Raw genomic sequence first — 288,358 nt, 5'->3', positions numbered from 1 at the left:
TTTGTGGCCTACTTGTAGCTATTCTATGAGCCTGCTGTGAGAGTCAGAGCAGGGTCATACAATTGTTGCAACTAGCAACTGAACTCTGGAGGGGCCCCAGTCAGGAAGCACTACAGGGAACGGTTACTAATGATGAGTTTGAACTCTTGCACCTGCTGAGTGCTTTCAGTTTAGCAAAACTCGTTTTTCTGCAATTTCGCAGGATTCACGGGGTGCGAACTTGCGCGAGATCGGATTCGGAAGCCGTGAATTCGTGCGAATATGAGATTTGTTTTTTTGCGGCGTGTCAGTTCGCAAGGTTTTGTGCGTTTTAGCGAGCCGCTTTTAGCGCAAGGCGCGAAGTTACCCTCGCGGTCGTTCAAGGGCGCGGCCATCTTGTTTGCATGACGTATTTCCGTTTCCGCGCGCGAAGTGTAATCTCGCAAAGTGTGCGGCTCGCTAGTACAATTTCGCGGGTGTTCGCGAGGAAAATTTTGCGCGAACATACCCGCGCGGTCGTGAACGGGCGCGGCCATCTAGTTTCTCATTCATTGCTATGGTTCTGGGCATGCTTTTGGTATCCTCTCTGTATCTCTGCCATCCTTTGCTTGTTTGAAGTTTTTTTGATCTATTTTACTTATTATCTATCTCTCTATTTTTCTTGCTCTATATTTTTGTGTTTTCTGCTACTTTTGGTTAATTTTAAACTACTTTTTTCAACTCTTTACTTTTCTTCTCTTCTCTTCCCTATTCTATTTTCTTTATTATTTAGCTTCCTTTCTGCCCAGACCATGGGGAAGGGAGCCGGGAAGCAGCCCGAGAATGGGAAGGGTCCCGCACCCCGTGCCCGGCTCCCGTGCGGGCGTTTGAGGGGGGAGACAGTCGCACCCCGGGAGATCTTCAGCCCGGAGGAGGTGGGCGCACTAATTTTTTATGTTCAGCGCCGCCTCCCCAGGACCATCATGGCAGGCGGCAAGATCGGTAGCGGGTACGGGATCCGGGAGCGCCGGAAGCGGTGGAAGAAGGTGTGCCGGGCCATGTACCACCATACTCGGGTCCGGCGCACCTACAACCAGGCCACCCACCGCTGGACGGATGTCCTGGACCGTGAACGCGATCTGCTCGACCTGCTTGGCCTTGAGATCCCCGGGCTTGGTGAGTAGTAGTAGCTATTTCTTTACTACTCTGTTTTCTCCTGCTCTGTGTGTTATTATATTGCAAATTTTTGTTTTTTACCAAGAGCAATAATGCTGCTCATTACATTGTAGGTAAATTATATTTCAAAATCTTCTGTGCATTTCAGGTGCACTGCTCTCCTTCTCAGTAGTGCTGCTACTATGCTTATTTGTTTTCGATTTTGTGTTCATTTCATTGGCCTGTGAAATTATGTATGAGTGTAGTTTAAAGAACTGCGTAATGCTAGACACTAAGGTTCAGATTTTTAATTACCGGTGCATCCCTGCAAAGTAGCAGGGATGCGCCAGTAATTGTGCGCCACGCCACCATCACCCATGGTGCGCCGTATTTACAATGCGGCGCACCATGGGCCCAAAACGTCACCAAAGCGTTACGCATCTTTGCCGCAAAGGCGGCCCATTGCTGGAGTTGCGTCGCAACAATGGCGCAGCTCCATCAATGCTCTGGGGTGCCCTATCTCCCCAATGCTGCGTCAAGCCGTATGTCTGCTTCAAGCAGGCGCAGGGTTTGAGTCACGCATCATTGTCGTTAAAGTGAGTGATTGAAATCTTGTAGATTTCCCTCAGCCACTTTTAGGATGCGTTCCTGCGCAGGAACGCCCTCCCTTGCGCCAGAACGCCCCCTGATGGCGCAGGGCTTTACAACGTGATGCATCTCCCATATGCGTCACATTGTTAATATACACCGCACCATTGCGCCTCTTTTGTTCTGCCGCTGCGTCACAAAAGTCACGCAACAGTGAAGCAAAAGAGCCGCAAGGGGCTTCTAACTCAGCCCCTACAGACTCAAGTCCAGTCCTTCCTTTGTACACATGGCGATAAGAAGAAATAGTGGTGGTGGATTGATAGTTTTAGTATTTTAATGACTAGTTAATGTAGAAGGAAACTTTAGTGTTGTCGCTGATCTGCAATCACGATGGACTTTGTCTGTCACTTCGCGTGCTGCGGACTGCTGCCTGCCAATCCTAGGCAAACCTTTTTAGTACTTTGTTTAGTGAGTTACATAAGAAGTTTCCAATTCGACGGTTCGCAAATCAAGCAATACTAATAACGTAGTAGACCACATGAGATCGGTCAATAATATATCCCGTGGAATAGTTGTCTATTTGCTATTTCGCCAAAATATTTTGTTATTGTTCTATTGAAATGTTTGATTTGGTTGACAAATATCATCCATGTTTTCTGGTCTTTCTTTCTTTCATGTTGTACATCAGCTCCCCCCAGGGGCAAGAGGACACAGGAGGAGGAGGAGGGTGCTGTTCAGGATGCAGGCCAGGATCGGGCAGGCGAGGGCTCCTTTGCTGGCCCCAGTAAGTTTTAATTTTAATATAGAGTACTTATTTTTTCCTAGCGTTGCTCATTCGATTTTTTCTAAATCGTCTTTGATCTTCTTGTAGACTGGATCTAAATTCTTATCCTGCCTCGACTATGACTCCCTGTGGTATTACTAGATATTTCTTATTAGTCTGTCTGTGTAGCTAACTAAGATTGCACATTTGGCAATTCCATTGGACTCCCATTCTAGTCAGCAATAGCTCTATGCACTAAGTGCAGTCCTCTGGGATTGTCCATAATGTCTTTTCAAGTCTTCTAAATGTTTATGCTTTGACAATTGCCAACAATAAAAAGGTGAATGACCACCAAGAAAGAATAAGATACAACTTTACTTTTGGTTTGGATAGTAGGACAATCCATTCTACTACTGTTGCAGGGACAAATCTGCACAAACAGAACTATGGACACTAAATAATGCATTGCTTAGCTTATCAATTATAATAGGTGCTGTTAGACTTTCCACATACCTCAGTGATAACAGACTTTATAGTTGAACCCCCAATCTCCTTACTGACTAGATAGTGTGGCAGAGTCATTTAGCTCCCAAAGTCACCGATGATTGATCCCCAATGATGTCAGAGGCACGGACTCATGCTTGCAAAAATTCCAAAACCTTTAGCTCATCCACTCTAGTCTGGAGGACCAAAAACCATAGAGTCTATTTAAGTTTCAAAGCTTTATTAAAAGTAAACACATTTATTAAAATCAAGTTTGTCATAAAAGTAAACGTTTAACTGAAAATGGAAAAGTGCTTAGTGCTGACGATTAATTGGACACATTTCTTGTGGTCGAGCCGAGCTCTCACCTGGTTTGAACTTGATCCTGCTCGTGTTCTTAGAAGTCAAGCTTCTGTCTGTTAGGAGAAAAAGTGGTGCGTGTTAAAAATAAAAAGCAAGCATTCATCAGTTGTGCCAAAAAGTGCAGCAAGGCAACAGCCTTCCCTGGAAAAAGGGACATTTTTACTTTAGAGTAGACAGTCACAAATTATTACATTGTATTCTGTTTTTTTCACATTTCTTTCTTCCTCCTAGACCAAATATTATATAGTAGTGAGTGGTGTATTCTAACATTATTAAATGTACTTTGTAGGTGGAACATCTGGAGGCGGGGCCAGCGCGGAGGTGGTGGTATTGGACGAGGGAAACAACTCTGGGGAGGAGGCGGTGCAAGTGCCGGACGACACCAGTGTGCCTGTGAGGGTTCACACGGTAGTGCCGGGCAGAGGTAAGCTATATATTCCTTACTTATTGAGATTGAAGACTGCAGAGTGTGCTTTCTGCACAGGTGTATTATAAATCAACCAGGTAGTAGCCTCCTCTAAATGTACTTCGACTTAGCTGTGAAGTTTTTGGCGAGAAGAATCCCAATCAGATCTGAGATGAACTTGATGGATGGGATGAATGAAAAGCGAAAGAAGGGTGTAAGTAAGTGTGGAAGGACGAGAAATGTAATGATGACTGGCAAAGAAGAATGATATGTGTTTGCTTGGTCCCCGAGGTGGCTGGGAAGGAAAGAATATGGTATGGTGCATGGCTGGGTGAATGATGAAGCAAGGATGGGTGGAGGGAGAACAGCCTGGGTGGGTGAAACAGAAACTGTATGTGTGCATATACTTTGAATGGATGGATGCCTGGATCATGGTACTATCTGACTCTTAGATAGCATATGTATATCTAGAGAGAGTAGACGGTCACTGGATGAACTAAGTGTTACTTTGAAGAGCAGGTAACACCGCACCCGCACGTCCATTCCAGTGTAGGAAAGGCAAGGAAAAGAAGTTGTAATTTTGTCCAAATACTACCATGAATAGTAGCAGTAGTTTGTATTGCAACTGCAAGCACAGCATATATCCGGTTATTACGGTGGACACTCCCTACCTCTCTTAATAAGTTTAGTTTAGTAGTAGTACGTCATTCATGTGTGGGTGTATCACTGTTCACTCAATAATAAGCAAAGTGTCGTAATTTGACGATGGCTGGGTTAGCGCTTAGCTTTGCTACACGTTATTAGCCTTAACTTGGCCTTATTCGAAAACGCCATTTTGTATGTTACGGCGGCCATCTTAGGGAATGAACGGCCTCGTGGTCAGCATGCCCTTTAGTCCTTTGTCCGTGCCACTGACCACTCGAGTTTGCCCAGCAACAGGCTATTTTTAGTAACGGTCAAGCCTGTACATGCGCAGTTCCGACTGACCAGTCACCCCTTAGGAATGTTCCGCCAAACTGACCAGTGGTGTTGCAACCCCTCCCATGAGTTGGCTGTGTTCCAAAAGTGACCATATAGGTACCTAAATCTTGTAACCATGTACCGCCTACCTTTTTATTGCTGTAAATCTGTATAAAAGAAGGACTCGCACCAACGTTCGGTGTGATACTTCTTGCATTGCCGAAGGGTGCTGTAGGAATGTACCACCACCCCATGGGGTCTTAATAAACTTGTCTTTTGTACTTTTCAGTTTCCGTGCCAACAGTTCTTATGGTGTAAGTGGGTATTTCTGCGGAGCATGTAGGCCTTGGGAACCCAATACCACAAATTGGCGACCACGAAGGGACTCATCGGCGACTCGGATGCCCGAAGGAGAGGTTGTGACAAAGGATTGGAAACTCGCCATGGACGCGTACGCTGCCATTGAGTGACCCGAGTCTTGGCACCCACGGTGTTTTCTTCCTTTCCTTTTGATCTGACCTTCCAGGTGGCGCCGGTCTCCGACTGAGATCCTGATCGTCTGTGTTGCTGTACAGTGCCCGTTTGGCTGATTCGATCAAAGACCTTGGCAGTTGGAATCTGGATATTTGAGATTTGGGTAAGATTTGTGATTGGTAAGGTAGTCTGCGGACGCTTACTGAAGTTCTATGATTGTGACTATGATTTGAGTTAGCTAACATTTTGACTTTGTGAATTTTGAATCATATGTGTAGTGCACTTCACATAGGCAGGCATGTAGAGATGTTTCTCTAACTTTGTTCGTACTTTGAGCGGCACACTTGTGTGAAGTACTGTAAGTGCCATTTTTTTGGTATCACGCTTTCGGGATACTTTTTGAACATGCCTGTTTTAAGCACACTCCGAGGGATGTGCTGTCTTGGAAATGGTACCACATATAGGCTAAATGAATCTCAGCCGGCTCCCCCAGAGGGAACACCTAATCGTGAGATGTATGTGAAATTCGGCCTTCCCCCTATACTGTACAGTAAATTATGGCATAAATACACTAAAACCGATCCCGAGTTGCAATGGCCACTACATGGGTCGTTTGATTTGCGAAAGGTTCAGTTTGTTGAGCAATGTTTGTTTCAGCGTAGGTCTAGACAGGACATGTTTGATTGTGTGCGAATGTGGGAGAAAGCAGTGCGTGAACGTATGAAGCGTGAAGTTGCCTTGGCGGACAAAACGCAGCGCAAGGCTGCTCGAGATAAAGCTTTACAGCTTGAGGAGAAGGAGGCGTAGGAGAAGAAAAAGAGGGAGGCACGGGAACGTAATTTGCAAGCGACCGGTCAATTTCCTATTCGTCGTCCGCTTTATCCTGTCCTTAATAATGAAGTTGATGATTTTTCGTTATTAGATCGATCTCCGCTCCATATGTTCAGCCTACGGCCCCGTCCGAGGATTCCGGCGATGAAGGTCGGGATAAGTCGAGTACCAGGTTAACTGCTGAGAGAGCCGCGGACTTGCGTAGTTTTGCTAGGAAACTGAACTTGAATCACATTACTGTGTCAGAAGTTACAGCTGAAAAGGATAAGTGGTCGGAACGAGAATTGATGTGTTTTTTAACAACTTTTGCAGATGAAGTTATTACTCGATTCCGTAAAAATTCAGTGGGCTTAGAACCAAAGGATATGTCAGTCCATCATGAGAATATGCGTAAAGGTTTATTTGTTCTCGCAGATGCAGATGGGTTTTTCACACGATTGCTCCAGCTACGGGATGAGGCGTCCAGATTGCGGGAAGCACGAAAAACAGAAAAAGAGTCCGTGCCGGGGTCGACGGAGCAGTCCAAAGAGTGTTCTATCTTTGGTTCAGATAAGAATTCTAAAGTGCATGTTATGCCTATGCGTGAAGCTGCACCTTTGTACGTTCCCCCTAAAGGGGACGGTACAGATGAAGATAAAATGTCGGCAAATTCAAAGGGGTATTTTATATATAATTGGGTGTATACGCCTTGGAATAGAGCAGATGTTATGGCATTGAAAAACGCTTTACCTGATCTCCGTAAGAATCCGGCCGCATTCTATGAAGGGGTGGAGGGGGCCATTTCCTCTTGTGTTATGACTCTTGTTGATATAGATCTTTTCTTTGGATTAATTCTTCTGCCCGATATGTGGAGGTCGATTCGTAAGACTAATGATCAAACGATGTTTGGGGCAACGTGGAAGGAGATAAGCCAGGCTGATCTAGACAGGGAACCTGCATGTAAACCATGTGATTTAATTCTAGACCTCCCAGTGGCTATTTTGAACAAACTTAAAACGCTTGTTCCTCCTAAAAAGATCGATTGGACTATGTTAGCCTCGTGCAAACAGAAGCCAGACGAATCGGTATCTGATTTCTTTACACGTTTCGAAGAAGCGTTTTACGACTATAGTGTTCAATCATTAACAGATGATACGGGTAGGCATCTGTTTGTTGATAAGTATGTGGCTAATCTCCTACCGGAGATTGTGAAACGGTTAAAAACAAGTGAAAGTTCCTGGACCACGGCGACCCCTGCGTCTTTGTTAACAATGGCTCAGTATTACGAGCGACAGGAATTAGAGGCTAAAGAAAGTGTTGATAAGAAAACGAAGGAATTGAAAACGAAGGTGATGCTGGCACAGGTTCGCGGTGCGCAATCTAGTGGGAATGATAGAGGCAGGCGAGGAGGGGGTAATGCGTCGTACGGTCGTACCGACATTGCTGAGGACCAATGTGCATATTGTAAAGAGTTTGGGCATTGGGCTGAAGATTGCCCGGTGCTTCGTGAGCAACGTAGCCAGCGTGGTCGAGGAAGTGGGAGGTCAAGGAATAGTTATTCAGGAGCGAGAGGTGGCAGAAGTGATCGTGGTAGGTTTGAAGCGAGGGGTCGTGGTCAGGATGAACTAAATACTTTTGATAGACGGAACCAATATCAGATATTGGAGGGTGAGAATGTTGAACATCAGGATTACGTGCATGCATAGGATTGCGTAGGATGGGGTACGGAATCAGTTGAAGTGCCAGTAGATCAAAGAGGTCCGCATGTATCAGCGGGCATTTTGGGTTCTACTGATCAGTTTTTAGTTGACACAGGAGCTACTCGTAGTGCTCTGTCTAAAAATTTGGTTCCAAGGTCTCCCCTGTCTGGCGAAACGATAACATGTATAGGGTTTGATGGCACACCCTCTCCTAGCCCATTATCACAACCTCTTGCACTTTGTATTGACAAATTTTTCAGTTTTTGTCCATTTTTGTTGTCACCTCACACTCCAGATAACATTATGCTCATTGATTTGCTTAAATACTTTCGAGCAACGATACGCTGTGCTCCTGAAGGAGTGCGGGTTATTTTGAATGACAATTACCCAGATTCAGACAGATTTTGTACAATGAAGGAAATTGAAGCATTAGCCTCTCTCCCACACACGTTATGGGCGACATCGGATACGGATGTGGGACAGATGCTTATTCCACCTATTCGAATTACTGTTAAGGAGGGAGTACTTTTGCCACGTGTACCACAGTACAAGATCTCTAGGGAAGGTGAAATTGCTCTAACGCACATTGTTCAGGATTTGATTATTGCAGGAGTAGTGGAGGAAGTTCCTTACAATGTCTGTAATAGCCCTATTCTTCCGATTCTCAAGAAAGACACCGATGACAAAGTCTATCGATTTATTATTGATTTGAGAGAAATTAACAAAATTGTCATTCCACAATACCCGGTGGTGTCTGATATCACGACTTTGCTTACTTTGGTCCCCCCAACTGCGACGACTTTTTCTGTCATTGACCTTAAGAACGCGTTCTCTTCCATTCCCATTCATCCCGACAGCAGATACCTATTTGGTTTCACGTTAAATAATAAACCGTATAGATTTTGTTGTGTTCCCCAAGGTTACACAGAGAGTCCCAGCATCTATAGCCAGGCTTTAAAAAGACAGCTTGATTCTTTTGAATTGCAATCTGGAGTAGCACTTATACAGTATGTTGATGATCTGTTGTTGGCTGCAGACACCTATGCCGAATGTGAGGAGAGTACACTTGCTTTGCTTTCCTTTTTGGCTCAGAACAATCATAAAGTATCAAAGAAAAAGCTACAATACTGTAGACCCAAGGTGACCTACCTCGGTCATCTTTTGTCTAAGGAGGGGCGTGCATTGACATCAGATCGAATTCAAGCGATTTTAGATACGCCAGTCCCCCGCACTCAGAGAGATGTACGCGCCTTCATAGGACTAACGTCCTTTTGTAGACAATGGATCATGGGGTTTTCGCACAATATCAAACCTTTGTTAGCATTATTGTCCAAAACTACACCAATGCCCCTTGATTGGACAGATGAATGTCAGAATGCTTTTGAACAATTGAGACAGGCCCTTTGCTCCGCACCCGTGTTGGGTACACCAGACTACACAAAGATCTTCACGTTGTACGTGCACGAGAAAGATGGGTGCGCGTTATCAGTATTAGTGCAGGCACACGGGGATAAGAAGAGGCCATGTGCGTACTTCTCAGCCATTCTCGATCCTGTGGCGCGAGGGTTACCGGGGTGTTTTCGAGCAGTCGCAGCGACAGCAGTAGCTATACGGCAAAGTGAGGGAATAGTTTTATCACATAAATTGTTGGTGTTAGTTCCCCATGCAGTAGATGCCTTGTTAAATCAAACGAAGACACAGTACCTCACGAGCGCGCGTTTAACAGGATATGAGCGCACACTCCTGGCGCCACATATCACACTGAAAAGATGCGCTACCCTGAACCCTGCCACTTTATTGCCATATCCGGTTGAAGAGGGTCAGGAGGAAAAACACCATGATTGTGTTTTCCTGACCGAGGAACAAACAAAGGGTCGTGTCGACTTACAGGATATGCCACTTCCAGATGTGGATGGGGAACTGTGGGTTGATGAATCGTGTTTGAGGCTGCCAGATGGCACAACTTCTGCAGCATATGCGATCACGACACTTAAGACGGTGGTAGAAACAGCACGAATACCCCAGAAATCAGCCCAAGCAGCGGAGCTGATAGCTTTGACAAGAGCCTGCGAACTGAGTGCTGGCTTATGTGTGAACATCTACACAGATAGCCGGTATGCCTTCGGAGTAGCGCATGACTTCGGCCTACTCTGGAGAGAGAGTGGGTTTTTGACTTCTCATGGAGTACACATTATGCACGGAGAATTAGTGCGTGATCTCCTAAACGCGTTACTTTGTCCAAAGAAAGTAGCGATAATCAAATGCAGTGCACACAAAAAGGTCACTGACAAAGTGGGACAAGGTAATGCTTTTGCAGACAGTATAGCAAGACAAACAGCTATGTCACGAAATAACTCCCCCATGTATGTAGTGAAGTCGCAGGCAGAGCGATGGCATGATGCTAGAGCAGAGATACTAGACATTCAAAAATCAGCGACTGAAGCAGAACTTGCATCCTGGGCAGCAGAGGGAGTACTGGATGATGAGGGTTGTTGGAGGAGTAAAGATATGGAACGATGGAAATTGCCTGCAGCTTACTTGCAAGCGATGGTCCAGATGATACATGGGTTGGCACATGTAGGAGCTCTTGCAATCACTCGACTGTTAACACAAGTTTGGGAGCATCCTGAGATTGCTAATACTGCTAAGAGAGTAGTGCAGACTTGTTTGATATGTTTACAGCACAATCCTGCAAAAGGGACGCATACTCCGAAAGGAGGGTTCGTTCCACCTTCTGCACCATTCGAGGTACTACAAATGGACTACATCCAGCTTGAGCGTTGCAATAACCTTAAGTATGTCTTAGTGGTGGTGTGTGCCTTTAGCAAATGGGTTGAGGCCTTCCCCACGAAAGATAATACGGCGTTGACAACAGCTAAGGTTCTGCTCAAAGAGTATTTCCCTCGATTTGGAGTTTGCAAATTTTTGTGGAGCGATAATGGTCCTCATTTTGTTGGGAAAATTGTGGAATATGTGCTGAAGGGATTGGGGATTCAGCAAAAGTTCCATGCTGTGTTCCATCCTCAGTCAGCAGGTCTTGTCGAGCGGTACAATGCCACGTTGAAACTAAAACTGGCTAAGATTGTGGCGTCCACGTCTTTGAAATGGCCGGATGCTTTGCCGCTAGCATTACTCTCTATTAGATCAGTGCCCCACTCTCGAACGGGCCTCACACCTTATGAAGTGGTGTTTGGAAGGCCTATGAATATATGGGGAGTTCCTAAGCCGCGATTGTTACATGATGAACGATTATTTGGCACGATTAACAAATGATTTACTTTCTATTCACCAACAGGTTCGAGAAGCGCTCCCTGACAAGTCCATTGGAGAGGCTCACAATCGTCGTCCTGGCGACTTCGTGATGGTCAAGTCGTTTGAGAGAGCGAACAGCTTGGAACCGAGGTGGCGTGGCCCTGAGCAAGTCTTGCTTGCGACTCGAACGGCTGTACGAGTGACCAACAGGAAGCGGTGGGTGCATTCAACTCACTGCCGTCGCGTCTCTCCGGACCTGGTGAATCCTACTGTGCTGTCCGACTACAGAGATATTTTGGACGAGGAAAAGAGCCCAGCTGTGGCGTCGGCCGAATCGGAGGGAGCCTTCCCGGACCACACCGTTTCTGGACAACACCGTTATAATCTGCGGCCAAGATAGAAAGAAGATTTTTTTTGGGTGCGAGACTGGTTGGTTACCGCTCTGAGGTTTGTGAAACGGAAGCCGGGAATCTCAAGGGGGGGGTCAGTTCTGCCAAGAGTAGCGACACCTGTCTCGACCCCGGAGAAGAAAACAACGGCTACCTCGGAGCTCAGCACTCCCATTTTTATTTTTTTTAGTTGTATATCTGTGACATTGTGAACTCTTTTGAACTATGGCGTCTTCCGCAGCACAAGACAAAAGAATTCTTGGAGCTATACTGTTCGTATTGACAATTGTGGTAATAGCAGTGATAGCCTGGGTAGTAGAACTTGTGGTGCCTGTAGGAGAACATTTGCTGCCGACTACCCCGGCTCCACCTGAACATTTTCATTTCACCTTACCCTATCATGAAGAACGGCACCGGCAGACTTATTTGAACAATAGCTTCATTCAAATCTTGCATCATACTCACAATATGACGAACACTTCTAACTGTTGGGTGTGTGGGATGTTGCCTGGGCATCAGAAGAAAGGGGGCACACCACTCATCCCACTCCTGTTTTCTCATAATGGTTCTTGTAATGCGTGGTATACTCTTCTATTCACTTTGCGCTGGCCAACAAAAGGGGGGGTGCTTTTCCGTTTAAACAAGATATGCTATCATGATCGGGATGGCTATCCACAAGCTGAGGGTACTCGATTCGAATGGGAAGAGTACCGCCCCGACAATGTGTCTGCACCCCGAATCTACAGTAATCAACGGAACATAAATATGTCCAGCTCTCATGTCATTAATGTAATAGAGACTAAGGCTGATCTTTGCATACAAAATAAAGGTACAATCCCGTTTGGAAAAAGTGAATGTAACACCACACTTACATTTGACAGTCCGAATGGCATATCCTTTGTGGCATCTCGAAATACATACTTCATTTGTGGCAATAAAGGTTATCATCGTCTCCCGTTAGGATGGTTAGGTACATGTTATATCTCTTTTGTATTGCCCCCTGTATTCATTGCCCCACCTATGTACCATAATGACTATGTACTGTACCATGACTTTGTGTTAAATAGAGTTAAACGTGCTGTAGTCCTGGAAGACATTGACCAGACCGATACTGCACTACAACAATATGTAGACTTCAATTTGGGTTTGTTCTCCTTTGTGGGGGCTGCTCTCAACAGTCGGAAAATACGACGACTGACCCGTGTTGTTGAGGCTGTAGCTAATGATACTGCTTTTGCATTGGGAAATATAACAGAAGAGCTTCAAATATCTAGAATTGTTACGCTCCAGAACCGGATGGTTCTAGATGTTGTTCTAGCTGATCGAGGGGGGGCATGTAGAATTATCGGAAGTAGCTGTTGTGTTTACGTTCCTGACAACTCACCATCTGTATATGATGCAATCTTAAAACTGCATAAAATTGCTGCTGAAATACATCCGGACAATGGTACATGGACCTTTTCGGGGTGGTTCTGGTCTATGCTTAGTACATGGGGCTGGAAGCTACTGACAATCTTATGTATCATACTTGGGATCTTATTCTTCTTGTGTTTATGTATACAATGTGGTCCTGCATTATGTTCCATGTGTTTATCAGCTTGTATTCCATCTAGACGAGTTCTTGCCCAAAATGAACTGATGCTTCATAAAGAAGTGGCGCAAATTATGTCAATTGATATAGAAGATGAGTACCCCGACTACGTCCACTATGAGGTAGCTTCAGCTAAACACTAAAAGGGTCGTCTGTCGTAATTTGACGATGGCTGGGTTAGCGCTTAGCTTTGCTACACGTTATTACCCTTAACTTGGCCTTATTCGAAAACGCCATTTTGTATGTTACGGCGGCCATCTTAGGGAATGAGCGGCCTCGTGGTCAGCATGCCCTTTAGTCCTTTGTCCGTGCCACTGACCACTCGAGTTTGCCCAGCAACAGGCTATTTTTAGTAACGATCAAGCCTGTACATGCGCAGTTCCGACTGACCAGTCACCCCTTAGGAATGTTCCGCCAAACTGACCAGTGGTGTTGTAACCCCTCCCATGAGTTGGCTGTGTTCCAAAAATGACCATACATGTACCTAAATCCTGTAACCATGTACCGCCTACCTTTTTATTGCTGTAAATCTGTATAAAAGAAGGACTCGCACCAACGTTCGGTGTGATACTTCTTGCAATGCCGAAGGGTGCTGTAGGAATGTACCACCACCCCATGGGGTTTTAATAAACTTGTCTTTTGTACTTTTCAGTTTCCGTGCCAACAGTTCTTATGGTGTAAGTGGGTATTTCTGCGGAGCATGTAGGCCTTGGGAACCCAATACCACAAATGCACCTAAAGTCATCCCATATGTCATCAAATACATCCCATGTGAAGTGATAGATAATCAGATTATTTAGCTTCTTCATTTTCCTTTTCTAGTACTCATTTGCACTGTAGGGTGAAAGCTAAATTAATTAAGCAGTAGCCCTTTTAACAGAGTATTCTCAGTGCCACCCGTAATAGAAAAGTAAGAGCTTCACCACCTGCATGTACTGGACCGCTACAGTAACGCAAGTCTGTCTCACTCATCATGGTGTGCGTCTGTTTTTCTCGGGTGCAAGTTCACTGCGCTGGCATTATGCCGGCTTGCATAAGATAACGTACCAATTTTCCTAAACAAGAGAGAAGAAGAAGAATAAGACTGGTGTACTGTCATAGTCGACTGTAATGGAAGTCCATAGTGCTCGTAGAATTTGTTCCGTAAACTCCCACTAATGTTAGAGCAGGGATGAAGAAGTGGGAGGTTAGATAGATACTGTCCTCAATAGTTATGTACTGTGCTTTCAATTTGCTACTTGTACTGTGACACAACTTTCTGCTCAATCATTTTGTGTTAATCTTAAGGAGCATTGGTTACAGACTATGTCTTTCTTTCTTCATATAGTTGCTCCTTCCAAATCAAAGAGACCATCAAGGAAGGAGCTGGCTCGAATGGCCCGGCAACGGAGGCTGGATGCCACTGTCGCCGAATATAGGCGGCTGGTGGCCCTGGAGGAGGAGGACACGCAGTCTACCGGTACAACAACAACATCCACTGGGACAGCTGTATCCTTCTCCGTGCCCCCACGGGCTGCCAGCCAGCGCAGTGCTCCACCGGTACGGAGCCGGGCTTCCAAAGCCAACCGCCACCGCCGAGCAGCAAAGACAGCAGCTGCCCCCCACAGGCATTTCAAGGCACGCCAGCACCGCCTATCCCTCAGAATGTCCTACCTGGAGCAGGAGGTCCTAACCTATAAGAACTTGGTGGAGGGCCTCCGCTTCGACCATGCCACCCTCCGCAAAGAGCATGATGCCCTGGCCGCTAAAGTCAACAACAGCACCCTGCCGTAGTGTCCCTTGTCCCTTTTTTAGAGACTTTTGGGGGGTGGGAATTGGTAGTTGGTTTTTTTTGGGACTTTTGAAGGACAATCGTTGGGGTTAGGGAGGGTCTTGCGGGAGATTATTTTGTTAGGGCTATAAAAATATACTTTTTGAAACTTTATCTGACCATACCTGTTTTTTACTGCTTTTGAGTCTGGTGGGTGGGGGTTTAACAGTAAGTTTGTTTTCCTGAATAGTCCTAGGACTTTAGTAGTACTACCGTCAATCTCTCGTCTCTCCTAATACTCCATTATACTACCTCCAACCAAACGCTTATCTTACCTGTAATTTGTGTTTGAAAGTAGGGCTAGGCCCAGGGCTGGCTCCACGGGAAATGGCGAATAAGGTTGGCAATCCAGGGCGGATGAAATTTCCTCCTCATTGCGGTAGTACTAATGGTGTGGCACAGTGGCAGTTGCATGCCTATGGAAAAAAAGAAAATGAAACCTGGTTTGTCCTTACTGTAGCATTACAACGGTACGATAGAGAATATAGCAGGTGACAGTACACTAGAACAGTGCCACAATGTAGCCTAACAAATGGTAAAGTATTGAAATTATAACTTGTACTTGTCTTGGATTTTTCTCTTTACATTGGCTACTACTACAAGAAATAGTACTGAAGCTGAGTAAGTCTAGAATATATCCTCGGATTCCTTCACCAGCCTGTTGCTATGACCTTATCCTCCCCAGCAAGTGTGTGGAATTATTGATGTCATTTAGTCACACATCAAGCAAAACCACACAGCCCGGGGGAAGAGGGTTAGGGTTTGGTAAATGGATGGGAATGGGGGTTTCTTTTTGGGTAGGTTTTGTTGAGAGAAAAAAAAAAGCACAGCATGGACAAACAATAATTGAACATAAAGAAATTTTTGGGTACAAAGCTAACCATAAATCTTTTACGTGACATAAAGGAAGTGCATGCACTACTGAATGCATTGTTACTGAAAAGTAAGTAGTACTTTCGACAACCGTGAATGACAGAATGCGACAGTACAGGGCTACATTAAATTAGGTTTAAAAAATAGCCGAAGTAAAACCTATTAAATGGTTGTAGGGATCAATTTAGAAGCAGAGAGAGATCCAAGAAATGCAGTCACACTCATAGAAGAAAACAATGGATACTGTATCTGTATGTTGTTGTAGTTGTCCTGTTGAATTTGGTAAGTAAGTTGCATGCAGCAAACAATTCCTCTTATTAGAGGCACTCCTCCATTCCAGCTGACGCTTCGTCCATCAATGTTGGTGACCAGAAGACACCCTGCCCACTGCCTGCCTGGCGGATGCTGAATTGCGGCTCGCTAATTGCACAGACTGAAACCCGGCCTCTAATTATTGAACGAAAAACAGGAAGTGATATAATATTACAACACCACTGATAAATAAATATAAGGTATGTACGCTGTGTAGTGCAAAAAGTCTCACTTTGATTTTCCTAATAGACAGTACAATATTTTTGAAAGTGCGTACTCTGTCTGAGTCACCTTTTGAATGATAAATAAGTATGGGCAAATTAATTTAGCGGATCTTTCCCCTCAAGCTAGGTGTACTGTAAACTGTGTTTTAGAACAAAATTAGACCTTCCCAGCAGTGCTCCCACCCAGACCCTTACTAAAGCTGGTCGCAAAAATGTAGAAGCCCCCCAATCAGATCTCAAAAAACGAGGCCTAGCAGAAAACTGGTGACAAAACGTACTTTGAAAGTAAAAGTAGGCCCAAATACCCCCTTACCCACCATGGATTGTATTCAAACCACTTGCAAGCAAGCAAAAGTATCCATAGCCAGCATCGCTCCAAGACTCGAAAACCCCCCCAACCAAACACATGCAATAGAAATACTGCTAACCCTAACGAGCCCTAAGTTAAGAATAGTGGCAAAGGCTTTCTTTAACTATGCCAAATCCCCCCTTTCCCACCATGGATTTTCTTCAAATGACTTGCAACCAAAATTACACATTCTCACGAGTGCTCTAAGACCCCAGAACTCAGTTGCAAAAATCTAGAACACCCCGAAACACATGCAATCCTGCTGCTAGGGCTAACCCTAATGAACCCTAAGTTACAAAAAGTGCCAAAAGGCTTTTCCTTATGGATTTTGTCCCAACCACTTCTATCCGGTATTAGACCTTCCCAGGAATGCCCCAAGACCCGCCAACCCACCCGCCAAAAAGCACAACACCCCCAAACCGCCAAAAAGGAAAATCTCATACTTACAATATTTCTCGGCCTTCGATCCAAACGCGCTGTGCAGCTAGGCCATAACTCCCGTTTTCCACCACGGATTTCCTGAAAAGCAAATGCAATCAAGATTAGACTGTCCCAGCAGTGCTCCCAGACCCCAAAACTCACCCACAAACACCCGAAACCCCCCCAAAGAGCACCTCAAAGGCAAGCAAGTCAGCAAAAACACACAAAAAATTCCGCCTCCGATTTGGTCCAAACCACTTTTATCCGGTATTAGAGCTTCCCAGCAATGGCCCCAGAGCCGTCAACCCAGGAGAAAACTAGTAGAAGACCCCCAAACAGCCAAAAAGCAAAAGTACAAAAATGGGGACTTAGTCATTTTCTTGCCAAGTTCCCAAATCACTCCGCGCGTGCTCTGCAGCTAGGCCCTAACTCCCCTCTGCAACCATGGATTTGCTTCAAACCTCTTGCAAACTAAAGTATCCATAGCCAGCAGTGCTCCCAGACCCCGAAACCCACCCACAAACACCAGGAAGCCCCCCAAACAGGCCCCCGAAAATGCTACATTGAGCAAAATGTCAGAAATAGCAAAAAAAAAATCAGCATGGATTTTGTCCCAACCACTTCTATCCGGTATTAGACCTTCCCAGGAATGGCCCCAGAGCCGTCAACCCAGGAGAAAACTAGTAGAAGACCCCCAAACAACCAAAAAGCAAAAGTAAAAAAATGGGACAGTCATTTTCTTGCCAATTTCCCAAATCACTCCGCGCGCGCTCTGCAGCTAGGCCCTAACTCCCCTCTGCCACCATGGATTTGCTTCAAACCTCTTGCAAACTAAAGTATCCATAGCCAGCAGTGCTCCCAGATCCCGAAACCCACCCACAAACACCAGGAAGCCCCCCAAACAGGCCCCCAAAAATGCTACATTGAGCAAAATGTCAGAAATAGGAAAAAAAAATTCTGCATGGATTTTGTCCCAACCACTTCTATCCGGTATTAGACCTTCCCAGGAATGCCCCAAGACCCGCCAACCCACCCGCCAAAAAGCACAACACCCCCAAACCGCCAAAAAGGAAAATCTCATACTTACAATATTTCTCGGCCTTCGATCCAAACGCGCTGTGCAGCTAGGCCATAACTCCCGTTTTCCACCACGGATTTCCTGAAAAGCAAATGCAATCAAGATTAGACTGTCCCAGCAGTGCTCCCAGACCCCAAAACTCACCCACAAACACCTGGAACCCCCCCAAAGAGCACCTCAAAAGCAAGCAAGTCAGCAAAAACACACAAAAAATTCCGCCTCCGATTTGGTCCAAACCACTTGTATCTGGTATTAGAGCTTCCCAGCAAGGGCCCCAGAGCCGTCAACTCACCCGCAAAGAAGTAGAACACCCCCACAAGTGCTGAGTCTTTCTTCATTGGGCGTAATCCAGACCTCTGCTTTGAGGTAAATAGGAGTCTGGAGGAGGAGGATAGAGGAGCATGTTCTTGTGAACTTGTGAACCTGAGGAATGCAGACTGCGGCACCTTCAAATCAATAAGCAAACAAGTGAAGACAGTTCTGCTGATGGGCTTGTTTTTGTGATTAGGTGATTAAAGTTTGAATTTAATTAACTGTGCAAAACAAAGAAAGACAGACACACAGGAATAAAAGTGAATAAGGACGAAAAAGAAAGTTATTGATTCATTGTCTCATTTTCAGGGCTCAGTGTCACCAAACAGAGAACAAATTCCCTCATCTACGTTGCTGTCCTCCTCGTCTTCATGCAGCGGGCTTTCTCGTACTTTGTAATCTGGTGGTATGAGGTGCTGATTCATCTTGATCATTGTTAACCTCTCCACATTTTTGGGCGAGAGGCGGCTCAGTTTGGGAGTTACAATGCCACCAGCAGCACTGAAAACACGTTCAGAAGACACGCTTGCGAGTGGGCAAGACAAGTAGTTTATAGCCAGGTTGGAGAGCTGTGGCCACAATTCTTTTTTCCCATGCCAATACGCCAATGGGTCAGCATTAACATAGGCCTCTGTTGAGTCATTCAGATAGTCCTGCACCATCGGCTCAAGGTTCTCCAAGGTTCCTCCACTTTGCTTACTTTTTGCTGTGATCTTTTGAGAACCAAACCCAAGCCGAGTTAGCCAATCCTCTTCTGCATCCAATGTTACTGTTGTGTCTGGTGCAGATGATCCGGTTGCCGGTGTCTTTAACGGCTGAGAGGTCACTTGTGCCACAGCCACAGCCACAGGTGCAGAAGTGGATTCTTTTGACTGGGGATGGCCTGCTGATGCTGATGTACTGCCTTTTCCTTCAATTTGCTGCCGTTCTCTTTCAAACCTCTTGGCTGAGATGGCTAGCCAACGTTTGTACTTTGGAACATCTTGATCGCCAAAAGGAAAGAATGCTTGGCCTGCCAGCGCCTTTTTGTAGCGTGGATCCAGAATAGTAGCACAAATGTAATGCTGTTCTGAGTGGATCATTTTAAGACGTTCATCCCCAAGTAGGCGCTCTAATAATTTCTACGCCCAAACAAAAGCGTCTTGCTTTTTTTCATCTTTTTGAAACATAGAAGACACCTCCTTCAGTTGGTGCTGCAGCATGCACAACAATGGGATAGCTTTTCCCAAATTACAGTCCTCCTTGCTGACTGCACGCGTGAAGACCTCAAAAGGACGAAGCATGTCTGTCAGGCTTTTAACTAGGTCCCATTGCGCCGCATCCATCCTCAGGTCCTTCTGAGCTGTACCCTGTTTTAAGAAATAGTGATCGAGTACCGTATACTGTACATACAGACGCTCAAGCATGTAGAAGGTTGAGTTCCAACGTGTTACCACCTCCTGGATGAGTGCTTTCACTGGCATTCGACGTTCATGTAGCAGGCTCCTCAGATGCTTCCGGGCCTTAAAAGAATGGCTGAAATGGTTGCACATTTTTCGGCAGGTGTCCAATACCTCGTACGCTGGACTGTCTTTATCACTCAAGAATTTTTTAACAACCAAGTTTATACAGTGCGCCAAACACGGCACTCTGAAATAGTGACCCAGCTCCATGGCCATAACTACATTGGCGCCATTATCCGTGGAAACATAACCAATCTGGCGTTGTTTTGGGGACAGCCAGTCAAGGACCTTTGTGTTAAACTCATCCAAAATGTTTTGTGCTGTGTGACGTTTCTCCAAGCCAAACATGGCTAGTGTTGCATGTTTCCGAGCAGCTTTAAAAACTTGGTCCGGGTCAACTCCTGCGTTTAGCTTTGCTTTAACCCCTGAAAAAGAGACCCAGTGTGCAGTGATGCACATGTAATCAGCGCCTGCGCCACTGGTCCACATGTCTGTTGTCAGATGTATAGTGTGAACAGCACTCTTCTGCAAAGCTGCCCCAATCACCTCCAGCACATCTTCATGTAGTGCTGGAACCGCAACTCTGGCAAAATAGAACCGGCTAGTAACCTTCCATTGGGCAGAGCGCTGCCACTAATTCTAGAAAACCAACCCCTTCTACAAAAGAAAAAGGGAGAAGGTCCAGAGCTAGCATTTTACCCAGCTTAGTGTTATACAGACGCGTCAGTGGGTGGTTGCGATCATATTGCGCTTCTGTAAACAACATCTTTTTAATGTTGCCCTGGACCAAGCATTTACGGGATGATGATGATGATTTCTTCGACCCAGTTACGCTCGCTGATGAACTTTTTCGCATTGGTATCTCACTCTCTCCCACACTCTTAGTGTGGCTCACATGGGGTGTGCTGCTGACAGGGGTAAAGGGTGTAAGTGAAGTGTTTGACACGTCTTCTTCCTCCTCGTCATCATCAGATGAAACATCAACGTTTTCATTACGTGCAATTCGGGCTTCCTTGATCGCCTGTAGGTGCGCAAACCATTTTAGCGTGCTTTCTTTCAAGATGACCTCTCTGGCCTCCGGTACCATAGTTGGAACCAAACTTACCACGACTAACTGCAAACTTACAAATGCTACAAATGGCGAGGTTTTCCTTTTTTGGGCAAACACTAAAGAAGTCCCAAACTGCGGACTTGAAATGTCTTTGGGGCCGGAGGAGGCGGCGATACTGGTGGTGGTGGTCCTGCTGCTAATGCCAGATGAAGTGGAGGATGTGGATTACCGAACTTCAGTACGTTTTGCACTTTCACCACCACTAATTGAGGTCGAGGTGGATGGAGGTCCCTTCTGGCGAGTAAGAAATATGGAAGCGGTAGGTGTTGGTGTACTAGTTAACTCCAATGATTGTGGTGTTTCTTCCATTGCCTCCTCGTCGACAACATCATCACGCTCAGCAGCTTCTCGGGCTAGGGTCAAAATGTCTGTTTGCTACTTGCCCGCTGGGGCTGCAGTGACCTTTATGATGACTGCGTCGTCGTCGTGACAGACTTCATCATCAGCAGTATCCGCCCCTTCTTGTTGAGCCTCATCACACTCCATAACTATGAGTTTTTCGACGACCTTCCTTTTACGCTTAACTACCTTTGTCAGATCATGGTGTGCCTCACTCTCAGACGGCCGTTGTGGTTCCCAATTTTCATCCATATCATCAGAAGGAGGTGGGCTTGAAGAAGATGTAGACACCACCCTTGATCTTTTCCTTGCTAGGGATGTGGAAGACAATGAATGATCATCAGGAGGAGTGGCTTCCTCAAATGATACCTCGGCTTGATTGTCGATTTCCTGATGTGCCCCTACTTTGGGAGGAACAACTATTGTGGGCACTTGTGACCCTCCATGCACCTCTGCTTGCGCATCTCCTTGCGCTGCCTCTCCTTCCACATGTACTTGGGCTTGTACTTGCACATGTGGTTGTTGTTGCGGCTGTGGTTGTTCAACACTCGTCAGATGAGTTACAACAACCTGTGTTGATTGAGGGACATTGCTGCTACTTTCTTGCGATGAGCCAACATCACTGGTCGATGGTGATTGAACAACTAGACTGGCTGCCTCTAAAGCACTCAAGGGCTTGGACTTAAGTTGGCTTGGTGGTGGTGGCACTGAGCCCAATGGAGCGGGGGTGCTGCTCCCAGCTTGGTCCCCAGCATATCCCGCTGCTGCTGCAGGCGTACTTACGTACGTACTCCCAAAAAATGTGGCGGGCGGCACACAAGTCTCCTTGGTAACTTGCTTCTTCTGCTCCTTACTGGCAACTTTCTTACTAGAGGAGCTACGGGGAACTTTTTTTGGGGCCATCTTCTTCAGAGCAGGTCAGAACAGCAGGCCTCAGTTGCACGAGTTGCAGAGTTGTCTGTGGCCAGACGTGACGTCGCGTGACGTTATGCTGCACACACACACCGGTGCAGGACTTCTTCCTGGCACTGGTGGTTCTCTTGAGTCTTGTGCACCGAAAAGCAATGGAAGACAGAGGAACATCAGTTCAGTTATACACCCCAAAAAATCGAAAATCACAGAAAAATCAGCACAATCCCAAGCCCTCCATGATGTTTAAATTCAAGACACCCCACAGAAAGAGTAGGCCCATGCAACACTCACTACCCCTGGTGAAAAGGCCACACCAACAGCCCAAAAAAACGAAAATCACAGAAAAATCAGCACAATCCCAAGCCATCCAGGCCCTCCATGATGTTTTAATTCAAGACACCCCACAGAAAGACTCAGTCCACCCACCACTGAGTACCCCTGGGCATAAAGGTTGAAAGCTAGGCAAAATGGTTGCAGACCTAAGAACACTGCCTGCATTCAAAATGGCCCCCTCCCTTCCAGCACATGGCCAGGACCTGTAGCAGCACTCAAAATGGCCCCCACCCACATGGCCTGTCCCCATGAACACCCAAAATAATCGAAAAACACAGAAAAATCAGCACAATCCCATTCCATCCATGCCCTCCATGATGTTTAAATTCAAGACACCCCACAGAAAGACTAGGCCCATGCAACACTCACTACCCCTGGTGAAAAGGCCACACCAACAGCCCAAAAAAACGAAAATCACAGAAAAATCAGCACAATCCCAAGCCATCCAGGCCCTCCATGATGTTTTAATTCAAGACACCCCACAGAAAGACTCAGTCCACCCACCACTGAGTACCCCTGGGCATAAAGGTTGAAAGCTAGGCAAAATGGTTGCAGACCTAAGAACACTGCCTGAATTCAAAATGGCCCCCTCCCTCCCAGCACATGGCCAGGGCCTGTAGCAGCACTCAAAATGGCCCCCACCCACATGGCCTGTCCCCATGAACACCCAAAAAAATCGAAAAACACAGAAAAATCAGCACAATCCCATTCCATCCATGCCCTCCATGATGTTTAAATTCAAGACACCCCACAGAAAGACTAGGCCCATGCAACACTCACTACCCCTGGTGAAAAGGCCACAACAATAGCCCAAAAAAACGAAAATCACAGAAAAATCAGCACAATCCCAAGCCATCCAGGCCCTCCATGATGTTTTAATTCAAGACACCCCACAGAAAGACTCAGTCCACCCACCACTGAGTACCCCTGGGCATAAAGGTTGAAAGCTAGGCAAAATGGTTGCAGACCTAAGAACACTGCCTGCATTCAAAATGGCCCCCTCCCTTCCAGCACATGGCCAGGACCTGTAGCAGCACTCAAAATGGCCCCCACCCACATGGCCTGTCCCCATGAACACCCCAAAAAATCGAAAAACACAGAAAAATCAGCACAATCCCATTCCATCCATGCCCTCCATGATGTTTAAATTCAAGACACCCCACAGAAAGACTAGGCCCATGCAACACTCACTACCCCTGGTGAAAAGGCCACAACAACAGCCCAAAAAAACAAAAATCACTGAAAAATCAGCACAATCCCAAGCCATCCAGCCCCTCCATGATGTTTAAATTCAAGACACCCCACAGAAAGACTCAGTCCACCCACCACTGAGTACCCCTGGGCATAAAGGTTGAAAGCTAGGCAAAATGGTTGCAGACCTAAGAACACTGCCTGCATTCAAAATGGCCCCCTCCCTCCCAGCACAGGGCCTGTAGCAGCACTCTAAATGGCCCCCACCCACATGGCCTGTCCCCATAAACACCCCAAAAAATCGAAAAACACAGAAAAATCAGCACAATCCCATTCCATCCATGCCCTCCATGATGTTTAAATTCAAGACACCCCATAGAAAGACTAGGTCCATGCAACACTCACTACCCCTGGTGAAAAGGCCACAACAACAGCCCAAAAAAACGAAAATCACTGAAAAATTAGCACAATCCCAAGCCATCCAGCCCCTCCATGATGTTTAAATTCAAGACAACCCACAGAAAGACTCAGTCCACCCACCACTGAGTACCCCTGGCCAAAAGGCCCCAAAACAGCCCAAAAATCGAAAATTCCAAAATTTTAGTTGCAGCAACTGTAATGCCCCAAACAAACTTACTTGTGAAATTTCTAAACCAAAAGTGATCCAAAGAAAGTCAAAAAGGCCTCAAATCCAAATATCCAGCAGCATCCACAAATCCTTCCAGCTCCAGATCCAAATGAAAAGTGACCAGGAGATGGACAAAGCACTGGGAGGAGCCTGATGGACAGGAACAGGAAGTTGGAGACTGTGGGGCACTTCCTTCCTTCCACCCCCCCCCCTCCCCAAAATGGACTCCTCGCAAAAAAAGTGCAGGCAAATGTCAACCTGAGGAGTTATTCAGATAAAAATCATCATTTCCAGAAGGTTTATGCTGCTTGCTGGTGGATTTCTTGTGCAGAATTGCAAATTTTGTATTTTTGCAAGTGCGAGATTGTTGCTGCTCGCCGCATCTACAAGGTCGCAATTGCGAAGTCCCGCGATACGTGATCACGGCGTACTCGCGTTGACAAACTCTCACTGTGCAAGGTGGCAAGCCGCGATGACGTAATCGCGCTCGCCAAACTCCCGCGGGATCCCGCAGCAAGATCTAAAATGGCGCAGCACTCGCAAAATATCGAGAAAAACAACTCGGCAAACGCTGAATGACGGTAAGTGAACGCCGCACGCCGCAAAATTGTATCACCAAGAAAAAAAAATCAGCTGCGCGCGAATTTCCGGATTTTGCGGGAAATTCGCGAATCTCGCGGATTGCGAATTTACCAAAAATCCGCAAAATCCGCGAGCGGAACGAATTTTACGCCCATGCTTAATGTATCCCAGCAGGACATGACCCGTCGACGCCACCGCCAACTACTGGCCCGCCTATCGGCCTACACTAGGTCAAATCATGTAGTTGGCAATGCTACATCTCAGCTGGCACGAAGGTCACTTGCCATGCAGGCCCATATGGTGCAGTGTTGCCAGGATGTGGCCAGGTCACTCGACCTACTCACCGCAGCAGTGCTCGGCAGACTGGCCACTGCCCAGGAAGAAGCTGAGGGGGCTGACAACGCAAGTGAGGCTGTGTGGACCAACAGCAGCGTCTCCTTGCCACCGTTGCCTGCACGTCGCCGCAGCAGCAGGGCAACATCAGGAAGTAGGGCCAACACCGTCCCTCAGGATGCGGAGAGACGACTTGGGGCGTCTCGTCGTCACCGTCCGTGAGGACTCTAACACTCAGAGGGAGGCCATGCAGTCAACCCCTGCAAACCCCCTACCCCAGCATGGGGAGGTATGGAGCAATACTCTCTCCATCAGACAATGTAATACTTAAAGGCCAATTTATTGTGATTTAACAATAAAGATGAATGGTCAAACTTGATACACACTCATGTCATTATTACATTTGTTATGCATGGGTGCAGTGTTGTGATAGTGGAATGTGTGCACTAGAAACATTTCGTAGTGATGTGGTTGCGGCGCCTGTGTCCTTCAGCAGGATCTTCTCCGCGTGCATGACGTACATGTGGAGGTGGCCGGTTGTCACCTTCAGACTCACTGCCAGATATCTCCACTGGTATCCTGCGCTTGGTAGCAATGTTGTGGAGTATTGCACACACGGCCACGATGCGGCAGCAGACCTCAGGTGTGTATTTGATGGCCCCACCAGTCTTGTGCAGTATGCGGAAACGGCTCTTTAATAGGCCAAATGTCCTCTCTATGCAATTTCTTGTCCGTATGTGTGCAGCATTGTAACGCCGTTGCTGCGGTGTGGCTGGGTTGAGGTATGGGGTGAGGAGGTACTCACGTAGACCGTAGGCGCTGTCACCTGCGGGTAATGAGCACAGGGTGAGTGCCTATTCTGCGCAGATACATGATGAAAGTATAGTATATGGGGACATGTGTACTTACCCAGTAGGTGTCCTTCGCCAAAGTCTCCCCTTGCCAGTCGTGTGTGAATGCCGCTGTGTCGGAAGATGAAGGGGTCATGTGTGCTGCCCGGATATTGTGCCACTATGTCCGTGATGATATTCTTGGCGTTGCACACCATCTGGATATTGAGGGAGTGGTAGGATTTGCGGTTGCGGTACATGTATTCCGTTTGTGCTGGTGGGCAGATGTGGATATGGGTACAGTCAATGCATCCAATTACATGCGGAAAATGTGCAATGTTGTAGAATTTCAGCTTGGTGTCATTTAAGTCCTGCTGGGTGGTTGGGAATGAAATGTAGTGGTGTAGCCTGGTCAGCATTGCATCCAGAAAACTACTGAGGCAGCGGGACATGGTGGGCTGGGATATGTCCCCAGCGACAGCAACTATCCCCTGGAAGCTTCCGGAGCCAGTAGGTGCAGGCTGCACAATACCTGTACATGGGTGGGGACGGCATTGGTTCTCCTTGTTGGATGCTGCAGCAGGGGGTCTAGGTCCTGGATCAGCTTAATGATCATTGGGCCACTTAGCCGGTACTTGGCATAGATTTGCTCCCTGGTTTGGCCCAGAAGGGTGACCCGCTGCCGGAATATCCGCTCTTGGATCCTAAGCCTGATCAGTGCTGCTCGCTGCAGCCTACGCCGCCTGACCATCATGTAGAGTCCTGGCATTGTGAGAGTCCACAGTCTCCAGCTGCATGTCCTTAAGTGTGTTTGGTCAGGCCAGCACCTGTATGCAGTTAACTATAAATTATTATTATTTTTTTTTTTTTTGCTGGTTACCACCTGGTTTGAGTTCTCCTTAAATTGCGCGTCGCAAATAGCGATTTTCGTGTTTTTCGCAATCTGTGAATTTTCTTGAATTTCAATAACGAATATTTAGCGACTTCGCAAATGAATTTGCTGACTCCTTGGTTTCTCGCTATTTCCGATTCGCAAATTGGCAGGTTTCAGGATTCTGCGATTTTATTTGCGAATTCGCAGTTTTTATTTAGCGATTACGCACTTTTGCGATTTTCACTTTCATGAATAGCTTTTACTCAATTTGCGATCGCAATAGCGAATTCGCAGCAATTGCGAGCGTAAATTAGCTTCATGAATCTGGCTGTTTGTTTTTTAGGGGTATTTTAATCAAACAAAAATGGCAATGAAGGGGAGAAAAAATTGGAAGAAGCAGGACAAAAATAGCGCAAACACTAGGATACAGGAAAAAAAATTAGGATCTATGTTACTTTTCAGCTTCAATGATGGAATCAATGGACTGCTCGCCAGGTGTTAGTGTTGTGATGCAGTCCAGGCAATATGCGCCTACATACCTCAATTCAGGTACTATTTGGGAACAATGCCTCTCTACTTCACTGTCATGAATGCTCCACCCGGGCCTCTAGGCGCAGCATGGGCGGAGCTGCGCACACACAAAAGGAAGTCTCGGGATGGAAGGAGAGCTACGCGTAGACAAGGCAGTAATGTGCTCGCGCTTCGCTACTAAAGATTCAGTTACAGAGCGTAGTTAAAATACTTATCTGATTGGATTTCCACAATTGTAATGGACATCTGCATTCCTCATTGTTTTGTTGCTGTTGTCTTCGCTGAAGTATGGCAGTCAGTACATTAGATTCCTGAAGATTTAAGGATATTAAGAAATACATTAGCCTGCATTTTGGTTGCATTTTTATATTTGTGTTGCTTACTCAAAACCTCTCTATGGGTGATGAATTTTTGGGCTAAACTTTCTTTTTTCCATGTTCCTATTTATGGTAAGCCTATGGCATCAGTATCTCTACATTGCTCACCAGAGATGAGGTACACGGTGTGATATTTTCTGTTTCCTGTTTCCATGCAGAATTACTCATTGATTCCTCAAACACTTATTTTGGATGCTAGTGAGAGAGGGGAAGACATCAGGTATAGAATACTGACATATTTGTTAGACATTGTTTTTACAAACTTGTATCTCTCTATCTGAAATAGAGTCTTACTCTAATGCCTTGTTTACAGGGTCACATACCTGTCCAGTGAAGAAACTTGGCGATCCGGGTCATCCCAAAGAATCTTCTTCTTCTTGTTCCTTCCCTTGTTTCCCCTCTTCCACCTGTACACAGGTTCGCTTGTACTTTTTTAGGTGGACTAGGGGATAGCGGGAAGTGGAGATCTACTCTTCAGTCTGATGCCTCTCGTTCCTGTGGAAACTTCAGGTTAGTCTTGATACTCACTGGGAGCTCTCTCTCCTGAAACAGATGGGGAAGCCGAGGATGTAGAGGGTCCTTCTCCTCTCTCTCCTTCCTTGCCCTCTTCAAGCTGTTGAAGTGGTACGTTTTTAAGAGGTACAACATGGAAGTTGTACCACATGAATTTTTTTTATTTGTACCTCTAGAGAGGATCTTCCCACACAAGCTGCATTTGACCAATTTCACAACTGTCTTGGATTCTCCTGAGGGAACTGTGAAAAATTCCCAAGCGATGCTTTGCTTTTTTCGAGCAGGCTCTTCATCAGCACTCTCTTCTTGTTCCACCTCAGGCTCATCTGCCTGCACTGGACCCTCCTGCTGCTGATCTCCTCCTGAAACAAAAATATCAATGAAAAACACCAAACACAGTGCAATAAGAAAAGCCCGGGCCAGCTCTTCAGAATAATTCAAAATGATTGGAAGATATAAGAACACAGAAATGGGTGGGGAATTCCTATAAAAATAAATTAAAATGGTCTTGTCCAATCAAATCTCTTTCTTACACAGACACATGATCTTCGCAAATACCGAGGTTATCACGACTACCAGCATCATCGTAAAAATGGGAAATAGAATTTAAAAATTGTTTTCTTTAAAAATGATAGAGAAGTTTAAAAGATATATTAATAAACAGCTTTCCTCAAACATTGTGTAAAATATGTCTATATATGTGTTTTACACTTTTTGAAAAACACTTGATCTTTGTAAATTTTCCCCAAAACCAGAACCTACCTATCGCGGTAATTTGCGATGATTAAAAAAAATTGAAAAAAACCCAGTTAATAAGGCATTGAAACAAACGACGAGGAGAGAGATTGAGAAATACAAAAATGGATGGTCTACTATGTAGGTGTAGTATATAATATGCAGTAGACATTTGTACACAATGACATAATAGTAAGTAATTTCACAGTACAAAGTGTTGATTTTAGAAAAATTACACCTCAACAAGAAACATATAGAAATATAAGCATAGCACAGCCCCAGGTAAAGCTCTACTTGAGAAAAATGGAAATGATTCTATCTTCTTAGGCTGGGTGAATAGAAACCAAAAACATTCACTTTAAAAATCCATATTGAACAATTATCTGACATCAATAACAAAAGTTAATACATTGAAAATACATTGGAGTAAAATCTGAACTTCAGTGAGTGTGACAACTAAATAAATTCTTTAATGACATCTCCTAAGACCAGAGAGCATGGTTCTTTACTTTACACTAATGGCCTTATTACGATGGATGTCGTATGAGCATCTTTATTCTCATTTCTGATCTCGATTTTTCCTCTTTCAGCTTGTTTTTGACCTTTATTTTCCCTCTTTCTAGTCGTTTCAGACTTCTATTCTGCCTCTTTCTGCTCATTTCTTCCCTTTATTATGCCTCTTTCCGATCATTTTTCACTTTTATCTTGACTCTTTCTGCTCATTGCTGACCTTTATTTTGCCTGTTTCTGCTCATTTCTGATCTCGATTTTTCCTCTTTCTGCTTGCTGCTGGCCTTTGTAGTCCCTCTTTCTGCTCGTTGCTGGCTTTATTTTGTCTCTTTCTCCTCCTCTATATCTATATTTCTATATGTATAGATTTCAGCCCCGGGGACCCAATACCCCAGGGTCTGGCCATGTCTTCTGGGTGCCCTGGGGGCACCCTGTGTGCAATGGGCCCACGGGGAGCCTCAAGGCCCCCGCGGGCCCAGCCGGCTTCCCGCATCTTATGGGAGCTGGCATTGCTGCCACAAGATGGAAGCTGCGTTAAATAGCAGTGCTTACTTGCTGGAGCAATGTTTTCATCTGTTTCCCTGCATGAATATTTGTGTTATAAATAATCATTTATAGAACGGAAGGTGTTCAAAGTTGTGGTTCACTGGTATTGCATGAGTCACTCAATTGGGGCCACCAGGGAGCTTCTTACAGTGCTAGGCTTCTTGGACGCCACTCTCCATGCGGTGGAGGGCACACTTTGGACTGACCTGGCTGCCAAACAAACACTGGAAGACGCAAAAGATAGGTACAACGCATCATTGGGACGGCGTTGATGCCATGACTACAAGAACTACATGACCAGGGCACACACACGTAGCTAGAGTGGGTGAGGGGGGGGGGGGCGGTCCGCCCCAGGCGGCAGTATTTTTGGGGCGACGGCCGCGTGGCACTGGTGGCCCGGCCGTTGCGGCTGCATTTATAATTTATGTGGGACACTCTCACTGACACTACTATCAATTACAGTAGTGTCAGTGTCCACGAATAAATTATAAACGCCCCCGCGGCCCCGTTTGAAGTGCGCGGGACATTCAATCCCGGAGCAGTGAGCACCAAAGAAGACGTCATCACTAAACAGACCGGTTTCTTTTGCAGCTCATCGTTGTCGTCACTGTTTTCATCAAGGCGCGCGCGCTTCCTGATTACGTGCAGGGTAGTTGGCCTCCTAGGCTGCAAGGCAGGACATTCAGGAGGTAGGTGGCAGGTTTGATTTTCCAGCTGGCAGACTTGTGTTGCACAACACTGTGAGGTAGGAGGCAGGTTGTAGTTTTAAGGGTCGGCTCGTGTATATGTATATTGGCCCACACACACTCTCATTCACCTGCCCAGACTTTCGCATCATGTTTGCCCAGCGGGGCACACTCAACTGCCCCTGTTTGTTTATTTATTTATTTATTATTTTATTTATGCGTTTTTATATAGCGTGGACTTTACCCAAAGGTGTCAGCGCTTCACAATAGGATCAGTAATGATACATGAGGAGAAAATTACAAGTGAACAATTTACAAAGGCAAACGTTAAGTTACATGCGGTAAAAGTGACAATTGTGAGCAAACAAAATACATGAGGTAGCAAACAGTGCATTACATGAGGAAAAAGTGACAAGTGTGCAGGTTACAAGAGAAAACAAAGTGCAAGTAGAGGTATAATACTGCAATATATGCTAGACACTCAGGCACAAGAACAAACGTTACGTAGGCAATGGTGGCACTTGTGCAAGTATCTAACGCAAACAAATGTAAGAGGTAGCAAACAGTGTGATAGAAGAGAAAAGTGGCGTGTGCATGTTACAAAAGAGTACCAAACACAGGTAAAAGGGTAATACTGCAATAAATGGCAAACACTCCAACCATAAGAACACACTGGGAAGGCACCTCCATAGTCATGGAGAATAGAATTTTCAGTAACAGGAGGTCTTCCTTCAGATAATAGAGAGGGCGTGAATTAATTTTTGAGGTGTCTTTGGATGATTCATTGACTCACTTTGTTGGAGGCTCGCGGAACACGCCGGGCGGTCATTCTGGGGTCTTGTTCCTGAAATTCGTGCCTTCGTGCATCTAAGAAAAGGTGTTGAGAAAAAATGTAGTGCTTTTGGACCATCATTAATTCTCATTCTGTCCCACCTGGTTATGTTGCACCCTGAGCGTTTGAAATAGCACTTGCATATTACGAAAACTCATAAGCCTCCTGGAAAAATAGAGTTGTATTCCGTGCTTAAGCAGGGGTCATCTTTATACAACACCAAATGGTGAATAATTATGCATGGGGCATTGTTTCATTTTTTTTTTTCTTTTTCGTTTTGTTGTCAACGAAAGGGTGCATGTACTTCCAAAGTATATTCATCATTTATATTTTGAATTGAGATTGTGAGGGTTCTGCTTTATCAGGTTTAAGGTAATAATTTATTGTTTATTTAGGCAGCAATCACTGCGTTTTGGACTGTTTACAGTTTTTATTATCGCTTTCCCTTTGCATTGTGCATGGTAATATAATGTATTTCCATGTGGTATAGAACTTTAAAATAAATACACTTATTTTATTAGTTTTAATATTTATGTTTTTATTGTTTTACTGATATCCGCACCAAGAAAATGATTTGATGTGGATGCAAATTAGAAGGGGCCTTCTGCCCGGGGTCCCTAAATACCTAGAGCCGGCTTTCCTCAAATACATCGCAGACAGCCGGAAGTGAAACATGTACTGCACAATTTGTAGCATTACCATCTTGCTTAATTGACAGAGAAAAAACGAACTAGACAGCAGTAGTGCAGGCTTTTCACCCAAATACAGTTGCAGAAGCACAAATGTACAAAGAAAAGCCCACTTTTGGGATCTCAACTGCAGAGAAGATGTATAAAATGTAGGTCTGACGTAACCTTCCAGGTGAGTGATAGTTATTGTTGGCGTTCCTGGCGCTATTGTGTTGAGCCAACCTCTAGAGTATGAAAGGGCTGGAGGCAGCTGTCCTAGTCGTGCCCCTATGCTCAAATGGGTCTGAGCCCAAGATTTTGTCCTACCGGCACTGAAAGCCCAATCAATAAAACCCAGGTCCTCGCTTGCCCTTTGTTAGCCCAGTCACTGCAGTAAATGTCGGCCAGCACTTACGGTAACAGTGCATTGTCCTTTGGGGCCAGTGCATTTTCCATCATTGCTTCTAAACCAGCTCTACCCATGCTCTACCCATGCCCATACTTCCTCCAGCACCGGGGTCATCCCTTGGTCTGCATTCGAGGCGAGGTCTTGGAATCTTGCCCACTGAAAACGAGAAGTGACATCCGCAACTGAGGTGTCTATTCCCGGGATGTGTCATGCCCTAAGTGCTATGTTCGCCCTCAGAAATTGAGGCCCCCAGCTGCATCCAAAAACAGTTTGAGCAGACTCCCTGGTACCCATGGCTCGCACGCACATTAGTATGCCATTGAAATCTGACAGGAAAGATTCCCACTGTTCTAGATCTGCTTTTACCCCTTGCGTTAAGCGGACCCTGTGGTGTTTTTGCATCATGCCCCTGGTCAGCCATGCCACCCTTTTTGGAAATGCCCGCACCCCTGGGATCACACTTGTGGCGAAGTTCAGTTTTCCCAGCAACTGCTGCATCTCGCCTAGTGTGGCCTTCTTTTGCAGCCTCAGCCTACCCATGATCTCTTTGAGCTCCGCTACCTTCTTGGTAGGTAATCTGCATGTCCCTGCAATCGTGTCTAGTTCTATCCCTATGAAGGACAGTTTTGTGGTTGGGTCCTCTGTCTTGTCTTGTGCTAGCGGTATCCCTAGTTTCTGCGCCAATACTGTGAAACTCTGCAGGAAGAGGGTGCAGTCACCCGTGCTTGCCTTGCCGACAAACAGGAAATCGTCTAGGTAATGGACCGACCCCTTCGCGGGGCCCATCTCCCTACTTCCCACTCTAGGAAACTGCTAAATGCCTCGAAATATGCACAAGATATTGAGCACCCCATTGGCAAGCATTTGTCATAGTAATATTTTCCATCTAGCTGGAAACCTAGCAAATGGTAGCTATCTGGGTGGACAAGCAGGAGTCAGAAAGTCGAATCGATGTCACTTTTGGATAGTAGGGCTCCCCTTCCTTCCTGCCATATCAGGTCTACTGCATCGTCTTCTGATGCATAGGCTACTGAGCAATCGTCCTGTTCCAGCCAGTTGTTGACTGACTGCTCTTGTGGGTGGGACTGATGGTGTATCAGCCTGAATTTCCATTCCTCCTTCTTGGGTATCACTCCTAGCGGGGAGACCTTTAAGTTCTCCAGCGGGGGGAGTTGAAAGGGCCGGCCACCCGCCCCAATTGGACTTCCTTGCCTACCTTGTCCTGTGCTATGCTTGTGTTGTCCCTCACCGATTTCAGGTTCTGGCTCTCCCGCTCCCTTTTGGGACCATTGTAGGGTATTCTGAAACCTTGTGTGAAACCCTCTGCCAATTTTTTTCTGTCTGTTGCCTTGGGATACTGACCTAATAAATGCACCAGCCTGCTGGTTCTAATTGGGGTTGGTAGCAGCTGCCCTCTGTCCTTGGCCCCTGGGTCTCCGACCGCGGGGGCCTGCTTGCTACTTCTTTGTACTGGTTCTTTCTTTGCCCGCTCCTGCTCCCTGGCCTTGCTTGCAGTTGATTGTGGGGTGGTTTCCCCCGCAAGACCCGCACGCATGTTTGAACCTTCATCCTGCCCCCCATTTACAATCGTCTTTGTTAAATTTCCAGCAAGGTTTCCCGATTTGGTGGTTTCCTGGTTCTTACCCATGAACCCTTGGCCTTCATATTTGCCCTTACTACTATAGGAGCGTAAATTGCTATCCCTGGATCTGACACCTTCTCTGGCAGCCACCATGTGTGTTGAGAAACCCTCCATGTCTTGCCAGTCCCATTCAATCACTGGCCAAGTTTGCATCTTCTCCCTGAAACCCTCGTCGTATTACAACCATGCCTCCTGATACAATTACTGTGCCTCGTGCACCTTCTGCTCGTACAGAATGAGTGCCGCTGCGCTCTGGGGGAATTTTTCCACACAAATGCAAGCCAGGGTCCTGAATGCTTTCAACCAATTCTCAATTGATCTCTCTACCCTGGGCTTGCACCTCTCCCTCCTATCATTGTCTTTCCAGTACTGTACTGTCAGGTCCAAGCCAGCCTGGCGTACCTCTAGCAGGTAGGGAGAAGATGTTTATAAACTTCCTACATATCCTTTCTTTTACGGCTAGCGGGATGAGATTGGCCAAACCCGGGAGCTTTCTGATTGTGGGAAGGTTGCTCGGGAAAGGGCGCAGGTATGCGCAGGCTGGCTTCCCTTTCGGGTCTGCACCCTCCCCTGTCGCCCCAACTTTGCCTGCCTTACTGGCCACCCTTGTGTGGCCTTCTCCGGTGAATCCACCTCACCCTGTTGTGCCAATTGGGGGTTCTGTTTCCTTTTGCGTGCTGCCCTTTTCATGCCTCCCCATGTGTCTGGCTCTCACCTTGGCTCCTTGCTGCCTCCTTGGCAGCTTGAGGCCCATGGTGGGCCTGCCCCAAAGGATGATCCCACCCCCGGCCGCGGCCATCATGGCATCCAAGCCAGTGGGCCCCAAACCTCCCCTTGAACTCTTGCCAGTCCACCCGCTGCCCTAGCTACCAAGGGGGCTGATTGGGCCAGGGCCCGTGCATTGCCAAATTACTCCCGCCCTGTTGTGGGCCTAGGTTTACTATTTGCCCTGGACCCCTTTTTGCTAGGCTATCGCGCTGTGCCTGCCCTTGAGCCCCTCGCTGCATCTCTTGTGGTGCTTACCCTTGTCTGCGCTGGTCCGATGGCTGCGCGAGTCCTGAGGCCGCCGTGCTGGCTGCAGCCCCCTCATCCTCGCTGCTCTCCTCAGTGTCGGAGCTAGACACCAGCTTGGGGGATGCTGCCCTCCTGCTCTTGGCTCATGTACCCATGTGCCCGCCTTTTGCCGCCTTCATGGCCGCCGGGACCTTGGCCCTTTTTTCGGGGTACTTTGCGGGGGCCGCCGTTCTGGCTGCATGCCCCTTGGTGCTGAGTTTCTTGGAGGGTGGTGCAGGCAGGGATGCCTGTTGCAGCTTTTTCCATCTCCCATGGGCTCCATCTTTGATCTGTTGGTCAACCCATGATTTCCCTTTTAGAGCCACCAATGCCCTGTCTCTGTCCAGCATAGCTTGCAGATCCGCATCCAACTCTGGGCCGCTGCGCCCCCCCCTCCAACTTTGCCTCTTCTGCCCCTTCTGGGTCTGCATCGCCTTCCTTGTCCCTGAAGCAAGCGGGAAGCTGTGTCCCTCCAGACTGCCCCACACTTGCTGGCCACCACACAGCGACCAGGCCGGCTATAGTCTGCTTCTTATATGGGGGATCGGGGGCTGTGTATGACAGTCCTGCTCTGCCCACCTGCTTGTTCCTGGTGCTTGTACCACCAACTGTGCAGGCTGAGCATGCTTCCCAAAGTAGTGGATCTAGTCCCCGCAACTTATTGCCCGCGTCCAGCAATGGCAATCACTTTCAATGACCCCCAGTGCCAATAAACTCTAAAGTCCCTGTATCCTGCTGTGTTTTTGAGGGTTCCTACTATAGGGGATTCACACCTTGCGATTCAGAACCCACCTCAACAGTGGCAAAAACTTCCCAATAATCCCCAGTGCAGACAGACTTCTTATGCCCTGTGTCCTGCGGTGGTTTGAGGGCTGCTGCCCCTTTAACATGCCTGGAGGAGCTCGTGCTGCAGCACCGGTCCTGCCCCTTTAAGGCCGCGTGGTGCAAGCATTGCCCTGTGCTACCCGCCTGCTGTTTCCTAAGTTGTGTGCCGTTCATGGGCCTGTCCCATACCGCGGTCCTGCCTGAAGCTGCCCACGGCAAAGAGGAAACAACGGGGAGTGAGGCGGGCTGGCGGGCCGGGACCCCCAAACAGAGTCCTGCCCTAGGGAAAACAAAGCTGGGTCACAGATGGCTCGGCGAGCAGGGCGGGTCCCCAGAGGCAGATTCAGGAGGCCAGAGGGCAGGAAAACCGCTCCTGAACACAGGGAGCCGAGGCAGAACAACGTCTCTGGAGGACAGCCGTAATTTAGCTAGTGCCGCGGGTAACTTCCTCTCTGCTGCTCCTGGTTGCACCCAAAGTCACTTCTGCTGCTCCTGAATGATGCCTTGGCTTGCACCCGGGGTCCAGGTGAAGAAATCCGTATCGTATCGACGGTGAGGTCCCAAGGCGTAGTCCTTCGCTGCTGTTGCTCCGGTCCTGCTCAATCCGATTCCTTATCTACCTGCCGTCAGAGGGGATCGAATGCTTGAGGGGGCTGCTTGCCCCCTTCTGCAACCCCTCCGTGGCTTGCGGCCTGCTCCCCTCATTGGAGAGGTCGAGCTCTATTCAGGGCGACCAATCGCAGTCACCCCTTTTTCCTGGGCTTGCGCCCTGCGGGGGGGGGGAGGGAAGAGGCTTCCCGCCTCAGGGCGGCATTTGGCCCAGGCCCTTATTCGTTCTGGCTTTGCCTTCCCCGGCCTGGGCTCTACTTCACAGGACCGGTTCAAGGATTTGCGAGGCCCTGGGCGGGCTAAAAGGGAACATGCGAGGCCCCCTCTAATTTACATAAGTGGCCCCTTGCAAGGAGACCATTCACAGACACTGTGGGGGCCCCATTGTCCAGCATTTTGGCGCCCCCGCAGTTTTAACTTTTACTCCACAAGCATTTCTCACACCTTCATAGGTGTGAGAATTTATTGTGGTCTAAAAGTTAAAACTGTGGGGGCGCCAAAATGCTGGACAATGGGCCCCCCTCAGTGTCTGTGAATGGTCTCCTTGCAATTGAGGCAGCGTCTCCGTCTCCCTCCCCTATGCCTCCTGACACCATCCATGAGAGGCCCAGGGAGGGGGCCCCCTCCAATGGACCTTAATTGCAGGCGACACCTTTCTTTGTGATAGATCGCCAGAGAAACAAAAGGACACATCACCAGTGTGTGGCCCCATGCTGGTGGGCTGAGTGCGAGGCCCTGTGCAGCCACCCACGCTGCCCATGCCTAGCGCCGGCCCTGCTACTTCACACATATTATACTCAGGCTTGCATGTTACAAAACAAATCTATTCACCGGGGCTGCAATGCTTTCCACAAGATGGTGGGGACTTTTTTAAATAGGTAAAATAGGTCTTTCACTAAACAGCACAGATAACGCTAATATTTTGAAACGGGGCGTATTAACGCTTATATTTTGAAGCGGGGTGCTGCACAATTTTCAAGCTTGAAGCACTGCATGTCGAACAAAAACCAGAGCCATAAGAATACAGTGTGTGCAAAGTAACAAATTGGTGTGGGAAGGAAGAGGCAACTGCTTGGTGAGTAAAAATTGGAATACAGGATCGATTTCTTCGTAAATGGGTTGTGTTTCAGATCATTTTGTGAGGGATATATGACCTTCATTAGTGTCTTAAACTGAACATCAGATTCCAATGCATGCATGTAGCGAGTGATGCAAACGTTTCACAGTGCAGGGGGTACATAGACAGCAATAACTTGCCAACTGGATGGAAGCGCAGGTTCGGTGCGAGGACAAAAGTATACCAGCAGGAATAGGCTGTGCGGAACTGATGCAATGAAGTCAGGAAATACAGTCAAGTCTGGCATGATGTAGAAAGAGTGCTGGGGTGCATGCATCAAATCTTTCTTCAACATTATAGCTGTAAAACAGCTTTACGGGGTATGTATGGCAACATAAGTTCTTTGAGTTTCTGTAGCTTTCTGCCTTTTCCCTGGCTGCAAATATTATGCGTGACATGATCAGAACATATTTTGTATTAAGACGTGTGCAGAACAGGAATCGCGCAATAACTCACTGTCCACAACTTCTTAGTAAGCAAGAAAGGCCACTTTATTAAGACAGGTGTGAAACAAACATCTTAACAACATATTTCATTTATTTATTTATTTATTTATTTATTAAACCAAAATTCTTTCAGCTTACTGAGCATCCTTACTAAAGAGGAAACCTCCACCAAGTTAACCCTAACAAACCAAAAGCAACTAACTCTTGTAACTACCCCCTCCTTTCTTTTACCTGCCCTTTGAGGATGGGCCAACCCACTCCAGGCTGCTCACCCCCCACTAAAAACCCGCCAACCAGGAAAACCTTTAGAGTTTTCCTGCCCCACCTGAAAAAACTAATTTAACCGGACTCTTAGAGCACCACAACTGAACATCCAAAACTTTAGCAATCAAATCACGTAATTCTAATAAATAAAAGGACTGACCCAACTGGGAAAGGTGAACCCCATCTTCACGAAACAAATGCTGTTCCAAAACTTGTAAAAGAGGAAGAGCCAAACTGTAAATACTAATTTCCTTACAAAACAGTATCATATATCGGTTCAGTTTCCTCCTCGCTCTGTCCATAGCTGTGTGATTGCGTGCTCCATTCCATAATAGACGTGGCACAAATTCCGTCCAGATCACCATGGTGCTCGCCCAGGCGTCCTTGATGACTTCCTGATCCATCTTCATCAATTTTATCAAAGTCAGACCAGATAAGGATACCAGATCGTTTTCACCCAGGTGAATTACTAGCAAGTCTGGCGGACCCCCTCCTCCCTCACAAAGTACAGACAAAAAAGGAAACAATCCCCCCCAACGCATTCCCCCTTTACCATGCCAAAAGACCTCATGTGTTAAACTGCTGGGACCAAGAGACCTCCCACAAATTTGGCGTTCTGCAGAGACTGCAGCCCATTTCACGAAGGAATGTCTAACAATCCATACCCTTCTTTTATCTCTGACCATCCTGTGCAAAGGACCTAGGAGAAAAAACACATATTAACAAAAGACGAAGTTGGACTACTTTCTAACATATGTCTTGGAGCATCTCGACCTCCATCTTCCAATTCTGCGTATCTGAGACCAGTCCCACCCCAACCTGGCAGCCTCAGTCGCCGCTCCAATCCTAAAAGAATGATTCTGCCCCAAATTCAACAGTACCTTCCTTAAAACGGCCGAAAACTGAGCAACAGAAATTGGGCTGCCATCCGCATGGCCAGAGATAACGCCTGGCCTAAAAGCAGAGGAATCCATGAAAACCTACCATTCCCGAACCGGGCAACAAGAAACCAAACCACTCCTCCCCAAGAAAACCCATTTACCCCTACCCAACTGATCGGTTTTAGAGACTCGTAGCCAAAGTTGCAATCTATACTCTTCCACAAAAACCGCATTACTAGACATGTCTGACCTATTCCGCAAACCCAAGAGTTCTGAAGCCCGAAATGCCCCAAAAAATAACCATACAAAACACAACCTAAATTTGACACACTCAAAAGCATCGTAACAGCAAGAAGGTTACTGAGACAACATTTGCTGAAGTAAATCGAAAGTGACAGGCTGCCGCAGCCGTTTAGAACCAGCCTGTAGCCTACCCAAACCTTTCAAAAACTTTTTAACCAAAACACCCCCCACAGGATCCCTCCCCCACCTCAGCTGCCCATAAAAAGAGATCCTGGCCAGAGTACCAGAGATAGTGGTGTGTGAAAGGCCTTTGTCAACCAAGTGTAAAACAAAATTCAACAAAAACTGCTCCTCAGACAACCCCCCTTTTGGAAAAAGGAACTCATCACCAAATTTCAAAAATTCCTGGCATGGTTGGAAGTAACTCCGCCGAGTAGAAACAGCCACTGAATTCTCGACCAACTGGGCGACCCTCAATCCCCCCAGGCCCATACGTACTGTGGGATCTGTGTCTGCTCAAGATCTGCCCCAGGAGCCAGTCTGCGGAATTCCTTCCACTGAAATCGAGATAAATTGCTATACAATTAGTGGTCCCAGGAATATGTCTTGCTTTGAAAACAATATTCAGCTGTAGACACCTCAACATGAAAGCACGGAACAGCTTCAGCACACGCAAATCCCTTGCTTTTTGTCTGTTAATCAATTCCACTACTGCCAAATTATCAACATGGAAAAACACAGTCCTGTTCCTGAATTCCTCACCCCAGATGTACAGAGCCACCAGCAAAGGAAACAACTCCAAAAAGGCAATACTGCGACCCTGACGCTGCCAGTGAACAGGCCAGCTTGCAGCACACCAGCGCCCCTCCCAGAATATGCCAAATCCCAGGGCACCAGACGCATCCATGTAGATTTGTACCTGCCAAACCATGTCCTCATCCGCAAAAGACAAAGGCACGCCATTAAAATCTTTTCAGAAAAGTCAACCATATGAACAGATCCGCCCTGACAGCTGCTGTAATACGCACATGATTATGCGGAAGATACGCCCCAGACAAGGACATACCCAACCTTCTACAAAATGTCCTACCTGCTCGAACCACTCTACATGCAATATTCAAGTATCCCAATGTTGGACCCGGCCCTTTTGACAGGTTCACCCCGAGACTTTTTGATTTTCCCTAGCCTGTTTCTGTGACCTGGTGTTGGCCTCTGCGCACTTTTTCACTGTGGTACAGTTTAAAGTGCGTGGGCTCTCTGTGTATGTGTGGTGAGTGACCTGCCTTCCCATAGGAATGAATGGGGAATATGTATGCCCATGGTAGTTCCTGTTGTGTGGGGAGTGCACGGTCGAGTTTGGTATGTGCGAACTCGTGAGATTGAATGCTGCGCAATGATATATGCGGCATGATTGTGTCTAGTGTAGAAGTGCCACTTCTAGAAGTTGGCATATTTGTGTAATTTGTGCCTGGCGTGTGATTGGCTGGAGACTGGCTCCAGGAGTGAGCCTGGGCCTGCTTGTGGATTGACTGTCTGGTTTGAGGGTCCTGAATGGGGCTGGGTTTTCCCCACACAATGCTGGCTCCACCCCCTGGGGTGCGTCTGATGTCCCCAGCCTGGCCAGTGAAAGGAATTCCCTATAACCAGTTCTAGCTGGTTCTCACACTGCCTGCACCCTGCTAGACTCTGTATAAAAAGGGGCTGTGTCCCCTTACAAAATGTTCTTGTTCTTAACTTGAATCCTGCCAGGGGCGTGCTGCTGCTTGGGCCCAGGGGAAGGCTTGCCTCCCTGGGCCCTGCCCAGCCCCTGGATACCTGATGGACCTGAAAGCCTTGTCCTGCTGATGGCCTGGACTCCTGAAAGGGCTTTTGCTGACCTTTTTATGGACTTTTTGTTATAGCACTGGGAGCGCTTTATTTTTGCCCCCAAGCGCTTAGTAACGCTTTTATTTTTATTCTCGAGGGTACCCACCCCTCATTTTGCCACTGTGAATTCACCGCTGGCCCCGGGGACTCCCGAGACGCTGTGACCGCCTCCCTGCTCGGGGCCGCGCTGCCGTTGGCTGCCCTCCGAGGCAGGAAGCCAGGCAAGTTCAGGGAAGACGTGGGCAGGGCCTGAATGAAGCAACTTCCGCTTCCCCCTGCCCGGGGGAATCTTGTGGGTCGTTGCCGGTCTCCCATGCGAAGGAGGGAGACCGGAGATGTGCCCGAGTGAAGCGGAGGCCGGCGTGAGCTTTCTCGGGGCTCCCATGTGGAAGGGAGAGCCCCGCGGTGATTGCGGTGATGTGGCAGCTGTAGAGGCAGGCGGGGCTCGCCCCGCGCTGCCCAAAGGAGAGTCCCGCAGCACGGAGAGCAGCAGAGCAGCGGATTCCCCCGAGGAAGCAGCCCGGTGAGTACCCCGGGCTGGGGGGGAGCTCTGAGCCGATTGCGAGTGCCCACGAGGAGGGCCAAGTTATGTTGAGAGCCCCATGTGTTTCAGAGCGCCAGTGCGCTCCACCGATGGGGCATTCTTCTTGAGAGCCCAGATGGGCTCAGGGGGCAGTTTGGTTATTTCGAGCCAAGAGGCTCAAGGCGCCCCATGTGTGGAGGAGCCCACGAGAGGCCCCAGGCGGCACCTTTGTGTGTAGAGCCGCGAAGGCTCCCCAGGGGCAGTTTTCTTTCACTTTTGAGCGGCCCAGTTGGCAGAGGGCCGCTCCAGCGACCCCGGGGGCAGTATTGCGATAGGGCCCTGAGAGGCTCGAGGAGGCATTTGTGTATTTTTAGTCCCCCAGAGAGGGACTCTAACTAGGGGGCTAATTTGATTCAGAGGCCCCCACTTATTTGGAGAGCCAGAGGGCTCACATGTGCTGTAGGCATTTACAGAAGCCCGGTGTGGCTGTATAATTTGCCTGAGTGTTCCAGAGCCTGTGTAGCTCCAGCGTTTGGCGTAGAGTTGTTCTTGGGACGCAGTTTCTGTTCCTGAGGGCCCATGTCGCAGTTATGTTGTTCTCCAGCTGCCCAGCAATTAGTGGGCAGCTGCACCGTTTAGGCGCCAAGGGAGAGAGAGTCGCTGTGTGGGACAGAGATGGCACAGAAGTGCCAGGCCTTCTACAGCTGCGCAGCACTTAGTGCCAGCTGCAACGTTTAGGCCTTGTGACTGTTCCCAGCTGCCCAGCAATTAGTGGGCAGCTGCAACGTTTAGGTTTGCGCCGGTGGCGCACCCCTAACTGGCGCTGCATTTGGCAGCGCGCCCTGACATTCTGGACATAGGGCTTTTTGAGTCCCCTTGTTGGATGGCCAGTTGGCCAGGGGGCTGGTATGTGATTTCTGAGCAATGTGATTTCTATGTTTTTTATAGTAATTGCTAAGGTGATGTTTGCGCAATGTGGTTACCTGCTATGTTTATGATGGTAATTGCCTAATGTGAGTTTTGCGCAATGTGATGTGGTGCTAGAAAATGTAATGCATGTAATATGATTACGCAACTTAATCTTACACCTCTGAATGTTTTTAGGCATCATATGTTTTTGCGCTATTGAGTTGTGGTCTGGCACCTCTGAATGTTTTTGTGCATCATGTGTCTTCCTTCACTGTACCTCTGAATGTTTTTATGCATCATGTGTCTTCCTTGTTCTTACACCGCTGAATGTATGTTTTATGCATCATGTGTTTTCCTTCCCTACACCTCTGAATGTTGTGATGCATCATGTGTAATGTGTTCTGGCTTATACCCCTAATTGTATTGTGATACTTAGGTGGTTGTTCTTTCCAGTACATGTGGTCCTAGTGAGGTCCTGGTTCCCTGCGTGACATTCTCCTAAGGTGGTTAGGGTTGCGTAGGTGGTACTTACCTGTTACCAGTAGTTACTGGTTGTGTGCTATATTTGCTAATTTGTGCTACAGTGATTTTATATCCTATATTCTATTTTCTACTAAGTGCTGACTCTGACAGGCACCCACGTGGCCCTGTCCTGTGTAAATAATACCTTGTGAATATTGCCCGTGACAGTTGGCACAATGTACATGTGTGATTACTATCTGATGTGTTTTGACAATACAGAAGTTATTTTTATATAACCTTGTGTGGCGTTCCTTTTGTGGTGTGCCTAGGATGCTGTTGCTGTTGTGTGCGTGCGCAAATGCTTTACACATTGCCTCCGGGATAAGCCTGTCTGCTCGTGCCAAGCTACCAAGGGAGTGAGCAGGGGTTATCTTGGCGTGTGACTCCCTTGCCCTGACTAGAATGGTGGTTTCTGCCTAGCTTTGGCGTCAGCCTTAGCCAACCAGAAATAGCCAGTTCTAACACCCAACAACTTCTGCACCTTTCTGAGTTCCAACTTACGCTCTTCCACAACAAGCAACAAAAAGGCAGAAATTTCAAGAACCTTTGTACTTGGGCAGCCTCGCCATCATAGCCAGAGTATCAATTTCGATCCCCAAAAAGGTTAGTGTGATACATGGACCTTCTGTTTTGTCAGGAGCCAGAGGCACACCCAGCTCCTCAGTCATTGCCTTAAAAGTCTGCAAAGCCAACTGACCCTGACCGGAATGACGCTCACGGATGAAAAGGAAATCGTCCAAATAGTGGCAGACCAGCCTATGGCCACTGATTAATGTGAAACGCCACTGCAAAAAGGTACTGAAAGTTTCAAATAAAGCATAGGACACTGAACATCCCATCGGAAAGACATTGTTCACATAAAACTTCCCTTGAAAATGCATTCCCAGCAGGCCAAAATCAGAAGGGTGAATAGGCAAAAGACGGAAAGCCGATTGGATATCACTTTTCGCCAACTGTGCCCCCTGTCCCGCCGATCTCACCAGCCCCAATGCATCATCCACCGAAGCGTAAGACACACTAGAATGTTCTGGGGAAATAAAATCATTGATGGAGGAACCTTCAGGCCAGGACAAGTGATGTATAAGTCGAAATTCACCAGCTGCCTTTTTAGGCACCAAGCCCAGAGGTGAAACAATCAAATCAGGCAACGGACAGTGTACGAAAGGACCAGCAATCCTACCCGCAGCAAGTTCAGCCTCCAATTTTTTTTGTACAACCAGGGGACTCTCTTTTGCGGACTTCAAGTTGTCCGACCAACGACCTTGCTGGGGCCCCCAAAACCCAATCTTGAAACCCACTTGGAAGCCCCAAAACAAACGTTTTGCCGCATCAGAGTCCGTATTATCCTGTAACCACTGAGCCAAGACCGCCACCTTAATAGGAGTAGGAGCCCTTTGGGAAAGACTGAGAAGACTGGCCTCTGTCCCCTTGACCCCTCCCTTGATCTCCAAAACGCTGTCCCGGGAAGCATTGTGTGAGGGGGTGCCTGCCCCCACTTTGTGAACACTCATGTTTATACTTACAGTACTGTCGGGTGCAAAAACCTTTGTTATAGTGCCAGCATGCCCCGGATGTTGCTGTCTGCCCACTGCCCATGACCCCCGCCCCAAACTGGGCGGGACGAAATAGAAAGGGGCGATACGTCACTGGTAACCCACTAGCCGTGTGAGCAGTCGCAGACGGCTGGGCAGAAGCCATCCACTGCAACCACAGCTCAGCATCCACTTCCCCCCCAAGAGCGCTGAGGGAACAAACTCATCCTAGCATTGAATTCCTCATCATACGAAAGCCAGGCATAGCCTCCAAAATAACTGTGCGCCTTCCTAATGACATCTGCATACTTGAACATCGCCACCGCCTTGTCCTGATGCTGCTCGTAATAAACACTAGCATAGATCAGGAAAGCAGATGTCCAATTCTCAATTGACTTCGGAACCCTAGGCCGCCGAGCCAACTTCCACTCCTCCTCCTTGGACCCCTCCATGGCCTGAATATCGCGATTAAGTAATTTAAAAACATCAACAAATTCATTACGCCAAATCCTAGATTTCGTCTTTTCTGACAAGTGAGACCCCAAGGGCATACCAATTCCAGTATAAGGCATTTTCTTATGTATGTTCTTATCCTCTTCCACCTGTTCCTTGGATTTAGCAGCGTCCCCTGCTTGCCCATTCTTACCAGCAGCAACGCCCCCACCAGATTTGCCACTCTCAGCAGCCTGCCGCCCAGACAGCGTTTTATCAGCAACTTGCTCCCCAATCACCTCCTCCCCAATACCATTACAACAGGTACGCTTCACAGGAACACCCTCCCCCTGTTGCCAAACAGACCACCATCCTGCCTTACCTTTTGGCAACTGTGACATTCTCTGTTGAAACAAAGCAGGGTCCCCTTGATGAGTAGACTCGAACTTTTGCGTGGTCCGCACTTGACTCCTGCAAAAGACTAAGAGAACCAGATTGCCCTAAAACACCCCTCTCATTTGTGACTGTAACATTTGCAACGTCCTCTTCTCGTAATTCACCCTCCTCCAGGTCATCATCGTAGACATCCAACAGCAGATCATCTGCATGTCCAACAGAAACCCCCTGCCACTAGGCAACTCGCCATCACCAATTCCACCATCATAAAATTGCCATTGAATATCCTCACTGTGCACTGCGCCTCGCATCCCAGAAGAGAAATCCGCTCCAGATCCCCCTCCTGCGCCCCCTACCCCAGACTGAACCGCCTCATGTTCAGCCCGCAACTTTGCCCCACCAGCCGAGGACTGGCTCACTGTAGCTGCGACCTTGCCTTTGGAGCCGCTCAAGCCAGACTGCACCCTACTGCTAGAACCACAAGCCCCCGCTGCGCCAGTGTAAGCAACCGCAGAATCCGCACCTGACCCATGCCAAACCCATTGATCACCCCCTTGCGCGCAGTTCGTCCCCTGACCAGCAAGCTCCCGACCCACGCCATGAGGGCTGATGAAACGCGCCTGAGGAGGTAACAGGTGAACCTCAATGGGAGCCCCGACGCCCCCCAAGCGTGGCGACACCGGGGTATGGCTCAGAGCGGGAACGGGGGAGGGGGGGCACAGGGAAGGAATCAGGGAGAGACAAAGAACCAATGGGCGAAGTCACTGCAGAAGGCATAGTGTCAGGCCAAGCCACCCTGCCTCCCAAATGAAGAGACGCACATCGCGGTGGCAAGACACCACCATGCCCCAGAACCAAGCCATCTGTGGAAAGATGTTGGCCAATGGCCCCAGACTGGGCTTGCTGAGTAGAAGGGAACAGCACATAAATCCTGCCATTAAATTGAACAGACTGTGCCAAAACCTGCCCAGCCCCACCACACACCAGGGAAGCAGGGGCACTGGGAGGTGCTAAAGCATCCGAGCGAGGGCTGTTCCCAGGTACCAGGCTCCTCCCCCGCGCTCCTGAGGCCTACCTGGAAGCCACACGGCCAAACTCCTTGCCCCACAGTCGGGCAGCCCGCCCAAAGGACCGCCCCCGCCTCCCACCTGACGCTCCCCTCCGGCCCGCTGCCCCAGGACGGCCAGGACATACCTGCACAGGAGCGCCCACTAGCACAGGGGTGACACCATCCGGCAGGGCACTCGGCGATCCTCCATCCAGCGGCGCCAGGGGCATGGCGGCAGCGCCGTCCTCCTCGTCCCACTGCGGCGCCAAACAGGCCAACACCGCCTTGGCCACGCCTCCAGCCACCTTCCAGAAAGGACGCGCACGCCCAACCCACGCCGCACCGGGAACTCCAGGAGTGAGAATGTCCTCCCGACCCGCTTCACGGAGGACCTGAATGGCCCTCCGTACCTCCGCCGACTCCTCCATGAACGCGACAAGCTGGTGAGTGTTGCAGCAACAAACCTAGACTGAGCGCAAAACAAACTCCGCCACAAAACAAACTCTGCCTCCCGCCGGTACCGCCCTTTCCCACTCTACGCTGGCCCTACTTATCAACTCTGTCCCTCGCGCTAAATCAATTAAGCAACTGAGTGGCCAGCCCTCGCGCGAACATGATGTAACGACCGGATTCTCGAACCAGGTGGGATCAGCTCCTGAGAGCCCCTCCAACCCAGTCGGAACGTAATCACCTCCCTCCTTAGGATGTATTTACAATAGGTATATATATATATATGTATGTACATCTCGTACCTAAGGATGGGGAAAATAGCAATACACATGCATAGGTTTTCTACAATATCCCATTCATACCAGCTAGTCTCACGGCCACTTAGGCCCAGACTAATCTACCCTGGGGCAGTTCTGATTATGTACCATTACACACTGATCACCATCAGTGCTCACTCGACACGCAATCCGGCGTGCCATACACACTGAGCTGCAGCCCCAGTGCTCTCTTTTTATCCGGTCCACAATCCGGCGGGCCTAAACACTGGTTTTCCTCCCAGTGCTCGCTTACTTACAACCCAATCCGCAATCCGGCGGATCTAAGCACCAGTCTCCCACCTGGTGTTCTCATTAACGCCGCTTACCAACGACGATCACTCTCCTATGAATACCTTTGGAAGGAATCTCTCATTGGCTACTTGGGATGATACTACAATAACAGGAATTAGCACAGCTTGCCAAATTAAATCATGTACCTTCTGCTCTCAGCATCAAATGGTCCCTCTCTCCCTCATTATTCAGTCACCTCTTACCTGACCGGGATTTACATCCGTTCATGAAAACGATGTCTGACTAGAAGACCAGGTTACCCTGATTGAACAAGAATACAAGGCACATGTCGGTTCACTAAGAACTGGGGTATTTTATTACAATAATTATAAACACAGCACTATACTATAACATATATCCTGCAAAGAAAAGTAAAAGGTTAGAATGTGCACATTATAGGACAGAGATCACCTTGTGAGCATGAAGTCGGGGTTCAACAGTCATCTAGGTTCCCTTCTCGTCTGTGCCTTGGCTCGTCTCGGAATCACACCTCAGCAGTCACGAGTACACGTCTGCACCGCTATGCTCTGTCGTCTCTACTTTCCTCCAAGTCACTGGAACCTTCCTCTTTATTAGCTGCTGTCTCTCTCTGTCTCCACTCGCTCTGCGCTACTTCTCCTTCTCCTTCAATCTTTCTCAGAGAGTATCAGCTTCATGATCTTTCTCGGACTTCAAGATGGCGACCGTCTGCCTGGAAATAATTAATGGTATTGATGCTAACGGCTAGCTGCCGCCTACAGACAGACTGACTCACAGCCTAACACTTTCGCTAATATGGAAGCTTGTCCTTTCATGGAAAGTTACGGCCAGTAACCTGCCGCCCACCAAATTCTTGTACCTCCCCGTACCAAGGACACGTTCCCAGCTGGCCAGCCTGATGTTGTGTCTTCGGAGTGGAGAAAAATACAGTCTTTCGATAAGGGCCAGCCTGAGCCGGTTCTCTCCAAGCGAACAACACTTCGAAACTAAAACATTACACTTGGCCTAGAAGCCTCTCAAGCTGCCAGGGCAGAAAGCAAGATGGAGTCTCTCCCGTTTGAGGCCTACAAGGCCCGAAATAAGCATAACTCCATAGAAGGTATACTAACACTCTTGCGAAAAGACGGATTATCACTAATACTAATGAATCTATCCCCTAGCTTAAGTTTATAAGCCCTGATCTAAGGAAAAGGGTACTAAAGTGCATTACTATGCCTTATGAATAGGCCCTGTTTATAGTTCTAATCCCTGCACTAGAAGGATAATAGGCTGGAGTCACCTTCACTCATTCTCCCTCAAAGGAGGTCCGAAAAAGTCAGTCAGAACACTTCACCCTTGACTCCAGTCTATTAATCATTCGCTATATGGAACTAACATCTGTGGAAGAATAATAGGAAACAAAACTAACTGATCTATTCCTCTTGCCAAATCTACAATATTGGAGTAGGGAAGGAATGCACTGAATAAAGCAGCAAATAGCTACTAAAGTACAAATAGAAATCATAACACCCCCTAATATCTGTCGTAGGGAATGTAAGTCAGGTAACCAATTGAAGAGCCAGTCAAACCAACCCTGATGAATATGTTTTCTAACCTCTGCGGCCAAGTCATGGAGTTTGTCAATATGGGCCTGGATCGATTTTGTGTGATCCGATAAGTTGAAACAACAAAGACCTTCAAAGTCAGAACAGTCGTGTCCATGCTTTAACAAGAGATAGTCAATAGCTGCACGGTTCTGCAGAATTGCTCTGCGTTCACCCTGGGCATCTAATAGCATGTCAGATAAAATGGTAGATGTTTGATTAATCGATTTTACCATCCAACAGGCCATTTTCCCAATGGACTTAGCGTTGTAAACAGCCAACGCTGGGACACCAATAATTGAAATAGCTAAACAAAGGTATTCAGATTTGGAATAGAGATGTAAGGAAGAATCACAGTCCTCATGTAACATCATAGAATCAAGGACTACACGGGAATAGGAATTGGGATGTGAGGAAAACATTAATAAACTTAGTCTAGTGATAGCACACGGGCCTCCGGAAATATTTGCAGGAATATAGGGCCAAGAGGTGTTGCCGCATGAAAAGAGCCAACCAGAAGGTAACAGCATTGTACGGTAATGGCTAGGAGCAACTACTATACTTTTACAGGTCATGTTATTTTTAACAGAAACACATGATTTTGGGGGTCTTCGTGAGCACAACAATCGTTCATGAGCTGAAAAAGTAGTGGCGGCTCTCAATTTTAACTTAACACATTCAGTAATTGCATTAGAATCACAAGTCAAGAAAAAACACAAGTCACCCTGCGTGATATTATACGTAGTAATCTGAGAATGAATCGGGGGAATAGACTCCGAAAGGATAGTACATAAGGGACAAAATTCATGGGCCGCGAAATCGCCCAGAATAACATTGGGTCGGGCATTTGATATTTTGAAAATATGCTTTAAAGTTTCCAACGAGGCAGGGACAGCAACCAAACAGGTCGCTAAAATGTCAGTTACTGAGCGCATGGGTGTCAGGCAAAAGTGCGGAGAATTAGTAACTCGTTTAGCCAGAGTAGTCCAAAAGTTCGATGATGAATCCCACACAGCGAAGGAACGCGGTACTCGGGTTCTCGAATCAACCAAAGTCTGTGGGTTCCCTCCTCTCCCGACGTAGCAGACCAAAAGGAGTCCAACGCCGGCACATCCTGCAGCAGCAGTCCAGAGAATGATCTGAAAGAAAATCAAATACAGGCATTATTCATTCTCGTAGGTAACATTTGTCAGCCGGGACGCTTCCCAGCTATCTTTCCCTGGTCTCATCACCAAAATGGTGTTGTCATGACCGGTTGCAATAATTTCAGCTTGTTCAGGGGGATGTTTAGGCGATTGCACCCACACTCTCGCTCCTGGGTTATCAGAGGAACCAAATCCTTTTTGGCCTGGCACAGTTAGTAAAGTTGGGGCAGTGCCTTTCTGAATCTCACCACTGAAAACAGGCATGATAAGCAATTGAGCAACTCGGTCAGTCTTCTGAATCGATAAATCAACCTCACTGCTGTTCAGCAGGAGGACCTTAATCTCTCCCTGATAATAACTGTCAATCACTCCTCTGAGTACTTGAACACCTTTTAAGGCCAGGCCTGATCTAGGGGCAATCAGTCCAAAACTTCCAAGCGGTATACAGACACCAACGCCTGTCTCGACAATGATTCGGTCTTTACTCTTAAGTACAGTGTCATTCATGGCATGCAGGTCCAAGCCTGCGGAACCTGGGGTTACTCTGCATGGAGCCAAAGCTCCGGGGGAAATTTCCCAGTACATTACAGTATTGCCAATGGTGTTGGGTTTCGCATCAACATTTGGGGGAAACAAAAGCATCAAAGGAGATTCGGCATGTAACAAGGGACGATTATTCAGAATTAACAATGCTTGAAATAAGTAATCCCGCCATTTTTTGTATTTGTCGTCAGTTAACTTTCGCAGCTGTTCTTTAAGTAAACCATTCATTCTTTCAATAAGGCCTGATGCCTGTGGATAATAGGGAATGTGAAACACCCATTCTATATTATTTTCCGCACAAAATTCCTGTACCAATCTTCCACGAAAGTTGGATGCATTGTCAGATTGAATTTGAAATGGAATACCATAATATAATATGATTAATTCCAATGTTTTAATGGTATTTACTTGGGTAGCTTGTTTGCAGGGAAAGGCCACCAAAAGGCCACTGTAAGTGTCGACAATTGTACAAACATATTGACAATTCTTGCTCATAGGGAGCGGGCCAATATAATCAATCTGCCAAATTTGAGCGGGCAATTTTCCTCGATGTAAATGACCTTTAACAATTTGTGGTACTTTTCGGTGTCTGGAATGTTGACAGATGGGACAATGCATAATAGCATCTTTAATGTAATTTAAAGGAATATAAATTCCTCGATCGGCGGCCCACCTGCTAGTGGCTCTCTCTCCAAAATGTCCTGCTTTCTGGTCGGCCCATTTCGCCAATCCCGCCAAATCAGGATCTTGCATGTCCACCACTGCCTCAGCAATTTTAGATTTCTCATCTGCAATGTTATGAAAGAATTTGTCAAGGGAGTCTATCGGGGTATGTGCATCCACATGAAAGATTGTCACAGTACTCTGTGGGAGCATTTCCCAAATTTCTTGCCATAATTCTTTTCCCCACAATTCCTTTGAATGCAATTCCCAATTATGAGAATGCCAAGTTGGTAACCATACCACCAGTCCATTAGCTGTGGACCAGGAATCAGTGAAAATATGACATGTGCCAGGTAGTTCCTGTTTCAAAACTTGATAAACTGCATATAATTCAGCATATTGACTACTCTTTCCTTCACCAGCTGTACTCAGCAATTTCTGTGTGATAGGATTATAGGACACTGCCTTCCAATGCCGTTTCTCTCTAATGAACCTCGCTGAACCATCCGTAAACCACACATGTTTTCTGTCCTCCGCGGACAAATCATCAAATGGCTTACCCCACTTGACAGGAGATTCCTGTACTACAGGTACGGAGCAATCACTCCCCGTCTCATTCGATGGCGCCTGCGCGACTTGCTCATGTAATGCTGCTACACCTTTCGGACCCACACGTGCCCTGTCTTGAATATACCATTTCCACTTAATCACACTCGCCTCTAGAGAATGTCCAATTCGATGAGTTTTCGGCGAACTCAAAACCCACTGCATGATAGGAATTTCAGGTCTCAAAATCACATCATGACCTAAAGTCAATTGCTCGGTATCCACCAGAGCCCAATAACACGCAAGCAACTGTTTCTCAAAAGGTGTATAACGCTCACCAGCCTCAGGTAACTTTTTAGTCCAAAAACCTAACTGCACTTTTTGTCTGTCTTGCTTTTGCCACAGACTCCAATTTGCACACAGACCTTGTACAGACACATTCAAATCCACAGTACCCTCGCCCACAGGCCACAGATCCAAGGCGTACTGAATCGCTTCTTTTGCCAAATTAAATGCATTCTGTTGTGGTTCACCCCATTCAAAAGCATTCTTTTTGCGAGTGACTCGATATAAAGGAGCCAATATCTGACTCAAATGGGGAATATGTTGACGCCAAAAACCAAACAAGCCAATGAAGCTCTGAGCTTCTTTTCTATTCCTCGGAACTGCAAAATCTAAAATTTTCCGTTTAACCTGCGGGATCACCTCTCTGTGACCTTCATGCAAATTGATGCCTAAAAACTTAACATTTTGGGATGGACTTTGTAACTTATCAGGATTAATTTCCCAACCTTTTTCCCGTAAGCAGTCAAGGATTTGATCTAATTGAGTCTGAACTTGATCTTGTGTTTCACCTTGAATTAAAATGTCGTCAATATAATGACACACTTGAATTTGCGGGTGTACCGTTACTTCGGACAAATGCTCCGCCACCAGCCGGTGACAGATCGTAGGACTATGTACATAACCTTGAGGAAGACTACTAAACGTCATTTGACGCCCATTCCATGTAAAACTAAATTGTTCCTGACACTCGGGGGCAATCGGAATTGAAAAGAAAGCATTAGCAATATCAATGGACGCATACCATGTACCTGGATGCTTTTGGATTTTCAATTAAAGTAACAATGTCTGGTACTGCCACAGTCAAAGGGGGTGTGTGTTTGTTCAGTACTCTATAATCAACGGTCATGCGCCAAGAATTATCGCTTTTGCGCACGGGCCAAACGGGATTATTCCAAGCAGAAGTAACCGGAGTTATAACTCCTGCGTCAACCAAATCTTGAATTGTGGCACTAATCTCTTCATGGCCACCTGGAATACGATATTGTTTCTGAGAAACCACTTTTGTAGCTTGGGGAATTTTTATGGGAGGCATTCGTAAACGACCAACCCGTACGGGTCTGGACGATATATAATGTTTAACTCCAAATTGATAACAACCGTCATCCAAATGCAAAGTCATTCCTTTTAAAAAATCAATTCCAATTATATACTCCAAGAGTGGTACAACTAATACAGAATATTCTCTTCGGGGAATTCTACCTATTCTCATTTCAAGTGTAGTTTGCACTGCGGGAGTCTCCTTTCCACCTAAACCAGTAATCGTGAAAAATTGGCCTTTGAATTTCTTTGATTTACCATGAATTAGAGTGGCCTCCGCTCCTGTATCTACCAATGCTCGGGCCCTTTGGATATTACGATGTTTCCCAAAAATTTCAATATCTACATAGGGTCTATTGTCTTTGTGAGCCCACCTGCATACTGGAGCTGTTGCGTGCTTATCTAGGATCCTGATCGATACTGTGACCTTATGCCCCTATTCGGCTATAAATCCATTTATTCCCTATATTGGCATAACCGTTCAAGTGCAATATTCAGTAACTCATCTCTGGCCTCACACGAACAGAGCCACATTCCAGAATAGCTTTCTCCGCCACTTCCTTTGCAACCAATTAGTGCAATGACAGAGCAGAAGTCACTATCTGAGATTCCTAGATTAACACTCTGAGTTCTTCAACAAGATAAAAACTCAGCAAACCTGGAAATCCCCGCTTGCTGTGTTTTGATTAGTAATAGAACTCTAATGAGCACTGATAGACGATCACTTCCTAGAGACATCTTATTGACGTCTTATGTCCAGCAAACTTACGTCAAACATGGCACCTTTCAGGTATAAATACTACCAACGTGGCCTTAAGCAAGTCCCCTGTTGCCCGTCGCCTGAAGCTGCTGTTATGCTGAAGATATCATAGCTGCTATCGCTACTGCTATCGCTGCTAACTAGCGAACGATGGTGTGGTGAACTTAGGAGCTGAACAGCCGTCCCTCTGCAAGAGCCCAGCAGATGCAAGCTGCCCGCGGACGCTGTCCCCCCTCCTTCTCCTCCTCGACGCGCTGAAGAAGAGACGCTGCCTTTCTCCTGCCGAGAAATCCAGCTCCAGCGTTTCTGGTCTACCCTTGCGGGTGACTGGGATATCGAGCCCTGAGGGAGATACCAGACCTCCATCATTCTATTCCAGAGGTATGGTGTTGACTAAACCCTTGAGAGAGAATTCTTGAAGCAAACCTTGGCAAAACCAACTTAACTTAAAGCTACTTACTTACTCCCCTCCCAAGTATTAGGCTTAGGTCAGGTACACTGGGGTAGGCGTAGTTAGAAGCACCAGTTGAGGCCTATTGGGAAAATAGGAACTACACTACATGGCGCCCAACGTTTGGTAAGGCGATAAACTAACGCAAGACGTTAGAGTAACTCAGTCGTGCATTTTTCACACAGACCCCTTTCTCCCGTAAATACTCCAATAGACGTCTGGAGTGGGTGAAAGGTTAAAATCCGCCCGAACTCAGTAGGAAGAGATTCCTATGTAAAGCTCTGGTTTATTCAACGTTGAAGGATACAGTGTAACAAAATATTGTGCACCTAATCTTTGTCTCCTTGGAGACCTACTCTGCAAAGCCTGCATTTATAAAATGTCAGACTTAGAAAACGGAACCACTGGGGCCGCAGCAGATGCGACTCAGCAGGGTCCCGACACTACTACTGACCCGGATGCAATTATCATCCCGGTACATTTAAGAAAATCTATAACTTTAAAACTTATAGAAAACGGACTGACACCACAAGGTGGTACAGTAATTTTCGTTATAGAGGCACACGAATATCGGCAGACAGAGGTATTCTTTTCATGGATAAACTTTCCAGCGGCAAACGCTAGAACAAAAGAGTTTCACTATTACAAAATAGAGAAACCTCCGGAAGAGTACGCTCCTTTCGAGGAGACTGAAATCCCACTAAAATTCCAAGAGCACCTGCTCTGGTTTAATGGCGCCCTAAAACATAATGATCATATTACCAGGCTCGGTCCACTAGGTAGACCAGGAGCAACGTGGCCGGTTCTAGCCAGCTACACACCACATCCGGACATTGCAAAAATGTCTAGAGAAGAGCTGTTAGTACAGCTAAAAACACTTATAAAAATACATAGGCAATTAGTCCAATATGTAATGCGGACTGCAACAGTCCAACCAGCTGTTAATGTACCACAGCTGACCCCTCATCAGGGGAACTAATAAAATTACACCACAGAACATACAGTCCTGTCTTGGTAAAACACCCGTAAAATGGGAACAAATCCCTTTCTGGTTAGCACAGAAAATCACTCAAATAGAGGCAGTATTTCCGGATACTACCCCTATTGAGAAACACAGAATCTTGATAATCTGCCTTCCTATGGGAATCACACCACACGTGGAGGACTGCGACACTTGGGGTACAGTCTTTGCTTCCATTTACACAAAAACACACGGTGTTCCGTCTATGGCGGTAATACCAGAAGTGCTAAAACAGATTCAAAATGAATATGGTCCAGAGCCCGCTTTAACTCTTGGTATGAAATTACTGAAAGACTTCAAGCAGGTCTCGGCTATATTATTAGCCAATATAAAGGGAGAAGCAGCATCTGTGGCGATCCGCCAGAAGTTGAAGGAAACAGATATAACAGATCAGCCAGTTGAGCTTGCCAGAATCATAGAAAAGTGCTATGAAGAATTAGGTAGAGACAGCTTGGGTGGAAAACCAGTAAAGCCCCAACTGCTCGAAAATCCTGAAAAATTATTTATTAAAAATAATTCAAACACTCCTAAAAAGAGCTGGGACGGAAATAAACAATCCACTCCCAAGGAAAAAGTTTTCCAGTCCAGAGGAAGGTCTCCTCGACGGAGGGAAAGAACTCCGACTCGAGAACACCAGTCTCCCCAGAGGGAGCCCTCTGAGAAAAGATATAACCTTAGAAATAGGGATAATCTGAAAAAACCTGATAGATATCAAAGTATTGATACACGTCCCTCTCGATCTTTTTCGAGAAATCGGAAAGAAGAGGACGGTCAGACCCAGGAGAGCACACCAAGTCCAAAGACAAGGAACCTGCTCAGAGTAAAAAATCTCAATTTCCAAAAAAGAAGGTAGCCAGTATTAGAGTAATCCACCATGCCGAGAATACTGAGGACACAGTTGAAAAACGGGGAGTGGGCATTGACAATGTTGGACAGTGCAGCAGAAATCAGTATAGCCCGCAAGATCTTGATGAGTCATCTGGAGACAGTGGACACGAATGAATACATTCAGGTTGAAACTGCCGACACCAGACTTAGCGAGCCCCATAAAATATACGAAATAACATTGCGTATAGAGGGTGATAACACTAGGAAAATAAAGGGTCTATTTTGGGATAAACTCTCAAAAGGCTATGATATTTTGTTAGCTGAAAAAGATTGGCCCCCAGAGTTTGTCAGGGAGTGCCCTTGTGGCGAAGAAATGATTATGCCTGCCTTCTTGAATCACATTCCAATTCACAAAAAATATACTTATGCAAGGAAATGGGCAGTAGCCCAGGCACCGGCATTATATAAAAATCATGTAGGATGGGATGAGGACTCTCCTCCTCACAAAATCCAGTTAAAAAATGAACCAACTGCCCAACGGCAGTATCCCATTAAGCAAGAAGCTAAAAAACAAGTCAGGGAGATCTTAGATCAACTTGAATACCAGGGGGTGATTGAAACATGCACCTCTCAAATGAACAATCCTTTGTTTCCTGTCTCCAAGCCAGACAATTCATATCGTCTAGTTTTGGACTACAGACATCTTAATGCATGTTGCAAAACTTTTGCAGTACAAAACTCGCATAGTGCAGCCCTAATGAATAACATAGTTAGGAAAAAATATAAAACGACATTAGACACATCTAATGGTTTCTTTTGTCAAAACATTGCACCAGAAAGCAGATATTTGACCGCTTTCTCAGCATTTGGGTCGCAGAAAATTCTGTCGACTCCCACAGGGGTTCAAGAACAGCCCAGGACTATTCTCAGCTAGGGTAACAGAGTTACTACAAATATATGATGATGAGGCATTATCTTACGTAGATGATATCTATCTCACAGACGACGACTTGGATACTCACTTGAAAAGAGTGAACACCATTATACTTGGGTTCGCAGCAGAGGGTTACAAATTCAACTTTAAAAAGTCTCGAATTGCCCATCTGACAGTATTATTCTTAGGATACGAATTATCAAGTGAAGGAAAAAGCCTAGCGGACAACTTCTTAGAGAAGTGCGCTGTACTCCAAGCTCCAAAAACGCTGAAGAATTTACAATCCATTCTAGGTTTTCTGAATTTCAGAAGAACTTACATTCTAAATTACGCAGAGAGGGTTAAACCTCTTTACGAACTAATTATACCTGATTTTAAACAAATCAATTGGACTCAAAAACACACAGAAATTTTGAGATCACTGCAAATAGACATGTTAGCAAAATCAAAATTAGATACACGTGACAACACACGCGGTCTTGTAATCCGAGTATCCGAGTCATCCCAGGAAGATGCGGATTCACGTACCTAACCTCGAATGAGGGAGAAAAGGTACCAATTTCAATTAAATCTCACTTGTACACACAAGCAGAAAAAGCATTCAGTCTCACAGAAAGAACTCTGAAAGCAGTGCAAATTGCATTAGCGAATGAACGAGAACTAGCACACGGCAAACGGATTAATATCCTCACAGCGGAATCCGCCTTCGCGGCGCTATTCAGCCCAGTAAACCTGCCTACAGTGTCACTGGATCCGAAATGGATACAGTATGTAGATTCTCTTGGAGCGGAAGATGTGAAATACTATTTCGCCCCACAATTCGAAGAACTGAATGATTTAGAATATGAAGAAGAATATCCTCTGCCAATCGAACTTCTGCCTCTCCCACAATACGCCTGTATAATCTATACAGATAGATTTGTACAGCATTTCAACGTAGAGAGCAAATCCTACGATGCAGCCTGTGCGATTGTTAAAGGTCGTTGGCTGTGCGGTAAATTCAGACCGAAAGTAACAAAAACTGAATCAGTAAAGTACTGTTCGGCTCAGAGAGCTGAAATCAGGTCTTTAAAGATGGCGCTCGAAAATGCAGAACGTGAATTCCCGACACTTATCGTGTGCGATTCTCATTTTTGCGTCAACTCTTACAATAATAAACTGCAGAGGTGGATTGAAAACGATTACAAAGATGACACAGGTGCCACAATAAAGCATAAATTGCTCTGGAAACAGGTAGCTCTTTTACAGAAAGAACTACAAAAGACTCACGTGATACACGCACAGAGTCTTCAACGTGATGGCGTTCACGTTGCAGGGAATTCATTAGCTAATACAGCCACAGCGGAAGCAACTAAACCGGCTTCCGTAGCCACAAAAAAGCGTACAGAAAAATACATAGACGGGGAAACCATGCTGGCAGTAAAAACGACCGTAAAAGGCGACTGTGCAGCACTACCCGTGAACTATCCACTCAATTATGCATACATAATAGATGCAAACTCCCTTCCTTTTGCTCGAATCCCAGGAGTGGGGGATAGGGTAATTCCAAACATGAACAGGAGAATATTATTAAAAGCAGACGCACACATGGGTGAAGGTCCAAGGCACGTTCAGATGAGGGAATCTCTGACTGAATTGCAATCAGTATACTGGTGGCCGGGGATGAGCGTGCAACATCAGATGTATGTAAAGAACTGTCCGGACTGTGATAGGGATCGCAGTAATGAACCGGTCCTGCCTGTTGCACAGTTACCATTTATGGAAAGGGTAATGATGTCCGCAACCCATCCTGCGTCCTATTAATAGTTAAGGCTAAAATGCACTTAAAAGATGTGGCCCCAGCGCTCGGCTGACGCTAGAACGGTTATAAAAGATCTGCGAGTCTATATCGGCACATACGCAATTACCACGTTCCATTCTGACCAGGGTCCTGCTTTCAGCTCTCGAGCTTATAAGGAGGCCATGGCCAGCATGGGAATTGGGTTGCGGTATTCTTGTCCGTCGCACCCCGAAGGGAATAGTGTGGTTGAAAGAAAAAACCGGGACATAAAGCGATCTATAACAGCGAAGGTATTAGGTTCAGGCGCTGGGTGGGTCAAACATTTAATAAGTGTCCAGTCCAGTCTTAACAATTTGCCAAGAAAATCTCTAAAAGGTTTCAGCCCATACGAGCTATTGTTCGGAATTAGAATGAGAATTCAGGACTTAGATAGTCAAGTATCAGTGGTACAAGAAAAAACAACAGACTTTGACATCAAAGATCGTTTGGCTGTTTTACAGGAACTGAATGAAACAAGAAAATCCTTAATCAACATAAAGTTAAAGCAACAGCCAGATACCACTGACGAGGCACCACAAGCAACAGCCCCAGCAAGGCCTGTCTGGATTCCAAAGATTGGGGATCTAGTCAGAGAAAAAATCGCGGTGAAGAAGGAATTTGGGCCTTCTTACAGAAAAGCAGTACCTGTCTTGGCAGTCACCGGAACAAGATCAGTAGTACTACCGCCCCTTGCTGGTAAAAAGGAGAACAGAGTCGTGTCTATCGACCTGGTAAAACCACAAGCATGTGGCCTATAATCAACAGTAGGCCCAGTGGACTCCCAAGAAACAACAGAATACCCAAACTTGCAACAATCCAAGAGGTTCAAACTGAAAGACTAATCACATTCGATCAGCCTGCAGTGCACAGAGAAGGACTATGCAATAATGCCATGGAACTCGTGCCTCTTGAGACACAGATTGAAACAGTTCGTCAAGAAACACCAGTCTACAATAATGTGGCATCAGAAAGTGCTACCGAAATACAGATTGAAAGAACAATCCCAACAATTGACAGAACTGCCTCTGGTTATTTCATCAACTTCGACAACTTCTCTGAAGATCAAAACGACCCCGAAGTGATGCCAGAAACAAAAAAGTATTCTAAAGAAAATACAACAGGACTCCTTCAACATATCAAAGAATTATATCTGGATTCACCGTTGATTGAGCATTGGATTATTTCAGGGGTATTCATACTCCTACTCTGCCTAATTTTAGTTTTAATTTTAGGAAAGTTTATTAAAATTGAATGAACACAGCAGGTCAGAACATCAACCTAGTCCTCAAACCACACAGATCATCCCACGTGAAGAAAAGAGAACTGTCAACAGTAAATGTCACAGCAATTCCAATACCTGGTGGGGTAGTATGGGAGAAAACTGACTATGAGATCTATGGTCCGGTCGAAATCCTGAAGTATCCTCATCAACTGAAGGTTTCCTTAAGTGACTTTGTAAAACCTAGTACATTCTCTGATGATTGGGACTTTAACAGTATTAATGACATGATGTCTGATTTAGTAATGTCAGCTAGATTCACAGAACATGATTATTTACAAGGTTCATCTAGTTATGAGCAATTATTCTGCTACACACATTATGGCGATCATTACTTGCATAAATCTGCACAGCCTAGAAATGTTTTTAAGTATAGTCAATGGGAACATTGTGCTACACCACCTAAAAGCAGTTCTAAAACATTCTTTGAGAAATTCAAATACTTCTCAGGGTTTAACACCAGTGATGCAGAAACGTTTAATTACAAACTGTTAGATAAAACAGGAATGAAAACAATGCTGACAAATTCTAAATTGATATATTCAGAAGCATTTTATGAAAAAATGATGACATTTGGTTTTGATTATTGGAAAAATAACATTGAAAGAAAAACCATTTGGGGTACGAAAGATTGGCAGGTACAAGGCCTTGAAGCACTATTCAGAACCTGCATGATACCAGAACAAATGATGTTTTTAAATGACACAATTCACCAAACATCCTGTCTTGGCCTAGCTAAGATCAAAGACCTAAACAAACCGTCTATTCCAAAGCCAATACCTGATAATTCAACAACAGATATTGAGATAGACGTATCACAAATTTTACATTTTAACAGAACACATCCTGATTGGAAAAAGTGGTTAATCTGGCCTACTGACACAAACAGCTGTCAAGATAGATTCCTGAACAAAACACAGGGGTTAAAAATGACCAGACAGACAAGACCCTAGATACTCCCAGAGACAACATCCAGGGATAGTAACAACATACAGTGTAGGGAAACTCTGCCTCGAATGGCTAGGATCATCCACACTGGCTGAAATTAAGCAACACTTGTCTTTACTAAAAGATGGTGCTGATTTGCGCGATTTCATTCTAGGACCACGCAAACAGCGTCAAAAGCGTTTCATAGCGGCCAGCATCTATGCTGCGTACAACGAGGCTTGGAAAGTCACACAAATTGAAACAGCAGAAAAAATAAGAGAAATTGATCGTATTAATTTGGAAAAATCACTTTCTGTAGTGGACAATGGGTTAATGACTCTGTCCTCCAGAATATATTCGTTGGACAATATTGTATCTTCTGCCTTTGACATAATAGACAGAGACTTGCTAATGTTACAGCATGGCCAATCTCAATTACGTTCTATTGTACAATTATGGTTGAACGCTGCAAAATCTTCGTTCAGGCTATGTGCCTTGGCGTTTAATCAACACAGCGTCATTATTTTCCATTTTTAACCTTACTGATAAACAAATCAGTTTGGCACAGAAAGGAGCAGACTATACAATCCTGAGCATCGAAAAACTTGAGAGATTACCATTGACAATGTCAGAGAGTCCTGTCATTGAATGGATAATACACGGAATTATCACTATTCCGATAACAACTTTCCGATTTAAAAAGTGCCTTGAATACATACCTACTGGCCAGTATGAACGATTGGGTAAAGGATATGTAAAATCAGAATGGAAATTACCATACACACATTCTTGCTATAGTGACAGCGACAAAAATGTATTTCTTAGTGGTGAAAATTGTAAACATTAACTAAGCGGTATACTTTTGTGCCAGGGTATTAATTTACACGGAGCCTGTGAAGGTAAGTGTAACAACCTTTCATGCCACCAGCTAGTCACACCAGCAACTCAGATAGAGCCCTTCTTTATGCAACTTGCTAATGGGAGTTACATTCTTAGAACGGATCACAGATGTTGTGGCCTTGTTCCAGGGAAAAGTTATCTAGTAAGCGTAACATCCATGGTCAAATGCTGTATGCAGGCATTGTTCCCTCGCGGGCCTGTAGACACAGAGACTCCCATCTGGCCTCGTCTGAATATCTATTCTATACGAATTGATACTTTAAGCAAAATGAAGTCTGTGCTTTTGCAGACAACAGTGCCCATAACGTCATCAAAAGAGACGTATGATCTTCTAGTTGCAAGGACAGCTACGGAGGTTCATGACCTTTTATCAACAAATTGCCCCGTGCATTTCGTAGAAATGCTGAGCCAACTCCTTAACATGTCTAGTGCCACAGGCATCCCAGGCATATTTAAGACGATTTTTACGGGACTGCTAACACCATTTCAAGCAATTCTGGGAATCGTTCCAAATTTTTTCCACTCTGTTTTTGGCGGCATACCCCTATTTTTGGGACTTGTAGCAGGGATTTTATTTTTGACCCTCCTGCTTCGTTATGGCAAGCCACAGCTCAGACATAGCTCCTATGGGAATGGAAGAGACAATCCTAGCAATGCGCTACCGGGACAGAATAACTAGAGTCCTTGGATTGGCCAGGCTGAGAGATCTAAACATGACCTGGTTCCTTTCATTCAGACCTATATGGCAGAACTGTATCTTACCGGTACTTCGATGTATGCTATGCGGAGATGAGTGCGTGTTGGACATCTGTCTTTCACTTCCATCAGCAGTACCAATGGACGTCGATACTTTGCTCAGTCCGATAACGGCTCACGCATTGTGTTGTCCCCAGCGGCTACCAATCCTGATGACGGCATTCGTTGAGACTCCTGTGCTACGACTGGGTGGTAACAGTGGAGCGAGTGACAAAAGCAGCATCACCCAGGTACGACCTTCTGTGAGCATTGCTGATCCCGACTATGATGACAGCAATCATTCTCACACCTGCCAAGTTACAGCACTATCGAATTTGGTCGAACTGTCACCTGATTTTGTAGACCAATTCTTTGAGAGCCTGTCTGATAGGATGTTCTCACCCGAACAGAAACAATAACTTTGGAGAAGCATTCCGACACACAGCGTTCCCATGAATTCTGAATTCGGCCTTCAGTTTTGAACAACAAAAACTGCTAAAAGCGTTGGAACTCTAATTTCCCCGTTCAAGCATTAATTCTTTTGAATTGAACACTTTTTTATTATTCACCCCTTTTTGGCACGAAAAATTCTTTGCTTAAAGTAAAACTATTCATAGAGAACAGAAGCTTCAACTTCTATTTCTAAACACATCTAGAGACATAATAACTTTACACCAGCCTCTAGCACATTTTATTGCAATGCATTTATATGTGATGAAATTATCTCGCCCTTCTTCTGTTTCAGAGATATTTCATGTGTAATTCTTTTTGCATAATCGTTCATTGATTTCATATGCTATAATTTTTGAATGATTTCTATGCTTCAAAAACGTACAGTACCTAAAATTTTCACGTATTACAAATACGCCTATTTCAAATGCATATATGTATTTTGGGGTGGGCCATGTTACACATGCATCTTATTGCTCTAGTTTTAGTAATTTGATGGACATGAATTCGTGGAGTGGGTGTTGCGTGCTTATCTAGGATCCTGATCGATACTGTGACCTTATGCCCCTATTCGGCTATAAATCCATTTATTCCCTATATTGGCATAACCGTTCAAGTGCAATATTCAGTAACTCATCTCTGGCCTCACACGAACAGAGCCACATTCCAGAATAGCTTTCTCCGCCACTTCCTTTGCAACCAATTAGTGCAATGACAGAGCAGAAGTCACTATCTGAGATTCCTAGATTAACACTCTGAGTTCTTCAACAAGATAAAAACTCAGCAAACCTGGAAATCCTCGCTTGCTGTGTTTTGATTAGCAATAGAACTCTAATGAGCACTGATAGACGATCACTTCCTAGTGACATCTTATTGACGTCTTATGTCCAGCAAACTTACGTCAAACATGGCACCTTTCAGGTATAAATACTACCAACGTGGCCTTAAGCAAGTCCCCTGTTGCCCGTCGCCTGAAGCTGCTGTTATGCTGAAGATATCATAGCTGCTATCGCTACTGCTATCGCTGCTAACTAGCGAACGATGGTGTGGTGAATTTAGGAGCTGAACAGCCGTCCCTCTGCAAGAGTCCAGCAGATGCAAGCTGCCCGCGGACGCTGTCCCCCCTCCTTCTCCTCCTCGACGCGCTGAAGAAGAGACGCTGCCTTTCTCCTGCCGGGAAATCCAGCTCCAGCGTTTCCGGTCTACCCTTGCGGGTGACTGGGATATCGAGCCCTGAGGGAGATACCAGACCTCCATCATTATATTCCAGAGGTATGGTGTTGACTAAACCCTTGAGAGAGAATTCTTGAAGCAAACCTTGGCAAAACCAACTTAACTTAAAGCTACTTACTTACTCCCCTCCCAAGTATTAGGCTTAGGTCAGGTACACTGGGGTAGGCGTAGTTAGAAGCACCAGTTGAGTATTTTAGCCTAATGTATATATGAATGTATATATGTTTTATTACTTTTAAACCATTGTATGGCTAAGAAACCATATCAATGCTTTTACAGTATTATTTCGCAATACTTATCTTACTGTACGTACTTTTTATAATAACAAGTCTTGCAATTGTGTCAATTCATTTCTCTTGTACGAGAAGAAAGACTGTTCAATAAATGTTACCCTTTATTGACAACGCCCGTCTCTCTATTCTCTACATATTGTGAAAGTAAACTGCACCAATCTGACTGAGTAAAATAACTGTCTATTGTTTCACACGACCCTAGAGATTGACTCTTGATCTGAGGAGCAAAGTTGTCATGTTGCACGGTTGTTGGAAAACTGAATCCCTTCTTGTCTGTGCCAGGGAAGCTGATCACTTCCTATTCAGTCAAGAAAGTTTCCAGTGACCTCTGAGCTAGTTGGTAACAAACCCAATTAAGTTTAGCATAGTCAGTAGAGGCCTGGAAGATCCGCACTTCTACGTCGATACTACTGTTTATGTTATTCCAATGCGCAGGGCCTATTGGGAAAATAGGAACTACACTACAGAGCTTGACCTATTTCCTAGTCATTTTTACTGCGTTCTGTCAACCAGGACAGATCAGGGTAAATGCTCTCATGTTTCTTGGGTATCAAAATATCCTGTTCATATCCATCTCCATTACGAAATGGATTTTTGTCATCTGCATAGTACTGTGAGTTACGATCAGAAAGCCTGTGACGATCCTCCCTTCTCCTCAACTCAGGGGACTGATCCCTTTTATCTCTATATCTGTTGTAGACACGATCATCTCTCCCCCTTTCTTTTTCCCCCTCTCCCCCCCTTACTTTTTCACGACGAGGGGAATCATCACGCTCATAGCGCCGTCCTTCACGGCGATCAGAATCCACACGACGTCTGTCGTCACCACTGTCATCAGAACAACCACGATCACAATCATTCTTCCGCACACGACGGGCACCCTCCTTCCGATCCAAACCACGCTTACGAAACATGTCCCATAAGCGATTATTAGGTTCACCGTCGATGTCTTCCTTTTTCATACCATCAGCCAACAGTGCAAGAAACATATCACGTCTAGAGAATTTATAATCTCCAGCAGTACGACCCTCCGGTCTGGACTGTCTCTCAGGTCCCAACTCACCAAGCTGACGGACAGATTCAAGCACTATAGACAAAGGATTGCCAGTTTGATTAATTAACAAAGTCATCATAACCTGCTGATAAGCAACAGGGGAAGAACGGATAATGCGATTCCGCACAGAAGATGTCAATAAGCCATCCAACAACCTGTCAGCAGTACTGAGAAAAATCGCAGTTTTCATCACCTCCTCTTTCAAACGCTGCGACGCATCGCGCAAAGTATACCACGGCTTGTCATTGACAGGCCAATCAGACTCAGTAGGGTATTTGTGATTACAGCCATCAGTCGCCAGCTGGAGTAGACTAATTTGGCCGGCACCATTAAAATTTCGAAAATGGTCTTGTACAGTAGAATCAGTACTCAAAGAGCAAAAACGTAAAAAATCACCTGCATCTAGCATGATACCTGCAGCACCTAATTCATAAAGGCGCACCATCCACGTAAGCAAAGCCTCACCATACTGTTGACAAAATCGTTGCAAAATGTCACTAACTTCCTGTTGAGTAAAATCTTCAATACTATCCATATGAATACCATTAGGATTACCAGGAGCCTGTTGTAATTTGCGTCGAAAAACCGGGTGTGCAGAAATCCCCGGACGAGCCTCCGAAGAAGCCCGAGTCATAGAATTAGGACAATCAGGATGAGATACATCATCAGAACGGGAAGAGCGACCACGGCCGCTAGAATCATCGTCCTTGTCACAAGAAGTAGATTTACAGTCACGACCGGAGCGAGAAGACTCGCGTCTGTCGGTCTCCTCAGCCGAGGAGCCAGAATCATTCGAGTCCCAGATATTACCATCCCACTCGTCGGGGTTCCAATCCAGTCCGTCTTTCGCCACGACCAGACGCACTTTCCGTTTAGAAACACGACCACGACGGTTTCTATATTTATATTTCGCAATTCGGACCGCAACCCTTTCGGCTATAGTCTGATAAGTTTCAAGTTTGTTGGCAAGCAATTTATTTTGACACCGCAAAAGAGTATGCGCATTCTGCACTTCAACAAACTTCTCCTCCATATCCACAAATCGCTTCTGTAATTTCACAAATTTCTCATGAAGTATTCTGTATGCAGTCAACACAATCCAACCTCTGCGTCCTAAAATAGGAAGCTCATCACCCTTCACTACTGGTGCCTTCTGTAAGCAAGAAACCACATCAGCCGGCTCCGCCAGCTCCAAACAAGAAGTCCAATTCTCACTCAAACCAGTAGAGTCGGCCCACTCACAGGCCAAGGCCTCGTAAGGCGTTGATTCCCAGCCGGGAATTTCAACAGGTAATTTGAAAGTAGATTTTGACTTCCGTGAAAACATTTTGACACACAAAAAATATATACACAATTATCAACAAAGAAAATACGTACGAGCCGAGCGCAAACCAACAAGATCAAAACAATACAGCGCACACAGGCTTCGTAAACAGTTTGTGACGTCAGATGTAACGACCGGATTCTCGAACCAGATGGGATCAGCTCCTGAGAGCCCCTCCAACCCAGTCGGAACGTAATCACCTCCCTCCTTAGGATGTATTTACAATAGGTATATATATATGTATGTACATCTCGTACCTAAGGATGGGGAAAATAGCAATACACATGCATAGGTTTTCTACAATATCCCATTCATACCAGCTAGTCTCACGGCCACTTAGGCCCAGACTAATCTACCCTGGGGCAGTTCTGATTATGTACCATTACACACTGATCACCATCAGTGCTCACTCGACACGCAATCCGGTGTGCCATACACACTGAGCTGCAGCCCCAGTGCTCTCTTTTTATCCGGTCCACAATCCGGCGGGCCTAAACACTGGTTTCCCTCCCAGTGCTCGCTTACTTACAACCCGATCCGCAATCCGGCGGATCTAAGCACCAGTCTCCCACCTGGTGTTCTCATTAACGCCGCTTACCAACGACGATCACTCTCCTATGAATACCTTTGGAAGGAATCTCTCATTGGCTACTTGGGATGATACTACAATAACAGGAATTAGCACAGCTTGCCAAATTAAATCATGTACCTTCTGCTCTCAGCATCAAATGGTCCCTCTCTCCCTCATTATTCAGTCACCTCTTACCTGACCGGGATTTACATCCGTTCATGAAAACGATGTCTGACTAGAAGACCAGGTTACCCTGATTGAACAAGAATACAAGGCACATGTCGGTTCACTAAGAACTGGGGTATTTTATTACAATAATTATAAACACAGCACTATACTATAACATATATCCTGCAAAGAAAAGTAAAAGGTTAGAATGTGCACATTATAGGACAGAGATCACCTTGTGAGCACGAAGTCGGGGCTCAACAGTCATCTAGGTTCCCTTCTCGTCTGTGCCTTGGCTCGTCTCGGAATCACACCTCAGCAGTCACGAGTACACGTCTGCACCGCTATGCTCTGTCGTCTCTACTTTCCTCCAAGTCACTGGAACCTTCCTCTTTATTAGCTGCTGTCTCTCTCTGTCTCCACTCGCTCTGCGCTACTTCTCCTTCAATCTTTCTCAGAGAGTATCAGCTTCATGATCTTTCTCGGACTTCAAGATGGCGACCGTCTGCCTGGAAATAATTAATGGTATTGATGCTAACGGCTAGCTGCCGCCTACAGACTGACTGACTCACAGCCTAACACTTTCGCTAATATGGAAGCGTGTCCTTTCATGGAAAGTTACGGCCAGTAACCTGCCGCCCACCAAATTCTTGTACCTCCCCGTACCAAGGACACGTTCCCAGCTGGCCAGCCTGATGTTGTGTCTTCGGAGTGGAGAAAAATACAGTCTTTCGATAAGGGCCAGCCTGAGCCGGTTCTCTCCAAGCGAACAACACTTCGAAACTAAAACATTACACTTGGCCTAGAAGCCTCTCAAGCTGCCAGGGCAGAAAGCAAGATGGAGTCTCTCCCGTTTGAGGCCTACAAGGCCCGAAATAAGCATAACTCCATAGAAGGTATACTAACACTCTTGCGAAAAGACGGATTATCACTAATACTAATGAATCTATCCCCTAGCTTAAGTTTATAAGCCCTGATCTAAGGAAAAGGGTACTAAAGTGCATTACTATGCCTTATGAATAGGCCCTGTTTATAGTTCTAATCCCTGCACTAGAAGGATAATAGGCTGGAGTCACCTTCCTCATTCTCCCTCAAAGGAGGGCCGAAAAAGTCGGTCAGAACACATGCCCAGGGAGAGACCAGCTCGCGCACGGCTCTCCCTGGGTCCCCCTTCAAACAGATGGGACCTAGTCTTGGGAAAAGGCTCTTATCCTTTCTGAGCCAAGCTTTTAGAATGCATCATTTCACATGTTCACAGCATACATTAACACACAGTGTTTTATAAAACAGATTAGCTCATTACATTATAAATGGGGAGATAGCTCAGGACTCTACTTCGTCTGGTGTGTGTGTGTGTGTGTGTGTGCGGGATGGGGGGGTGTAAATTGGCAGCGCTGAGTGGTCAGGGGAAGAGGGGACAAGCAATGTGTCAGGACTTACAGAAGCAAAGAATGGTCCCCCACTCTCCCCTAAGGTACAGTCACCTCACGCCAAGGATATGATACTGAAAATGACTAATACCTCCAGAGAGAGAAGAGACAGCAAAAGGACCACCTGGGAAGACCTCAAACTGGGAAAGCCGATAGGAGAAGCGAGAACCTGGAGCTTTTGTCCCAAGACAGCATAAACAGAAAAATAAAAAAGAGGAAAGAAGATATGGGAACCGTTAAGAAGGCTTTCCCTTACGTCTTCTTAAAACAGTGAGCGAGATTACTCTGACGGAAAGGGTCTGGGATTGCGTGCTCTGTACTACTTCATACTCACCGTTAGATAGAGGTATGTCCTGTTCAATAAGAAGTCGCTTCCGAAATTTAAAAAAAAAAATAAACTGCTCTTTCAAGTAGCAGTCTGTCTTTGAGGGCTTTCAATTTGATGTTGGAAAAATGATAACTAACACTGATTATTTCAGGAGTGTCCTGTTCGCATTGGGCTTCAATAAAGTTGTGAAACCAAAAAAAAAATGACACCGTCCTTGTATCCAGGTCTTCTAATGCTATAAATATTTGTCTTTTTAAATGCCCCACTTGTTTTCCATTTGTATACTTAAAACAAGGCAGTGCTGAAAAAAATACTCGAAGGATTGCAGTCGGCTCCTCAGAGACGGACGAGGACTTCGTTACTAAACCTCGCGTCTCTAAAAGAAAACAGAAACAATTTCCACCGCTTGGAGAATGCGGTCACGAACAGCGTGTCCTCACGCTGCTCAAAGCAGAAGCAGTTTCCACCTTTTGGAAGTTGCGGTCACGAACAAGGTAAACAGCACGTCCTCACACTGTTTAACAAAATACAGATAGGACTCTGGCTGGATATTGTCCACAGAGGCTAGAACGGGCTGAAATTTGCGCTGGGTATTTCCAATTAGGCGCTGAGGAGAGCGCGGCGTGTCAGCTGGTTGAATCACGGATCCGCTAACCGTCGTGAGGGAAGCACGGTGAGTCCGCTGCTCAATAAATTAGAGCTGAATCCACAAACCATGAAACGATTCCCTTTGATCCACAAGCAGTAGGGTTCACAAAGGGCCAGGAGGTAGACAGAAAAAGTGCAGTGAGAGCCCCAGCACAGATGGTCGGTACAACAAGGGTTGTGGCTAACAACATGAAGTTCAGCAACAAAGTATCCAGGTCAAGGGGCGTGGTCCACACAGAGAGAGTAAGCCAAGCATCTGAGTTAGTGGGAAATCCTCTTTTATAGTTAGGTAGTCACCGGACCGCACTTTACCAGTGTAGTATGCGATAGTACACAGACCAACCCCCAGAACCAATGCATTATGGGAGTGGTAGTGCTGTTGTAGGTAACAAGGACAGGGTACAGGACGCTTGACGTGTAACAGTTCTACCCCCAAAGGTCTATTAACAGGTTGGGGCTTTGAAGGGTATAAAGCATGAAACCTCCGTACCAATAGAGGAGCATGCACTTGATCAGCTGGTTCTCAAGTCCTGTCTTCAGGTGCATATCCTGCCCAATCTATTAGGCATTGTAATCTTCCTCTATATCTCTGTGAGTCAACAATACACCTGACCTCATATTCTAGCTCTCCTTCTACGGTAATGGGAGGGGGTTCAGGACATGAAGGAGGTTCATACCTCTTAAGCAGAGAAGTGTGGAATACGGGATGAATTTGTAATTCAGTTGGTAGTTCTAGTTTTAAGGCTACAGGGTTAATGATTTGCAGGACTTTATATGGCCCTATATATCTGGGTTGTAACTTCCTGGGTCCTGATAGTCGGAGGTTTTTGGTCGCCAACCACACTTGATCTTTCACTGCGTAGTCAGGGGCAGGGCGTCTGTGTTTATCTGCTTGAGTTTTCATATGTTCTTTAGCCTCTTGTAGTTCGTGTCTAGCCTGATTCCATATTGAGGTGAAATGTGTGTGATGTTCTGTCTCAGATGTAGAGAAAGGAACAAGAAGGGGTCGGAATTCAGGGTGATACTCATTAGAAAAGAAAAAAGGAGAGATTTTTGTGGCTGAATGTGTTGTATTAATATAGGCGAATTCCGCCAAGGGGAGAGCTTGTACCCAATTACTAGTGACCATACTCAATAGACATCGCATATGCTGTTCTAGAGTTTCGTTGGTTCTCTCAGTTTGCCCATCCTTCTGAGGATGATAGGCTGAAGACAGACGGTTGTCTATGTGTAAAGCCTCACATGCCCTGCCAGAATTTTGACACAAATTGTGGTTCCCGATCGGAGATGATTACAGAGGGCAATCCATGCAACCTCACTATCTGTTCAATGAATACCTCTATTAGTTCCTTAGCTTTGGGTCGTTTTTTGAGTGGGATAAAGTGAGCCATCTTGGATAACAATATTGTCGTGAAACCCAGTGTAGCAGGCAAGTCTGTGATAAAATCCATGCTGATGGAAAACCAGGGAATATGGGGGCTGGGTAAGGGACACATTAAACCAGCAGGAGCACAATGCAAGGTTTTTTATCTTTCACAAGTAGGACAGGCTTTAACAAACTCACTAATGTCCTGGGTCATCCCCTTCCAGCAGGACCATCTCTGATAAGTTTGCATGTTGTTTCCCCTCCAGGGTGTCCTACCAAAGGAAGAATATGACACCATTTCATGATCTGGGCACAGATTTCATCCAAGGGAATATACAAACGATTATCGTGGTAGTACAAATCGTTCACTATTTTATTCAAAGGGTCTGCTAACCACTCGTTGGGATTAAGTGTAGTGTAAGCACGGGCTAGTTTCTCAGAGAAGGCCTCTAATTCCTCCTTATGTATTTCACCCATCGCTAGTATCTTTCTATCAGGTATAATGGGAAGGGGGGAGTCCAAAGTATGTTTCTGATCTTTTCCCAATCGGGACAAGGCATCTGCTTTTCCCTGTTTTACTCCAGGGCGGTATGTAATAACAAAATTATACTCGCTGAAAAAGGAGACCCACCCCATCTGCCTAGGAGTGAGAGCTCTACCCGATTTTAACAACTGAAGATTCTGATGATCGGACTATATGGTTATGATATGTGGAGATCCCAGTAAGTAATGTCTCCACTCCTGATAAGGCAGCTTAATAGCTAGTTGCTCTCTCTCTCCTATTGTGTAATTTTGTTCGGCAGGTAAGAGGGTCCTAGAAAAGTAAGCCACAGGATGTAGACTTCCAGTTTTTTTTTTAACTCTTTTTTTTATAATGAAATTCAGGGCATAATACAATCACGACATACATACATATTAGGTACAAATTCCGCTGACACTGTATACATCATCAATACCTGCAACATCAGGAATGTCCCCATTGACATTCCGTATTCTTCATTCCTCCCTCCTCCCCTCTCAATCGGATACCTTGTCTGTCTCCAACCTAGGTGGTTCACAGATGTAACCTCTGAATTTATTCCACGCTCCCTATACTTTCCCCTATTTTTGGGGACACCCTCTGTGTACATATGCCGCCTTCTCTGCCACCATAGCTTAATCCATGTCTTTACGCCAATCCTGGAGCGTAAGCGACTCTCCTGAACCCCACTTTCTGGCAATATTTCGCTTAGCGAACATCATTCCCAACGTTGCCCAATCCTGCGCTGGGTGGCTAAGATCATTCGGTTCTCACATGTTACTTCCAGTTTTAAGGTCTCTTCAGGACAGAACCCCACCCACTGCATATTTAGATCCATCAGCTTCTACATAATAGGGCTGAATCTCATCAGCATGACATATGATGGGGCGGAGATAAACTTGTCTTTCAGAGTGCAGAATGCTTGTTCTGCGACATCATCCCAGTCGAATGTCACTCCTTTTTTCAAAAGCCAAGTGATGGGAGTGATAATGTCAGAGAAATGATTGATGAATCTCCTATAAAAATTGGCAAATCCTAAGGATTGCAATTCTTTCACTGTTGTAGGACTTGACCAACTGGTTATGGCAGAGACCTTGGAAGGATCCATATGGATTCCTTTGGGGAGATAACAAAACCCAAGAAGTCGACTTTCTTTGTATAAAAGAGGCATTTATCGAGTTTGGCAAACAAATGATTGTCTTGAAGATGTTGAAGTATCTTTTTTACATGTTCCACATGCTCCTGTTCTGATTGTGAATAAATCAGTATATTGTCTATATAGACAATCACAAAAAGGTCTAGGTAGTCCCTTAGGAATTAATTTACAAAAATCTGAAAGGCTGTGGGAGGATTGCATAAGCCAAAAGGCATTATGCAGTACTCGTAAAGCCCGAATTTTGTGCGGAATGCCGTCTTCCACTCATCTCCTTCCCTGACACGGAGCAAATGGTAGGCCCCCCGGAGATCAAGCTTGGTAAATAACTTAGCTTTTCGTACCTGATCAAGAAGGTTGGAGATGAGTGAAAGAGGATATTTATTTTTTATTGTTACTTTATTAGGAGCACAATAGTCCAGGCAAGCTCCTAAGCCTCCCTCTCGTTTAGGAATAGAGAAAACAGGGGCGCAAGCAAGTGACTTCGAGTGATGGATAAATCCTTTTTTAAGAATGTCCTGAAGATAATCATAAAGGTACTTAGTTTTGGGTTCTGTGAGGGCGTATACCCTGCTAACTGGCAGATCAGCACCAGGGACTAATAATCCTACAATCATAGGATCGATGCGGGGGCAAGGCCACAGGTTTCACTTCAACTAATACATCTTTATAAGCACTGTTCTCAGGGGGTAGGGAAGAAAGGGCATTTTTTGCTATTGCACAACATACTGGGGACTGCCAGTGAGTGGCTTCCTGGTAACAATGTAACATTCAGTAGTGAGAACGTAATGTAACTTTTCTGGAAACCCAATCTTTGTGAGGGTTATGTACCTGTAACCAGGGTACCCCTAAAATGGCCCCAACATTTGCTGTGTCAAGTAAGTCAAATGTAATTGTCTCTGAATGCCCATTGTCACACAACATAGTGATATCAGAAGTTTGATAGGTCAGTAAGCCTGACGATAATTCTGTACCGGCCACTGCCCTTACCTTTTCAGGTTGGAGTTTTGGAATGCAATCTACGCCAAGTGCCTTAGCCAAGGAAATATCCAGAAAGTTTCCTGGGGCCCCGGAATCCAACAAAATGGACAAGGTCTTTCGGTGATATGGCAAGATTAGCACTACAGATATGGTGAAGTGCTTAGGTACAGGAGCCAAGGTGTTAGCTAAAAACTGCGAGATCTGTAAGAGAAAGGGACTTGAAGGATCAATCTCTTTGTCCTCCAAGTCTCTTAGTTTTCCGATTGTATAGCATACCCAGTCCTTACTGTTGGGGTTTTCAGGACCGTCTTAGGTTTAACTGTACAATTTATGGCATAATGACCTCTTTGCCAAAGTAGAGTCAGAGGTTAAGCTTCCTACCCTTGTCTCATTCTTCACTAGATAGTGGACTCCTAATGCCACCTATCTGCATGGGTTCACTAGTGTTTTTCACCTCTTTCTTTTCTCCTCTAGTTAGGAGAAATCTGAAGTACTCTCCTTTGGTTTTTTCGCCCCTCCTCTTGCTTAACCGGTGTTCTAACTTCACTACCAGGCCTATAAATGAAGGACAATCCTCAGGAGGGTCAACTATTTGAGATTTTTATTTATTTATTTATTTGTGCGATTTTATATAGCGCGAACTTTACCCGAAGGTGTCAGAGCGCTTTACATAGGACCCAGTTTCAAACATAAGGACTGAAGGTTACAAGCGGACAAAAGAATATGCAAATGTTTAACTCATATAAGAACCAGTTGAAAACATACAGACTTAGGATTACATACGTTATTAAAAGGTACAAACAGAAAAAAATGCAAATGTACAAGAGATAAAGTCACACAAGGAGGAGATACAAGTGGATAAATTCTAGGCATATACTAGTGATATCTCTATACTCTAAGAGTCACATAGGAAAGGTAGAGAGCACAGCGGACTCCTGCATAAACTAGTGATTAGAGTTATCTCTATATACATAGCGAAGGGGTAAGACTGGATATACTCTAAAAGTCATAGGAATGGTAGAGTAATGCGGACTACGGCATGTTCTAGTGATTAGAGTTATCTCTATATACAAGGGGAAGGGATACACATGGATATACTCTAACAGTCACATAGGCGACTAGTCGTTAAAGTTATCTCGATATACATAGGGAAGGGATACACATGGATATACTCTAAAAGTCACATAGGAGACTAGTCATTAGAGTTATCGCTATATACATAGGAAGGGATATGACTGGATATACTCTAAGGGTCACAAAGGAATGGTAGAGAGTACAAAGGTCTACTGCATACACTAATGATTAGAGTTTTCTCTATATACATAGGGAGGGGATGTGACTGGGTATACTCTAAGAGTCACATAGGAATGGTATATGGTGCAAGGACTAAAGCAAATACCATTGATTAGAGTTATTACAATAAGTCAAAGAGCAGAGTTCCATAAGTGTGGATGCAGTCACAGCACAAAGGGAGGGTGGGTGGGATGCAAGGGTATGGAGGGAAGGGGAAGCAGAAAAGGGAGGAAACATTTGAGGATCATCCACGGGGAAAAGGGTTAAAGGACGAGGGAGTGGGAGGAGGGCTAGAGTCCAGAGAAAACTGTCTGAAAACAGCAGCAAAGTGTCGGTCAGGACAGCACAAAAGTTAAGAAGTCCAGGAGAGAAGGTGGGAGCCCAGGTGGGAGATGGAGTTGGAGGCCAGCCGCAGGCACGTCGCCATCTTGGAGAGCTTGCGGTCATCCGGCTCGGTGGGCGTGAGAGTGCGCAAGGTGGTGAAGGTGTTGGTGCGGTCACGCGTTGGCTGTGGGGCGCTGCCACGGCAGCCGGGACATAACAAGTTCCAGTGAAAACCAAAACAATCCAGAGGCACTGTCTTTGCAGTGTATCGGTGACCGGACTCAACCACGGGCAGCAGCCGCCCGACAGGGGTAGTGGATCTGATCAGGAGACCTGTGCCAAACAGTAGTAGTCACTGGTGCTGCGGGGCGCGAGGGCCATGGTCCCCCAAAGCACGGCCCACTCCTCGGAAGTTGCTCTACCGAAGGCTGTTCGGGGCTGAAAGCAGGTCAGGCAGGTATTGCTGGGCCCTGTCGGCAATGTTGAAAGAGCATAGTCCACCCTGGGGGACAACCTGGAATCAGGCGGGGAAATCGGGGCTAGACAAGAGGCCGGGGAGAAGTTGGGGCGAGCCAGAGGAAGCGGCGATCGCCATCCGAAAGTCGCCGCCGGCCACCATCTTGGAGTCAGGCAGGCGCTGGGAGGATTCCCTCGGTGGGGGTCGCCGTCAAAGTAGGGCTAGATGGTGCTATCTCCCGTCAGCTGCCGCGCACAGTCAGCGAGAGTCTGGACAGGCCGGGGGAGTGCAGGTCGCAATCCTACCTCCCAGCGGCGGCCGCAGTCGGCAGAGTCCAAGGCAAGGTGCCGCCCTCCATCTTGAGCGCCACCGCCCTCTCCTCTCTCTCTTCGGGAGATCGAACCTGTCCGCCTAGCTAGGAGCAATCTCAGTTGCTCTGCAGATGCCCCCCTCGCTCCGCTTCATGTGGGGAAAAAAGGGCGATCAGAGGAAGGGACGTAGCAGCCCAGAGCCGGGTTTGAGCAGCTCGTGAACCGGGAGCCGAGACGATCCACGTCCGCTCGGCTCCCGGCTCCTCCTCCCACCTCCCAGATAAGATGTCTTTTAATTCATCTTTTAATCCCCTATAGAACAGGAAGGTTCTCTTTTCTTCAGGCCATTGGGTCTCTGTCACTAATCTATTGAAGGTGGCAATGTGGATTAGCAGATCCTTTGAACCCTGTTTAAGCCCCAATAGCTCATTGTCACTTGCCTGCATATACGAGTGACATGCAAAAAGACTTCTCATTCTGTCCTTGAACTGCGGCAAGTTATACAAAACGGGATCGTCGTTTTCTACGAGTGGCACCGCCCAAAGCGCCGCGTTGCCCCTTAAATAAGAGATTATAAAGGCGACTTTGGCCACATTGTCAGGAAATGAGGCCGCTCTCCATAAAAACTGCAGATGACACTGATTCATAAACACCTCATATTTACTGCTATCCCCATTGAATCTCTCTGGCATTGGTAAAGGTGTTGGAGAAGGCATCATCACTATCACTTTTACAGGTGGAGCGCAACCTGCTGCAGAGGAAGTAGCAGAAGAGGGTGAAGGAACATGGAAGTGAGCAGGTTGTATGCAACTCTTTTGGTGCTTAGGAGTTAGATCTGCTACTCTAGCTTCTATTTGTTTATGTGCTTTTATGGTATCTAATTCTGAAACTAGGCGCGGTTTTCTACCCTTAGTGCTATAAGCTCGGTTTGTAGAGTGACTACTGCAGCCGCTAACTCGTCCATCGTTCATAGTGAAGCTCTTGGAGCCCAATGGGCGTTGTGCGCCTCCTAGCAACCATTGACAAAGCCAATAGTTCTAACCTGTAGGTATGATGTTACTTGTTGTATGATATATCTGGATGCAATGACAGGAACAGCAAAATACAAGTCGGGCGGCACACTGTGCTAAATACAGATTTTTCGCGTGCGTATTTTTAAGCCACGCCCTTAATTACATTGACCACGCCCCTTTGAGACCCCCCCACCCCATTTTTTCAACCCACTTAAAGCAATGATATTTCGTATCACTGGTAAGCCTCCTACACTACAGATGCCATGTAAGTTCTCGTGCAAAGACCCTCTCTGAGCCCTGTTCTCCCCCCTCAAACCTCTTCTATCCCATTCCCACTTCAATAAATGGTCCTATTCAGCGCGGCTACTGTGTTTAGCTACGCTGTGACAGGCTCTAGGCGAACAGTCCATGAATAACATACAAGTTCCCGCAAGGTCCCCCTCTCGCCAGTAAGAGCATCACGGACATTCACCACTGTCTGACTATAAGAGCGAGCGAGTACGGATCGAGCACCTGCTCTTGAGGAATCCACAGCCAATACCACTTCAGAAATCTGTATGGCGCAGTGTGATTGGCTGGGTTTCCCAACTCTCCAATCCTAGATCGTTTTGCACATTATCAGCCCCGGCTTGCCCCAGACGACTGACAGAATATATTCAACAGTGGGATTGGTTGTTATGCGACCCGGAAGCCCTACAATTAGTGACAAATGACAATGATAAAACCATAGATAGGGACAACGAGCGTGATGCTAAATTCACGGATCTGTCTGAGTAGCGGGCAGGTTGCCACCGTACTGAGAGGTAAAAAGGTCTACTATAAACGATGTTTTTGTAAACCGCTGTAATTGAATAGGTTGTCTTCAGTGTGGTGATAATTGAACTTATCACCGTGACGTAAAGATTGTGATGGGAAAGGCTGATGAAGTAGTAATGAAGGTGGACGGTGGTATGCAGGGGCAGGTTTCCTGGGTTAAGGTCAGTCAGTCGGCTGACATTGTATCAGTGGTGTTAACTAAAGTCATTACGTGCACTCTTGTTCTTTTCTGTAGATTTTTAGATGATAGTTAATATTCTAACATGCATTATATATCTTGTCTATACGTACGCCCCAGTGATAAAACTGTTTCTAGTAATTGTGTTCATTTTCTCATTTCGTGGTTGAAGTCTTTGCAGCCACATTTCCTAAAGATCTGTCGATCTAAAAGTATGGTTTAAAAAAAAAAAAGGAATAAACGCTATATGATTTTTGCATTCAATCTGGAAATGTTCAGTTTCTGATGGACTCATTAAATGGGAATGCAAATATTCTATTTCAATTTTAAATAATGTATAATATTCTAACAGTCCATTGAAGCCAATGACTGATCTGGTTATTGAGCAGCATTTAACAGTTCATTTAGTCGGAGCAGTAGTGTTGAGAGCAGCTGAAATTCACTTAGGAAAACATAATGCAGGTTTGCAACTATTTTGGCTAATAACATGTTTTTAAGGACTGTGGTAAACTCTTTTTATTTTTTACCATGTTTATCCAACAGCAGTTTTAGATTTACTTTGAGATTGACAACTCAGAAAAGATGCTAAATACAATGAGAAAATGATGCGTCCATGAAACAAGACTGCCTTTGTCACAATTGGGGGTTTCCTGCTTCATGCATGGGTCCATTCACAGGGCGGTAGTATTCCTATTGCTTGATGGCAAGGACCTATGTATGACGTCAAGAACCACTTTTCAGATTAGTGTAACTCACTGAACAAGTAGGTCCCACCCGCTGCATCACATAACGTTATGTATGCCAGTGTACAGTAGGGATCGGTGAAAGGGGATTGTTGGCCTCTAAACCAAGGTTTGTATCTGTTTAAGTTGATCAAACATCTGGTCATAATTTATCAATGCATAGCCTGTACTATTAAAGTGAACACTCTAAAGAAATGTGAGCTCAGAGTGCATTATGGACAGTGGTTACAGATTAAAACCTGCATTGGCTAAACCAACAGGTCTTGCCTTTATAATGAGTCCTTTTCAGTCTTGCTAAGTTCTCCCTCTGCTGTAAGCGCCGGCTGAGTGAGTGCAGCCCCTGGACGTTTCTCCAGTGCCACAAAAAACTTTGCTATTTCAAGGCTTGTGTGTCGATGCAAAATGTGGATTACAGGATCTAAACCAAAACCAGTAATATGCTTTTTAGTCCTACCCTGGCAAAAATGTGCCTGTTGCTGTGCATTCACAGGCCAGTTGGTAGGGATGGGGAGCAAGACAGACCACTGGTGTCATTCAGGGGTGGCGGGGGGCAGTTGAAGCACATTATGGTATACAGGTATTACCTGTACTCTTATGGAGTGCTGAATGGTTAAGAACGTGTTCTAAATTTGAGCAGTGAAAGGATCTTATCACATGGCTCTAAAAATCAGAACCTTTTACAAGACCTGCAGGTCTGGCGACCTAAATTATCTACTCTGCCTATTTGTATTGTTCTTGATCCATAAACTGATTTGAAAGGATGTGATCACGGTCAAATTATTCAATTAATTTAGCCCCCGTTTTCTTCAATATTACATATGAGAGCACCTTCAAATGTGCAAGTTCAGAATGTCTGCTGTATGAAAAAACTCTTTTGTTTGATTAAATAGACTAAACCTTTTTCCATATTATAGAAATCTAGCCACATATAGGATACACATGACCCCTGTCTTGCCTCTTTGTTCATTAACTACATTTTCATCAGGGCTGGGGCAGGAATGTTTCTCAAATCATGTTTAAAATTTATCACTTTTAATAAATGCATAATTAAAGCATGAAGTGGTAACATACTGTCATTTGTAATCTGTAGATATTACATTGAAATAGCCACATACTTTCCCACTGACGTAGTTTAACTGGTTAAAAATATATATAGTGTACAAACAAAGTTTGGAAATAGTTTCTACAACTGTGTCATTTGTACATCGCCAAGTAAAGTGTTCCGTTTTACTTTGCTCCTATTTAACTCTTTGTTTGCATCACACTTCTTAATTACAAAAAAAGTTCTTTTGTAATTCCTGATATATTTTTTGAAATATTTGTAATATTAATTTACTGGTTATTCAAATTATTTTTTTATGTGTTAGAGAAGAATAACTGACCTCTCACTTGACAAAAGCCGTGAACTCTGGAAAGAGAGCGAAAAATAAACCTCATTTTCCAAACAACAATTAGTTAAAAAACAAATTGACTTTTGACCTCTTTCCTTGAACAGCGAATGTTTCAAGATAAAAACAAGATTTAATGGCATCTTTATTGCTCATTCACTTTCTGAATGAACAGAACACCTGTTCCTTACCAGCCTAAGTCTAATCGCCAGATGAGACTAGTAGAGCTAAAAATAGCTCGGCCTGAATCAAGACGATGGTAGAGAGACTATACCGAAGGTAAGCACAAGCAGAAGAAGATTAAGAAAAGCAATGGAATAATAAGTAAGCAAATGAGTGGCTAGTAAGCTAACCAAAAATAAGCTATTGATGGGCACTAAGCCCACTGTTGGGTTTTCATTGTGGTCTACAAAAGACCTTTCGCCAACAGGAAGTAAAGTCTATAAGAGAGACATAAACGTGTGTATGTATGTATGTATGTATGCTTGTTTACAAAATTTAGTAAGTCAAGAGTGTTTTTGACGGTCCAAGAATTCTCCCAGATTATATGCAAATCATAGAAGCCTGAAATCAAGATTGGCTATTGTTTATTTTCTAGATAAAATATACAGAAATAATTGCAACCTCAGGGTGGTGAGGAGTTTGTCTAAACTATTGCTCAACTTGAGATACCATTTCTCTGAGCTATCATTTAGTGAAACATGTTGGATGCATGCCAAAATATGAAAACAGAAAACAAGCATAAAACAGTTCTGGTCAGTGTGAAACTAATTCCGAGGCTAACAAGGGCATAGACTTTCATAAAACATGACTTGATTAAGGGACTTTGGGCCAAATGTACAAAAGGTTTTAGTGGTCGTAAACGGAAAATCAGGCTATTTGTGACCGCTAAATAGCCTTTTGGCATTTACTAACCCTATTTTATGAGCCAGTTAATCTATTACTGAATTCCAAAATAGGGTTTGCTAGTCGGTATTAGGAAGGGACATGTTAAGGTCGTCCCTTCCTAATAGCAAGTTGCAGGGGGATGTATGAATGTTTGGTTGCAATACGATCACATTTAACCGCCTACTTTATTGCCAGTCTCAAACAGGAAGGGGTACCCCCCCCCCCCCATTTCCTTTCTAAATGGCAGCAAAAATGTTTTTAGGTCTCGCCTAGGCAGCGCTTTCGCTGTCTCTGAGACATGATTTTTTTCAGGATATGGGCTTTAAAAGTTCTGCCCGTTTTCAAGGACTGCCCTTGTTACATGTGTTGTTACTCAGAGCTTGTCTTCACTATTTCTTTCTTTAAGTTGGAGCACCGGAGACCAGTGCTTTTGGTTTACAGAGCTCTGTTGTAAACAGAGCTGTAAATCATGCTCTTATCTTGCCACATTTGCTGTGCATTTTAAGACTGAGGTCTGTTTTGGCTGCAGCTGCCTCCTCCTCCTCCTTCCTGCATGTAAAAGGCACGGCCTGGAGTCACGGTCCCTGCCTTCCTATGGCTCAGCTAGCATTTGCAATGCAATGGGTCTCGCATTTGTGAAACTTTGAGCTTTTGGCATTGTAATGACACTGCCTTCTATTTATGTGTTTTGAAATCCTGCAAGCGGTGCATAAACATGCACCTTGTACTTGTAGTCCTTGCTTATGAAAAGCAAGGCTGGCAGTAACTGCATTTCTTTTACTGGTAGCCTTGCTTCTCGTAAGCAAGGACCAGAAGTACAAAATGCGTGCCGACGCACCGCTTGCAGGTTCTCAAAGCACAAATATAAGGCATTGGCATTTACAATGCCATTAGCTCAAACTCTCGCAAATGCGAGACCTATTGCAGTGGAAATGCTTGTCTAAGAGCAGGCAGTGGTCTCACGGACCACTGTATACGCTTAAAAAATTATACTGAAACGTTTCTTTTGTTTTTTAACGCATCCCGTTTTCCTTTACTGAAAACGGGCTGCAATAAAAACTTTTTTTTTTTTTTAATGTTGCTTTATTTAAAAGCAAAGACACATGGTGGCCTGCTGTGGCCAGGAGGCCACCATCCCTGTTTTTAGCGATTTTCCAAGTGGTTGCAAATTTCGTACTTGGACTCATGCAAGGCTCTGATCTATCAACATTTCCAACAAATCTATGCTTAGGAGCTAGAAGAGGGTGGGCAGTGTTAGTTCTAGGGTTAGAATTGCCTAGGATTCTGTGCACACACTAACTTGAATGGTATTTACCAACTCCGTTCCAGTCTCTTCCCACACCTAGAAAAGGTTTGAAGTTTACTCCTGATAAGGGCAGAAGAAGACGTTTTTCCAGTTGGAGGGAGGAGCAGTGGCGTTTAAGGTGTAGTAAAAGTGTATTTGCACTCACTTAATAGATTTTTACCATGAGCAAATTTAACACGTGTATTTTTAACTTGCATGTTTACCCTAGGGTCTATTGACCCTAAATTAACAGATGTTTATTGTTACCGAGCTCAATGGTGCTCATTTAATCAACCTTCGATGAATAAGTTGGTAAGTGGATGCACCGGGATTTGAACCCCTGACAATGGGTTTACACTGATTATCTTGTGTGTGTTATATATAGCATGTATCAAATATTTCACTAAAAGATGCAACAGTTTAGCAAATCACTTTTTTTTTTAAAGTTTATTTTTTTTGGGCAACAGCAAAAATAGACCAACCTAGTGTTCAGGTTTCTGCATATAACCGTAGCAATATAAGTAGTGTTACATTTTACACATTTTCTTTTCTTTATTGGTTTTGGAGAGTGCCTGAATCACTCCCGAAGGGGTATCTTTGCGCTTTTGGGTGAGGCTGCTGGCGGGCTGAGGAAGATGTTAAAACCGGGAGGCCTTGAGAAGTTTTCTGAAGCGCAGATAATCAGGGCATTGCCTCAGGTGTATGGGGAGCTGGTTCCAGTACTGGGGGGCGAGGTAGGAGAAGAATTTCCCACCTAGCCAGGCTTTCCTAACCCTGGGAACTTGGAGAAGTGATTTGCTGCCAGACCTAAGAGTCCTAGAGGGGGTATAAGGCTTGATCTTTTTAGAGCTATTGGAAGGGCCTATTTTGTGCAAGGCTTTATAGACTGTGCAGCAAACCTTGAACTTGACACGCTTGTGAATTGGAAGCCAGTGGAGTTTTTGTAGGAAGGAACAGGGTTTTGGACGGAGAGTTCGTGATAAGTTGCGCAGCAGTGTTCTGAACCACCTGTAACCTGCACAGAAGTGCACCTACAGTTTTGTCTCTGTATTGTTGCAGGTTTACGACTTTCAGGAATTCATAAGTTTACAGAAGGAGGTCTGGAAACTGTATTTGTAAACGTTTGTGTTTTTTAATTATCGCTGAGCATATTCACTTTTCCTACACCATGTTTTTCCCACCCTCGAATAGTATTCTCCTGCCTTTTTCAGCATTAAATTTCCAAACGTTTCCATTCCATGTACCTCGCCTTTCTGTTGGGGCATAAGATTATTAGTTATCCACTAATGTTGGTGATACTCCTCATGTTACATTTCATGTTAGCATACCGGTAGTGGCCTGTACCCAGCCAGAGTGCAGAAAACCATTGAGGGTCATGTTTTTGGTGGGATAGTGCGTTAATGCAGCCTTAAGTGGGTTGCCTCCTGCTAACAAAACATGGTACGCTGAGCTTTGCATAGCAGTGATCATGCTCCTGTTCTTCTAAGTAGCCTGTGTTAACTCAAAACGTAGCCCAGACCTGTTTACTTCCTGCTTCTTGCCAAGTTGAAAAGAATAATCAAAAGAGGAACTAATACTTTATCAAGGATTAAAACAACTAAGACCCTATATGCAGGAGAGTAGGATCTGTTTACTATGGTTACCCCCACTTTTTGCTGTGTTTTACTGGTTCATAGACTTTAGTCTGGCTGTGGCCCTGCTAACCAGGACCCCAGCATAGCTGTTCTCTCTCTAAATTGATTGCATGTACATTAGGTAAACTCCAGATTAGTTACTGGGTTACTCTTGTGAGTCCCTAGTATATGTTACCTTAGGTACCAAGGGCATAGGTACCCCAGAGACCTACCAGGGGCTGAAGCATGTATTATGCCACCCCTGGGAAGCCTTCCAAAATAGCACCACAGGTCTGCACTTGCTACCTGGGTAAGGTGGTGTAAGCACCCCTTACTTAGATATAGTATACTTATATCTACCATTTAAAACGAACGCATATAAACCTATAAGTCACTCCTATGGCAGGCCCTGACAATCCTGAAGGCAGAGTGCTTGGTTTTGGGTGAGAGGGTGCCCTAGCATGAGCTGAGCTCCTCTGCAGCTTTCGGAATCCCTTCCTTATAGCTGTTCTGTAATATGGCTATACCATATACTCTTAAGTGCATTATAATCCTAGCAGTTAATGCTAACTTTGGAATGGCTTTATCAAAACATGTCATGTTTGGTGTCAAACACTTTGGAATACAACCCCCCGCCAGTTCTGGCGGCGGGGGTAGCTTTCCACCCTTCTAGAGGGAGAAGACGTGTACACACTTACTTTCCCGGTAATAGTTTTAGAGAACCCCAGCATCACAAAATGGATGCTGCTACCACAGACACAAGTCTGACCTTCTGCTGCTGGATGAAACTCTGGCAGGGGAGGCCTAGACAATAGGTTTCCTGTCAAGGGAGTTGCTAGCACCTCCCCAGATAGGCTTTAGTGTATTGGGGCAGGGTGGGTTGCATTCAGTGAATGCTTTTCAGACACTGCCTGGGGCACACAAGGTGTCCCTGTGCATTTCCCAGTTCAAACCGTTTGCTGGGGCACTCAGCCCCCAGCTCAGGTGCAAAACTGGACAAAGGGGAATGGGGTGTAACCACCACCTCCTCAGGCCCTTCCCTTGGTGGGACCCTAGAGTTAGTCCAACCCCTAAACTTGGTATAAGTATAGGAACCCAGTCCCTAGGACTTTAGATTACCATGGACGAAACTCTGAAACATAAATCTTGGACCTTAGACATTCCATATCGACTGGAAGACGGAAGAAATCTCTCTTGGGGTCAAGGAGTGACTCCCCTGTTCAAACAGGCACCAAAATAGAATCTTGCTGGTCTGCATTTTCGAGGCTCCCGCCGGATCTCGAAGAATCTGCAACACAGGACACGGACTTCCAGACATCTCCGAGGCTGACACGAGTCCCCAGCAAAGATGAGACCTGTAGCTATCACGAGAGAAGTGGTACCGGAACTCCTGGACATCCTGCACATTTGCTAGTGCATCGACTTCCCGAGCTTTCCCGAAGTTGTGCATTGGGATACTTCTAGTCCAAGCCCTGAGCACTTTTTGCATCGAAGATTGTGGACCTACACTCCACGAGTGTTCCGTGGGCCCGCTTTTGGCATTTCTGCTCGAGGCCTCTTCGCGATCCCTAGTCCGTTGACTGGTGGGTCCCCACAACGGTAAATCCTTTGTTTCTTGGGCTTTCCTGGTTGCCCCAGATGTGCCCTGACTCCCCTCCTAAGGGTGAGTTCCTCAGACCTTGCTGGTCTGCACCAAAGCCAATCTGGTCATCTTGCGTGGGTTGCTGTTGCCAAGGCTTGTTGGGTCCCATCCGTATACCGACGCTGCAGCACTCGACATCCGTTGTGGGATAGTTCTAATCCAGCTTCTGGTTGTCGTCGACGCCTCCTGGTCTTCGTGGCTGAAGAGTCAAGATTCACCTACATCACCTTAAAGCACCCGATATCGGCTGGCATCTTCTTGTCGCCTTCCTGGTCACTGGCTAGTGACCTGGACTCTGTCCCCTCTGCTTTCAGGTTCTTCAGATCTCCGATCCACCCTTGGATCCATCCTGACACTTTTCTTCTGGTCGCCTGCAGCACTTCTTCGCAGCTCTCCATTGAAAACGACGAAGAAACCCGACACCTATGCACCCGGCTTCCCTGGGTGAGGTAACACGAGTACTTCGCTGCTCCCGTGGGTCTTGACTCTCGAAGTGTCCAGTACTGAAAGGGTTTTACCGTAGTCCACTCCTAAGTGTCCTTATTCTTTAAATTTGTAACTTTAACTTTCGCCATAGAAGTCAATGGTGATTCGCGGCTGTCTTTAGACACTGCACGGGTCCCCCGTGGGTCTCCTGCGACCCTACCGTGGGTGGTTCCTGGTTGCCCCAGCGGTTCTACAGGCCCTAGGCCTAACTTCTATCCCTCACGTGGTTCTTATACCACTTTCTTAGTATATGGTTTGTGAGGTCCCTAGGGCAAAACGTATACTGTGCTAATTTACTGTGTGCTATTTAAGTCCTTGTATTGTACTTTTGCCTCTAGCCTCATAAAGAGACTAGAGGGGTGTGTTTAGAATAAATACATATATTTTATATATATACCTGGTGTGGTTCTCCTTTAATTTGATCATTCAAGGGATTATAGACTGGTAAAACGAGCTGCTTTACATTTCTTCAAGTCTTAGCCTGAAGGCTGCTCTCCACAGCTACCACTAGGATAGCTTTCTATAAAGGTTGTCTTAAACCTACCATCAATAAGGGTCATTTGGACTGGTGCAAGGTGCCCACTAGAATAGTGGACATCATATGCCAGGCCAACTTCTTGCACTATAGATTTAAAATGAAAGAAAACAAACAAGGCTATTTGGTATTTGCTCCCCATACATTACTAGGAAACAAAGTGGACAGCTGAAAAGCAGTAAGTGACCGTTAAGAGGTCTCTGCTTGTGTTGAATGTGGTCGCGACAAATGAGCTGCCTCTTGCTGGTTGAAGGACTGTAGACTGAAGATTTAATTTAAATCTGTCACATGTCGATTTGTGAGATATGAATTCTGGTATTTATTTACTGTGCAGAAAAAGAAAATGAGTAGTCTTGGGTGGTTGGATTCTTTAGTCTTCAAATAACGACGTAAGACCAAATTTAACCACAAAATGAAGGATTAAATTCAATTCTGTTATTGGCAAATGTCTCTTATGTTTGTAAAAATAAATGTTCTGAAAATAGCTTCATGGAATGTAAATGAATAATGTGATGGAGGAAAAAAACACTATTCCTTCTGAAACCACAAGGACAGATGGAACTCTGTTACTGGAGGCCCACTTATTAGCTGAAAAAGCAGTTAAGTTGAGATGCCTATTTGGGTTTGGAAGCACACTTCTGTCTTATGCAAATTGGCTGAGCCAGCATTTTGTCTAAACAAATCTAAATGAAACCATTAAGCAAACCTAGCAGAATTCCAGAGGAAGATCAATTATGTTTAACTGGATACTGAGGGGTGTCCAACCACCTTTTTTAATGTGTACTTGCCTTGTTCAAAACAAATAATGTCACTGTATGGAAGTGAAGATGCACTTGGGGATGAAAACCCGATTAGTTGAGACGAACCCAGACCTTCAGTATCACTTGAGATGTCATAGCTATCAAAGAGAAGTAACATAAGAAAGGGGGAGGGCAATGGTTGGAGGGAGAGATGAAAGATGTAGATTGTTCCCTGTGAAGATTCTGATTTTAGAAATGCATCTGTCCACCTTGCGCATCCTACTCCAGTCAGGTGAGTGAGACCATGAGTGGTTTACAATTTGTTTTAGGCTTTCATATGTACGAGTAATCTTTATTGTTCTTTCTTCTGTTTCAGGTGAACCTTGTGTAAGTCTGGGATATCTCATGTTGAATTAGAGTGTAGAACTGGATCTGTACTCTCACCGGTACAAAGCACTGGAGGAAGTGTACTTCTCCTGACTTTGGTAAGTATCTGTTGAACTAGGCATTTATTGACCTCCATATACTACTCCGCCCTCAGGCTGAAATGTGGCCGCAGTCAAAAAAGCCTCAGAGCCCTCATATGGTTGGGGGATAACATTGAAAAATACCGCTTCCAATTAAGGAGGAAGCACTTGTTGCCATCTGCTTTTATCAGTTGTATCCAATTGTTATGTCTGTGTACATAACTGACGTCCGTTGAGGTGACTATTGTGTGCTTTTTGGTGGTATTGTGCTGTCATTGTGAGGGCATGTATTTTTGAGATTTAGTAATATTTTAAAGAGTACACGAAATCCAAAGGAAGATAGTCAGTATAGCGAAGTCTCAGCCACGGTCCTGACAATATTGACACCCCCGATGATAGCACAAGAATGCCCAATAGATTAGAGGTTTCCTATCACTCCTCTGAAAATCCTGGAACAAGCTGGATCCAAAGAATTCACTTCACTGGACAGTAGCCTTGCTAGAAAGTGTTGATGCACTTTAGTAAATAGTGCTATATTTCATTAAAATATCACAATGAAGATGTCTATGCGTACAGAAATAAAATAACTGTACACCTTGGTTTTGCTTTGAAGTCTGGATCAGAAAATCTAGCTTCCCAATGTTTGCCTTGGTAGCTTCCTGTGATAGGAGTATCCAGTTCTGCTACTTCTTTGGTGATGACCTGAAAAGGCATAAGATAACCATTTGGGTATTTTGGGCTCGAGACCCAGCATTCCAGTACAAATTAATAATAGGGTTCTCTGTACCTGTTTGCACCACAGCACGCCTTTAACTAGATGTTCCGAGTGCAGAATGAATAGTGAACCCTAACAGCATGCACTATCCCCTGAAAAAAGCACATTTGTGAAAAGTGGACTGGCTTTTTGAAGCGGTATGTCTACCTCTCACAGAGCTGGCAACAAACCTGCCTGTATTTGAAAGGGTGGCCGATTCCTCTGCAGACTGGTGCTCTAGAGGTTTCCTCCTGCAGATGGGTGCAGTGAAAGGGATCCCTGACACCCTTCCACTTGTAATTCCCTTCCTCCCCACCCCCTCATTCATGGAGACACACTGATTGTCGTCCGCCTTTGTGTGGCACACAGTGCCCCTCCCAGCAGCTCCTTTACCGCTCTCCCGTTTCTGTGATCTGGTTTGGACATAGGCCAAAAAAAATCCTAAATTGCATGGGCTTTCGTTATGATTGTGTTGGTGCCAAATGTTCAGTCTTGATCCGGATTATGGAATGGGCAGCGTAAACATCTGCAGCCTCTTTTATAGAACACCGAAGTACAGTGGATATGCAAGAAGTAGGTGCAAATACCTATTGCGCTCTTGTGGCACCTACTGTAAACTGACCCACTGTAATTTATTTATTTGGCAATATCTGCACTGTGTAATGGAAAGGAGGACACCGAATGGAGAAACCTCTAGTCAGTAGATGTGAACAAATGTGCGGGCTGGTGTGTTGCTTTTGTACACCGTTTACTAAATGTTTGTGTGTATGCGCCCCATTGGTGAAACAGAAATGAAGAATAATTGCAAACTGTCAATCCAATGAAGAGGGTGGTTATGTACATGGGCTATAAAGAAAATATGTAGAAAAACAAGGAAGAGTGAGAAGCTAAATTTGGGCAACCCTCAGCCTCCCTTAAACGTTGTAATCAGTGCACCATATATATCCAATTGGAAAGGGATCTGCACCCAGGTGAATCGGTCCGACCCTTGCATAACATGGATGTATTGTTAGGATCCTAACCCACTAGTACTACCAGTGGTATACTTCATCATCTGATTCGCACTCACTACACCTAGTGTGAGTGGGTGGGCTCAATGCTGTTTGTAATCAGAGCTCCTATGAAAACCACCTAAGTGCAAGTTAAAAAAAAGCCTTCAGGATCTTGATTCTAGTTGATTAATTAGGTCCTTTAGCTGCGATATTAACAGTGTGATGTTCTATGGGTGTAATGACCCCTAACATCTATAGCTCAGTAAGGTCGACATGTTTCAGTCGTTACTAGTGCCACTCGGGGTCAGCAGGCTTTCTTCAGGACTGACTAAATCCATTGATTTTCTACAGATTGTGTTAAACACAAACTCCTAATTCTGCTTTACATAGTACAGTAAACGTGAAGCAGGCTGTCATACCGACCAAATTGGACCTTTTCCCTCTAGTAGTCTCCGAAATAGAAAACCTAAAAGCGTTTTTGTTAAGGGGTGGCTCGCACCCCTCATCATGTAATTTTCCCATGGTTTTGCACACCAAGATTATTGTTTGCCGAACTGGACATGCAGACACGAGAGTTAGCTCCCAGATGACAGACCAGATATATAATATACTTACATATATGGGATTGTGGATGTGTTGACAGAAAAAGTAGGCAGAGGCACATACAGGTTGTTACTTTGGGAAGCATATGTTGAGGAGATTCAACACACTAACAGTACCAAAAAGAAGTTACTTTTACCTTCGCTTGCCCCATGATCTCAAGCAAGCTGGCAAGCAGCAGCTGCTTTTGTGCTTCCGCACTCTGGTGTCATTGGGCTCAATTTTTAGTCCTTCTCGATAGAGGCGCTTCCTGCAAGCCATTGGGCAAGGGGAAAAGTGATGGGTCACTATGTGCACCTGTGTGCCTGTTGTTGTGGTGTGTGTGTGTGTGTGTGTGTGTGTGTGTGTGTGTGTGTGTGTGTGTGTGTGTGTGTGTGCGCTCTAAAAGGCTATCTTTCACTAAAGACTTGGGAAGCTAAGCCAACCAATTTAGTTTATCCATTAGGTTATGTTTAAATTTCTTTCCAATGATAATTTGATCCCGCAAATACTTGGAGTCTTCAAGATTTTGTGGTTAGTTAAACTCTAAAGTTATGCTGATTTTGAGAGGATTGGGGGGGAGTGCTGGGAAGAGAAAGGTGGATAGAAGAATAACGGACACCTAACGGAACCTCCCAAGGTCAACCTCTCTCCAATGGGTAGAGACCATTTTGGGGCAGGAATGTCCCTTGCATGCTAACTTGATGTGCATCCCTACCTCAACTATCCAACTGCAAGTGAATATGACATTCTGATGTTCTGTTGCCCAGCACCCACAAAATCCTCTGTATGCGCAGAGGCCTAGGCTTGAAATCGATACTGAACTCCAGAGCCTGTTGTGAGTCTTGAGTGGCGAGTGCCTTAAGTGTACCCCATGAGAGATGATACTACCGTCTGTATAGCTAGGCAGCTGCTGTGGCAGTATGTCGTTTTTGTGAATTTTTAGTACAAGGACAAGCATCCTATTCTGTTTAGAACAAGAAAATAAAGACCTCTCAGCTCACTCGAGTATCACACCCTAACAATCCTACATGTATGTCGAGAGCATGTTTGCACAATTTCTTCAAGCACGATTCCATGTTGGTTGTGAGTATATGTTTGCTTGAGCCAGTGGGATCCACTCTGAAACTGCACAAGATGGAGGGTTTGATATAGGCTAAGTTACATACTTGTTTTAGGCTTTCTTTGTACTGGAATGTCCTTTTCCCAATGTTCTATACCTGTTTTAGGAATGTTGTCTGTGGGTGTTTCACAGCTTGTCAGTTCAGATAGGTTGGGCTTGTGACTAGACCTGCAGGTACTCCTTTGTACTCTACATGAGTAAATCAATTCCTCTTCCACCTCCCTGGCTCTGTGAAAAGTTTCAGGGCTCCGTCCATCATCTCCTGGTATTTGCTTTGTTCGCTTTAAGTTGGCAGGGTATGCCCAGACGTGGGTCCCATGCTCACTTTGCCACTGGATTCAAGCTAGCCTGGCTGATGAGGGCTGTTAGCCCGAAACCAGTACCAGGATGCTTGTTTCTAGTCCAGGGAAGACATAGCTTGGCAGTTTGGGCTGGACTGTTCCCATGAGGCACAGGGTCGAGACTGATTTACATATAGCTGGGTCTGAACTGGGGTGGCGCAGTGAGCTAAAGAATGATGATGGATTCAACCCAGATCTGTGACTGGGGGAGTGTCTGGAAAGTTTCAGCGCTCCGTCCACCATCTCCTTGTGTTTGCTCTGTTTGTTCCTCCCTGTATTATAATTTTGGTGACCAGGATGATCCTTTGCCACCACTTTCAAAAATCCACACTGTAATCCTGCATTGCCTCCTCCAAAAAGCATTGTCTTTGTGTCTACAAGTTATTGAAGGCAGCGAGATGCTGTTTAAACAATTGGTTATATATAACAAAGAGGGTTTTGGCAAAAGCACAGTAAGGCTGTGCCGAATACAAAATGAACAAAGGGATTGCCAGTACTGTGCGATTCTTTAGGATTATTTAATGAAGAGTTGAGCGGAAAATAACTCAACCCAAAGACCACTATTTCAGTCAAGGATCTTTATGAAAATTAATTTATTTCATTAATTTTTGTCTGCTTATTTCTTTTTCTTTCTATAGAAAGAAAAAGAAATAAGCAGACAAAAATTAATGAAATAAATTAATTTTCATAAAGATCCTTGACTGAAATAGTGGTCTTTGGGTTGAGTTGTTTTCCGCTCAACTCTTCATTAAATAATCCTAAAGAATCGCACAGTACTGGCAATCCCTTTGTTCATTTTGTTTAAACAATTGGAACAGCTCTTTTCTTGAGGAGCAGTGTGAGAGAATCCGCGCATGGCAACTTTATACTCGCTAAATGTATTTATGAACCATAGGTGCAACTCAACCTGAAAGATATTTTTTTTTTTACCTCATTCGTTAGGCTTTGAGGGAAGGGAAAATTCAAACACGTCCCAGACCGTGCAGTGGAAGAGGAAGAGTTGGCCGAGTAACCAGTAGTAGTGAAGAATTTAGTACAAAGATTTGACATACTGCCCAGTGCAGTGGTTTTGCACCATGAATGTTTTAAGAGGACACGATCTCGAAGTGAAAATCTTGACACTTTTGTCAGATCCCCATAGAAATCGAATTGTGTCACTTTGAAAGTTTCAGCACAATTTATTGGGGATCAGTTCATTGGACACTGACAAACGCATTCAACAAAAGTTGCTAACCAAGGACAACCCTTTGTTAGAGTTCACCTGGGTGTGTAAAAGCATTATTGTGCTTTCCCATAATTCATTAAGAAAATTAAAGGAATCCCACAAGGATTGGTAACAGTAGTGCACAGTATTGATTCAACCTCAAAGAAAGAATTCAAACCTAGCAAAGGTGTGTTTTAAAAAAATTATTTATATTTTTCTTTTATTGCGTAATATTTGGTTTCAGATGTTGAAAAGCACTGTTTGTTTGTGAAAGGTGGGAAACCATTTCCAGCCAGAAATATCCCTTCTATGATTGGCAAACTTGTGTCAAAGTTCCTGCAGTATGTCCTTCAAAGGTTGAAAACATTGTTGAACACACGGACTACATAGTGCCTAATGGGCAGTAAATCCATTAATTCCAAGAGATGGTTGTGGTGGACTCGTAAGGTGGTGTGACGAAAGGAGACTGTGTACTGATCCTTATTACGATATTGTAGTAGGGGGTGAAAAATGCATTGGTCTAATCTTGTGCAAGGATCACAATGATTACTTTAGACCTTTTTTGAAAAGTGGGGTCATTCCCCCCCCTGACGTGTCACTTGAAGGTAGGAAAATATAATTGGTAGTCTATATTGAGGAAGTACTTGAGTTCAAGGGACACGAATTCAGGGTGACATTTTTGACACAGTTAAGGGGCTTATTATTTTAGGTTGGTTTCCCCAAAGATTGTTAGGAATGGTACTGAAACCTGATAACAACGAGCAAGTTATGGTCCTCGCGTATCAGCCTAAATTGGGTATTTTCCAGACAAATTGGATACGATGAAAGGGTTTGAAGCATATAACCAAGGTTTAAGAAAGTGCAACACCTGTCAAACACAAAGTTTGTGCCAAACTATGTAGGTTAAGGCATGACTTGGAGAAGGGGTTGAGGTCCTAGCAAGAAACTGAATTTTACTGAGCCAATCCATTCTTCTTTATGGTTATACTCTTTTGTGTTAATGGTAGCCTGCAAGAGGAATGGGGTCATGATGATATGTGTAGACTTGCGCGGTTTGAACTAAGAAAATTGGGACAATTCCCACCCTCTTCCAAAAATAAGTCACTTATTATGTAAACATGGGGTGGGGGTGGACACAGAGTGGTTCTCAAAAATAGTTCTGGCTTCAGCTTGCCTCCTAGTGGAGGTGGCGGAATCATTCAGATATTTCACTGCTTTCAACTCACTCATGGCCTCATTCCAGTATTTTCACTTGACATTCGGAGTGCCATCCGCAGCGTCTGTGTTCCAGATAATCCTCTTTGCCCTTCTAGGAAAAATGTATAGTGTTGTCTTTTAAGATGTCTCAGTATATGCAGGCAATTTACAGAACCAGGACTGTTTTGCACATGGTTCTCATTACTTTTTTTTTGGGACCTCTCCCTCTCCCCCTCTTCTCCTCTCTCCCAGTGACCGCATACTGCTATTTCACAAGGAGCACAGCATGTTACTAAATGATGCTGCAAAGAAATGGTACCTGAAACTTTACAGTAGTTTAGCAATGTTTTTTTCCCGCTTTCATTTTGTATGAACATTTTATTTTGAACACACAAAATCATCAATCTTGCTTTCAAGTTTCTGCAAATCTTTGCATCAAATCAGAGAGCATTATGCATAGCCTCCTATTGCTAAACTTTGAAAACGTGTATACATATTTTTATTCTGGAACCACTGTCAGTAGTGCAGTCAGAGCTTACAGCATTTACTTACAGCGCTCATCCTGATAATAAAGGGCTCACCCTAATAATAAATGCTTTCAATTAATGAACCATGAATACAAGTTTGAACAGCATTAACACATTGACAAAAATATTACCTTAACTGCAGACAGTTCCCTTCCCTGATCCAAAGGGTTTGTGCTGCAGGGGGTTGGCCCAACTTGTCCCAAGGACAAAATACACATGAAAACTTGTTGCCCTTGACTCGAAACAATATGTCCTGGGCTTCGGGCTAGCGGAATTCCACATCCCTGGAATCCTTAGAGCAGACTTCCTTTCCAGACTACTTATCAACAAAAGTGAACCACCTTTTCAGGAACATAATGAATGAACAGTGGAAGGTGGTGTTATGTTGAGGAGCGATAAAACTAATACCTTCTTTCAACATTCAAAAAGGTCGGCTTCATCTTGCAGATGATGGTCACAGAGGGTCTACTATGACTAAGAAAAGGAATAGAGCAGTATTTTGGTGACCTTCTATGGATAGGGATTTTGACAATGTTGGTTAAGAAATGCCATTTGTAACCACTCAGAGAAAAAATTTAAGGTGACTTCATCTCCTTTAAATTCTATAGTTTCCTTCCAGACTGTGGAATGAAGAAGGGAAAGATATGGTGGGTCCATTTCACCTCTGTCACCACAATATCATTATGAATTGTGCAGATGGACTTGTGTAGTAAATGGCCAAAAGTACGTGTTGTATCTGAGCCCACTGCAAAAAAATTATAATAAAGCTGCTGAAGTTCTAAGATATATTTTCAAGAGATGGGAGTCCCAGAGTTCCTAGTTTCAGATAACTGTGTTCCATTTATTGGTTCAGATATGCATACTTTTCTGGCAGATTCTAGTGTGAAGCATCTTCATAATAATCCACATTTGTAAAGCGCGAACAATCACCCGTAAGGGTCTCCAGGTGCTGGGGGCCTTCGGGAAGATTAATCAAGCTATTGCCCAGAGTCACATGGTGCTGGGATAATCTGCCGCCGGGGATTGAACCGTGATCCCCAGATTCCAGCGCCAGTTGCCCTGGCCGCGGCGCCACACCTCTCCCTCCCATGTTTTTTTTTACTATCCACAAACCAATGACCTTGTTTAGGGAAGTATTATAAATATTGGGTGTGTAATTGTTCAGACTGAAGGGTTCACATTGTGATGGTATTGTACCACCCCTCATTCGGTGACTATGGTTTCACCCTTAGTATTAAGGTGGCTCAAGCCAACATCCTTGATTCCTGCCTAGATGCCCAAGTGGCTTTAAAAAAAGGGGGTGGGGGGTGGTATGGAAACCGTTCTTGATGAAGCTGTTCGCAAAATTTGGAAAATCCCCGGCTTAGCAAGGAATATAACACAATACTAGAACGCACGCTAAGCAGGTTTCCATTTCTGTAGATGACATTGTGCTCATGAGAAACCTTACCTTGTTAGGAAAGAGTACATGTTCTGGTGACCCTATTACTATAGAAAAAGTATGTGGCAATGCAGTCTAGGTCAATGGTGGTCAGTGGTGGAACGCTAAAGCTTCATAAAAATACTGGCTAATGTAAATGTACAAATAAAGTAAGATATTGTGGTTGGCGGACTCCCCTATTGGAAACTTGTTTTTGTAGACACATGTACCTTGGGAGTTAAAATAAAATAACTGTAGCATGACAGTCTCATTGCATGCTTACTGTCTGTATTGTTAAGGTCTTCTACTTTTTTATTTTGTTATTGTATTTTGATTTTTTTTTTTTCCTGTCTTCCTGGTTGTCATGATTTTCTCGTGCAGTCTTTTGTACAAGGTGTATTTGTTCCCTTCGTCAAAAGAGATAATGTTATAGACTTGTTTTAGGCTATGTTGCCTGTTGGTGTTTCAAAGGCTGTCCGTGTCAGTTGAAATTTATTGGATTTGTGCAAGCTCCTCGGGGACTCCTCTGACACCTCACCTGGCTCTGTGCGTTACTTCAGGTAACTCCTCCCAGACAGCAGAAATGTATTGCCTGCATTCCTGAACTGGGCGATGTAGACATACGAGTGTGGAGGATAGGAGTCAGGACTGCCCTTAGGAATTTGATCTGTCTTTCTTGGCAGTGGTTTGCTTATTAAGTTCTTTCTAGCATTGCCACTTGAGATGGGGTAGAAAAATGCGGGTAATTCAGGAGACTCCATTTTTAGAGAGAACTTTATAGGCAGGGGCTCGGCCTTTTGCCTTACCTTGAGGGGCCACTCTATGCAGATGGACTATGAAGCTCTGCAATTGGCTGCCAAGATTGGGCTTGTATTATGGGTGATCCTGCTTGGAGCCAGCATCATCACTACCTGCTGTGAGAGCCATCAGATTACACAAAACTGTCTGCTCTGCAGAACGAAGAGAAAATTATGAACAGGAACCCCATTCTCTTCCCCTTCAGGAAAAACAGTTCCTGGAATGTAGACAGTGGATCCACATCTGCTGTTTGGAAACTCTCTAAAAACAATGTGAAACCCAACCCTACCCACTTGGTTCTAGAATCAAGCTGCTTTGCTCAAGAATGGGAGTTCTCTGCATAGTACTCACAGAACTGCAGTGATCCAGGGCTGGTGTCGCTGTTAGGCCACTTGGTTCTAGGTTCAAGATGCTTTGCTCAAGAATGGATGTTCTCTGCATAGTGATCGCAGAGCTGCAGTGATTCAGGGTTGGTGTCGCTGTTAGCCGGTCTCCCAGAGTTGAGGAACATGGCCTGAAATTTACACGTCTTACTGGAGAAGCTGTAGGTCTGCCTGAAACATGGGAGACTACCTGCTTTTTGGGAAGGGAGAATAAGGGTCCCTTATTCAGCAGAAATTGCCTCCCAACGGAGGAAAAGCCCAGCTGCTGAGTCCAGGAGAGGAGCTGCTAAGAAGAAGCAATTTTGTCATAGTGTCTGAAAGCAGTGTATTTCGAGCTCCATACTTATTTGACAGTAGTTTTTTACTAACAAGTCAACTGACCGCCACAGGTCAAGATGGAGGAACTTTGCTGTATTTGCTTTTACTGTAAAATAATACCGAACACCAACAACCTCTACCGCAGGGAAGGGGTTCACCACTGCAAGGGCTGGAGTAATGTGCCTTCATTAAACCTTCACCGGTGACACAGAGAGGAGACTGTGCTGCAGTCAACATCAAGTGACCATGAGCACATCTACTTGCTGTGTGCAAGTAACAGCTGCACACTCGCACTCGCTCACCAACAAGGTAGCCTATCTTATGAGAGACATTGGTTGAGATTGGATAGATGTTTCTTTGTGGTAGGTTTTGATATTGGCTATCTGCAGTCCATATCAGAACTGTCTAGTAAAATGCTATGTGCCAGACTTGTGGATCACAGATTACAGGAAAACTCCTCCACTGCTCCCATAGTGAACTTGCACTTTTGCTAGTTTTATAACTTGCTGTTCTGTGTAGTAAACCTCATAGATCCCATAGTGAACAACATCTCAGTAGTGCAACTTCTTCCTTTTGTACTGCATTGCTTTTTGGTGTGGTTAAAGTGCATATGTTTTCTAAAAATGAAAAGCAGAGGGCTGGACAGTACGTTATTTTGACTATTGTGTGACTGAGTCTTTACCCCCAACACTACCTCCAGGAAACCTCTTTTACTGCTTGCTTTTTTGAGAGCTGATACAGTAGGGGAGTTTGCGTCCCAGTTTGCAATGCTTTAGTAGAAATGGCCCCGGACATCAGTGGTAAATGCCACCAACCACCTTTGTCGGATCCCTGGTAAATCCTGCTGGATTTTGACTTGTTGTCAGTGACTTGTGTGAATTAATGTCTGGCTTCACATGTTTGATTTGAAGGAAAAGTTCTACCCATTTCTTTGGGTCAGTGCATGGCCCCTGGTAAGTCTGCAGCTCTTGGCCTTTACTGGGGTTTCTATGGTTGTTGACCCATTATAGCAACCCTTTTATGAGGTCACCAGACCAGAATATTGGCAATACAGACACTCTTCTAGGCTGAGGCAAGATCCTTGGAGCTGTGACAGAAATTTAGCACACACAACTGATCAGCCAGCAAGGTGGACATGTAAGAGCAGGAACTTCACCATCCTCTGGGAGGGTGAATAGAATGTTGGTAAACAATGGTGGTGACCCTTTGCTAATGACTTGAGAAATGTTGTTTGTGGTGACTAAAGGGTGACTGATTTGGTGGTAGCTCTAAATGAGGGCAAGAGCGGTAAACTACAAAGGCAGAAACGTTAACGCAGTCCAGTGTGCCCCGATTTCCTTCACCTTTCTTCCTAATGTGATGTTGCTCTGTCTCAATTGTTTATCAAACTAATGGGACTCCACTATTGGAAGGGCACAGGGGCAGAATGGAGGTCTGGTTATTTAGCTTCCCAAAGGTGCTCATGGAGGGCCTCCGTGGTATCTCCCGTTACATGACTACCAGCGGCTGCTTACCTGTTTTGCCAAAATATATATGCACTGTTCACGTTTTGTGCAATCTTGAATCTGCATTGTGCAAACCTTAGTAGTGGATTATGGGGGCTAATGTTTTGGGAAATGATAGGTCATGTTGATGTCTTTTGGTGTGACCTTGTGAGACCTGAAAGCCTTGACGACAGTGGACCAAACAAGCAAAGTAAGAAGTAGGTGCTTGTGTATAAAAGTTGTAAGGGAGGAAAAAGATACTCATAGGATCCATAAAGTGAACACTGCTCTGGGGAGAGAGCTGTGTCGTGTATGTACTGCTAACTGTGTTATGGGTGAAGAGGATAATATTGCCAAATCTGACCCTGATGAGACCAAGGTCGTTACTGGTATTAGAACGAACACTGTTTGGGCTGAGACGAGGTTACTTGGGTTAACTAATCGTGCTATGCAACTCAGCTAAACTTGTGGGGGGTGGGGGGAGGAGATTTTGTTGAGATCTATTGGGCTTATGGATGACAGATTCCGCTCTGTCCGTAGAGCAATCCTTTTAGGGATATAGGGCCACATGTACTAAAGTTTGAAAAGGCTAGTTCCTAATTGCGATTTCCTGCGAATCACAATTGGTAATTTGCTATTTCAAATGTATGAAACCCTTTTTTGAGTTTCACTTCCGATTACCTGTGGGTTGTAAGTAAACCTACCTCGTGAATATTATTGAGGTAGGTCTCGGTTTGAGACCCATTTTGAGTCGCTAAAATCACCGCCATGGTGGCCTGCTTGGGTCAATAGACCACCATGTCTCCGATTGCTTTTAAATAAGGCAATTTTTTTAAAATTCAGCCTGTTTTCCTTTAAAAACTGGATGCGTTAAATTCTTTAAAGGATTTTTTTTCTCTTAATTTTTTAAGAGTGGGCCTGCTATAAAAAAAAAATGCTTTTACTAAAATTCACAAAGCGAAAGGGGTCCCCGTCCTTTTTTGCAAATGGAGTTACCACCAAATTGAATTTGTTGGTAAAATGTGAATGTTCTTTGACTGCATTTCGGTCTCAAAACATTCATACGCACCACTGTGGTTCGGTATTGGGAAGGAACGCCCTTAACACACACCTTCCTAATACCGAATCGCAAACCCAAATTGCAATTAGTTAACAGGTTACCTAATCGCTATTTAGGTGGGCACATGTCAGAATGCCTTTTTGCATTCACAGTCGGGCTGATTCTGCAAACTGGCCCATTTGCAACTTCAAAAAGGCTTTGCATATGTGTCCCATAAAGGCTTCCATACCAGACTTTATTTGCAGACTGTTTTAGGGACTAGGATGGGTCTGCTTACTTGCTGACAAATGCTGGTGATGGAAAAAGGCTTTTGTGGTGTTTGTGCACCTTGGAAGTTTAGAGCCAAAGAGAGCTCTTTGTCTAGTGCTAACAATGCAAGAGATACAGAGTGATTTGTTAGTCTTAATAGAGATCACAATTAAATGCTTGGGATTAGGAGGCCTATTTTGGTGTAATTAATTGGCCTGGACTATTTCTGAAGCTTCTGTGACAGATGTCATTGTGAGATATAGATTTCAAAAGAAGGGAGGCAAGCGGACACTATTTACCACTCAGGATGGTGGAAGGTCCAGTAGCAGCTGAGTGTCCGTACAAAGTACTGGAGATGCAAAAAAGGGAAGTAGCTGCACTGTTCCTGTTGAGAGATAAGGTAGGAGGGAAAGTTTTACCTGGCGTGACCAAGGGTGTTCCAATGATACCCTGGGGCATCCATTATGTTGGATGTAGTTGCCGCACACACCCAGAAGGGTGTCATGCTTCATCATTGGCGGTTGCTCCTCGTCGGGGAGGCGGTACAACCCCCGACGGGCTCACCTCAAAGAGGGGCTCTTTAGCGGAGATCTTTTTTCCAACAGCCTTATGGTGAGGTGGGGGTATGTGGGCAAGATGGTATTCTCCTGTGGTGAGGTAATTAAAATGTAGCAAAGGGTACACGAATTAGCTTTATTCTGGGGGTCCCTTGGCTGCAATTAAAAGGTGGGGCTAGCTCGCTAGGTGTCAACTAGTTAAGGTTATGTGACCCTAGAAGAGGCTAGAAGTGAATGTGGTCGACATGTTTCTCGCTGAGGGTTGATTACCCGCGATTCTTCAGGACCTTTTTAAAAAGTGAAAAGAAAGGAAAACAACGACATGCTAGTATCATATGTGTTGTGTTGTTACCTCAGTGGATACTCCTATGCCGATACATAGAGAAGGAACAAGGAAACAACAGTAATTATATTCAGTACAGATATGCAAGTCACAACATTTGCCAGGGAAAGTAAAAATACTGACATGCTGGTGGTACTAGGAGTGATTGTGCACAACCACCGCATGCCCTGCGTATTGAGCGTGCAATGTACAGAGTGAAGAGCACACGTAATAACTGTATCTGTGTCAGGGACTGTGGTTGGTGAGGGTGATGGCTAAAAACAAAGGTTAAAAAGTCTTTTAGTTAAAAATGCAGCAGTCTTAAAGTGGTCGCCTGCCTATAGCGTGTAGAGTAATAGGCAGGTCTCTTGTGCAGACACCAGATGTAACAGTTGCTAGATGCAGTATAGAACTCACACTGTGACTGTTGGTGCATTTACAGTAACACACATATATAGTACCCTACTCACCTAATGGTCATAAACTAATGGCCACATGAGGGTTCGGCGGGACAGTACATCAGAGCTGAGCCCATAGGTTAATGGCTAGAGTAGGGGTAGAAGTAGAAAAAACGCGCCCCTGAATTACTATCAGAAGGCTCAACAAGACCCAGTAATTGGTATAGGCTGATGGTCAAGGTGCCTGTCCTCTATTCAGCGCTAGCGCACTCACCTCGAGTCTTCCGTGTCCGTGTGTTGTGACCTACCCATTACCGCCGAGCTCGAGTAGATGTCTGAGCTCGGCGGCAAGGGTTATTTAAACAACACCGGAAGACCGGCGCGCTCAATCTCGCCCCCGCCCCCCGCCTCAGGTCACATGTGAGCGGCCGATTGCGTGGCGGCCATCTTAAGATGGTGAAGGATTGCGGAGTTACTAGTGCAGTAACTATTGTCCTAGGTTAGACACCGCTGGTTAAGCTTGGCGGAGCCTCAATTGGAGTGACCAATATAAAGCCAAAACACGGCGGTGAAGTCGTGGAATCGGGGGGTGGGGGGTACTATGACTAACCAATATCTGTGCATCTGTCATCGTTTACAGGTCAGGCCGATTCGTGTGCACATATGGCGGCCATTGTGTGAGGGTCCCAAAGACTTGCCCATCTGTACACAGAGCCCTAAATGATTGAATGGGATCCCTATTCATAGTAGGATCTTGCTGCTCGTGTGATAGAGGACCAAGGACAGTGGGAGGGTCATGGTTGCCAGTGGCGCTGATAAGGGTGGGAGTGCCTACGGGTAGGATAGGCTTGTAGTAAGTGCTTGTGTCAGATGTCTTATCACAGGAATGTGGCTGATCAGGGCAACTCATGGTAAGGCTCCGAGGTTTATAATGAGTGCCAGGGAATGTCTTCGTTGAGACCCTGGTTATCAGAAGACAATCGATGTACCCATCTCTGTTCCTTGTTGAAAAGGGCTCTTGTAGGGCAGTTAGGGCTGGATTCCAGAACTACCCACTTAATGGAGTTTTCATCGTGGTCGGACTCCACATAATGTTTACACATTTTAGTGTGGGTCTTCTTGCAGCGAAAGTTGCTGCGATGTTCTATGATCCGAGTCTTTATGGGACGGGTTGTCATTCCTATGTACTGTAGGCCACAAGGGCACATGAGCAAATATATACAGTGTGATGTATTGCAATTTGTGTGTTGTCTAAGCTCACATTTGAAGGTCTCTGAGAGTTGTATGGTCTTAAGTGTCATGGTGTACCTGCAGACCCCACACATACCACAAGGGTAATGGCCCGTCACGGGGGTAGATGCCATAAGGTAAGTTGGGTTTGTTTCCTCACGTTCTTTGGCCTGGTGCTAATTAAGATATCTTTCAGATTTTGTGATCTTTTAAAGGCGAACCTAGGTTCCTCTAGGGACATGTCTCCTGTGTTGAGTATGCCCCAGTGGTGTTTGATCGTGTTCCTGATTTTATTAGACAAAGGGGTAAATGTGGTTACACAAGTGATAGGTTGGTTCTCAACAGGGACTCTCTCCTGCCTTTCAAGGAGGGCTTCACGGTTGTTATTTCTGGCCCGTTTCCTAGCTTTGAGAACATCACTCTTGGGCTAACCTCTGTCAAATAGGTTCCTTGAAAGAATTGCGGATTCTTTCCTGTAATCAGACAACGCACTGCAATTGCGCCTAATTCGTAAGAATTGGCCAAAGGGCAGGTTGGTACGTAAGGCCCTTGGATGGTGGCTTTTGTTGTGTAGTAGGCTGTTACGGTCTGTCGGTTTGCGGTACATGGTGGTGTTTATGGATCCTGCTTCTAGTCTGATAGTCAGATCAAGGAACGCAATTTCATGGGGTGAGGAGGCCATTGTGAAGTGTAGGTGAGGGTTTAATGTGTTGACCCATACCAGAAAACCTTCGTGTGAGGTCGGTGGACCGCTCCACAGGATCAGGATGTCATCAATCTGACTATCAGACTAGAAGCAGGATCCATAAACACCACCATGTACCGCAAACCGACAGACCGTAACAGCCTACTACACAACAAAAGCCACCATCCAAGGGCCTTACGTACCAACCTGCCCTTTGGCCAATTCTTACGAATTAGGCGCAATTGCAGTGCGTTGTCTGATTACAGGAAAGAATCCGCAATTCTTTCAAGGAACCTATTTGACAGAGGTTACCCCAAGAGTGATGTTCTCAAAGCTAGGAAACGGGCCAGAAATAACAACCGTGAAGCCCTCCTTGAAAGGCAGGAGAGAGTCCCTGTTGAGAACCAACCTATCACTTGTGTAACCACATTTACCCCTTTGTCTAATAAAATCAGGAACACGATCAAACACCACTGGGGCATACTCAACACAGGAGACATGTCCCTAGAGGAACCTAGGTTCGCCTTTAAAAGATCACAAAATCTGAAAGATATCTTAATTAGCACCAGGCCAAAGAACGTGAGGAAACAAACCCAACTTACCTTATGGCATCTACCCCCGTGACGGGCCATTACCCTTGTGGTATGTGTGGGGTCTGCAGGTACACCATGACACTTAAGACCATACAACTCTCAGAGACCTTCAAATGTGAGCTTAGACAACACACAAATTGCAATACATCACACTGTATATATTTGCTCATGTGCCCTTGTGGCCTACAGTACATAGGAATGACAACCCGTCCCATAAAGACTCGGATCATAGAACATCGCAGCAACTTTCGCTGCAAGAAGACCCACACTAAAATGTGTAAACATTATGTGGAGTCCGACCACGATGAAAACTCCATTAAGTGGGTAGTTCTGGAATCCAGCCCTAACTGCCCTACAAGAGCCCTTTTCAACAAGGAACAGAGATGGGTACATCGATTGTCTTCTGATAACCAGGGTCTCAACGAAGACATTCCCTGGCACTCATTATAAACCTCGGAGCCTTACCATGAGTTGCCCTGATCAGCCACATTCCTGTGATAAGACATCTGACACAAGCACTTACTACAAGCCTATCCTACCCGTAGGCACTCCCACCCTTATCAGCGCCACTGGCAACCATGACCCTCCCACTGTCCTTGGTCCTCTATCACACGAGCAGCAAGATCCTACTATGAATAGGGATCCCATTCAATCATTTAGGGCTCTGTGTACAGATGGGCAAGTCTTTGGGACCCTCACACAATGGCCGCCATATGTGCACACGAATCGGCCTGACCTGTAAACGATGACAGATGCACAGATATTGGTTAGTCATAGTACCCCCCACCCCCCGATTCCACGACTTCACCGCTGTGTTTTGGCTTTATATTGGTCACTCCAATTGAGGCTCCGCCAAGCTTAACCAGCGGTGTCTAACCTAGGACAATAGTTACTGCACTAGTAACTCCGCAATCCTTCACCATCTTAAGATGGCCGCCACGCAATCGGCCGCTCACATGTGACCTGAGGCGGGGGGCGGGGGCGAGATTGAGCGCGCCGGTCTTCCGGTGTTGTTTAAATAACCCTTGCCGCCGAGCTCAGACATCTACTCGAGCTCGGCGGTAATGGGTAGGTCACAACACACGGACACGGAAGACTCGAGGTGAGTGCGCTAGCGCTGAATAGAGGACAGGCACCTTGACCATCAGCCTATACCAATTACTGGGTCTTGTTGAGCCTTCTGATAGTAATTCAGGGGCGCGTTTTTTCTACTTCTACCCCTACTCTAGCCATTAACCTATGGGCTCAGCTCTGATGTACTGTCCCGCCGAACCCTCATGTGGCCATTAGTTTATGACCATTAGGTGAGTAGGGTACTATATATGTGTGTTACTGTAAATGCACCAACAGTCACAGTGTGAGTTCTATACTGCATCTAGCAACTGTTACATCTGGTGTCTGCACAAGAGACCTGCCTATTACTCTACACGCTATAGGCAGGCGACCACTTTAAGACTGCTGCATTTTTAACTAAAAGACTTTTTAACCTTTGTTTTTAGCCATCACCCTCACCAACCACAGTCCCTGACACAGATACAGTTATTACGTGTGCTCTTCACTCTGTACATTGCACGCTCAATACACAGGGCATGCGGTGGTTGTGCACAATCACTCCTAGTACCACCAGCATGTCAGTATTTTTACTTTGCCTGGCAAATGTTGTGACTAGCATATCTGTACTGAATATAATTACTGTTGTTTCCTTGTTCCTTCTCTATGTATAGGCATAGGAGTATCCACTGAGGTAACAACACAACACATATTATACTAGCATGTCGTTGTTTTCCTTTCTTTTCACTTTTTAAAAAGGTCCTGAAGAATCGCGGGTAATCAACCCTCAGCGAGAAACATGTCGACCACATTCACTTCTAGCCTCTTCTAGGGTCACATAACCTTAACTAGTTGACACCTAGCGAGCTAGCCCCACCTTTTAATTGCAGCCAAGGGACCCCCAGAATAAAGCTAATTCGTGTACCCTTTGCTACATTTTAATTACCTCACCACAGGAGAATACCATCTTGCCCACATACCCCCACCTCACCATAAGGCTGTTGGAAAAAAGATCTCCGCTAAAGAGCCCCTCTTTGAGGTGAGCCCGTCGGGGGTTGCAACGCCTCCCCGACGAGGAGCAACCGCCAATGATGAAGCATGACACCCTTCTGGGTGTGTGAGGCAACTACATCCAACATAATGGATGCCCCAGGGTATCATTGGTACACCCTTGGTCACGCCAGGTAAAACTTTCCCTCCTACCTTATCTCTCAACAGGAACAGTGCAGCTACTTCCCTTTTTTGCATTGTGAGATATAGCCATATTTCTGAGCCTCCTAGAGTACAAATCAGCAGCACCATAGTGCACTCACCAGTTGGATCCAGAGTGTCCTCTTTTCCAGTCATCTACGACATTGCAGAATTAAGGGCTCGTCAACGTAATGAATGTCAACCATCGTCTTTCAAAGTCTCTACTGTCGGCAGAGACCAATGTAAATCCTGTTGTGTACCCCCAAAGCTACAGAAATGTCAGCTTTTTCTGCACTCCAGCTATCAGTGGCCCATTGGCAGCACATTAACATCACGGAAGATTGTGTACTTCTCACCCTCCTGTCATCATGAGCCCTGTATCCGCAACTGCTAAGGTATTTTGGGAGCACTAACAAGGTGGGGGTTGGTGAATGAAACCACTGATAACTTTTTAGAACTTCCAGCATTCCTTAAACTTTGACTCACTTGTCATGCCTGTATTTGTTTTTTCACCATTTGTCGACCCACAAACGTCTGAAGTAAGAATCCGGTTCTCACCTTTTTAGAGCTGTGGATAGGATTGTTTTGTGTTTGTATTAGTTTGGGTCTACTGTAGACTACAAACAACTTAGTCGTGGGTGCCTGTAACTTGAATCCCAGGAGTTAGTTTACAAGGGCCTTCTTTTAATCCATCATTTTTAATGTTACTCCTATAAAAGAAACCTCACAGCAGAAAATCATTTAACATGGATAATGTACCAGCACTAGAAATGATGCTGGATAATGTAGAAATAAAAGTGTAGATTTTAGTTTTGTAACTTACTTCTGGAAGACTGGTGACCCCTTTATCGCAGGAGGTTAACTGGGAGGAGGCTGATAAACTATTTTGAACCTTCAATACTCTAACCTTACTGTTTTTTACTGTTCCTCAGGCAAAGTCTACCCTCTTTACATACCAAAAGGCGCTCTGGTACGGGAGGCTACAATGCCTCCCAAGTTCAAACGCCACCTGAATGACGATGAGGTCACGGGGTCAGTGAAGAGTGAGAGGGTGAGTTTGATCTTGATACCATCTTCAGAACCCCAATATATAAGAGAAGTTCAATTTTTCAGTTACTGTGGTTAATAATAAACAGGAAGGCCAAGATATCGAGGGCAAATCGGTTATAAAACAAGTAAAAGGGATTAAAATTAATCTTAGTTTCCACCATTTCTTTTCATATGTAAGCAGTGTGCCGTTTTGTGCTCAAAATAGGTCATGATCAGAATCTCAGGAAAACGTGTGCTTTGTAGCTCTGACAGCAGAAGAATCTCCCAGGATTGCACCAAAATAATGAAAAACATTTGAAATGAAGAAAATGTCTGAAATAAGATCTTTACGCTTTCTGATTAGTACGAAACCAAACTATATTTGTTTTTGTCTGAATTCGTCATGCATTTAGAGTTGTGGTTTTATTGTTGGGTACACTTAATTCTGTTGGTTTGGACATTCCTGCCATAACAGGCTACCACATGGCAAGACTTTAATCTGTTAATTAAAAACACGGTTTGAAGGGGATCTAAGTGTGTTTCTTTCCTCTTTTTAATGGCAGAGAAATCTACTTGAGGAGGATTCCGATGAAGAGGAGGACTTTTTCTTGTAAGTATTCTCATGGTTTTTTTCCATCTCTGAAGGAGTGCTTGTGGGTGTTGCCGGCTAGTCAACTTTGTGTTTGCTAATGCCAGGGCAAGTTTATGTGTACATTTAGTTACATATCCATTTCATGTACTTTCGAGTTTTTTTTTTTTATGTACTTGTTTGTGTATTCCAAAGGCCGTTTTATTTTTAACTCGTACCCCCTTCCCCTGGCGCTCCCAACCGTTTTGAGACTGAAGGGATGTTCAGGCTTGCTAGGCACTAAGATTTATTTTAGGGATCAGACTTCTGCTCAGCAAAGGCTCCAAACCATTTGTTCCTTTTTTTTGTTTGCATAACTCTGCACTATATAGCAAAGGGATGGATTTCCAGCCTGTTTAGAAAATCTCGAGTTATGTAGTATTGTTGGTTGAGCTTTTGTCTTGAAAAAGTTGTAAAACAAATATACAGGGCTAAAATGCAGCGCATACAGTCTCCATGGCTTCCAAACTACCCTCGTAGACTGTTGGGGCACAAGAATAGGACATAGATTGGTGGGTGGTAGGAATTACATGATAAATCGAAGTGCCATGTGCCACTTCACTCTTAATTTTACTTTGCCTTTCTCACTCTTTCAGACGAGGACCTTCTGGCCCAAAATTCGGACCTAATAATGACCGGATCAGACAGTAAGTTCTCTGTGGTCGATGCACTGAAACCAGAAGGATTTAATATTGAGTTCCTCTACTCATCCAATCCTTCTATGATTTCTATAATTGATTCTATTATTTACTTAAACAATGGCTTCTGTCCAAGTTTATTGAAGCCCACATGAGCGTTACCTTAGCTAATAGAATCCGAATTGCACTTAATCTTTTGATTGATTTCAGAACTGGTTTGGTGTATCCCAGTAGCAGGAGCCTGGAAGGGGGGGATTGGAGAGGCGAGTAAGTTGTCTCTGTAGTTTCTTCCAATAGTCTCGTAATGTCTAACCAAAAACTTTAATGTGGGGGGTGTTCCCAAGCCAGGTGATAGAATGTTGCGGGTGCCGTATCGCATCTAGTACATTTCAGTTCTCTAATAGGATCCATTGACAATGGGTGTAGGAAATTATAGTATTATGTGGTGTGGGGGTTAGTCCTCAACATGTTATACTCACATACCCCAAAGATGGTCATTGGATTTACAATAATAAATCCTTCACTCCGCCCTGATAGTGGCAAAGAGCAGTCAGGCTTTACTAGAGGAGCTGTGTTAAGCATTTCAGAGTACCAGTATGGACGGTAAGGGAGCTGCGTTGCAGAGAGGTGTTCAGAGGCCTCGCCCTTTTTACAATACTTTGCAACGCAGCTCTGTGGCGCTTACTGGTGGGCTAGTTGGCCCCTAGGGGACCTCTGGATTGAAGAGGAATTAATTCTCCAACTTAAAACGCTCCACAGGGCGTGTTTGCACACACATCACCTCAAGCCCCCCCCCTACCTTCACCACTGGGCAAAAGCGCCCCGTGGTGCGTTCTAAGTTGGGGGATTAAGTCCCCTTGAATACTGGGGGCCAACTAGCCCACCAGGATCCTCCAGTATGCGCCATGGTGCTGCGTTGCAAAGAGGTGTAAAAAGGGGCGTGGCCTCTTTACACGTCTCTGCAACGCAGCCCCCTGGTGAAAACTGGAGGTTCCTGGTGGGATAGTTGGCCCTCAGGGACCCCCAGTATTCAAGAGGAATTAGTTCCCGCAAACGCGCCAGGGGGCGCGTTTGCGTTGTGGTGCAGGGAGGGTGCGTGGCCTCCTCCCCGATCCGGGTGTTTTTTTTTTTTTTTTTGTTTGTTTTTAGGGGTGGGGGGGCTGTGTAGCCCCCCCCCCTTCTTTTTCAATTTTTTGGACCCTGGGGACCCCACCCCCAGGACTTGCCCCCTATTTTTTTATTTATTTAAAAAAATTAGGAAGGGGATCGCATGGCCCCCCCCCTCCCGAGGCCTTAATCGCCCCAGAGACCCCATTCCCCAGGGCATGGCATTTTCATTCTTTTTTTACAATAAACTATTTGTGAGGGGGGCCTCGTGGCACCCCTCCTGGGCCACTTCTTGCCCCGGGACCCCATCCCCCGGGGCCTGGCCCTCTCCGTTGGGGACCGTGTGGGGGTCCCCAAGCCCTCCACGGTCCCTGCCGGTTCCCCGCCTCTTGCGGGAGCCGGCATTGCTTTTCTACATAGGGAGCAGCTAACATGCTGCTCCCCATGTAGAAAAGCAATCGGCTTTAGTTTTTGAAAGAGAGGGCAGGTTTCCAAACGAAAGCAGTTTGCTATGGTAGGGCGGGAGCTGCGAGGCTCCCGCCCTACCATAGCAAATTAGTACCCCGGGGGTGGGCATCCCAGGACACTGCAGGAGCCGGCCCCAGGGCCACCACAAGGCTCCAGGAGGGGGGCCGCCCAACATTTAAAAGCCCCGGGAGGTGGTGGTCCCCAGGACTGGGGGGGGAGCTTGAGCCACCGACACAGGTTTTAAAAAGAAAAAAAAAGCCCCGGGGGTGGCGGTCCCTGGGCTGCAGGGGAAGGGTGAGCCCCCCGCATACGTAATATAAAAGCCCCGGGGGTGGTGGTGCCCGGGGCTGGGGGGCCCCTCTGGGCCTCCCATTATTATAAAAAGAAATAAGCCCCGGGGGTCCCAGGGTCTGGGGGGGCTGTGAGCCCCCCCCTGCATACGTAATATTAAAACCCTAGGAGGTGGAGGTCCCCTGGGCCGGGGGGCCCCTCTGGGCCCCCCATTATAATAAAACACATCTCCCCCGAGACTTGGCCCCCCTGGGGGCTAATTAAAAATTTACCAGGCTTCTTGTTTGTTTGCTTTTTGGCCTTGGGGTCCTTGTGGGACCCCCTGAGCAGGCCTAGGGGGTCAGGGTGTTTCTACCCTGCCCCTTTTACGCACTTGTTTTTCAGTTTTTTTGTGCCTCGGTTCTACCGAGACACAAGATGGCTGCCAACACTTCCTGGTTTGGAGCGTTGACAGACACTTGACAGCCAATAAGCATGCAGCTCGTAATGGTACGTGTATAGTACGCATACCGTATTTTGTCCATAGATATATCTATGATTTTACTTTGGATTTTCTCTGGAACTACTGCACGGATGCACACCATTTAACAAAAAGTGTAATCTGCGAACCAAACTCTACCTTTTTGCCATATTTGGTTTAATTCCATTCAGCAGTTCGGGCTGTAGCCTCACTTAAACGTCCCTATGGAAAGTTGCATGGGAAAAACACATTTTGGGGCCCCCCTTTTTTCTCGGCCCCAACTTGACTAATCACCCCGAAACTTTCAGGAGCGGAGCGCCCCATCTTCTTGGAGAATTTCGCGAAGATTAGTCAACCGGCGCCAAAGTTTTTCCCAATAGAATGTTGCGGATTTCCTATGGAAACTAAGTCCTAACTATATCTACCAACTGGCGACCGCCAGTAGGTAATATATTCTAGTCTGAACACTACTTTACAATCTGAGGGGAAGAACCTTACTAAGATTAACTCTACCCTAGTCCCAGCTCTTCTCTATGTGGAGGACCCTGTCCTGAAGTTGTGTACCCCTATTGGGTTGCAGTCACTAATCAGTCAACAGCTTTGTCACGTTTATGGACAATTTTAAAAGTGGACTTGGTCACTTCTAAAACTAAATACATTGTCTCTGCCAATAGATTAGTGAGAACTGGCTCTTTCTGGATCAAGAGCTAACGCATAGTTAACGTCCCCAATTTCCCTTATCTCGCCATTTTGTTAGATTCCTTTTAACTACTGGGCCCCATGTATAGCCAATGGTACACCACGTTTACCACAAATCGTTGTCCACGCAGGGAATCCCAACGCGACCGCGTTGTGATTCCGCATTCCATTTCTCCGCAAGTCGAAACAACGACTTGCGGAGGTGGGGAGAAAGGTGGTGGATTTAAAATCCAATACCTTCCCTATTGTCCCCGCACCTTCCCTATTGTCCGCACAGAGTGGAGATTGAATAGTAAATGATACTATTCCAACATCCAGTACCCCCCTCCGCAAGTCGTTCAGACTTGCGGAGTAATGGTAAGTGGAATCACAACGCGGTTGTTGTAACAACTGCGTTGTGATTCCCTGCGGGGAGAAATACAGCAGGATACAGCGACAACAACACCACCACCCTGCTGGACAACCTCTGACTCGAGCAACTGGTGAACACCCCCACCCACTACGCCGGACACACGCTTGACCCAGTCTTCTCCTCCAGCAATTACATCTCCTTCAGCCACTCCACCGGACTCCACTGGACAGACCACAGCTGCATCCACTTTAGCTTCAGAAGGACCACGACTCACCACCACCAGCAACAGGTTCCCCGCAGGAGCTGGAACAAGATCACCACCGACCAGCTCACCACATCACTGAACCAGGAACCCCCCCCCCCCAGCCAGATCAACAGACCCCAACCAAGCAGCCAACAACCTCACACAGTGGATCACCAACTGCGCTGACGACCTCGCACCCCTGAAAAACCATCCCAGCAGGCCCGGAAGCAAGAAAGCCTTTTGGTTCAACGACGACCTCAAGAACTCCAAGAAGAACTGCCGTACCCTCGAGAAAGCCTGGCTAAAAAACCTGACTACTGACAACATGACCGCCCTCAAGCACGCCACCCGCAATCACCACCAAGAAGTCGGCATTCAAGGATTGACTAGACAACAACGTACACAACAGCAAGGAACTCTTCAGCATCGTCAAAGAGCTCTCCAACCCCTGCGCCGGAAACAACATCACTCCCTCACAAGACCTCTGCGACTCGCTCGCCTCGTTCTTCCACAGCAAGATCGCAGACATACACAACAGCTTCGACGAACAGACCTCGCACCCAACCACAGAACCAACGCCCCCAACCACCACCCTCCGGGCCTGGACTCCGGTCAGCACCGAAGACACCATCCACACGATGAACACCATCCACTCCGGATTGCCAACCGACCCATGCCCATACCACGTCTTCAACAATGCCGACTCCGTCATCGCACCCCAACTCCGGGACATCATCAACTGCTCCTTCAACACAGCCACCTTCCGGAGAGCTGGAAACATGCCATACTCCGCGTCCTCCTGAAGAAGCCGTCAGCAGACCCCACCGACCTCAAGAACTACCACCCCATCTCGCTCCTCCCGTTCCCTGCCAAAGTCATCGAGAAGACAGTCAACTGACAGCTTGCCGCCTTCCTCGAGACGAACGGATCCCTCGACCACTCGCAGTCCGGCTTCCCAGCCAACCACAGCACCGAGACCGCCCTCATCGCAGCCACTGACGACATCCGAGCCCTGCTCGACAACAGGGAAACAGCGGCCCTCATCCTCCTGGACCTCTCCGCAGCGTTCGACACAGTCTGCCACTGCGGCCTAGTACAACGCCTCAGCAACGTCGGAATCCAAGAGAAGGCACTGGAGTGGATTATCTCGTTCCTCGCCGGAAGAACCCAGAGAGTCTGCCTCTCCCCCCCCCCACCCCCCTCCCCGTTCAGATCGGAGGCCACCGAAGCCATCTGCGGCGTACCACAAGGATCATCACTCAGCCCCACCCTCTTCAACGTCTACATGAGCCCCCTCGCGGCCATCGCACGCCAGCACAACCTCAACATCATGTCCTACGCCGACGACACCCTAGCTGATCCTCTTCCCTCACCAACGACCCCGCCACCGCCAGAACCAACCTACACGAAGGGATGAAAGACGTAGCCGAGTGGATGAAGAACAGCCGCCTGAAACTGAAATCAGACAAGATGGAAGTCCTCATCCTGGGATCATCACCCTCTGCCTGGGACGACTCCTGGTGGCCCCCTGCCCTGGGCAGGGCACCCAAACCAACGGACCACTCACACAACCTGGGATTCATCCTGGACTCCTCCCTCGCGATGACCAGACAAGTTAACGTCGTCTCATCGTGTTTCAACATCCTACGCACGCTCCGAAAGATCTTCCGTTGGATCCCCACCGAAACCAGGAAGACGGTCACCCAGGCACTCGTCACTAGCCGACTGGACTACGGAAATACCCTCTACACCGGAACCACAGCCAAACTGCAGAAAAGACTCCAACGCATCCAGAACACCGCCGCACGACTCATCCTGGACATCCCCCGACACAGCCACATCTCGTGACACCTGAGAGACCTGCACTGGCTCCCCGTCCGGCAAGAGAATCACGTTCCGTCTCCTCACCCACGCACACAAGGCCCTCCACGACCTGGGCCCAAGGTACCTCAACAACCGCCTGACCTTCTACACTCCCACCCGCCAGCTACGATCAACCAGCCACGCCCTCGCCGCCGTTCCACGCATTCGAAGAGCCACCATGGGAGGAAGATCCTTCTCCTACCTGGCAGCCAAGACCTGGAACTCCCTCCCCATCCACCTCCGTCTTACCCAAGACCACCTCTCCTTCAGGAAGCAACTCAAGACCTGGCTGTTCGAGCAGTAGCGGCCCCCTCTCTCCCAAGCACCTTGAGACCCTCCGAGTGAGTAGCACGCTATACAAATTTCGTGATTGATTGATAATGTCATACATTCATAGCCAACCACTGCTTGAGCCTTAGGACCCTATTTGACTTTGCTCAACACGTAAAAAATAAGACCATGAAGCCGGCCCTAGAAGTTTATTTGAGAAAATGCTTGCCAATATTAGTGTGTGGTGCTGGCATCTGGGGCTACTGGGAGGCCTCCAACTTTCAGGTGGAGGAGAATAGATTTGATGGTGATTACTAGGTCTCCCCTGATTGACCCCGCATTATTTACTCTAGAAAGATCTAGGGCTGACCTATAGATCTGATCTCATGAAGGTCACTCCCCTAACTCTCTGAATTTCAGTTTCATCCAACAGTCAATCTGGCATAATTCGAAAAATAATCCAAGATTGTCTGAGGTGCGAAAAGGGTGTCCGTATTCCTTGGATAAATTGCATGAAATCTGTTGCAAGCGCCATCGGCTGGAATTATGTTCCTCTCCCCATTACCTGACCAAATGGGACATTCCCAAAGCCAAGACATTATCTCTCAAACATATGACTTCAACTACAGAGCAAGAGTAGCTGAAAAAATCTTCTCTGCTGGATTATCTTGGTCCAAACATCCCTCATAGAGCCATGTCTCTCTTGGGTCCCCAGCACATGGGACAGGTCCCTTGTGGCTAAACTCCCACTAGGCACAGTTAGGTCAATGCTTTGTTTCCCTTTAGGCCAGGTTGACAAAGCCTCCATTCTCGTGTGTCTATGTGACGAGTAACCAGTTCAGATCCTGGAGCACAATTTCTGTAAATATTACGAGCGCACTTAACAAAAGTTTTTGAAACCTATTCTTAAAATGTGTAGTTTTACCCAGTAAAGGCCAGCTATGTATTTTCTTTACCGACTCACAAATCCTAAAATATATTTTTACGTGGGCTGTTTTCTGAAGACTGCCATCTGCAAACGCAAAATATTTATCTGTTCTTTTTTTGTCCAAAGGCTGAAATGAGTATCCTTGTTTATAAACCTTGTTCTTTGCACAACTGATGTCCAGTTCTTAGGCTGAGACTTGGTGATGCATCCTACTTATCTAATTTTGCTGTTTGCACATCGGACATGTATTTTTAGGTAGCTGGTTTGTGAGAGTGAGTGGGATACTGGGTGCTGTTGGTGGGAGAGTGCATGAAAACTTGAAGGAGGTACAATTGAATGCTCCTTATATGTTTTGTGACAGCGGTTCGGCGAGCGGCCGGGTTTGAGAGCTCGGAGGAGCGCATCGGGATAGCAGTTGGTTCGTGGGAAACCAGGGTTCCTGGCACTAGGTGAGGTCCAGGAACAGACGGGCACATGCGAGCCGCCATTAAGTAGGTCGTGGGAGGGGAGAGGAGCACAGGGTGCTGTGGGCGGGAAGCTCTGCACATCACCGTATACGGTTTATACCATGGCATTCTTTCAAGTGCATTTATTTTAACACGTTATTTAACCAAAACCTGGATGCAATAGGTAATACATTTACTTTAAAAAAAAAAAATATATATATATATATATATATATATATATATCTCTCTCTTTATGGGTTGTTTAACCCCTTCGATGCTGATGACGAGCTCAGCTCGTCATCAGCTACGACGCTCGTATGCTGATGACGAGCTGAGCTCGTCATGCAACCCGGGTTTTCGAAAAACCCAGCACACAGCGGGAAAACTGCTAGCGCGCAAGTGGTTAAAAACAATCTAGATATATCCGATTGCTAATGGTACATTCAGTAGTCCATAATGTGACTAAAGCATATCATGTATACTTAAAAGAGTTACTCTGGATTTTGTGAACATCTGAACGAACCACTTGCTTGGTATAAGCACTTTTGGAAAACTGGTTGCTGTGATTGTCTGCATGTACCCTACAAGTTTGACAGCATTCAACGGAGGGAGAGTTACGAACATAATAAAACCTTGTAAAGTGTAACCAATTCCAGTAGATGGTGTTTGACCAACATCCATGATTAGCTCGTAGGAAACATGCGGTTACCCTTGTGCAGTAGGGTAAAATCACGTTGCAGAGTTCTGCTGACTATCAGTTGTTTCCCTGTATAAAAGTAACTGTTACATGCAACCTGTGAGGCAATAAACAGTGTATTTCTCATGTCAGTTCTACTGTACTGTGATAGTAACCTTTAATATGACCGTTGTATTGTAGTAATAAGTGTGAATGTTCATTTAATAGTACAGTTACTGTAAACCTGTCATTGGGCCACATTTATTTTTACCGCCATGGCATAAATTAGTAATGGCCCCTCCCAACACTCAACAATGATAATAAATAGCATATTCTACCTTTCGCACCTGCATCTGTAGTATACATGTGTATATAATATGGAGTGAACAAACACCCCGGTAATCTGTGGGGTAAGTATAATTTCTACGAACAAATTTTGACTCCTAAATCGCATGAAATCTGAGGTTTCATAGAGATGACGTATGATTTAAAGAAATAGGGCCATATGTATGGAGCAAATTCGCATTCGCAAAGGCCGAAATTCGCAGAATTTTGGCCTTTGCGAATGCAAATTTGCTAAATGGTATGTATAAAGCAAAAACTGGTGCAAAACAAGGAATCGCAAAATTTGCGATTCCTTAAATGCAATGTATGAAGCAAAAAAAAGTGCAGAATGTCCTTAAGGAATCGCAAATTGCCACCAACTTCTAGTTGGTGGTAAGTTGTGAATTCCTTGAAAAATGCACATTTTTGCATTTTTCAAAGTGCCATGTGACTCACATACATGTCCTTGGGGCATGTATGTGCACCCATGCATATTTCAGGCGTGCAACAGGGTGTCCTTTGAACACCCCTGCACCCTTGAAATAATTCTCAATTTACGATTAGCAAATTTCGAATCTCAAATTGAGAATAACTTCCCATTCATTCCTATGGGCCTCCTGGCCCATAGAAATGAATGGGAAAGTATTCCTCAAATGCGATTCGCAATTTGCTAATCGCAATTAAGGAATTTTAAGAAATCGCAAAAAAAATGTGATTTTACATACATACCTATTTGCGATTCTCAAATAGCGATTTCTTAAAAATCGCTATTTAAGAATCGCAAATCTTGTTGATGATACATATGGCCCATAGTATCATAGTAAGATTAAGTAAAGGTTCTAGCACCGTTAGGGTAGTAGTAAAGGAGTGGTATAAATATGCAGTAAATACAAGGCACTTTTTATGCCCCCACCTCCCCTGGTTAGTTATCTAGTATCTCTTACTGTGGATTAAACTTGCTTGTGCCTCTCAAGTTTCAGATCTCGTACTGCCCCTTCCCCCCCCCCCCCCTTCCCCTCCTTTTTATTTTTTTTGTAACATCGTTTTTATTGCAGTACCAAAATAATTGCACAGACAACATATTGATGAATAGCAGAGCAACATAGCAGTAAGGCACATAATCATTTCGCCCCCCCCTAACATGCTATTCACGTCTCCAGGTAGAAGACTGAGCAACAAATATAATGAGTCCATTTCCTGCTTCATTGTCCAATGTCCATAGCCATAAACACAGGAAGACGTGGACTGCTTTTAAATTTTCGCCCCTCCCCCCACCCCCTATCAACCAACTCCCCACACTCCCGAACACCCCCCCCCCCCCCCCCCCCCCCTCGTGGCAGCGCTATGGTAGAATCCTAGAAAAAAAATAAGGTCTGGTGTGTGCAAGGAGGAATTAAAAATTCGCTAAAGGTGTGCTCCTAGGTGCGCTAATGGGGTCGGCCGCTTCAGAGTCCGCATCCTCTCCTTCCTCCTCATCATTATCATCCCGGAGTGCCTGTACCATCATTTCCCATGCTGTTGCCCTCTCCATGGCTTTCTCATCATCGGTCCTCCTGGCCATCTGGTATCGTAAAGTGATTTCACAGGCTGCCCACCTCAGACATTCACCATACCAGCGCTTGTATGTGGGCCCCACTTTCGATTTCCAATTCCTGGTTATTTCCCTCTTCGCCAATATCAGCCCCATATCTATGAATCTGCTGGTTGTCTTATTTTTGGATGTGTGTGGAAACCAGTGCAGCACCCCCCACTGCTTTGGTGTACTGTATCTCCCTATCCGTGGCGTTATTTAAAGCCCTCCCAACCTCCTGCCAGTATTCCCCCAAGGTAGGGCAATCCCACAGCATGTGTCCCAGATCCGCCCCCAGTGTGTTGCACCTAGGACAGGCCGCTTGTTCCACTCCAAAGTACTGCCGTAGTTTCCCTGGCGTGGGGTATGCCCGATGAATAATATAAAAATGTATGAGTTGGAATCTAGCGTTCCTCGTGCTCTTCCGCGCCCTCTGCAATAGTTGACCCCAAGTGGCGTCAGGAATCTCCATTTGGAGGTCCAGTTCCCACTTAGCTTTTAGAGCTGTGAGCGGCTGCAAGGCCTCCCGCAACATTCTGGAATACAGACAGGTTACCGCCTTAAAGGTTCCGGCCGCCATCATCGCATATTGGCACGCCATGGAGGTCGCAGGTTCCTGCAATCCCTCTCCCCAGTGGTCTTGCATGGCGCCCGTTATCGCCGCATGTAATAAATAATCGCCTCGTGGAAGGTCGAACCGCTCCTGTAGCTCTTGAAACGGAAGCAATGCACCGTCTTCATACAAATCGCCCAGCATCTGAACCCCAGCCTCTTCCCAACCTAGCAGTCTCTACCAGTCTCCACCATGAGGCAGGGCTGTGACCATTCCCAGCGGGATCTCCGGAGCATACATGCGGCGGATTCCCGCTCGTTTGCGCGCCCGGTTCCAGCAAAGTCGGAACGTCTGCTCTTCCACTGTCAGATCTCTAAGCAATAACTTCTGATGCAGCGTGATATACGCCAGCACATGCCGCGGAGTGCCCTCATCTCTAGAATGCTCTGGGCCTCGATACACCCTCGCGACCTCCTGTGTGAAAGTCTGCAGTTGAGCCGCCAGGTAATAGCATTCGAAATCAGGCACCGCCATGCCTCCCTCATCTTTGGGTCGCAAGAGGGTATCCAGTGCTATTCGCCGCCGACCCGTGCCCCATAAAAACGCTATGACCAGCGATCTCAGGCGCCGAAAGACTGAGCCCGGCACCCATATCGGGAGAGTTCTAAAATAATATAGTAGCCTAGGCAGTGCCACCATCTTAAGCAAGGAGACCCGACCTGCCAGTGAGAGTGGAAGAGTAGCCCAGAAATCCATACACCCTTTCAAGGCATTAATACAACGAGTGATATTACCATCCAGCATATCTGCTGGGGTGTGGTATACATAAACGCCGAGGTAGTGCAGGCAATGAGGCTCCCATCGGAGTTCCTGCGCCGTGAGGGGGCACGGCTCTCCCCGTCTCAGCGGGTACAGACAAGATTTGGGCCAATTGACCTTCAGGCCCGACATCCGCCCGAATAGTTCCAGCAAATGTCTCGCTCCCAGCAACTCCTCCTCCGCATCGGCCAAGAACATCAACAAGCCGTCCGCATACAACGAGATGACATGCGGCCTGGCCCTGTAGACCAACCCCTTATAGTAGCGGCCGGACCTGGCCTCCGCTGCAACGCGAACAAAAGGGGGGAAAGGGAGAACCCCTGCCTAGTGCCGCGTCGTACCGGATATTGATTCGAGATCAGTGAACCCACTCCAACTGTAGCCGTGGCTTCCGTATATAGGACTTTGGTCCAGTTAATATAGCCCTCCCCTAGTCCGAAACGCCTCATCACTTCATACAGATATTCCCATTCAAGACTATCGAAGGCTTTCTCGATATCTATGGAGAGCACGAATGGAGTAGTCCCCTCCGATAACCGAGCCCCCAACAGCCTAGTCAGCCTGCGAATATTGTGGGTAGTATTTCGCGTTGGGATGAAGCCGCACTGATCTTTATGAATCAAGCCTGTCATGTGAGTCAACAATCTATTCGCCAGGATTTTGCTCAGTATCTTGTCATCCGTTGTGAGCATAGATAATGGACGGTAAGATGAGAGGGCATCACTCGCTCTACCAGGTGTTAGCAACGGGATCATAAGGGCCTCGCACATTGATCGCGGGAGTCTACCTCGCGACTGCGCCTCGTTGTAGACCAGTTGCAGTTGTGGGGTCAGGTACTCCAAGTATTTGCTATAGAAGTCTATCGGCAGACCGTCAAGCCCTGGGGTTTTATTCCTAGCCTTCTGTTTTACCGCACTCCCTATCTCTCCGACCGTTATAGGCCGACCCAGCTCCTCTGCTTCCGATTTCTCTAGCTGTGGTAGCTGCAACCCTCCAAGGAAGGTGTCCAATTCTTCCACCCCGCCCGTCAGCCCGCTCTCATACAGACCCTCCTAATATGCTCTGAACCTATCCAGGATCCCGGCTTGGGTGTGGCAAAGCCCGCCCCCCTCCTCCTGAACCGCCATGATTGGAGCACCCCGCCTTATCGGGTTGGCAAGCCACGCCAGCATCGACCCTGCTTTATCGCCCTCCGCATGCGCTCTCGTCAGATATACCTTGTGGTCGAAGCTACGCAACCGCTCTAACTCCACCGCCAGCGCTTCTCTGGCGCCCCTAACCCCCTCTTGGAGCACAGGATGATTCGGGCGCTCTCTCTCCTTCTCCCTCAACCGCCGCTTCGCTCTTTCAAGATCATCCAACAAAGTCTTACGAGCACCTGCAGCGCTCCCGATACAGTGACCCCTGATCACCACCTTAAACGCATCCCACTCCACAGCCCTAGTGGAGGCGGAGCCACTATTCTCCTCAAAATAACGTGTCACTCGCTCCCCCAAGGCCTCCCTAAAAAGCAAATCATCCAATGTATCAGGTTGCAGCCGCCATGTTGGGACACAGTTGATTTCCACCATCCAGTTCAGGGACAACAACAGAGGGTTGTGGTCCGACGTGCGGGCCAAATATTCTGCGCTTCCCACTGCTGAGAGCATATGCGAAGAGCACAGACACATCCAACCTAACATGCAGGTCATGTAAAGTAGAATGAAAGGAGTAATCCCTCGTGGTAGGGTGTAGTGCCCTCCAGGCGTCCCCCAGGTCCCAGCTCTCCTGCCAATCTAGTCGGCGTTTATGGGGGAATGGGATCTATCCAAATCAGTATCCACCACCGAATTGAAATCTCCTCCCATGACCATCGGCCCTGCCAAATAGCTCGCCAGTTTGCCCGAAAGCCCTGTCAGGAAAGCGGGCAAATCTACATTCGGAGCATACACACTACAAAGAGACACTATCCGGCCCCTAAGTCTCCCCTCCACAGCCACAAATCTACCCTCTGGATCTACTACTTTTTTAGTGACCTGGAAGGGAACCCCTGCCCGTATCCAAATCAATGCCCCCCTCGCAAAGGCCGAATACGTTGTGTTAAATAGCTGCCCCCTCCACCTCCTCTGTAGCGCTATTCCCTCCTGCTTGGTGAGGTGCGTCTCTTGAACAAAAGCTATATGCACACCCCTACTTCAGATACGCATGGACCTTGTGTCTACGCACCATGGTATGGAGACCCCGCACATTCCAGGTCACACATTTCAAAGCCCCCGTATTAGCCATACCCCCCTGCACCCGCAGACAGAACAATAACAGCCATCGACCATGCGCTCGTGCCAACATAATGCTGCCCCGCCCTCCCACTCCAAACAAATGAACCCCACATTCCCCCAAAACCAACCTGAGCATCCCCAACTACTCTCGGTTCCCACCCCCCCAGGACAGGCCCCCCCGCAATTGGAAGTGAACCCATCCAAACTGTCACAACTAAATATCCCCTCAAAGAAAGGCACTAATACTCGCAGTCTCCACTGCGATGACCGTAAGGGCCAGTAGGGCGCGGACCGATGCCGAAGGAGTTCGTCAAAACAAATCAGTCCCGCATATCCCGCCCCATGATCCCCCCCCCCCCCCATGTAAGACTCACAAAGTCCCATACAGTGGTAAACTGTGCACACGGGCACAGCGCCCAGTGTCTGACCATCAGGTCGCTCCTCAAGTCCAGCGTTTCATGCCTCGACTATCTCCCCAGATGTTTGAGGCGTGACGATGGGGCCCTTGGCTCCTCCGAATTCTGAGAGTTCCGTCTCCGATCCCGTGCCCTGCTCCTCCGAGTCCGTGCCCTTCCCGGACTGGCTCCTTGCCGTGCCAGAGAGGTCCACCACCGCCTGTAGGGCTGCCTTCCTCTCTGTCTCCGTCTGTGACACCGATGGTTTCCCAGTTCTCCGCCGATTCTTGCGAATACGTTGCGACTTCCTGATCGGCTGTTTCTCTCTAGCCTCCTCCGCCCTGGCCCTAGCTCCGTCCGTGCCAGCCTTGTACGTGTCCCACCAGGCCCAAGCGTCCGCCGAGGTAGTAAAGAAAAGCGCCTTGTCGTCCACCACTACTCACAACTTCGCTGGAAAGAGAAGGGAGTATTTTATGCCCTCCCCACGGAGCTCACACTTGAGCAACAGGAAATTGGCCCTGAGTCTTTGGGTCTCAAAAGTGTAGTCCGGGAACAGGGTGACTCTGTTATTGTCAACTTGAAAGGGTCCTGCTTTCCTCGCCCTCTGTAGTAGCCAGTCTCGATCTCTGTAGTGAAGTAGCTTAATCACCACCGGGCGAGGTGGCAGGCCCAGGGCCGGAGGTCGGGCTAAAACCCTGTGGGCCCGCTCCAGGAAAAAGAAAGGAGATAGTCCCTCTGGCGCCACTTCGGTGCGTAGCCAGTTATCGAGGTAGCCCACCATGTCATCGCCCTCAATTTTTTCCAGAAGGCCCACGAGGCGAACATTGTTGCGCCTACTCCTATTTTCCGCATCCTCGGCCCTCCTCTCCAACACCTTCAGCCTGTCCAAAGCATCCGCCATCTGTGCTTTCACCGCTGCGTGGTCCGGGGCCAATTCCTGAATAGATATCTCCATATTTTTAACTCTGTCTTTAAGCTTGTCATGGTCCACTTTCAGGAGACCTAAGCCCGTCGCCACCTGGGCGATGTCCTGTTGCAGGGCGTCTTTCGTGGTCGTGATGGCCTCTAGTATACGGTCCTGCATGCGCTGGAGAGCAGAGTGGTCACGATCCGCTCCATCCATCGTTTCCGATTCAGCCGCTCCGTCCCCCTTCCTTTTTGGTTTCACCATCCTGGTTGCGGTAGGCACTGGCTCCCAGGACCCCTTTTGTTCTCCTCGCTGTCTCCGCACTGCAGGACCTCGCCACCGGATAGCCCCCCGGGCGATAGGATCAGGGATCTAAGACACCTGTAGGGCACTGGACGCTGCTCTGATCGCACCCATGGGGTCAGTTCCCGGAAGTCCTCTGCCACAACGGGGTCTCGAGGTGCCAGTCTATGCGCGGAGAGTCGGGGTCGTCGTCACAAAGCCGCCGCCATTTTGGGGCCTCCTCAGAGAATTAGCTTGCGGTTGTGTGTCCCCGTAACTCGCCACCAGAGCAAGGAAAGGCCACCTGCGCCTGCCGATAAGGTTAGGGGAGGCCCTCTGGTCTGGTAATCACCGCTAGTACTGGATCAACAGGAGAATCAGGCCTCAAACCACCTCCGCCGACTGCGACAATTGTCCAGGCCTCAGGACGCCATCTTAGATCGATGGCTATCACACCCGATGCATTTACTCGAGGTCGATTTTCAGGACGAGGAAGAGCTCCAGGTCGTCTACTCTGAACGCCGCTGCCTCCGTGATGTCTTTAAATCACGAATTTTCCAAGTTGTACTGGAATTCGCGTGGATAATCAGGATGATATCTGGGATCGGGCGCGGAGCTCCGGGCTCACGCAGCCTACCTCCTCGGCATCCAAGCCACGCCCCGCCCCCCCCCCCCCCCCCCTTCCCCTCCATTACCACACTTCAGTCGGTGGTGTCATGTCTGCAGGGTGCGCTATAGTTTTTTATCTTCTAGGGGTTATTGACATAAACATGCACTCTGGGTTTAAATTTATCTACTACATTTACTACTGTGCCGTATAGTGCGTGGGATTACTCTTTTGCACTGACTAATAGTAAATCCTCTTGCAACAATTTTTAGTACATTGAATTTCTAATTGCCTTAAATTGTGTTTACTACTTGGCTTAGTCGTGTTGCTTGTTTGCACAATACGGTTTCTGATTACCATAAAGTCTGCCGATTACCTGTCTCTGGAAGGTACCATAGCTTCATCAGACGAGATTTGGGATAAGACAAATGGCAACGATGTGATAAGTGTATCGTGAAATGTAGAGCATACATTATAATGAGGACAAATCTCTAGTGGCATTAACCAGAATTTTCCTAATGCAGCTCCTACGTGCCTAGTTAGAGAGCTTTGTACTGAGGAATCAATATTATGGGAGCAAGAGGTGATTTCTTGTGGTGTTGGCGGATTGCACGACAGTATATGGCAGTCCGTGATGTCAGCCTACAATTATATTGTACATCATCTTTGTAAATGTAATTTTTACCTTGACATTCTTTCTTACCGTATTATTTATAGTATCAACCTTTTCATTTTTTACCTACCATGTGATGTAGTGGTATGAGAATGAATTGGATGCAGTATATGTGTGGATTACTGCTGGGATGTAAGATACATTTAAGAAGTTGGATCTGTCTCCCTCCAGTTAGAATTGTAGCACCTCTCTCAATGCACAGTGATCAGCTTTCATCCCGTAAAAATAACATAAATTCAATGACCCTATGTCCTTTAATGAGAATGGGTTCCTTGGTAAGAAGCTGAATGCTATGGGCATTTGCATGTTCCTCCTTTACTCAAAAAGCATAACTTGAAAGTGCTTTTTGTCTTAGTTGTCCAGGCTGGGAGCTTGTCTCGGTGGCAAGTTGTCCTACATTTCACCTCCAACACCTGGCCACTAGTCTCACCAGTTAAAACAAAGCTTTGGGAGTCATTTCACATTTCTAGAGATGCATGGAGATATGAAAGTGTTTTACTTTTGTTAAATTTTATGTAAAAATGACGTCAGTCTGTGTGCCCTGTTAGTATTTATAGCTAGATCAGAGTTTCCATCGGGACAACATCTATTATTTTACTAAAAAAACTTCAAACATTTCAGTTTCTAAATTGAAAGCTTTGCGCCAATCAGTCAGGTGTGCGGCCAAGAAAACGGGGTCCTGGGGGCATCCCCAAAGCATGTGACCAAAACATTGATTTACCATGTTAATTTCCATATGAAACTTTGTTTTGTGATACAGAAACGGCTGATCGTAATTACACCAAATTTGGGCAAAATGTTAGCACTCTACTCAGTATGCTTTTTATGATTCAATGTAAATCTTTGCACGTTTTTTGGCAAATTAGTGTTTAAAGAGGGGCTCGAGTTAAGCATGAAGGAGTTAATGCTGACCGAAGGAACTTTTTAGATCGAGCCAGGACAGTTAAATCTAACCCAATCTACACTACCCCCAATCCACCCTAATCTATCCCATCCAATCCGCCCCACTCTAATCTACTCCACTCCAACCTACCCCAGCCAAACCCAATCTACCCCACACCACACCATTCCATCCAAGTCCAGTCTAATCCACTTCACCTACCCTAACCCACTCCTCCCTAAACTGCCCCACTCCATTCTAGGATGTTTTTTTCTGTTTTGAGATGCTTCTTCGAAGTATGTATTATTCTTTTATTTTTTTTTTATTTTTTTTTAATAGAATCATCTTGTTGATGCTGTAGATGCGTATTGTGCTGTAGACATTTTGTCACGAGAGTCAGCCTATGTTAACTTTTTTCGAATTAATATGAGGCAACCTTAGTGCCTCTACATTTGTATCCACCTTTCTGATATATAATTTAACCCTACGGCATATATAAAGTGCTTATTGAAATTCACCAGCACTTAAATAAAGAGCCTCGGTGCTGTTGCGAGTGGGGGCTTTTATTTAACAAAGGTAAATCTGACTGGGAAACGCCATACCCTCTGTAGATGTAATTTAATCTTGCCGACCAACACCTTTTCCACCTGCTTTATGGGGCTTCTTGGGCCTGCCAGGAATACATTCTGGCTGCCTACAAGCATTCCTTACTTCTAGAGATGAAAATAAACCAGTGTCTTGACTGCTGCCCTGATATGATGAAACCAATGTGTTCTTGAGAAAGAAGGCAGAATCCTACTTTTTAGGTCTCGGCTAAAAGACGCGCGTAAGCGCGTCTCCGCCGAGATCTTATGTCAGGGACGATGCTTCCCAGGAGACAGGGTCTGTCGCGCGCTTTGCCTCTCTGGAGGCGATTTCCGCTGGCCACGCGCTCGCGAACGCGCTCAGCTGCTGTCTCCTGGGAAGCAGCTACACCACACGCGCATGCGCAGAAACAGCGACAGACACACACGAGCGCTCATGCACGCACGCACCCACACATACAGCGAACCCAGCGTCGCATGCATACACACACACACACACACGTGCACCGAGCATCCCCCCCCACCCCTCCGTTGTCGCACCCCTCCCCTCCGCCGTCGCACCCCGCCCCCCACCCCTCCGCCGTCGCGCACACACACACGCAGACATACAGGCATTCTCCCCCCCCCCGCTCCGCTCACCGGTCAAAGGCCCTCCGGACACGCAGACATACAGGCATTCTCTCTCCCCCCCCCCCCCCCCGCTCCGCTCACCGGTCAAAGGCCCTCCGACCGCGGGGCTCTCCCTCGGTGCTCCTCCAGGCACTCCGTGGGCGCGGGCTTCACAAAACGGAAGTCCCGCCCCACGATAGGTTTCGTTTTCTCAGTCCCGCCCCACGTTAGGTTTCGCTTGCAGCTCGTTGGGTATAAAAGCTTGTCGATCCAAGTGTGTGTGTATTGCAGATGTTATCCCTTTTTACAACAAACCTTGACCTCACCAGAGATTCGTAATTGTCCAAACATTCCTCTATCTTGGTTAGTTTTTGTGTAATAGGAGATAGCAAGGTAGTTAAAATACTCTCAAATGTCTTCCACTGTTCTAAATCACAGTTCGAGTTAATACCATTTCCCGCTGCATAATTGGTATCACCATCAACCAAATCGGCATTAATTATAGGACTGCCCTCCTCGGGTGAGACACTGTCACGGGTTTTGTTCGACCTTGCCACTTTTGCTCTACAAGGCTCTACAAGGCCTTTGTGGTCCTCCTCCCCGCTTCCTTTTTACTGCCGGTTCCAGAGTTAATCATTTGGTAGAGGTTTTTTTATTTGGGGATGTGGCAGATGCACGTGTAGAGACGCTGGCTGTAATGTTACTTTGGGTCAGTGGCGATTTTGGGGAATCCTCTAGTGTTCCAAGGGGATATGGAACTTCAACGCCAACCTCAATATTAGTCGATGGTATAATAATGATTACATCTTGATGAGCTGGCGAGCGAGCTGTAGCTATAGTCCCTAGGGAAGATCTCCTATTTAATAACTGGACCAGAGACAACAGATGCTCGGTACAGAGGTCCCCTAAGAATAAACTGATCAAGCGTCCCCACCACGCTGCCACCATGAGAAGTACCTAGGTATTTCCTTTCCTGTTTGCTCATCTTTAATAACTTAAGTGAACTTAAGCCAACTGGTAATGCAGAGTAGTGAGTAGTGAGTGCAGAGTGGTAATGCAGAGTAGTGAGTGCAGAGTAGTGAGTGCAGAGTAGTGAGTGCAGAGTAGTGAGTGCAGAGTAGTGAGTGCAGAGTAGTGAGTGCAGAGTAGTGAGTGCAGAGTAGTGAGTGCAGAGTAGTGAGTGTAGAGCAGTGAGTGTAGAGCAGTGAGTGTAGAGCAGTGAGTGTAGAGCAGTGAGTGTAGAGCAGTGAGTGTAGAGCAGTGAGTGTAGAGCAGTGAGTGTAGAGCAGTGAGTGCAGAGCAGTGAGTGCAGAGTAGTGAGTGCAGAGTAGTGAGTGCAGAGTAGTGAGTGCAGAGTAGTGAGTGCAGAGTAGTGAGTGCAGAGTAGTGAGTGCAGAGTAGTGAGTGCAGAGTAGTGAGTGCAGAGTAGTGAGTGCAGAGTGCAGAGTAGTGAGTGCAGAGTAGTGAGTGCAGAGTAGTGAGTGCAGAGTAGTGAGTGCAGAGTAGTGAGTGCAGAGTAGTGAGTGCAGAGTAGTGAGTGCAGAGTAGTGAGTGCAGAGTAGTGAGTGCAGAGTGCAGAGTAGTGAGTGCAGAGTGCAGAGTAGTGAGTGCAGAGTGCAGAGTGCAGAGTAGTGAGTGCAGAGTAGTGAGTGCAGAGTAGTGAGTGCAGAGTAGTGAGTGCAGAGTAGTGAGTGCAGAGTAGTGAGTGCAGAGTAGTGAGTGCAGAGTAGTGAGTGCAGAGTGCAGAGTAGTGAGTGCAGAGTGCAGAGTAGTGAGTGCAGAGTGCAGAGTGCAGAGTAGTGAGTGCCGAGTGCAGAGTGCAGAGTAGTGAGTGCCGAGTGCAGAGTGCAGAGTAGTGAGTGCCGAGTGCAGAGTAGTGAGTGCAGAGTAGTGAGTGCAGAGTAGTGAGTGCAGAGTAGTGAGTGCAGAGTAGTGAGTGCAGAGTAGTGAGTGCAGAGTAGTGAGTGCAGAGTAGTGAGTGCAGAGTAGTGAGTGCAGAGTAGTGAGTGCAGAGTAGTGAGTGCAGAGTAGTGAGTGCAGAGTAGTGAGTGCAGAGTAGTGAGTGCAGAGTAGTGAGTGCAGAGTAGTGAGTGCAGAGTAGTGAGTGCAGAGTGCAGAGTAGTGAGTGCAGAGTGCAGAGTAGTGAGTGCAGAGTGCAGAGTAGTGAGTGTGCAGAGTAGTGAGTGTGCAGAGTAGTGAGTGTGCAGAGTAGTGAGTGCAGAGTAGTGAGACCAGAGCAGTGAGTGTAGAGCAGTGAGTGTAGAGCAGTGAGTGTAGAGCAGTGAGTGTAGAGCAGTGAGTGTAGAGCAGTGAGTGTAGAGCAGTGAGTGTAGAGCAGTGAGTGCAGAGTAGTGAGTGCAGAGTAGTGAGTGCAGAGTAGTGAGTGCAGAGTAGTGAGTGCAGAGTAGTGAGTGCAGAGTAGTGAGTGCAGAGTAGTGAGTGCAGAGTAGTGAGTGCAGAGTAGTGAGTGCAGAGTAGTGAGTGCAGAGTGCAGAGTAGTGAGTGCAGAGTGCAGAGTAGTGAGTGCAGAGTGCAGAGTAGTGAGTGCAGAGTGCAGAGTAGTGAGTGCAGAGTGCAGAGTAGTGAGTGCAGAGTGCAGAGTAGTGAGTGTGCAGAGTAGTGAGTGTGCAGAGTAGTGAGTGTGCAGAGTAGTGAGTGTGCAGAGTAGTGAGTGTGCAGAGTAGTGAGTGTGCAGAGTAGTGAGTGTGCAGAGTAGTGAGTGTGCAGAGTAGTGAGTGTGCAGAGTAGTGAGTGTGCAGAGTAGTGAGTGTGCAGAGTAGTGAGTGTGCAGAGTAGTGAGTGTGCAGAGTAGTGAGTGTGCAGAGTAGTGAGTGCAGGTGCAGAGTGGTGTGTATTGGCAATGTAAATGACAATGCCATTTATTTATGATTTAAAGAAAAAAAAGAAATGTCATAAGCAATGCCAATTGCTCTACCTTTAATGATGCCGAGACCATTGCATTGCAAATGCTTGTTTAGTTTCTTACTGGACTTTGAATTCCTGGACTTGGATTGCACAGTTTGTTTTTGAGACTTGCTAGGCTACCATAACCATACCTATCAACCAATGCTTCTCTGGTCCGCATTGTGTCCTATCTAATCCTGAAGTTTTTAAAAGCAGGTCATTTTAATTTCACCTCCACAGGCCTTACATTATAAGGGCACCCAGTCCTTTCATTCCCACAAGACCAGATAAAACCATTATTGTATTGCAGAACGCGTACAATGATTTGTGGACAATGACTCTAAGAACTTCCTGGTACACAGCAGACAATCTCATTTGTCGCTTAGAGTTGATAGAGGGCTTCTAGAGTGGCCTAAAGGTAAAAACTTGATGTCATGTGAGGTTTGAAGAGGTGCCTCCAACATGGTGCTTACTTTTTGCGCTATGCTTAAGTGTGAAGTGAATGGGTGTAACCTATGCAGTCGTAATTGGGTCACGGTACTCATTGCTTGTGGTTTGAATACAGTTTGGTATAGTGTTGGCTGTAGCTGAATAAGGATGATGGATTAAATGCAGATCAGTTGACTGGGGGTGAGTGCTTGCATTGTTCAACACTCCATCCATCATCCCCTTTGGTTTTGCTTTGTTCGCCCTAAGTTGGCAGGGTATGCCCAGACGTGAGTCCCTTTCTCACTTTGCCACTGGTTTCAAGCTAGCCTGGCTGATGACGGTTGATTAGCCAGAAACCGGTCCCAGGAAGCTTGTTCCGGTCCAGGGAAGACATGGCTTGGCAGTTCGGGCTGGAGTGTTCCCATGAGACACAGGGTCCGACTGATTTGCATATGGCCATGTCTGAACTGGGGTGGCGGAGTGAGCTAAAGAATGATGATGGATTAAACCCAGATCAATTGACTGGGGGTGAGTGCTTGCATTGTTCAACACTCCGTCCATCATCCCCTTTGGTTTTGGAGAGAGTTTTGATATCATGGAACATCTCTGAAGGAAGTTTTCCAAATGTGTTGTGGAAAACTTAGGCCAGTCAGTCTTTGATTTAAGCTATAAATTATCATTTTGTGTATGCATATAGTATTCTGGTGGATGTGCTAATCCCCTGGTGGAAGTGAATTGAAAAGGTGTGAGAGTCACAGTTAGCGTAAACTTGCCATCTCGCCAAATAGGGCCACTCCCTTCCGTATCCATGGTTGGAAGGGGATGGGCTTGTAGAGTTGGCTGAGGCTTGGAGGGTTGTTCCAAAAGCATCTTAGCAAATGTGTGGCTCGCTTGTAGCAGTGCCTAGAGATGTGATAGTAGATAGTTTGCTTATGCTTACCATATTCTGGTGTACAAGTATGTAGCTGTCCAGATAAAGACAGTTGTTTGGTGTCATGCAGACTGTAGTCTGGAATTTGAAGTTTCCCACTTCTTCCCCTGTCCCCATCCTGCCAACACCCAGAGAACTGTTCCCCAACCCCGTCCCCCCCGCCTCCACCCCCCCCCCCTCGCCCCCAGGAGTCGCTTCATGAAAATCTTACCCCTATTCATCTTGGTCAGAAATTCCAGTGCAATAATGAAATCTATTTCATATATATTGAAGCGATATGTAAACCTGGATTGAAAATTTACGTTGATTGGAAGTATAACAATGATTGGTGTAGATTGGAATTCAAGGATGTGGTAACGATTGACTCAATTTTTAGTAGAAAACTCGTGGATATGGCATTTAAAATCAGTCTGATTAACCCCTTCCATGCTCATGATGAGCTCAGCTCATCATGAGGCACACTGCTTGTGTGCTGATGACGAGCTGAGCTCGTCATGACCACACCCGTTTCTATTGACCTTCAGCACAGCAGGCAAATATCTAAAGCTGTCAAGGTGTTAACAAAACAAAGAATTGGAAAAGGAGTTAACTCCCAGCTCAAAATATATTTCAGGTAGGCGGCAAAGAAAACACTTTGAAATCGGGGGCACAGGCTAATGCAGCAAACGTATAGAAAAGCAAGGCAGTATACAAGTTGAAAAAAAAGGATAGAACAACATCATGACCTCAACCAAATATCGCTCAGTCATCCGAACCAAATATAACCCACCCATGTTTGTTAATAACTTACTCAGGGTCAACTGTTTTCAAAACTTAGATTTCTAACCGTCAAAAAGACTAAAAAGGCAAGAAACCTTCTAAAGAAAATAATATCTGGAAATAGAGAGGATTTAAAAACATCATTAATAAATACAATTATTGGAGAAAATAATTTACATTTATTTGAGAAACGTTGGCTAGATTGTTCAATTGAATTACAAATCTGAGATTACCTTGTCAAACATTTTGAAAAGCTGTTACTAGAATCGGCATCCAGGTTCAGCAAAGGATAATACAAAAAAAATATGTTTTAGATTATTATTTTTCCCGTCATTATGTACAAACTATTCATACTGGAAGGAAGACAGCCAGCTGGAAATTCTGAAACTAGTGTGGCTTTCTGTCCTATGTTAATAATATATGTTAAAATAAATGAGTTCTGCGAGGAATGTTGTAGCTAATTCCAATGGTCATTGGATAAAAACTGACTAAACAAAAGCACCTAATCTGTGATAGTTTAGATAAAAATATAGACATTACCAAACCTCAAACTTTGGATCAAAAAGTCACTGGCAGCTGGAAAGAAGATGCTTGAAATCTACAAAGATGACAAACTGAAGAATTCACATCAGAAGTGCTCAACTTGGATAATCTGGCGAGAATGCAGTATGGTAAGAAACACATTCACTCAAACTGTGGAAAAACTTCAGTGCCTTACATGCAGAACAAAGCTTTGTTGTACATTTAAATCTAGACTGTGATCAACCTACACTGACTCCTGGACATGATTAACAAATCTGCAGGAATTTATAAATGATATAACTTGTTCACTAGATTTAGGGATCAATAATTTTCTTGTAGTAATGCATTTATACCTCTGTTCTCCAATGAGTGCTGGAGAGCTACCAGCAGCACCTGACCTAAACTGTAGCTCCTCTAAGTGTGAACCAATCTAGTAAAGGAAAATATATTGTTTTGTTCAATTGGGTACCTTTCCAACGTTGAAAGTAATGTAAACTGTGTGTATTTCTAGAACTGACAAGCTTAATGTTTGCAGAAAAAATAGGTCAATATTTAAAAGTTAATTCATGCATCTTATGGGTGTCTTTCTACTGATCTTTCTTAGGTGTCAACGGGCAAAGTGTATGTGACTGCTATTAAATGTAGAGGCATTCAGATTTTTTACAAAAGTAATAATTGCTGGTGACCTTGCCATATGGACTGAGTTGGTCACTGCCAGTAATCCTGCATACAATTGGACCCTGCCTGAAATGGTCACTGATAATGAAAAATTTCCTAGCTATCGTAAGGGAAAGTTTCAATTCTAATGAGGACTCTGAACATGTTGGTCAAACAAGAAACAAACAAGGGACCACACGTCCCCCAAGTCCATGAATCAATCACAGCGTCCTGAGCCCAATATAGTCTCTCCTTCAGTCACTGCTCTTCCTCTTTAGAAGCGCGAGCAATGCCCATCTTCATGTCAAATCAACCTTCCTGTTTCCGGGAATCACCTGGAATGAAAAAACCATATTGGGGCTAGGAAAAAACAAAGGCTATCCAAGCAGCAATGCATGACCAAATAACAAGATGCCATCTAAAACACTAGACCTGTGATGATATGAGTCGTCTGCAACTTGACAGAGCTATTGAAACATAAACCGCATGGGTTTCCAACTGTTAAACTACTGTAGAGCATGCCCAACTAGAAAATAAAATCGTACTTACTCCTTAACAGGCGGGTGAAGGCAGACCGCGTCCACGGTTGGGATAATCCTCGCCTCCAAGTCCTTAATAGAATTGAAACTTTCCGTTACAATAGCTAGGACATTTTTCATTCTATGTCAGGACTGGAAGCTTTGGATTATGCTAGTTCAAAGCATACTTACCACCAAATGGGCCATGTCTATAATAGGCTTGAAAATAAATAGTTTGAAGGTAGAATCGGAAGACCAGTCCGCTGCGTTCATGATATTCTTTAACTGAGCTCCCAGCGTGAAGGCTTTAGAAGCCATAGCTCCCCTTGCTGAGTGGGCTCCCAACTGCCGCAGACTAATGCCCGCTTCTTGCATGACCCATTGCACCCATCATGCGATCTTTGGAGCGGAAACCGCCTTGTGTGGTTTCTTGAGAGAAATCAAAAGTTGCCTTTCACCTTGAGGTCTCCACTCCAAGGAGATTTCCTCATAAGCTTTTAAGCAGCGAACCACACATAATTTAGGCGGGTCTCCGATCACTGGTTATTCAATAACTCTAGTATGGCATTTAGTCGTAAACTACACCCCTGAGGAAGAAAAAAACCTGCCTGTGATATAAGAGGACTTGCACATCAGAAACCCTCCTGCAAGCGATTAGGCATAGAAGCATGGCCAATTTTGCTTATAATTCTTTCCTTGACAAATTCATTATGCTGCCATGACAAAAACAAATTGAGCACTCTATTCACATCCCATTGCTCGGAATAACAAGACTCCGGGTGAAGGGACAAACTAAACCCGCGCAAGAGGCGACACACAAAAGGGTGTTCTCCCACCGGATTACCTTGAATTGGCACATGTAGGCCAAACCCTGCTGTGCCAGACTCGCAAGAAAGTTCAGAATGTGAACTAACTCCACGCCCACGGGATCGCAACCCCGTCGCACATACCAACGACACCATTGTCGCCAAGCAAATCTATAGCGTTTGATGGTGCTATCTGCCCAAGCCTTGGACAAGAGGTGCTCCGCTAAGTCTGAAAGGCCAGGGAGAGATCTACCCCTGTAATCCTCCATGTCATGAGCTGTAGGGCTCCGCTGAGCACCATCTGATGAGATCCTGGTTGAGAAGGAGTTCTGGAAAGTTGGGGAGTCTGATTGGAAAATCCCAAGAAAGTTCTAGAGGAAATGAAAACCATACTTGCGACCTCCAAATTGGAGTGAGGAGAACCACGTTCGCTCTTTGTCTCCAAACTTGGGCCGAGACCCGAATAATCCTCGGTGGAAACGCATAGGATTGTTCCTTTGTCCCGCCCTTCAGGAACACATCCTTGACGATAGCCACCGGGTCCGGCCGCCAACTGAAAAAAAACCAGGAACCTGGTGGTCCAGTCTGGACGCAAAAAGATCCTGTACTAGAGAAAAAACGTCCGATGTAGTTTTTAGAGTCTGGAATCTCTGAAGCCGTGCTTAATTTGTAAAATATGAAGTCCAGGTGCTCACATTTTTTGGGGGGGGGGGGGAGGCCACACCCATTTCTCCCGGCCCCACCCACTCCTCCACTGGTGCCACCCACTTACTCTATTGGCTTCACCTATATCCTCAACTGACACTGCTGAAAGCCAGATGTAATACCCAATCTGAATTTCAGCAAGAGAGACTTCCTCGGGTAAGTTTCCCCCCGCCACCCAGACATTTTTGAAAAAAATGAAAGCAAAACTGTGGTTCGAGTTGAATTTACAATTAACAATGTATGCGGTTTGCATCTATATATTTTAAAACAACAAGGGGACCCAAAAAAAGTCGATCAGGGACCTTGGGAGTAATTATTTTATACAACAGTGGCCCCTGAAGAGGGAGGAATTAGAGAGCAATGAATATAGACTCAGTCGTTCCTATATTGAATTGACTTGTCCAGCCGGACACAGGTCTAATATTTACTTCAACAATAGAGAAGGTATTTCACAGCAATAGAGAAGGTGAGACACAAGCCTGTGCCCTACTTAACACAAGTTATAAAAAACAACAAGGGCACCCAATCGAGTCAGCACAGGACCTCGGGGAACATATGAGTAAAGACAACAGCGCCCAATGCGGTAAGCTTGTAGATTGCTTGGTAGGCGATCGCGACCCCTCACTTCTCACCGATAACCTAGTTACTTCTTTAGTACCGAGTACGTGCCGCTCTTTTTTCGCCTAAGTAGAAGTCCCTGTGCGTTACATGCATGTTATGCACTCCTTGGGACACGCACCCATCACTACTGCAGGATCTTGCCAAAACTCTGGTGTTTAGCACACGGCCTGGGCACCAACTAGGCACACGGCAGTATGAAGGTCATTATTCTCTGTCAGGCACAATAAGAAAAAAAACACGGACGTTCAATGAATGCATTAGCTTTAAAGCAAAGTTTTTAAATTCTTTTACTTCACTTCTCGTGCACAAAGCCTTGTTATAGGCCCTTAAGGCAACACTGAATGTCACTTATGTTTAAATTACAAATGTAAGTTTGTAGCGATAACTAAAATGTGTCCTCTCTTGGACAAACTTCCTTATTTTTCTCCCCCCTTTTTTTTAGGCTATCATGGCTAGGAATGATTAGGCTTTACTCAGTCCTGATGATGATCCCTGTAACTATGTAATGGGATCGAAACGCCGTCGACAACTTCTACACCATATACTCTGTTGTGTATCGGTTACTATATTTCAAGTAATGGTGTAAATGTGAATTCTGTTATTGCTATATGCACAGAAAACAATAGCTTTTGCCTAAAAACCTTTCTCTACCTTCTATCCACTCCGCTAACCATGACAATTTGTAAACGTCTGGGCACAGGCTTGTGCCCATCTCCAGGAAATTGTTGAAGGTATCTCCTAATATTGTGGTTCTAAATTAAATATTAGACCTCTGCCCGTCTCGGAAAGTCAATTTACAATATAGTTTCCATTGTGTCTATATTTACCTATTGACTATATCCCTCCTTGCATAGGACCGCTGTTGTCTTTACTCCTACTTAACACAAGAACAACATTTAAAGGCAAGGACAAAACCAGAAACAAGGGGCTTTTAGGCAAAAGCTTAACGGTTTGTTGCACTTGATGAATACACATGTGTTCAGTAGGGCTCAGGCTTGCCACCAGACAAAATGTCATCTCTCTCCAGCAGCCAGGTGAATCCGGAGAAGTCTGCCATAGAAGTGAAACAAGCAAAATCTGTATTCTTTGTTCGACACAAAATCCAGTTTATTGCTGGCGAAAAACAAAACCCAAGGCATCCCAAATAGAGTATGTCCTTCAAGTGCATCCCAGTCACGCTCGCTGGTGACCTCCTACAGAACGTTACCTTCTAAAGTAGGAGATTTTGTGCCACTTGTAGGTGAAAGGTTCAATTCCTAGTAAGATAGCTTGGTTGTCTAATGTGCTCACTGCAGAGACCTCAGTGTTACCTGTGGGTCATGGGTTGTGGTTGTGGATTTTTGTAAGGCTTGGTGCGGGTGACAGCAGTGGCACCAAAGCCTGCCTAAGACCGCAAAAGCAAGCCCGACAAATGATACGATTTTTAGCACACTTGTTAGATGCCCCCAAAATGTGATAGTGACTCCGGAAACCCCACCCTGGCATAGCCGATGAGATTAAGATCCATGCAGAGTCTAGTACTGACTCCACCCTGCGCTCTAATTTGAGACTGCGGCCACATGTAAAGTCGCTACCTTTGCATAAAAACAAGCGCTAGAAGGAAAATGGAGTTTGCACTTTTCAACGCACGCACCAAACCGTTAATCAAGACATGCTTACTTCAGTAGCGTATGTAAAAAAACAAAAATGAAATCCTTACTTACTGCTTTTTCCAGTTTTATTTATAGACCTCCTGCTTGCTTCCTTGATGACTAGCACTGCACCTGTGCAGTATGCTGGGTTGTGCGAAAAGTGGATACCCTGATCTGCATTTGTCCTTAAAACTTGGGAGGAAGCACTTGATGAATCAACGCTAAGGAGGGATGGGGCTAAGGAGGGGTGTCTGCCTGTCTCCAGATTTTAATATTTTACAGCATGGCACACTCCATCATGCACCACTTACCGAATCCAGTCAGGCATAGATTTATTTACAAATGAACAAAGTCAAGGAACAAGGGCTTCCCTGGACGAGCGCATGCTTTTCATAGACCAGTTTCTTTGGAGAGCCATCCTTTTTATAATCACGGGAACCTAATAAGGTAAATTAACTGTCTCATTGTCATCCCCTGGGAATAAGTCCTAAAAAACATGTCCCACAGCTGGGTATGTTAAAATAATTAAACCCGGCGTAACACATGCTGAAAGTAACAAAGCACAGAGTTACTAATCCTTGAAAACAATCGATTTATTTACCCCTTACCCTGGCATGCAGCTCTAGCAAGATTTGAAGGCCCCTCCTCTTTCATGAAAATACGACCTGCGCGCCTTTCACTGAGAGAGCGCGAGCTGCATGTCGTTTGTCAATAATAAACGTTACAGTGCTTTCATGAAGGATGAACGTGACATAAAATATAATAATTGCACACCTACCCAGAAGAACAAGTTAAAGTGTAACTTCCTCAGACCTTGCCCCCTTGGAATAGTGAACAAGCCTCCTGCTATGTATATACCTACCGCTCTCATATTCAAACTCCACTACAAATGCACTAGGTATTTTTCGAACTGGTTGCAAAGTAGCGATTTCGTATTGCGACTAGTCTAGCCGGAAGGGCCGCGCTGAAGGTAAAACGCGAGCAGTGCTGCTGATGCAATATCATCTATTCACTGGAGAGACAGTTATCGTGTATAGACCCGGCCCTAAGTGCCGGTGCTAAGCACCGGAAAGCACAGGCACAAATTAAGCACTTCTCTGAAGTGATGCGATTGCCAGTCCGCCACTTGATTCTCCCGACCGGAGAGGTGTTCTGCTTGCAGAGAAATGTGATGGTCCAAGCAAAATTGCCAAAGAGTCATCGCCAGATCTGACCGCACTTTTGATCGGGTGGGTGCCATCGAGATGGTTGATATACCAGACTGCCGATATATTGTCCATTTTCAACAGGACACACAACTGTGCTTTCTCCTTGGTCCAACACTTCACTGCAAAAGTGCCCGGTAGGAGATCCAGACAATTGATATGTGGTGCTTGTTCCTGCTGTGACCAAGAACCTCCTGTGGAGAAGTCTCCACATCTGACCCCCAACCAGACCTGCTTGCGTCGGCCGCAATGGCGAAATCCAGTGCCGAACCAAAATTGCCCTCCCATTCCAGGCTTCCATGTGGGAGAGCCACCAACTAATTTCTTCCCTTGCCTCGTCTGACAAGGAAACCGGATGGGAGTAAGGTCAACCCTTCCATAAGTGCTGCACCTTGTGGCGTTGTAAGGCCCTGTAGTGGAGCGGGCCTGGGAAAATCGCTTGGATGGACGCGGACAAAAGTCCTCCTAAGCGGGTGATTTGTCGCAGGGGAATTGTCAGTTTGGCCTGAGAATGTCGCAATTATTGACTGATCTTGGACAGTTTCCGTGCCGGAAGACTGAGGGTCACGTCCACTGAGTTTATCACAAACCCTAGAAACTGGACTGATTGCGCCGTGATCAACAAAGACTTCTTTGTGTTTGACAAACAAGAGGCTATCTAAGTGTGATGGCCTGCTGCAGCTGGTCCCGAAGCGAACGCGGATCCTGGGCCAGTAACAGCATATCGTCTAGGTACACAATAAGACGGGTTCCTCTCGCTCGGAGGTACTCCACGACTGGTCGGAGGACCTTTCGTGAAGCACCACGGAGCGGAGGAGAGTCCAAAAGGAAGAGACGTAAACTGGAACACTTTATCTCGCCAAACGAAACTGAAGAAACTTCCTGTGTGAAGGAAATATAGGAATGGCCAGATGGGCATCTTTTAAATCGAGGCAGACCATCCAATCCGCGGAACGCAACACATCTCTGTGGAGATAAATGCCCTCCATTTTGTAGTGGTGGTGGACTAACCACACGTTGAATTCTCGGAGGTTCAAAACAGGAGTTTGGCACCCATCTTTGTTGTCTACCAAAAACATGTTGCTGCGGAACCCTTGGGGGTGCAACACGGCGTGACAAATGTCCCCTTTGTCTTAACAAGGCGGACACTTCCGCATCTATCAAGGTTGCCTCTTGGCGGGTGTACGGGATCTACAATAGGAGAGGTGGGAGGGAGCGAGTCTGACACGTTAAATAAAGTTTTCAAAGAAGGTTTTATTTTCAAGTAGGCTTTTCTACGTCTACTAGTTTGTCTGATACGAGCAAACTCGTCTGGTTCCTTCCTGACTCCTTTGGGGAAAGAAGAGAGTTCCAGGGTGTGTCTTCCACGCAGTGGTCGATGGTTCTCCAGACCGGAAGTTCTCAGTGGTCGTTGGGGGCCAAGGTCCTCAACTCCAGGCGTGCGTGGAAAGAAAAGAGATAACAAGGAGTCAGGTTGACGACCCTCGCAGAACGATAAGGACCAGGGAGTGAGGGACACCGAGTGAAGGAGTGTAATCAAACGTACGCTCTAGTGCCTTTTAGTGCTCGTGAGGAAAAGGGGTAAGGAAGCTATACTTTATGCGGTTTCACTCGTTTACGGTACTATTCCGAGTAACCCAGCCCGCCACTTTGCCTGGTACCTTAGCAAGCCACACCCCTCCCGCGGGAGTGTGGCGGGGCGAGTCGCCGGGTCGTTGGCCTCCTGGCTTGTAATCCACAGCTGGGCTCGTCAGGGCTTCGTCTCTGCAATACTCCGGTTCCGCTCTTAGCCTCCAGCCTCGTCCGTCTTCTCCTCGGGAAACGCTGTCCGGCGCTTTCCAGGTTCCCCCTTCCTTTGAGTCCAAAACTCTGTCTGAAAACCTTGAATAGTTTGTTAAACCCTAGCATCAGAAGTGACTTTCTCCCACTGACTCACAAATCCGGGCATACGGCCGCCCACACACTCCAAGGGCTCCTATGTTACACTTAACGGCTGAAGAGTAGTTGTCACCTCCTCTGAATCCACGACCTCTGCCACGGCATCCCCGGGAAGGGTAGAAATCTTTGTACTATTGTTGGTTCTGGTACTGCCCTTGCCAGGAACCTTGCCCCCTGTAAATGTGGGGGGCCTGGCCGGTTGAGCGGCCCCTGCCTCGACCAGCATCCGGAAAACCTGGGAAGAAAACACTTTTTTTGTAGAAGTCTGGGCTTTGTCCAGTGACGTCAACCAGTTTACAAACTTGCCCAGTTCCTAAATAAAGGGCTCCCCAAACAGGCCTCCTTGTGCCACCTCGCCTGCCTCCATCGGCTAAGTCCCCAAGTTTAGGGTCGGCCTTTATCAAAAAGGACCTTCACCGCTCTGTGGAGAACGCACAGTTTGCGTTGCCAAGAAAAACCATGGCCCGCTGAGCCCATCCGGAGAGGGCCTCTGGTGAGATGAGGGCACCGGAAGATTTGGCGTCTTCCTCCATATCCAAAATCATTGTTAGGGGTCCCAGGGCGTCCAACAATTTGTCTTGGCACGCCCGCCACGACCTATCTATCCTTTTTCTTTTTTTTTTTTTTTTGGATCTTTTATGAATTTTGCTAAAAAAGTTGCAATCCTGGGGTCTAGTTCGGGGATTTGTGCAACTTTGCCATCCAAAGAGGGAAGGGGACACTCAGACTGGAGTCAGCTACTAGCGTCTTTTCCCATGGGAGTTCTGATTCTGCCCGTCACGTAGCTTACCACCTTTGCGGAGGGGGTCCATTCAGACGATCTGGGGTGCATGAGGAGTTCTGGACCCAACATATCCGAAGCAACTCCAGTCCCTTGAAAATCTGAGGTTCCTGCCTGCGACGCTTGTCGCCATGGCCAAGTGGTTTCCAGCTCCTCATCCGTGGCAGCTTGGTCGTCGTCCCTTTGGGATGGTCTAACCGGGGTCGTCGTTGCTGGTGAAGGTGTTCTAAGCACTGGAGTGACAACAGGCAGGCTAGGAGCCAGAAAACCCTCACATAAACGCTCAAAAGCGTCTTGGTCCAATCTCTCCATCCTAGGGCATTTAGCGGGAACTGGATCCGTCCCCTGCGCACTCTGAGGTGTGGTAGGGGTAATAGGCGCTGCACTGAGGAGCGCAGAAGGAACATTGGGCTCTAATGGAGCCCACCGAGCGCATAACTGCTCGAGTTTTTGGGACCAGCGCTCCTCCATAGGAGCCAAAACCTCCTCAACTGCCCGGTAGATGGAATAGTCAACCGCATTGTAAAAGTCATTGTCCCAGGGCAGTTGGGCTAGGGGATCCTCCTCCCACTGCATGTCTGCCTGGTTGAACGTGCCAACACGTATATAGAGTGTGATTAAAGGTCAAAACAACCTTGTGCCAAATCTGATGCCTCTGCAGTCCGAGACTGCTTTTTTACGCTGGGGACCAGCCTATTGCAAGGGCAGAGCCTGAAGTAGGTAAATAGGAGAGGGGGGACCACGCTTCAGGGGCACCACCTGCAACAAATAAAATACTTTGAAAATTCCCTGGGATCGTGTCCCTGCAGGTCTTGCTTTAACCTGCCACTGGCGATCGTAAAATACACCCAGAGGGCGTCAGGGTTTCAAACACACACACACACCGACCCAAGCTGCAGCTTGAGTGTCAATTTGCCAGCCAGTAAAATTACGGACCCAGGGCAGGGTGTTCAGTCTCCAGGGAGCAGGGCACAGGAAACAGGCGCGGAGTGTGGAGAATGAAAAATTGTGTAGCATTCGCGACAAAGAATTTTCAATTCTATTAAGGACACGGAGGCGAGGATTATGCTTCTCTTATCTTTACTGACAAAAACAGCAGCCAATAAAAACTTTAAACTGGCATGACCCCCGGAAGGACAACCCCCTCCATCAGTCTGCACCAATCACTGTCCAGTCCCATACAATAACCGTCCATGCCAAACCGGAACCTTCCTCTTTCTTTGCGATGTCCTCCGCAGTCCAACCAAGACTGGAGCCCAACGTGGCAACTATCGCATCCTCTTGTCCGAAGGGAAACTTCTCCTCAGCTGAGACTCAACTCAGTCCACAGGAATCTTTATTCAGGTCTGCTTGTGCTGATCACCTGAAACTAAAAGATATGTCGTAATGGCCATTCCAACCTCAAGGAATACAACAAGTCATAACATCATTTGGGTGGGTAAAATATATCACATCTTCAAATCGAAATACAAAGTACATCACTGTCAACCCGGGTGGGATAATCCTCGCCTCTGTGTCCTTAATAGAATTGAAAATTCTTTGTCGCGAATGCTAGACAATTTTTCATTCTATGTCCGTCCACGGAGGCTCTGATTATGCTAGTTTAAAGTTTCTCCACCACCACCGAGGCTACATCCACAATAGGTTTATGATAAAACGTCTTAAAAGTAGATTCAGATGACCAATCAGCCGCGGTCCTGATGTCCTGAAGCCGAGAACCGGCACCAAAGGATTTTGAGGCCATAGCTCCTCTTACAGAATGAGCTCCAAATTTGGAGGAATCAATACCCGCCAGACTCAACAACCAGGAAACCCACCTGGCCAGAGTAGCATTGGCGACTGGACGGAAAGGTCTCTGAAGAGAAATCAATAATTGACCAAAATCGTTCCTTCACTCTTTAGTACAATCCTCATATACTTTCAAACACTTTACTACACACAATTTACTGTGGTGAGGAAAAGCAGGATAGGAAATACATTTTGAATGTGTTTTAGTACGTTTTGAAATAGTAAAGGAAACTCCTGTGGGAGTAAATACTCTACCTGCCAAATCCAGAGCTCGAATGTCCGAGACTCTTCTGCAAGAAATCAAGTATAGCAAAATCGTAAATTTCGCTGAGAGCTGTTTTCTAGACAGACACTCATTCGCCGGCCAAGCCGATAAAAAACGCAAGATGACAGAAACGTCCCAAAGCTCCGAATACTTAGGCTGAGGAGGGTTCACCAGTCGGATCCCCCTGACCACCTTACACACCAGTGGGTGTTCTCCGACAGGTTTACCATCCACGTGCGGATGTCCCGCCGAAATAGCTGACCGGAAAGTGTTCACCGATCTGTAAGCCAAGCCTGACTGAGCCAAATCTGACAAGAAATTCGCAATCATAGAGACATCTGATTCCACCGGATCTCCCTGTCGTTCGTTACACCAACCAACCCAGCGTCTCCAAGCCGACTCATAACGCTTGTGGGTGGAAGGCGCCCATGCCTGTGACAAGAAAGAGTGTCCTGAGAAACTCCCGGCACTTGCCAGCGTCTCCTGAAAGTCTCCACGCCATGAGACAACTGACCCAGAAGGACCAGCGGATGTTGAAGGCCCACAGGGTCCGTCAGAAGGTCTGGGAACGATGAGATTCGCACCGGGGGTGCGCATGCAAGACTCATCGCGACCGGAAACCAACCTTGGGTTTTCCAACATGGGGAGATCAAAATCACCTCTGCCTTCTGTCTCCGAATCTGAGCTAGAACCCTCGGGATCATGATGAACGGGGGAAAAGCATAAAGAATGCCCTTCGTCCATGACTGAAGAAAGGCGTCCGAGCTGATCGCCAACGGATCCGGGCGCCAACTGAAAAAATGGGGCAACTGTCTGAGTCGTGAGGCAAACAGATCTATCCCACACGGACCCCACAAGTGGTCCAAAGCCCTGAAAATCCTGGGATGCAACCTCCAATCGCTGGCATCCCTCGTATACCGAGAGTTCCAATCCGCTGTCACGTTGACAGATCCCGGAATGTACTCTGCCGTCACCGATATTTGATGGTCCAGGCAATAGTGCCAAAAGTCCTTGGCTATCTCCGCAAGGAGACGAGACCTGGTGCCCCCGAGGCGATTTTATGTACCGTGCCGCGGACACATTGTCCGTGCGTAGGAGAATACAACAAGAGATCTTTTGAGGGGAAAGAGTCCGCACCGCAAATGAACCCGCCAGGAGTTCCAGACAATTGATGTGGAGTTTCAATTCTTCGCGGGACCAACGGCCCCCGGTCTCCACCGAGCCGCAACGGGCTCCCCAGCCCCACCGGCTCGCATCCGACTCTATCACAACTTCTGGGGTGGCAGCAAAAATGGCTCTGCCGTTACAGGCTTCCAAATGTTTCAACCACCAGTTCATCTCAGTGCGAGCGTCCGTCGACAACAAAACCTGCTGGGCGTAAGTCACGCCCTTGCGAAGATGTAAAGCTTTCAATCGTTGCATCGCTCTGTAGTGCAAGGGGCCCGGGAAGATCGCCTGGATGGACGAGGCCAAAAGCCCCACCAGGCGAGCTAAGGTCCTCAATGAAATTGTCGGAGAGACAAGCGCTTTCCTCAACTCCTTCTTGATTGCCACCCTCTTCTTGAGCGGTAGGAGCAATTGAGCCTTCACAGAGTCGACCTGGAAACCCAGGAATTCCATAACCTGTGAGGGAGTCAGAATGGACTTCTGCAAGTTCAAAGGGAAGCCCAGTTCTTGAAGGAGGTGAACCGTCCATGATAAATGGAGCGAAACAATCTCAGGAGAGCATCCCAAAATCAGGATGTCGTCTAGGTAGATGATCATTCTTACGCCCCTCTCCCTTAAGCACTGAACTATTGGTTTCATCAGTTTGGTGAAACACCATGGAGCGGACGAGAGGCCAAAGGGCATGGCGGCAAACTCTAACCATTTGTTGCGCCACTGAAACTGAAGAAACCGTTGATGCGGTGGAAAAATGGGCACCGCCAGGTAAGCGTCCTTCAAATCCAGACGTACCATCCAATCTTGTTCTAACAGAATGTCTCGCAGTAGGTGTATGCCTTCCATTTTGAAGTGCCGATACACCACCCATGCGTTGAAATCCCTGAGGTTTAAAACTAACCGAAAACCCTGGTCTTTCTTTGGGACCACAAAGACGGTGCTCGCAAAGCCTTGAGCGTGCGGCAAAGTTTCCACTATTGCTCCTTTTTTGAGCAAAGCCAACACCTCTGTGTCTATGAAACTCTGTTCTTGTAGGGAAAAATGTAGTGGCGCGGGCGCTTGACGCTGTGTTGGGGAGGCATAAAACTCTGTGATACCCTTGGACGGTTTGTAACACCCAGGGATCTGTTGTTAGCTCCCGCCACCTGTGAACAAATAAGGCCAACCTGCCTCCCACCTTGTGTTCTGTTGCACAAAGAATTCGTACCTGAATAGGAGTTGTCTCCTGAATTATTTTGCTGTCCTCTGTAATTTCCTTTCTGTCCTCTGCCACGACCTCCTCGATTACGGGAGGGGTAGGAGTTGGGGCGTTGATAACCTCTGCCTCTCTGCTCACCTCCACGTGAGGTCTGATTAAAACCTCGGCCGGACCCTCGACCTCGCTGACGTCCGGCCCTCTCAAAAACACCGGTGTGAAGCACCCTCTTAATCATGGTCTGCGCCTTGTCAAGCGCAGAAAAGGTGGCAACGTACTTGCCCATTTCTTTAATGAATGTCTCCGAAGAGCATGCCATTAGCCATAGAACCAGGTTCGTTGGTGGCCATCTCCGCTAATTGGGAATCAATTTGCATCAGAAAAGAGCGTCTCCGCTCCGTAGACAGCGCCACATTCGCGTTCCCCAAAAAGCACATGGCGCGTTGGGCCCATTCCATGATATCCGACGTATCCATAGGCACGCCTTGTTCTTTGGCCTTGACTGCGGCCTCCAGAATCTTAGCAAGGGGTCCAGAGACGTCCTGTAATTTGTCCTGGCACCCCCGCCATGCCCTATCCAGTCCTTTTTTGGGGTCCTTAGCAAACTTCCTCATGAACGCTGTCATGGTAGGATCAAGGTCCAGAGTATCCGCCACCTTCCCAGTCACTGAAGGTCTGGGGCAGTCCGATCTCAACGTGGCTCGTACCCCACTCTCAAAGCGTTGATGCAAGTTATGGGTGACATAATGCGCAACTTCGGCACAGGGCACCCACTCCGTGGATCTAGGGTGAACTATATTATTGGGATCAAACAGAAGGTTCCTAGGGATCTGACGATTGTCTGCTTTGAATGCTGTGTGCTTAGTTTTCCTAGTCTTCTTTCTAGAAGCTAATGAATCCACCTCCGAGTCTGAAGTACCAGGTGGCGTCGAGGAGGAATCCCCCGAGGTCTGAAAAGCCATAGAGCCATGGTCCCTCATCACTGACTTGGCCATCTGTGCTATCTTGTGGGCCTGGGACTGATCTGAAGTATCCCCCTTTCGGGAGGATTTAAACTTCCTCTTGCCCGATGGATGATGGGACTTAGTAAAAGGCTTTAACGCTTTAATCAGGGCTTTACTGACAGAGCTCTGGTCGTGGGTAGCCAGGGCTTCACCTAAGTTCTCCTCCAGCTGCTCTTCCTCAGGCTCATATTGTTCATATTCATTAAATTAAGTCAAGGCCAAAGAACAAGGCGTGCCTATGGATACGTCGGATATCATGGAATGGGCCCAACGCGCCATGTGCTTTTTGCTCTTACTCTCCTCCTCACCTCCTTTCCCCGTGGATATGGCGTATTACGCCGAGGAGGGCGACCAGTGGGTCTAATTTAATGAATATGAACAATATGAGCCTGAGGAAGAGCAGCTGGAGGAGTACTTGGGTGAAGCCCTGGCTACCCACGACCAGAGCTCTGTCAGTAAAGCCCTGATTAAGGCGTTAATCGCCATATCCACGGGGAAAGGAGGTGAGGAGGAGATTAAGAGGGGGGAAGTAAACCAGGGGTGCCTCAACACACACACTTCGCAACCTCAGTTGCCAACACACCACAGAGGCAGGTCACTACACGGTGGAAGGAGCCCCTAGCACAACCAAACTCCCCTAGAGCAAAGTTCTTAGTCCGGACACGCTCCGGTCAGCGTTAGATTAAGACCAGGGATTGATGCAGTCCCGAACGTGCAGAGCGCAAGGAGCCGGTAATCTCAAATCGAAACTCGGCTCCTCGCGCATGCGCGTTGCATTGGGGGCACACACTCGACTGCTCCCTGCGCGCGGCGAGGAAGGTTCCGGTTTTGCATGGACTGTTATTGTATGGGACTGTGAGAAACTAAACGATATAGTAGGGCTAGAGGGATATTTAAAGACCCAGCCTAAGTATTATCCCCCGCTCAAACTAAACTTGTAAACAACAAACTTAGGGGTCTGAATCAGAATCCAATAGTGATTCTCTAACGCTGTACCTATGCCAACTAGTGTGCGTAGGAATACAAATTATAAATAGAATTAACAGACCATATTGCCAGAATGTGAGACACCGGTAACCGTGAGTCACCCCTTATTGAGGATTCCCATCAAAGTCTTGTATAGATCAATATTCTCATCTGGTAATCCTCATCGGGTATTGTGTCTCTTGATCATTGAGACCACTAGCATACCCTGATAGCCGGTTCGGGGTAGCGACCCACAATCACTCGGGTATACCACATGATGTTGACATGATGGGAATGTGCAGTGCAAAAATAATATATGTGGTGATTAAAAAGGGAGAGGGAACTTAACAAAAACCTATTTTAATGAACGTTAGCCCCTTCCTGTTTAAAAACAAGAACAGTTTGGCATAAACATCGCAGTACACACAAATAGCTGCGGAGAGACCAACATGTTTCAGCCTCAGAGGGTGATTCCCCAGGCTTTCGTCAGGGTCTCTGTTCTCTAATAATGCTACTGCTTGTGAGTGATGAATAAAGTGTGAAAAACTATATGAAAAAACACACAAGTGAAATATAACAGAAAAGGATATGATGTCCCTTCATCTGTACGAACTCCTCTTCGGCACCTGGTATCTTAGTATTGTCTGTAGGGGACAAACGTACAAGTGAATCACATTCAGCTACCCTGGTCCGTACAGGGTGATACACCATTTCTAGAATTATCGCAACTTCATTACTCTCCCAGTGTGTCCGGGGAATGGACCTCACCTCATCCTGGACCTGGCTCAGGATATGTGAGACCCCGCTCTACAAGGACAGAAACCGACTTCGTGATTACAGTGAACAGAGGGATCAAGTGTTGATCTGCTCTGACAATACACCATCTACGAGGTCACAAGGTCTTCTGACCGTAGAGTTAACTGACATATACCAACTAGTTCCTACTTCAAACCTTCCATCCATTATATCGTTAACTATATGCTACAATTGTAGCCATGTTGTTATGACTAGTCTGAAAATGGACGACAAAAAGCAAGCTGGAAAGCAGCCTTGCTCTAGACATTGTGGATAGACTTAAGAGCTACAATCCTACCTGTCCGTCGTTGTCTCGAACTGTGACTGAGTCAGGGGGAGGCAACGGGCTGTCATAGTCACTCATACTTCAATGGTCTGGAATACAGACCCATAGCCAATCAGAACCTCCGGAGGAGGAGTTATACCGAGAGGCTGGGATGAATATCATTGTCATTCACATTGTCACTCATCAACCACTGATGTCGGGGATTATATACATGGCTGAGGAAGTCAAGTTGTGTCTCAGTGTGCACTCAATGTTAGCTTGGTGCAGGGCAGTACTCTGGCTCGTAGTCTCGTGGAGCTCTCGTGCTTGGAACTACAAAGTGATGTGGTGCATGGAGCTTGTGTAGTTTATTGGTTCGACCTCCGCTAGGAGTACCGATGTTATTCGCTCACATGTAAAGAACTACATAATGACTACGCCCGCTCAGTGTGTGTAGTTCAGATGACGCCAAACCGCTGTGGGGCGTTTTCGCGGGAAAGTGTGGAGAACTACAGAATGACGTGATGTATCTTACGTCGGTAGTTCAGGTGAAGTGCAGTCACCGCGTAAATGCTTTGCCCAAGCAGTCCAACTCAAACGAAGGAAACCCTTCTAGTATGTTCAAGATAGACTGAACCAAGGTATGTCATCATTCAGTCCTTGTCTATCTGTGCCCAGTTTAAATACCCACTTTTGTTCTTTACGGAACAGAAAATTAGACACATCGCTCACGTGTGGCGGAATGAACGGCTTTTCCAGAACATGCCACTTGAAATCTGTTTCTCCATGGTTGTGTGTTATGAAGTGTTTGGTGAGTTTTGAAATGTCCTTCTTGCACCGAAACGTGCTTTTGTGTTCTTGCATCCTCACACGCACCTTTCTCGTGGTCATTCCCACATAGCGTTCATTGCATGTACAGGTGAGGAGGTAGATCAGGTTGGTACTATTACAGTTTGAAAACTGTCGCAGTTCCCATGGTCGACCAGTGCCAATGTCCACACTAGTGATTTTAGATGTCAATGGGCAAACAGAACAACCACCACAAGGATGGTGACCCAGCACGGGGGGTAGGTCCCACAAAGTGCCTACCTCTCTCCTAGGTGTACCTTTGAGCCGAGTGTGTATCAGACGGTCCCTTAGGTTTCTGGACCGTTTAAAGGCAAAAAGAGGGAACTCAATTTTGTCTTTACCACTGTTTAAAATACGCCAGTGTTTTTTAATGATTTTTTGAACACTGTTGGACTTGGTATTAAAAGTACTCACTAGTGTCAGTCGATTCAAAGGTGGTTTCTCTGGTTTAGGTTCAAGTAATGCAGCACGATGGTTGTTCGCTGCTCGTTTGTATGAACGCTGAACAAGTTTCCTGGGGTAATGTCTAGAGGTCAGCTGCTTAGACGGATCGCCTGCGTGGCGTTCAAAAGTTTCTGGAGTGGAGCAGTTCCGTCGAACTCAAAGAAACTGCCCAAATGGCAAGTTATCCCTCAGGGACTTGGGATGCTGGCTTTCATATAAGAGCAGAGAATTTCTTGCCATGGGCTTACGGTATAGCTCACTCTGTAAGCATGTTCCAGTACTATAGATTGAAAGGTCCAAAAAGGGTACCCTGTCTTTGCTCATTTCGATGGTAAAGCGGAGGTAGTTGTTCTGGTTGTTGAGCCATTGATGGAATTGCAGGACTGATTCCTTGGTCCCTCTCCAAACCAGGAGAATGTCATCTATGTATCTTTTCCACCAAATTATGGATGGAAAGAAAGGATTGTTAGGGTGCAATACCGTGGTTTGTTCAAACTTATGGACGTAAAGATTCGCTAGGGAAGGGGCAAAAATACTGCCCATGCTGGTCCCAGAGATTTGATGGTATATCAGGTCCTCGTACATGAAGAAATTCTCTTTCATGGCTATGGTAGCCAGAGCCATGATAAAGGGCACAGGGGTGATGGAGTCAAGTTCCGATTCTTCCAGGATGGATCTGATGGTATCTAGAGTCGCATCCTGGGGAATGGAGGTGTACAGTGACTCAACATCAAGGGAGACTAGGTAATCGGTCTCATGATCAAAGGCTATATCCGGAATCACTCTCAGAACATCATTGGTGTCCTTGAGGTAGGTGGGCATTGTGTGTACCAGGGGTTTGAGGAAGTGATCCGCAAACGCAGAGAGTGGTTCTAGAAGAGAGCCCTGGCCAGATATTATAGGCCTGCCCGGTGGAGGTCTCTGGGGTTTATGCACCTTAGGAAGGGTGTAAAAATAGGGCATGGTGGGGTGCTTGGCCTGCAGAAATTGTGCCTCTAACGTGGTTATCCAACCCTCTGCTAAGGCCTCTTCCACTAAGACTTTGATTTCGTTCATCAGTCTAGGAGTGGGGTCTGTGGTCAAGAGACGATCAGCATTGTTATTGTTCAACTGTCGGAGACATTCAGTCCTGTATGTCTCCACGTCTTGGACAGCGATGGAGCCCCCTTTGTCAGCGGGCTTCACAATTATGGTACCATCTTGAGTCGGTGTTTTAAGAGCCGGTCTCTCTGCTGCTGTCAGGTTATTGTAGCCCGATCTGGAGGAGTACCGTATTTGTTCTATGTCATTCTTGACAGCCAGTTCAAAAGTGAGTATTTGAGGTGGTATAGCATGTGTAGGTGGTAGAAAAGTGGATTTATTCCTCAAGCCAGTGTTGGTATCAGTTTCATGTTCTGATTCCTCAATACTCTTGTTCTTGAACAAATAGTGTAGCCTTAGTTTGCGAAAGAACTGGGCTAGTTCAATTTGGAGTACAAATGGGTCACCCTCATCTGTCGTCACAAACCCTAGTCCTTTATTCAGGACAACTTCCTCTATGTTTGATAGAGTTCTTTGACTCAAGTTGACTACCAAACTTTCCTCAGGTGTGTCTGCTATTCTTGGGCACTCCTTCTCGTGTGGCTCCGGGTTCCTGCGTGCGGGCCTGCAGTATCCTCCCATTGGACCTGAGGTTGTCCTTGTGCCGGTCTTCTTTTGCCCCCTGACCGTCTGGGGCCACGCGCTAAAAAAGGCTGGTTATTAAAATTTGAAAAACCGGGAAAGGGGGCCATTGGTGGTTGAAAATTGCCTGGGTAACCCCAAGGTCCTGGTGGCCACCAAGGTTGACCTGGCATGTTGTATTGACCCCTGTAGTTTTGGTATCTACCTCCTCTGCCTCGGTTTGGTCCGGCATTCAGTGACTGATTGTTGGTATCAGAGTCACTACCTGTATCTGAGCTGGATCCTGAATAATTGGATCCATATCTTCTCCCTTGTTTGTTGAAGTCTGGGGCTTTGTAGTTGTCACTGGTATAGGGATAGACAGTTTCTAATTTGAATTTGGTAGGTCTTTTTTGAATTTCTCTAGCTTAGTCTGCAAAATAGATTCAGCAAATTCTTTGTTGGTTTTATCTGACTCATCTTTGTGTTTCTTAAAGTTAGTGGTGACGGTTGCCTTGATCTGTCCCTCCAGGACTTGTATTTCGACCAAGCTTGCGTCTGCTACCCGTTTAGCTGTACTGATAATGAGAATTAACCAGTCACGGTGAGGTGAGGTCCACTCCCCGGACACACTGGGTGAGTAATGAAGTTGCGAAAATTCTAAATTTAAATTTAAATTTCGCGACACTTATATAGCGCACGGCTACCCCTAACGGGGTGTCCCGGCGCTTTTGCATTGGGAACCCGTCCTGGCTTTTCCCTGTGAGAAAGCCCCTACAGGGCATCCCCAAGGTGAAAGCCAGGCATCCCGCCGCGGGGGGCCGTTGTGGAGATTAAGCAAGCTAATGCCCAGAGTTGCAGAGTGAGAACCCATGACTAGAGCAGGCACCGAAGCGAGAATTATCGAGTCCGTGGACATTGGAGCTCAAGACCCTGCCGCGACGGGAATTGAACCCTGGTCCCGGGTCTGACCTCAGCTTCTGGGTCTGCCTGCTCTACACCGTGAGCCACACTTCTCCAAATTCTAGAAATGGTGTATCACCCTGTACGGACCAGGGTAGCTGAATGTGATTCACTTGTACGTTTGTCCCCTACAGACAATACTAAGATACCAGGTGCCGAAGAGGAGTTCGTACAGATGAAGGGACATCATATCCTTTTCTGTTATATTTCACTTGTGTGTTTTTTCATATAGTTTTTCACACTTTATTCATCACTCACAAGCAGTAGCATTATTAGAGAACAGAGACCCTGACGAAAGCCTGGGGAATCACCCTCTCAGGCTGAAACATGTTGGTCTCTCCGCAGCTATTTGTGTGTACTGCGATGTTTATGCCAAAGTGTTCTTGTTTTTAAACAGGAAGGGGCTAACGTTCATTAAAATAGGTTTTTGTTAAGTTCCCTCTCCCTTTTTAATCACCACATATATTATTTTTGCACTGCACATTCCCATCATGTCAACATCATGTGGTATACCCGAGTGATTGTCGGTCGCTACCCCGAACCGGCCATCAGGGTATGCTAGTGGTCTCAATGATCAAGAGACACAATACCCGATGAGGATTACCAGATGAGAATATTGATCCATACAAGACTTTGATGGGAATCCTCAATAAGGGGTGACTCACGGTTACCGGTGTCTCACATTCTGGCGATATGGTCTGTTAATTCTACTTATAATTTGTATTCCTACGCACACTAGTTGGCATAGGTACAGCGTTAGAGAATCACTATTGGATTCTGATTCAGACCCCTAAGTTTGTTGTTTACAAAAATTGTATGGGACTGGACAGTGATTGGTGCAGACTGATGGAGGGGGTTGTCCTTCCGGGGGTCATGCCAGTTTAAAGTTTTTTTTGGCTGCTGTTTTTGTCAGTAAAGATAAGAGAAGCATAATCAGAGCCTCCGTGGATTGACATAGAATCCGATATCTGTAATTCTCCCACTTCGCACCCGATGCAAACAGGGCGAGGAGACGCTTGACTAGCATCCCCCAGCACCCCCTGGCGGTCGGAGGCTGACTGCACCCTGACGCAGGCACCTTAAAGCTTTGCGTAGGCCCCACACGAAACCCGCGAGCCGGTGCCGGGAGGCCTGCAAAACCACTGGAAAACCAAAGCTCTACTCCAGCGGGCAATTAGCTGAAAAACCGCCATGGTAAGAAGAAATGACCATGAGAAAACCTCTCGCACAACTCCCACAGAAATCCCAAGTAATCTGGAAGTGCCGGGCTGAATAAACAATACCTTGGGTAAAGGCGTATTCAAGCTAACATGCAACCGCATTACAATAACAATATACCCATAGGAAAAGACGCAATCGCGGGCTGTCGCCAAGCGCCATTGCATTAAATTGTAAAACACAAGCACTCAAGATATGAGGGAAAAGAGAAACGATCATCTCTCGGCTGCGAGCAGCAAAGAAAGAGGAAGAGCAGTGACTGAAGGAGAGACTACATCGGGCTCAGGACGCTGTGATTGGTTCCTGGACTTGGGGGACGTGTGGTCCCTTGTTTGTTTCTCTTTTGACCAACATGTTCCCGAGGGTGTTTGGGAAATGTGGTCTGTCGTTGAAGTTTTAAAATAGCTGCTGTCAAAATAAGGCACGAAAAGGCTAGCATAATCCGGAGCCTCCAGTCCTGACATAGAATTGGTGTTAGTATCTTGTAATGATTGTTATTAAACATAAGTAGCTCTTATTATAGAAAACGTTAGAAATCCATGATCTAGATTGACATGTAGATATCAGTATTCACGATTCTTTCCCTCTCTACAAAGTACAGATCGCTACAATATTTATTGAAAACTAAACATTTAATTTATCTATTGTCAAAATGGAGATACACATTTATAACACATGGAATTCCGCCTGCAATCCCTGTAGAAAAAAACGGTCTCAAATTTACTTATCACAGTGTAATTGTCACGTAGTCGCCCCCTAATAGCAAATAAAAAAGCCTAGCTGGTCAGCTGTAATGAGTTATTGTAGTTGTTGTGATGTCGTAATGCAGGCTACCAGATCCAACAGCACGATGAAAGCAGGCAATTGAGCAGGTTTACAGCTGCAGTTTAAATATCCAAAAATAAAACGGACTTATCGTTCTTCTGATCTGTCTTCCTGAAATGAGCAGTGATAAGTAGAAAGGAGATGTTTATCGCGGCCCGTTTACTTTGTGCATGATACAGGGCATTACAGAAAAGATAACATTTCTCAGTTTCTAACCGTTGTGAGCTACAGCATTTTGAACCTAACTTTCATTAAACTGATTCTAAAACTTTTTTGCAAGAAATTACGAACTGCTTTTTGGTGTACTTAATTTAGCACTACAGATTCTACTTTTATTCTTTATGTCAGCAAACATAATACTGTCTCTTTAATCTGAGAGAGCAAGCAGCCAAGGATTTAAGTTGTTTGTGGGAAAGTTGCTGTGACCATGTATTTTAAAGAATAAAACACCCTCTGTCATGCGTGAAGTTAATGAAAATGACCTTGGAGTCCCATGACTTTGTAAAGAAACTCTGCTTTTAGCCTGTTTTTCTTTGTCACAGAAGTCATTGCTGACTTTCAGCAGCATTATAATGTATGGCAGGGGCTCTTTATCCCATATATTATAGTGTGTTGTTCGCATTGTCTCTATTGTACCTTTTTAAGAAATATTTAATTATATACATTTATATAGCAAGTACACCCCCTAATATACATAACTTTTCAGGACATAAAAATGTATAAAATGATAAAGTAAAACCAGAAAAGACTGTCAATAGAAAACAAGCATTTGCAATGGAATAGATCTCGCATTAGGAAAGTTTGAGCTATTGGTCTTGTAAATGACAATTTTTTTATTTATGTGTTGGTTTTGAAAATAGCTAAATTAATAGCTTTGTCATTTACAATGCCAACAGTTATAATTTTCGCAAGTGTGACACCTATAGCATTTGTAATGCAACATATTTTGTATTTACGTGACTTGGATGTATTGATATTACAAATAACAATGGCTTTGAATTTTTTTAAATAATCAATACTTAAATAAATGTAAATAAAAGTGATTGTAATTTATAATGGCAATAGCTTAAACTTTGGTAAATAACTTTTGTGAAGATTATGTTCAGTGTATTTTATTGTGATGAAAATCCAAGAACAGAATTGAAATATTAACATCTTTTTGTGACATTTGTAATAAAGCTTGAAACATATTTGAACCAGTTGTTGTTGAATGGTTGCACAGATTGATGCTGTGATGGCGCAGAGTGATGTAGTGGCGACGAATGATGCTGTGGCGTTCAGTGATGCTGTGGTAGCCCCTGAGTGATGCTGTGGCAGCCCCTGAGTGATGCTGTGGTAGCCCCTGAGTGATGCTGTGGTAGCCCCTGAGTGATGCTGTGGTAGCCCCTGAGTGACGCTGTGGAGGCCGCTGAGTGACGCTGTGGAGGCCGCTGAGTGACGCTGTGGTAGCCCCTGAATGATGCTGTGGAGGCCGCTGAGTGACGCTGTGGAGGCCGCTGAGTGACGCTGTGGAGGCCGCTGAGTGACGCTGTGGAGGCCGCTGAGTGACGCTGTGGAGGCCGCTGAGTGACGCTGTGGAGGCCGCTGAGTGACGCTGTGGAGGCCGCTGAGTGACGCTGTGGAGGCCGCTGAGTGACGCTGTGGAGGCCGCTGAGTGACGCTGTGGAGGCCGCTGAGTGACGCTGTGGAGGCCGCTGAGTGACGCTGTGGAGGCCGCTGAGTGACGCTGTGGAGGCCGCTGAGTGACTCTGTGGTGGTGCTGAGTGACGCTGTGGTGGTGCTGAGTGACGCTGTGGTGGTGCTGAGTGACGCTGTGGTGGTGCTGAGTGACGCTGTGGTGGTGCTGAGTGACGCTGTGGTGGTGCTGAGTGACGCTGTGGTGGTGCTGAGTGATGCTGTGGTGGTGCCGAGTGATGCTGTGGTGGTGCCGAGTGATGCTGTGGTGGTGCTGAGTGATAATGTGGTGGTGCTGAGTGGTGCAGCAGGTGCCTGAACCCACAGAGGTGCCAGACCAAAGTTCAACCATGCGGATGTTTGGGAACCCCGGGTTTTAGTTTCAACCACTAAGTTTAAACTAAATCAATGCTCAGTAAGTAAAAGGCTTGTGAATTTCAGGGGCACCCAACAAACAGTTTTAATGTCATTGGTTCTTTAGGGAACATATATTAGGAGTCCTTATCTAAATGTGTCCCTTGTAATAAATATAAACGGAGTAGAAGGATTGGAGCGAGAAGGAAAGAAACATACAAACAAAGAAAGGGCATGTAGGTGAAAATGAACAATGCAGGAAGGAAGGAAGGAAGGTGGAAAGCATGTAGACGAAGGCAAAAAGAAACAAGATGTGTTGTATTTACCTGACTTACATGTATTGATATTACAAATAACAATGGCTTTTCATTTTTTGTAATAATGAATACTTTAAAAAAAGTTATTGTAATTTATAATGGCAATAGCTTAAACTTTTGTAAATAACTTTTGTGAAGATTATGTTCAGTGTATTTTATTGTGACGAAAATCCAAGAACAGAAGTGAAATATTCACATATTTTTGTTACATTTGTAATAAAGCTTGAAACTTTGAGAGAACATATTTGAACCAGTTGTTGTTGAATGGTTGCACAGATTGATGCTGTGGTTGTGCTGAGTGATGTTGTGATGGCGAACGAGTGATGATGTGGCGTTCAGTGATGCTGTGGTAGCACATAGTGATGTTGTGGTGCCCCTGAGTGATGCTGTGGTGGTGCTGAGTGATGCTGTATGCGATGCTATGCTATGTTTTGCTATCCTATGCTTTGATTTTTTTATGCTATGTTATGTTTTGTTATGCTATGCTATGTTTGGTTATACTATGCTATATTTTGCTATGCTATGTTTTGTTATGCTATGCTATGTTTTGTTATGCTATGCTATGTTTTGTTATGCTATGCTATGTTTTGTTATGCTATGCTATGTTTTGTTATGCTATGTTTTGTTATGCTATGTTTTGTTATGCTATGCTATGTTTTGTTGTGGTTTGTTATGCAATGCTATGCTTTATTGTGCTATGCTATGTTTTGTTTTGTTGTGCTATGTTTTGTTTTGCTATCCTATGCTTTGTTTTGCTATCCTATGCTTTGTTTTGCTATCCTATGCTTTGTTTTGTTATGCTATGCTATGTTTTGCTATCCTATGCTTTTTTTGTGAGAAACGGTGATTGATTGAGGGAGGGTGAGGGTGTGTGAGGGTGAGCGAGGGTGAGGGTGGGTGAGGGTGAGAGGGTTGTGAGGGTGTGTGAGGTGTGAGGAGGTGTGAGGGTTAGGGGGTGATGGTGTGTGAGGTGTGATGGTGTGTGAGGGGTGTGAGGGTGGGGGGTGTGAGGGGGTGTGAGGGTGACTAAGGTGAGGGTGTTTGAGGGTGAGGGGGTGTGAGGGCGAGGGGGTGTGGGGGTGAGGGTGTGGGGGTGAGGGCAAGGGGGCGAGGGGGTGTGAGGGCGAGGGGGTGTGAGGGTGAGGGGGGTGAGGGGGTGTTTGAGGGGGTGTGTGAGGGTGTGAGGGTGAGGGTGTGTGAGGGTGTGTGAGGGTGAGATGGTGGGTGAGAGGGTGTGTGAGTGTGAGAGGAAGTGGTGTGAGTGAGGGGGTGTGTGTGAGGGTGAGGGGGTGTGGGTGAGTGAGGGGGTGTGAGGGTGTGGGTGAGTGAGGGCGTGTGAGGGTGTGTGAGGGTGAGGGTGTGTGGGTGAGTGAGGGTGTGTGAGGGTGAGGGGGTGAGAGGGTGTGTGAGGGTGAGTGTCCTTGCCATCAAGCTAGCTAATAATAAACAAACCACAAGGTAAGTTCTCGTGAAGCCAGGAGACAGCAGAGAGGTATCACAAAAGTGCAGAGCACCAGAACATGGTCAAGTGGAGGCTGCAGGTTTGGTGCAGCACCGCAGAATCCAGCGTATTCGGACGCGGCAAATACTTTCAGATTATGTTTAACTAGACAGCTGAATGCCTGAGAGTATGGAGCGGCACAATGTTAATTAATTGCCATTTAGCCACATCCTTACGGTGTGGATCTAAAAAGAAACATGCTGCACAAATGTTTTGGTGCACTTGTCCAGGATGTACAGTTGGAAAACATTCTGGGCCAGAAGAGCTAAACCATTATGACAGCATGGGAAAAAGATCCTCATGGCAGGTCTTCCAACTCAAGCAATAAATACCAACTTATAAAAAAAACTTTAATTCCATGCACGCAGGACTCAAAGACTCACCGATCGGAGCGCTTAACTCCAGTGGGAGGATAAAAAGTAAGAAATCGCCACACAGGCCGCAGTACCTCCTAGACCATGTATGAAGACCTGAACTCTTCATATAGAATACACATGAATCTGGCATCTGGCAGCGCAAGAGTTACTTTTTTTTATTGAGGGGGGATATTTGAGTTTGAAAGCATGACGTGAGGGCAAGTTGTCTCATCTGCAGCAAAGTTTTACTTCTCATTGCACAATGTGCACACAGCTTAGTAATGTGCATAGTTTACGAATGTGCATAATAGATCAGCATAATTAATACATATTAATTGGGTAAAAACAAAGTTACAACGTAGCAACAATTAAATATGGTAAGGAAATGCCGCTCACCCAGAACGAAAGAAAGACCTCAAGATTATAGGTTTACTATAAAGATATAGATTCTTGTGATTCGTGTTTATTCTTGGGGCTTTCCAAATGCCCCCTGCCCCATCCAGGAAGGCATTGAAGTAATCTCTGTCCCTGACCAAGAACAGACTTCTACACTACCTTGCGCTGGGAGGTGTGTGCAGGCACTGCAGTTACCTCACACCTACCATACTTGGCACCCCACCAAGCATAACCCCAGGCTAGATGAACACTGCTACACTTTCCAGAACTGTCAAAAGCAGCTGTTAGTTCCCGTTGGAAGCACTGGCACTGCCCCCCGCTGTGTGTGAATCCTTGCCCTGTGAAATAAGGCGCGATCTGAAGCTAGGACTTGTCGCACCACCCCACTATTCCCCATACACACACATCCTGTTGGATTTCACAGGCTCTTCCTGGGCAGAGCACAGTGTAGGAGGATGTCAGCAGGACACTGCAAAGGGCGCCTACACGTCCGCCAACACACGTTTTTAAACTATTTTCCTCTGACAAAAAAAATCAGTGTGCAAAGCAGCATTAAACCCTGTCTCCAACCCGGTTCACAAATGAAGGGAATGCAGCAAAGATCGGGGATGAGGCTTGTCCAGGGGGGGCAGACACAAGCAGCCCGAGAGTGGGTGGCACAGAGGCCCATGCCCCATCCTGGTGGGGGCTCCCCAGACGAAATGAGCTGTTCCTGGATGTGCTGGGGAGCGTGAACCTGCTAATGTCCCCACAGGGTCAAGTCTTGAGTGCACACGTCTCTGATCGAGTGCCGAAAAAAAGGAAGGGTGTGGGAAGAAGCCGGGGGAGGGAAGGCATGGGAGGAGGAGGCAGAGAGGTGTTTTCCAGCTTTAACAAGCAAGCAAGTGGTGCGGCCGTGCACGCCACAGCGAGACACCGATAATGCAAAACAGATGCCGGCCGTGTGGACCCAGAAAGGTTTATTTTTAACTAGCAAGGCAATCCCTAGAAAATAATTCAGAAGATGTTTTGTGCATCAAACATACAAAACAGTAGACCGAAATAAATAACTTAAAGGTTCAAACCAGATTTAGCTTACATATAAATTTGTAATACTAAGATAAAATAACAAGCAATAAACAAGGGATAACGAGACACGGCCTGCCGGCCGTGAAAGTAAATAATTAGGGGGGAGGAGAAATGCAGCGCTGGGAGGGGGGCTGGACACGAAGGAAGGAGAAATGCTAGTCACGGCCTGGCGGCCGTGAAGTGTGAAGCAGTGGGCGGGGAAGCAGATCCCTTTGAAGCTCTCGGAGGCAGGAGCAAATGGTAAGGGGAGGAGAAATGCTGCTGGAAGGCTCGGGCAAGCTCGTGCAAGAGGGCGTGCACTTCTACAAATCCGCTGGTTTATCTTTTTGGTTTCACACCAATAGGTCTCTCTACGAGACCTAAAAAAATTGTCGATTTCCCAATCATAAACTGAATATTATTTTTCACATACAAAGCGCTATAAGCGTGGCTCTAAGCTCCGTGATGTAGTTTACAAATCACAGAGAGCAAAATAAGTAAATAATAATGGCGTACATACTGGGCAACAAAAAAAAGCATAGTGTGCAGACAGAACTGAGCACTAAATGTGTACCTTCTTGATGCAGACGAGGGAACTACAACATTCTGATGTGTTTGCACATTGTATAATATCTCTTGTCTGCCAGAATGTGAAGAATCGATTCCCAGAGAAATTTGTGCACTCCCGATCCCGAACCTGCACCTGCCTCTTTGGTACAGAACCTGCATATGGCAATGAGATGTTGAAACGCGTGATGCAGTGAATGTATGCGCATGGGGCCCTTTTGAAATGTGTATTTGAAAATATCCCTGTCCCAGATCGGTCTGTAGGTTTCCATTTTGAGTGTGTGCTCATGCCATTGCACTTTGATGCATCTAAGCGAAATCTATCCCACTATGACCCTATTCTCCAACATTTCCCTTTCATGTTATGCGTAAGCGCAGCCACCAGTTAAGCACCACGTAACTGGAGCCTCTTTCAAACCTTCTGCAGAACACTAAAACACTGGCCACATAGACCACTCCACCAAGCACACATTCTACCTCTCAGACACAAAAAATTAAGTAGTTACATACTCAGTCAGCCAGAAAGGTGCTTTGAAACCTTGTTGGGGGTATGAAGGTGCTGTACAGATACTATCATTAATTTTGTGTTTGCCGTTACATCCTTATTGTGTGTGTAGTGCCATCATACCTGCGTACTCTATTACCTGTATGATGTGTGCTTGTACATGCATGCACCACTACATGGGTGGGTGTGTTATTACATGTTTATGTGCGCCTTTACAGCTTGTGTTTCATTAGTGTATGCACCATTACAGCTGTTTTGTGAGTGTCTGGGTTACATCTCTGCAGTGTTCGCCATTAACCCAGTGTGCTCAGAATCCATGCATTAAACTAGGATGGTGGGTTGTGTGCAGATGAGATTTGCTCCCTCCCAGGATGTCTGAAACAATGTTTCCTTCTCAGATGTGCGGAGTAGATGGATTTGGTTAGTAGACTGCTAATTTCCTTCTAAATGGTATACTCCGGAAAGTGTGCCTGTGTTGAATGGATGATGTGTCCTAATTTCTGGAGGGTATGTACGTTGCTTATATTGTCCTCTCGCTTCCGCAGGGCTGCTTCAAAGGGCTAAGATGGTATAAAACCCGGAATAGGCATGCTCTCTTGTTAATAACCGTATTTGTATGCCTATGAATTTTGGTGACCGTATTAGCATTGCTTAACACCACATACCAAACGATCTCTCGGTATTTTGATGCTGAATATTATATTATTTCTGTATAGTATTTGTTCTTGGAGTAAAACCTGGGCACTAGACCATATCTTTTCCTTATTTTATATTTCTGTCCCCTTAATGTAAACATAATGAATGGCCTGTCCCGCTTGAGACGTGGTCTTTTATCATTGGATTTATATACTACACTTATAAGGCATTGAAGCACTTGAAAAATGCTTTGCTACAGTGCTTGGCTTACGAGTTCCAAACGGTGTTTCACGTCTGAATGAGAACAGTGGATGTTGTAGCACCCGCGATAATGTGCTGCATGGCTAAACACTTAAGGTCCCAAAGGCGAGACCTATAGGCTATACAAATGCTTGTTTTTGTTGTTGTTTTTTTTACACAGAGCTATTGCTCCCATCCGTTGAGTCTGGCTGCCTGGTGGATTCTTGCACCTCATTCCAGGCTTTTGATCACTTCAAGTCTTTTATGTTGCTATGGGGCTCTCTTGTATTAGAGTTCTGATGTTGATCCCATAGCCTTACGGAATTAAAATTCCGTCAGCCGTCACGCACCCGTTCAGTCTGTTAATGGCCATACGGACCATGCTTATACCTATTGATTGTGTTACATCTGTATGCTGCCTTATTGACCGTGTGTCATATTTTTCAGAGCACTGTGCCCGTTTGATCTCACTGGCACCTTTCAAATTTTATTTTCTGTAAATTGTATTTACTAATTATTTTTATGGTTTATCACTACATTTCAGCATATTTAAAAGTAGGGACCACTGATCCTTGTTTATTATTTCATGATACCACCAGGTCCCTAGTGATTCCTGGATGACCCTTGATTCTTTGTGCACTATATTGTAGTCCTAAATTTTGTCCGACTTAAATATTGTCTCCTAAATATCGTTTCCCAAAAATATTTTGCTATTTGGTGTATAGTTTACTATCCTACACCTTGCCCAAGCGGCTGAATACCCTCTCATAGTGCGCTATACAAATCAACATAACTAACTCCAGTGGCGAAATATTTTTCAATACCATATTTAGGACTTTGTGTTTATGCTGGTGGATATTCTGGTTCTCCACCACACCATTGTGAATGTTGTGTTTAGTTCCCAGTACTGTGGGAGAGGGTTGTTGGTTAATTGTGAATACTCTGTTGGGGGACCACAATGCTACAGATTTGGGGTGTTGCTGCATTGAGTGTTCAATTGCGAGCCCCTTGGATTGTCTATATTCAAAGAGAAGGCAGGCTGTGAAAATGCATTTTACTCTTGTGCCTGTGAGTTTGCACTGTCCCAGTGTTTTTTCATTTTTAAAGAAGAAATAACCGACTTAGTAGCTGGCTCTGCCAGGACATCGGCAGCGCACTCGTATACTTGGAGAAACAAGGAGCAAATAGAAGTATGTGTTTAGAATGGTGCTCAAATTACCACACGCTTAATTCCAGTACCTGGAAACACATATATTGCGACTCCAGCTCTGTGCTTCACTAGCTAATCTTTGTTAGTCCTTTTAAGAGGATTGTATTTTATTTTTTAGCTCTACTTTGGGTAGATTAGTCATTTTGTGGCTGTATGCATGATGGTTACCTTGTGGGAAACGCATGCCTAGTAAAATAGACCTTATGTGGGTATGGTGATCAAGCAATAAAGGCTATAGGCCTGGATTGCTCATTGGGAGAAGTTTTGGGTCCCGTATAATACGTCTTATCTGTTTATTCGTAAAGGTATGACCAGGGCAGCAAGCGTAGCATTTATTGTGAAAAGCATGTGTTAAATTAACGCCAATGGGCATTTAATGGTCGGCGGTTATTACACAGTGTTAAAGACCATAAACCGATTTTTTTTGTTTGGGTGTTGGTTTCCAGCTCTGACAAACCCTGGATGTAAAGTAATTTTTCTTTTAGAACTGAATGCAAATGTGTCCTGGTTTATGCCCTATAAAGCAGGGGGGGGAGCAGTTTATGGTGCCGAGCCAATGGCCTAAAATCTTCTTGTTTCAGTGGTAAAAGTTAAGTTAGATACCATACGTCTTACGTGTTAATTATGAAAAGTCAGAGCTACAGGCTTGGTTAGAACTTATTTGCTGAGCAAAGCATTTGTTGAAGCCAGTAGGCCTTTAAGGTAGACTGGTGTCACACCGTTAAAGAGTGTAGACAGGTAGTTTGTTGCATGGAAGGTCACAGATCACTGTACAGCTAAAAGATGCAGGTGTTAGCTATGCCCTTTGACATTCCTTGGCGAGGTTAGAGCCATTTTAGGCCTCTAGGATTGTACATTGTTTTTCCGCCTGTCATTTTGTAGAGATTTCAAATTTTGTTGCTGTCTGATGGTTACCTTGTTGGAAAGTGAATGCCCATATAATGCTCAATATAGCAGGCCTGATTTGGCTGTGGTGACACGCCAATTTTAACGGACATAAACCGGATTCATTCATTGGAAAAGCTTTATATCAGATGGCATAGGTCTGATCCGTTCGGCCTGACTTCTCTATTATGAAAAACATGTTAAGGTCAATAGACCTTAGCAGGGGATTGGATTGTTATTACGCATGTAAAGGTGTGTTTTGTTAAATAGAGTTTCACTAATAGTAGTTTTAAGTGTTTTAATGTCGATCACCCCCTTTGACCAAACCTTGGTAAGTTTGCGCTGTGATGGTCCCTGCTAGAGGGCTGGAGTACCTCCAGTGTGGGAATGTATGGAGCAACTGGATTCACACAGTGATGGAGTGCCCAGTTATTGCCACATCCAGGATCAGAATACTTTCAACAGTGGAAGAGGCAGGGTGGGCTTTAACACTGATGGTGCCCAGTGCTACAATGTTTGTTGGCACCCCCAATGTCCACCTCTGCCACAGATTACCTCACCACCGCCACTTTAACAGTGCCTCTCAAGTCTCCAGAACCACTGTCTCTCGGATTCATTTAGTTTTATAGCACCACTCCTACAAGTGTAAGGTGTCAGAGCACTTTACATTGCACACACATTGTACAGAGACAATCATATGTGTGTAAATCAGTGTATAGGAAAGGTTACCTCAAACAGGACTACTCCTCGATACTGGTAGGCAATAAGGTTTGACCCCTTATTCTGGAAAAGCACACATTCGGAATTTAAAATGTAACACCATTGTTAGGGTTCTCTTTAATAACAAGCATTGTTTTCTGCCCAAATGAACCATTTTGGCAAGATTAAGATAAAGTATGGGCAAAAAAACACATAGCTCTAACATAATACTTGCAGTTTACACACAGCTCTTTGATCAGTTATGAGCTCAATCTTCTGTATTAGGATTTTGAATTGCAAACGACAAGTGACAAAAGGAGCTCTCTTCAGAAGCAGTAACTCACTGACCTATTAACATTACATGCACGTTGCCTGCTGCTAAGAACGTGTACCATGCAGATATTTCAACCCACTGCGCTTGCTACCTTTGGATGAGTCAAAACTTCCACTAGACAACCTCCCCTTGCCAGCAAGAGGCTTAATCACCGGAGTTATCTTGACATTTTAGTTGATGCCTGAAAATTGCTGTAGGCCAAGAACAGGGCAGCAGGTGTTTTTAAAATGTTTATATACTTGAAAAAATGACGCTCCCACCCCAAGTCAGCGCCCGCCTGTTGTTCGCACTGTCCTAGAGCCGGCCCTGGGAAGAGATGACGAGGGTTGCACTTGAGCGTGATTCCAAGAAGGCTGTTTTGTGAAAATTCCCGGGTTGGGGTGGACTCAGGGAACACTTCATTCTGGTTTGTATGTGTTGTGTGCTGGTCAAGTGGAACATATCCAGGCATTGGTGGTCGAAAAGGTTCCCAAACCGCTACTCGTTTGCTGCTCATCTCTCATCTTCTCTCCAGTGCGATGCATCTAGCGGCCACGGTTCCTAAACCAGGAAGGCATCTTGGACTGGTAAATGCATAATTTATCCTCAGTTTGTTCCTAGATGGCCAACACTTCTCATAGGCGATGGCCGCCCATTGCTGTGGGGGGTGGAGGGGTGGGGGGGGGGGGGGGGGGTTTGCTGATCGACCTATGTGGGAAGGGTATGCCCAGACGTGGGTCCTGTGCTCACTACGCCACTGGAGTCCAGCTATCCTGGCTGATGATGGCTGATAGCCAGAAACCGGTCCTAGGATGCTTGATTCCGGTCCAGGGAAGACATGGCTCGGCAGTTCGGGCCAGACTGTTCCCATGAGGCACAGGGTCAGATTGATTTGCATTTTGCCATGTCTGAACTGGGGTGGCAGAATGAGCTAAAGAATGATGATGGATTACACCCGGATCAGTTGACTGGGGGGTGAATGTTTTGCCAATGTGCAACATTCGGTCCATCGTCTTGTGTGTTTGACTTTCAGTTATAAGCCAGGTCTGTTGACATTACCAATGCTTGTTATAGTGGAATACAGGCACAATTTGGCACAGTGCTGGTGAGAAATATTTCTCCTCGGAATGGAAGTAGGGTTTGTACTGGAATATTCGTGCAGAGTGGGGGTGCTGTACATCTGAGGCTGCCTACCGGATTACCCTCTTGTGATTCAAGGCCTCCCTATCACTGTTGTTCAACCCAAAGCTTGAGATCCAGTTTGTAACAAAAATCTAATGTTTTTTCTCAGAGACAACAAACATGGGGTAGGTGGAAATGTTTGGACCATTGCCCTAAACCAGTGGTGGTTAACCTTTTGACTTCTGTGGACCCCCACTTAATAATTACTCTAATCCGGGGACCCCAGAGGAGTCCAGTCATTACTAGAGGCCAGGGATGCAGTCTTGAGCAATTTCGATGATTGAAAGCTCAAAACAATGCACAAATACAGAAACCAGCATTTTAGCAAACTAATGCACAAATATAAAAATTATGAAATATTGTATTCACAAATTTTCATTTTAATCAGAAAATTGTGGATTTTCTAAATTCCACTGAGTCCACCCATCATCTGTACTATATTCTGTTCGATTTGTGTGAGCAGTACTAATGTATCAGAGGGCACCAATTACATTTTTAGCCTTCAGTTTCAAATTGCTTCATATTTACAGAACATTTCAAAATGTTACATTTTACACGTTGCTTCTTTATTTATATGAACTCCTCTAATATTATTTAATTTTCTAAGCTGTTGCGCCATCCCCCCACCCCCACACCCTGGGTAGGCCTTGTTGGCTGCCACGGGTCCCCGCACCACATGTTAAGAACCACTGCACTAAACTAATGTGAATTCCATGGAGCATGCCATTACATGTTTTTAGTTTGTGCCTCCAAGGGAGCCCAACTATATTTAAATAATGTCTGCCCCAAAAGAAGCAGCACAGGTTGAGTTGCTAGGTCTGCTGTCTATGAACCAAAGAAGCCCAGTCGTGTTCTTGCCTCATTGGGTTTCATTGGTGCTGAACAGCTGAATGCCTTGGCCACAGCTTATCCACATCCGAGCTTATGCCCCCCCCCCCACCCCCCATTTCTTCTTCCTCTTGAATTTCCACCCCTTCTCCTTTCATGTAGAATTGTGGTGCTTCAGGGCAGATGAAGACTGCCTAGCCCCTACAGTGTAGTAGGGTGCATGGGTGTTTGGCAGTCTGTTGTTTCGGTGCCTGTCCTTATGTGTTTCTTAAATGTTATTCAGGTCCTGGAATAGTGTGGTCTTTACATGTTATTTATTGCATTGGTCTTCAGGTGCGAGTCAGTGCTCCACTTTAGCTTTAGATGCATGCCCGAAGATGTGTGCAGTTTAAGTGTGTAAGGTTCTTATTATTGAAAACGTGGTCACAGTCCCATCAATTTGGAGCTGGAAGCAAATCCTAAACTCCACATACCACTCCTTAATTTGGTTCGCATTTAACAAATCCTTTGTGGTTAGTCACTTTTAATTGTTGTTTATCTCACTACTACAGCTGGCGTTGCCACAAACCATGGCTCATTGATTGAATAATTGGGTGAGGGGATACTTGTCTGCTCCTCTGATGGGCTGTCTAGCATCACTTCTAGTGCCTTCGAAGCTCCTCGAGAGGTGATCTGCCTCTGCTACTGGGGCTGTCCTTCCTCAACGCTATCTTCGTATCAGCCCCTGGTTCCCTATGGAAGGAGCACTGATGGTCCAGTTGCACTGAGGTGATCTCTGATCCGCACACCTCCCCTGCTTCGTTCTTTTCTCCATTTCGTACCACCTTCTGCTAAGAATCCCCGGTCTTGTTCCGTGGGGCCAGTCGTGTTTGCAACAGAATGGGTAACCATTTCATGGGAGACCATATCCTGGCTGGGTAGTGTCCACCTCCTATTTTTCCACTGTGAGGTTCTAGTCTCCTGGGGGAGATGGCAGGAGGCACTGAAGTGGAGAGTTCGGTGCTGTCCCAAATGACAGGCTCCTTTGTGCTACTGTTTGAGTTGGTCTTCAAGCACGTGTCGTACCTTCACGTCTGTTTGTGTAGTCTACAGGATTTGGAGTAATTTGTATTAGTTTTAGTTTGCGCATGCAGAAATCTTTAAGGGAAGCTTTACTAAGTTTAAGCTAGGATGCCTTTCGACCAAGGTCAAGCGTCTCTGACCTCCACAGATCATGTTACCATCTGTGGTGGGTGCTTTTCCCAGTGGTTTCATGCCTTTGGTTTTTAACCCTCAAGGTGGGTTAATACATTTCTTTGCGGGGGTGGGAGAAGAGATGTCAGTGGTTGAATATATTACAGAATTGTTTTTCCACGGATTGGAAGCCTTTAAACATTCTCCCTCCGGTGTGCTGGGTGTAGCTCTGTGTGACCAATGGAAGCTTGTCTATGGGTTCTGCAGCAGCGAGCCATGCTGAGCGTGCATCCATTAGTTTTACACTCTGGTAGCACCTGAGACAGGATCCACAAAGGTCTTCCTGACACGTGACCTTTGACTCTTGACATTCATGGAAACGTTAGCGCAACTGTAATTGATTCCTCAGATGTTTCCTTCACATATGCGCCCATAAAAATGAAGCATAGGACTGCTGTGTCGGAGTATACATTTCTCGTTTTATTTAGTGCCACGCTATGCCCATAAAATGCATTTCTGGATGGAAGCTGGGCTGCTGCACGCCAAGGTCTACGTAAATATTCATGGAATGTGCTTTCAGGAGTAAGCACTGTGGGATTCAGAACTCCAGAATCCTGAATCCTTCATTGTAACTGGTAGTTGCCATTGGTTTTCGCGTTTGAACTTAATTTTTGCTGGTGGGTACCGGTGCTCTTTTTTGGGGACTAGAACTTCTTTTTGATCATCAGACTGACTCCAAGCAAGAGAGAGGTAGAAAAGGAAATGTGCATTTGCAATGCAATAGTTCTTGCATTTGTTGTAAAAAGACAATGTCTTTTATCTGTGTGTTTTAGTTTGTAATGTAGGGGATGTATGAACAGAGACGCAGCTCTGCCTAGAGAACTAATAATCAATCAATCAATCAATCAGTGACATTTGTAAAGCGCGCTACATACCCGTAGGGTCTCAAGGCGCTGGGGGGGGTGCCGCTACTGCTCGAACAGCCAGGTCTTCAGCTTCTTCCTGAAGGAGAGGTGGTCTTGGGTCAGGCGCAGGTCGGACGGGAGGGAGTTCCAGGTCTTGGCGGCCAGGTAGGAGAAGGACCGTCCTCCTGTAGTCGCTCTTCGGATGCGGGGGACGGTGGCGAGGGCGTGGTTGGCTGATCGGAGGTGGCGTTTGGGAGCGTAGAAGTTGACTCGGCTGTTGAGGTAGCTCGGGCCTTGGTCGTGTAGGGCTTTGTGTGCGTGGGTGAGGAGGCGGAAGGTGATTCTCTTGTTGATGGGGAGCCAGTGAAGGTCTCTCAGATGTCCGGAGATGTGGCTGGATCGTGGGATGTCGAGGATGAGTCTGGCTGAGGCGTTTTGGATCCGCTGGAGTCTCTTCTGGAGCTTGGCGGTGGTCCCGGCGTAGAGGGCGTTGCCGTAGTCCAGTCGGCTGGTGACGAGGGCCTGGGTGACGGTCTTCCTGGTCTCTGTGGGGATCCACCAGAAGATCTTCCGTAGCATGCGTAGGATGTTGAAGCACGCCGAGGAGACGCTGCTGACTTGCCTGGTCCTGGAGAGGGAGGAGTCCAGGATGAAGCCCAGGTTTCGTGCATGGTCTGTCGGTTTGGGTGCGGTGCCCAGGGCGGGAGGCCACCAGGAGTCGTCCCAGGCGGAGGGAGAGGAGCCCAGGATGAGGACCTCCGTCTTGTCCGAGTTCAGTTTCAGGCGGCTGGTCGTCATCCACTCGGCTACCTCTTTCATCCCTTCGTGTAGGTTGGCTCTGGCGGCGGCGGGGTTGTTGGTCAGGGAGAGGATCAGCTGGGTGTCGTCGGCGTAGGAGATGATGCTGAGGTAGTGTTTGCGTACGATGGCCGCGAGGGGGCTCATGTAGACGTTGAAGAGGGTGGGGCTCAGGGATGATCCTTGGGGGACGCCGCAGATGACTTCGGAGGCCTCTGACTTGTACGGTGGTAGGCGGACTCGCTGTGTTCTTCCGTCGAGGAAGGAGATGATCCATTCCAGCGCCTTGTCCTGGATTCCGATGTTGCTGAGGCGCCGTATTAGGGTGCGGTGGCAGACCGTGTCGAATGCTGCGGAGAGGTCTAGGAGGATGAGGGCCGCTGTTTCTCCATTGTCCATCAGGGCTCGGATGTCATCGGTGGCGGCGATGAGGGCGGTCTCGGTGCTGTGTTTGGCTCGGAAGCCGGACTGTGAGGGGTCGAGGGATCCGTTCGTCTCGAGGAAGGCGGCCATCTGCTTGTTGACGGTCTTCTCGATGACTTTGGCTGGAAACGGGAGAAGCGAGATGGGGCGGTAATTCTTGAGGTCGGTGGGGTCCGCTGTTGGTTTCTTGAGTAGAGCGCTGAGTTCGGCGTGTTTCCAGCTCTCGGGGAAGATGGCGGTGTCGAAGGATGTGTTGATGATGTCTCGCAGGTGGGGTGCGATGACAGCGTCGGCTTTGTTGAAGATGTGGTGGGGGCAGGGGTCGGTTGGTGATCCGGAGTGGATTGAGTTCATCGTGCGGATGGTGTCTTCTGTGCTGATCGGGGTCCAGGCGTGAAGGGTGGTGGTGGGCGGGGGTGGCTGGTCGGTCGTGGTGTGCGTTGGTTGGTTGTTGAAACCGCTGTGTATGTCTGTGATCTTGTTGTGGAAGTAGGAGGCGAGGGAGTTGCAGAGGTCTTGCGATGGGGTGATGTCGTTGTTTTCTGCGTTGGGGTTGGAAAGCTCTTTCACGATGTTGAAGAGTTCCTTGCTGTTGTGTGCGTTGTTGTCCAACCGGTCCTTGAATAATGAGGAATTACCGCTGGGACCAGAGAAGCAGCTGCAGCACGGTCTAGAGGACTAAGAATGAGGAATTGCCACTGGGAACCGAGGCACAGCTGCAGCACTGCCTAGAGGATTTAAAATGTAGGAAATTCCTACTGGACCAGAGTAGAAGCTAGGAGCACTGTCTGGAAAACTAAGAATGAGGAATTACCTACAAAACCAGAGTAGCAGCTAGCAGTTCTGCCTAGAGGACTAAGAATGAAGAATTATTACTGGGATCAGAGACTCAGCTGCAGCACTGCCTAGAGGACTAAGAATGGGGAATTACCACTGGAACCTAAGAAGCAGCTGCAGCACTGTGTAGAGGACTTAGAATGAGGAATTACCATTGGTAACAGATAGACAGCTGCCACATTTTGTGACCAGAAAAATAACAAGATTTACTGCCCTGTTTACAAAAACAGAGCAACAGAGCTCCGAACGAGTGAAGCCTAATTAATGCTAAAACCAAAAGATTTGGTGAAAGGTTGCTGGCGAGAAGTCACGTTTCTAACATTTTAACTTTGTGACTGCTCAACTGGATCTTCAGAGACCCAGACACTGTAGATCATAAGTGAAAGCTAAGGTGCGAAGAGGAGAACACCAGCTGAAATGGTGGATGGGAGGGGAAAGCAGTAACACTGGTCAGCTGCTCACATTTGCAGCATTTCCAGAGCACGAGGCAGGCAATCGAAAAAAATAGTGCACAAAATTAACTGAGATGGGCAGAAGGGAAATGGGTCCTTGTACAAGGAAAAGACCAAAAGAAGGGGCACGATTTAACATTCAAAAGTAAAGAATTTGGTAAGGCATCCGGAACAACCAAATGACTAGCAATGGGCAGGCTTGAAGCCCATGTACTGAATCCACCATGCCTCGCAGAGCATGCTCCATGCAAGTCTGGACTTAAAAAGGATATTGCCATAATAGGGAACCTTGACTAAGGGAGAAAGCAGGAATGAAAGAATCTTTAATTGTGAAATGGAGCTAGAAAGTGTAAGATTGTAGAAGAAAGGCACGAGGTGAAATCAAAACCTGGCAGTTTTTATACTTTGCAGCACCAGTGGCACTTATATAAAAATAACTTTGGGAACCTATGGTGCTTTGTGTTTTTTTTTGTCTTTTTTTATTATAACCATTTTAGCGTTTTAATGACATTCAAGTTGTTGGACTATGGCATCAACCGGTGACTTTTGCACTTGCATACCAATTAACCATGCCCTTATCCAAAAGTTCAGTAGCTTATATGTTCATTAGCTCAACACGCAACTCGGTAAAATCAATACACTCTTTTTTCAGCACATGAATTGTCCGTTTGACTTTATAAGCAAGAATGAAACGCAGTTTATGTTCTGCTTGTGTTTCAAACTGTTTTGGGCTAGCACATTTATGCGGTGTTGCAGTCTCCTATGTAAATTTCAGTCCCACATTAACTAGTATAGAGTTGCCACCTCTTTCTGACTATGCACACAGAACAAAGAGACCTAGGTGCCCTAATCGATTGGACAACAGTTTAATTTAACATGTCGACATTTTTTATTCCAGATCTTAGCAGAATAAAAATTAAAAAAGAGTAACTCGGTGTCCGCTTAGTTGCATCTGATAAATGGCCATTGCATATGCTGTAAAGTACTATACATGAGGCATTTACTGTAAGTAGTTCAGATGAAGGCTGACTGAGGGGCGTATCTTACAGCATCCAGTGCAGAGTTGCTGACCATGTTGGGGCTTTTGGGAGGCTTTTGGGGAGAGTATGTAGCCTCAGGGCTAGAGCGGTCGACGTGGAAGCTGGGGAAGCGGGTTCGAGTCTCGGCAACGAGGTTAAACATCCTGTGATTCTGGGCAAATCATTTAATCTCCATGTGCCTAACAAAAATGAATGTGTCCTTGTGTTACGAAACTGGTGCTGTGTAAAGCTCTCTGATACCCGATCTCATCGGGTCTGGTTCGCGTTATATAAAATAAAAAAAAATAAAAAGTATTATGTTGGAAAAATACTCTACCTTGCTCCTTATTTTAAAGTTCTCACATCGTTGTGATCTTCCTGTCCTAAGGCGAGCGTGTGTATGTATGTATGTATGTATGTATGTATGTATGTATATATATATATATATATATATATATATATATATATTTTGGAATGTGGGGCCATATGTATCAAGCCTTTTGCGATTGGTTACGGCCGAAATTTGCAGAATTTCGGCCTTAGCGAATCGCAAAAGGCCTTTTTACCGATTTTGAAATGTAAGAAACATTAGCAAAATAAATTTTGCTTAAGCATTTAAGGAATCGCAATTTTGCGATTTCTTAAATGCTATGTATGAAGCTTTTTAGACTTGCGATTTCAGGTTTAGAAATCGCAAATTACCACCAACTTGTAGTTGGTGGTAATTTGCGATTTCTTGTAAATATGCACAATTGTGCATTTGTGAGGGTGGCATATGACGCACATACATGCCCATTGGGCATGTATGTGCGCCATATGCACACACATGTAATTTACAGGGGTGCAGCAGGGTGTCCTTGAGACACCCCTGCACTCTTGCAATAATTCTCAAATTGCGATTAGCAAATTGCGAATTCGCAATTTGAGAATTATTTCGCAATCATTCCTATGGGCCTCCTGGCCCATAGGAATGCATTGGTAATTATTCCTTAATTGCGAATTCGCAAAATGCGAATTTGCAATTAAGGAAGATTAAGGAATCGCTAAAAAAATACCATTTTGCGATTCCTAAATGGCGATTCCTTAAAAATCGCTATTTAGGAATTGCAAAACGGAACTATGATACATATGGCCCGTGGTCTGGCTGGATCTCCTATACTGTTCTGTCCACTCAAAGTATTCACATGTACTTAATATAACTTATAAAATCCCCAAGCTTACCAGCTACTAGTTTCGTGTGATTCAAGCTCAAAAAAGAACTACAAGCTGTAGCTTCAGTATCGTGTCAATGAGTAAATCCATAAAAGCAACTTTTGCTATTTGAAGACCTGCGTTCCAAATTCTTGCAAACTTACTTGTTGTATGACAGCTTATTTTCCACACTTACACTAATTGTAAAATGTTCACAATATTAGGGAAGGGATTAAACCTGTACTTAATGTAGACATACCCTATAAACCTGATCCAAAACTTATTTTGCCGTGACAGAGAACCAAAAATCCCCATTATCATAGAGGTTGGTTTGTGAATAGGTGTCCAGGCTTACAGGCCATCATCTTTTGTGACTTTCACAAAAGACGATGGCTGTATTTTTGCTGTCATCTCTACCTCCACGTGTTAGTCCTTATTCCTCAAGCCTGATTTATAATTACTAAACATGTGTCTGTGTTGTCACATGAGCACTGTCCATCATTTAACTAAGGGCCACCCAGGCCCTTTGTCATTAAGAATAATGATGTTAGTGCATGTACTTGATGCTGATAGGCTACGGCAACCCATGCTTGACCAAGGAAAAAACAGATGGCCAAACTGAGGAAAGTGGGTGTCTTCAATCCAGTCTACTCAATAGTATGCACAGATGAGGAACAATTAGATGGGTAAATGAAGTGGAACTGTATCAACTGTGTTATTGAAAGCTCCTCGTCTGGGCAATTTTGCATCTCATTAACTTTACGTATTGCATTTCTGTGACAAAGCGACTGTTTAAGTACTGCAGTCTGCCTTTAACTGATCTGAGCCAATGACATCTGAAGTTTTCTTATTGTAAACTTTCCTTTTGCTTGTATAGGTTTTATTATAGGAACGTAGTAAATGGGTGATAAAGATGGCTCGTGGCCTCACCACATTCCTAAAAGTTGCATGTCTGCTGTGATCCAGCCATTCTTATGGCAGTGATGATGCCACCACATTAATTTTATGAACCACACACACATTCAGTACTAGTCTCCCCCATTGTGTGCATCACTTTGTGATGTCACTGCCACAAAATGCACCTCTGGATTGCCCTGGAACGTGCCCAGCGCCAGACACCCTGGCCCCCGCGAGAACCACGACACCAGACGCCTGTACGACGCCGACCACCTCCACGCACTCAACGCCGACCGACCACTAGCTTCCAGGCCACCCAAAAGCAAACCCACGGACCATTCACCTGCTGAAACTGCAGCTTTACCAGCAAGCGTACGACAGCACATCCTGCCCCCGCCACCAAGGCAGGCAACAACCACCTTAGATAAATACTGCTCAACACCCGCTCCATCCACAGGCACGCCATCAAACTCTGGGACCTGCTCGACTCATCCTCCCCAGACGTTGCGTTCCTGACTGAGACTTGGATGACACCTCATCGCACCCGACGTTGACAAAGCCATCCCGAATGGCTACAAGATCACCTGCAGGGACTACACCAACGGACCGTGAGGAGGAATCGCCATCGTCCACAGAAATACCTTCAGAATCTCAACCAACATCGAGGACACCATCGGCACCGCTGAACACCTGCACTTCCAGATCCACATCGATCCCAACACCACACTCGGAGGAACCCTCGTGTACAGAACCCCCGGACCCCAGGCACAGTTCATCGACTCCATCAGACGCCGTCATCTCGCATGCCCCCTCCTCCACAGATTACATCTCCTCGGAGACCTCAACATCCTCCTCGAGAACACCGTCAGCAACTCCACCATACTACTGGACAATCTCGCCAGCCTCTGCCTCAAACAGCTCGTCACAACACCCACCCACTCCGCCAGACACACGCTTGACCCAGTTTTCTCCGCCAGCAGCCACGTCTCTGTCAGCCACACCACCAAACTCCACTGGACCGACCACCACTGCGTCCACTTCTCCTTCATGAAAACCACTGCGCACAACCACCAGCAAAGAATCCCCCACAGCAGCTGGAACAAGATCACCGGAGACCAGCTAACCACCTTCCATGCCCTAAAGGCACCAGCTGACCACACCGACACAGCCACCCGCAACCTCAGGCAATGGATCAACGATTGCACCAACACTCTCGCTCCGATCAAGAAACTCTCGAACAGATGCACCGGCAGAAGAGCCATGTGGTTCACCTCTGATCTCTAGATATCCAAGCAGACCTGCAGAAGACTAGAGAAGAAATGGCGCCACGAGCAAACACCAGACAACCAGGCAGCCCTCAAGAACCCCAGCCGCAGACACCACCAACTCATCCAAACGGGCAAAAGGACCTCCTTAAAGGAACACTTCGACAACAATGCTCACAACAGAAAAGAGCTCTTAACCCCTTAGCTGCGGCGGCTATTCCGCCGCAGCGCTAAGGGGGAGGCGGGACCGCGTGGCGCTCGAGTGGGCTGTGCTTGTGATGGAACTGTTCTGTCACGGCCCCGCCCACTCTTTGGAACGTCAGCGCAGGCGCGGAATTTGCGCCGCGCAGGGGGGGCAGGCGGGCCGTGACGGAACCGTTCCGTCACCAGCACAGCCCACCCGAGGCTCATGACGGAACCGTTCTGTCACGAGCACGGAAAGGTTTAAACATCTTGAAGTAACCCATCAACCCCAGCTCCAGCTCCAACGACATCCCCCCGTCACAAGACCTCTGCGACTCTCTAGCAACCTTCTTCCACTGTAAGATCTCAGACATTCATGACCGCTTCGACTCCCAGACCTCTCCAACAGCCACCGACACCCCAGACCCACCGCCCCCAGTCACACCGGATGCCTGAACTCCTGGCACCACATAAACGACGAAGACACCATCAAGACCATGAACACCATCCACTCCGGCTCAACATCAGACCCCTGCCCCCACCACATCTTCAACAAAGCGAGCTCCATCATCGCACCCCATCTCCGTAAGATCTTCAACAGCTCATTCGAGACTGCCACCTTCCCAGAAAGGTGGAAATACGCAGAGATCAACGCCCTGCTCAAGAAACCCAAGGCAGGCCCAAAGGACCTCAAGAACTTTCGGCCCATCTCCCTGCTCCCGTTCCAGGCGAAAGTTATCGAGAATATAGTCAACAGACAACTGACCCAACTCCATGAAGATAACAACTCCTTGGACTCCTCTCAGTCCAGATTCCACAGCAACCACAGCACCGAAACTGCCCTCATCGCCGCCACCGACGACATCCGGGCCCTGCTGGACAACAGCAAAACCACGGCCCTCATCCTCCTGGACCTCTCGGTCGCCTTCGACACAATCTGCCACCACACCCTTTTCATATGCCTCAACAACGCAGGGATCCGTGACAAAGCCCTGGACTGGATCACTTTCTTCCTCACCGACAGAACCCAGAGAGTCCGCCTCCCTCCATTCCGATCCGAAGCCACCAAGATCACCTGCGGCTTACACCAAGGATCATCCCTCAGCCCGACCCTTTTCAGCATCTACATGACACCACTCGCCAACATAGTCTGATCGGACGACCTAAACGTAGTTTTATACGCCGATGACACCCAGCTGATCCTCTCCCTCACCAAGGACCCCGCCACTGCCAAAACCAACTTTCACGAAGGGATGAAGGCCGCCGCCGAGTGGCTGAAGAGCAGCCACCTGAAATTGAACTCTGACAAGCCAGAGGTCCTCATTCTTGGCTCCACTCGCTCCACCAGGGACGTCTCATTGGTGGCCGGCCTTTCTGGGAACTGCGCCGACACCCACCGACCATGCACGCAACCTGGGGTCAAAGACGCAACAAGTAAACGCCGTCTCTTCTTCCTCCTTTAACACCCGCCGCATGCTTCGCAATATCTACAGATGGATCCCCACCGGAACCAGAAGAACTGTCACCCAGGTCCTCGTCACCAGCAAGCTGGGCTACGGCAACACCCAATTCACGGGAAACATGGCCAAACTCCAGAAGAGACTCCCAACGCATACAGAACGCCTTCGCACACCTCCTCCTCGACATCCACAGCCACATCACTGCCCACCTGAGGGACCTGCACTGGCTTCCCGTCAACAAAAGGATCACCTTCAAGCTCCTCACCGACGCTCATAAGGCACTCCACAACACTGGACCAGAGTACCTCAACAGCCGACTCGACTTCTACACCCCGAACCGCCTGCTCTGCGGACCTCGCCCTCGCCACCGTCTCATGCATCCGCATAGCGACCGCCGGCGGCCGATCATTCACACACCTCACCAACACATGGAACACCCTCCCCACCCACCTACGACAGACCCAGGACCGGCTGACCTTCAGGAGACTCCTCAAGACCTGGCTGTACGATCAGTAGCTGCTCCCCCCCCTCCCCCCCCCCCCCCCCCCACCTCAGCGCCTTGAGACCCTCACGGTGAGTAGCGCGCTTTACAAGTGATTGATTGATTGATTGATGTTCTGTAGTGTATGATAGCAAAACCGAAATGTCAAATCAAGTAGCCTAAGCTCAAAAGTTTACATCCGTTGACTCCTAGAACTGATTGAGCCCACAAATGGTTGCTGCTATGTAAATGTGGGAGCCCAACGAGCTAATGTCTGAAAAGGTGGCACCCAACTCAGAGAAGCAACTATATGAGGTTACCCATGTCCATCCATCCCCCTTAAAGTGTAATTTTGAGAATTTGCATTTCCACGGACCGAGCATTTAGAGCCCACTGGTTCAAGCATCTTCTTATCATGACCAACTTTCCACCCTTCCCACTAGGGGCTTGATTACTTTTTACTTGTCTCCTTGGTATGTCTGCTGTGGAACAGACTTTGCATGCCTCTTTTTAATTGTCCTTGTGTTCTTCTTGCTAGTGTCCAGAACCAGGTGGACGAGGTCATCGATGTCATGCAAGAGAACATCACCAAGGTGATTGAGCGAGGAGAGCGGCTTGATGAACTGCAGGACAAATCTGGTGAGGGATGAGCGATGTCTGCTTCCTTGATGTTATAAGCTGAGCCTTTATCATCTCAGGGTTTTGATGGTGGTGTCCTAATTTTCAAAGACTCTTTCAAGTGATTCTATATTTAAAAATACTTGAGGGATTCTTCTTCATGGTATAAAGTGCCATTTTATTTGTAGTGTAAATTAGGCAAGTTATTTCTCTGTTGTGACATCGCAAGAGGGATCTAGAGGAGCAAACAATATGCAAAATACATAGTAAATCTGTGACCATTTATTAAATGAATTTTCAATTTAAAGAATAATAATGTTAATATTGGCTAGAAGAGCCGTAAGAGGAGGAGGTGTGGTGTGTGTGTGTGTGTGTGCGCTTGTCCTGCTTTCCTTCCTTGTCTAGGGCATGGTGGTTAATTGAATGTGTGGGGATGAAGAAGAGAGAGAGAGGAATAGTCAGCGTGGGGCTAGTTCATTTTCCTTTAAAAAAAAAAAAAAAATATATATATATATATATATATATATATAATAAAAAAACTGGCTCAAACTGTGTAAGCCTGGTGTTTGTTATGGGAAACCAATCTTTTTTTATGAAAACCCTCGCCCATCAACCTAGTTGGTGGCATGCTTCATCATCGGGTACCTCCCAAGGTGCCGAGTGCACCTCTGGTGTGCTGCGACACCTGAATTACAGCCTAGCAGGTTTGTTTTGTGTAGGTGCAATATGGTGCAATGAAAGAAACTGTCTATAGTGCTCCTTTCGTTATTATGGGGTAATTTTAATGGTGGGCCTTATGACCGGGTTAAAAATAGAAAAGGGCGGATATGTGTACAGTTTACTATTATGACTCTAATATACTGGGTATAGGTCTACATGTTTCAGCCAGTCTCTAGAGTATGCTGGCTTTCTTCAGGACCTGTAGAGTGATGTGTGCAAGAAAACAGTGTGGTTAAGATCTACCTGGCAAAAATGAAGGAAAGTGTCGCACTCGCTAAGGTGCGATTGAGGAAAATTGTTACCTCCTGGATCTGCTGTAAAACTATGGTGAATTTGCCATGTACAGCATGAATCCCGCAAGGGGGCAGGACCTGTAGGCACACGTTCGTCAAGGGTCTCTGCTCTCTGCTACTACCTGTTGTCTCCTCGAGTCGGGATTCTGTTGGTTAATTGAATAGCCAGGTCTTCAGCTTCTTGTGGATTTAAGAAGCGGATTCTCTGATGTGAAGTGGGAGGTTGCTCCCACTGTTGGGTGTAATGTAAGAGAAGACCCACTCTCCAGATCTTGTTCAAGGAATGTGTGCAAGCAGGAGTCCTGCGGAGGTGTCTGGGTGGTTGGTGGAAGGAGGTGCGGCTGTTTAGGTGGGGGGCCCAAATTGTGTAATGTATGAATGAGGAGATTGCAGTGAGCGCATTTTTGTTGAAGGGGCTAGTGGAGCTCCCTGAAGTGTGGTGGTCTTGTTGGAGATCACTACTTGTATCTTGTCAGTGTTGATCTTGAGACCGTTGGTTTTCATCCGGGTAGCCACTTTGGTCATTTAAGGCAGTGAACTTGTTTCTTCTGTCAGGGGACTTGCCAAGTAAGGAGAGTATGACTTCTGTGTCATCAGCATATAAGAGGATGTTGATGTGTGCACAGATTAAGTTGGACAGAGTCGGTCATGTATGCTTTGAAGACGGTGAGAAAGCGGGACGCATCTTTAGGCACTCCACAGATTAGTTTTCTGGCTTCAAAGGAGTAAGAGCCAGGCTAGACAGCTTTTGTTCTATTGGTTAAGCAAGAGTCAGTCCAGTGAAGAACGGGTCCTTGGATGCCAATCTCGTATAGGCATCTGAGGATGGGGTACAAGACTATGTCAGATGCTACAGCGGCCCAGGAGGATGAGGGCTGAAGTATCTTCTCTGTTTAGGATCAAGTGCATGTCGTCTGTGGTGGCGACGAGTACTATTCTGTAATGTTTGGGCCAGAGCAGGACTGCGGGCGTTGGTTGATGAGCTTCTCTAAGGGTTTTGCTGGTTATGGCAGGAGGGAGATAGGTCTGTAGTTGACAAGCATGGCTATCTCAACAGATGGTTTGTTTTTTTGAGCAGGGAAGTGATGCGTTTCCAGGTATCAGGGAAAGTGGCTGAATTGATGGAGCATGGGTGTTATTACTTCACTGATCACTAGGAGCCCTTTGGTGAAGGTGTGGTAGGGACAAGGGGCTCAGGTGGAATGCCAGAATGGATGGTCTCTATCGTGGTGATGGTTTATTCAGCAGTGACAGTGGGCCACCTGGTCAAGGTTCGGCCTTTATCTGTGAAGAGAAGTTGAGTTACGAAAATGGCTGGGTTGGTTTGAGGGTCAAAGTTGCTGTTGAGAATTTGGTACAGAAGAATTCTGAGAGATTGTTGCAAAGCTCTTGTGAAGGATTGCTGTTGCTGGAGGCATGGTGAGGTCTTTGATGATGGTGAGATTTCCTTGCTACTGGTCATGCTGGCTTCATTGGGGTCTGCAAGATCTGCGCACTTGGAGCTCCAGATCTGCTGGTGGTAGTGACTCTGGGTGGATTTGAAGCTTTGTTCTGTGTGTGTGGTCATGGCTTCTTCTACTTTTGCATTCCAGTTGCTTGCAGTGATGTGGTCAACCTAAATTCCTCTGTAGACCAGCGGGACTATAGTAGAGCACTTGCAATTGGGTTGCACGTTAGCGGATCCAGGGTGCCGGCGCATGTGGTGATCCAGCTGTTGAAATTCTTGATGGTTTTCAGTGAGCTGCCGGTGTGCTCGGGCCAGTGTGCGGCATGGATGTAAGCCCAGTCCTCACTTGTGATGTTTTTCCAGATGTGATGGCATGTCCAGCGGTGGTAGGTCGGTGGTGGTGCAGGATACAATGGGGGAAGTGATGTTTCACCAGGGTTCCTGGGGCTGGGTGCGGTCCAGGCACAGATGGGCGCAGATGGTTTGCCTTTGTCGTGCTAGCTTAGTGTCCACCCTTAAGTAGGTCCTGGAAGTTGGAAGAGGAGAGCAAGGGATGGTTGGTGGGAAGCTGGAAAAAGATAAGGAGCACTGGAGGAGAGAGAAGAGCAGGAAACCGGATCAGGGCCAATGAGACTGAGAAATGGCACAAATAGAGCCCAGCAAAACCTGAAAGGGCCTTGCCTTGTCTGAACCAGGCACACTCTACTCCTAGTGGGTGGGCTAGAGTTGAGGCCCTGGTTATTCGCTGGTCTGCACTGCAGCTGCAATGGGGGTGGAGGTAATGGGGATGGGGGGGCGTAGGGTTTAGCAGGGGCTTAATCACGTAGTGATGTGCTGCAGAGCTGCTCTTGTGTTTGCTCTTTCTGATCGACTTCTAACCACAAATCCCTCACCTTGGAATATTCCCCAAGCATCAGACTGGATCCAGAAACCTTTGAAGCAGTCCCCTTGTGGGCAAAGGAGCAGAGGGTGCTGGCATCGGAAGTAAGATGTGGTTGTTGGTGCCACTACTTTCTGATGCCTAAGAAGGATGTAGACCTCTCCCATATGGGCCCTTGGCCCTCTCAACACTTGACCATGCAAAGAGAAAGTCAGCATGCTCCCTTTGGCCCAGATCTTATCTGCCCTTACCTAACCCTGGCGACTGGATGAAAATTCAGGACGCTTATTTTCATATCTCCGTCCTGGAGGCCCAAAGGCACTATCTCGGGTCCAAGGTGGGTCAGAAACATTTTCAGGTTTTTCTGCTCCCATTGGCCTCGCCAGTGCCCCTAAGGTGCTCATAGTAGTGATGGAGGTGGTTCAAGCTCATCTTCGGAGTACCACTCTTGGTTGCTCTGTCATGTAAGTAAAAAAAAAACACATCATAAGGAACAAAAGATGGACAAAATGCTGAACAATGCAAACATTCACCCCCTGTCACAATGATCTCAGTTTACTCCATTGTTCTTTTGCTCACCAGGCCACCCCAGTTTGGACCCAACCATATGCAAATCAGTCTTGACCCTGCTTCTTATGTGAACAGTCCAGCCAGAATTGCCAAGCCAGGTCCTGCCCGGACCAGAAACGAGCATCCTGGGACGGGTTTCGGGGCATCACCCCATATCAGCCGAGCTTGCCCCGAAACCGGTCCCAGGTTGCTTGTTTCCAGCCAGGGGGGACATGGCTTAGCAGTTCAGGCTAGACTGTTCCCATGAGGAGCAGGGTCAAGAATGATTTACATATTGTTGGGTTCAAACTGGGTTGGCGTGGTGAGCAAAAGAACAATGGATTAAACCCAGATCTTTCTGATTTGTGGTGAATGTTTGCACTTTTCTGCTTTTCGTCCATCGTTTGTTCCTTTTGCTTCTGTCATCTAAGGCATCAACATCCCCCAGACTATGGCAAACCTCCCAATAGCGTTGGGTTTGACTGTAAAGTGCACAGACACGCATGCATCCTTCAGATATGCTCCCTTTGGTTGAACCAATTCTGTACACTGCAGTTTCATGCCTAGCCCCCAGAAAAGAGTCCAGGACCTTCAGGCTTACATGTTTATTCCCCAGTCCTGGATCTCAGTGAGACTTCAAATGATCTCCAGTGGTGGCTGCTGTACTGCGATTTGGTCAATGGCAGACCTTTCTTCCTACCTCACCCAGAGCTGACCGTGGCGACTAAGGCATCACTTCTGTGCTGGGTCTGCTATCTGAGAGCAGTGGCGGTCAACTGCCACCGGTCTTTGGGTATAGGCTCCGCTCAGCGTCTGCCTGTTAGAGTTGAGAGCCGTCTGCTTGGCGTTGAGACTTCCTGACATTCATCAAAGGGAGGTTGATTTAAGTGTTCACAGACAACACTATCGCCATGTGCTTTTGCAACAAGTGGGTTGGGGCATGATCCTTGTGCCAGGATGCCCTATACCTCTGGATGTGGCTAAAACACCACTGGAATTTCCTGATGGTCCATTACCTAATAGGATCTTTGAACGCCAGGGCAGAGGAACTCAGTTGCTGTTTTGGCTATCATGATGTTTGACTTTTACAACGATTACTAAAAAAAACACAGTTGCCAACATTAAATTTTCACTGAGAAACTGGCAGTGGGAACAGATGAGACCGATTCACTGCTTGGAGGAGTGAGGCATGTGAAGTTCAGAGGACCTTAGTCTCCAGTAGAGACTCCTCTCCACATCAGCCTGCTGGACTTGCTGGTCATTCGCCTGGTGCTGAAGCCTTTCCTACTGTTCATCAAAGGGAGGCTGGTTCAGATGCTTACGGGCAACACCGCCATTTGATGCACTGGAACAAGCAGGGCAGGATGGGGTCCTGTGCCAGACTGCACTTTGCAACTGGCTGGATTGCCAGTGCATTTCCCTGGTTGTGAACCACCTGACGGGAGCTTTGAATACCATGGCGTGCAAGCTCAGCCAGCAGCGCCTGGCTAATCACGAGGAAATGTCACATGGTATCTTTCTTCAATGGGTAGTAGCCTTGCTAGATCTGCTCACCACTGAAGAGTATACACAGTGCCAAATTATGCTTGCAGGGGTTTCCAAGAAGTTTCTCTGTCTGAGACGCTTTCTGGATAGAGTGGAGCAAAGGGGATTCCTGTACGCTTTTCCACAGATACCTCTCCTACCTCTAGTTCTGAAGATTAGGAAAGACTAGGCCCAAGCTATCCTAAAGGCTCCAATGGGCAAGAAGAGTGTGATATCAGGACCTCTGGTCATGAGTTTCTGTCCTTCATTCAGGCTACCTTTTTCGGAGTACCTCCTGTAGCTATGTGCATGGAGATTGAGAGTTGGCAGTTGATGGCATTTGATCTCTATCCCAGCGTTGTGGACATCATCCTGGCTGCCAAGTGTCCTGTTATGTATGTATGCCAGACACCAGGACCAGTTTATAACTTTGTGTGGCACCTGCAATACTGATACACTACAGGCCACTCTGTCTGATATCCTTCTGTTTGTCTTAACTGCGCCCAATGAAAATCCTTGTTGGCCGAAAGATAAGGGTTAGCTTTTGGCTCTTTTGGCCTTTTTAGTGTTGACGGCCAACCATTGTGTTTAAAATCGCCCATTGTGAGATTTTCGGAATTTTGAATAGTTTATTTCTTAAAACGCTTTGTGATGCCACAGGTGCATGTCATTTGAATACATGCACAGCCGCCCTTTATGCCTTTTTGATTTTGAAGACGCTATCTGGTTGCAGTGACTTCCTCGCATGAGCTATCTCACTCAGTGCAACCACCACCTTTTACGATCGTCCTTACTGACAAAGTGGTACTCAAGAGTAGGTTGTTTCCTTGCCAAAAGTGGTTATGGGTTTTCACGTTGGACAATCCATCCCTTTTCCAACGTTCTTTGCCCCGCCTTACCCTTCAAAGGAGGATGAGAGACTCCACCAGATGGATCCTAAAAGAGCTTTCAATTTTGCTGGATTGCATCAAAGACCATCGGGTGGAAGACCAGCCCTTTGTAGGGTTGTCTAGGGCAAAGAAGGACAAGGAGGTGACTTTGCCAAGGTGGCTAGTCATCTGAATTAAGATCTGTTATACACTGGCCAAGAAGCAGTCCCCAGAAGGATTGAGGGCCTACTCCACTAGGGTCAAGGCTGCTACTACTGTACTGATTGAATTTTGCTTAAGTCAAGCTGCGACATAGGTTATGGTTCACTCGTTCAGTAAGCACTACTGCATTGACAGCTGGGTCCCAGAGGAAGGACGTTTTGCCTGTCCGTTCCTAAAGGACTTTCTAGTGTAAGCCATTGCACAGACCCACCACCTTGGGAGGTACTGCTTTGGTACCTAAAGGTGAGAAATCTGTGATTAGATGTATTCATCAGAAGAACAAGTTAGTTACCTTCAGTAATGCTCTTTCTGGTGGTTAGTCTGTCTAACCACAGATTTCTAATCCCCCTTCCTCCTCCCCGTTGTGTGGTATGTCTCCTTTCCAATTTAAAAAGGTCCCATTTTAAGAAATCTGCTTTGGTATTGTTGATTATTATTGGATCTGTTTCTGAGGGTGTGGACAGAGTCAATAAAGTAACTGGCATTGTGCATAGTGGTGGCATTTATGTGGCTATATGTGGCTTCATTTGACGCTTTCAGGGGGGACAACATTGCATGATGCCATCTACCGGTGCACAGGAGCAATACTGTACAGAGTATCCACCAGAAAGAAATTTACCAAAGGTAAGTAACTAGTCCATTTGAGACTGACCCCATGGTGTGAAGGAGTGACTGATAGTTAATTTGCAGACTCTGAATCACTTGCTTTTTTATCCTCTTGATTTTACAGAAAGTAATATTACACCAGCATTTTGTTCTAGAGAATAGTCTTATTTATTATTTAACTTTATTGAAAAGTCAAGGCTGCTGCATATGATTAAACAAATTAAATCACAGAGACTACAAAGCAAACAAGCCAACACACCCGGCACAGAACCGGCAACAGACCAGTAGTTTTAAATACAGTCGGCGTTTGGTGAGTGATTGGGGCACCATTTGGAAATGGTAATCTAAAATGGGGTACCAGCGTTTAATAATTAACGGCGCACTGCGGGGGGAGGCATAAGCATGAAAGACTGGTACACAGGCGAAACACAAGATGCCCTATGTGCGCCCCTACTTCTGATCCCCAGGCGTAGCCACACTGCAGACCGCGACACCGAGGGGACGGCATTGCCCACAGTGAGGTAGCGGTGTGTGGGACAACACACTGCTCCCCGGAGTCAAGTGTGCATTGTGACACAGGATACGACCTGGGGGATTCGTTGGCGCTGAACTAGATACTTGCTGAGGGTGTTGTGAGGCATAGCCGGAGACCTGAGGTGGGAAATCGGGGGCTCATCTGTTAACGGGTTCCTCTTCCCTGCCAAACTTAAAGTGATTTACTAAGCAAATTACCTATTCTTCAATACTCCGGCAGAGGCGTGGCACTGGCTGGAAGAGCGCCCCCTACCGAGGCTCTCTGGTGAGTTGATGCCGCACTTTGGGACAGCTCTGCCACGGTGCAGTACCAGACCCAGATTTAAGCACCGTATCGGAAGAAATAATACACGGTCGCAAACACAACACTTAGGCGCTTGTTGCCGTAGGGCATCGATCTGACAGTGACCGCTTCACAAACACTGGATTTGGAAAACTTGCAATGCCGAGACGGCGTCGGAGGCATAGAGAGATCGAAGGAACCTGCCGTGCGTTTCTCGGCGGACTGTACTGATAAGGACATTACAACGGAATCGCAGGATTGGGGTGAGCCGCGGGGGAGGGGAGGGGAAGGCACACGTCAGAGGACATGGTGGGGAAGCAAAGCAAATGAGAGGAGCAAGGGAGAGAGTGGGGTGACAAGGGAAGAGTGAGGCGAGTGATGGAATGGGGTTACAAGTAGAAAGACATTGGCGAGGAGAGGCAGGAGAGAAAGAAAACAAGACGGACGGACGGAAGAGAGGGGAGGGGGAGGAGAAATGCGACACGGAGGGAAGGGGGCGGAGCGGGTTAAAATATACAAACCAAAAACAAGCCTTTCACCGTAACACGGCGGGCAGGGGAGGGGGCGGGCAGGGGAGGGGGCGGAGAGGGGAGAGGTGCGACACGGCAGGATGTGACCGTTGCGGCGGTGTTACGCGGAAGGAAGTTAGACGGCGTTAGACGGAAGGAAGAGAGGGGAGGGGGAGGAGAAATGCGACACGGCGGGAGGGGGCGGAGCGGGTAAACAAAGATGGACGTGCACGCGCACGCGCTTTTAAGGTCAATGCGCATGCGCATAAGCTCAATGCGCATGCGCATTGACCTTAAAAGTCACGGGCACTGCAAGGAATCGCCACGATTCCTTGCAGTGTAGATAAAGAGTGGATAAGTCGCAATACTCTCGCTTGCTCGATGCGCATCGACAGGCGAGACCTAAAAATAGTGGTGTCTACAAGCAGGAAGTCAGGCAGCAGTTACTACCCACAAAGTCAAATTATACTCCTGTTATTACTTTTATTGTTAAAATAAATGTGAATTATTTTCCTTTTGTACAGAGGTATATCATTTGTGCATCCTCTCTGTACAAAATCTATTTATTTTATGGAATTGGCCACTTGTTCTCAGACTATTCTTTTTTCATCTTTGCAGAAAGTTTATCGGACAATGCTACAGTTTTTAGCAGCCGAGCCAAATCTCTTCGAAGGCAGATGTGGTGGCGGGAATGCAAGGTGAGTGAAGAAGAGCATCACATGAGATTGTTTATTTCCAGCTCCATACTGAACTCCTCCCTCCGGCTCCATACTGCACTCCTCCCTCCAAAGTGAAAATGATCATGCTCCCTCAGTCCATCCATCTTTAAAAACAATCCACTGTGCGTCTCAACCACCTAGTGTTTTCTGTTACCAGTATGAACAGAAAACCTATACACACACTTCTGCTTAAAACCGTCTACCAGTAGGACACCTTCCCAGTTCCTCTTATATGCAAAAACATCCATCCCCTAACATTCACACAAGAGAAAAATCCATAATTGCACCTGTTTAATGCCCATGCTGCTCTCCTGCTAAATCTCATGCCACCACTGTTACTTTGTTATGCTACTGTTAGACCTGGCACCAAAGGCGTGGGTCTCCCTTCCATTTTTGCTGCTGCCTCATGTGTTTTTGCTGGTAAAGATGCTTTGGGCACTGTGCCACTGCTATTCAGTGCCATAGTGCAAGTGCTCCCTACTGTAAATTGATGTACTAATCAGTGGTTCCATGTTTGGTTATTTGGTTTACTTGTCAGACCCTAGTCTAGTGCACTGAGTGTGCCAGGGCGTGTAATCCAAATGCTGCTGGTGGGCCTGCAGCACTGGTTGTGCCACCCACAGAAGCAGCCTTGTAAAATTTGTCTAAGGTCTGCCATTGCAGAGCCTGTGTGCAGTTTGGTACTGTCATGCTGACTGGGAAAGTGCACTCTCTTCCCAGTCCCTAAACCTTCTCTTTTCTTCATATCAGTCACCCCTATGGTAGGCCCAAGGGCAGGGTGCTTTGTAAGTATAAGGTAGGACACGCCCTGGTGTGTGTGGCATGTCCTAATAGTGAATTACAGCCATTTTCGTTTTTCACTATTGTAAGGCTACCTGTTCTCCATAGGCCAGAATGGGCTGTTAGAGTTATTGTGAGTGGGGTAGCAAAGGTCCAGGGATTTTAAGGCTTGAACAACACTTGAATAAGTAATGTTGATAGGTGGGTGGAGACACACTCGAAGCTCTGGACCTCTTGAGCTTCAATTGAAGAAACAGTTTTGGTATGGAAACTGTAACAAAAGGGCTTAACCAGGAATATGAGTGGCATCACTGGCTGTAATTGTTTCCACGCTTTTTACTGTGAGATGATGTAACAATTGAACGGACATAGACACAGGTCTAAAACAGCTGAGAGAAACTATAGACTATGATTTTTCTTTTCTCGCTTTTCAGTATGCCATGGTTAAAACCAAATCTATAACAGATGTGCCATGGACAAAACCACATATATAACAGATGAAATGTATAACTACATCTGGGTTTGCAAAATTGTGCACCTTGTCTAGAATTAGCCACGATACTTGATTACTTTTCTGACATAATCTATTTATAATTGTTGTGTGAAAATGCTGAGACCTAATGTAGCAACACCTTCTAAGTGAAACACTAAGGATGTTACAAAACGATAATAGTTTAAACCACTTCTATATAAACGATCACTAGATATGGACCCAGCCTGATGCACTTCTAGGTGCTCAAAAATGTGCGCTCATATCCCTGCCCCTGCATGCCTTAAAGCTAAACCATGACTGCCATTTGACAGATGATGCTAATGTAATTCAGAACTGTAAGATCTTATCTGCTAACCAGAACAAATCAGCTCACTATCTCTTTTGTGTTCTAAATGAGTATAAAATAATGCATATACTGCCAAAATTTAACATTATGCTTAGCAGGTATCTATACCTCTTATAAATGGCGCCCGCCTTATCGAGCCAATAGGGACACCATTCCAAACTAATGCCGTAGCAAACCACCTTTGCCTTTGCGTAAACGCGTTTGCTGTTAAAAGCCACAAAAATACGATGTACGCTTTGTACGTTTATCTTGCTCTTTTAACATCATAAATAAATAAACACTCCAAAATCAATTGTGTTTTAAGACTAACCCGTCCCCGAAGCTACTACTTCCGGGTCGTTTGCTTTAACTTCCGGGTCGTTTCCTCTAAGTACCGGTTTCCCGCGACTATGGGCAGCGCTGGGATTCAACCCGAGACCCGCCATGCCGGAAGAACCTTAGGACCAGAGGCACTTGCCTAACCAGTAAGTCCCGTGTGCATGTCGTTTCTAATTCGTTCCGCTTATCTCCTGTAATCACGCAGTTATACCATCCCCCTCCCTCATGGACGGAAACGTCCGAAATCACGGTACATTTTAACCGCACGCCAACTTCGACTGCTGTGTACATTTATTTTAATTAACCGCCGCTCGCCGTCCCGCTTTCTGCGTGCTTTCAGCCCATAAATTTAGTTACGTCCCACTTTCTTTTCTCGTACAAACCCCAACATGATGGACGGCACCCCTACCTTTCTATTCAATAACTATACGCACAAATAGACGTACTCATCAGGGCGTCAATGCTTTTCATATACAACTTTAATACTGTACGGAGACGTGGCATAGCATTTACCACAGTTCTATTATGCCGTAATAACAATAACGTAACAATTGCACTCTTATGTAATTATTGTATAGCTTTGAAAAATGACCAACATACTGGAATGTCTGTCTCGCTTTATACAATGCCATTAATATACAATGAAGATGTAGGGATTAGCTTTTGGGTTTTCTTATCATGTGCCTTTCGAAAATAGAAACCAAGCAAACCCATTCTTTTAGAAGTAACTAATGATTTTGCTATATGCACAGTAAAAACCCAGTGTAAGTCACTAGGGCCATTACCATTTTTTTAACCAATCGTTAATATATGATCTTTTGGATGACAATGCTTAAGATGTAGGCACAATAGCCACGCTTATAACAAATTGAATAAGAGTTACTACCGCCAATGGGTTAGATAAATGACATGCAAGATATCACGAACCCGGGTATCTACGTTTACATAAAATTGTTTCATAGACAGATGCCTTTATATAGTACAAGTTTGTTTGGACTATTTACAATGTTTTATCTTAACATGCTATATATCGGATGTTAAAAACAATTGCACTCATGAATTGTTTTTGTTTGAATTGACAAATTGTTTTAAACTTGAAGAATTAAATTTTCGTACTTGAGATATTGTTAAACATATGGAAACGACACTTGTCTACGTGACTTAGCCAACTTGGGTATTATGATTGTATTCCATTTTTAATCGCACTTTTTCTACGGATCTACCTTTCTTTGTTCTGGGACTTTAGGATCTTTTTCCTTGATTGATCAAATTGCATACTATGACACTCTTTCTCTACGTTTACAAAATGTTGACGTCTTTCACCATAACTCTAAAAACACGTATATTGTTTCTTTCTGTAATTTCTTCTGCGCGGTTCTGGATCTCTCAATAATCACTACATCTGACTTTAGAACCATCACCTCTCTTTGAGCATGAAGATAAGTCTGCCTATAATGGCATCACAAAATCAAGTTAACCGCTTTCCACTCTAGGTGTTTCCTTTGTTTTCTCTTGGGGTCATCTGCTTTTAGATTACACAATTATAACATTCTTTCTTATATCCTTCAACAGCCTTGAGAAAGCCCCGGCGCAAATCGCCAAGAGGGGGCGAAACACGTGTCGGCTGTCCTTGTTCTATGAATGAAAATAAAAATAAAGGAACTAGACTGCAAACAATGTCTCTGTCCACCATTTTATGATCTGGGAAGAATGGATATTAATCTTGGAAAACTAATGTAACTTAATGTGGAGAACGCTGTTAGAGTTATTACATTTATTAAATTACATGCAAATCAGCCTTGACCCTGTGCCTCATGGGAACAGAACCGCCCGATAGATTTAGGCCGAGATCTCTGTACTGGGGTGAATGTATGACATTGTTCTGCATTCTGTCCATCAACTGTTGTTTTTGCATTTTTCACCCCGAGTGTGACTGGTATGCTCAGACGTGAGTCCTGTGCTCTTCACACCACTGGAGTCAAGCTATCTTGGCTGATGACGGCTGATAGCCAGAAAACGGTTCTAGGATGCTTGATTCCGGTCCAGGGAAGACCTGGATTGGCAGTTCGGGCTGGACTGTTCCCATGAGGCACAGGGTCAAGGCTGATTTGTATATGGCCATGTCTGAACTGGGGTGGTGTGGAGTGCAAAAAAACGATGGATTTAGTCCCAGATCTCTGTACTGGGGTGAATGTATGACATTGTTCTGCATTCTGTCCATCAACTGTTGTTTTTGCATTCAACTATGGAGTTGAGCTTTTTTCCAATTATGTTGCCCTTCATAGGTACCCTGAAAGTGAGCGTTTCCTCTGCTTTGAAGACCTCAAGTGGGAAATTCATCCATAGAAGTGGAAATTATCTATTCCTTATTGCGGTGTCTGTGTGTCTCTCCTGGCCATGGCCCATAACAAGAAGTGTATTTGGTTTTGTGCCACTGCCTATGAATGGTTCTTGGGTATGCTTTAATGTTCAACTGCTAATGGGGAGCCTGCTTTACGCATTCCTTACAATCCCACTTCTGTCAAGTGTACTGCAGAAAGTGTAGGAGGCTCGTGCAAAACTGTTCTTGATCGCCCCAGTTTGGGTAACAATGATTTGGTACACCAATCCTTTTGAACTCAGCACCCTGCTCCCCTCAGAACTTCTGCACATTGTGGACCTGGTCTGACAGCAAGAGGTTAGATTATTCCTCACAGTCCTCGAGCACTGTAGTTCCACATGTGGAGAATGAGTGTTGTCATCTATGGTCTTTTCTGCTGGCTGCCCGAAGTTGTATATGTAATCATGTCTGCCAGGAGACTAACCACTAATTTCTATTTAAGTTCATGTTCACCAATAAAGCCATCTTAGCGCTACAACCGAAATAGGGTAAAGGTCAAAATTCTAACAGAAAAGGTGGGTTTTAAAGTTTTAGTAAACTTCAGATGGGAAGAGATGCATTTGATTTGACGGGGAAGGTTGTTCAATAGTATGGACCAAGACCCGACAAGTTCTGGACTCCATTTTTCTAGTGTTTAGATGCACAAGAATTGAAGAGCAGTTTGTATTTTGATTGAAGTGGTCTTCTAGTGGCATACAAAGGGAAGTGAAATGCACAGGGTCTATTACAATGCAGAATAATCCTCACTCATAAGTCATAGTGGCTTATATTTAATACGCTGTTTCACTGGAATTCAGTGTAGGATTTTTCTAGCTTTGTTCAGTCACATTTTCTTATCTTTGAAATTAGTTTTAGACTTCTTGCATCTTTGTAATCTGGCACCCCAGATAAAGAATGAAACAGTTATGAATTTGCAACCTAGTCCAGGAGACCAACCTTAAAGGTACGAAATGTGATTTTCTGACAAGAGAAGCTTACAAAGTGCTTGCTCAAGCAGGATACACAGCAGGCTCACCGGGGTGGCTATCCTGATTAAAAAATCCCCATCCTTTACGGTGACCCGGACCTGGACGGACCCTCAAAGGACTTACGTAGGGGTGACGGAGGGTCATTATGGCCTGAATCTACGCTCCCCCAAAACTACAAGCCAGGACCCTCTCAGGACTGGCCGATATCCTGCTGGACACACCGGACACGGTACACATCATATGTGGTGATTTTAATGATGTTATGTCTACACCCATGGACCGATCAGGGCACGCCGTGATAACTCCCCTACTACGCCGCTGGCCAGGGTTCTGACAACACTAGGCATGACAGACGTGTGGAGATGGCTGCACCCAGACACAAGAAGCTACTCTTATTTCTCAGGGGCTCATAGGGTACACTCCAGACTGGATTATGTCTTCTTCCCACAACATGTACTTGGGGTTACTGACGAAGCTGAGTATTTGGCAAGGGGTATTTCGGATCATTTGCCCCTACTGGTCCGGCTGGGTGGGAGGCCTCAAGCCCGTGGAGGGTGTTGGAGACTAACTGCATGGGATCTACAAAATAATGAAATAATGCAGGGCTTAAGAGCAGACACAAAAGTATACTTTGCAGAAAATATAAGCTCAGTGCAGTCTGGAGTTGTCGTATGGGAAGCATACAAGACGGTGCTCCGAGATAGGGCTCAAAACCGGATATCTTGGGGGGAAAGGGAAAGCCCAAGAGGAACGTCATACCCTAGAAACCCAAATACTACACCTAGAACGGCGGTATCTCTCAGAAAGGGCTCACAGGTGCTGCAGCGCCTGACTGATATTCAACAGTAGTTTAAAGCCTTAGTGACGAACGAAGCAAAAGCACAGGCACTTGCAACCCTGCATAGGTTGTATGATGTTGGGGATAAGTCCGGAAAGCTATTGGCGTGGCTGAGTCGTAAGAGGAGGGATGCCAGATGGATAGAAGGTGTGGTGGACGGACAGGGTCGGTTGCAAAGGGGGGGGGGGGATCTCCAGATCGTCCAGGCGTTTGTTTCCTACTTCCAGGAATTCTATAAAACCAGGGAACTGGGCGGTTCGGCCGAAATTGCCGCCTACTTGTCTAATGTTCACACCCAAACCTTAACGGACGAAGACAAGGAGACCCTTGAGGCTGACATATCGGCCTCGGAAATTAGAGAAGCGATAACCAGCTTCGGCCAGCGAAGTCCCTGGGTCCAAATGGACTCCCGGCGGAGTTCTTTAAAAAAGGTGCTGATCTGTTGATGCCCCACCTCCTAGCGCTCTTTAAGGAGGCAGCCCAAGAGGGTATCCTCCCATCTGACCTACGGATGGCCACGATCGTGCCTATATATAAACAGGGCAGGCCCTCTGAGGACTGTGCGTCTTAGATTGATTTCCCTCCTGAATGTGGAGGCTAAGCTTCTGGCCACGGTCTTGGCCCTTCGCCTACGCCAGGTGATTTCAGGCCTGGTACTCCAGGACCAGACTGGATTCCTACCAGACAGGGCGACTAGGCAAAATCTAAGACGGACACATAACTGGCTCATGGAGGTGCAGCGACAGGAGGATCCGCACATGTTCCTTTCTCTCGACGCTGAAAAAGCGTTTGCCGTGGTCCCATGGCCCTTTCTGGAGGCGGCCTTGGTTAAATACGCAGTCGGACCCAATTTTAGAAAATGGGTGAGACTTCTATATGCAGACCCCAGAGCCCGTGTTAAGGTGAACGGGATACTATCTGAAGACTTTCCATCAGGAGGGGGACCCGGCAGGGATGCCCCCTGTCCCCACTGCTCTTTGCCCTCACTATTGAAATTGTGGCTTGTGAGGTCAGCCAGACAGACGAGATACGGGGATTTCATATATCACAGGCCGACTTGCAAGAGGAGAAAATTTCGCTCTATGCGGATGATATCCTACTGTACGTGGCCCAACCAGCCACTACAGTCCTGCACTCTTCAAACTCCTGGACAGTTATGGCTCCTTCTCGGGGTACATGATCAACTGGCCTAAATCGGTCCTATTCAGCCTTCGCCGGGAGGAGGAATGACCCCACGGGCACCCTCCAGGTCACTCAGGCAGGGTTCACATACCTGGGAATCTACCTGACTACAGACAAACACATCTCCTATCAAACAAAATCCATCTAGGAATTTTATAGACGATGCCCTTAGATGGAAGACCCTCTCCCTCACGATATTAGGCTGAGCCGCAAAGTTTAAGATGTTCACACTGCCCTGCTTCCTGTAAACCCTACAGAATCAATACTTTGCTGTGGTTAGGGAAACAACCAAGAATAGCTCTGGATAAGCTTCAGAGAAATCAATACAATGGAGGGATCTCCCTGCCGGATGTTGAGGCATATTACTGGGATGAACACTTGACGCAGATAAATGAGTGGCTCCATGTGCCTGCGGGTCACCCGACGAATAGACTGGAAAGGTCCACCATGGCATGCCGTACCAGCCTAACACTATTTATATGGGGAGGTCAGAAAGAGACTGTTACTCCCGGCCACGCAGATCACTATGGAGGACTGGGATAAGGCGACGAGAATGATGGGGTGGTCGCATAAGCTGACCAAGCAGACGCCAATATGGACCTGCACATGGTTGAAGGAGCTCCACAAACTCACGGGGTTTAGAGGGTGGGATGATATCGGCAGCTCAACGCTGGGGGACCTGGTGGCGAGGGGAGAGCTTAAAACATATGGGACCCTGGCAGCGGAGTATGGAGTACGAACTGCGCAGTTCCTCAAATATGCGCAGCTGCGCCATGCCTGGAAGGCTGAGGCAGCACTCACCTCCCCATTGCCAGAATATGCCCCGTTAGAGGTTCGTTTGTTACAAGAACAGGTACCCAATAAATCAATATCTCTGACATATAAAACCCTGAATAATAACACGCCGGATAGATTAGGGAAACTGAGAGCAGTATGGGAACAGGACCTGGGCGAGATGGACACAATAGATTGGGAGGCGGCTCTGATGCACCATAGAGAAGTCGCGATTAAATCCCGGCTGCGCCTCATCCAATATAAGATACTACACAGGATCAACTACAACAGGACCAAGCTGCATAGCATGGGCAGAGCCAGTGACCCCTGTTGTCTCAGATGTGGACACCTACGGGGGACCTTCTATTATATCATCTGGGACTGCCCCATTATTCACACTTACGCAGATACTGGGAGAACTGAGTAGTGTTAGAGGCAACGCTAGCGGTGGACCCAACATTTGTTTTATTGGGGATAACTACTGATGTGGATTTGAGCTGCCCACATCTGATCTTTGCGATGCTGGCCCTGGTGGTGGCGAAAAGGGACCTAGCACGAACGTGGGAGGCACCATCGCCTTCCCTAGTGGGAGACTGGAGGCGGGGGATGGATATGTACATGGCGGCTGAAAGGGTCACCTACAAAGCCTTCGGAAATTCCGCAGAGTATGGGGAAAATGGAGAAAGAACCATGGTTTCGATTGGGGTCTGGAACCAGGTTGACGCACTGAGAGTCCTGCTGCTTGAGGCTATGTTTCGTATTGTTGGAAGGCGGGCTGTGGGACCAAGACCTATGGAGCATTCTTGGGGGATGACGGAGTGTGGCAGAATTATGTGTTCTGGGAGAGGGCTGGATCTTGTTGACTTGCTGTTCATGACGTTGTCACTACGGATGATGGGTGGAGGGGCGGGGGACGCTTGGGAGTGTGGATAACTAATTGTGACTTGCCAACTGTGTTTATGTTGATTATAAATGCAAATAAAATTATTTTAAAAAAAATAAAAAGTCCAAAATAAGACTCATAAGGATTTGACCATCGAGTGCCTCGCCCATTGAATTTGGCCAAGTAGTATGAATCAAATTTCCTCTGTTGTTGCCCAGTATTAGTCTCATCTACTGGCGTTCAATGTAAGGCAGTTTGTTGCCATTCAGCATTGAACATCAGAGAGGCAATTAGTCAAATTTAGAGGAGAGACACAGAAATACTGGTTTAGCCGAACTGTTAGCTGTGTGCTCTCCACATAACTGCTATGCAATCAAAAGATCTAAGCAAGTTTGCCAAGGGTTGAAGTGTACTCATTTAGCAACTTGTGGAGATAGTGATGAACTCTTTTGAACTCCACAGTTGACCAGGAAAGATGAACAGAAGGGAGGTAGAAAAAGAGTCCTCCAATGGCTCCCCGTCGAGAAGAGAGTAACCTTTAAGCTACTCACTCACGCCTACAAATCCCTCCACAACACCAGACCCCAATACCTCAATGAAAGTCTCCTTCCATTCACCGAAGAGAAACCGCCGCTCTGCCGACCTCGCCGAAACCCCACACATACGCAGAGCCAGAACGGGTGGAAGAGCCTACTCCTAAATCGCAGGAACTCCTGCTCAACATCAGACGTTCCCCACCCCACACTGTACATTTTCAGGAAGAACCTCAAGACCTGGATCTTCGGCTGAATCGAAGCTGCACGACCCCACCCCCTTCTACTCCAACCCCCTCCCCATCCCCCCCCCACCCACCCCAAGCGCTTTGAGACAGATGAGTAGCCTTACGACGCCGCCACCCTCAACGCACTCAACGCCGGCCGGAACCCCGCCTGCTACCGAGCCACCCCGAGACGCACCCACGGATCCTTCACCTATCAAGACTGCAAATTCACCTGCCTCCAGAACTGCACCGCTCCCGCCAAGCCAAGCCCCAGCAACAACCACCTCAAGTGCATCCTGCTCAACACCCGCTCCGTCCACAGGCACGCCGTCGAACTCTGGAACCTGCTCGACACAACAGCACCAGACGTCGCCTTCCTCACAGAAACCTGGATGAACGCCTCCTCAGCGCCCGACATCGCCATAGCCATCCCGGACGGATACAAAATCACCCGGAGGGACCGCGTCAACCAGACGGGAGGAGGCATCGCCATCGTACACAAGAACACCATCCGCATCTCGACCAACTCCGACGAAACCTTCACCGCCGCCGAACACCTCCACTTCCAGATACACACCGACCCCAAGACCACCCTCATCTACAGACCCCCGGGACCACGCACACAATTCAGCGAAGACATCGCAGACTTCATCAGCCCGCACGCCCTCCCCTCCGCTGACTACATCCTCCTAGGGGACCTCAACTTCCACCTGGAGAACAACAATGACAGCAACACCACCTCCCTGCTGGACAACCTTGCCAACCTCTGACTCAAGCAACTGGTGAACACCCCCACCCACTACGCCGGCCACACGCTTGACCCCGACTTCTCCTCCAGCAAGCACATCTCCTTCAGCCACTCCACCGGACTCCACTGGACTGACCACAGCTGCGTCCACTTCAGCTTCAGAAGAACCACGACCCACCACCACCCGCAACAAGTCCCTCGCCGGAGCTGGAGCAAGATCACCGCCGAGCAGCTCACCGCCTCCCTCAGCCAGAACCCTCCCACCAGCACAACGGACCCCAACGAAGCAGCCAGCAACCTCACACAGTGGCTGACCGCCTGCGCCGATGACCTCGCACCACTAAAGAACCCTCCCAGCAGACCCGGCAGCAAGAAAACCCCCTGGTTCACCGACTAACTCAAGGACTCCAAGAATAACTGCCGCATCCTCGAGAAAGCCTGGCGGCACAACCAGACAACAGGACCGCCCTCAAGCACGCCACCCGCAAACACCACCAGCTGATCCGCGCCACTAAGAAGACAGCACTCGAAGAACAACTGGACAACAACGCCCACGACAGCAAGGAACTCTTCAGCATCGTCAAAGAGTTCTCCAACCCCAGCGCCAGAAACAACGACATCACTCTCTCGCAAGACCTCTGCAATTCACTTGCCTCGTTCTTTCACCTCAAGGTCTACATGAGCCCCCTCGCAGCCATCGCACGGCAACACAATCTCAACATCATCTCCTACAGCGACGACACCCAACTGATCCTCTCCCTCACCAACGACCCCGTCACCGCCAGAGCCAGCCTACACGAAGGGATGAAAGACGTCGCCGAGTGGATGAACAGCTGCCTGAAACTGAACTCGGACAAGACTGAAGTCCTCATCCTGGGATCATCCCGCTCCACCTGGGACGACTCCTGGTGGCCCCCTGCCCTGGGCACCACTCCCAAACCAATGGACCATGCACGCAACCTGGGCTTCATCCTGGAATCCTCCCTCTCAATGACCAGACCAGTCAACGCAGTCTCCTCATCATGCTTCAACACCCTGCGCATGCTCTGCAAGATCTTCAGATGGATCCCCACCGAAACCAGGAAGACCGTGACCCAGGCACTCGTCACAGGCCGACTGGACTACGGGAACACCCTCTACGCCGGAACCACAGCCAAACTAAAATAAAGACTCCAATGCATCCAGAACGCCTCCGCACGACTCATCCTGGACATCCCCCGACACAGCCACATCACCGGACACCTGAGAGACCTGCACTGGCTCCCCGTCAGCAAGAGAATCACGTTCAGACACCTCACCCACGCACACAAGGCTCTCCACGACCTGGGCCCCAATTACCTCAACAACCGCCTGACCTTCTACACGCCCACCCGCCAGCTACGATCGACAAACCACGCCCTCGCCACCGTACCACGCATCCGCAGAGCCACCGCCGGAGGAAGATCCTTCTCCTACCTGGCAGCCAAGACTTGGAACTCCCTCCCCATCCACCTTCGGCTAACCCAAGACCATCTCTCCTTCAGGAAGCAGCTCAAGACCTGGCTGTTCCAGCAGTAACGTACCCCCCCCCCCCCCCCCCGATTTCCCCCCCCCTTTCCCCCAGCGCCATGATACCCTTCCGGGTGAGTAGCGCGCTATACAAATGCCGTGATTGATTGAGGAGTGCGCTTCCCAAATCCCTGATTGATTGATACAGCGAAGTGCACTACTGGGCCGGAAGCCACGTTGTGAAACATCTTGACATTTTGAGTATTCCAGAAACCTGCAAGTAGTTTTGCTATTACTTTTTCAAAACATTTTCCTAAAGCTGGAAGGAAGAAAGGCAATCGGTGTATAGTTTCCCATAATTTCTATCTGCTTCTTCAGAAGAGGAACTATTATCCCCTTTCTTCCATTCCAGTGGCACTTCTCCTTATGATAGTTAGTAGTTTACTATTTGTAAGAGCTGAGGCAGTGTCTTTGAGGTAGGAACATAAGAACCTCGGCTGATATTATCAGTTTCCATATTTAATGGTGTTAAATGTTCCAGATGTCTGCTTTTTAGGAGTGGAGCTTCAGAAAACAATTTGTTCTGATTTTTAGTTGTTTTAGTAAGAGATTTTTAACCAGAGCAACCATATCTGCATCTGTTAAGTTATCATTAACATTGTGATTTTGTAGCAGAATTACATTTCATATTGTTGATCAAACCAGCTTCCACAATTTATGTACATTTGGCTGTTATTTTTCCAAGAGCACCTGGCAATTTCTAAGAATATGAAATGTGCATTACATTTTCTCCCTAGAAAGTTTTCAAAGGGTTCTTACAATTTCATTGAGGATTAGATTTAGCCAAGAGTATGGCCCAGATTGTGTGTTGGTTACTGCACAATTTGACAGAACCCAAACATGCTTATGGTTTCATAAGTCTGTAGCTGATGAATTTTGTGCACAATCACTCTTACAGTAAATTCACATAAAATGATTAGATTTTGGAACTGTGCAAAAGAGCAGCACCTCTGACTTCATAATGGTTTGTGAAAGATGTATCATCTTGATTAGGTTTTTAATAGAAAAAAATGAAAATTACTGCGACTTTCCATGGAGAGCAGTCGGTGCATTGAAGGGCCTCCATGTGGTCACAAGTTTGGGACTTAATTTGCTTACAATGTAAACCTTTTTACACACTGCTACGCCACCTCTTTGGAGGGTACGATTTACTAGCAAAATGCTTCAATTATCAGGGATTGCTTAGACTAATATGGAGTCAGAGCGATTTTTTTAACTGTTTCAGTTTTAAAAATACATCCCAAGCTTTCTGTTGAATGAGCTCCCTAATTTCTGTGCTATGGGCTGTTAAAAAGCGCACAGTATGAAGTGCTTCTTTTAGCCTTAGATGGGAGAAGACTTTAAAAAAAAAATGTTTATCTATGGTAGTGCAAACGTCTGTCATATGATTTTGGTCCTGAAAGATGGACTATTCTACCCTTGCCCCATACATTTTATTCTTTTCATAATTGTTTCTGGGGGAAATAGGTTTGGACATAATGAAGCTAGTTTACGGTAATATCCTTTCCTACCTTCAGGATTCAAACAGGATCTTAACTGTCCCACAGCATGAAATGAGGACTATGTGTAGTGTGGCTTGGCATTGGCACATTCGCTGTGCGTGTTCACAAAGCATGTGTTTAGAAATAGGTCTCTTGGCCCTTATGCATGCTGCAAGACCTTTGGTCTACAAGAGACTAGAGCATTACCTCTCAAAATGATTAATCGAAAACATGGCAGGTTATTCTTCAAAAAGATGACCACCTGCAGCTCTGCGGACTTTAGCAGCACAGATCTAAGACTTCTAGTGGGAGTATACCACTTAAAGATTTTTTACAGATCCGAAACACCACTGCCATATAATGTCTTCTGTACCAAACATAAGGCCTTAAATTCCATACGTTGCTGTTGGAAGCCAGTGTAACGACCTAATGGCAGCAGAAGTGGGGTGACCTTTTGGGATCTTCAATAGTATCCGCATTTTGTATGGACTGCAGTTTGCTCTTTTGTGCCTTGTCAATGCCTAAGAATAGAGCATTGCAATAGTCTAATCGGTATAATACTAAGGCCACTACAACTGTTTTTCTTGGCCCCTGAGGAATAAAAGGAAACGCCTTCCTCAGAAGCTTCAGTATGTAGAAGCAAGTGGAGGTTTAGTGGTTGATCTGGGCTGAAAACCCCAGTTGGTCATCAAAGATGAGCCCCAAGTTCTTAACTTTCGTGGATGGTCTTGGGCATACACCCGCCTCTATCGGCCACCAGGTATGATTCCACAGTGACGGACCGCCCCCAAACTCCATGACCTCCGTCTTATCTGTGGTTATCTTGAGGTAGTTGTTACATATCAGGCTCATGATGTGACCCAGACACGCATGGAATCTAGCGGCCACCGGCTCCAACTGTTTTGATCCAGATATGATAATCTGTGTGTCATGGGCATAAGACACAAAGGAGAAACCATGCTGTCTGATGAGACTGGCGAGTGGGGTCATATAGATGTCAAAGAGTCAGTGACAATGCCGTGCCCTGTGGGACTCCACATGGCAGATGGAAGGTTTCAGACTGTAGACCTTCCCAGTGTAAAGTTTGCTCCCTGTCTACTAGGAATGGGGAGAGGAGGGATAGAGCCGCCTCCCCAATCCCCTCCACCTTCAGTCTCCGCACCAGCACCGTGTGGTTCATGGTGTCAAATGCTGCTGATAGGTCAAGGAGGATGAGGATCGCTACCCCCTGCCCCTCCCCCTCCCCCTCCCCCTCCCCCAATCCACCTGTCTCCAAATCTCCTCCGTTGACATGACTAGTGCCGTCTCGGTCGAATGACCTGACCGAAACCCATGCTGACTTTGATCCAACAGGTTGTTGATGTCTAGGTAAGATGCCGGCTCCTGATTTATTGCCCTCTGCCGATTGCAACAAAAATCCTTGAGACACAAGATGGGCCGGTAATTCTTAACCTCCAGTGGATCAAGCTCCAGCTTTTTCAAAATGGGTCTGATGCAGGCCTTTTTCCAGACCAGCGGATAACTCCCTGAAATGATCACCTAATTTAGAATGGGAGTTAAATGTTTACTAATGGCCTCAGGCACCCTATGTATCAGTCGGAGGACAAGGATCCCACGGGGATCCTGACTTGGTGGAAAGTATGGATTTATTTACTTCGGAGGGAGTGAGTGAGCCGGAAATGTTCAGCTGACAATGCAGCGACGTATCCTCAATGGTAGAGGATTGACGGTCATCGCCTCCCTGCCTGTTCTTTCGTAATTCATCATAAATCGTATTGATCTTAGAGTGGAAGAAATTGGCCATTTTGTTGCAAAAAGCGGAATCAGGACTGAAACGCGTATTCCGACGCGGTTTTGATAGTACTTCAATATTTTAAAAAAGTTGCTTAGTGGAGTTACTGGCCTGTTATTTTTGCTGAGTAGTATGTGGTTTTTGCTAGTATAATAGCTTCTTTATATTGTTGTAGCACTGTTATAGGATATCTTGTGTTCCCTCCTATATTCAGTTCTCCATGTACGGTTCGGCTTTTCTGCATAAAACTTTCAGTTTTTTCAGTTCTGGGCCATACCAGGGAGATGGTGCCTGCGCTCTTCTAAGTTTAATTTCTTTCACTGGGGCCTCTTTATTCATGGCTGTGGCTATCAAGCTGTACAATAGGCTGGCAGCCTCGTTATCCAGGACCTGAATCGGGGGGCAGCTGTTTAGTGCCTGCTCCAATTCACTGCCTTGGATTTTGTTCCACTGCCTAAATTTTGTTAGCTGGTTTCTTAGTATCCAGTTGAGCGGGTAATGAGAACAGTGTGTTAAAATTAATTGCTGAATGGTCAGTCCTGGGAAGAGGGGTAGAGTTAATCAGTGTAACATCAGAGTTAGTTATAAAGATGCCATCAAAACCGTTCCCCGGGAGCTTGTTTCCTTCCCAGTGTAAGAATTGGCTTTTTTAGTTTGGTTTGCCCTGTTCCCATCATGCACTGGGACAGGAACAGACTAATTTGCATACAGCCAGGTTCTGAAACTGGGATGGTGCAGTGAGCTAAAAAACGGTGTTGGATCTAGCCCTGATCTCTTGACTGGGTGAGAGCTTTCTGCTTAATTCAGAGACTCTGTCCCTCACCACCCCTTGTTGTAAATATTTTTGTCCACCCTAAGCGTGGAAGGGTATTCTCAGATGTGAGACCCTTGCTCATTGCACCATCAGGATTCAAGCAAACCGGGCCGAAGACGGCTGTAATGCCAGAAACCGTTCCCCGGGAGCTTGTTTCCTTCCCAGTGTAAGAATTGGCTTTTTTAGTTTGGTTTGCCCTGTTCCCATCATGCACTGGGACAGGAACAGACTAATTTGCATACAGCCAGGTTCTGAAACTGGGATGGTGCAGTGAGCTAAAAAACTGTGTTGGATCTAGCCCTGATCTCTTGACTGGGTGAGAGCTTTCTGCTTAATTCAGAGACTCTGTCCCTCACCACCCCTTGTTGTAAATATTTTTGTCCACCCTAAGCGTGGAAGGGTATTCTCAGATGTGAGACCCTTGCTCATTGCACCATCAGGATTCAAGCAAACCGGGCCGAAGACGGCTGTAATGCCAGAAACCGGTCCCCGGGAGCTTGTTTCCTTCCCAGTGTAAGAATTGGCTTTTGTAGTTTGGTTTGCCCTGTTCCCATCATGCACTGGGACAGGAACAGACTAATTTGCATACAGCCAGGTTCTGAAACTGGGATGGTGCAGTGAGCTAAAAAACGGTGTTGGATCTAGCCCTGATCTCTTGACTGGGTGAGAGCTTTCTGCTTAATTCAGAGACTCTGTCCCTCACCACCCCTTGTTGTAAATATTTTTGTCCACCCTAAGCGTGGAAGGGTATTCTCAGATGTGAGACCCTTGCTCATTGCACCATCAGGATTCAAGCAAACCGGGCCGAAGACGGCTGTAATGCCAGAAACCGGTCCCCGGGAGCTTGTTTCCTTCCCAGTGTAAGAATTGGCTTTTGTAGTTTGGTTTGCCCTGTTCCCATCATGCACTGGGACAGGAACAGACTAATTTGCATACAGCCAGGTTCTGAAACTGGGATGGTGCAGTGAGCTAAAAAACGGTGTTGGATCTAGCCCTGATCTCTTGACTGGGTGAGAGCTTTCTGCTTAATTCAGAGACTCTGTCCCTCACCACCCCTTGTTGTAAATATCAAGTGTATGACCAGCAGAATGTATGGGACCCACCACCTTTTGCTGGAGACCATACCCTGTTGAGTTGTCAAAAAGCTGGCTGGTATTGGGATTGTTATTAAGTTCCAGATGGAAATTAAAGTCACCCAATATGATGAGTGAATTAGAATCTGTGAAAGATTCAAGCAGGGTCTGTAGTGCCAGAGAAAAAGGGGCTCTAGGACCCGGCGGCCTATAGAGAAGTATTCATGTACTGTGGAAGTGTTGGTGATTATGATTTCCTGAATTGTGTTATGGGCTCACTATGCACCTTCAGGTGGCCACAATTAGTTTAGTCATTCGAGTTGGAAGGTCTGAACCCACATCAGTCTCGTCTAGTAGTGGCTACAGTAATACTTATTTGGTTACCATGTATGCGTTTGTCCCCCTGACCAGCATTCACTGTTTAAATCTGCACTAGTGGAGCTTTTTCAGAAAGATTTTTTTTTTTTTTTCTCTCCACTCTTTATTATTTTTTTTAATTATGATTCAGTGGGATTTGAATCTTGTGTTCGTGTTCCTTATGGCATCCCCATTCAGGCTCATGTGCTGTTGCCAGGTTTGACGTCTAAGTCAGTTCAGTCTGGCTGTCAATTAGCCATCTCTCTGAACAACCTGTTCTTCCTACTTGTCAATATCTTTTTTTAAAGTAAGTAGTACCGTATTTTCCGGCGTATAAGACGACTTTTTAACCCCTTAAACCCCAAATTTGACTGTATATTTTCATGCCATTACCATTTCCCGCCCACGCTTCGGACCCAGCCAGGGGCTCTAATCCGGTCCGTGCCCAGTGCCAGAGCTCCCCCTCCCCTCGCACCGCGGGGGCTGTGGGGGATATTGGTATGTCACTAGCGCAGGCATCAATCATGCACTAAAATGGTTTATGCGATTTTATATAGCGCGGACTTTACCCGAAGGTGTCAGAGCGCTTTACAGTAGGAACAGTATTGATACAAGAGGAACAATTACAAAAGAACAAATTACAAAAGCAAACGTTAAGTTACATGGATCAAAAGTGACAATAGTGAGCAACCAAAATATATGAGGTAGCAATCGGTACATTCCTGGAGAAAAAAGTGATAAGTGTGCAGGTTACAAAAGCGTACAAAGTACGAGCCAAAATAAAATAAAATAAATTCTCAAAATGGCTATGCAGGACTGCGTTGGACTGCGCTGGAAGTGGGGGTAGTCTTATACGGCGAGTATAGCACAAAACCTACATTTTATCAAGCAAAGTAGGGGGTCGTCTTATACGCCGGGTCGTCTTATACGCCGGAAAATACGGTAATGCATTTTACATTGCCCGGTCCTTTACTCTTCCATCTCTACCCCCTTCCTTCCACCCCCCTCATGCCATCATGGAGAAGAATCGGTGGCGTGGACTGCACCGTAGGTGTGCAGTGTCTTGACCGTACATAAGGCAAAGTAGATTAGATCTTTGTGGGGTTTAGTCGTGCCAAGCAGAGCTAACCGGTGACCAAGCTTTGGGTTACTCTTTGTATTAAAGTATGCTACAACTTTGCCAATAAAGACACACTGGCTGCCATATGTTTTGATGGTTAACACCGGTCAGGCTGCCACATGGTCGTCTTTCAATACTAGTGCTAAATATCACTGCCTCACAGCTCAAGTATAATGTAATGGTTACTTTGCCCAGACTGTATTGTGCGATTTCCTTGGTTAATCAACCTTAATCAATCCAACTTTCCAGGAAGGTATTGCATTGTGACTTTGTGAAGAACAATACATCAGTGGGAAAAATAACTTCCCTTCTGTACTGCTATTTCTTATGAGTCCTATATCTACCCACAGATTCTTAAAGACAGCAAAGGAGGAAGGGTGATTAACATACCATGGTATGCAGACACATCAGGCTGTATTGTCACTGTTGAAACTCTCTCGGTTCCGCACTGTGTTTCTCAATAAGGTGCAGAAAAAGTACCAGGAACTGAGCCAACATGTTGGTTGGCACCAAATCTACACCAGTGTCATTTACATTTGGGGTGGGCGGAGTTGCGGCTGAGGACACGTGGTGCCACCTAGCGCAACTTCTATAGAAAGTTTCTGTATGCAGTTTAGCACTTGAGGATATTCATATGGTCAATAATCTGCAGGCATATTTAGTATAGAACAAAAATATTATTCCCAAAGGCAAATGACTTTCTTTCCTCTTGTATCAGACCAGGTAGCCTATATCTCAGCACTTTGCTTTAAAGCAGTGGTTGCTGCCACTAGCTGCAGGGGCGGCTCTAGGCTCATGGCAGCCCTGAGCAGGGAGCGTAGGTAGGGGGCTTCGGAAGAGGGGGTCTGGGCGGGGCAGAGCGGGGAGGCCAGTGAAGAGGGTGGGGTCAGGGTGTTTGGAAGTGGAACAGAGCCGGAGGCCGCCAAATCCCTGCAGGGGGCGCCACGCAAATATGTATCCATCCTCAGAGGATTATTATATTAAGGATATATATTGGCATGGTGGCCCCTGGGGTTTGGTGGCCCTGTGCAGGTGCACAGCTTGCACATGCCTAATGCCGCCCCTGTTAGCCGCTAGAAGGAGCTTTCAGTTGGAATGTATCCATATCCTGCTATGGAGACCATATTCTGTATCATGTCTGTGCTATGTGATATCGTTGGTACGCTGTCCCACTGCTACTATCTATTAAGCTGAAAACTAAAGGTGACCCGGTCCTGCAGGAGACGTTGTTCTTGATTTGTCAACCTGAAGATGACATCCAAAATATAGGGGCGCAGAGTATACCTTAATTGTCCCAGTATAAATTGTGTGGGGAGCCCCCCTGGAGAACAAAAGTAGCAGGAACCAAAACCATTTCCCCTCCATTGCTTGACAGCATGTTTCCTTTTCCCAGTCTCAGTAAGTAGATCTAGGTAAATTGGTATCAAGAACCCTGAAATCTAAAGACCTTTGGCGAATCAACCCCTACTACGGCACCCGAGACTCTAGTTCTGTATGGTTATGGTTCATTACCCAGTTGGGCTTGGGTCCCAATCTGCTGTTCCACAGTGGAATTTAGCTGATCTCTCCTGTGTATGCTGCTCATTTGAAGATGTAGGCATTTGTATGGTTTTCACTCTGATGCCGGAAGTCCTCCAGAAAATCCGGGACAGCCCTTTGTGCGCTGACCTTCTGGTTGCCTCAATTTGCCCTCTCCAGGTCTCGCTCTCTGACCTCATAAACTTCATCAGTGAGCACACTTTTGTCTCCCCTGAACAGGGACCTCCGTCCCTAGAGGGAGGGAGAGTTTGGTATCCTTGTATACCACTTCACATTTTGAGCACCTGGTTTCTGAGGCCCAAGGGTTTGCACGCTTTGACCTCTCTTCAGAGAACTTGGATATTGTTGTTTGCCAACATTTCCTCTAACAGAACACGGTACTAAAGCTACTATATTTTTGAATGGCAGGATCGGTTCTGATTTGCATGAGGCAGGTGTCTAGAGGGGCACACTGGGCAAAAAATTATCGGTTGGCATGCTTCTCAGATCAGTTGACAGTGGTTAGCCTGTTTGTAAACATCCCGTCTATCAACTTTTGTGTGCTTAAGGGTGTTACTGGACCATGCAAAACAATATGAACTCTCTCACCATGTTTCATCAGTCCGCAGGCCTCTTTGGTTGATCAAATGCTGTACCTCATTAATATCAGACATGCCTTCTATTTTCCCTTGTATAGAAACAAGGCGTTCTGTAAATCATCTCTTCATAACCTCTGGAAGCAGCGAGGGTGACCTAGATTAAGCTAAGCAACCATTTCCAAAATGTTTACGTCCTGCATCTCCGATGAATGTAAATCATCTGATTGATGATTCTAACTGCAGACTCCTCATTTTAAGAAAATCCCCTTGTGCCACAATGAATCTGCAGAATTTCCTCAGCCTTGCTCCAACACGCTGATAGGTGGCACCAAATGGCTCCTCGATGACTCCATAGTGCCCTGAATGTGATGACGCGTAGCCGGTTTTAAGCGCAACCCCTGCATGCCGATGTCATGTCCCTACTTTCTGCATCCTCCAACATGTATCCAGCACTCTTCCCTCCGGGCCAGCTGACCCGATGGTGCTTCCCCAGATTTTCTGGAAGACGCTGAGTCATGCTTCTACTCGATCTCTAGGGTTCACATGAGTTCTTCCATGCCGATGTTAACTCTGCCTGCCTAGTACTTTATCCTACATATGCATCCAACTGAGATGTCATCGGCTCAATCTAGGCCTATGTCATTCTATGACCAGACTCTAATCCTAGACACCAGCATGCTCACATGCTGGAGGCCTTACCTGGATCCAAATCTGATGTTGGTTCTAGTCTCGTGCTCCTATATGAATTGTAACCATAATGAAGACCAATAAAATCGAAGCCGCAATGTTCATCAAAAGTGTAAGTAGGAGGAACCACTCTAACATGAATACTGTTATGAATCTTTAGCAATCTTACCCTCATTCTGCTACTTCTACGCGGTGATCTAATTCTAGCACACAGAAAAAGCCTATTTCAAGTTTTGGGGATGGTGCACACCCTGCATACCTGTCTGAACAATAGATTGCTATGTTCAATGAAATAGCAAGGTCTGCTATTCTAGTCTCATGAGGCTAGCTGCCCTAATATGTGAGCAAGTGAAGGCTAAGTGTCTCCTGTCCCTGTAGCCTCCAATTGGGACAGGAGATTTGAATCACGTCCTGTGTTGCCTGATGTGAAGCTTGCCCTCTACCCTTCACTCTCTGCTCAACCTGTATAACATTATCCCATTGTTAAAAATCTTAACATAAACAATTAAGAGATTGGCCTGATGCCATTTTAATTCTATTCGTTCTATGAGATTGTGTTCTTCTGACAACAAGAAGTGAAACGGTTGTAAAGCTTCTAGAAAACCTTAGAAAGAAATAACAAGCTAATGTAAAATTAAGCAGTTAGCGTTTAGACTACCTAATGCAAATAGATCCACATAACCTTGATTATCACATTGCAGAGCATAATATAAAATAAACGTGCATCATATTAGTCACAGGTTTTCAGCATTTTGAATGATTCATTGACACACACAAATCACTCTGGTAAATCCCCTGAAAAGAAAAAAAACAGTTTTCAGAAGACTCGCACTTGGTCTACCGACTGAAAGAAGTGCCTATTTCGCTGTAGTTGTGTGAAGAGCAGCAGAAGTGCTTAATTTACATTTGCCTACTGTTGAAACTTGTTAACTGAGAACCTTCAAACCATTTCAACTTCTTCTGATCTTATTTTGCCTTTCAGCGAGGCTCTTACGGACACCCTTATGCCTTGTGGTCCAAGCCATGCTAGAGTCCTCTAGTCAGTCGACCTGTTGATCAGGCGACATAGTCGAGCTCCTGGTGACCCTTGATTTTCTGACGAGACCCACTCCACCTGAAGTTTTTATGGTACAGGCATTGATGGGTAAAGTTACTATTACTTTTCATTCTTTTTAGCCAGATCCTCTGGATAGCGAATCTGAATGTATTGATGCCTTTGAAAAGAGGAAGATATTATTCTCTTTGGCCAGTTTGACCATAAAGTACTTGAACACAGTGTGCAGGCAGGTAAACCCATGCTTTCTAGAACATGGCCGTGCTATGCAAACAAATGGACAGAATGCTGAATAAATCATACATTCACCCCCCAGTCAAGAGATCTGGGTTAAATCTATTGTTCTTTTGCTCACCATGAAATTCCAGTTTAGACCCAGCCATATGCAAATCTGACTTCACCCTGTGCCTCTTGGGAACAGTCCAGACTGAACTGCCAAGCCAGGTCCTCCCTGGACCGGAAACAAGCATCCTGGGACCGGATTCTGGGTATTACCCTTCATCAGTATGGCAGTTCGGGCTGGACTGTTCCCATTGGGCGCAGGGTCAAGACCGATTTGCATATGGCTGGGTCCAAACTGGAATGGCATGGCGAGCAAAAAAAAGATGGATTTAGGCCCAGATCTCTGTAATGGGGTGAATGTATGACATTGTTCTGCATTCTGTCCATCAATTGTTCTTTTTGCACTTATAGAACATGGCCAGCAAATTCTTGGTAGCCGTCCTGGAAAACGTCAGGCCTTTCTGGCTGAAACAACTCTTGATGACCTGGACACAGCAACGTATGTCTTGTATGCTGGTTAAGACACAATGGACTAAGGGTGGAGCTATTGGCAGCAGAGTAGTGCATATAAGGCATGTCTGGTTGCAATCAAATAGATTTTCAAGGGATAGCCAGACGTCCCTTATGGATAAGCTATTTAGTGGCTCTAGATTGTTTGAGCACAGAATCCACTTTCGCCCGATTCTAAAAATAGTTAGGCCACTGCATGATAGTTTTTTTTTTTTTCTAAGACCTTTATTGAGATACCAGGAGGGGTACACAGCTTGTGTGCCTACAACCTGAAACAAACAGGCCGGCAGCTCTTTGAAAGAGTATCACATCCAAGCAATAGAATTCTATCAAAGGAGATCTTAGGTAACACAGCATGTCGCCTACAACCCATCAGGGCCGGCCGCGTAGAGGCATATCACAAGCTGGTAGGACTGTCGGTCTCCGCCATTTCAATAATATAGAGAGAATAAACAGTAAACCTATGAGGTCTCATTTTATAATAACTTTTAAACCTGAACAACAACTCGGGGATCAGTGTAGACTTCCCAACCATCAGTAGTCCCACCACACGTAGTATAAGGTGAAGAGTATCAGTCAGCGCAGAGTGTCTTTGTACTGCATTTCTTGCATGTATTCCATAAAATGTAGGTGAGTGTCTACTGCTGTTGGGCGAGGAACTGAGACTGGTGGAGGAGGGAGACTTGAGCATGGTTTGTGCTCTGATTTGTGAAGCTGGCAGTTATGAAGTGTCACATATCAGTCAGATGGCTACTGTGAAGTGGTTGATGAGCGGGGAATGATAAGCAGGAAATCGGAGGGACACGTCGACAAGGGTCCGTGCTGGTAAAAGAATGTAACTATCCTACGTTGCGTAAGGTAGTCAGGTAAGGGTAAACCATCGGTGTGAGGGTTCAGCTAGTGTACTGGGTTACGAAAAGGAAGTAAGTGTTCGGAGATGGGGTGGGTGGGGCGTATCTTGTTTCACGACCTAGTATCAGGCAAGTCTTGTAGCGCTGCAACGGTTGGTACGTGGTCGGGTACCGCGCGTGGGTTCGACTCTGGATCATCTATAGACTGGTGTCTGAGTAAGTACGCTGCAAACGGGCCCCAAAGATCTTTAGGACGTGACATTTGTGGTAGCAGTTCTGCATAATTATGTAATTGGTCCTGCCAGGTGGACATAGAGGTTAACCAGGTCTTAAATTTGGGAGCTCGGCCTCGGCCCCATCTACTGGCAAGCTGTCGTTTCGCTAAGAGGAACCCCAATGCAAACAATTTCCGATTGTTCTTCAGCTCAGGGGGGGAGAGTCCCAGCAAGGCGATTCTCGGACACGGTGTGATTGCAATTTCCACTATGTCCGACATAGCTTCAAACACCTCCACCCAGTAAGAAGCAACTGAACAGCAAGTCCATGCTAAGTGCATGAAGTGGGCACTCGGGCGGTTGCAGCGGAGGCATCTGTCATCATCGCGTAAGCCAAAACGGTGTAGTTTAGCGGGAGTGTGATAGAGGCGGTGCAGAAATTTAAAATGCAGTAGTCTGAGGCGGGCATTGCCTGTCACTGAGTTGGTATGGGAGCAGCTCAATTCCCACTGGTCATCTGTGAGTGGGGCATCCAGGTCCCCATCCCATTCTGCGCGCGCTCGAAGGGCAGGGGGTATTACGGCCGAGTACGCGTACTTATATAACATGGAGACGACGTGTTTCGGGGCTGTAGCTTGGAGTAGTACATGTAAGGGCGCCATAATTTCCGGCTCGTTCGGGAAGTCGGGAGTGGCTGCCTTGACGCCGTGCCGTAGTCGTGCGTAGAGGAACGTGTCCATGGTCGAGGGAACCTGATCCCCAAACAAGTGGGCAGAGGAGCGAAATTTCCCCTCCACATACAGATCGCCCCACGTATGAAGTGCCAGTCTGGTAAGCATTTTGCAGCCTAATTCCTCGCAGGAGACACTCAGTCTGGGGTCGTGTGCGATGGGCATAAGCGGGGAGTAAAGAAAGGCAACGTTAGCCCGATTCGCAATCCTGCGCCAGGCTTGCACCGTACAGTCAACGGTGGAGGGATCTCGATCGGTCACACGGGATTCCGTGTAGAGATACCCCGATGGCCTAGCAGGCCTCATATACCCATCCTCCACGGCGAGATGTGCCATGAAGGGCGGAGGTCGGAGCCAGTAGGCCGCAAAGTGAGCTTGTGCGCAGTCGAAGTAGAGGCTGAAGTTAGGGACCTCGAACCCGCCTTGGTGGTAGGGCAGTTTTAGCGTTGATAGTGCCAATCTGGCCTGTTTCCCGCCCCAGATCAAACTGGACAGCTGGGAATCTAGGGAGCGGAAAAAATGTGACCCCGGACTGTAGGGGATGTTCGTGAATAGATACAGTAGTTTAGGGAGTATGACCATTTTGATCAGGGAGATACGTCCCGCCATGGAGAGTGGGAGATGAATCCATCTAGTGATAGTGTCCGTTAACTTGTCCAGGACGGTGCCATAATTCGCCCTAATAAGGGTCTCGCGGTTTCTAGTGATGGTTATGCCCAGGTACTTAATCTCGTCTCCCTCCCACACCAGAGGGTAATCGAGAGGGAACTGCGTGGTTTTATCCGTAAGGGGGAATAAGGCTGACTTTGACCAGTTGATTTGAACCCCGGCGATAGCTCCGTATTTAGTGACCTCGCGTAGGAGAGGGTTCAGATTGTCTTTCGGCTTATGGACATATAGGGTCATGTCGTCCGCATATAACGAGACGAGTATCTGCCTGTCAGGGTAATTCAAAGAGCGCTGATTATGGTGCTGTCGGAGTTTGGCGGCGAGGGGTTCAATAGCAATCGCAAAGAGGACCGGGGATAAGGGGCATCCTTGCCGGGTACCCCGTTGTATCTCAAAGTTGTCGGATCTAGATCCATTCAGCAGGACCGCCGCGTGAGGCTTGTTATAGAGAAGTTTAATCCAGTCTATAAAACTGTAGGGTGTACCCATGCGTTCCAGCAATGCAAATAGATAATCCCATTCCAGGGAGTCAAAAGCTTTGGTAGCATCAAGGAAAACTACCGCGGCTTCACACCTGGGAGTGATGTCCTGCAAGATTGCCTGCAGAGTGCGTAAATTATGAGAGGTGGCACGATTCGGGACAAAGCCTGCCTGGTCCGGGAGGACCAATCGTTCCATAAGGAGGTTGAGGCGGGTAGCCAAAACTTTAGCCAATATCTTAACGTCCGTATTTAGCAGGGAGAGGGGTCTATACGAATCGCAGCGCTCGGGGGGCTTACCATGTTTCAATAGGGAGGTGATGAGGGCTTCTCTCATGCTAAATGGCAACGTACCCTCCTCGAAGGCGATGTAGTATACTCGTTGCAGAATAGGAGCTAAAATGTGGATGTAGGTCTTGTAAAAATCTATAGGTAGGCCGTCCGAACCAGGGGCCTTGCCCGATTTCATACTCATTATGGCGTCCTTGATTTCGTCCAGTTCTAGCTCATGGTGGAGGAATTTTTGTTGGGTCGGGCCCAGCCAGGCTATGGCTGTGTCCTCGAGGTAGGAACCCAGATCCAGTTCCTCTCGTCGATGGGAGGAGTAAAGCGTCTTGTAATGGTTGGTGAGGACATCAAGTTGGCTGGGGAGATCCCTATGTGGGGCGTCATCCTCGTCCATCAGGGTGGTAATATAATTGCGGTGCCTCAGTGGTCGTACAGCCGAGGCGAGCGCCCTGCCCGGCCAGTCCCCTTCCCCGTATATACGTGCAAGGTATGGTTTCCCCAGAAATTTGCATTCCCTCTCAGCTTCAACGCTGTATTCATCAATTTTGTGTCTAAGTCGCACCCTGGCCGTATGATCCTGTCCGCTTTGGACCAATTCCCGTTCTAGTGCCTTGATCTCAAGTTCAAGCTGTCGTAGTGAGCCTCTAAGTGCTTTAAGGACACCCCCACCCTTTGATATGCACCACCCCTGGACAGTGACTTTAAATGCCTCCCAGACCGTGGCCATGCTAGAGACGGAGTTAATATTGCGATCAAAGAAGTCTGTGATGTCCTGCTCCAATTCCGCTTTGAAAGCGGTGTCAGTGAGGTGTGCGGGGTTCAGTCGCCAGGATAAGTATGGGGAGATTAAAAGGGGGATACGTAGGGAAAGGAGGACCGGAGAATGGTCAGATAGCGTGCGCGCGAGGTGCAGGGATTTCACAATCCAGGGAGCTATGCCAGGAGTCAGGAAAATGTAGTCCAACCTGGCCCACGTGGAGTGTACTGCTGAGAAGTGTGTACCATGCTTCAGGGAGGGGTGTAGGTGACGCCAAGTGTCTATTAACTGATGGTCGTCCACTATGTCCTGTAGGGTACGCTCGGTGTGGGTGTAGTGCGTTGGTTGTGGATGCGACCTATCTAGCCCTGGTTGTAGAGCAGTGTTAAAGTCTCCCCCCAACACTACGCTGGTGATGTCTAGCGACTGGATCTTGCCCCACATAGTGAGAAGCGTCTCTGGGTCGTCAATATTGGGGCCATAGTAACAGGCGAAGAGTATGCGATGAGTATGTAGTGTACCCCAGACCATGCAGTACCTCCCGCCCGAATCTACATCCGTGCCTTCTGGAGTGAAGCCCAATCCTTTCTTCACCAGTATAGCTGCGCCTCTGGAATAGTTGGAGTAGGACGCAAACACCCTGTGGGAAGCCCATCTCGAAGCGAAGAGGGGAAGCCCACCGGGGGGGAGGTGTGTTTCCTGCAACAGGGCGACAGAGATTCCGTGTCTGTCTAGGTAGCCTAGTACCTGCCTCTTCTTTCTCGGGTCGTTCAGCCCCCTAACATTCCACGACACCAGGTGAAAGTCAAGTGTAGGGAGTCTAGCATTCATGTCTTCCATCTAACCCACGATAAGAGAGCATGGCAAGCATATGTGACAAACGAGATCAAACATTCAGAATTAAGAACACAAACCAGAGCAGTTCGTAAATCCGTCCTATCTACCCCGCCCCATCCATGGGACAATGTAATATCTGTAGCATCTGTGCATGGGTAAGACATAACCAATCCCAAACAAAAAAAAAACACTGTCACGCCGAGACCCAGTGTGGCATGTCATGTACGGAAGTTCAGATATAATGCAGGTGACTGGGTCTTCAGATACCTTGGCGTGACATTCCCGCCCTCCCCCACCCACTACGGCATCCCAAACTAGCCGAGAAAGAGTATCCCACCCCCTCCCACAACATCCCAAGAAAATCAAAACGAAAAGCAATAACCAACCACCTCCCACCCTCAGAAGGGGAGAGGTTTGCAGGGGATCACCCATTGGGGGTTTTAACTAGGGGGGACCAGACCAGCCTCCCACCTCCCTACTTTCACCCACCTAGAGGTGCGGGACGGAGGTGGGTGATTGAGCACACAGGTATATGTCAGACCAAAATGTATAAGCATTATAACGAACACCTCACCGGCTGTGGTACCAGTTGGGTCCCCTACGGCATAGCCCTAGCCGCCCAAGGGGTTGGCAGTCCAAGGTGCAATGCAGGGAGTAGTTCAGAAATTCGGAGGCAGCTATCCATCACATGGGGCCTCCGGCTACAAAGAGTCAAGGAGCAAGTGAAGGCAGGAGCCGCAGATTACACATCCGTGAACAAAGTCAGTCTTGTTGGGACAATGGAGATTGCGACCTGGAGCGTCGCCGTTCCGCATCTTCTCGGGATTGTTCCTTCCTCTGCTGCTTCAGAAAGTCCTCCACTTGTTGAGGGTTTTGGAAAAAGTGTTGTTTACCATGAAGGGACACTTTTAGTTTGGCAGGGTAAAGCATGGCATAGGGCATTTCCAGAGTTTGAAGTTTCTTTTTGACTCCAGCAAATTTGCGTCTGGCTTCTTGGACCGACGGGGTGAAATCGGGGAAGAAGGACAGGGTAGTGTTGCCATATTTTACTGGGCCCTGCTCTCTGGCACATCGCAGCACAGCGTCTCGGTCCCTGTAATTGAGGAATCTTGCTATAATCGGTCTCGGCTGGGCTCCCGGGGGAGGCCGCGCGGCGAGGGATCTGTGTGCACGCTCGACGATGAGATGTGGGGAGAAGGCCTCCTTACCGAACAGTTCGACCACCAGGTTTTCCATAAAGACCTCCATCTTCCCAGTGTTTGTGGATTCCGCAAGGCCTACGACGCGAACGTTGTTGCGGCGGGACCGCGCCTCCAAATCCTCATTTTTGTCGGCGATTATTTTGAGGAGTCTGTCCATCTGGGTTGCCTGTTTGGAGCTGAATGCGGCACCGTCCTCCAAGGAAGAGATTCTTTCCTCGGCCTCCAGGATACGCGTGTCGTGGCGCTCTAGTTTGGAGACCACGCTGTCAATGCGGGAGTTAATTGAGTCCACTTTAGAGTCGATGGACGTTAGGCTCTGCTTCATGCCTAATAGGATGGTTTTCCAGTCCTCCTCCTGAGGTTCCGGTGAAGGGGGACTCTTCTCCGCAGCAGCAGTTGATTTGGGCGTTTTCTTGGCCTCAAAGGGGATCTTCGACTGCCTGGTGTCGGTACGACCCATAGCCCCCCTTGGTGGCGGCAGCGTTAGAGGGGAGGCGGCAGCCAGAGTGTAGGGCAGTGTGGACCAGGGGTGAGAGAGCTCTGGGAAGTTGTCCGGATCCAAAAGTCACAGGGCGCAGCAGTGCCAGAGATGTCCGTCCCCAGTAGCGTCAGAACCCGACCATCGACTGTACAAGCACCGCTAGGTCCGGGATCTCCTTCCGCGGTTCGGATACCACTTGGGCCGGGGGGAGGAGGGGTAGAGACCAGGCAGGCGGGTAGGTAAAGGTCCCAGCAGAGAGTCCGAGCCACCCGTGGGTACGGAACAGTACTGTAGGCAGTGATCTGCAGGAGGGGATTTGACAGATCGGGTCCCTGTAGACCAAAATGGCGTTTTGGCGCCAAGCAGAGATGGGGTACCGCGTCTCAGGGGGGGGGGGGGGGGGGGGGAGCAGGCAGCCCCAGCAGGCGGAGGGGCACGTAGCCGCTCAACAGCGGTTGTTGGTAGTTCCTCGGGCCCCCCCACTAGCAGAGCAGCAGCGGGTGGCGGGTGAGACCAGGCAAGCAGCTATCACAGGTAGGCAGTGTGGGGACAGCGCCTATCAGGGCCCGACCAACGGTCCCTCAGTCCGCCCAACTAGACGCCGTCCTCCCGCGCGTCTCCTCGGCAGGGAGAGCAGCCACTCGCCGGCCTCCGAGCACCGGACTTTCCAGGGGGGCGCCCCGGCCGAGAAGCAGGCTCCGACCCAGCACGGCAGTCCCGGAGGTCTTAACTGTTCTTGGGACGCCGCCGGGTAGATCTAGATAGTGGCCGTGTAAACGCAGCAAGCAGCAGGCATCCAAGGCTCGGACGGGGTTATGCTCTACCGACGAGCTCCTCCATCAGCAGAGACGCGGCAGGGAGCAGGCGAGAACAACAGTGTCAGTGGTCCCGGTCCGGCCGCATGGAGGGCAATGTCACCTCAGCCCAGAGTAACGGCTGTATCTTCCTCCCAGCCAGTAATGTGTCTTGAGCGCGCCGTTTCTCACCCCTTCGGATCCCCACGTACCGGGCAGCGGAGGTCACTTCCAGCAGGGTGGTAGGCGCCGGCGATCGCAGAACTACAGCTCTCCACTCCCGCGGCGGGAGGATCAGCTCCGCACAGGCCACGAAGCCGCAGCCTTTCCTGATGAATTGATCCCGCTGGGCAGCGGGCCGCCAGACAGCCAGGCAGTCCGCCCTCCGGTTTTCAGCATGTATCTCGGCCTTTGGCTGGGCTAGCGCGACATTCCAGGCACCGCTGTGTGCGGGGGAATATCGCGGACGATATGGTGCATCTTCCAGGCGGTATACACAGGTCAGGATGGTCTTTTGGATGATTAGGGTGCTCAATCGGGCGAGAGCCTCACGACTGAGTGGCCATCTTGGTTTGGCGCCACCTAGCGCCCCCCACTGCATGATAGTTGAGGCTCTTGTCTCCCACCATTAATACAGGAAGTTTGGGATTTATTCCAGGGGGCTGCCCTAAAGACAAACCAGCTTTCTCAACTTGTAGCAGTAGCGGGCCCAGTTCTTTTGGGGCACAGACATGGAGGTGACCTCGTCCTTTTGCCTTTGCAAGGACATCTGCCAATTCCTCCCCTACTGCAGATGCTGCCAAGATGAATCAACTGGCTCTAAGCACCATGCACTGCCAGTACGAGGCAGAATATGACATTTCCTTACTTGCTAGGGAACTATCACGTTGGACAGATGGGTCTTACAAATCATTCAAAGGGGCTATGCCCCTCCCCCCTATTTAATTTCTTTCCATTCCCCCTCCCCTGCCCACACTCACTCATCAGAGCAGCTGTCAAAGCGCTATTTCGCAATCTTGCTGCAAGAACCTGGCCATCTTTTGGCTAAAGTGCCCTCGAGCAGAAGCTGGCTTTGAAGAGATAAAAATGCTGTTCTTGCCACTTCCTTGTCCTGAAGCACGGAGGCCTTGGGACCCTTAAAGTTTGTGGATACATGTGTCCACGTACCTTGATGACAGGCTGCTCAAAACGAGCTAGCTACGGTCCTTCCTAGACCACTTTCGGACGACAGCTGAGCTCCTGACATTGTTGGGGTTTTCTATCAATGAGCTGAAGTACTAGCTCTGCCCAATACAGATGATTCCATGTATTGAGGCGGTCCTGCACAAAGTGACATTGAAGGCATCTCCACTAACAAAGTCAGTCGGGGACTTTCAGGATATGATCCAGATGGATCTGATGCTTCTGGGACCCCAAACCATGTGCACTCTGCTATTCCTGAATGCCAGATGGCATATGCTGGCCCTGCAATGGAACCTCTGGTTTCAGTGGTCCAACATTTGAATGCTCACTGAATCAGACCAGGTCTCTCAGGTGGCTGCTAAGGGTCTTCCGTGGTGGCAGATAAACACCAGCCTTTACCTGCAGCAGGCCATTCTTTGCCCCCCCCCCCCCACCTCCCCCCACACACAGACTTCACGATTGTGCCAGGCAGGCGACTGCTAGGGTGGATGTGGTCAACCGGGAGAAGGGGAGGTCAGAGGTGGTTTCGGGGATCGGATACCTCTGGTCTCCAGCAGAGAGCCACCTCTGCATCAGTATTTTGGTGCTTCAGGTGATCTGTTTGGCCCTGAAAGCCTCTCTACTATCAATCAAGAGGAGGCTGCTGGTGTAGGTCCTAACGGTCAACCCAACCGCCATGTAATACTTCTGCAACTAGCAGAGGAGTGTGTGGCCCTGGGTCTTCTGCCAGGAGGCCCTATGCTATTGAAGTGGCTGGATCAGCAGAATATCTTTCTGGTAGACTGCTGGGGCATTCAAATGCCATATTAGATAGTCTATGAGCTTAGGAGACGTTGGCTGGCAGATCACACTTGGTATCTCCACCTCAAGGTGGCAAGAGGCATCTTTGACCAGAGGCATATTCCCTGATTAGAGCTGCTCCTCACTGGTAAGAATGTAAGGTGTCAATGCTGCAGCATTCTAGCGTTTCTTCTAGGAAAGTCACAAGAATCTATTCTGGTTTTGTGAGAAACGGAGCTCTAGGTAGGCGAGACAGTGGCAGGAGACCTGTATCCCACCAATCTCCCCTTCCTAGAGTTCTGAGGAAAGTCAGGACAGACCAGGTCCAAGTCATCAAAACAGGCTTGTATTGGGCAAGGAGAGTGTACCCAGATATCCTGAGCATCATCATTTCTTCTCTGATTTGGCTATCTCTTTGGAAGGATCTCCTGTCTCTGCAACAGGAGAGAGTCCTGCACCTGAGTCTCCATAACCAACTCCTTCATCTTTTGCGATATGAGCAGCAATAGTTAAATGCATCCGATCTGCCAGCCCCTGTAGAAGATGTTAGCCTTGCAGTCTGACACCTCTGTGCAAAGTCCATTTATGCTCGGCTCTGGGAACATTGTTGTGCTCATCATTACGACTCTCTGCAGGTCAAACTGTAGGAAGTGTACTATGTTTTATTGCTGGACCAGCAAAACCTTGCAGTGGGCACAATTGACAATTCGCTATCTGCCCTTTTGGCTATTCTGTTTACTTGTTCAACCATCTCTGATAAAAACTCATTGCAAGAGGTGATTTAAACACCGGTCTGATTTGCTAGTTTCCCTGTCATTCCTCAATGGAACTTTAACTTAGTGTTGACTTTTCTAACATGCATCCCTTGTGTGCCATTACATAGCTGCTCACTGCGACTACTCAGAATAGTCGTCCTAATAGCCGTCACCTCTGCGCTCTGGGTAAGGGAACTGCAGATGCGAATTTCTTCTCAGAATTATGCCAATTGTTACCAGGATGTTAAGTGGATCAGATTACAGTGGCCTAAGTTGCACGTTTCTGCCTTCACTTCTCCCTCTCTGTCTATGCTGCAAGTTCTATCTGTAGGGAGGGAAAGGGAGAGTGCCTCTGCATGGGACTGGAATAAAGTTACCTTCATAGTGACTCTATTACTCCTATTCTGTAGGCTCCCATTATTGGCACTTTCCCACCAGCCCCTCTTGCCTATGGCAAAAACAAAATAACAACTAGTTCAGCAAGTGTGCTCACCTCTGTAGTAGCAGCCAATGAGTGCACACATGTGCAGGTGGTATACTCCTTTTTTTGGTTTTTTTTTGTTGCTAAGCTCCATTAACATTCTGTAAAAAGTTCTGGCACTTCTGGTACCAGTAAGTTGATAATGTCAGAACCTGCAAACTTGAACTAAAAGTCACTATCAAATCAATTTTACCCTTCTTGTTTTCCCTCTCAGATGAAAGCGATTGTGGCTGTGGTCATTATACTGATGTTGCTGGTGATTATCGGTGAGTATCCTCCGCAGCGATCTGTAGAATGTTCATACAGCAGTGTCTATTTCTATATGTAGATTTCTAAATTATGTAACCTGAAAAAGTCAGTCCGTTTTCAGGTTAAATTGCTGTGCTAAAATACTCCACATAATGGTTAGATCCAGAAAGTTCAGTTGTTGTTCTCAAGTTTAATATGGGTGTTTATCATGGGGTTTATTTTTAATGTGACGCCTTCCTATGTGACGTTGATTGGACAACCAAATCTAATCTGGGCCATGGACTCTCATCCTGCATGAATGTAGCATCTTACTGAAGGAGATGCTCAGACTCTAGTACCACAGTGTCACTTTTAAGCTCTTCTTCCTCAAAACACAAGGGACGTCCTCTGCTGTACGTGGGGCACAAAACATTTTTTACACATCAAAAGTTTGATTCAGGAGCCCAGTGTGGGCATGTGCACATCATAGGATCTGTCAATTACCTCCGGGTGGCAGTACGGTTTTCCCTTAAAATGAATGGATAGAACTTCAGAACTTTGTGGTTCTCCTGTTTGAATTTATTTTCCTTCTCCAGATGCATCTTCCCCTGCAACACCTTCTCCTGCTTGCCTCTGCCTGTGCTTTTGACGACCAAATTCAAGCAGTGCCTTTCATGCACGGCCCCTTTTTGAAGCCAACCAAAACATTTTATGTCTTCCGCGATTGTGCACTATAAGAACCTCTCCTACAGGGCACTTTGAAATCAGATTTTTCCGTGGCACGCTGATGTGGATTTGCTTACCTGTGAAATATTGAAGAGTTTGAGAGCAGAGAAGGCCTTGGTGTTTTCAGGTGTAGGAATCCTTATTTTCGTAGGTCTTGGACAAGAGATTTATTCTTGGCCGCTCAATTGTTTGAGGACCAAAAGCCACTTGGTACTGTTGACACTAGGCAAAACTGAGGTCTGTAACGCATCTAACAGAGCATGCTCCAGTTTGCAGTTAAGACCCAATTGCATTGAATTGCTTTTCGGGAGCAGCACGCTACTCCAGGGTCCAAAGAATTAGTGGTGGATTACTACAGCCAAATAAGTTGTTAATTTCAGCGGTGGACATGGACACCCCAAACTGCCAAGTCAGGTCTTCCATAGACCGGTAACAAGCATCCTGGTACCGGTTTTGGGGTAACACCCCTCATCAGCCAAGCTGGCTTGAATCCAATGGCAAAGTGAGCAAGCACCGTCCATCATCTTTGTTTTTGTTTTGTTCGCCCTAAGTTGGCAGGGTATGCCCAGACGTGGGTCCCTTGCTCACTTTGCCACTGAATTCAAGCTAGCCTGGGTGGTAAGGGGTGTTCCCCGAAACCCGTCCCAAGATGCTTGTTTCCGGTCCAGGGAAGTCTTGGCTTGGCAGTTCGGGCTGGACTGTTCCCATGAGGCACAGGGTCAAGGCTGATTTTTATATGCCTGGGTCTGAACTGGGGTGGCAAAGTGAGATAAAGTACGATGATGGATTCAACCCAGATCTGTGACTGGGGGTGAGTGTCTGAAAAATGTCATCGCTCCGTCCATCATCTCCTTGTGTTTGCACTGTACAACATTGGACCAGTATACCTCGATTCCCGCCTCTACTAGCCCATCTGATGTACGCTCTACTTTCCTCTTTGTCGCATAGACAATCTGCATCCACAGAAGCAGATCAGGAGGGCTAGCCTTCTCATACCCCTCACCCAAAGCATGGAAAAGCATCCCTCTTCACCCCAGGGCCTCCTCACGTCTGGAATTCGGTAAGAAGCTGAAGACCTGGCTCTTTATATACCTACAGTCTACCTTCACATCTTCTCTAGTGCCTGGATACCCCCTGAGTGATTAGCCGCACTACACAAATCCAATTAACATGACATGTATGTGGGAGAAGTGGCTGAGAACTCCTTTGACATTTCTGAATTATCTTCTGCGAGTGGTTTTGACACATTGCCTGAAGTGTAAATGGAGTTTGCTGTGGGCTGCCCGCTCCGGAAGTTCTCAAAAAATCAGCATAAGTTTTAGATCTCCAACTTTCAACAGTGGATGTTAAAACAAATGTCCTAATAGAAGTTCTTATCCCTGCTTAATCAGAATCCATATATTATTGCCGTTTAACAAAACCTTGTTGCACCCCATCATGGTGGTTCGGAAAAGCTGTCTTCTGCCCAGCAGCCAGTTGACTGGTCAGATGCTACCACCATGCTCCGGGTGGCCCCACTTATATCTCTGCTCGTCTGTCACCAGAGTCTCAGCATTCAGAAATCATGATCCTCAGGCCATCTGCAAGGCATGTTCCCCACTGCCCCAGCAGATAGAGATTCCAGGCGCTTGGAAGCATGAGAAAAAGAAGGTCTTCACTAACTGCAGCATGACCTTGAAATTTCTCATTGCCTACTGTCTGGCGTGCTCCTTAGGAATGGCACAGACTATTTCTCGTTTTCTAGAGATCCTGCAAGACTATTTCCAGGAAGTCCTTACGGATGATGAGAATGTGGTTTGGCATATAAAGTTAGGTCTTGATACAGTGGACTCGGCAACCGAAGTGCCTATGGAACGAGTTACAAACAAAACGCATTCCTGGTTCAGGACCTCTGGCTTCTCAACGGATGTACAGGCATACTGGATAGATCTTCCGTTTGATGGCACAAGTTGTTTGGCAAGAAAGACATAGCGTTTGAAAGTTTTAAAGCCAGTAGGACCACGGCTCCTTCACTTGGGGCTCAAACAAAACCAGCTTCAGCAAGACTGGTAAAGCCACAAAAATTGCAGAATTAACACTAGAGGGTTTTTTTGGGGGGGGGGGCAACGGCAGTCCTATCAACCGCATGGACAGCCGCCCCAAAACAAGTTTGTCCTTGTATTTTCGGCCCAGGCAAAGGTCGGGGGCCGTAGATCCCTCCAGCAACCCTTCTCCTCCCACATCCCCAGAAAGCAGTCCTAGTTCTCTTTCTGAAGGAGTGGAAGGCCATTACCTCAGACCAGTGGGTCCTTCAGATTGTGGGAATAGGAACAAGACAAGTACGTTATGCACATTACTTCCTGGTACCCAAGAACGAGGACTGTCTGCGTCTGATGCTGGACCTCAGAAAATGTAATCTTTTCCTCAAAATGGAAAGGCTCTACTGGCTTTGGAACTTGGAGACTGGATTGTCACTCAACCTGCATGATGCATATTTCAACATCCTTATCCTGTGGTTGTACTGAAAATGCTTGTGATTTGTTCTGGGTTCTATGCATTACCAGCTTGCAGTACTTTCCTTTGGCTTAACATCTGAACCGTGAGCCTTCATGAAGGTGAGGGCAGTAGTCATGGTCCATTTCTGGAGGTCGGGCATCTGTTTGTGCCGTATTTAGTAGGCTCTCTAATCAAAGGCCGTTTGAGGTGATGTTACGCCATCTTCAGTCAACCGCGTCTCTGCTGTACGACGTGAGCCTTTCATTTAGGCTGAACCTGCTTTCCTAGTCAGGCATTTTGTTTATCCCACTCTCCAAGGCCTTCACCTACATGCTTTGAGATTGAGCGGGGACATTGGATTTCCTTTCAGTTGCCACGGGAGGTAGATGTTATCAATCAATCAATCATAGGCATTTATAGAGCGCTCTACTTACCCGGAGGGTCTCAAGGCGCTAGGGGGGGGTGCTCCTGCTACCCGAACAGCCAGGTCTTGAGCTTCTTCCTGAAGGCGAGGTGGTCTTGGGTCAGGCGCAGGTCGGTCGGGAGGGAGTTCCAGGTCTTGGCGTCCAGGTAGGAGAAGGACCTTCCTCCTGTTGTCGTTCTTCGGATGCGGGGGACGGCGGCGAGGGCGTGACTGGCTGATCGGAGGTGTCCTTTGGGAGCGTAGAAGTTGATGCGGTTGTTGAGGTAGCTCGGGCCTTGGTCGTGAAGAGCTTTGTGTGCGTGGGTAAGGAGACGGAAGGTGATTCTCTTGTTGACCGGGAGCCAGTGCAGGTCTTTTAGGTGTCCGGAGATGTGGCTGTGTCGTGGGATGTCGAGGATGAGTCTGGCTGAGGCGTTCTGGATCCGTTGGAGTCTCTTCTGGAGCTTGGCGGTGGTTCCGGCGTAGAGGGCGTTGCCGTAGTCCAGTCGGCTGGTGACGAATGCCTGGGTGACAGTCTTCCTGGTCTCGGTGGGGATCCACCGGAAGATCTTCCGTAGCATGCGCAGGGTGTTGAAGCATGACGAGGAGACGGCGTTGACTTGCTTGGTCATGGAGAGGGAGGAGTCCAGGATGAAGCCCAGGTTGCGTGCGTGGTCTGTCGGTTTGGGTGCGGTGCCCAGGGCGGGGGGCCACCAGGAGTCGTCCCAGGCGGAGGGCGAGGATCCCAGGATGAGGACTTCTGTCTTGTCCGAGTTCAGCTTCAGGCGGCTGGTCGACATCCACTCGGCTACCTCTTTCATTCCTTCGTGAAGGTTGGCTCTGGCGGCGGCGGGGTTGTTGGTCAGGGAGAGGATCAGCTGGGTATCGTCGGCGTAGGAGATGATGTTGAGGTTGTGTTGGCGTGCGATGGCCGCGAGGCGGCTCATGTAGACGTTGAAGAGGGTTGGGCTCAGCGAGGATCCTTGGGGGACGCCGCAGATGACTTCGGTGGCCTCTGACTTGTACGGTGGTAGACGGACTCTCTGTGTACTTCCGTCGAGGAAGGAGATGATCCATTCCAGCGCCTTCTCCTGGATTCCGACGTTGCTGAGGCGCTGCACTAGGGTGCGGTGGCAGACGGTGTCCAAGGCCGCGGAGAGGTCTAGTAGGATGAGGGCCGCTGTTTCTCCGTTGTCCATCAGGGTTCGGATGTCATCGGTGGCAGCGATGAGGGCGGTCTCGGTGCTGTGGTTGGCTCGGAAGCCAGACTGTGAGGGGTCGAGGGATCCGTTCGTCTCGAGGAAGGCGGCCAGCTGCTTGTTGACGGTCTTCTCGATGACTTTGGCTGGGAACGGGAGCAGCGAGATGGGGCGGTAATTCTTGAGTTCGGTGGGCTCCGCTGTTGGTTTCTTGAGTAGAGCGCTGAGTTCGGCATGCTTCCAGCTCTCAGGGAAGGTGGCGGTGGTGAAGGAGGTGTTGATGATGTCCCGCAGGTGGGGTGCAATGACGGCGTCGGCCTTGTTGAAGACGTGGTGAGGGCAGGGGTCGGTCGGAGATCCGGAGTGGATGGAGTTCATCATGCGGACGGTTTCTTCGGTGCAGATCGGAGTCCAGGCGCGAAGGGTGGTGGTGGGGGGCGGTGGTTCGGTCGAGTTGGACGTGGCGTTCGTCGGTTGGGTGTTGAAGCTGTTGTCTTGTCAGTATATCGCCCCTTCACCAAATTTGCTTACTTGGGTGGATGGAGCAACTTTGTTGGTTGGTGTGCGGTTAATAATGTGGACTTCTTGCAGACCAAGCTGCCTCAGGCCCTCTTGCTCAGAGACGCTGTGAAATAGACACTGTCAAGGGTTGTTAAGCTGCCACGTTTACATTCCTCTGTCTGACCAACCATCCTTTTTTTAAGAGCCCCATTGTCATGCATGCTTTTTAAAGGGGTTGACAAATTTTATCCACTGACTTCTTTTGCTGGACCTCAGTGGGACTTTAATTTAGTCTTATGGGGACTCAGTGGGAGGCTACACACTTGTCCCTCGAGGATGTTGACTCTCAAAACTGTTTCCGGTAGCTGTCAACACTGACAGACTGGTAAGCAAGTTCAAAGCTCTCCGTTCTTGTCCTCCTTTTACCGGTTTCTTTCCTGACAAATTTGTGTTGAGAATCAGAGCAGCTTTCCTGCCAAAAGTGGTAACTCCTTTACATCTTCGTCCATCACACTTCCAACCTTTTACTCTCCCGTCCCATCCATTGGAGGTGTGGATCCTAGGCAAGCTGGCAACTTCGATCTGCACTACACCACGGACATGCGCCTAGATGGCTAGCTATTTGTCACATACTACAATGCTAAGAAGGTGCATAAAAGGACTCTTTCAAGGTGGATCATCATTTGCATCAAAACCTGCTATGCTTTGGACACGAAAGACCATCCAGAAAGCTTAAGAGCTCATTCTACCAGACGCCAAGTCTATGACTTCCGCTCTAGTCTTAAGGCGTCCCCGTAGCAGAAATCTCTGGGGTGTGGGTGCTGGCGTCACTGCATACTTTTGCCAAGCATTACTGCCTGGATTCAAAGGTGTGTAGGGCAGGACACTTTGCTAGATGCGGAAATCTTCCAGGACAGACCTAGCAATCAGTCAACCCTCCTGGTGTGGGGTATTGCTCTGAAATGTGCTCTACAGGTGAGAAATCTGTAGGTAGAGGTATCTATCAGACGAAACTCCCTACACTGCGATAATTATCTGTTCGAGGCATGTGTGCTGTAGATATACATGCTTTGCATAAGTCCACCATCTAGTGTTGGGCTCGGATAATTACAAGTGGTTTTTGTCCCAGGAAGTTTTCCTCGAGTCACGAGGTTGTGTGACTCCTCTTGGGAATACTGTGCATGGTCATCGAGGCCATCTTCAGATTGTTTTTTTCCGCCGACTGGTTCAGATGTAGTATCTCACGCTCTGGTTCGAGTCTCCTTTCGGTCTGTTGTATATCTCGACGGTATAGTCTTGATCGGTATCGTATACTTCTGATACTTAAACTTCATAGCGGCCGGGCAATACTTCTCCATTTCCAATGAGATCAAGAATGACCTGCTAATGGGACGCACTCTGTTCCATTTCTGTCCGAAGTACCACTCAAAATACCCACACACAGACCAACATCCCGTTTGCAACTTATGACTCTCACCCGAACATCGGGAAGACACCTGCGAGGCCTGTAGTCTTTCCGGTCTAAAAAGACTCTTCAAGATTGTAGGGCTAGAAGACAAGAAATGCAGCATGAGAAAATGGACGATGTCCCTGACCTCTTTCTCTGACAAGATGAGGAAGACGAGGCGTCAGCGGCATAAGAGGAATCACTTTCCATACATGACTCAGAGTCTCGATCAGAAGAAGACTCAGTCTTCAGCCAGCACAGAAACGCATACCTTGAGTACTTCAACCCATGCACCGAAAACTAAATCCTCAGCTTCCACCAAAAAACTGCTCAAGGGCCACCACTGCACACAAGCCATGTTGTGCTCCGAAAACATGACTCTGAAGCCTCGCCCTCCGGCTTGGCCCTGAAAGTTCAGCCTACAGCAGGGGCATTTATATCCCTTCCATCTGAGACCAAAACACCTTACTCTTCGGTCTCTGCACCGAAAAAAATTGCGTGTTATTTCGGAATCAAACCTTCCTCCATCAAAGACAAAGCTTCCACAACCAAAAAGCTTTGTTTTCATTACAATATCTCCTCCAGAGCCAATCCTTGAGCAATTTCATCAAAAGCTCGATCCGAAACAGAAAACACTTCAAATACATCCTGGAACAAAGAAAATGATGATACAGCCACCAAAACATACTCCTAAGAAGGAGTTGAGTTTTGAGGAGGCTTTGGACATTCGTGTTAAACACCTAAAGAAGAAAAGAAAGGATGCTGCAACTAGTCCATTGCACATTCCCATTCCTACTACACCTGTACCACAGTCGACACCTCCAGCCCCCACTCTGCCACCTAACTCACCACAATTATCAGAGTCAGGTAACATGTCTCCTCAGTCCACAGTAGAGGATGATCAGGACATCCTAGATGACACGCAACCAGGGGATTCTTGAAGATTATAATATTGACTCTCATGTTTACACTGATCCCGATTTATGTCGTAGCTGTCAATCACCACCTAATGATGCATCAACTAATCAGGATCTCATAGCTAGAGCAGCCACTTAATCCGGTGCCTTTATATAAGGTCTCAGTAGAGGATGATTTCCTCTTTGAGATTTTGTCTACCACACAAATAGGGGCACAATATTTACCACTTCTAAAGGGTATGACACTTCATGCATATTACATTTTTAAACAACCTGTCAAAGCAAGAATAATTACTCCTTGCATTGATAATAAATTCAAGCCACCACCATCAGACCTGATTTTTATTAGAGGTCAATTAGCCCCTGACTCTTTAGTGGTAACCAATGCTAGGAAAAGAGCTAACTCCCAAAATGGAGGAGCACCACCACCAGAATAGGAGTCCAAACTTATGGATGCCTCTGCCTCTGGTAAAAGAGTTGCAGCACAAGCATCTAATCAGTGGCGTAGAGCCTATAGTTGAGCATTATTAGCAAGATATGACAGGACAACTTGGACGAAATAGAGGGACTTCTCCAGCACCTCCCAGAGAAGCACAGAAAAAGAGATCAAGAGATTGTCAATGAAGGCCAACTTATCCCAACAATTCCATTAAGTGTGCATTAGATGCACCAGACACTGCTGCTAGAAGTATAAATACCAGTGTCCTAATAAGAAGACATGCATGGTTAAGGGTATCTGGTTTCAAACCTGAGGTACAACAAACCATATTAAATCTCCTGTTTGATAAGGAACATCACTTCGGCCCTCAAGTGGATACAACTGCTGAGAATTGAAAAAGGAAAATGAGGTAGCAAAATCAATTGGAGCTCTACAAACTAACACCTATAGAGGTTCCTTTCTTAGGCCCAATTAAAACCAAGGGGCCCTCTGGTTTGCAATAAAAAAACTCTGGGACAAACCCCAACAACAAAAATCTTCTACAGAGATTCTTACAGAGGTAACCGTTTTAAAGGAAGTGGCAGAGGAAACCATACCGTTCCTCAAATACCAATACTAAACAATGGCTCCTTTATCTTACCCCCCCCCCCAACCCCAGACACCGGCTGGGCGTGGCCTTCAGCAATTTCTCGGGAATTGGAATTCAATTACAACAGACCAATGGGTCTTAGACATTATCCAACATGTTTGTCTGCAGCGTATAACCACTCTTCCAAATATGCCACCTCGCAAACACAAACTATCCATGCAACATCAAATCCTTCTGCAACAAGAAATAACAGCTCTGTTACAAAAGGGAGCAATAGAACCAGTTCTTTCACAATTTCAGGGAACAGGGGTATAGACATTATATTTCCTTATTCCTCAAAAAGATGGATCCCTCAAGCCCATTCTAGATCCCAGACCACTAAATCCTTACAGATTATCATAACATTTCCACATGGTACCTCTTCAAGAGATCATTCCTTTACTACAAAAAGGAGACTTCATGGCAACCTTCGATCTAAAGGACCCTTGTTTCCCTATACCAATTCATCCTGCACACAGAAAATACCTCAGATTTCTAGATCGGAGAAATTGGGATCACTACAGCACCAAGAGACAAAATGTTTAGCAGATGTGGCAGCACACCTGTGCAGAGAAAACATTCATGTCTTCTCTTATCTAGACGACTGGCTAATCAAAGCAAACACATTCACACTTTGCAAACAAAACACTCAAAAGACTGTAGATTTACTTCATCAACGAGGGTTCACCGTCAACCTACAAAAATCTCCTCTACAGCCAGCTACTACTCAAGCGTTTCGACGGACCATGCTCAACACAAATTTAACGTTCGCATCCCCAAACACAGAATACACAACATACTAACATTAATTCAACAATTTCAAACCGGAACCCGCGTTCCAGCCAAAACATTTCTCAGACTCCAGGACATGAGCCGTACGTATCACTCTCTGCAATGGTAAAATTCAAATAATCTATCCCAGGGGCAGCCGTTTCAAGATCCAGTTCCCCACATAAACAGATGCTTTCCTTAGAGATTAAGGAGCACATCTCCACAACCTTACTGTTCAGGGACTATGGGATTTTAAACCCCAGTATCTCCATATCTATCACGTAGTGCTGCAAGCTGTTCATCTAGCGATCAGAAGCTTTCCTAACTCACCAACAGCACAAAGTTGTCCTTATTCTCCAATTATCTCACTTAGCTCAGAAAATATGGAAGTTGGCAATACACCACAACATTCATCTGTTAACAGAACATGTCCCAGGGACAAGCAATCTGATTGCGGATTTTCTGAGCAGATCACAACAGGTCCACGAATCAGAGATTTGCACCAATGTTCTTCAACCATACTTTCACAAGTGGGGGTTCCTATAGATGGACCTGTTTGCAACAAAAGAACTTGAAATGCCCACACTTCGAAAGCTGATATCACATCCGTCAAATCCAAAGGCCATGCTCTATGGACGAACTGGTCAGGAATATTTACATATGCTTTTCCACCTCTCCCACTACTTCCATTAGTAGTCAGTATCAAGGTGAGAGAGGTTTGTCTGAGTCTCCTATTAGCTCCCACATGGGCTTGACAACCATGGTTCTCAACACTCATGGAACTATCTCTAGTCCCACACGAGAAGTGTCACCTGAACCCGGACCTTCTCACTCAGAGCCATAGAACATTAAGACAACCCAATCCAAAATAAATGTATCTTGCAATTTGGCTACTGAAGTCTTAGAGTGTGGGTGCTTACATTTGCTCCAAGACTTTATGAACATTCTTAACGAGGCTTGTAAACCAACTACAAGGCAATGTTATGCAGCAAAATGGAAATGCTTTGTTACGTTCTGTCACAAGCAAAACATTAACCCTCTTCAGGCAATAATACGAACTCTTATTTTATACCTATTGCATTTACAAACTGCTGGATTAACATATACATCTATAAGATTACATCTTTTATCATATCTCCAAAATAGACAACACTTATCCGTGTTTAAAATTCCTGTTATAAAAGATTTTATGGAGGGACTTGAAGAATAATTCCTTCTAGACTTTCACCTGCCCGGCATGGAACTTAAACATTGTTCTAACAAGATTGATGGGCCCTCCTTTTGAACCATTACATTCTTGTCAATTGCAATATCTTTAATGGAATTCTGCCTTTTTAATTGCTATTACTTCTCTTTGAAGGGTCAGTGAAATTTGCGTGTTAACCCTAGAAGAGCCTTTCTTTCAACTACACAGGGACAAGGTAGTGCTCAGAATTAACCCTAAATTCCTACCAAAGGTAGTTTCCAGTTTCCATATTAATCAATCCATTGATTTACTTGTGTTGTCCCCACAACCGGATACAGTTGCAGAAAGGGCATTGCACACTTTAGATGTAAAAGAGGCATTAATATATTACATCAACAGGACTAAATCCTTTAGGAAAACTAAAAACGTGCTTGTTGCCTTTGCACCTTCTCGTTTAGGAAAAGCAATTTCTAAATCCGGCATTTTAAGATGGATAGTTCAATGCATTCAGATATGCTATGCAAACAACTTTTACCTGTTGCATCAAAAGCGCACTCCACTAAACAAATTGTAGCTTCTATGGCTTTTTTAGGGAACATTGCTATTTCTGATATTTGTAATGCAGCAACATGGTCTACTCCACACACCTTCACAAAACATTGTTTGGATGTATTTGCACGCTAGCAAGCCAGTGTTGGTTAAGCAGTACTTAAAACTCTTTTTCAAACAACTGTAACCCCCACAAGTTAACCACTACCTAGGGAATGGGACTGCTTTACAGTCTATGCAAAGCATGTGTAGCTACAGCACCAATGCCTCGAGCGGATTATGTTACTTACGCGGTAAGAATCTGTTCTTGGCATGTAGTGTGGTAAATTCACATGCACCTCCCCTCTTCCCCAAAAACGTCTTGTGTAGGTTGCAGTTCATACACTTGATTTCAAACTAATGATTGGACAGCTTAATGCTTACATGCACAGCATTCTCACCTTCTTACATTCTCACCTACCCACGACAAAACAATCTGAAGTTGTTTTTGGTCCAACATTAGATGGCATACTTATGTAAAGCATGTGAATCAGCAGCACTACATGCCAAGAACAGATGCTTACGGGTTAAGTAACCTAGTCCTTCTGGTGGATACTCAATCAGTCAAAATAACTTTATTCGATAAAAATCATAAAAGTTTGCATACGTACATAAAATAATTTAAACATACAGAAAAGCTTATGAAAAAGTCTGGCATAAAATACATATATATAAACTTGAGAGGTGTAACATTTTAAAACACAAATTTTGTACTCCTGTTACAATTCATAGCGTTTCCTAATTACTAAAGCAGTTCAAATGAAGTTGAGCACACCATTACAAATAGCAGCAGTAGATGGAGATCGTAAATAGTTAAAACCCTCTTTGCAAGAACAGGGGCGAGTCTTGCTCAACGCAGGCTTTGTAGAGCTTACAAAACAGCACAAAGTGCATCGTGCTTTGTTGGGCTGAGTTATTGCACGGGCAGGGGGTTAGTCTCACACCAACTTGCCTGTTTAGGAAAGGCCATAAGAAAGTGCAATGTGCAAGGATGAAATCTGGAACCGCCCAGTCAGAGAAGAGGTGGCTCTTCCAAGACAGAGCGATGGCACATATGTCGCTCTGGAAAGTCCTTTTTTTGAAACGCTCGGATAGACCGGCATAACTTAATAAGTCACCCATCACTCGCACGAAACTCAGAGTATGGGACGCGGTGGCGGTCAGAGGGGGCCTCACCACCTTCCCTTCACCTATCACACTACTCTTTGACAACCCTGCCTTTGCCCCGGGTCTGGAGCCTCAGGCGTTTGACCAGTGGAGAACTTCTAACTGCAGATCTGCGGGACATATATTCGACCTAGATAGCTTCATTCAGCTTGATGCCCTAACGGGGATGTATGTTCCGGATTCGCCTCTTCTTCCACAGGTACTGAGCCCTCATCCAAAGGGACCTCTTCATCCTCTTGAGCCTGGGAAGGCGCCGGAGATGGATTCGGAACCGGAGTCGGTGAATGAGCCTGCGACTCCAAAGGCGAAGTTTCACCTTCTGGATCCAAGACTTCCGGTGATGGAGACACAAAATCCTTTCCATGCCTCCTCTTAGGCGACTTCGGTCTCGAGTCCGAACCCTTACCGGAGTGATGTCGAGACTCATGCCTTCGTTTCTTATGTTTTTTCTTCGAAGCATGATCGGATAAAGACTTCGAAGGCGACACCGTACGTGATCTTGATCGCGACCTAGACTTCGACCTTGCCCTTCTCGAACGTGATCTCGAGGTTTTCTTTTCTTTGCTACCTCTCAACTTTGCCATCAGAAGCTTGGTCTTCCTCTCACGAAGCGCCTTCGGGTTCATTTTTCTACACGAAGAGCAGCCGTCGACATCATGGTCTGAACTCTGGCACCAGATACAATCCTCGTGCTGGTCCGTGATTGACATAATTTTGCTGCACTCTCTACAAGGCTTCAACACGGTCTTCTTAGTCTACATCGCTAGAGATACAAAGAAGCAGGAAAATCGAGTAAACAGTAACAAAGTTACCAACAGCTACAGAGATTCCCTGAAACCGTTGGCGTCGACGACGCGGAAAAAAGGGAACTGATGTCATCACGCTGGCGTGGGCCTATTATGGTGTCGGTGATGTCAGAGCGGAGTCGCGCGCGATGCCGTGCCTCTATGACGTCATCCACGTCGGCGCGAAGCTACAAAAAGAATTTCCGAATGTTGCTGACGCAAGGGGATATACACAAGGTGAGGAATCCACAGGCAGATACTGTATCTACCAAAAAAGCGTTACCTAAGGTAAGTAACTTGTTTGTCTCTTCTTCGCCTTGTGGAGGCGCAGGGACAGAGTGCCTGCGCTTTCCCACTCATGTGGGGGTGGCCCCCGTGGAAGATGCGCCCGTGAGCCGCAGCAATCTTAGGTATTTCGGACATGTGAGTTCGTTAAATTCCTTGGCTAGCAAAGTAAGGAAGGGTTGCCAGATGGTAGAAAATTACTCCATGGATTGCGTGATGGTTGCCTGAATCCGTTCCATGCCCAATATATACCAGAGTCTATGGAGCCAGCCTGTGTGTGTCGGGCGCCTCGTAGTGCCCCAGAGCGAAAGGATATGCTGAACTGCAGCCCCCATTGCTAACCCCATTTGTTTCCCTCTGTTCGACTTTAGTGGGAATGTGAGTGCGTTTGGAAGTCCTAACAATGTATAAGCTGGGAAGCGGGGAATCTGTGTTTGAAGTGTGCGTTGATTTCGTCCAGAACTGCAGTCCAGTAGTCGGTCACCTCTACACATTACCAAAGCAGGCGAGTTAGGGTCCCTATCTCGTCACAACCCTTCCAGCATGTAGGGTTGCGGTTTGGGTTACCCCTATTTAGTGGAGCTGGGATAAAGTACCAGTACAACGTAATCTTAACTGCAGATTCCTTACTGGCCGTGTTCCCGGCTGAATGGTGGACCCTATGATCTATATCTCGCCATTCTTTGTCTGTAAAGCTTCTCCCCAATTCTGTTTTCCATCTTCTCTGACCAGCAGAGCGTTGTGGGAGTGATGGTGGACTGATCATTTTATAGAGGTCCGTGAACGATTGTCTGTCAGTCGTTTTTGTGATGAGCCATTTCTCTAAGGCCGTGAGTCGCCTGCCCACTAACTGCCGCGTGTCCAGCAGCGTCAGCCAGTGTCTGATCTGGAAATACTGGTAACGCTGTGGTGCAATTAGATTATACATCCCCGTTAGGGCATCAAGCTGAATGAAGCTATCTAGGTCGAATATATGTCCCGCAGATCTGCAGTTAGAAGTTCTCCACTGGTCAAACGCCTGAGGCTCCAGACCCGGGGCAAAGGCAGGGTTGTCAAAGAGTAGTGTGATAGGTGAAGGGAAGGTGGTGAGGCCCCCTCTGACCGCCACCGCGTCCCATACTCTGAGTATCGTGCGAGTGATGGGTGACTTATTAAGTTATGCCGGTCTATCCGAGCGTTTCAAAAAAAGGACTTTCCAGAGCGACATATGTGCCATCGCTCTGTCTTGGAAGAGCCACCTCTTCTCTGACTGGGCGGTTCCATTCCAGGAGGTAGCGTAGCTGTGTCGCCTGAAAATACCTCACCAGGTTAGGAATCCCCAGTCCCCCCCTTCTGTGAAGCACGTTGAGCGAGGTCTCTGCGCATCCGTGGGCGCTTCCCGGCCCATATGAACTGCTATATTGCATCTCGTAGTTTCTTTCGTATTCCTAGCGGTGGAGTCACAGGAAGGGTTTGGAACACATATAGGACCTTGAGTAGCAGGGACATTTTAACCGCTGCCACGCGCCCCAACAATGAAATCGATTGTTGCCGCCATCTCCTCAGGTCTCCCTGAATTTGGGTATACAAATCCGATTAGTTCCGGTCGACGGTCTGTATAGTGCTCGGTGTCAAGGTAATTCCTAAGTATGGGATTGAAGTGCGAGAGGACAGTCCCCTATATGGCTTAAAACCGCCAGCGGACTTGCGAGCGTTACGGCCCAGTGGGAGGATCATGGATTTCCCTATGTTCATTTTGAACCCCGATACTTTCCCAAAGGCCTCCATTTCTTTCAGAAAAGCTGGCACGGACTGTGCGGGATTGTCTAAAGCCGCCATTATATCGTCGGCGTAGAAGCTGATAGTATGTGGCTCGCCCACGAAGGCGACACCAGTCGTATCAGGATTATCCAAGATTCTCTGCGCAAGCGGTTCTATGTAGAGCTCAAAGAGTAAAGGCGAGAGTGGGCAACCCTGTCTGGTGTCCCGCCGGATGTCAAAGGGTTGCGAGCCAATACCATTGACGCGGATTGGTGCCCGAGGTGTCTAATTGCAGCTGGCGACCCTTGCCCTGAAGCGATCCCCTATTCCGAAGAGCACCAGAGTCTGATCCAGAAAACCCCATTCCACCCTGTCGAATGATTTCTCAGCGTCGACCGAGAGTAGCGCAGGGTCGGAGTTGTTAAAGTGTGCTTTATCAATGAAATGTAAGAGGCGCTTGGTGTTGTCACTGCACTGCCTATTGGGGATGAATCCCGACTGATCGAGTTCTATAATGCCGGGTAAACATTATCCCAGTCTCGCCGCCAGAAAATATGTTAAAAGCTTGAGGTCGAGATTGAGCAAGGATATGGGCCTGAAGGCGGCACACTGCATAGCATCCTTGCCCGGCTTAGGCAATACTATGATGTCGGCCGCGAGCATGTCAGGGGGGGGTCGAATTAACCCTGGACTTTGTTTGCTGACATCCCTTCTGGTGTCAACTGAAGCCAGCACACTCTACCAGCGACATGAGAACTTTGAAGTTTCTTGATCCAGTCGGACGTCTGGGATTGCTCTACAGATGAGAAATCTAAGTAAATTGAATATCCACCAGAAAGATCGTTCTGTAGTAGGGGATCTCTGTGTATAGTCATAATCTAGTGAATAGTCACGCCCATGTGTGTGGACCCCGGTAATCAAAAATAATCTCTTAAATTGTCAAATCATGCAGAAACTGCAAAGACACTTAAGAGAGAATTTAAAGACCAATAATGCAGCCTATATCCACATTCTACACTGTCCAGTACTTCAACTAGAAATTCCACCAAATAACACCACACACCACACAGCCTGCCCAGTTTCTACCATAGAGAAACTTGCCTCCACCAGTAAAAGACTCTGGAAGGATAGAGAGGAAGGCATGGACAGACAAGCCCCATAGGCTGTCATTATGTGGCTTAAATAGGATACTGTGCCTTTTAAGAGAACTTTCCAGAACTTTCTCCCAGTATCCCAGAATGCATAGCAGGTCCCTCTTACTTTCAGTTCTTTTTTCCGGCTCCTGCTAACAGGACCCTGGCATTGAGCCCTCCCTTGTTTCAAGGGTTTATTGGACTTTTTTGGATAAAAGTGTTTGAGTATATATTTCTTTGTGCTTCTCTTCTCTCCTGTGTGTTGGTTCAGGCTTTTTGGGGCTCTAAAATGCCTGGTCTTTAAGACAAATGCCCAGCATGTGGAAGGAAGAAAGCCAAGAGTGATCCACACGACGTCTGCATCGTCTGTCTCCCTGACACACATGTCCCTGAAGACTGTGACATCTGCCAGCAATTTTCAGCAAGGACCCTGAGGGACAGGCTGAAGATTAGGCTTCAAGGCCTTGAAGAGAGACGACTGCAGGCTGCAGGTGGGTCTGGGCAGGCTGGGTAGGTTCCCTCTGCCTCTGCTGAGGCCTCTGGGGGGCTCCCTAGAGGCAGGAAGGCCAGCAAACGGTCCCGGTCTCTGTCGGCATCGATTGCATCGACAAAGACGTCGAGAGGGATGACGACGGTGTGTTCCCCATCTCCCCGGGGCTCCAGGTTGAGACGGCCTGAAGATTCGACGTCGAAGGGCCTGGATAGGCCGCCGTCTAAACCACCGTCGACTGCATCGTCGTCGTCGTCATCGTCGGCATCGGCATCGACCTATCGACGTCGAAGACGGAGCGAAGGCATCGGCGCTCGTCGTCGAGAAAGGAGAGGTCGACGTCGCGGAGGCGGCATTCGACGCCAGAAAAGCGACGCTCAGCCTCTAGAACAAAGAGATCGGCGTCTAGGAGTCGCTCTCACTCTCCTAAACGGCGCAAGAGGAGTTCTGGCACCAGAAGTCAGGCTGGATCTAGTGGAGGACGCAAGAGAAAGCGATCCCCTGCTGAAGTGGCTGGGTCGCAGTCCCCTTCGCCGAAGGAGTCACCGGGCTCGGTGTACTCGGTGGTGTATACACCAACTCGGCCTAGGTCGCCCCCTCCTCCTGTACCTAAGGAGGACCCTCCCACCAACCCTCCACTTCCACCAGGACGACCACTACCACCGCTTCCACCGCATGGGCCTGCCCCTCGGTCGGTGATACCCCCGGTCCCTCTGCCGAGGTTGACGTCATTGCCTCCTCTGCCGACACCTCCTAAGGGGACCCCTACACCTAGACGCCAGGAGGAACCGAGGAAGACGCCCCCACGGAAACCTGTGGAGCGTCTACGGGCCGGGAGATCACGCTCTCGCTCTAGGAGGAAGGAGCGATCGCGCCACAGGTCGTCCACGCGGTCGAGACACCGCCATAGGAGGCACAGATCTCGCTCTCGCACGAGGTCCTCAGGGACCAGGGACTACTCTCCGACCTTGTCGGGATCACCGGACACGAGGGTGTCTCCGATTGATGACCTGGTGGCGTTCCATGATGTTCTTTTGAGAGGCTCTGCCAAATTGGGCATATATTTGACGGTGCCCACGCCTAAGACATCAGTCATTTTCGAGACACTGCACCAGAAACACCTGTCTCGTCCACTGCTGGCTCAGGTCCCGGGCCTGGAGGAACCGGCCATGGACCTTTTCCTCACCCCTGCGGTGACTAAGGCGGCCCCATCGAGATTGCTGAAAAAATACCGGGCTCCCGATTCGGACCCGGACTAAGGGCGGAACCTCCTCCGGATTCTGTGATTGTGACGGCGACCCGCAAACAACATGCCACCACCCCTTCATCCACGGTTCCCCCGGATAAAGAGTCTAGATGGGTGGATTCAGCTGGAAGGAAAGTATGTGGAACATCGGCGACCTCTATGAAGGCTGTGAGTGCCATTGCTTTGTTGGGACGCTACGACCGGGCCCTCTGGGACTCCCTCCAGCAGTTTGCGTAACACTTGCCTCGCGAGAAGCGGGAAGACTTCCAGGAAGTGCTGAACGAAGGGATGCTGGTAGCGAACCAGATTATCAGCGCTGCAGCAGACTCATCCCTATTAGCGGCACATGGTTTTTGCCATGGGATTAACCAGCGACGTCACGCCTGGCTCCGCCTTACGTCACTAAAACCAGACGCACAGCAAAGGGTAGCCAACCTTCCATTCTCTGGCGAGACCCTTTTTGGGAAACATGCGGATGACGAAATGGCCCGCATGAAGGCGGAGGCCGAAACGATAACGGCTGTGGGCCTGGAGAAGCCCAAAGAAGCGACAAAATCGTACCGCCCATTCCAATGGCGGTTCGGTGGGCAGGGCAGAGGACGTGGCCAACCTTTGGGACAGTCGCAGCAACATCAACAGTTCCGTAAGCCGTTCCAGAAACGCCAGAAGGGCAGAAAAGGCCAACAGTCGGCTCCAGCGACCAAAGGCCCAGCCGGGTCTAGGCCCTGAGCACTTACTTCCCCCGGATCTGTTACCCACTCTGGTAGGGGGAAGCATTCAATTTTTCTCTGGCAGAGTGGAGAAAAATTACTCAGGACAAGTGGGTGCTGAATATTGTTTGCAATGGATACAGTCTTCGGTTCACCGGCCCGCCTCCAGCAATTCCACCGGTCAGCTCGCAGTTTCAGCTGCGCATGCTTCAGGCGGAGGCAGATATCCTGTTAAGGAAAAGGGCGATAGAAGACGTGCCTCTGTCTCAGAGAGGAAGAGGTCTGTACTCCTGGTTCTTCCTGGTTCGCAAGAAGGACAAGATCGAGCTCTGGTCCATTCTGAAATTGCGACAGGCAAACAGATGGATTCGCAGGGAAAAGTTTTGCATGCTGTCGTTGCATCAGATTTATCCTCAGTTGCAACAGGGAGACTGGCTATGTGCTATAGACCTACAGGATGTGTACTTCCATGTGCCCATTGCACACAGACACAGGAAGTTCCTGCGGTTCCAAGTCGGCGCCAATTATTATCAATACACAGTACTCCCATTCGGACTAAAGTCTGCGCCGAGAACATTCTCGAAGTGCATGGGGGTGGTAGCAGCACACCTACGGATGAACAAGGTGTTTGTCTACCCGTACCTGGACGATTGGTTGATCAAGGCATCCTCCTTCTCGGAAGCACGAGCACACTTCCAGAAGACGTGCGTTCTCTTGAACAAGCTGCGGTTGCACATCAACATGTCCAAGTCTTTCCGACTCCGGTCAAATGCATACAGTACTTGGGAGCCTCCATCAATACGCTGTCAGCAAGCGTGTCTCCTTCGGAAGAGCGACGGTTATCACTCCTTCGGAAGGCTCAGGCTCTTATGACCACTCCATCTACAACAGTGAGGACGGTGTCTTCTCTACTGGGATCGATGGCCTCTTGTATCTTCCTGACGCCACACGCACGGCTGCACATGAGACCGCTGCAGGAGTGCTTGGAAGACAAGTGGGATCAGAGGAAAGGATCTTGGGACGACAAGATACGGCTGTCTCTGCATGCTCTTCAGTCTCTGAAGTGTTGGTGTTCAGCGGAGAATCTCCTCAGAGGGGTTCCCTTCCGCAAGGACATTCCCACGCAGACTGTCATGACGGATGCTTCTCTCCAGGGGTGGGGAGCGCACTCCGGAAAACTACAGATTCAAGCAACGTGGTCCCCGATGGAGGCCACGTATCGCATCAATTTCCTGGTACTCCGAGCTGGTCACTTGGCACTGAAGGCCTTTCTTCCGTCCTTTCAGACCAACTCTCTGCTTGTACAGACGGACAATACCACCACGATGTATTACCTCAACAAGCAGGGGGGCTCGAGATCACGCACTCTGTCACAGGAGGCGCAGACGATCTGGCACTGGCTTCTGGCCAGAGGACTGACTATAACTGCTACCCATCTGCCAGGTGTAAAGAATGTTCAGGCGGACGCACTGAGCAGACTGGTTCAGGAAAACCACGAATGGGTCATAAACGACGAAGTACTAGGAGAAGTCTTCGCAAGGTGGGGAACTCCAGACGTAGATCTGTTCGCCACCGCCGAAAACAGCAAATGCCGAGACTTCGCCTCCAGGTACTACCAGCAGGGGACTTTGGGGAATGCGTTATGGATCAACTGGTCGAACAGCTTTCTGTACGCTTTTCCACCCATTCCCCTGATTCCGGCGGTGCTCATCAAGCTGGCCCGGTCCAGGGCTCGGATGATACTCATTGGCCCGGAATGGACCAGACAGTGGTGGTTCACGGACCTGCTTCACCGCTCTCTCCTTCCTCACATTCGGTTGCCGTGCCAGCTCAGGGGACAGATGTTACACCCCAACCTCTCGTCTTTGAGTTTGGTGGCATGGCTCCTGAGATAGTGCAATATGGCCATCTGAATCTGCCCGAAGATTGCATGGACATACTGAAGGAGTCTAAGAGACCTTCCACTCGGACTTCCTATGCTTACAAGTGGAAGAGGTTCTGTATCTGGTGCCAGTCTAAGAACCATGACCCGACGACGTGCAAGGAAGATGCCATCCTTCCTTACCTTCTACATTTGGCGCAGTCTGGACTTAATGTTCATTCCATTAAGGTTCATCTCGCTGCATTGACTGCCTACAGGAAATGCCCTTCACAGACTTCCTTCTTCCAGATCCCTGTGATCAAAGATTTTCTGGAAGGCTTGAAGAAAGTATTCCCTCCTGTCAGGCTTCCTTCGCCTTCATGGGAACTGAATGTGGTGCTGTCCAGGTTGATGAAGGAGCCTTTTGAACCTATTCATAAGGCTTCGTTGCAGCACCTGTCCTGGAAGGCGGCGTTCCTAGTGGCCATTACCTCGGCCCGCAGGGTGAGTGAAATTCAGGCGTTGTGTTGCCAAGAACCTTCTACTGTATTTCATGCTGCTAAGGTTGTTATGCGTACTCACCCTAAATTTCTTCCCAAGGTTATTTCTGATTTTCATGTCAACCAGACCATAACTTTGCCTACGTTTTTTCAGAATCCTTCATCTCCAGCGGAAAGGTCTCTCCATTCCCTGGATGTTAGGAGGGTGTTGAAATTTTATCTGGATAAAACCAAAGATATTCGTAGGTCTGACCAGTTGTTTATCAAATGTGGATCAGTCAGGACGGGTCTTGCTACCTCTAAGCAGTCCATTTCTAGGTGGATTGTGTCCTGCATACAATTGTGTTACCAAAAAGCTAATAAGACCTTAGGAGGTAAGCCTAAGGCTCATTCCACCAGGGGCAAAGCTGCCACGACAGCCTTGCTCCGTAACAAGCCGATTGCTGAAATCTGCAAAGCAGCCACTTGGAAGTCGGTTCATATCTTTGCTAAGCATTACTGTCTGGACACTGATGCCAGGGCAGATGCTCAGGTTGGACAGGCTTCGCTGCGGAATTTGTTCGCACAGTAGTGGTGTTATTTCTTTACTCTCCACCGCCGCTTTGGTGTGGGGATGGGTTTGCCATTCTATTCACTACATTATGACTACACACAGAGATCCCCTACTACAGAAGGAGTAGTTTCTGTCCTGTAACTCCAGTTCTGTATTAGGGGTATCTCTGTTCTTATCTTATCTTAAGTGCCATTTGTAAAGCGCACTGACGCCGAAGCTTCCTGGCGCAGATAGACAGAGTGGGTGAGGAGGAAGCGCCGGGAGCGAGAAGCCTAGCTGAGGGGGGTGGGGGGGGGGGAAGAGAGATGGGTTTTTAACAGTTTTCTGAATTTAAGAAGGGAGGAAGAAGATTTGATAGAAAGAGGAAGGAGGTTCCAGAGCACAGGAGCTAGGTAGGAAAAACGGCGGCCGCCGAATTTCTTAGTTTTGTTTTTGGGTGTGACTAGCAAGTCACGGTAGGCTGATCAAGGTTGCGTGTTGGACAGTGAGGATGGATGAGGGATTTGAGGAACCCAGGGCCAGAGCAATGAAGGGCTTTAAAGGTGAGACATGCCACCTTGAACGTAGCCCTTTGGTCTATTGGAAGCCAATGGAGGCTAGGGAGCAGAGGCTTGGCTGATTGCCATCTGGGGGTTCCATGGATCAAGCGGGCCGCTTGATTCTGGACGACTTGGTGGCGGTGTTACAGAAATTGCTGGAGACCGTGATAAATGGAGTTGGAAAAGTCCAAGCGAGAGAGCACAAGTGAGGTGACAGTTTAAGTGAGTGCCTGGGGGGGAGAAGATGACTGACTTTGCGGATCCTCCGAAGTTGGTACATGCAAGATGAAACTACCGCTCCAACTTGGGCTTTGAGGGTGAGTTCGGCGTCCATGATTACGCCCAGACTCTTTACTGTTTTTGCTGGGATAGGGGGAGAGCCGAGCTCCTGAGGCTTGTACTGTGGGCCCCAGTGGGCGTGACTGAGTCCAGGGAGAAGGAGCTCGGTCTTGCCGGGGTTCAGCTTTAATTGATTCTGGTTCATCCAGAGTTGGATATGAATCATCACTGCATGGAACGTATTGATGGCATGTGGTGAGTTAAGGGAGAGGATGAGTTGCAAGTCGTCGGCGTAATTATAGACTATGATATCCCATTTCAGAAGAGATTGAATCAGTGGCCGGAGATATAAATTAAATAGAAGCGGGGAAAGGGAGGAGCCCTGGGGGACACCACAGGAAGTGGGGGATTTTTTGGCGGTGTAAGGGCCCAGGCGGACCGCCTGTGTTCTTCCAGTGAGGAAGGACTTGACCCACTCGAGCGGTGCCCTGGATGCCTGCCTGCTCGACACGGTGGAGGAGGATGTTGTGATCCACCGTGTCGAACGCGGCCGACAAGTCCAGAAAGACGAGGGCTTGGGGGCGCCCCGCGTCCGCGTTGCTCCTAAGTGTGTCAAGGACTGCCAGGATGACGGCCTCTGTCGAGTGGGCAGGTCGGAAGCCAGCCTGATTAGGCTCCAGATGGCAGGAGGATTCAATGAAGTTTGACAGGCTCCGGGTGACATGGGCCTCCATAAGTTTGGAGAAGTAGGGGAGGAGGGAAATGGGGCGATAATTTGACGGCTCTGCAGGGTCGGCGCCGGGTTTTTTGAGGAGGGGTAATAAGATGGCCTCCTTGAAAGAGGTAGGAAAGATGCCACTGCTAAGAGATCTGTTGAGTAACTTTAGAATACAGTCTGGCAGATTGAGACATATACTCCGCAGGACAGATGGTGGACAACAGTCGTTAGGGGAACAAGATTTAACATGGGTGGCAAGTTCCACTAGGGAGGTAGGATCCAGAGCGGAGAAGGTGGTGATAGTCAGGGGGTTATTGGAGGAAATATCCGGTGGAGATGACTGGGGAAGGGGGGGGATAGACTTTTTGATTTTTATGATCTTTTCCAGAAAGAAAGAGTTCAGAGTGTCGCAGGCCTCCTGGGTGGGGGTCTGAGCTGGGAGGGTTCTGTCATCTGTAGTTAGCTCATTCAGGACTCTGAACACCTCCTTGGATTTGTCTGCTGCCGATGAGATCCTTTCAGAAAAGTGTTCCATTTTAGCTGACCTGATGGCTGCTTTGTAGTCTTTACGTGCAGCCAGATAGGATTGTCTGGCTGAGTCAGAGTAGTCACGTCTCCAAGTCTATGAGTTGGTGTTCAGTTTGGCCAATTACTGGTAAAAGGGACAATTTGCTATAAAAAAAAAGTCCAGTACAGTGCTATAATATTTCCTCTCCATGGATGCAAATAGTCTGCCAAAAGAAGGAGCTTCTGTAGAATAATCTTCTCCGGAAACATAATCCTAGGTCATCAATGTAGGAGGATGCGAGTTAGAACCTGGCTCAGGAGCAACGTGTGATTGGAGATATAAACGGGGGACATTCCACTTTATTGACCTCTGTGTAGCTTTATCCAGCAGTGCATTCCAAGTTGTTCACTCCTCTTTCCACCATATTTCCTACATTAGTGGACAAGCTATAAGATTATTGGTCTTTTTAAAGAAGGAATTTCAATCTAAATTGTACAGTGCAATTAAATAGTTTGGAAAAAGTGGTCAATAGAAGAGGGAAGAGAGTGAAGTTGTTAGCCCAAGAGACCAAGATGGAGGAATATGAAAACTATGATTGTGTTATGGTGCTGGAGTCTGGCTTTTCCGTTTTGAAGATGGCGGTTGGCATCTATGAACGGTGCAACCATTATTCTTGATGCTATGGAAAAGGTAAAAGCAGGTGTATCTAGACCTAACAATCCCTGGATTATGCTTTTTACTAGTTGCACAGGAGGTGTAGTCTCCAATGTTCTTCATTACAGACCTAATTATTGTAGAAATCCATGTGATGTGGCTGCAGTGCTTCTTCCATCTGACCCAAACAACTAAACCCACCTGGGTGTCTGTGTCTGTCTGGTCACATGTCCAGGTATTTGGAATTCACCAAGTGCAGGAATTTAACTAGCATCCAATTGAAGTCTGTTCTAAACAAAGAATATGTAGGGCAGGTACTCTTTTAGGAAGTGTGTGGCTTAGTGAAGAGTGTTGTGTAGACTCTCCTCTAAGCTATGTTTTTTGATTCAGCTTCTTTGACCCCTCTCAAGCAGTTAAGATTTAGGGGTATTAGAAGTGACAAGGACGCAAGTGCAGATTATTTCTGGCACTCATTATTGCTATTCAGTGTGCCATTGGCTGTGGTCCCACAGTGGCCTTGCGAAGGTACTCTGGAACCGTAATAACACTGGATGCTACTTCATTGTGGTGTGGCAGGTAGAGAGGTCAATCTAGACTCGCAGGTTGGCAAAGTGCAAGCTCTAAGGTGCAGCACACTCCTCCAGCCAACTTGTAGGGGCTTAGTTTTGAGGCATGTGGACTGTGGCAGTAGGACCTGTCTGGACCCGCAATACCCCACTGAGTGTTACAGGCAAATAGTTGTGTACATGTTTGTAGACTACCGTGATTTATACATGAGTTTCTTCCTTTGTACATAGACCTACATACTGTTAACATGGATGCACAGGTCCCCATCTGGCAAATGTAGAGCCTTCGTTGTTTCCCTGTGCATAAGGGTGCCCCATCAGATGCATAGACTTCCATGCTGGTTACATGATTCCAAGAGGCGTTCCTCTGTGTACTTAGCCAACACAGAATATCGAGGAGAACATAACGTTTGCTTTATGAGAGGTCCCACCAGGTGATGGTCAGAATGCTACAAGAATGTGTATACTATTATAGTACTTCTATATTGTTTCCCCAGAACTAACAAGGCCTCAAAGTACCTTCTGAATGGTTATATAGCTTCTATGTTTTTTGTGCATGATTGGTAAATTATTGCTTTGAGTTCTAGCCAGAGTAGTATGTTTAGTGTCATTTGTGACGTTCGCTATCGTCCACAAAAAATCCATCCACATCTCAACCAGCTCTGACATCAATCTCGCCAACTCTGAACACCTTCACTTCCAGATTCACACCGACCCCAAAACCACACTCCGAGGCACCCTCCTTTACAGACCTCCAGGACCCCGCGCACAATTTAGTGAAGACATCACGGATTTCATCACTCCACACGCCCTCCCATCCAAAGATTACATCCTTCTGGGAGACCTCAATTTTCACCTTGAAAAGAACAACGACCGCAACACCACTACCCTTTTGGACAACCTCTCCAACCTCGGACTTAAACAACTGGTCACTTCCCCCACCCACATCGCAGGTCACACACTCGACCCTATCTTCACCTCCAGCAACCATGTCTCCTTTAGCCACACTACGGCTCTCCTCTGGACTGACCACAGCTGCGTCCACTTTACCTACAACAAGCCCAAACCCAACAACCACTCCCAACCTACTCTGCAAAGAAACTGGAACAAAATGACCATCGACCAGATCTCCTCATCGCTTCTTCAAAAGCCCCCCGCCCACTCCTCAAACCCCGACCAAGCCGCCACCAACCTCACCCTATGGTTATCCAACAGCGCCGACCTGCTAGCACCACTGAAAAAACGACAAATCCAACTTGGCAGCAAGAAAGCCTCCTGGTTCAACGATGATCTTAAGAAATCCTAGAAACTCTGCCGCTCCCTGGAGAAAGCCTGGAAAAAAGACCCAACCACCAGCACCAAGGAAGCCTTCAAAAACACCACTCGCACACACCGCCAACTGATCCGAAAAGCCAAGCAAACCGCCTTCAAGAACCGACTAGATAGCAACGCCCACAACAGCAAGGAACTTTTCAACATCGTCAAGGAATTCACCAATCCCTCGGCCAACTCCAACGACATCACCCCCTCTCAAGCCCTCTGCGACTCCCTAGCCTCATTCTTCCACAACAAAATCGCAGACATCCACAACAGCTTCGACAACCAACCCGGAGACCATTCCACCCAACCATCCGCTGGACCTTCACCACCCTCGAACACCCTTAATGACTGGAACCCAATCTCCACTGAGGACACTATCCGCCTGATGAACTCCATCCACTCAGGATCCCCCACAGACCCATGCCCTCACCACATCTTCAACAAAGCAGACTCCATCATAGCACCGCACCTCGGAGACGTCATCAACTGCTCCCTCAACTCCGCCACCTTCCCGGAAAGCTGGAAACACGCAGAACTCAGCGCCCTTCTGAAAAAACCCACAGCGGACCCCACCGAACTCAAAAACTCGCTCCTTCCATTCCCGGCCAAAGTCATCGAGAAAGCCGTCAACAACCAGCTCGCCGCCTTCCTCGAAGCCAACAACTCCCTCGACTCCTCACAGTCCGGCTTCCGAGCCAAACACAGCACTGAAACCGCCCTCATCGCAGCAACAGATGACATTCGAACCCTACTGGACAACGGAGACACAGTCGCCCTCATCCTCCTCGACCTCTCCGCAGCCTTCGACACAGTCTGCCACAACACCCTTCTACAGCGCCTCAGAAACATCGGAATCCAAAGAAAAGCACTAGAATGGTTCACCTCGTTCCTCACCGGAAGAACCCAGAGAGTCCGCCTTCCACCATTCAAGTCAGAGGCCACTGAAGTCATCTGCGGCGTCCCACAAGGATCTTCACTCAGCCCCACCCTTTTCAACGTATACATGAGCCCCCTCGCAACCATCGCACGCCAACACAACCTCAACATCATCTCCTACGCGGACGACACTCAACTGATCCTATCACTCACCAATGACCCTCACACCGCCAAAACTAACCTACACGAAGGAATGAAAGAAGTTGCCGAATGGATGAAACATAGCCGTCTGAAACTGAACTCTGATAAAACAGAAGTCCTTATCTTAGGTACCTCCCCCTCTGCATGGGACGATTCTTGGTGGCCAGAAGCCCTTGGGAAAGCACCCATCCCGACAGACCACGCACGGAACCTGGGCGTCATCCTGGATTCCTCACTTTCAATGTACAAACAAGTCAACGCCGTCTCTTCATCCTGCTTCAACATTCTTCGCATGCTCAAAAAAACATTTCGTTGGATCCCCACCGAAACTAGGAAAACGGTCACCCACGCCCTGGTCACGAGCCGACTGGACTACGGAAACACCCTCTACGCCGGCACTACCGCTAAACTCCAGAAAAAACTCCAACGAATCCAAAACGCCTCAGCCAGGCTCATATTAGACATCCCGCGTAAAGAACATATCTCTGGTCACCTGAAAAACCTCCACTGGCTACCCGTCAATAAGAGGATCACCTTCCGTCTCCTAACCCACGCACACAAAGCACTCTACGAAATCGGACCAGAATGCCTCAACACACGACTGTCCTTCTACTCCCCCTCCCGCCAGCTACGATCATCCAACCAAGCCCTTGCCACTGTACACCGCATTAACAAATCCACCATGGGAGGTAGATCCTTCTCCTACCTGGCAGCTAAAACCTGGAACTCCCTTCCCACTCACCTTCGCCTTACTCAGAATCACCTAGCATTCAGAAAGCAACTTTAAACGTGGATATTTGACAAGTAATCCCCCTCCCCTCCCCAAGCGCCTTGAGACCCTCTGGGTATGTAGAGCGCTATATAAATTCTTTGACTTGACTAGAAGTGCTTAGGACATGTAAACATGAGAGTTCAGTATATGTACAGTACATCTTGTGACAAGCGACTAACTCATCGTGGCTCAGGGAGCAGCCAGCTCTTTATCGACTTCCAAATTTTAGGTGATTGCTGATCATCCTTCTTGGTGCCAGGAGACTGTTCCTGGGCCAGGCTTCCATTCTGAGTAAGAACTACTGACCATACATTTATCATTTTTTAACGAGCTTCTGTAGGGAAATACAAAGCAGTGCCACTCTGTGAAAGGACTATCCACCTTTTTTGAAAACGGTCTTCTCTCTGACATTGCAGAGGTACCTGACCTAGTTTCAGCTCGCCCCCTTCTCCTAACATATGTGCGACCAGAAGATTTTGTTGACCGATATGAATTTGATTCATGTTTTTATTTAACTTGGTGAATGCAGTTGTCAATTACTAAAGTGTTTTCTATGTTTCTTTGCAGTTCCCATAGTATTGAAGTACCGGACCTGACACAGAGATTGAATAAAGGATCCTAGCTTAAAAGCCACTTTAGGAAATTAAAATGCTGCATAATTTAAGCTTAACCCATGTACATACCCCCGGATCTGTTCTGTTTTGTACATGCAAGATATTGTCCTGGCCCTACTACTCTCGAATTCTTGCCAATTCCAGGTTATGACAAATGTATACATTATAGATATGCATATATATATGTTAATTTAAAAAATATGGCACTGCAGTCTGAGCCAGTGGGATTTCACGGTTTCTAGCTAGCTTCAGCTTTCCTTGCTTATGGTTTGTATTTTGGGCTGACTTCTCTCCTGCATCACAGCCTTCATGATATGGCCCAATTGGGATTTTAGATTCCAAAAAACCCAGTTACGAAGCGACAGTCGTTACTTGCCTGTTTTTCTCTCTTCTGTATTTTTACTGGTCAAGAAATGATTTTTACTTCGAGACTGTTGCACCAGCGAAAGATTATTCTACGCTTAAAAGGGAAATCATCATGGTTTGTTTTTCAAGGCTCCTCATTTTCTTAATGATTTTGCCTTTACATGTATAACATCATGCTTCAGAAACACATTACAAGAACCAATATTCTTCAGAGTCTGTCCCTGATTCACTTAAGAGACTGAATAACTTGAATTTGTTGCTCCAGATCTGAAGCGCCTAATGTGTTGCCTTTGTCTGTAGAGGTACAAAGCCGTTCTTCAGTGCCTGCACAATGTGTGTTGGTGAGAGCTGTCAAGACACTGATGGGTAGATGCTATCCTACTTGGCCAGAAGACCCGATAGGTGTTGATTGACATAAAGCTGGGGAGATTCAGAATATGGTTGGACCATACCCCAACCTCGGTGGTAAAATTCTTGGGGCGGGCAAATTAACTTGCTGATGTCCCTTCTCTGATGAGACCCTCCCTGCATCGAGCCAGAAAGGAGATAAGCATGGTAGTCCAAATTACACATCTTGCTTCTGAGTATTGACTCAGCGAGTCCATACTTCTGCCGGATTGGTCTCTAGATAGAAGTGGCGGGGTGTTCTGAAAGCCTGAAGACCAGTTTTAATCTCGAAGGATACAGTCCCCTTATCAGTTATTGAATTTAATATTCATAATTAAGGCAAGTACCCTGCATTGCCTTCGCTGGTATAGAATGTTGCTGCTGTGAAGCGGAGGTAAAGCCTCTAGTTTGAACCTGCAACCCTCTTTACATTTGATCTCTATTGAGTCCTTGTAACAGAACGGTGAGCCCATTCCAGTCCAGGATTTGAAGATTGTTCTGATCAAAGGTCTAACATTTCACAAGTACCAGATTTAGTCTCACAAAATAACTTGCTTTGGATTTGCTCCAATCACATTCAAATATTTAGACTTGGAAAGCAACTACATTGCTTTGTAGATAAACCACTTTGCCCACCAGGGCTGACTTTAAAGTGTTTGGTGACTTGATTTGTCACATGTGTATGCTGCTCTGAGGACAGCATTGAGATCCCTCATCTTATTTGTCGTTGGTCTCATGCTTTTGATTCTCCATGCAGAGTTGCGGAGAATGTAACAGATTAAATAAAAGTATTATTTCACATGGCCCATCTATTGCAGGGATCCTTGTCCGCCCTCACCTGGGGATTGTAGGTAAAATCATAATTTAGGAGAGTGTAGCATGGAAGTTGAATATTGACGGATATTGTGATTGGTTTTGAGCATTGTTGGGTCCACTTGGTCCTCCAGGAAACTGTATCCATGATGAGCTGTAATGAGCTGATACTTTGTGTGGGGAAATTATTGCACCACTCCTTTTAAGGTTTAACCAGTGTTTGTTGTTGTGCAGTTCGCTTTTTGTCCATCTTAGATCTGTTTTAGCCTCTCTGAGAGGTACGTTGTATATAAAATTGTCTCCGTTGCTCCTAAGGATAATTTTTGTGTTGAAGGTTATTTAAAATCATGACAGTATTACATTCTCCAGATGTTTACACCACTTGTGCAGCAGGTGTGGGTGGGCTGGGGATATAAGCATACCTAGCCGTAACACCATGAAAAGGGATGGAAATCCGTTTAGGAAGAAAAAAAGGCAACGTTCAACTTCCAAATGTTATTAAACACAGTCTTAAGAATTGTCCTATGTTCTACTTTTCTGTCAGTGTTCAGCTGACTGCAGACATCTTATAATTCACATTAATTTTCCTACAGTGCAATCATTTGTGTTGTGCAGATGTCACTTAAAACAAAAAGTGTCTGTTATACAACTAATGGCAAAGACATTTGATATTCTTTTTATAATTTAATAACGTTACTAAGATGTTAAAGAAACATGCAGGTTTTTCTGGTTAACACACAGATACAGTAGTACTGTTTCAACTCCGTGCCACCTTTTATCCAGTTGCAATGTTGGTTCTTCGACGGGTGTAGAGTTTGATCAGACCCATGTGCTAGAGCCAGTTTAAGCCAGTCTAGGCTTTCACTCACACTAAATCAATACAATAGCTATAATTTTAATCTGGTGATAATCGAATATACTAAGTATCTGGCAAAATGATTAAAATTCCAATTGAATAATTACTGCCAAAACAATGAGCTAGGCATCGAGATGTTTAGCTTTTTTGTAGCCTTTCCATGATATGAAGGATTGTATTTCTTGACTATTTAACTTACCTTACCTAATAGTATCTTGCAAGTTACTGAGCTTGTGCCACTAAACATTCCACGTTCTACACATCAGTGGGTCTGAAAAATGTGGGTGCAAGCGAAGGGTTTTTAGAGATGACAAAGTTAATGTAGTTGTCTTCTAGCGATGCAGACACATAAGGTTTTGTTATGCAGATTCGGAGAGCGCACAACCACTCAGGAGGATATCCTGGCGCTGAACAGTTGTTAGTTTAGACACACCCATGCCTTGCATCATCAATTGTGGAAAGACGTGCATGCATGTATGCCAGGGTGAGTACTAAAACGTTTGACAAGGGGAGCAAGGGGAGTCCGAGAAGTTTGTCACCCATGTTTAGATTATTATTTGATGTCGCACATTCAGCAGATAGTTTATTTTTTCGACAGTGTGACTACGAAGGATTCCTGATAGTGAGCAATGCATGCTTGCTAGCTTCTTGTGGCAGCAAAGCAAACTTTGCTTACGAGATGGGAAATTAGGCTTTTTCTACTAAGGCTCAATGTCCTTGTTTTAGTACGCATCTGGAAAATAATGTGGTAGAAGCAGAACAAGACATTGCTTTTTCATGAAAAATACTCCAGCGCTGTGCCACTTCTAGTAGGAATCCATGCATTGGCATCAAATTGCAAGAAAAGCCTATTGAAGAATTCAATTGTGATTTAATGTCCCTAATACTTGGGTTCTAAAAGAAAATGTTGTGATTTTAATATCTTGCTAAACTTTTTATCTTTGACTGATGTATAATCGGATGTCAGCCTGAACTGGGACCCTCAAGTCCTCCCCTGGTACTGGAATTGTTCTTAATGTGCCAGTGCCTTACAGTTCTGTACTGTGATTAAATGATGTCTAGGGACTGTGCCTGCATGGCCACTTTCTGATATGATATTGCCTGTATCTGAGATTGTTTACTGATAATGTCTGTCTTATACTGATTTGAAGTTGCCATGTTTGGGATGTACTTAGCTGTACTTCAGGGTTAGCATTCGGGTACCGAGCGTTTGCAGTGCAGTCCCTCATCCCTGCCTCTGCTGGGTTTCTACTTGTATATAGTTATTGATGTTGTCTGATAATGTATTTGTGCTCTTTCCTATTTATATTTCCACCAAAGTTGCTTGTACTGTTAAAAGGAGTGTGTGGTGGGGCATGACTATGAAATGAGAGTAAAGAAAGCATTAAAGAGTTGTGTTCTATAACCTAAGGTGTTTATTTTAAGTCTCTTTAATCGCGGTTTGCCATTGTTCATCAGCTTGAAACAATTTGGCTGTTCTTCAACTGAATACCTATTACCAATTGAATTGTTTCGCAATTCACTCAGTGCAAAAGGGATTTCGTTTTAATAGCTGGTGCGTTTCAGGTGACGTAGTTGGCTTTGCTATATTTGGGATATATCCCATAAGAAAATGATGCATTTGATGGAGTACTTATCTGAAAGAGACCACTAGCCGCAGATGCCTTACCTTAGAATTCTCACAAGGTGCCAGACTGGATCTGCAAATTTTTTCAGCAGTACCCCTGCGCAGCAGTAGAGGGCGTTGTGCAACTCCATACCGACGTCACCCACATATGTGACTTCACTGGAGTCCATATTAGCCACTCCACAATGAGCTGACGTCAGTTTCTTCTTTTCCATACTTACGATGCTGATCGGAAAGGCGGTTACCTCACGCCTTTTTAATTATACTTTTTTCTCCAAACTGTTTTATTTTTAAAGCAAAAAAAAGAAAAGGAACATAGGTCCACATGAACACAGCGTTAAGCCTACAACCCATTTAGGGCAGGCCCCGTTATTATTAAGTGCCTCCCAGCGTAAAGAAATGCAGTATTCAGGCAAGTAGAGACACAGCATGTCGCCTACAACCCTTGCTGGGCCGGCTGAGTGATCTATTACATGTAGTCATGAGCTTGTTGTGGGGATTCCCAGGACCTGTTGTAACATTCAGAACGTGGGCTAGAGGCCCATATGATGCGAGTAGTGTTAGAGGTATAGGAAAAGATCGGAAAAAGAAATGGCGAGAGTCAGGAGAAGAGTTAAGCTGTGCAGGTAAGTGAGTGGGTGGACGAGATGTGGCGTGTGATAGTGGCAGGTATGATGGATATAGATCCTGGCGCTTGCTGAGGTGAATCGCGGGGACGACTGATCTACTTATGGGAGGAGTCTGCTTGGGTCTGACGGGAGTATGGCGTCCTCGAAGAGTCGCAGCGCTCTTAGCTTAGACGGCAAATGGCGCACATGTTCTATTTTACAGAGGTATTAAACTAATGGTCGCCAGACACCGTTGAAGTGAGTGTCTGGTGCATGTATTCGTGCTGTGAGGAGTTCCATAGTGAGCACATGCCACAAGCGTATGAACCAGGCATAGTGCTATAAGTTGTTTAGTCGCCCCAAGCATGTATAGTGCTATGGTCCAGTCGCTGCGAGTGAGTGCTTTTATGTTCTCCGGTTTAAGGCCTAGTAGGATCGTGGTTGCAGATTCAGGCAGGGGTAAGCCCAGTACTTCTTTAATATGGCTAAGGACTTCTTCCAAAGCAGTGTCAGGAGTGGGCAGTCCCACCAAATGTGAATGAAGTCGCCAGATGCGGTCAGACATCTCCAACACAAGGGGGATCTGGCGGGAAACATTTTGTGCAATCGAACGGGTGTGTAATACCATTGTGTCAATTTTGTACGCATTTTCCCTCTAAGGGATGCCTCGATGAACCCTAGGAATGTCGCGCCACAGGCGGTTCCATTGTGTGGGCGTGATTTCCCTATCCAACGTCATCTGCCATTGGCGTGGATATGAATGTGTGGTTAGCATCGGGGGGATGTTGCAGGATCTGGTATGTCCGCGATATAAGACCTTTCGAGTCGTCAAATGAGCGGACTAGTCGCTCAAAGGGGGTGAATGGCCGAACGGCCGCCTGTTGCATTTCTGGTGAAGATACCCAGTGTCGCAGCTGAGCATATTGTAGTCCTGTTCCCATTGGGAGATGGAATTCTTACCTGCACTGGGCGAATGTCTTAAGGGTGCCCCCTTCGTATAGATCACCAATCACTCTACAATCCCCCTGTGGCCATTTGGCGAATGTTTGGGAGTGGAAGGCTGGAGGGAATAATGGGTTGCCGGCAATGGCAGTGGGTGGGGGAGGGAAAGGTCGTCAGTCCTTTTTGCACGTATATCTTGTCCCATATGTCTAGGACTGTCTTAGTAGGCACTGCAATATAGGCGCCATGGGAACGCGCCGCGCGGTGAAGCCACGTAAGATCCTAAATGGTACGTCCCGTCACCATCCAGTCCATATGAAACCACACCTCGCTTTCAGTGGTTGTCCATTCCGAGACAAAGCGGAGGTGCGAGGCCCAGTAGTATTCCAGAAGGTTGGGACACGCCAACCCCCCCCTTGTCTCGCGGCAGCATGAGAATTTTATGAGAAAATCGCGGTCTATCCCCACCCCATATAAAGTTAGTGATGTCCTTTTGGAAGCCCTGTATCTGGTATTGTGGTATAGGGGTGAGTTGGCACTGGAATAGGTATAACATTTTAGGGAGTATTGACATTATGACGGCGTTAAGCCTGCCCAGAGATAGTTTGGGATTTCCACCTTCGTAGGTCCTCCAGGACCGTTTTTTTACGTTCCCGTCAGTTCACTTGTATCCACATGTCTAATGAAGTCAATAGTAGCCCTAGGTATCGGATATGATCCGAGGCCCACTGATAAGGAGCCTGCGTCTTTAATGCCGGTTTCTGTAGTAGGAAATCTCGGTGTACAGTCATAATCTAGTGAATAGTCCCGACCATGTGCGTGGACCCCGGAGCAATCAAAAATAATCTCTTAAGGTGTCGAAAAATGCAGAACTGCGCAGACACTTAAGAGAGAAATAAAGACAGATAATGCAGCCTATATAACCAGGCTACACTGTCCAGTAATTCAACTAGAAATTCCACCAAAAATCCACAAACAGCAAATTCTGTCACGATTTCCCTTGCTTTAGCAGTAAAAACCCTCTGGAATGATAGAGAGGAAGACATGGACAGACACGCCCCATAGGCTGCCATTATGTGGCTCAGAACAGGATACTGTGCCTTTAAGAGAACTTTCCAGAACATCACAGTATCCCAGAATGCACTGCAGGTCCCTTTTACTTTCAGTTCTTTTTTCCAGCTCCTGCAAGCAGGACCCTGGAGCATTGAGCTCTCCCTTTTCAAGGGTTTATTGGTGATTTTTCACTTTTGTTCAAGTCTTTGGTGCCTTTCTTCTTGTTAATCCTTTGGTGCACTCTTTGATTGGCAATATGCCTGCATTATTTGACAAATGTCCAGAGTGCTCCAGGAAGAAGGCCAAATCGGATCCACATGAGGTGTGTATCCTCTGCCTTCCCTCTTCCCATGTCCCAGAGGAGTGTGCCATTTGTCAGGGCTTTTCTGGCAGGACCCTGAAGGATAGACAGAAGATCAGGCTTCAGGGCCTTGAGGAAAGAAGGCTGAAGGCGCAAGGTGGGTCTGCAGGGGCTTCCTCTGCCCATGCTGAGGTCTCTGGGGGGCTCCCCAGGGGCAGGAAGACCAGCAAGTGTCCCCATTCTCCGCCTGGGTCGATTGCACCGACTACAGCGTCGAGAGGGATGACTGCAGTCTGTTCCCCCGTCTCCTCAGGGCTTTGGGTCGAAGCGACGTCGACGGTCGACGTCAAGGGAACTGAATAGACCGCCGTCAAGATCTCCTGTGACTATTTTGTCGTCGTCGTCGGAGTCATCGTCGTCGAGTGATCGACGTCAAGAGGCCCAGTGTCGGCGCTCACCGTCGAGGCGACACCGCCGTCGGCGAAAAGGAGAAGGTCATCGTCAAGGGGATCCTTGACGTCGAAGAGAAGATCGTCGTCGAGGCAAAGATCGCCGTCGAGGCGAAGGAGATCGCCATCGAGGCGAAGGTGGTCGCCGTCGAGGTGAAGGCCTTCGCGGAAAAGACGCTTACTGTCGAGGGACCGACGCTCGCCGTTCTTCGGCGCCGAAGAGACGAGGAAGGAGGTCTGGCGCCAGGAGTCAGTCTAGCAGGCGCCAAATACCTATGGGAGGTTCGCCAACGTCCCAGGCTGGAAAGGAAGGCGGATCACCGGGTTCGGTGTACTCCATGGTATATACCCCGCCGCAAAGGCCGGTTACGCCCCCTCCTCCATTACCGAGGAGGCTCCCTCCGCATGCCCCTACACCTCCTCCGCTCCCACCACTTCCGCTCCCACCACTTCCGCCGCGTCCTCAATCTCTACCTCAACCTCAGCTGCCAGCAGACAGGCCGCCTCCAATCCCTCCGAGGTCGGTCTCACTGCCACAATATCCGACTCCTCCCAAGGGGACCTCTCAGCCGAGGGCCCCAGCCAAACCAAAGTCGCCCGCCCCTGTGGAACCGGCAGATCGACCAAAGCCAAGGAGGTCACGTTCACGCTCCGGACGGAGGGGGAGATCAAGGAGTCGGCATAGATCCTCCACCAGGTCAAGACGGCGCCATAGGAGGCGCTGATCGCGGTCCCGCACGGACTCCTCCAGGACCAGGACCTATTCACCGACCTTGTCGGAATCCCCGGGGACAAGGGTGTCTCCAGTGGACGACATCAGCACGTTCCAGGATGTTCTCCTGAGGGGGGCAGCGAAATTGGGAATCACGATGACGGCTCCAACACCCACGACGTCCGTGATATTTGAGACGCTTCACAAGAAGCATTTGTCTCGACCTTTACTACCGCTAGTACCTGGGTTGGTAGAGTCCGCGGAGGAGCTGTTCCTCACGCCAGCAGTGACGAAGGCCGCTCCCTTCCGGCTTCTAAAGAAGTACAGGGCCCCGGATTCTGATCCGGCTTTTCTGCGGATAGACCTGGTTCCGAACTCTGTTATTGGCGGCCAGGAAGCTACATTCTACCTCCCCCGTCTCCAACCGTACCGCCTGATAAGGAGAGCCGATGGATCGACTCAGCTGGCAGGAAGGCTTGTGGGACGGCATCCACGGCCATGAAGCCCTCTAGCGATGCGGCTCTGCTAGGGTGGTATGACCGTGCCCTGTGGGAATCCCTTCAGCAGTTCACGGAACTCCTGCCACGAGATAAGAGGGAGGTCTTCCAGGAGATCCTCAAGGAGGGGATGCTGGTTTCGAACCAGGTCATCAGCGCGGCTGCGGATGTCTCTTTTGGCGGCCCATGGGTATTGTCATGGGATCAACCAGCGGCGCCATGCTTGGCTCAGGCTCACATCACTCAAGCCGGAGGCCCAGCAGCGGGTGGCCAATCTGCCCTTCTCGGGGGAAACCCTGTTCGGCAAACATGCCAACAATGAGATGGCCCGCATGAAAGCGGAGGCCGAGACCCTGACGGCTGTGGGCTTTCCGTTCCAGAGACGGTTCGGTGCACAGGGCTGAGGGCGAAAACAGACTTCGGGACAGCAGCAGCAACAACAGCAGCAGTTCCGGAGACCCTTCCAGAAGCGCCAGAAGGGTAGAGGGGGCCAGCAGTCCTCTACAGCGAACAAAGGCCCGGCTGGGTCTCGACCCTGAGCGGTTACTTCCCCCACTTCCGTTACCCCCTCCGGTGGGGGGGAAGCGTTCCATTTTTTCTGGCAGAGTGGAGAAAAATTACTCAGGACAAGTGGGTGCTGAATATTGTTTGCAATGGATACAGTCTTCGGTTCACTAGCCCGCCTCCATCAATTCCTCCGGTCAGCTCAGTTTCAGCTGCGCGAGCTCCAGGCGGAGGCTGATATCCTGTTAAGGAAGAGGGCGATAGAAGACGTACCTCTGTCTCAAAGAGGAAGAGGTCTGTACTCCCGGTTCTTCCTGGTTCGCAAGAAGGACAAGAACGAGTTCAGGCCCATTCTGGATTTGCGACAGGCAAATCGTGGATTCGCAGAGAGAAGTTTTGCATGCTGTCGTTGCATCAGATTTATCCTCAGTTGCAACAGGGAGACTGGCTATGTGCTATAGATCTACAAGATGCGTACTTCCATGTGCCCATTGCACACAAACACAGTTCCTGCGATTCCAAGTCGGCGCCAATCATTATCAGTACACAGTACTGCCATTAGGACTGAAGTCTGCGCCCAGAACATTCTCGAAGTGCATGGCAGTGGTAGCAGCACACCTAAGGTAGAACAAGGTGTTTGTCTACCCGTACCTGGACGATTGCTTGATCAAGGCCTCCTCCTTCTCGGAAGCTCAAGCACACTTCCAGAAGACGTGCGTTCTCTTGAACAAGCTGGGGTCGCACATCAACATGTCCAAGTCTGTCCCGACTCCGGTCTAGTGCATTCAGTACTTTGGAGCCACCATCAATACGCTGTCAGCAAGCGTGTCTCCTTTGGAAGAGCGACGATTATCACTCCTTCGGACGGCTCAGGCTCTTATGACCACTCCATCTACAACAGTGAGGACGGTGTTTTCTCTACTGGGATCGATGGCCTCTTGTATCTTCCCAACGCCACAGGCACGACTGCACATGAGACCGTTGCAGGAGTGCTTGGAGGATCAGTGGGATCAGAGGAAAGGGTCTTAGAACGACAAGATACGACTGTCTCTGCATGCTCTTAAGTCTCTGAAGTGGTGGTGTTCAGCGGAGAATCTCCTCAGAGGGTTCCCTTCCACAAGGACATTCCCACTCAGACTATCGTGACGGATGCTTCTCTCCACGGCTGGGGGGCGCACTCCGGAGACTTACAGATTCAAGGAACGTGGTCCCCGACGGAGTCCACGTATCACATCAATTTCCTGGAACTCAGAGCTGTTCACTTGGCACTGAAGGCCTTTCATCCGTCCTTCCAGACCAACTCTCTGCTTGTACAGACTGACAATACGACCACGATGATTACCTCAACAAGCAGGGGGCCTTGAGATTGCGCACTCTGTCGCAGGAGGCGCAGGCGATCTGGCGATGGCTTCTGGCCAGAGGACTGACGATAACGGCTACCCATCTACCAGGTGTGCAAAATGTTCAGGCGGACGCACTGAGCAGACTGATTCAGGAAAACCACGAATGGGTCATAAACGACGGAGTACTAGTAGAAGTCTTCGCAAGGTGGGGGACTCCAGACGTAGATCTGTTCGCCACCGCCGAAAACAGCAAATGCCGAGACTTCACCTCCAAGTACTACCTGTAGGGGACGCTGGGGAATGCGCTATGGATCAACTGGTCAACCAGCTTTCTGTACGCTTTTCCATCCATTCCCCTGATTCCTGCGGTGCTCATCAAGCTGTCCCAGTCCAGGGCGCGGATGATCCTGATTGCCCCGAAATGGCCCAGGCAGTGGTGGTTCACGGTCTCTCCTTCCTCACATACGGCTGCCGTGCAGGCCGGACCTTCTCACGAAGTTCGGGGGGCAGATGTTGCACCCCAACCTCTCATCTTTGAGTTTGGCGGCATGGCTCCTGAGATAGTGCAATATGGCCATTTGAATCTTCCTGAAGATTGCATGGACATACTGAAGGAGGCTATGCGACCTTCCACTCGGACTTCCTATGCTTACAAGTGGAAGAGGTTTTGCATCTGGTGCAAGTCCAAGAATTATGACCCGACGACGTGTAAGGAAGATGTCATCCTTCCGTATCTTCTGCATCTGGCACAGTCTGGCCTTAATGTCCATTCCATTAAGGTTCATCTTGCTGCGCTGACTGCCTACAGGAAATGCCTTTACAGACTTCCTTCTTTCAGATCCCTGTGATCAAAGATTTTTTGGAAGGCTTGAAGAAAGTGTTCCCTCCTGTCCGGCTTCCTTCACCTTCATGGGAATTGAATGTGGTGCTGTCCAGATTGATGAAGGAGCCTTTTGAACCTATTCATAAGGCTTCATTGCAGCACCTGTCCTGGAAGGCGGCGTTCCTCGTGGCCATTACATCGGCCCGCAGGGTGAGTGAAATTCGGGCGTTGTGTTGCCAGGAACCTTACACTGTATTTCATGCTGCTAAGGTTGTTATGCGTACTTACCCTAAATTTCTTCCAAAGGTTATATCTGATTTTCAAGTTAACCAGACCATAACTTTACCTACGTTTTTTCAGAATCCTTCCTCTCCAGCGGACCGGTCGCTGCATTCCCTGGATGTTAGGAGGGTGTTGAAATTGTATCTGGATAAGACCAAGGATATTTGTAGGTCAGACCAATTGTTTATCAAATATGGATCAGTCAGGCGGGTCTTGCTACCTCTTAACAGTCCATCTCTAGGTGGATTGTGTCCTGCATACAACTGTGTTACTAAAAATCTAATAAGACCATAGGGGGTAAACCTAAGGCTCATTCCACCAGGGGCAAAGCTGCCACAACTGCTTTGCTCCGTAATGTTCCAAGTGCAGAAATCTGCAAAGCGGTCACTTGGAAGTCGGTCCATACCTTTGCTAAGCATTACTGCCTGGACACTGATGCCAGGGCAGACGCTCAGGTTGGGCAGGCTTCGCTGCGAAATTTGTTCGCACAATAGTGGTGTTATTTCTCGTTCTCCACCGCCGCTTTGGTGTGGGGATGGGCTTGCCATTCTATTCACTAGATTATGACTATACACAGAGATCCCCTACTACAGAAGGAGTAGTTTCTGTCCTGTAACTCCAGTTCTGTAGTAGGGGTATCTCTGCTATAGTCATAAGCGCCCGCCCTCCTCCCCGGTGGAGAGAGATATTCATGTAAGGAATGCTACAGGTCTGGTGTGTTACGCCTTCAAAAAGAACTGAAAGTAAAAGGGACCTGCAGTGCATCTGGGATACAGTGATGTTCTCTTAAAGGCACAGTATCCTGTTCTGAGCCACATAATGGCAGCCTATGGGGCTTGTCTGTCCATGTCTTCCTCTCTATCATTCCAGAGGGTTTTTACTGCTAAAGTAAGAGAAATCTGGACAGACCTTGCTGTTTGTGGATTTTTGGTGGAATTTCTAGTTGAAGTACTGGACAGTGTAGCCTGGTTATATAGGCTGCATTATCTGTCTTTAATTCTCTCTTAAGTGTCTGCGCAGTTCTGCATTTTTCAACACCTTAAGAGATTAATTTTGATTGCTCCGGGTTCCACGCAAATGGGCGGGACTATTCACTAGATTATGACTATAACAGAGATACCCCTACTACAGAACTGGAGTTACAGGACAGAAACTACTCCATCTCCTCTTCCGGAATCGTAAGGTTTAAAGCCCCAGATTTGCCATGATTAATTTTAAGGCCTGAGGGTTTCTCAAAGGACTGTAATAGGACGTGGAGTGCCGGGAGAGACGTGTGTGGGCACGAAAGCGTGAGGATAAGGTCATCTGCAAATAGTGCCACTTTGTCTGGCGGCCCCCAAAGGTGAGGCTGTGTATGGCTTTATCCTGTCTGATCCGCCCCGCTAGAGGCTCTACCACTAGGGCAAATAGCAGAGGGGGCAGGGGGCAACCCTGCCGTGTACCCCTATGTATGGAAAAGGGGTCTGTGAGCTGGCCATTTACCCGAACCTCTGCTTGTGGCAAGTGATAGGGAGCCATGATCATAGAGATCAGATTAGGCCCTAGGCCGATCTTGGGCAACACCGTACGAAGAAAGCTCCAGTCTACCCGGTCAAACGCCTTCTCCACGTCCAGCAACAAAAGGCAGGCCTGTATATTCCAATGATGCGCTTTCCCTACCAGGTGTGCAATTCTACGCACATTGTCAGCCCCTTGCCTATTGCAAATGAAGCCAACCTGATCAGGCTCTACAAGGCCAGGCATGTGCGGCTCCAGGCGCTTAGCCAGTATTTTGGTGAAAAATGTAATGTCCGTGTTTAGCAGTGCTATGGGGCGGTAAGACGTACACAGTGTGGGATCTTTTCCTGGCTTGGGAATGAGGGCTATTTCTGCCATACCCATAGCAGACGATGGCCCGTTCGTGTCCGAGAGAGTTGTATAACCGTAGTAGGTATGGTTGAAGTTGCACTATGAACATGCAATAAAAGGCCAACGGCAGGCCATCCAGGCCTGGCGTTTTCCCTAGGGGGAGGTCCCTCAATGCTGCCATCAGCTCATCTGCCAGGAGGGGGCCGTCCAATTGTTTGGCGTGTTGTGGATGTATTGGGGTCCAGGGACACTTATTTAGGACATCATCGATATGCGTTTGGGAGGGCTTATCTGCAGTATTAATGTCTTTGGAGAGACCATCCTCCAAGCGACGGGCTTCCTGCGCGATCGCTATCGACGTGATGTGGCCGCGGATCGTTGCCTTAAAGGCATCCCACACCACTGGAAATGGGGTTTCAGGCAGATCATTGCTCGCGAAGTCAATGAGTCAATGGCAGTCCGTAGAGTTTCCACATTGGCTGCGTCACGCAGGATGTGCGGCGGCAGACGCCACCACAGTATACTAGTGGGGCAAGCGGCCGGATCCTGCATGAGAAGCTCAACATGGGCATGATCGGATATTGAGATGTCGAATAGAGATGCCGCTACCGTATATCCTCTATAAAGGGTGTGCGATACAAATAAATAATCTATACGCAAATACGAGCGATGAACATGCGAACAGTACGAGTAATCCAGCACTTCAGGGAAATGATATCGCCAGGAATCGATCAGTCCCAGGTCCGCTATCTGTTTCCGGAGAGCAGAAGACATGGCTCCGGACCCATTCGAGGAAGCTTCACTACGGTCCAGCGTTGGATCCCACACCAGGTTAAAATCTCCCCCCAGGATCCGAGAGGGATCGCCCTGTGGCACTTGTTCCCACAGTAAGGTTCAGAGATAGGAGTCCTGCATCTGATTTGTAAATTAATTGTAAATTGTTGTGTCTTGTAAAGCGCACTGCTACCCGGAGGCCTCGTAGCGCTATAGACCGCTGGGGAACCCGTCCTGGCTTTCCCTGTGAGATAGTCCCTCCTGGGGGTCTCCAAGGTGAAACCAGGCATCCCCGGCGTTTGTGTGGGGCCGTTGTGGAGATGAGGCAAGCTAATGCCCAGAGTTGCCGAGTGTGCTCCCTGGTCGGAGTAGGCACCGATGCGAGAATTATCAGTCCGCTGATCCTGGTCCAAGACCCTGCCGCGTCGGGAATCGAACCCTGGTCCCGGGCCGTTCTCTGCACTCGGGTCTGCCGCCTCTAACCAGTGAGCCACACCTCTCCACCTTTGGCGCATAGACATTACGCAATGTGAGGGAGCGTCTCCCAACCTCCACTCCCGCTTGGATGAAACGCCTCTCTGGGCTGCGGAAGACTTTAGTTTCCCCCTGCCTGATGCCTTTTCTGCATAAGATAGCAACCCCAGCTGTTTTGGTATCCGCTGTAGCCCAGAGTTGGAGAGGATATTTAGGGTGCGCCATGCGGGGGGTGTCCACCTTTAACAGGTGGGTTTCTTGAAGGAAGATGATGTCTAGGCTGTGTTGTAGTATATAGCGCCACAGTTGCTGTCTCTTGCTGGGGGAGTTAAGCCCCTTGACATTAAGGGATAGTACCTTTAAAGGTTCGGGTAAAGTCATAGGTATTTCCAATCAGACCATCATACCAGCATGCAGACATACCAGGAGACCGCAAGGAGGGTTCAGGGGTGGGTCCTTCCCGCGGATATAGGTCCGCCATAACCTTGTTGCCTCCCTCCCGCCTGCCACACCCGAGCGACAGATGTAAGAAGGAAGGAAGGAAGGAAGGAAGAAGCAGCCAAGTAGGAAAGAAGCAGAAGAAGAAGAGGTAAATAACCAACATTGGCCAATTGGGCCACAGTGTCCTGTTCCTGTCGTGGGCCAGCCTACACCCTTGGTTTTGGGTGAGCCCAGAGACGTCACTCTCTCAGGAACAGATGGGGGTAGGTCTTCCGCTGCTCTCAAGTTCATCCAGGTGGGAGGCTCCCGCCTCCGCTACGTTGCGAGAATAGAGTTAGGGTGGCGCCCAGAGCGCAGTGGTGAACATTGAAACCTACAGGGTGGGAGCCATGTCTTCCAAGGTCAACTTGGAGTTCGTTACTTGCACTGAAGCTGTTCTTCAAAGGGTAGGAGGGTCTGAGCGCTCTTCTGTTGGATCCCCTTCCAAGGATTCGATATGTTCAATAATGTCCTGCTTAGCCTGTGAAGCAGTTTGGGCATCCAGGGGCGGTGAGCATCTGCGGCTACGCACGGTGGACCAGGACGGCTTGGCGGGTATTCGTGTAGGAGGACTGGGATGGGTGGGGCTGGTAGAGTATGATGTTGGGAGTCGAAGTAGTTGAGCCGCTTCTTGGTAGGATCGTACCACTCTTTGTTTGGACTCCCGGGTGAAGATAAGGGCGAAGGGATGGCCCCATGGATAGGAGATGCCCAGGCTCCGTAACTTGTCTGTCACAGGCTTGAAGTCGTGACAGCGTCGTAGGGTGTTGGGTGCTAGGTCCTAGAAGATCTGTATTTTGTGCCCATCATATGTGAGATCCTGTTTGGCTCTCGCCGCCCGGAGAATAGCTTATTTTTCTGTGAAGCAGTGCTCTGGTTAAAATGTCCGGAAGGAGGCCCGCCCGACCCGCAGGCCTGGAAACAAGGATAGCTTGGTCCAAAGCCGGCGGAGAGGTGTCATCATCCCCCCCAGACCTCGTGAAGCAGCTGTGCCACATACGTCATGATGTCCTTCCCTTCGGCCCCAGAGGGACCCCCCGGACACGGAGATTGTTCTGGCGGCTGCGGTTTTCCAAGTCCTCTTGCTTCTTCTGCAACTCAATGTGTTGGTCTTCCAGGGTGGCCAGTCTCTGCCAAAGTTGCTCTTAATCTTCCCTGCGGGCGTCCACCGTCTTTTCCAGCCCATCCACTCTCTCTCCAGGTCTGTGACCTCTTTCCTAAGCTCCCAAACACAGAAGTGTACTTCAGTGCGCAAGGAGCCGGTTTCGTTTTTTAATTCAGACATGAAGGAGGCCATGAATGCTTGTCTTACCGGGGGTGAGTCTCCCCCAGCCTGCCGGTTCACCCCCGTGGAGGCGGAAGGGCCCACCTTACCCCAAAGCTCCGTCACCGTGGTATCCTTGGAACCCGGTATCAGAGCATCCTTGCCTCTGTTAGTACGTGTCATTGTTGCGATTCAGGTTGTCTCCAAAGCACCAATGTCGAGGGGCAGTAAGGATCTGTGTGATAGCCTGCAAGTCCGCCAAACGATCTCCCTGCGCTTCCTCCGTGCACCTCTCTGGTAGAAAAAGCAGTCGCTGGGGCGTCAGAAGCCCGGCCTCCTTCAGCAGCTCGAGAAGTCCAGCCTCGTTGTGGGCGCCACCAACGTTCCAGGGCGTCACGGTCAGTACTGGCCAGGAGGGTTTCAGGGGGGTCACCAGGCAAGGACCTAGTTAAGCTGTCTCGTGAAGGCGACCAGTCAGTAAGGCTGGTCCTTTGGCCAAAAATCAGCTTCCCAGGGTAGCAACAGATGTAACTGATGCAGGGCGGTAAAGTCACACGTGTGCCTCCACGCGTTACTGGTCACAGGCGTATGGAGTTACCCTCAGGGAAAATGGTGCGCCTCTCTCACAGTGGCAGCGCAGGGTGTGTGGGTTGCTGGAGCAGCCCAGGAGTTACAGTAGGTGAGCGTGAGCCATGCAGTTGCCGATGTGCCCCCAGGCGAGGCAGTCCCTGGGCAGCGCTATGCCCTCTCCTCGGTAATGGCCTCTAGATTAGGCCTCTCAAGGGCAGAGGGCCAACCGATCACAGCTACTCCCTCTAACCCGTCATACGGCTCCGTACAGTGCTCAGTGTGCTGTTGAGGCGATGTCTGCTCTGGGCATCCAGAGACCACATAGTGTGCTGTAACAGGAATCCCCCACCAAGGGCATCTGGGTTCTGTGGCCCCGCTCCAGGGTAAGGTGATGCGTGCAGTTCACTTGCCCCCCTAGCTGTCCATAAACAGATAGTTACACAAAGGCCCCTGTTCAGATCACCGGGTGCCAGTCCCAACTGCACCCCCCCAGGAGAGACACCAACAGCAGGGCCCCCCAATGTCCCCACACTCGCTTCTTTAACACATTAGCCCAGGGCTGCGGCAGGTGCAAAGCCTATATGCCCTACAGCACAACCGGGATCAGAGTCCAAAAGTGGGGGGGACAGATGGGCAGAACAGCAGCCAGAGGTCCCACCCTCCACACTCCCCCCTCGCTATACTGCCCGGGCACACCGCTGCAGGTCAGGGAGATGAGCACCCCCTCATGTTCTTCCCGCTTCGGGCCTGTTCCATAAGTCCCAGCAGAACTCAAGTCAATGGCGCCAGTCACGCAGGATTGTTACGCTGTACAGGGCAGTGGGGTGTTGGCTCCCCAAAAACCCCACCAGGCCCTTAGCGTCACCCAAGAGCCACGCGCCTCGCCCCATTTTGTCCACTACAAATTCCACAGTGTCCCTCTAAGGCAGCGCGCTTCCCCCGCGTTGGCTACTCGCGCGTCGTCCCAGGTGAAAATGGTGTCTACCTCTGCAGCTGACTCCCGGCCTAAGTCCTGCATTCACTAACTGGATCTTCCCCGCCGTCAGCTGCCGATATCCTCGTGCCACCAATGACCATCAGGATAGAGGAGCGACCTGCCGGGCCGTGGGAGCACAGCCTGCGTTACCTCGCACGCGTGGCCATCCCCGGCGCGATGCTCAGAAAACGGCACCTTGGATGTAGCCCCAGGTCAGGGGCCCTCTCCGGGACGGTCGCTGTGCTTTTTCACTCCGGGAAAGATGCTCTCACTGCTCAGCTGTCCGCCGCAATGCTGTTGCGGGTATGTCTTCAATGCTGTGGTGAGTCGGGGGTCCCGGAGCACCCAGAGGCAGCCCCAGCCACATGCCAGGGGGTCACTGGAAAATGTCGGGCACTCAAACCCACAGGCCCGTGAGTGGCAATATCCTCCCTCTCTACACCACCCGGTAGCAGGCCCCCGCTCCTCAAGGGTGCCACTCACCAGCCGCCTCTTCTCAGCCGATGTCCACCGAGTCCGGGGAGACCTCCCTCAGGCCAGGGGAGGCAGCCTGTGTAGCCTCAGTCCTGAAGGTGCTGCAGGTGCAGCCCGCAAAATGGCACCTCAGAGCTCCTTACAGGGTCAATCTGCTGTTCGGCCACTCCAAAAAAAGATCGCTGGCCCCTCTCTCTGGGGCAAAGACCCCCGCCTATCTGCTACCTGCTCAGGGACGATGTACGGCCTGGGACTACCGGCGCGAACAGATGCAGCTTCTATCTCTCACCGGGAGGGCTCCGCTCCAGGCGCCATGTAATTTTGGGCGCCCCGACCTGCAGGCCGCTGTGATGCACCTCTCTCTCCTCTGCCGTCACCACTTTAAATTGACTCCCTGGCTCCGCAAGACAAGCTCGCGCAAGAAAGTCATTGTCCACAACTTCTTATTCAACGAGAAAGGCCACTTTATTAAGACAGGTGTGAACACATCAAACAATTTTGTTTGTTTATTTAATTAATTATTGAATCGAACAGCTCTCAGCCTAACAGAACCTTCCTACCCAACTGATAAACCCCCCACCAAGTTAACCCTAAACAAACCAGAAGCCCCTAACTCTTATGCATACCCCTTCCTTTCCTACAACTGCCTTTTGAGGATGGACCAACCCGCTCCAGGCTGCCCACCCCCCACTAAAAAAACGCCTACAAAGAAAACAACTTGGCTTAAAGTGGCAAAAATAAAAAAAAACCATAGCCCCAGCACGAAAGTACTGGAAAAACAAAAAATACCCAACGAAAAAAAACCAAGGGGGAGGGTGGGTGGGACAAAACGAACCTCGCCGTCCGCCTCCCAAGTGCGCAATCCTTCTCTGCCTGGCCCTAATTAACCCACCTGACCCTCGCTCATCAGGACCCACCTGCCGTGGCCACTGACACGCGCAAATCTACCCGGGGAGAGACCGGCTCGCGCACGGCTCTCCCCAGGTCCCCCCTCGCCCAAGAAAGTCATTGTCCACAACTTCTTATTCAGCGAGAAAGGCCACTTTATTAATACAGGTGTGAACACATCAAACAATTTTGCTTATTGATTTAATTAATTATTGAATCAAACAGCTCTCAGCCTAACAGAACCTTCCGACCCAACTGATAAACCCCCCACCAAGTTAACCCTTAACAAACCAGTAGCCCCTAACTCTTATGCATACCCCTTCCTTTCCTACAACTGCCTTTTGAGGATGGACCAACCCGCTCCAGGCTGCCCACCCCCCACTTAAAAAACGCCACCCAGGAAAACCTTTAGAGTTTTCCTGCCCCACCCTCAGTGTTAAACTGAACGCTGAGAGCACCACAATTGAACATCAAGCACTTTGGCAATTAAATCACGTAACTCTAAAAGATAAAAGGATTGACCCATTGGAGAAAGATGGACACCATCCGCACAAAATAGGTGCCATTCCAAAACCTGCAAATGAGGTTGAGCCAAAGCATAAAAACATAAATCCTTACAAAACAGTCTCATAGCACGGTTCACCTTTTTCCGTGCTTTTTCCATCGCAGAATCCTTCTTTGCACCAGTCCAGTGACGTCGAGGTACAAATTCAGTCCAAATCACCATGGTGGTCTCCCATGCTTCCTTGAGGACTTCCAGATCCATTTGCATAGACTTAATCAAAGCTAAACCAGATAAAGAGACAAGGTAATTCTTGCCCAGATGAAGCACTAGCAGGTCAGGCGGGCCCCCACCCTTCAGACAAAGAGTAGCCAGCAACTGAAGCACCCCCCCCATCGCATTCCTCCAATCCCATGCCACACAACCTCGTGGGTTAAACTGCTGAGCCCCAAAGAGCGCCCACAAAGAGTTCCTTCTGCAGCCACTGCAGCCCATTTCACGAAGGAGTGTCCAATAATCCACACTCTCCGTTTAAAGCCAGCCCGCCTGAGCCATGGACCTAGAAGAAAAAGAAATGTTAACAGAGCAAAAATGCACTACTTGCTCACATATTTCTCGCAGCACCTTGACCTCCAACGCCCAATTTTCCGGATCTGAGACCAGTCCCACCCCAAACGAGCAGCCTCCGTCGCCGCCCCAATCCGAAAGGAATGAGTACCAAACTGGGAAGGTTCCAGTCCCAAAGTTAACAAGACCTTTCTGAGCACAGCCAACAACTGGGCAACTGTAAGGGGACTGCCATCAGCATGGCAAAAAATCACACCAGGCGAAAAAACCCAAGACTGCAAAAAACACTCCCACTCACACACCGGGCAACAAGCCACAATACCACTCTTACCTAAGAAAACCTACTTACCCCTACCCAACTGGTCCGTTTTGGAAACGCGCAACCAAATGCGCAACCTATCATGTTCCAGAATCACTTCATCACTGGTCAAACCCACCCTGTTGCGCAAACCTAGAAGCTCAGAGGCCCGAAAGGCTCCGAAGAACATCCATACAAAACACAAACAAAATTTGAAATACTCAAAATCATCATATCAGCAACCCCTTAAATGCGATAACAGTTGCTGAAGCAAGTCAAAAGTGACGGGGCGGCGCAAAAACCGGTAAACAGACTGCAACCTACCCAGTCCCTTCAAAACCTTCCTGACCAACAACCCCTCAACTGGATCCCTCCCCCACTGCAGCAGACCATAAAAAGAAACCCCTGCCAATTTGCTGGAAATGGTTGTGTGAGACAGACCTTTATCAACAAGATGTAACACAAAAGACAACAAAAACTGCTCCCCAGACAACCCTCCATACGGAACAGCAAAACCTTTACCAAAATCCAAAAATTCTCTCCATGCTTGCAAATAACTCCGACGAGTAGAAGCAGCTATCGAATGCTCCACCAGCTAAGAGACTCTTACTCCCCCCAGGCCCATACGTACTGTGGAATCGGAGTCTGCTTGGGATCTGCCCCAGGAGCCAATCTGCGGAATTCCGACCACTGAAAGCGAGATAAAGCGTCCGCTATACAATTAGTGGTCCCAGGTAAATGTAAATGTAAATGTGTTGTATTTGTATAGCGCGAACAGTCACCCGTAAGTATCCCGGCGCTTGTACTCCTACCACAAGGGAACCCCTCCTGGCTTTTCCTTGTGAGGTGTCCACTCCTGGGCATCCCATGGTGAAACCAGGCATCCCTTGTGTATCGGGGGCCGTTGTGGAGACTAAGCAAGCTATTGCCCAGAGTTGCAGCGTGGGGCCCATGCTTAGACTCAGCACTGAGGCGAGAATATCCAGTCAGAGGAATTTAAGCCCGATCCCGCCGAGGCGGGAATCGAACCCTGGTCCCTGGCCAGCACTCTGCATCAAGGTCTGCCGCTCTAACCATTGATATTTACAACAAGGGGTGGTGAGGGACAGAGTCTCTGAATTAAACAGAATACTCTCACCCAGTCAAGAGATCAGGGCTAGATCCAACACCGTTTTTTAGCTCACTGCACCATCCCAGTTTCAGAACCTGGCTGTATGCAAATTAGTCTGTTCCTGTCCCAGTGCATGATGGGAACAGGGCAAACCAAACTACAAAAGCCAATTCTTACACTGGGAAGGAAACAAGCTACCGGGGACCGGTTTCTGGCATTTCAGCCTCTTCGGCCCGGCTTGCTTGAATCCTGATGGTGCAATGAGCAAGGGACTCACATCTGAGTATACCCTTCCACGCTTAGGGTGGACAAAAATATTTACAACAAGGGGTGGTGAGGGACAGAGTCTCTGAATTAAACAGAATACTCTCACCCAGTCAAGAGATCAGGGCTAGATCCAACACCGTTTTTTAGCTCACTGCACCATCCCAGTTTCAGAACCTGGCTGTATGCAAATTAGTCTGTTCCTGTCCCAGTGCATGATGGGAACAGGGCAAACCAAACTACAAAAGCCAATTCTTACACTGGGAAGGAAACAAGCTACCGGGGAACGGTTTCTGGCATTTCAGCCTCTTCGGCCCGGCTTGCTTGAATCCTGATGGTGCAATGAGCAAGGGACTCACATCTGAGTATACCCTTCCACGCTTAGGGTGGACAAAAATATTTACAACAAGGGGTGGTGAGGGACAGAGTCTCTGAATTAAACAGAATACTCTCACCCAGTCAAGAGATCAGGGCTAGATCCAACACCGTTTTTTAGCTCACTGCACCATCCCAGTTTCAGAACCTGGCTGTATGCAAATTAGTCTGTTCCTGTCCCAGTGCATGATGGGAACAGGGCAAACCAAACTACAAAAGCCAATTCTTACACTGGGAAGGAAACAAGCTACCGGGGACCGGTTTCTGGCATTTCAGCCTCTTCGGCCCGGCTTGCTTGAATCCTGATGGTGCAATGAGCAAGGGACTCACATCTGAGTATACCCTTCCACGCTTAGGGTGGACAAAAATATTTACAACAAGGGGTGGTGAGGGACAGAGTCTCTGAATTAAACAGAATACTCTCACCCAGTCAAGAGATCAGGGCTAGATCCAACACCGTTTTTTAGCTCACTGCACCATCCCAGTTTCAGAACCTGGCTGTATGCAAATTAGTCTGTTCCTGTCCCAGTGCATGATGGGAACAGGGCAAACCAAACTACAAAAGCCAATTCTTACACTGGGAAGGAAACAAGCTACCGGGGACCGGTTTCTGGCATTTCAGCCTCTTCGGCCCGGCTTGCTTGAATCCTGATGGTGCAATGAGCAAGGGACTCACATCTGAGTATACCCTTCCACGCTTAGGGTGGACAAAAATATTTACAACAAGGGGTGGTGAGGGACAGAGTCTCTGAATTAAACAGAATACTCTCACCCAGTCAAGAGATCAGGGCTAGATCCAACACCGTTTTTTAGCTCACTGCACCATCCCAGTTTCAGAACCTGGCTGTATGCAAATTAGTCTGTTCCTGTCCCAGTGCATGATGGGAACAGGGCAAACCAAACTACAAAAGCCAATTCTTACACTGGGAAGGAAACAAGCTACCGGGGACCGGTTTCTGGCATTTCAGCCTCTTCGGCCCGGCTTGCTTGAATCCTGATGGTGCAATGAGCAAGGGACTCACATCTGAGTATACCCTTCCACGCTTAGGGTGGACAAAAATATTTACAACAAGGGGTGGTGAGGGACAGAGTCTCTGAATTAAACAGAATACTCTCACCCAGTCAAGAGATCAGGGCTAGATCCAACACCGTTTTTTAGCTCACTGCACCATCCCAGTTTCAGAACCTGGCTGTATGCAAATTAGTCTGTTCCTGTCCCAGTGCATGATGGGAACAGGGCAAACCCTGATCTTTGGACTGGGTAAGAGTGGTCTGCTCAATTCAGACACTCTGTTCATCACCACCCCCTTTTGTAAATCGATTTTGGCCACTATAGGTGTGGCAGGGTATACTCAGACATGAGTCCCTTTCTCACTGCTCCATCAGGATTCAAGCAAGCCGGGCCGAAGAGGCTGAAATGCCAGAAACCGGTCCCCGGTAGCTTGTCTCCTTTCTGGTAAAGAATTGGCTTGGTAGTTTAGTCTGCCCTGTTCCCATGATGCACTGGGCCAGGGACAGACTGATTTGCATATAGCCATGTTCTGAGCTGGGATGGGGCAGTGAGATAAATAACGGTGATGGATCAAGCCCTGATCTTTGGACTGGGTAAGAGTGGTCTGCTCAATTCAGACACTCTGTTCATCACCACCCCCTTTTGTAAATCGATTTTGGCCACTATAGGTGTGGCAGGGTATACTCAGACATGAGTCCCTTTCTCACTGCTCCATCAGGATTCAAGCAAGCCGGGCCGAAGAGGCTGAAATGCCAGAAACCGGTCCCCGGTAGCTTGTCTCCTTTCTGGTAAAGAATTGGCTTGGTAGTTTAGTCTGCCCTGTTCCCATGATGCACTGGGCCAGGGACAGACTGATTTGCATATAGCCATGTTCTGAGCTGGGATGGGGCAGTGAGATAAATAACGGTGATGGATCAAGCCCTGATCTTTGGACTGGGTAAGAGTGGTCTGCTCAATTCAGACACTCTGTTCATCACCACCCCCTTTTGTAAATCGCTCTAACCATTGAGCCACACTTCTCCACCTAACCATTGAGCCACACTTCTCCACAGGTATATGTTGTGCTTTGAAAACAATATTCAACTGCATACACTGCAACATGAACACACGCAGCAATTTCAGAACACGCAGATCCCTCGCCTTCTGATGATTAATCAGCTGAACCACCGCCATATTATCCATGTGGAACAACACAGATCTATCCTTAAATTCAGCACCCCAGATGCAAAGTGCCACTAGCAGGGGAAACCATTCCAAAAAGGCGATACTACAGCCTTGACTCCGCCAATGAGCTGGCCAGCTTGCAGCGCACCATCGCCCTTCCCAGAAGATACTAAATCCATGGGCACCAGAAGCATCTGTGTAGATCTGCACTTGCCAAACCATGTCCTCTTCCATGAAAAAGAGGGACACACCATTAAAGACCCGCAAAAAAGACAACCAAAGACTCAGATCCGCCCTGATGGCTGCCGTGATGCGCACCCTGTGGTGCGGAAGAGAGGCCCCGGACAAGGACATGCCCAACCTCCTACAAAAAGTCCTGCCCGCTCGAACCACCCGGCACGCAAAATTCAAGTACCCCAGAAGTTTCTGCACTTTCCGGAGCTCCAATTTGCGCTCCACCACCACGGAAGACAAAAAGGAAGACATTTCCTGCACTTTTGCAGCAGGCAATCTTGCCACCATGGCTAAGGTATCGATCATCGATTCCCAGAAAAGTCATAGTGGTGCTGGGACCTTCCGTTTTGTCAGCAGCCAACGGCACCCCCAACTCCCCAGCCATTGCCTGAAAAATCTGCAACGCCAGCCGACACTGACCGGAATCCCGCGCCCCAATGAACAGGAAATCATCCAGGTAATGGCAGACCAGCCCATGGCCACCGATGAATGAAAATCGCCACTGCAAGACGGTACTAAATGTCTCGAACAATGCGCAGGACACCGCACACCGCACACCCCATAGGCAAGACCAGATCCACATAATACTTCCCCTGGAAATGCATCCCCAAGAGGCCAAAATCAGAGGGATGGATTGGCAAAAGGCGAAAAGCTGACTGTATGCCACACTTGGCAAGCAGAGCACCCCAGCCCGCATTCCGCACCAACCCCAAAGCATCGTCCACTGAAGCGTAAGAAACACTCGAATCCTCTGGGGCAATGAAGTCATTGATGGAGGATCCCTCGGGCCAAGACAAATGATGAATAAGCCGGAATTCACCAGCCGCTTTCTTGGGGACAACTCCCAAAGGGGACACAATCAACTCCGGCAAAGGGCAGTGCGAAAAGGGGCCAGCCACTCTGCCCGCAGCCACCTCAGCATTTAACTTCCGCTGCACAACCTGGGGGAGTTCAATAGCAGATTTCAAATTGTCGGACCACCGCCCACTCCGAGGGCCCTGGTACCCAATCCGAAAACCCACTTTGAAACCCCAAGACAAGCGTTTCGCCGCATCAACATCCAATAATCCTGCAACCAGCAATCCAACAGCACCACATCAAAAGGAGTAGGAGCCCTTCGCGCCAAAGTGAGAAGACTGGCCTCTGCCCCAAGAACCCCGTCCTGCATCTCCCCCACGGTGCCCCGGGAAACATTGGGTGAGGGCGTGCCTACCACCACACTGGGCACATTCATGCTTGTATCTACACAGGTTCCCGAGAGAGTGGACTGTCCCCTGCCCAGAACCCCCGCCCCAGCTGGAGCGGGCGCGAAGGAAAGGGCCGATATGTGATCGGTAAACCACTAGCTGTGTGAGTCGTGGCGGGGGGGATGGGCCGAAGACATCCACTGCAACCATAATTCAGTATCAACCTCACCCCAGGATCGCTCAGGGAACAAACTCAACCTCGCGCGAAATTCCTCGTCATACGACAACCAAGCAAAACCCCCAAAATAACTGTAGGCTTTCCTGATTACGTCCACATATTTCAGCCTTGTCCGCATGACGCTGGCAGTAAACACTAGCATAAATCAAGAAGGCAGACGTCCAGTTTTCAATGGACTTGGGAACCCGCGGCCTCCGCGTCAACTCCAACTCCTCCTCCTTAGACCCTTCCTTTGCCTGCAGATCCCGATGGAGTAATTTAAAAACATCGACAAACTCATTACCCCAAATTCTAGATTTAGTTTTTTCTGACAAGTGGGAACCTAACGGCATACCAATGCCAGAATAGGGCAACCTTTTGGGAACAGCCGGGTCCCCTGCGCTGGAAAGCACCACAGGAGCAACATCCCCTGACCGCCCCGCTGAAGCGGCGGTAGCATCCCCTGGTGATGTAGTATTCACAGTAGCGTGCCGCTCAGACAGCTACGGATGAGCAACTCGCTCCCCCACATTCCTATCCCCAACACCAATAGAACGAGTCAGTTTAACGGGAAGACTCTCCCCTTGCCGCCACACAGACCACCAACCTTCCTTACCTGTAGGCAACTGCGCCAACTTCTGCCGTAACACCGCAGGATCCCCTTGGCGCGGCTTCTTAGCCGGAACTCTCGCTGCTGCAGGGTCCGCTCCAGACTCCTGCAAAACACTGAGAACCTGGGATTGCCCCATACCCCCGTTCCCAACCAGTACCCCAGGAGCAATCTCCCCATCCCGAACTTCTCCCTCCTCCCTCCTCCCAATCATCATCATCAATATCCAAATGTAATACATCATCTTCAACATAGTCACCACTTCCACCAGGAATCTCTCCATCTCCCACACCGCCATCATAAGATTCCCATTGAATACAGTACTGCGCACTGCGCCCTGCTTCCGAAAAAGGGGATCCGCTCCAGAAGCCCCTTCCGCTCTCCCCTCCCCAGAAACCGCAGTTGGGGCAGCCCACAAACCAGTCTGAATGGAAACCTGAGGACCTGCAGTAAGAGGAGTCTTCAGTCGACGGCCGCTCAGACCGGACCGCACTGTCGCCGAGGCGCCGAAACCCCCAGCCGCACCTAGAGGAGCCACCTCCGAATCTCCACCAGCGCCCGACCATACCCCACGGCCACCACCCAAAGGGCCACGCCACCGGTCAGACACAGCCATGGGCGCCCCCCGAGGTTTGGGGAAGGACACAGTAGAAAGGGGGCAGGGAGCAGCCGAGGCATCCCCCACACGGTGCCCACCCCCAGTCAGCTGGGAGAAAAGAACAGGAAGTGAGGGGGAACCTACTGCCCCCCTCGAAGGCCCGTGTGCAACCCCATCCAGGAGAGCATCTGGGGGAGGGGACTCCCCACAATCAACCGAGCAACCCCGGGAAAAAGTAGAAGGGGGCCTAGGTACACAGACCACATGCCCCACCGAGCCCTCAACAGGACCATTTAAAGCCTCAGGCAAATCAGGAACCCAAGGGGCAGCACATGGGGCAGGCGACAAAAGATAACGCTGCCCATTGAAAACAAGGAAAGGGACCAAACCAGGCAGGGGGGGCTCCAATACTGGGGAGGGAGCAGGCACGGAAGAAGACCGCACACAGGGCTCAAAAGACGAGCCTCCAGGCACCAAGCTCCGCCCCCGCCGGCCTCTCACCTTCGAGGCATGCTGAAGGGCCTTACGTGAGAGCAAACTATTCCCTTTTTTAACCAACCTCCCCCTGAAGCGACCCCGCCTCCCGCCGGACACCCCACGCAAACCAGCTGCCCCACGGGGGGCAGGACATACCTGTTGCAGGGGGCCCGGCACTCCGGAGGGGGCGTTCAAATGCTCCTCGGGACCAGCCTCACCAGAAGGCTCCACCTCCGGCATCGCCGCCTCGCCGTCGTCCTCACTCTCAGCCGGGGTAGAAAGGCATGCCGAGACGGCCCTGGCAACTCCCCCAGCCGCCTTGCGAACGGGGCAAGCGAGCCCCACCCACGCCGCGCCAGGAACTCCAGGGGACAATAAATCCTCTCGACCGGCCCTGCAAAGGACCCGGACCGCCCTCCGCACTTCCTCCGATTCCGCCATAGCCAGGTAAACAAAAGGGAAAAGCACGCACACAAAACGAACCTCGCCGCCCGCCTCCCAAGTGCGCAATCCTTTCCTGCCCTGCCTGACCCTAATTAACCCACCTGACCCTCGCTCATCAGGACCCACCTGCCGTGGCCACTGACACGCGCGAATCTACCCGGGGAGAGACCGGCTCGCGCACGGCTCTCCCCAGGTCCCCCCTCCTCAGCAGCTGTTTGCTGAACACCCCTAAGATCGGTGTCAGCAGGCCCTCCAGCTCTGCTTTAATTGCTTTAATTTGTACTGGCCTGTCGGAGCTCCTCCAACGTTCATCCTACTCCATTGCCAGTTAGGCCACGTCCCCTTTAGTTATACTTTGACGTTTTCAACAGTGTGCTTTTTCTATGCCTTCAGGGTTCAAACCTTGTGGGTCTTGTGAAAGGCACATGTCGTTAATGGACCCTCACTCTATCTGTTTGTATTGTATTGTAATTCCATTTATATAGCGCTTGTGGTGCTTGGGACAACACCATAATTCCGAGGAGTACGACTCCTGTCATCTACTTCAACCAAAGGCACTTGCCCGATCGGATGAAGCCCCTGTCAGCGCAGCTCTTGCCTCTGTGGGCCCGGTCCAGGAGTTCTTCCCATGAACGGCACTCTCCATCATCGTCCCATGAGAAGTATTGATGCGGGTGGTTGAATTCGTGAAATCTACCAACTTCACCCTGCAGATCCAACTTTCACACATCTTCTTGCTTGGCGTTTGAGGACTGTACATGAGTTGCCCCGCGCCCTCTGTCTACCCTGGAGTCGGTCGCTCCTCCACGCTCCTGTCTGCTATCACGCTGGTATCGTTTTTGATCTCCTGCCCTGCATCTGTGAAGCCCTTTGAACGCCTAGCGCTGCACGCATCTATTTATTTATTTAACTACAGCGCTGCTCTGCCACTCCATTAATTTACTCGCACTGCACTGTTGAATAATTATTTATTAATTTGTAGCGCGTCCTCGCCGAGTCTGTTACAGTGATTGCCGCTACACTGATATTGATTTGTGCGCTTTAGGCTCTTTATTTTTACTCGCTTTGCATTTTCTGCCCCTGGCTGTGCTCGCCTTTGACCCTCCATTTTGTGTTGTTGTTTGTCCCCTGGTCACTATCACGCTGGTATCGTTTTTGATCTCCTGCCCTGCATCTGTGAAGCCCTTTGAACGCCTAGCGCTGCACGCATCTATTTATTTATTTAACTACAGCGCTGCTCTGCCACTCCATTAATTTACTCGCGCTGCACTGTTGAATAAATATTTATTAATTTGTAGCGCGTCCTCGCCGAGTCTGTTACAGTGATTGCCGCTACACTGATATTGATTTGTGCGCTTTAGGCTCTTTATTTTTACTCGCTTTGCATTTTCTGCCCCTGGCTGTGCTCGCCTTTGACCCTCCATTTTGTGTTGTTGTTTGTCCCCTGGTCAGCCCCTCCTCCCGCCACCGCCTCCCAGCTGCTGCCCCTCCCACGCTCCGCCCCCTCCACCATCCATTTATGGCCAATGCCCCCACGCGCAGCGTCCACGCGCTACGGCCTCGCCGAAGGTCGCCAAAGGTAAGCCCGTCTACGCCCGTCCGTGCCTGGACCGCGCCCAGTGCCAGTCCCCCTGGTCCTCGCATTGCCCAACCCTCCCGCATCACCTACGATGCCACCACCCTCCTAGCCCTTAACCCCGGCCGCTCCACCAACTGCGTCCAAGCCGCTCCTGGACACACCCATGGACCTTTCTCATGCTACTCCTGCATATTCACCGGCACCATCAACAACTCCTCTACGACCACACCACAGATTCCCGACCCCAACCACCTACAATGCATCTTGCTCAACACCCGATCGGTCCACAGGCACGCCATCGACCTCTGGAATCTACTAGACACCATCTCTCCGGACGTCGCCTTCCTAACAGAAACATGGATGAACGCCTCCTCCGCCCCAGACATCACCATTGCCATCCCAGAAGATTATAAAATCATACGCAAGGACCGCACCGGCCACACAGGAGGAGGAATCGCTATCGTCCATAAGAAATCCATCCACATCTCAACCAGCTCTGACGTCAATCTCGCCAACTCTGAACACCTTCACTTCCAGATCCACATCAACCCCAAGACCACGCTCAGAGGCACCCTCCTTTACAGACCACCAGGACCCGGCGCACAATTTAGTGAGGACATCACGGACTTCATCACTCCACACGCGCTCCCCTCCAAAGATTACATCCTTCTGGGAGACCTCAATTTTCACCTTGAAAAGAACAACGACCACAACTCCACCACCCTTTTGGACAACCTCGGAATTAAACAACTTGTCACCACCTCCACCCACATCGCAGGTCACACACTCGACCCTATCTTCACCTCCAGCAATCATGTCTCCTTCAGCCACACCACGGCTCTCCTCTGGACTGGCCACTGCTGCGTTCACTTTACCTACAACAAGCCCAAACCCAACAACCACCCCCAACCAACTCTGCAAAGAAACTGGAACAAAATCACCATCGACCAGATCTCCTCATCGCTTCTTCTAAACCCCCCAGCCCACTCCCCAATCCCCGACCAAGCCGCCACCAACCTCACCCTATGGTTATCCAACAGCGCCGACATCCTTGCACCACTGAAAAAACGACAAAGCAAACTTGGCAGCAAGAAGGCCTCCTGGTTCAACGATGATCTTAAGAAATCCAAGAAACTCTGCCGCTCCCTTGAGAAGGCCTGGAAAAAAGACCCAACCTCCAGCACCAAGGACGCCTTCAAAAACGCCACCCGTATACACCACCAACTGATCCGAAAGGCCAAGAAAACCGCCTTCAAGGACCGACTAGATAACAACGCCCACAACAGCAAGGAACTTTTCAACATCGTCAAGGAATTTACCAATCCCTCTGCCAACTCTAACGACATCACCCCCTCTCAAGCCCTTTGCGACTCCCTAGCCTCATTCTTCCACAACAAAATTGCAGACATCCACAACAGCTTTGACAACCAACCCGGAGACCAACCCACCCAACCATCTGCTGGACCTTCACCCCCCTCGAACATCCTTAATGACTGGAACCCAATCTCCACTGAGGACACCATCCGCCTGATGAACTCCATCCACTCAGGATCCCCCACAGACCCATGCCCTCACCACATCTTCAACAAAGCAGACTCCATCATAGCACCGCACCTCCGAGACGTCATCAACTCCTCCTTCAACTCCGCCACCTTCCCGGAAAGCTGGAAACACGCTGAACTCAGCGCCCTTCTGAAAAAACCCACAGCGGACCCCACCGAACTCAAAAACTACCGCCCCATCTCGCTCCTTCCATTCCCGGCCAAAGTCATCGAGAAAGCTGTCAACAACCAGCTCGCCGCCTTCCTCGAAGCCAACAAATCCCTCGACTCCTCACAGTCCGGCTTCCGAGCAAAACACAGCACTGAGACCGCCCTCATCGCAGCAACAGACGACATTCGAACTCTACTGGACAATGGAGACACAGTCGCCCTCATCCTCCTCGACCTCTCCGCAGCCTTCGACACAGTCTGCCACAGCACCCTTCTACAGCGCCTCAGAAACATCGGAATCCAAGGAAAAGCACTAGAATGGATCACCTCGTTCCTCACCGGAAGAACACAGAGAGTCCGCCTTCCACCATTCAAGTCAGAGACCACTGAAGTCATCTGCGGCGTACCACAAGGATCTTCACTCAGCCCCACCCTTTTCAACGTATACATGAGCCCCCTCGCGGCCATCGCACGCCAACACAACCTCAACATCATCTCCTACGCTGATGACACTCAACTAATCCTCTCCCTCACCAAAGACCCAAACACCGCCAAAACCAACCTACATAAAGGAATGAAAGAAGTAGCCGAATGGATGAAGCTCAGCCGTCTCAAACTAAACTCAGACAAAACAGAAGTCCTCATCTTAGGTGATTCTCCCTCCGCCTGGGACGACTCTTGGTGGCCAGAAGCCCTTGGTAAAGCACCCATCCCGACAGACCACGCACGGAACCTGGGCGTCATCCTGGATTCCTCACTTTCGATGAACAGACAAGTCAACGCCGTCTCTTCATCCTGCTTCAACATACTTCGCATGCTCAAAAAAACATTTCTTTGGATCCCCACCGAAACTAGGAAAACGGTCACCCACGCTCTGGTCACGAGCCGACTGGACTATGGGAACACCCTCTACGCCGGTACTACTGCTAAACTCCAGAAAAAACTCCAACGAATCCAAAACGCCTCAGCCAGGCTCATATTAGACATCCTGCGTAAAGAACATATCTCTGGTCACCTGAAAAACCTCCACTGGCTTCCCGTCAATAAGAGGATCACTTTCCGGCTCCTAACCCACGCACACAAAGCACTATACGAAATCGGACCAGAATGCCTCAACACACGACTGTCCTTCTACACCCCCCCCCCCGCCAGCTACGATCATCCAACCAAGCCCTTGCCACTGTACCTCGCATCAACAAAACCACCATGGGAGGTAGATCCTTCTCCTACCTGGCAGCTAAAACCTGGAACTCACTTCCCACTTACCTTCGCCTTACCCAGAACCATCTAGCATTCAGAAAGCAACTTAAAACGTGGATATTTGACAAGTAATTCCCCACCCCTCCTCAAGCGCCTTGAGACCCTCTGGGTATGTAGCGCGCTATATAAATTCGCTGACTTGACTTGACTTGACTCTGCATGCCATATTTGGTTCTCACCTTCCTCCGGAGCACCTTCGGCCCCAATGAGGTGAGAGATTCCTCGACTGTGTTCACATGGCATGTTCACCCTCTGCTTCAGTTAGGCCTTCGGGTTCGATGGTCGACTCCGTCTTGGCGCCGGTGCACAACCCTTTGGATTTCTCACCTTCGCCACTGGCGTTTGAGCAGCCAACACCGTGCCACTTCCCGTTTCTGACGTCGAGGTATCACTAGCTCTACAACAGTCAACGTCTAGTGCGGAGCAATTGGTGCTGCCCGTCTCGGACACCCTTCTGCTTTCTGTTAAGCTCTCCAATGTTTTTCCTTCTGATGAATACGTTTTAGAAGGTGGTGGGGATGAGTCTGGGTTTATACACCAAATGTCTGATGCTATCCAGCCTCCTGTGGAGGATCGCTGGCTAACTGTGAAGCTTGTCGATTAGAATCTTCCCCAGCTTTGGGCATTCTTTCCCCTCCTGGTCTTGCTACAGAGGATGATATGTTAAGGTGATTTGCTCTGGCTTTGGGTTTAACTCGTTCTTTTGTGGAAAAATCAACGGATCCCCAAATTGGTGTTCTCCATTAGGGCCAAACAGCAGTGTAGATGGTGAGTCCCTGTAGTTAAGGTCCCTGGTGATCTGGCCTGTCTCCTCCAGCACTCTACTCCTCATAGTTTGGTGGTACAGGCTGCTTCAGCCTTGCATGATATCAACTCTCTTCCTCATGTTGTATCAGAGATTCCATGAAACACGGCTTATTGCATGCATATCTTCTCCACAAGTTCTGCTTTGTGTTCCATTAATACATCTTGCATTCTTGGATTCTTTTCATATAGATTGTGAGATTCCTTGACACATTTGTTTCCGTTGCCATGGGATGATACCAGCAACGAGCTTACCCAGTTGATCCAAGATTGGCGGCTAAATGATTCATCAGAGGTGGGACGGATACCACTGATTCAATAGGTGTTGAACCTCCAGTTTTTGAGAGCTGTTCAGACTGCTTTGCTTGACATGCCTTTTGATGGCACACACCTTTTCAATGCTCATGCCGAATCTGCTTAGCAGTGTTTTCACGGTAGTCGGGGTGGAACAGAAACTTAGCTCTGCTCCTTTCCATCTCCCTGAATCCACCCATTTATTTCAGTTTGTATGGGGGATGTTGGTCATTGATTTCTTTGTCGAGTGAGCATTCCATGGCGGTGTTCATGGTTGTCTAATGCACCTACTGGTGAGGTTATGGTTCCCTTATAGCCCCCGTGGGTTTCACACCTTTTGCATATGTGTTCTGTTTCTTTGCTTGTGGCCCCTGTGTCCAGGATATGGATTTTCTTTATTTTCTTTTCGCACAAGAATCATTACCTGTCTTACCTGCTGTTTAGAGCACTTTTGTATGCTTTATTCACTACTTAGGAGAGCCACTTCAGGTCTAGAGTTTACGAGCTCTGACTCGCATGCTAACTGCAAGAACTTTTAACCCCAGCACTTCATGTTGATAAATAACGTTTAGTATCCCTTGTAGGGAATTTACACTTTCCTTCCCATGGAGGTGTTCCTTTATAGCTTGTTCAATGTGATCCCTTTCTCGTTAATCTCGTTTCTCCTTCATCTTATAGGTAGCGCCCTTTATGCTACCAGTCTTGTGTAGTTCTGTTTCGCCAAAGTCTCTAGATTTCCACTGGAACAGTGGGACACGTTTCACAGTCTTTTTCACGTTACTGGTCTGGCCATTATTTCCTGCTAGGGCATTCTTTTCTCTCTGTCCTTTATTTCTTTAGCGAGCTTCTTGCTCTTCTTCAGCAGGGTGCACTTTTAATGGGCTACTTCGGTGCACAGGTTTCATTCACTTCTTGTGACTTCACAAGGGTGTTAAAAAAAATATATATATATGTATATATTGGTTTTTTTCTTCCTCAGTCCTGCTGATCGTCTTGTTTGTGTTTTCCTCCACATTTTCTATCTGTGTGGTAGTACTTAAATGCCGATATATAAATGTTGGTTATTTTTTTAATCTTTTTCTATCACCAGTACTGCTGTCCTGGCTCTGCCTTTTCCTGTCAGGACATTTCATACTCACTTATTGCCTACAGGCAAGTTTCTTTCTGCTTATTGACATAAACACATTTTTTTTTCAGAGTTCAAACACATGCGTGGCATCAAGATGTCTACATTTTGGGTGTACCCTTCATTCTATTCTTCCACTCTCATGTTAACCTAGTCGCTATGAATGCACTAGCTCTTCTTTCCACCTCTATGGGTCCTGCCCGTTGAATGATTCCTGTCTGTCTTTCTGTGTCTGGGACTTTTTTCTTAACACAAGCGTTGCACTTGTCAATGCTTGTTTTTCTAGCTACGCAATTTTTTGTTCGGTTGCATTAATCCATGCTCCTCCACTGTGGATCAATTTTAATATTCATTTCTCTGTGTCTTTCAGGACAGGTTTGCCTTTAGCATTCGCTATTACCTATGGCCCTCTGAACCCCAGCTGCCCCTGGGTTCCGTTCTTGGGGCCTTTCTTTTTGTGTTTTGCGGAGTACACTTTACTGACATAAGTTTTTTCTACGTCAAGGCCCTATTGCTTTGAATTCCCAAGTCATGGTCAACCATGGGTCAGATTCCACGTTGGGAGCGACCTATTTTTTTTTTGAGTATTGTCTGTGGAAACACTTATGTTACTCTGCCATGTTGACTCTATCCCCATGTTCTTCAATGTCTTTTTGACTTTATTTGCCTGTGGTTCTTGTCACAGTTCTTAGGGTGTTCACCTACCTTCCTAACAGAGTTCGTCTCATCTGCCTTATAGACCCGCTAGTTCTATTCAGGGATTTTTAGTACAATCAGTTTGCAGACCCTCCTCTGAGGATGAT

At 47.3% G+C, this 288,358-nt stretch overlaps 1 protein-coding gene across 1 annotated transcript; it reads left to right on the top strand.

Moving 5' to 3' along the window:
- The first annotated feature begins 79,110 nt into the window (after window positions 1-79,110).
- On the top strand, window positions 79,111-256,238 carry VAMP4 (vesicle associated membrane protein 4). Its single transcript, XM_086957617.1, has 9 exons — window positions 79,111-79,234; window positions 89,122-89,230; window positions 108,600-108,718; window positions 109,260-109,306; window positions 109,921-109,971; window positions 180,343-180,443; window positions 189,477-189,556; window positions 223,599-223,650; window positions 252,363-256,238. The coding sequence occupies exons 3-9, from the start codon at window positions 108,653-108,655 to the stop codon at window positions 252,389-252,391; spliced, it is 426 nt and encodes a 141-aa protein (XP_086813743.1). The 5' UTR covers window positions 79,111-79,234; window positions 89,122-89,230; window positions 108,600-108,652; the 3' UTR covers window positions 252,392-256,238.
- Window positions 256,239-288,358: the final 32,120 nt, after the last annotated feature.

This window comes from Lissotriton vulgaris, chromosome 1_1 (genome assembly GCF_964263255.1).
Source record: "Lissotriton vulgaris chromosome 1_1, aLisVul1.2, whole genome shotgun sequence".
NCBI classification, from domain to species: Eukaryota; Metazoa; Chordata; class Amphibia; order Caudata; family Salamandridae; genus Lissotriton; species Lissotriton vulgaris.
This window is presented reverse-complemented; position numbering and strand designations above follow the sequence as displayed.

Bases quoted from the DNA above. Each gene is read 5' to 3' on its own strand.
- VAMP4 (XM_086957617.1), top strand. From the start codon at position 108,653: ATGCCTCCCAAGTTCAAACGCCACCTGAATGACGATGAGGTCACGGGG. The intron at 109,972-180,342 runs GTAAGTTCTCTG...TCTTCTTGCTAG, and splicing joins AATAATGACCGGATCAGACA to TGTCCAGAACCAGGTGGACG. The intron at 180,444-189,476 runs GTGAGGGATGAG...TCATCTTTGCAG, and splicing joins TGAACTGCAGGACAAATCTG to AAAGTTTATCGGACAATGCT.